A 288,358-nucleotide genomic window follows, 5' to 3' on the forward strand; every position below is an offset into this window, starting at 1 on the left:
AAGTTTATGGTGACAATTGATAACATTTAAGTAAGTTTAGAGCCGAATTTGATGAATTGAAAGTTTACGATGAAAATTGATACAATTTGCAAAGTTGATCCATAAGTAAAAATTAATTTCTTTCCCTTTAATTTTTCTATATAAATTAAAATTTTGAACCTAAAATAAATTAATATTTGGTATATATATCTTCCCAAAAAGTCGTAGATTCAAATTCCTCACCCCACATATCCTCGAAAACCAAAAAAAAAAAGAAAATACAAAGTTCAAATTTCCATCTATATATATTATTTAAAACCCACTAAAAATGTATAAATTTGGCAACATCATTTTCAAATATAGTTTTTAGATTGTTGACAAAAGTTTCACACCTATATATGGTATATTTTAATATATAATGGTTTTAAAATGGCACCATATTGGATGGAGATGAAAAAAGTGACTTATTAAAAATCATATCTTATATATATATAGAGGAAGCAAAGAAATTGAAGTCCTAACCCCTAAGCAAACTCTGAAACCATAGATCATTAAATTTCTCTTCTCACCTTCTTCACCAACCATGAACCAAAGCTAGCCCAGCCCCAAATTCTCTCACTTTTTTCCAATGGGGTGGTTCAGATCCCTCCTCATTTCGCCATTGAAGAAGCTCTGGGATCGTCTTCACTCCCCCCATACAAATCGTAAGCAATGATATCTCTCTCTCTTCAATTTCTCGTTGTTTGATTCACATCGCTCTCTATACAATGGAGTATGGTATAAGAGTGGAGCTAGAATTTTTGGCTAAATATATACCTTTTAGTCCATAATGTTTGGGTGTTTTTTGTTCGATATTTTCATCTCTAGTATTTGGAAAGTTTCGATTTAATTAGTCTCTTGCGCGTGTTTTAATATTTTTCGTTGGTTGATGTTAAATAATGTGGTTGACGATATGCTTACATGACATCATATTTTTAGTTTCATTGTAATTCTCTTATTACAACTTGAACATAGATCGACTGATTATGGTATATATATTCTCGACTAAAAAAGTCAAAATTTTACTTTCCATCCTGCATGTTATTGATTTAAAACGGGCGTAAATTTTTTTTAAAAGAATTTACCAGCTCGCTAATTAATTATTTCATGCAAAATTTATTATCAACCACATTTAACATTCCCAACCAACAAAAATGTAAATTGAAATTATAAAAAAAAAATAAATAAATAAATAACTTTTTCTTAGCTTTTAATTTTTTCTATATATTAAAATTTTCAATTTAAAAGTTAGGGAGAAAAATGTTAAAAGGAATTTTCGTTTTTTGGCATGCAGGAAAAGGAATCTACATTCTATACAAGGATGTGAAGTCTTGCCCCTGTGAAGATGTGCAAATGCTTTGGTCCATTCTCGTCGAGTCGGGCTCGACTCTCGATCTGCCATCGCCACCGTGAACCGAGCTTCTCTCCACGTTATATGTAGCAAATGGCCACCGTCCACGGCGGAGAGAGGTGGCGGTTCTTGTACAGGCCGGCGGCCGGCCACTTCTTTGTACATTTGTAACACAGCATCCCCATGCTTCTCTCATATTCTTTTGTGGGAACATATAATTTTGCCAATATATACATATTTACAGTTTCGTAAAATGTTAAATAGCAATAATTTATCTTTTAAATTTTCTTTTCACTTCAAACCATACCACAAATGGGATGAAATATTCGAGATTTAACTTTCCGAACTCTAGAGAAATAAGATTTCTTAACAACTTAGTAACTCTAAATTAATATATATTTTTTTATAACATGTTGAGGTGGGAGATTGAACTCATAATTTCTTGGTTTGAGATATATGGTTCAAACCACATGGAACGCAACTCCATCGAACGATGACCCATTGGTATAGGGACAGTGCGCATACCCCAGGTATAGGGACAAAAAGGTCAAATGGTTGCTGACTTCGAGGTAATCTAATTAAAATTTAAAAAATAAAAAAATAGAGGAAGAGAAGAGAAAATGAAAAATCCAACCACATTAGTATTACACCAATTTGACTCTATTATTTCTCTTTAATATTTCATTAATCTTGCATTTAAATAAGTCTACAGGGGGAATCGTTTAATAATGATTTTAAACGAAAATTATAATCGAGGAAATGAATTGATTAACTTATCAAAGTTTAAGGTTCCAACCAAAATAATTTTTTAGTTATGATTTTAATTGATTCAACCTTCTTTGGTTTGAAGGTATAAATTGATTTTACACCATTTTCTTTTTAAAGCTACACATATATATACACAATGGACGAATTTGTTTATATGGTCAATTACTCAAATTTTATATAAGATAGAACGTTTGTTCTTATTATATACTATCGTGTAGGAGCCACACGCATTTTTAACAATGCATTAGCATAAGTTTTATTATAGCCTACTCTTGAAGTGCTTTGGGCAAAAATACATTTTCCTATATCTAAAAGTACTTTTTCTTTAAAATTTTCATATTTGGGAGTTAAGAGTCAAAAGTATTTCTACGGTAAAGATGCATTTGGAAGTGATTTTGACATGGTTAAGGTCACTTCTGCCATCGTCAAAATGCTTCTCTTTTCATTGATCATGTTTGTCAAATAAAAAAATTGATTTTTAAAAAACTTAAAATCACTTTAAATTGATTTTTAAGATATTAAGATATTATCTGGAGGATGATTTTAGAAAATTAATTATACTTAAATCTCTTTCTTCAAAATTATTAATTCTACCCTCACTCCTGGTACAAATTCTTTTACTATAGTGCTTATGATTAATACTTTTGTTAATTAAAAAGTTCTTATTTTAATAACATCTTCCCAACACTTTTTTTTTGGTACTACTAAAATAGGCTATTTTGAGAATTTTTTTTGGCATAACCAAAATATTTTTTTCATGACCAAAAATATTTTTCTATTAGGCTATTTTCAAAATTACAGTTCCACAAAATTTGTGTAAATAATATTTATATTGCGATTGATTTTCATTCCGATTGATTTTCATTCCGATTCATAATAAGTAAACCCAAAATATTTTTTTTGGGATAACCATATGCATATTACTTTTGGTGCTTGCCCTTGACAGCATTTTAAAAGCACTTTAAAAAGATAATAAATACTTTTGTTAAAAGTAGTTATTTTTGTAACATCTCCCAAATTTTCTTTTTTTTTTTTTTAATAATTTGAAACGACACACCCTTCCCAATTAATCTTTCTATGTTTTAATTTGAAATCTAGTGATTAAACTTAATACACCCCCTATTCAATTTATACTACCATCAAGTAGATAGGATATTGTACTTAAAAAAAAAATAATAGGATGTTAATTTTTTATCAACATGTTGACATTTTCGTCTACATTTGTATATGTTCATGTATTTGACATCGACATGATAAATGAATGGACATTTGCATAATATTGCATAAAAAGTTGACAAACTATAAAAAAAATATCAATAAAACATTACGAGTAAGTAAGTATTTTATCGAGAATATATGTCTTAATCCGTTAAACTACATTCATATTTAACTTTGAAAGTCATTTTTTTTAAAACCATGTTAGAGGGTAATTTTTTCTTAAATCTTTAAACAACTAAACATTAAATATTCACAAATATGATTACATGACTGATAGGGCATAAAGTTGTACTTAAAAAAAGACTTGTAGGGCATAAACCTAACATTCTTCCACTCATCCTTGAGCAATATTGATAACATCATATAATCCTAGACACTTATAAAAACTAGCTATTAGATTATCATGATTGTCATTAAAACCTTATCTTAATCATGAGTATGCCCTTGTAGAATGTATTATCTTAATAATAAAACTATACTTTTCTTTCCATATGCTTCTCACTTTTTTTTTGGCTTTTATTCTAAATATAATATAATATAAGGTATTAAATTTTCGTCGATATTTCTATATTTCTATATGTTGATAAATTTGATATCGTCATAGAGGTGAATCGACATTAAAAATCGACAAAATATATAAAATAACACTCGGGTGCACGTAATATTAATAATAAAAATCTGTTAATTTATTTAAAAATGACAGATTGCATAATTATTTAATTTAGATATTTATTTATGAAATATCTTTATTTTTATGAAAATTTAAAAAATACCCATCGACATTTTATAAAAGAGTGAGACCAACAATATTTTTTAATCGTCATAGTATGACAAGTTTATGAATAACTCCAAAATTATTAGGACTTGAGGAAAGGTGGGAGAAAGGGAGAGTTAAGTTTTTGTTTTTGTTTTTCTTTTTTCAATAATTTTAGTTTTTGCCACGTCATATTAATAATATATTTATATTGTGACACGTTGGTAGCAAAATCTATTAAATCATCATGTCATAGTTTTGTTAAAGTGACTAACTGACAAATAACAACATAAAATATTTTAGAGCATTTTCGAAAATTAAGAGCTGTTTGATAATCCTTTGATATATATATTTTTTGAAAATTGTACTTGCTTTCTGCCTTTATTTGGTATATTTTTCACCATTGTAAAAAAATATATTTAAAATTTTGGCCAAATTTAAAAACTTTTATATATATATATATATATTTTTTTTAACCTTTCAAAATTTAACTTAGATTTTGAAAACATTTTAGAAAGTAGATAACCAGACAAATAAATATATAGGGTAGAAATAATGTTTCTAGGTTTATTTTTTACAAACATAAAATGAAAAACGAAATTGTCATTGAACACAGCTTATAGAGTTTAAGTTATAAGATATTGAAATTTAAAAACTAATAAAAGTTATTTCTCAAACATTGGATACTTAAATGTCAAAATGAACGATGATATTTATGAAAAACTATAAAAATTATTTAAATTAACAAATAAACATTTGAAATTTAAAAATAAGTTTAAACTTCTTGTTATTAGTATTATGAGTATATTAATGACATTTTGTTGGTATTTTCTAATACTTCATCTACCTTTTTAACGATGAAAATGGAAATATAGATTCATCCATTTTGATATCAAACCAATAAATATAGAAATATTGATTAAAATGTTGACGTATCAATGTAAATTCAATACCTTTATATATATATATATATAAAGTTTATTGCGCCCTCTGTTTCGTACTTTTAATTTTCCACGTGAATAAACAAAATTGCTACTTTTATCTCACGAATTGCACATACAATATGGAAAAAGGAATTAAAGTGATCTAAAAGTTTTGATTACTTAAATTAATTTACCAAGTGAAATATATGTAAAAAAAAAAAATACCAAGTGAAATATTCATTTATGAAATTGTAATATATATTTAAATTTATTTTAAATAAATAAAAAGCGAAGAAAAACAATTATCCAACATACATTTAATTTTCATTTAAAAACAAGAAAAAAACAAGAAAGAAAATAGGAAAGCTAACAAGAATTAACAAATCACCAAAAGAAAACCCTAATTTGACATACTTTCCCCCAATTTGTTGGGGGATACGTATATGGTTTTTTAATTTGGAAATACTTTATGGAGGGAAAATTAGAAATCGTAAATGTCAAAATGACGTTTCTACCCCTCATAGATTCAGTAATTACTTACGAACCTACCACCACTATGAACAGATTTTAATAAAAACCCACCCAACGACTCTACCCCTCTTCCTATAGACTAAACCCAAAATAACGAAAAGAAAAAAAGAGAAAAATTTTTCATTCCCAAATATGCAGAATTTTGTCACCGAATCACACACCTGTTGACCTCAAAATTGTTTTTCGCGTCCCACGATTCTGTAATTTCTCGGAATTTGCGGCATTGGAAGCGTGTTCTTCTGTGCTGGAATGGCAGGGGTTTGATCTGGTTTTGTTTTCTCTGCAATTTGTTTGTGTTTCTTCATCATCTTCTTCTTCTTATGTGCTGCTTTGATTTCTGGTTGGATCATTTTGGTTTGCGGGGTTTCGGCTGCGGTGGGAGGGGGAGTGGAGGTCGTGTCGTGCGTTGGTTTGTTATGGGGGTGGGATTTTGGTTAGGTTCAGTGGGTTGTGTGTGACTGTGAACATTTTGGAATTTGGGTGTTTTTTGGGGGGCATGGAGGAGGAGGTGAGCGATGAGAAGCTGTTGAGCAAGGGGAAGGCGGATGATTTTGAGTTTGGTCGAGTTTTGGACGAGGAGGCGCTACGGAATATTCATGTAGATGGTGAGGAAAATCTGCATTCGGTTTCAATCAGTTGCGACTCTGAGAGGGAGTCGTTGGAGGCGGAAATCGAGAAGGGGTACGAGCCGAAAGTTGAGGAAGTCATGGTGGATGTTTATAAGGTTAGTGGGGAAAATGCTGAACTGGAAAATAGGAGTAGGAAAAGGAGGAAGGTGGATGGTGGCCTCATCGATGATGAAAGTAAGAGGATGGTGGAGAAAGTGAAAAGAAAACTTATGGCTGATAAACTGCGGAGTAGTGATCGAATTTTGCGGTCGAGTTCTGCAGTAAAGACAGAGTGCGGTAGTGTAATTGATAGTGAAGAGAATAGAAGTAGTATGGCGGTGCAGAATTGTAGGAGCAGTAGGTATGGCAAGAAAATAGTGAAGCTGGAGAGGGGAAGTGACGATAAATTGTTCTCTGGGGATCAGAAGATAAAAAGAAAGCGTGGGAGACCCCGGAAGGTTGAAAAGGAAGCTGAGGAATTAGTTGTTAGCCCTATGAAGAAGTTGAAACGGAAGCCTGGAAGACCACCCAAGTCGGAGAGCGAACATAACCATCAATTTGTCTGTGGGTCGAAGAAGATGTTGAAAAAGAAACCTGGAAGACCACCCAAGATTAAACAGGAAGATGATAATCCATTTTTTGGTGGATTGAATACCTTCAAACGTAGGCGTGGAAGACCACCCAAGTTGCAACAAAACAATGGAGCTATGAAGGATAAGCACAAGGAGGAAAGAAAGGTCAGGTGGGTGAGAAAAAAAAAGTTAGGTATGAAGTTGAGAAGCAGGGTGAGGAATAATGTGCCAACTGATTGTTTATCCTCGGATAAGAGGGATATTATGAAAGAAACACACGTGAAAATAAATTTGCCGGCTGAAAAGGATTTATCTCAGGAACATTTGGAACTAGATGCAGCACTTACCACGAGTTCAAAGGTGGTTACTTGTGGTGACAAGATTAAGGATGTGAAGAAAGTAGAAAAGCCGAAGATCACAGTAGATGAATGCAGTAGATCTGTAGCAAAGAATTTATTGAGAGATAGGATTACTGAAATATTAAAAACCGCTGGTTGGACAATTCAGTATAGGCCCAGATTTAATCGAGAGTACAAGGATGCAGTTTATGTAAGTCCAGAGGGACGAACTCACTGGTCAATCACCTTGGCATATAATGTGCTTAAAAGGCACTATGAAGAAGGTGATGGTGATTCTAAAGTTTATAAGACTGGTTTTATATTTACTCCAATACCAGAGGAAGAAATCATGACACTAACAAGGATTACGAAAGCAAGTAGGAACAAAGAATTGAAGAAACAAAGGGGAAATGGAAACATAAAAGCGAAAGGGTTGATTGAAAAGACAAGGTGTAAAGAGAAAGCGAGTTCTCCAAGGAGTCTAGTTTCTGGGTCAATTAAGAGGAAGAGGAAAAGAAATACTTCACACCATGAACTTGATAAGGAGTTTCCTAGTTCATTTCGGACACAAAATAGAAAGCGATGTGCTTTGTTGGTTCGAAATACAGAGGAAAGCATCAATTCATGCAATGATGGGTATTTACTATATACTGGGAAGCGGACACTACTTGCTTGGATGATAGATTTGGGGATTTTGTCGCTTGATGAGAAGGTACGGTACATGAACCAAAGAAAGACACGGGTGAAACTTGAGGGTAAGCTTACAAGAGAGGGAATCCATTGCGACTGCTGTGGTGAAGTTATTACACTTCCAAAATTTGAAATGCATGCAGGAAGCAGACTTGGTCAGCCACTTGAAAATATATATGTACACACTGGTTCTTCCCTCCTCCAATGCCTGTTGGAATCATGGAATAAACAAAATGAACCACAATGTAAAGGATATAATTTTGTAGATGTTGACGTTGAAGACCCTAATGATGATACTTGTGGAATTTGTGGAGATGGGGGAGATTTGTTTTGTTGTGATGGTTGTCCATCTACGTTCCATCAAACTTGCTTGGGTATTAAGGTAAGTGTTCACCATGATATTGTGGTATGCCAGTTACATTCAAATCCAATCAAGTTATTCTTCGGTGTCATGCCCTTCCTCTGGGCTACCCCAACTTTATTTAGGTGAATTAATTTTTTTGGTCGTGCAATGAAACTATTAATTCATGCGTTAGCAGTTATGTTTAAGGTACTCCTGTCGCTGAACTAAGTTTTGTACTTTATGCTTAAAGAATTTGACAGGTGATGAAAAATCATATATATTCTGGAGGTTTGGATCAATTTTTATTCTGGCATATTGCATCAATTGCGAGTGATTATTAAGTGAAAGTCTCTAAAACTATCTAGGACATGAATTTTGTTGTCGTTTTTAATTGGAATTTGATTTTTTTTTCTGACATACAAAATTTTATAAAGATTTACTTAGAATAGAACTATTAAGATACTGAGTTTTTAACTTTGTTTGACTTTCAGAAGTTTCCTTCTGGTCACTGGAACTGTTTATATTGTTCATGCAAATCATGTGGACAAGTCACAACAGATTTACATTTAAGGGATGATCATCATGAGGCAGCTGCAGCTGTGTTATGTAAATGCCACCTCTGTGAGGAAAGATGTAATGAATCTTACATTTCCCTTTCCTGTGGACACTTTACTTCTATTCTTGTCTAATTCTTATGAGTTATATTAATTTTTTCTTAGCAGTATTTTTGTCGTTAAAATTATTATCATCAGTGCTATAATTTACATAGTAAGATAACATCAAATAATCATCATTTTAATCATTCATTCTATCTGTTTTAATTTAATTTTGATGACTGTGAACCGAAGTGTGAATAAGTAATTGTTATTTGCAGATCATCCGACATGTGTTCAGACAAATGATGCTTCTGGTGATGATGTGAATAACCCATTGTTTTGTGGGAAGAAATGTCAAACGGTAATATTTCAGTTATTTGTTATAATAACCAGACTTGGAAATTTTTGGATTTTTTGTGAGTTCATACTTCGGTTGTTAATCCCTGAAATTATGATACTGAAAGACCTTGGGTATTCTTAATTTGCGTTAAGTGGCTATGCCTCATTCAGGAATGCAGCACAGTCAAAATTTATTTGTCCATATTTTAGAGTTAAATTATACCTTGGCTCCTAAAATTGGAACAAAGCTAAGGTTCTTCGTCATGCATCATGGCGTATTTATTTTCTTAAAAAAATGAAAATTTCTTGAATTCTTTCCTTTCAAATTCGAAATAAAGGAAAACCTCTTTAGTTTATTGACTTAGTTGTGCTATATGATGTTGTTCCAGTTACATGAAAGACTACAAAAGCTTCTTGGGGTTAAGCAGGATATGGAAGAAGGATTTTCATGGACTCTTATTCGTAGAAGTGATGTTGGTCCAGATGCTAGTCTCTGCGCTGAAGTAGCTCAGAAGATTAAGTGTAACTCCAAGCTTGCTGTTGCTTTGTTTGTTATGGATGAGTGCTTTTTGCCCATCATTGACCACAGAAGTGGGATCAATTTGATTCATAACATTCTATATAACTGTGGGTAAGCACCTTTCAACTCTGAGTTAATAATTAATCGATTTTTTGTCTGCATACAAAATATGAGCGACTTGTTTATTTATTTATTTATTTTTTGGATAAGAGACAAATTGCCTTCATGTCTGATATAATTTTGCCCCCAGCGACCAGTCTTTGTGCTTGTAGTATACTTAAATACACACATTTCATTCATTACTTATTTACTAGACATTCAATTTATGTGACAAATACCAATTTAATAGAATGGTGAATGTCCAAATACTTATTGAACTTGCTTTTGCTTTTTCTTCACAAGTTTATTCACAGAGGAGTTGCTGGTCCCTTGACTAATGAATGTGTGATTCTTGTTGAACAGTAACTTATCTTAACATTTTAGCTTGCCTAAATTTATATTAGAAGACACCTGCTTACTAGTAGTCATTTGGCGCTTTTGATGCACTCATTGAGATGCTTGAAATGATGGGAATGTGGCTTTGCTCTTTGTTTTGAATAAGTGAAAACCTTCTGGATGTTTCTGGGCAAGCTGCATTTGGGTCAATGATGGTTTTATTTGCAGCACATCTAAATTCTAAATTGATGTTTTACATGGGAACCAAGGTTGTACAATGGTTTTTCTTCACGTTGATATTTTAGTAAAGATGGAAGCTTTAGTTTTGGAGAGGAAGATGGAAGCTATAATGCTGTTATCTCTTCCACCTTTTTGGCTTACTAGCTCATAGCTGTCTTAGTTTCTTTTTCTCCTGTTTTATGATTGTACACACAGTCATTGGTGCCTATACCACTTGCAATACCACTGGTTATACATGAAAGAAAGAAAGAGGTAAATTATTAGCCAAGAGTGGAACCTCAATTTCCAGGATGACAGTTCGGGAGTTTGTATCCTTTAACATTTTTAATATTGAATGGAAGAACAGAAGTATGGGCTAGGCAGAAAGGAATATTGCTACGAAATGGAGCCCACAAAAACAAGAAGACCAAATAGTCCTTAAGAAGCTAACATTCTTAGGAATTTTACCCTTCCAAACCACTTTAATGAATTGTAGAAAGTTATGCATCCTATAACCCGAAAAAAAGGAAAAGAAAAAAAGATCATGCTGCATTGTTTGGATCTCTGTTTCACTAGTATAAGAATAAGACATAAATTGAAAATGCAACTTCTCTGTTTGATCCACTAATTATTAAAGGAACTGTAGCAACCCGTATGTGTACTTTTTTTTTTTTTTAATCAGAAACCTGTGTATATATAATATATGTGTTCTTAAAAATCGATAAATTCCTTTTCCAGGTCAAATTTCACTCGTCTAAATTTTAGTGGCTTTTACACTGCAATTCTTGAAAAGAATGATGAGATTATATGTGCCGCATCCTTAAGGTATGTTCCTTGTTTATCCTGGTGCTTAAATCCCATTTGAGTTCATTGCAAGTGAATGAGTATGGATAGCTTGTAAAGTCTCTTTTGAGTTTTCAACTTACAGTTTTGAAATGTTCATTTTGATCTGAAGCAAGTTGCCTTTCTGGTAGCTGTGGACTTCCAATAATTATTTATTCTTTCAGCAAGCAATGATTATATTCAGCAAAAATAACATATACGAGGAATGAATAACTAGGGGTCTGAGACCAATCTAGTGACTTGGCAGATTATAGCCGCTAGGCTAAAAATTTCAATTAGAACAACCAACATAAGCCTCCAAATAAAGTTAGAAAGTTTCAAAGTTATGAAAGAAAGCTGTATAAAAGTTTCCATTTACATTTAAACTCCTTAATCATTAGTTACAAATAGAGAAGATCATCACAAAAGTTGAGAAATTGAGGCTTGTAATGTGAAATCTTCAAATCTTTTCCCGACAGATCTATTCTCAAATGTCCTCCTATCTTGTTCCAGATGAATGCTTCAGTTCAAATAATAGTGGGATTCCTTGCAATTTAGAGAATCATTCTCCTAACAAAAAGTCACCTATCATCTCCTCTAACAAATTCTCGCTCCTGTATTTGGCAGAAAGCTAACAACTATTGAAAAGTATCTACAGAAATGGTATGGGAGATTGTTAGTGAATCAATATGTGGTGTAAGTCATTTGTGGCCTCCTATAAGGATGCTGAAGGTGCAGTTAAACAAATATCATTTGAAGAAGTCACGAGAAGCTAATCCTCTCTAATGGCACAAGCCAAATAAAGAAAATACCATTTACTGATTCAAAAAAGCATCCCTAGGCATGAAAGAATGATCTCCACTTGTGGAGATGCCAGATATAGTAGCTCTCAAGAATGAGGCAGACCTTTTGCTGTGGTCTCTTGAAGGTTCCAACAACTTCTTGGTGAAGTCATTGTATAAATTGATATGGATAGATAGAAGTTCTGAGAAAATTCTTCCTGTCGACTTTTCTTTTGAATAAGTTTATCACTATGAATTGAATGCAAAAGAGAAATTATAGTATTGCTCTTTGCCACTTGTGGTTTGTCCTTTGCTATAAGAGTAATGGGGATTTCAACCACATCTTTCTACATTATGATTTGCTTTAAAATGTTTGGGATTTTGTTCCAGATGTGTTAAAATGAATCAAATCCGACACTTCCTCCCAAGATTTTTCAACCCCTCAAAAAGTAATATTATTTCTCTCATCCAAGCCAACTTCTCCACAAAATTGTGAAGAAGCAAGCATGCCAAAGAAATTTGCATTCCTAAAGGGGAATAAAAAGATCTCCTCAAACATAGACTGTCAACCTCTATTCGTCACCAAATGAACCCCGTAGCTCTCCAAGATCTGATCCCAAATCGAATGGGAAAATAGAAACCTTTGAAGCAAATGATCAAGGTCCTTTGATGCGTCTCTGCACAAAGCAAATTGTTGAGATCCTGAAAAGAATAAAGAACGCCTCTGAATATGGTCCAAGGTGTTCACTTTCCGAAACAAGAATCTTCCACAGTGAGGAGAACAATGGGGATTCTGGGGAAACTAGAGGTACTTAACAAGGACCTCTCTCAGCAACAAAATAAAGCTGAAGCCTCCAATGCTTCCCTATCCGTTAAAGAACGACAAAACTCCAAAGAAATGGAAGACTAATTTTTGGAGAGCAATAAAGCAGAGGCCACTGCCAGACAAATTATATAGCAGGGAAATAAAAGACACAATGGTAACCGTACAATCCTACCAAAAGTAGGTAATCAGATCAGAGTGTGTTTTTTTATTTTTATTTTTATAAAAGAAAAGAAAATCAAGTACTTCTTCTCTTTGGGATACCTACCCAATTCTAGTAAATTTTTGGAGGGTTTTTTTTTTTGTAGAACCTTTAGCCCATCAGTTGAGACCCACTCAAAAGGATGTAGATCATACTTTCTCACAATGACCCTACGTTAAAGAGTGTTAGGTTCCCAAAAGAAATACCACAACCATTTGGCCAATAGAACCCTGTTACAGTATCCTCCACCCCTTCCCACAGTAATTCCCTCGTAATCTTTTCTAAGCTATAACTCATTGGCACCTGGATCTTGAAAAGAGAAAGGAAGCGGGTTGGAATAGCATTTAGGATCGCCTGAATAAGGGTAAGCCTTCCAATTTTAGAAAACACTTTTGAATATTTTCCACGGCTGGACTGCAAAAACACACATCCTTAGGGTTATGAGAGAATGTTGTAAGGGCAATGGTTTGAAAATTTTGTTGAAAGAAATGCTAGCCTTTTTAAATGTAATGCCACTATGTAGTGCTCTAGTTATTTTGTAATGATACCTTTTTTTTTTTCTGATAAGAAACAATGGGATTGTATTCGAAATCAAAAGAGGCCCGGAGGCAAACAGAACAGCCTAGTGGCAGAGGGTCGAAGGGACCCTCCCCGAGGAAACTATACAATCAAGGAGTTCCAACTTTGATAAATCAAAAAGAACCCATAGTTATAAAAAACCTTCTTATGAGTCGAAGCCCACCAAGAAGCTATATGCTTAATATTCACACTAAAAGAGTCAAAAGAAGCCTCTTTCTCTTCAAAAAAGTCTATGGTTTCGTTCCTTCCATAGCAACCACAAAAGAGCTCTAGCTGCACAATTCCAAAGAACATACGCTTTTCCTTTGAGTCTGGAGCCACCAAAACCTTCCGCTACAAAATCATCAATCCTCCTAGGAACACAGATTGCAAGTTCAAAGAGAGAAGCTACGTAGTTCCAAGCCCTAGTAGCGAACGCACAATGAAGGAAGAGATGATCCACTGTTCCAGCGCTATTAATGCACATGGTACAAACTGAAGGGGAAAGAGTCCAATGAGGAAGCTTCCTTTGGATTTTATCGGCGGTATTAGTTCCCCTATAGAAAAGAGTCCAAAGGAAAACCTTTACCTTTTTAGGAACCTTGAAGTTCCAAATAAATGAAGCAGTGGCAGATTTCAACTTAGGGGAGGGGGAAGAGATGGTTAAAAAGCAGATTTTACTGAAAAGGTGCCCTTGCTGTCCGCCTTCCACCCTAACGAATCTCTACCTTGGCCGATAACCACACCTTCTAGCTTGCCAATGAAGACTGCCCATCTCTCCAATTCTCTATCAAAAAGGTTCCTTCTCATGCCAATATCCCATGTCATGACCTCTGAAATCCAGCAATCTGCAATTGACTTACCCTTCTTGGTAGAGATGCCGTACAGATCAGGAAAAGAAACTGCCAAAGGAGAAGATTCGATCCAAATGTCTTCCCAAAACCTCACAGTTTCCCTCGACTCCACTTTGAAAAAGGAGAACTTACAAAAATCAGAAGAAGTTCTTTGGATATCGATCCACGGTCTACCTATGGATGAAATCTTAGAAGGCTTCGACATCCACCCAAAAGGTTCTTCACCATAAATGGCTGCTATGACCTTCCTCCAATGACAGTTTTTTTCGTTGGCAAATCGCCACAACCATTTCATGAGAAGGGCCGTATTTCTCTTTTCAAGGGAGCCAACTCCTAAACCTCCCTGTTGGGTAGGTAAGGCAGTCCACGACCACTTTACTAAGTTCCCAATAGGCCTATGTTTTCCACCATTCCAAATGAAGTCCCTCATGAGCTTCTCCATCGAGGAAATCACGGACTTAGGGGCCTTTAACATCGAAAAGAAATAGATAGGAATGCTGTTCAATACTGCCTGTGCCAAGGTGAGTTGTCCCCCTTTGGACAAAGTCAAATACTTCCATTTTTCTAACCTTTTATGCATCTTGTCTACCACTGCTTCCCAGTAACTCTGTTTACGATGGTTACCACCTAATGGAAAACCCAGATACATGAACGAAAGTGATTCCACCTTGCATCCGAGAGTATTTGCCCAAAAATTGACTTCAGAAGCGTTACAATTAACACCAATCACGACTGTCTTGGCTATATTTAGAGAGAGGCCTGACTTCTGAAGAAAAATTTGTACAACACCCCACCAATTCTCCATATTCTTGTGAGAAAAAGAACTAAAAATTAACACTTCGTTTGCATACTGGAGATGGGTCACTTCAAGACCATTGGAGCCTAAGGAAAACCCGCTAAGAATTCTCCTTTCGTTGCAAAAGTGAATGAGCCTACTCAAGGCATCTCCCACTATAGTAAAAAGGAAAGGAGAGAGGGGATCCCCTTGTCTAATCCCTCGTTTCGCCAAAATCTTACCTCGTGGTCTACCGTTAATGATCATTGAGAAATTTGTAAAAGAGAGGCAGCTTGAATCCAGCAACGCCATTCAAGACCGAACCCTTTCACTTGAAGAACAGCATCAAGGAAGGTCCAATCTACTTTGTCATATGCTTTCTCAAAGTCTAATTTGATGAGGAAGCCCTTTTTCTTATCCTTCTTCCAATCTCCAATCGACTCTTTGGCTACTAGGATGGCGTCGAGGATCTGTCTTCCTTCCACAAAAGTCGCCTGTGCATCATGAATAATGAGGGGGAGGACTTTTTTAAGCCTACTCGCTAGAACTTTTCCCAAAATTTTGTAGAGAGAAGTAACCAAGCTGATAGGTCTATAATCCTTCACCGATGTTGGATGAGCCTTTTTAGGAATAAGGCAAATATAAGTTTCGTTTGTCCTTCTGTTGACAATTCCTTTCTCAAAAAAGTCATGGAACACCTTCAAAATATCAGGCTTGAAAATGTTCCATGTCTTTTTCATGAATTCGTTGCTCATCCCGTCCGGACTCGGGGATTTGAGTGTTCCCAGGACTGCCACAGCCCTCTTAGTTTCTTCTTCTGTAAAAGGATCTTCGAGCTGGAGTCTTTGAGCTTCTTGTAAGGGGGACCAGTTCAGATTTTCAATCATGTGGCACCTGTCTACTGTCGCGGAGTATAACCCCTCGTAATACTTGAGAATTTCATCCACTATCTCCTCCTCTGAAGTTAACTTCGAGCCTTGAGCAGAAATTAGTTCACCAATAAAAGCCTTATTCTTCTTGTGTGAGGTCCATCTATGGAAAAAATGGGAGTTTTCATCCCCTTCCTCCAGCCATCTGATTTTCCCTTTCTGCATCCACATGCGCTGCTCATTAATAATAATTTCCGTTAACTTAACTTTTAGATGATCTCTTCTACTGATCTCTTCGGCTGAAAGGCCTTGAGTTTCTTCTTTCTTATCTATATCAATGATAGGTCTCGCCACTTCTGCCTTCTGTATTCCAACGTGACCAAATTCTTCCTTGTTCCAGCTGATGAGGGCTCCTTTTAGGCCTTTTAATTTTTCCATAAAGCCATAACCAGGCCAACCTGTCATAGGGTGATCGTTCCACCATAATTCAACCAAAGGGAGCAACTGGGGAGAATCTAGCCATGCGTTCTCGAACCTGAAAGGAGAGGGGCCCCAGCGGGAATCCTCAGAAGCCAACTGGATAGGGAAATGATCCGAGGTAGTTCAATACAGTCTAGTAGCTCGCTGATCTACAAAAACATCCAGCCAAACTTTAGAAAGTAAGAATCTGTCTAACCTTGATAAAGTCGGGGAGTCTCTCAAATTGGACCACGTGTAAGAACCGTTGATAAGGGGAGGGTCCAACAGATTTAGGCCTTCTATAAGATTATTAAAATCGTTCATACTTCGAGTGATACGTCCTTGATTCTTGCACTGTTTCTCTGAAAGCCATCTAGCCACATTAAAGACTCCACCGATGCACCAAGCGCCTTGGCATAAGCCTGCCAAGTCTTCTAATTCCCTCCGGAAGTCGGCTCTACCTCTAGTAGAAGAAGGGCCGTAGACCCCTGTAAACCAACCGTTCCTGCCATCAATCAAACTAAACTGTAAAGTAATGGAAAAAGAGCCCATCACCGGACTAGAGACAGAGATCTTTTGCTCATTCCAAAGAACTAAAATACCCTCTGATGTCTCTTCCGCATCAAGTGAAAGCCAACCTACGTGTCTAGAGCTCCAAATGGATCTAACCAGCCACCGATCGATAGAGCTCTTCTTTGTTTCTTGGATACAAACCAGATCTGGATCCGATTTCTGGATCAGATCCTTCACGAGGGCTCGTTTAGAGGCCGCGCCTAAGCCTCTCACATTCCAAGAGATAACCTTCATTTAGAAACGGAGGGACCTGCTTCTATACTCTGCTTAGCTAGTTTCACTTCATTCTCCCAAGTAGCAAGTAAATTTCTAACCTCTCTGAAGAGTTCGCGTTACTACTCTTTCCAGAGCTTCTTGGGAATGGGTCTAATGCACATATTGTGCTCCCACAACTCCATCACCATATTTTTCGTAAAGGAAAAAACCTTAAGAGGGGAGTGGGATCTTTGCACCTTTCCTCTTCTTCCTTTGTCTTGTCCTCATCGAGGGCCTCTGGTGGTTGACATTCTGATAGTTCAAGATTAGCTACGACTAACTCTGTACTCTGTTCCTCGAGAGGATCCTCCAAGGACTGTTCAAAGCAGCTAAAGTATCCATCTGGTATTTCTGAAGAGAGGTTCTCTACAGGGGGACTTTCTGGTCTTGGGATTTCCTCAAAGCAGATTGTTGGGTGGAGAGTTTAAAGACCCGGGACCTTGGCTTGAGGAGAAATGGGCTTGAGGAGAAATCCTTTTGATGGGGAAATTCCCAACTAGGTTTTGCTTACCGAGAGGCTGGATTTTGTGCAACTTGGGCAGGGGAAGACATAATTGGTGGAAGGCTGACAGCAGCAGCATTTTCTCAACTAAATCCGCCTTCTCCATGCTTGTCAAACCTTTGGTGAAGCTTAAAACCCTTTTGGTAAACTAATTTTAAGTGCCAAAGAAAATAAAAATTTTCATTTGGTTACTTTTCTATGGAAGCTTGAATACGGGTGAAAGATGCCAAAAATGGTTTTCCCTTTTGCAACCTTTCTCCCTCTAGTTGCTGCCTTTGTAATGCAAGTGAAGAAACGGTGGACTGCCTTTTCTGCACTGTGCTTTTGCTTCTGTTTCTATTGTCTTGGTCCTTCATTAAAAATAAATTTGGGTTAGACTGCTGTCTTCCAAATAGAATTGATGATCTCTTCATAGAAAATTTTTGTGGTTCTCTCCTTAAGGGCAAAGCAAATGTCCTTTGGAATTGTGCGGTTCGGACTACTGTGGCTGCTTTGGAAAGAAAGAAATAGTAGACTTTTTGAAGGAAAAAAGTCCTTAGAGGATTTTTTTGGTAGTAGTGTACAAAACACTGCTTCTTGGTGGATTACAAAGGATTGGAAAGCTACTTTGTTTTAGTTTGTGGGAGGGGTCTTCTCAACCCTCGGCCCTTAGGCTGTCCTTTTGTTTCGTTAATACAGTGTTTTCTTATCTAGTAAAAAAAAACTAATAGGCCTGGAAACCCTTTACCTTTTCTGCTTCTATCGTTTTTGGTAAAATAGAAAAAATAGATTGTACCCTAGAGTTAACAAATCTCCATTGAGATCGTCAGATTGTTTATACTATAGCTCCCAATCTGACCGTGAATTTAGCCTACTAGTGTTGCTATCAACGAGGAAGCATTTAGCCTACTAGTGTTGCTATCAACGAGGAAGCTGAAGCTCTTGCCAGCTGTACTACAAATGCCCAGCATGTAAAAGCAGCTAATAAACATTGTAGACACAAGAAATTTCAGAAGAGGAAGTGCTGGTCTATCTACAAAAGAATTGGTTTCCTATTGTAGTACAATAAACTGAAAAAAAAGAGATAAAAGCATGGCAGTGTTTTGTACATTTATCTGACAACGTAGCTGATCTTGTTGGATACTACCTACCAAATGCATGGCAGTTCACTATTAGACCTCGAGGGTGATTTCATTGTGAGTAGGGGGATATTTATGTAGACAGTTACTTACTGTAATTTATATAATTGCTATGGCAATGCGTTGTAGCATTGGGGGCTTAATCAGATACTGTCTTAATAAGGGGTTTAATGTTATGTTAGTTCCATAATAGTTTGGTAACTAATAGAGAGAGACAGCCCGTGTAAAACAATCTATAAAAGGAATCTGGTAGTACTTTTATTTTTTATTTTATAATGATAAAAGAATCAGATTTTCCTCAAAAGTTCTCTGCATAATGCTCCCAATTACTCCAGCTTTTCCTGCTATGTTTAGCTTTTCACTTAAATATTTCGTAGGTTTACCTTCTTGACTAACCATGATGGACGCGTGAACTCCTACTTTAAGAACTTTTCCAAAGTAGGGAAGGATTATAATATGTCCCTGACTCGTGTCTTCATTAAAATGACCAAAACCTTCCTGCTGTTGTTTTCTCAAGTTGAATTTTCTTTTCCCAAGGCAATATGTTAACAATTTGACTAAGAGCTAAAACTTTTTATGGAACTTTGGTTAAATGTAACCTTCTAATTGACTTGCATGTCGCCACTCCCTAAGGATTCCTAGTTAGGTTTGTTTACTACAAATATAAATTTCTTGGACCTAGATGGAGTTTATAATTTGCAGGGTTATTATTATTTCCCTTGGATGTATACTTGAGTCCATGTCTTTATCATATGAAGATATAATTGAAGTAAACCACCAGGAATTGTAAAAAATCTGGTTGGAGTATTTGGTTTGTTCATAAGACACATAATTTGCTTGAAGCATCATTACTAAGGCCAAATGGGATCATCAATCACTTGAATAAGCCTTCATTTGTTTTGAATGCTATTTTTCATTTATAACCATGTCTTGTTCTAATTGATGGTATCTGCTATCTATTTTGGAAAATAATTGGGCTCCACATAGTTGATCGTGCAAATTGCTAAACCAAGGGTTTGGGAATCTATATCTTATTGTAATCCAAGTAATGGCCCTGCCTACTATCCGTGTATATTCTCCATGAGTGGTCCCTTTCTAGTGGAAGGTTGGTACTGCATAGGTACCAAGTCTATTATAAACTATTTCGTTGTCTGAAAGTTCTTGGTTAAGTGGATGTGATGCTGTACCTCTCTAAGTGGGGGGTAGTAGGAACATATATATATTTTAAAATTCCCTCAAATGTTTTTGAACTTTTGATTCCAAATGTCTAGCTTATGTAGCACTTACTACAATAATCATGATCTTCTCTTGCGCTCACAAACAAAAATAAAGGGGTAGGTTACTGAAGCTCCTTTAGCTTTATTCTGGGGTAGGATGATTTTCTTTCCTAATCAGTTAAATACAAATGTGCTGCCCCTGCCCTTATGCGAAGTTTAGAGATCAATTTGCCTACAGAACAATTTGCCGCTGGCCTCTCCAACTATATTGTTATTTGTAATCCCTTCAAATGGATAAAGGAACGATGCAAAATCACTCACCTTGTTCAGTTTTTACCCAACTTATCCCTTGAGTTTGGGTGTTTTTCTACCTCAAGGCCTAAGGGTCTGTCTCTTGGATGCCATGTTTCCATAGCTGCCATTGTCCTTTATAATATATATATATTTTTGATAACTAGGAGTCGACACTTTGCTCTCCTGTACCAGGGCACCCGTGTATGCCCCAAAGCTCGGGCTTGTGAGATATCAAGGGTTTTTGGTATTAAGCTCACCAAAAGGTTCGAAGTTGAGACCTCAGTCGGTATAACCAAGAGACCCTAAGTGCTTGCTAGCTGGGCTGCCCCTTGTGGGCTCACTGTCCTTTAGAATATTGCAAACCTTGTTATTTATTTATCATGTACCTGGTTTTATCATGCAATACATGCTACTTTTAAACCCTTTTTGAAAGCTGCGCAAAAGGAAGACTTTTTTCAGGCCGGTGTGGGCGCCCCTGGGAATAGGGGAGCAAAGCTCCAACTCTCAATTATAAAAGAAAAAAAAAACTTTTTTCAGCCCCACATTTTATGCAGTGGATCTATCCAACTACTATACACCAGAATGTTCTTTTTTCAGCATCCTAGATTTGGGATGAGTTTAATTATAGAGAGGGAGAGCTTATGTCGTGTGGTTCTAGTTTATCTTTCTTTTACTGTTTTCTGTTGCCTAATTTGTTGCACGGCTTAATAAATTAGCCCTTAGTTCCTGGCTGTTTGCTAGTATTGTTAACTATTTGGTGGTTGAGGAATTGTATTCTAAAACATATGAAAATGGTTGAAACTTGTAAAAATTTTTATGAAATAATATTGACTCAACATTTATTAAATATGCTTTTCTAGTTATGGAAGGGAACATGCTTCTTTTATTACTTTTTAAATTTACACGCATGAATTTGTTGAACACTAACATTGAAATTCTCTACTTATTGATGAAATTAGGATCCATGGAAATGAATTAGCGGAGATGCCATTCATTGGGACTCGCTATATGTATAGGCGTCAGGGAATGTGCCGGCGCTTTCTTAGCGTGATTGAATCGGTCGGTCATAATCTGTCTCATTGTATCTTCATGTATTGTGTATTATGAGTGGTCCAAAAAGTTACTGGTGCTATTCTATCTTCTAGATTTCATTTGACTGTTTCATGTTTACTAGGGTGGGGGATAGACATAGTGGCATAGCAGTAAAAGGCACTTGGATTCAGCCTAGTGGCCATGAGTCAAAATCAGTATCAAGTTTACCAAATTTCAAATCGTATTAGGTTAGAACTTGGTGAACGTTGAAGGGTCCTAAAAATTTCTAGGTCTCAAAGAAATATATGGAGTTAGGTCATACCAGTGAAAGATCCTGCATATTGAATTTTATGCTGACAGCAGTAGGCATTTGTTAATTGATAAGAAAAGAAAATAATTCTTACTTCAAAAGAATTGATACAAGACTATAAATAGGAACTACAAAAACTACAAAGAACTACAAAGAAGAAAAGAATAGAAACCCTTGTCTATTGAGATTAGAAAACACTTACCTATTAGAACAAGGAAACCTAACTTGTTAAAACCTAAATACAATAGGAAATTAAAGATAAAAGTATAATTTAACACTCCCCCTCATATTGGTGAATGAATATTTTCTGTTCCCAGCTTGTTAACCAAATGCTCGAAGTTATTATTGTTCAATCCTTTAGTAAGGATATTTGCTATTTGATTATTTGTTGATACAAATGGAGTATATATGAAACCGCTGTCTAACTTCTCTTTTATGAAGTTTCTATCAACCTCAACTTGTTCGGTTCTATCATGTTAAGGTTTGATTGAAGTAATCTCGAGCATTGTTAAAGCGGAATCGTTTGGGTTTGATTTCGAATTGGTTTTCTATCATATGAAAGAATATTTGAATGGTAGAACCTAACATCAGATTTTTGTGTCAAAAGAAAAATCCATGAGACTGAGAGCCGTCATCAATGAAGACAATAAACCAGTGAAATTTGAAAAATTTGGCACATTGGAGGGACCCCAAACATCAGAATAAGAGAGAAAGGAATTGATATTCATTTATTATTATTATTTTTTTTGATAAGAAGCATAGAGAATGCATTCATATCAAAAGAGCCCAAAAAGGCACAAACAGCCTAAAGGCGGATGGTAGAGGGAACCCTCCCTAAAGAAAGTATACAATTGCAGCCTTCCAATCTTGAAAAATAAAAAAAGACTAGTTACAAAAAACCTTCTTATGGATTGTTGCGCACCAAGAAGCTGAATGAGTAGTATTCACACAAAAAGAATCTAAAGGGACTGAATTGTCCTAAAAAAATTTACTATTCCTCTCTTTCCATAGGAGCCCAAGGAGGCCCTTGCCGCGCAGTTCCATAGGACCCAAGCTTTTCCTTTTAGTGCCGCACCTCCGAGACCCTCTGCTATAAAATCATCTATTTGTTTACGGGGACAAAAGGATAAATCCATAAGCAAAGCCACATAGCTCCATGCCCGATTGGCAAAAGAGCAATGAAGGAAAATATGATCCACCGAATCTGATTCTCTTAGGTAGAGAACACAAACAGAGGGGGAAAGCATCCAATGTGGGAGCTTTCTTTGGATTTTCTCAGCTGTATTTGTGCCCCTATAAAAGAGTGTCCATAGGAAAAATTTCACCTTTTTTTGGAACCCTAAAATTCCAAATCATGGAAGCTGTAGCTGTGCTCTATTTAGTGGGGGGAGACGTCAGAATCGTTTATTATTACTAGGAAATGGTACATTCTTTGACATATATTATGTCAAAAAAGAATTCGCTAGTTAACTGTTGACTACATCTGAGCTCACAGTAACCTATTTTAGTTCTAGATTCAATCTGTTATATTTGAATGTAAATTTTCCCTTGTGTTAGTAGTTTCTTTTCTGGAGAGGCTTGATCATGTCTGCTATATCAATAGATATCTGACGTTTTCGGTTTCTAGCTAACTCATATTAAGTTCATTTAACATTCATATCATTGTGCTATTTGGTTTAATACATGGCTATTTTTCTTCTGTTATTACTTTCCCTGTCAGGCTTTGACTTCTCTAAATGTTGAGAAGTTGGTCATTCCCGCAATATCTGAATTAAGAGATACATGGACTTCTGTCTTTGGTTTCAAGCCGCTTGAAGAGACTAGCAAGCTTAGGATGAGGAGCATGAGTCTGTTGGTCTTTCCTGGTGTAGAAATGCTGCAGAAACCCCTATTTAGGGATAATGTTCCTATGGAAAATACGCCTCTTGTAGAAGGTATCCAACTATTGACAATTAGTGCTTATTGTGCACTCATTTACATTCTAAGTGGGGTGACAAATAATTTTCTTTTTCGTTCTTGTAGGTTCTAAGTCCCCCCAACTTGCAGAACAACAAACGGTAGAGGTTGTTGCAAGCTCTCCTGAAGAGACACGTTCTCCTGGTCCTTGTTTAAATTCATGCAGCCAGGGTACTGCACCTGATGGATCTGAGATTTCTTGTGAACCTGCAGCTGTTGAATCCAGTGTTAAACTAAATGATAAGATCTTGAACGATATATCTGGTTTAGATAATCCTACTAACAATGTTGAAGTCGTCCATACTGCTGATGCTATAAATGATAATTTGGAGGAAAGGAACCCAAAATTTGAGAACTCATTCTGCTCTTCATGCCTTACTTGTGGAGAAGCTAAAGAGGTTGGCCAAAATCAAACTACCTCTCTTGGTTCTACCATTTCAGACCCTGAAGATCGAACATCTGAACTGAACGGACAATTGAGTCGGCATGGAAACTCAGAAATTCATCAAAATTCTGGCCTGGAATGCCCCAAAGGAACTGGAAGTGTTGATTGCCAGGAGATTGCAGAAGTTAGTGTTCCTAATGACAAACTCGAGGCTACTCATGATGTGCATGTAAATCAGAGCACAATCAGCACTAGTAACCCGCAAGAGACTGCTTCTGTACGTGATGGACAGACGGTTTTCTTTGATTCAGAAGTTGCAAATGGTTGGCATGCCACTTTGCAGATGGATGATAAAACTAGTTATCCCTCTGAAGGTGACGGGCTTGATGAGCATGTTGTCAATGCTAGAGTTTGTTCTAATGGTCATCCTCAGGACAGCGTTGTTTTAGGCAGATGACCTATGCATCACTTAGATTTCACTCGGGAGGATGATGCTGAGCTGTAAGAAGTAGCGACTGGAGTATATTCTAATCTCCACCCCTGAAGCGGGTTAGCTTCCTGATAGAATTCAGATGCACAGTTTACCATAGCAATAGGACTCTGGTTCACATATTAACACATGCCACACTGTATTATAGATCACTCACTGTTCTACTAAAAATTTGCTTCTGCTTTGGCTTTTCTCTCTGCCATTCCTCGGATGAAGGTAGCTTTCTTGCAGCAACCCTCAGGTACGACTCTATCAAACAAGGCTACTTATGTCCTTTTGGTCTCGAACCTTGAACCGATGCATCTTCAGTAGCTAGCTGCCATTACAGGAGTGCTGCAGAACTCTTTTTGTTTGGTCTGACTAACCAATTGTGCCATTTTTTGGGATGGATGATGTTATCCCGCCCCCGATCCCCCCCCCCCCCCCCCCCGAAAAGAACCATTTTCTAGATTTGTAGATGGTGCATTTTTGAGCAAGTGTTTAGGGGAAAGTTTGATCGTATCATGCTCATCTAACCTGGGGTTGAAGGGTTTGTACATCCCGTTTTTGTTTTTGGCACACGGTTCTGGAGGGCACTGTAAGTTTTCCTTACATTACCAAAATGCCCGAAAGGGCTTGTGCATTTTGAAAGCCTCCTTGTTTACTTACTGTAAATTAAAACCTTAATTGGCCAACTATGAAAATGCTATTGCCTTTGTACAGTTTTCTCTTTCTTTTGTATTTTTATGTCTATATATATTATCAGTATATAAAATTAGACTAACATATTGCATAAATAATCATATTAGTTGGATTTCCATAATTATGAGCTTTCTCTATCATAACTTGCTTATGGAATTGATGATTCTATGTCTGAGTGTTTTGTACTTTTGATTTTCTTTATAATTTAATTAAATACTTTTATTTTGTGTTAATTTAAGCATAGTTTAAGTAGTCAGACATTAATACTTTCTCTGATATGAAGTGCGGGTTTGAATCTCCATCTCTCATTTTTAATATGTACTAAAAAAAACCTTTATTATGTTTGTTTAAAGCCACAAGTCTTTCCAACTTATCCCTCTCTCGATCTCTCGCCCTACTTAGCATCCCTCACTCTAGATCTCGCTACTTTTTATTTTTTTACTTTGTGTAGGTAATGGTCGGTTAGAAGATGAGAAGTTCAGGTTAATTAGACAAACACCTTGGGTTAGTTATTCATTTTTTGTTCAATCTAGGTAATGGTCGGTTACAAGATGAGAAGATCAGTTTGACCATTGGATTGTTGGGAAATTTGAAATTTATCCTATGTTTTCTTCGCTATAAAACAATAATATGAGCGAATGAGGAAAAATGTTTTTTGACGGTCTTTTTTTGATTATGCAAGATTGGAAAGCTGTGATTGTATAGGGTTTTCTCTACCCTCCGCCTTTAGGTTGTTTTGGCCATTTTTTTTTGTGTTTTCTCTAATATACCCTTTTTGTCTCTTATTATAAAAAAAAAAGGAGAGAAATTGCTAAAGACTTGTATAGATGCACCTAGTATGAGCTTAGTTTATAGAATAATAGATCTCATTGTTTTCTCTAACGTTTCTTTTTCTTTTTTTTCATTCATAGTATGAAATATTACATAAAGGATAATGAACCCTAAATGCTTGGGGCTATAAAAAGACTTCAATTCAACAAACGATCATTGAGACTATTATTTGTAAAATGAGAGTAAAAAGATTTATACTATTTATTCTATAAAGAATTTGTAAGAGAAGCGTTTGTTGTTGAAGGGTCTTTTGTTCCTTTCCATCCAAAGGGTCTATAGGAAAGCTTTGACGATTCTATGAAACCTCGGGGTTCAAAACTCTTAACAAGTTTTTGCTCCTAGCCCAAATGCCACTTGCCATCTATCCTCTTTAGGACATTTTTTTTTAAAGAAACAATTTCATTGATAATATGAAATTACAAAAGAGATAATAAAGACTCAAAGAGGGTTACATGAAGCATTTCCAATTGTAAAAAAGGAAAGTGTCGGAATAACGGTGAAAAAGAGAACTTTTATAGAGTGACAATTGTGAAGACTAATGAATCAAAAACCCTTTCAAAGGGGAGGTGTCTTTGTCGTGGAAAGTTCGATTGTTTCTTTCTCTCCAAGTTATTCAAAAGAAGGCTCTAACAAAATGCTTCCATAGAATTTCCTTTTCTTTTGTTAAAGGATGGCCATTGAGGGTGTACTCCAGCAGAAGAGGGATGTCATTAGGTAATGCCGTGAACCATCCAAACAATTGAAGAAGGTTTTCCAGATACCAAATGTAAAAGGGCATGTGATGAAAAGATGTGGCTGTGACTCGGATTCTGTCTTACACATTGGGCACCAATGGGGAGAGATAGACATGTAGGGCAGTCTCTTTAGGACACTCTTTGAAAATGCCTCAAATGTTCTATTGAATGTTTTCATTTACAAAAAGAAAGTCTGGGTTCATGTCGTAGTGGAGAGTTTTCTTCTCACCAGCAAAAAAAGGTTTAGCATATTGCATATAACTTTCTTCTTAGTTGTTGCAGTGCTAGAATTCCTTCTCACCTATGTTTCTCTTGAATTGTGGCATTTGTATACTTTAAGCGGGCTTCTTTTGTGGCTTTGTTTCAAGTTTCAATTTGAGTTTGAATCGAGTCTATTTTGATGATTAGGCTCTATATCCGAAGATAGAGATACGCAAGTCCACTTCAAATATCACGTTAGAACAATAAAGTTATAAGCTTTAAAAGACCAAGACCCAAGATGAAAACTGAAATTCTTAAAAAAATTCGAAAACTACAACCAACTTTACCTACCAAACTTTATATTTAGCCTACAATTTATCGAACTAGATGTTATGGATACTATGCTATACCTAACCAAACAATGAAAAAAAAAATTAAACAAAAAACTATCACAGCCACTTTAACTACAAAGTACAACCAATTCCAACTGAATTGCACTTGACATGAATTCCTTCCACAAAAGTTATGTACTATCCTTCAAAAAGGAGAAACCTCACAATGAAATCAAATCAAATCAAACACTAATTTAATATTTCACTAGGATCAAGAAACCCAATCACATGGAAAAATGGTTCAAAAAATAGATTTGAAGTAAGAACTACTCCACAATCTAGAGTATCCCTCTTAGTAAGCAAATTCACTGAATCTCATGAGTGCATATGAATCCACACCCACCCACCCACTTCTTGGTTCTGCCCTTTCAATATTTTCAAACTTGGAACAAATAAAAAGGGAGACAAAATCAAGATTCCCCAATTGGGTCCCCAGTTTTGGCAGCATTAGATTAAGTTAAATTTCACAATCCAAAGATTCCCATTTGGCTCAATGTGATATGTTATTAAGTACAGCCATCATTTGTCTCCACAACAATGGACAGCCTAGCTCAAAAACAATAATATGTTAATATGTTTTTCTTGTTTTCTGTAAAACTGTCCTTTAATGACTGTAACCTATCATTGTTTACTGTCTTTTTCATGGTGGGGGGAAGATAATGGGAGTGGATCCATGTGTCCCATTAAGCCAGTAGAACAATTTGGAGAAGGATATGGATTTTTAGTGTGAATAATATTTAGGTACCTATCTCGATCAACTATCATTAAAAATTTAACAAATAAGGGAGACATACTGCATAAGTTATTTTCATAATTGGGTTGCGTTTTTTTCTTCTTGTTTCTAATGTTTTTGCTTGTAATTTATGTTATTTGTCTTTTTTGTTTGTTGTTGATCTTGTTCGCGCTCCTGGAACTTTTCTGTAGGTTTTTTTTTGTTTTCTTTTGTGCCTTGATCTCGGACTATGAGATATTTTTTTCCTTACAATAAATCTAACTTTTGCAAAAAGGAAAAAAAAATGGTATAAAGATCGAGAGAAAATAGAATAAATAGTTGTCAATTTATTAATGGTGGTAAGAAGATACTACCTACATATTATTTGATCGGGTGGCCACGTGATTTTTGTGCAGTGGGGTTTGCTTTTATCTTCTTTATTACAGTGTGAGTGCTTCCTTTTCATGTGTTGCTTCGTCAAGTTGCACAGAAATATATATGTTGCTCTTCCAAGTTTCCCTTGTTTGGTTGCTCATTTTGCCAATTGGTTTCATAAGCTTCTTGTCTTCACATTTTATACCTATAATTTAGGTTGAATTATAAATTTAGTGAATGAATCTTTAAAAGATCTGTAAATTTTTAATATTGTGTCTAATAGATTCTTGAACTTTAAAAAGTGTTTAGTAGGCTTCTAAACTTTTGATTTTGTCTATTCTAAAAATGTTTAATAAATTAGAGACTTATTAGACATAAAATTATAAGTTCAAAATCTACAAGACAATTTCTAAAATCCCGGGACATATTATTATATGATACAACATTAAAAATTTTGAGGACTTATTAAACACAAAGTTGAGTGATGTATTAAACATTAGTTTGAAAGTTCATAGATCATTTGTTATTTTACTTATAATATATTTAGTGGGAGGTTTATCTTAATTTTCATATTTGTTTCACGTTAAATTATAATCTAGTCCCCAATGAACATGGTTGGTTTTATCTTTTAGTCTCTATAGCTTTTAAAATGTTTCAATTATGCATCTATACTTTTAAGTGTTGATCTAACACCATTACCTAAATATATATATTTTTGAAAGTTAAAGCTTAAGATAAAAATATATATATATATTTTTTTATCTTTTTATAATACTTATGAAGTCTTAGTTGAATATTAAAAGTAAATTACAATCTTTCTAATAACCTTTTTCTCAAGTTTCAAAGCTTGGCTAATATATTGGAAAAAAAATACAATGATATAAATTATTGTAATATACAAAATATACAAATGTATAAACCAAGATGGGGCAAAAATGGAAGAAAATATGAAAGATAAGAGTTTGATCTAATAATTAAGGTGACAAAAACCAGAGTTTGAGGGACCAACTTCTCCTTCTCCCACACATATATAATATATTTTATAATCTAAAATCATATCAAACTCATTATCTAATCAATTTTTCCGCAACCCCATGTTAAATAATTCATCAATCTCTATCATTTTATTGGCCGGAGATCTCACCACCACCGCCGGCTGACTCGGCTTCCGAACCCCACTCCCGTCCTCCTCCGCTGATTTTAGCGGTGGCAATGACGGTTTTATTACACAGGCGAGATCTGCGAAAGCACTGAAGATATGTTTGTGAGTGCTTTTAGGATTGAGGGCGAGGTAGCATAGAAGAAGTTCATGCAAGAATTCCCAGCTTGAGTTCGTCCCCTCCATTTCCTCACGCGCTTCCACCATCTCTTGCATTGACCGTCGAAAGTCCGCATAGGGGTCCGGCGAGTATGTCGGGATCGCGAAGCTGTTGTTGAAGAGCACGTCGCCACCGGAGTCGGAGGAAGATAGTGAAGTTGTGGATACGGGGGCGGTGGTGGTGGTGGTGGATTCTACAATGGAGTTGGAGCGGCCGGGGGAGGAGAAGAAGAAGCGGTGCGAGGTGAAGGCGGTGGTGAAGTCGACGGCGGTGGCGGGGAAGTATGCGTCCAGATCACCGTCGTTGGCGGCAGCGTAAAAGGGTTTGGAGGTGGAATTGTTGTCGAAGGTGGTGGTGCACTCGTAGAGGGAGTTGTAGTTTGTGAGGAAGGCGGTGGCGGAGGCGGAGAACGGGCGGGTTTGACGGTGATCCGCCGTGTGGGAGATGGGAGAAGATTGAGTAGAGAGTGGCTTCTTGATCTTTGTAAAACAGAGATTCAAATAGTTTCTTCCAAGTTTGCTCGGCATTTTTTGGTGTGCTTATGAATTTAAAATGGCAAATGTGAGGAGCTCTCTCTATATATATGTGTTGAGAGAGAGAAAGGAAATGATGATAAAAGGAGGCTAAAACCATATGACGGTAGTTTTTTGTTTTACTGTTAGAACGAATGTATTAATATTTACGAAGTTACATCTTAAAATCAATCGTCTTAGTTTGATTCCAATTTTTTAGATTGGATGTTCGAACTTTTTGAACTGTAATACCATATCAATATTGATGGACTCAATTAGCAAAGGGAAGAGTAATCAACGTCTATTATAAAATTTTATTAGATCTCTTATCTTTTTTGAATCTTAAAGCAACGATTATGAGGTGGTGATTCACATTATTTTCTAACATTAACGATGTTGAAATCAAATTAATTCAAACAAAACGACTATCAATTACCGCTTGATTGGAGATATATGTCAAAGTCAATTACTGCGAAGTTACGTTCGATTTGACATTTTCTATTCCATCCTTTTTTAACTAATTTATCTTATTAGTTATACATATAATTTTTCTCATTAATCTTTCTCTCACTTAACTTTTTCATTAGATTAATTTGTCAATTCTTATTAACATTAATTTTGTATTAATTCTATGAAAATATAGCACTTCTAATAAGATCAAAAGTAATTTTGAAATCAAGTTTATTTTGTTTGTAATGTATTCTTTTTGTATGGAAATCGAAGTGCTTTTGATAAATCACTTATTTCAAACCATTCTTTATATTTAAAATACATCATAGTTTGATAATTCTATTCCAAAATATTGTATTTTTTGTAACCGTGCTTTCATATGATTTTAGGATGCCACGTGAGATGTCATCTTCTAAGAAATTGTTAGTAGTCTCATAGGATTTATATTTTCTTAATCTAAATTCTTAAAATAATAAATGCTTTTGTTATTTAAATTTTAAATATTTTATTTTACTCTTTAAACTTGGCCTAAAAAGCAACTTTAGTCATTGCGATTAACTATCCACTTATCATTTCATACAGAATCTTGCTCCATTTCAAAACATGACACTTAATTTATACTGTGTGCACGATTTCAAACACTTGTTTACATAGACATATACTTATCGAGTAAACGACTAAAATAACATACCACCTCAAATTTCCAAAGATTTACAGTAATGAATGACGAATGGCAATGGTTCAATCGAAGATATTTGAACATAACGTCTCGTAAAAGACTTAATAATTTAAAATCCTCATCATCTTCTAAACAAAGTATCTCCTAATAATTTAGCGAGAATGAGCTATGAGCTCAATACTTCGGTTATATGAAAGAGAAAAAAAGATTTAACAACCAAGACTATAATATTTTTTAAAAGCACAAAAATTTATGTTTTAAAGTAGGAAATTAAAAAAAAATTAGGAGGACTATATCTCAAGTTCATGTTTAATTCATCTTTAATTTTAAAAAGAAAATTAGAGTCAAATTTTAATACAAACACTTTTCCAAAGTTTACGAACTCATTTAATACAAACTTTAAATTTGTAATTTAATTTTTAAATCTAAAAATAAAAAATGGGCATGGGAGTTTGGAAAGTTTTGTAAATTAGTTATTTATGTGGAAAATGTTGACTAAACAGCCTGTGACCGTCAAACCCAACCATTTAATGCCTTTTACAAACTTCTTTCACGCGCCGTGGTAGGCGAATTCACCACGCGCTTTTGTTTCCAATCTTCAGTAGACAAGCAATAGAGTGCACGCGCCATACACGCGTGGGGTAAGTAAAAGTTCAGTGACCCAGTTCTCTGCAATGTTTTGGAATGGAAGCAAGGCGCACATGCAAGACTGGTGGTTTGATGAAGCATCATTTTTTTCCTTCTAAAATTAAAATGAAAAAAGTAATTTTCATTTTTATCTATTTATGTATTTATTATTAAATTAAAAAATACGAACTCTGTGGTTTTATATTGAAGTAACGATTTAGTCGTTATACTTTTCTCAAAAGATGCTTAGCAGAAGTGATGAGGAGAAGTGGTTGTAGAAGTTTTGCTTACAAGTTTAGAACAAAACAATATCCATCTAATTTTTCATTGAATTTTAAAAAGTTGGTAACGTTAGTTCATGAACTTTAATATGTAACAATTTAGTCTTTATTGTAAAACAAATCTAGTTAGAGTTTCTTAAATGTGTGGATTGATGACCTAATGAGTGAGTATACTAAATTGTTATATAATAAGAATTGACACTTAATTCTGATGAGATTTTATTACGGTAGGGATTAAATTGTTTCAATTTTCAAACTACAAAGCCTAAATCGTTATTAAAGTTCAAGTACTAAATTGTTACCAATCTGAAAGTACAATGACTAAATCATTCTAAATTAAAGTTCAGAGAATAAATTTGAAATGATATGGACATGCTATGATGTGGGAGCATCAACTTTGGGCTTTTGAGGAGTGGGAGCGCCGCTTTCTGTGTAGTGTTGTCACACAACAGCATGTTGGATTCAAACTTCTCCTAGAATAGTTTTCGGTGTGAAATGAAATGAAATTTATAGGAGATAATTGAGTAATTCAAATGATATATATAAATATTTGATAAGATTCAATTCATTTTAGTAATAAAGAAAATGTATTTTTAACCTTATTAGTCGCCAATCTAGCATAGTACTTATTTGCAACACTCGAAACATATTTGAGTGCAATCTTCACTATACTAACTCTAACGGTACCAATACATTCGATTGCATACGCTTGCATGTGCATAAAAAAATCATATATAAAGTGTTAAAAGGATATCGGTACTCAAAGTATCTCTACAATGGTATATGATATCATTTGCCTTTGACATAATATCTACGACTTTGTTTTTAGTTTCACTCAAAAAACTTCATCCCAATTCAGATATTTGTTGTCGTTTATATAACATAAATCACTCTTTTCTCTAATCAATATGAGAAATTTGTTTGCACACACCTTGCAACTCCAACATAAAAGTGAGGTACATTTTACACTAATTTCGGTGTTCTATTGAATTTTTCACTCAAACTAGTTATTATCTTGATCGTCGAAATTATTTTGACAGCAATTTCACTAGCATGACCTCAGTGATATCTTAATCTCCCTTTCTTTCATACAAATTACCAAAATACGACGATGGATAGATTCCACCATATATTATATGATTTATAATTCTAGCGGGATACAATTCTAAATCATATTTCTTTTTACCATATTATAGTCCTCTCTTAACTTTTTGTTATTGTCGTCTATGTTTTTTTCATAATTATAAAACAACATGAAGTTGGTTTGAATAAAGAACCTCAAAAACGTATCACTATATATTTTGTGAAAGAAAGTTGAAAAAGAAAAGTAACGACAAAGTTCTTTTTCCTCCTTAAAACAAGGGAATTCTCACATTAGCCATGCCTAGCACATGGGTCCTACCATATTATATATATATTATAATTTATATATATAACTATAACAAATTATATGATGAATTGAATCCAACCCCACATACAATAAATTAAATTCTACCCATTGATCGAGTTTCTCTTTGGTTTTAATTAAAACTTCAACTTGGGCTTAAATCGAGTTTTTTTTTAAGGCTAAATATATGTTTATATTTGTTTCTAGTACAACAAATTAGAAGGATGGAATTCGAACTTCCAACCTCAAGAAAAGGGCATGTGCCAATTACTAATAAATTAAATTAAGGTTGGAAAATATATGTTTATATTTAATGTTTGGGTGTGTTTTTTTTCTTTTAATTTAAAGTTTAGTTTCCTACGTTTTAACGATTTTCAATTGTACCCTCACTTTTAGTAAAGGTTAAAATTGTTAATTATTGATGTTTATATGGCATCATAGTACTTAGTGAGTGAGTAGAAATTTAAATGAGTAATTAGACAATCTAATAGAGGAAAATTACTTAATTCGTCCTCCAAAATTTATAAGAAAATTAGTAAAAAGTTTGGTTTTTCTAACTTTAATTTCTCCTCTAAATTTCTACCACCTCACTATATATCATGCAATAATGTAAGTTTATTATTAACTAATTTAACATTCACAATAGAAATGAAAAGTATGAAAACGAGATTAAATTATTCAAACTATTTTATTCAAAAAAAAAAAATTGTTCAGGCTATTAAAACAATAGAGACTAAATTGATTATAAAAAACATCCAAACATCGTGAACTAAAACATATGTTTAGCCTTTTTGATTTTGTGATTAAAGCTCTAAAATCTTGATAATAACTCAGTTCAATTCAGTAACAAGAATTTTTAGCTAGGACGATGGTTTTTTTCTTTTTCGTCGACAATAACAATCTATTCCAATGGGTCTATGCAATAATTGACAAAAATTTAGTTGGAAATAAAAGTATGTTGTTTACATTGTTGCGAAAATCAAATTTGTTGTAGTGATCATGAGAATCAATGTCAGCACATAATATCTAGTTTAACATATGTCAAAATGAGCATAGCTTAGCGGTAATTGACATATATCTTTAACTAAGAGGTTCTGAGATCGATCCTCAACCCCACTACTCAAAAAATACAATTAATTAACATATCTTTATTATAAAGTTATAATAACCCTACCACATTGTAAAGTTATGTTTGAGAATAATTCATTTTCCTCGTTAGGATGCCTAGTGAGTAGCTTTTAGCTTTAAAATTTTAATCTTGTTTGTCAATCTAAACATAGTATAAGTATGGAGTACTTATGACGATTTCAAAGAACGGTTTTATTTCCATCTAGCAATTTTTTAACCCGAAAAATAGAAAATTTCATTAAATTTAAATCTTAAACTTGAATAGCTTAAGCAACAAATAGACAATTCAAAACTCAATTTCATTATAGTTTTGACCTATTTTTGAAGGGTTTTTTTTTTTTTCATTTAGAATTCATCACATGCGCACTATTTAAATGGAAATATGTAGTTCCAAGGCAAAAAAAATTTAAAAGTTATATACAGTTTGAGGGTAAAAATTACAGCTTCATATTATATAGTTAAAAGACAAATTACAATCTCATCCATGGTTTATGGGCAAAATTGAAAATTTGTATATACTTTTTAACCTACTGTTTCCGACCTGCAATGCTAAACTAATTGAAGTATAGTCAGCATCGATATTTGTTGACATTTCTATCAACATTTCTATATGTTCATAGGTTTGCCATCGACATGAGGTATAATCAACATTTTCATAACATTGCAAAAAATTAAGAGAAAATATAAAAAATATCAAAACGATATTAATATTAATAATTTTTAATTTATTTAAAAGAGTAAAATGTTTATTATTTTATATTTTTATTAATAATTTTTAATTTATTTAAAAGAGTAAAATGTTTATGTTTTATATTTTCATTAATAATTTTTAATTTACTTAAAAAGAGTAAAATGTTCATATTTTTTTGGCATCATACTTTTATCGACATTTCCGTTTTTTAAAATCTTGGTAAACATTTGAAATTCTTATTAAAAATTCATATTAAATAAAAGACAAATAATTATATAATTTAACACAAAAAAAAGAGCAAATCTTCTCTCCAAAATTATAAGGATTGTGTGTTCGTTTTTTCTTCTCTGAAAAAAAAAAGCCACACCACACCTTACAATATTCTATGAAAAAAAAATACAAAAGAATACTTTGCAAAATTATATGCTTGATCAAGAAACAAAATCTCATAATGTATTTGCTTCAATCCAAATATATTATGATAAATTATCTAAAAAAACCTTAAAAAAGAAGGATGTTTTGCAATAAAAAATGGTAATCATCTCATGAATATCAAAGAAAAACAAAATCTCATATTGTATTTCCTTAAATAAATAACGAGTTATAATGAATCTGCTAAAAATCTTTTAAAATACTACTTGAAAAAATTGCAATCTATCTTTTAATTAATTTTGAAACATATTAAATTATAAGTTTGATCCCTATTTTAGATTTTAAATTAAGTTTATCAGTGCTAACATGACATCCATTATGGACGAAATGTAACATGATGATCTAGCACCCACTTGAACAAATTACTTTATGAAATAATGAATATAATTAAAGGTTGAATAATTAGATTTAATTAGGATGAAATATTTAGTCGAGGAGATTAAAATTATAATTAAAATGTAATTGGTTGGTTTCTGCTCCTTTATCAAAATTCATAATTGATCCATGCTAACAAGTAGCACATATAAACATCAATGTTATTTCAATTTAGTCCCTAATATTTTAACATTTTTCAACTATATCCTTCAAATCGAAAAATTTTAAAAATTGGCTATATAAAAACATATACAATTAACAATATACTTAGTGAGTAGGAATTAAGTCGAAGAAAAATCAAAATTTCTGCCAAGAATTAAAAAAAATTTCTCTCGTAGATGTCCCTAGTTTACTTTATGAATTTCTACGAAATTATAATGAAGTATTATCGCATGTAAGTTTACCATCGACCAATTCTAACATTCCTTATCGATGAGAAGTTTAATTAAATTAAACATTAGTGACTAATTAAATTGAAGATTTCATATATCGGAGAATGAAAACAAAGCACAAGAAGTTTCCAAGGAAGCAGAGATATATAGAACTTTGGCATATATAAAGGAAGTTAATATTATTGTATATTTGAAGATCTTAGATGTTAGCTGTAGGCCTTTGTTTTTTAATTTTAATTATTGGGAACACAACAACAAATCTCTGCAGATATATAGTTGTATAAATCATACTCTCCAACTTGTCCTTTGAATTTGAATGAATCTTCAAAAAGCTTCCAATTGTGTACTTAATTATTTGTACTTTTAATTTCCATTTCCAATAACACTCACTCTACTTTCTCTACCATTATTGGTTTAATATCCTTATCTATTAGTTGTATATAGATTTATTTTTACTACATAAATCTCGATTTTGGTCGAATATATCATTGTACTATGATATCGTAATTAAACTCTATCGAGAATTAAGTTTAGTTGCAATTTTGAATTACAAGAGGAAAGATATTTCCTAATCGTTAGCTGCCTTGAGGTATTTTTTTTCAACGGTTGGAGTATTTTTTTCAATGGTTTATGCAAACAAAAATTGTGTCGATTTTTTGCTCATAATTGAACGATTTATGAATCATTATTAGGTTTACAACAAAACTGTAACAGATGTCAGCTTAAATTGAAATAAATTATATGGAAGTACCTCTAAACCGTTCTTACCTCAATCATTTGTCATTTTGGATTAAAAAGATGTGAAACTATCTCTCTATAAGAACGGTGCATGTACTGATCTGACCTTATTCACTAATTTATCATTTTATCATTTTGGATTAAGAAAATGTGGAAGTGCCTCTTTACAAGAAGAATACATTTCCTATCCTTACCTTATTCATTTATAATTTCGAGTTAAAAATATGTAAAAGTACTTCGAGACGTGAAAGTGCTTCGAGTTGTTGGAACCAACCTGATCGTAACAATAAACACTAGTAATAAAATCCTCGCAAAAATCTAGCTTATGGATCTCCTCTAAGGTTAGCCCATTTGGACCAATTTGGCCCATAACCCAAATTCATATATATCTCTAATCCAAGCCATACCAATAGTAAACATCGGAGAAAATCTTTTTTTTTTTAGGATTATTATTGATCAGCTATTTAGAAATCATAATTAGAAATGTATAGGATTTACATTTTTATCCTAAAAAACCCTAATTAGGATGGTATTCATCACAAAAATTACTAGTATATCCTGGTTATAATATTAAATAATTTTTAAAATCACAAATTTGTAAATCGAAGTTTACGATTCAAATCCCTCTCTTAAAATTTGCTTAATAGTACCCCGAAAAGTAAAAAGATACCCAAACCAAAAAAATCTCCAAAATACCCATTTTCGAAAAATTTGAAACTCGTTCGTCCGACTCTTCTGCTTCCTCTGTTGTTGTCTGGGTGCCTCCTTCTCCCGTCGTCGTATCTGTTCTTCTTATCCCGTCGTCATTTCCATTATTCTTATTAAAAACTCGTCGTTTTTGTCCGCTCCTTCCTCTTCGATCGTCGTTCCTTCATCTTCGATCCCCCTCCATTGCCAGAACAGTTCATCTCCGCTTATCCCGATCGAAACATTTACATTCCAATATATCTTTAATAGTTTTCTCTTTTAGATTTGTACAATGTTGAATACTTTTTTTTATCTATTGTTAAACCCTTTCAATGTTCTTTCCATGTCCTAGTCTCCAACAGTTGTTTTCGAATTCTGATTTCGTGTGGATTGTATATATGGGAATATAAGGAAGTTTATATATAATTTAGATTATACACGTATATACACGACGAGGAGACATTAGTAAAAATCTATACCTGTTGAATAAGAAAATCGAAAATTAAAAAGAGAGAGAATGATTTAGATATTTTTATAATTAATAATATTGATAAATCGAAAGAATTTACTATTTTGAGGAGTGTTAAAAATTTATATAAGACCCACTAATAATAATTTATGAAATTAAGTCTTTTATATTTAAAAAAACCAAATCACTAAAAATATGGTAGAATTAAATGTTTTATATTTCTTGTAAATACAATAAATAGGAATAAAATCAAAACTAAAATAAAATCCTAGCTACAGTGTAAATAAATTTCTAAAACTGTCCATTTCTAAAGCTGTCACGTGAAAACATTATCCACGGTTCTTTTAACTTTTGTCTCTCCTATACCTGAGATTAACCTTTTTTTTTTCTCCTATACCTGAGATTAATCATCCGTACTGTATCCTCGTACGCATACATACACACCAGATCATTACTTACTTTAAAAACTTCCCTTCAGTACAATATTGGGAAAAACTCGTTAGAAGTACTTTCTAAAGAAAGGAAAAAAAAGCACTTTATGTAATATCTTAACATATATTACATATCTTCGTCCTCTTTCAACTCCCAAAAACTCATCCCAACAACTGATAATATATAATATATACATGCATATAGAACCAACACAAAAAACACTATACACACAAGAACGTAACCAAAGCATCCATCGTATGACCCCAATTTGCAAGCTACCCCTGTTGGTTAAGCCTGGCCGCCGCTGCCATTGACGCTGCCACTCCTCCCGGCGTGGTCGCCATCGTCGGGTCATTCCTCATCTCCGCACTTATCACCCTTTCCGCATCTTCCTTCGTCACCGTCTTGTCTCCTGGTAGCTTCGCAATGGCATCCTAATCACAACAATAATCACATTGGTTCGTTTATTTTAATTTTTTTTTTTTTTTTGTACCTTCAAGATGTTGTCCTAACCCTTTGAAAAAAAGGATAGTTTTAGTTTATTATATGTCCTCAATATTAATTTCAATTTTGATTATATATAAACTCTTAATGAAATGTAGGCCTATAACTTTAAATTTATTTAATTTTAAAGGAGAAATTAAAATAGTCACTTGAAGAACCAAAATAATAAACAATAATTCGGCAGTGAAGAATTAAGATATTGAACAAACAAGAGAATGTTATGTTATATTTACCGATAAAACATCGCCGAGTGTTGTCTTGTCCTCGTCGCGCATGGTTCGAGTGTTGAGTGTGGCGGCGGACTGAGCCTCCGCCCCGACACCGCCCGGTACTATAGCGTCTTTTCCGGTGGCCCTCACCTCGGCAGCTTGAATTGCAGCCGCGTCGCTTTGGTCGATCGGCTTGTCTCCGGCACCGACTGCACTTGCTTCTAGAGCTTCTCCGATGGTGATTGAACCAGGGTCAAGAGCTGCTCCCGGAGCCCTCATCGGAACGTCTGGTTGAACATATCGTCCCACAACCTATAAATATAATGAATCAATAAATTAAACTTCATGAAAATCACCAATAATATGTAACTTAACTTCTAAGTTTGAATTTCATTTGCTTGAAAAACCAAAATGAAATAAGAAAGAAAAGTTGAAAGCCCATTATGTTTTTAAAAAATTATTTTTAAATTTCCTATCTTCATTGTCAAAGATTAAAGGGTAAATTAACCAACTATAAGTTCAAAAAAAAAAATCAGCTGTCCATTTTTCTCTATATGAAAATAACAAGGATGAATAAACTATAATCAACCGTCCATTTTTCTCTGTGAAAATAACTATCCATTTTTCTCTCTATGTAAATAATTATTGATAAGGATAAATAAATGACCATTCAACTCAACTTAAAATCAACCGATGTTAGAAAATAATTATAGTCAAAGAAACTATTGTTAAGGATAAATAAAGGACCATTCAACTCAACTTTAAAGCTAAACTTTACCTGACCACCGACCGACTCGACGACGACTCGCTGGCCATCGACGACTGCTTCGGTGACATTGACGCCTTGGTGCCGAGCAGCATCGGAAGCCTCGAAGTGGCCAACGACGCCAGCACGTTCGTTGATGGTGGCAGCAGACTGCATGACGGCGGCGGGGCCGCCACGCTGAGTCTGGCCAAGGACCATATTCTCGGCGGCCTGCATGGTGGCCGCATCTCTGGGGGCGATGGGTTCTGAAGCCAAGTCGCCGGAGACGTCGAAAACGTCGCCGTACTTGATGGGATCCACGTAATCGCCGGCGGGTCTCCGTGGCTGTCCCTGGCTCATCTTTCAAATATAATTTCTCTTCTAATGGTTCTGTTCTGGGTTACAATTTTGTTGGAGTGTAATAATTTGGAGTTGTATATATATATAACGAAATAATTATTTTTACAGGTGTTGAGAGCAGAATTATTAATTGACATGTGGACATGGAAATGGCAGCATCGTTAACTGACACTTGGAAATCAATGTCGGCCAAAATTTTATCACAATTTCAATCTATAAAATTCTCAAAATGTAATCCTAACATTGGATTAAAGAATTCTACTGGGTATAAATTAAATTTGTGTTAAAAAATTTTGTAAATACCAATTAAGGTTCATTGATTCAAACCTGATAATAATTACCTACTTTATTAATTAATTTCCATGTATGATACTAAATTTTTTAAAATTAATTAGTTCGTTAATCTGTGAGATTAGTTTTTAAACCAAAAAAAATCACGAGAATTCATAAAAACAAAAATAAATAAATAATAAGTTTACCACTCATGTAAAGTTTTTTTTAGGTACAAAATAGAAGGTCGAAAATCGAACTCATAACCGCCTCTTTAAGATATATGTCAATTTTGAGTTATGATCTGTTGGAGTAAACATAACTATTATTTTTTTAATAATTATTTATTTTTTAGTAAACATAACGTTAAAATTAAAAGTTCAAAACAAACAAAATTTTGTCAAAGCAGACATAATTTAGTCATAATTAGCATATATTTTCAATCAAAAGGTCGTGAGTTCAAATTTCCCAACATTTTTGTCAAAAAAAAAAAAAAAAACAAACAAAATTTTAATTTAACCATTCATTTTATATATAATTTTGATTAGACCAAAGTTTGTTGTACAATATGATTTAGGTCAATTTGGACCATATTTAGGCTGGTCTCTTGGGCTTTAGTTCAAAGTCTTCTTACCTTTTTATCTTATCCAGTTTAGTTAAAAGGCTAAATATACTGGTAGTCTTCAATCTATGAGCTTTCTTTTTTTCAATTTAGTCCTTGATGTTTTGGAATTCTCAAATTTACCTTCAATATATTAAAAATTTTCAATTAGGTCCTTACTTAAAATTATTCTTAAAATTTGTTAACAAAAAGCTAATGTTTTGAATTCACAACCTCTCGAAGATATATGTCAATTTACTGTTGACACAGGCATACACATTATATGAACATTTCAAATGACAAAATAAAAATGAATTTTTTAATCAATGCATCGATTTTAAGTTTGGACGAGTTGAATTTTATGTGTCAAATAATATGGAACAAGATGTGTTCACATGTCTAAATACTAGCTCTTTCGTTAACAAATTGTGGAAGGATATAAATTGGAATTTCTAATACATTAAAAGTAAAATTAAAAGGTTGAAAAAAGTTTAGGACCAAATTGAGAATGGTATAAAAGACTATGAAACATCTTGTATATATTTAGATCAGTTAAATAATAAGTCTAGTTCATGTATTCAAAATATAAATAAATAAGAAAATTCTAGTTCACGATATTTATATTTTTTTTAAAATGGTGTCTATTATAGATTTTTTTCAATACAACATATGAGGTCGGGAATCAAACTCACAATCTCTTGGTTGGAGATATATGACAATGACGATTAAACTATGTTCGTTTTGAGTAAACATAATTTTTTTTAAGTGAATGCAATCTTAAATTTGAAAAATCAAAATTTTAATTTAACCATTCATTTTATATATAATTTGATTTAAAACTTTAAAGACTTTGCAGTAATGTTACAGTAGTGGGTTGACATTGCATTAAATTAAGCCATTTAACTTTGTTTTTATTAAAAATTAGAAGGAAAAAAATATACAACTTAAACTCTTATTTTTTAATAAACATAACTCTTTTTAAGTTTAACAAATTTATTGAGAGAAAAGATTAGAATGTACAAAATAATAATTAGTTGAAAATACCAATCAAACAAGTTTTAATAATAAAAGAGAATTGGTAATAAAGTAGAAAATCACGCATGAAACTAGAGGTTATAATCTTTCTAACATGACACAACAAGATCATAAAATATCTCACTTAAGAATTAGTAATTCTTATGTGTTTTCCGACGCCAAATATTATAGGGTCATATGGTTGTCTCATGAGATTAGTCAAGGTGTGCGTAAGTTAACCCGGACACTCACGAATATCTAAAAAAAAATGATGAAGGTAAGTGAACATTTATTCTGCGTCTAAGAGATTGTGTCGTGATAAGCAAGCAATGTAATTACGATAAAGTCAATGGAGCGATTTACGAGAAGTGGAGACAAATAACCACCATATCATAAGTAAAAGAATCTCTTAAAATGTACTAACGTTCAATCATGTTCCAAATCACATCACATCGACTTGGTGTAATAAGCTATCGCTAGTACTTGATATCAACTTAAAATTTGATTCCATCTTAGAACTATCGTGACCATAAAATAAAGTGAAATCTACCTAATAAACAACTATATTGGACCTAATAATAAAATTTGGAAACGAAGAATTAACACTTCCAAAATTAACAATGTCAAGTTTTACCAATTTTGCAAATTATTTATTATGACGTAAATGAAAAGCGAAAAATGAACCAACCAGTTGCAAGTTTGCAACAAATTTGCATCCCAAGAGTCGATGAGCATATGAAAAGTGTCATAAATTTTTTTATGAACTTTTTTTTTTTTTAAATCATAAATTTTATCATTCAACTTTTAGAATCATGTCTAAAATATTCTTAAAATTTTCAATATTTTATCTAATAGCTTTTTAAAAGTATTTAGTGACCAAAATTTTTAAATGTCAAGATATCAAATTTATAGAAATATGATAAAATTATTATCGATATTGACAGATATTTCTTAAAAAATTACAAATATTTCAATTCAAAAATAACATTTTACAAATTTTAAATAAATTAAAAATTATTATTATATTATGTCCACCTTATAAATACTTTGTTGGTATTTTTTTTTTATATTTTGTCACTTTTTTGCAATACTACATAAATTTTGATTCAACTCTTATGTTAATGTCAAGCCTACAGACCTATAAATATTGAAAGGAATTTAATATCTTGATAGGGATCAAACTAAACACTTTCTAAAGCTTAATTATATGAATCTTTGCGATACAAAACTACTAGTTTAAGAATCTATTAAGTAAACTATTAAAAGTTCAACCACGTGTTATAAACACTTTGTAAAGTTAAGTATTAGACACATAATAAAATTTATTATTATTATTATTATTATTATTATTATTATTATTATTATTATTATTATTCAATAGCAAAGCATTTGTGTAAGAAGATTTATACTAGATCCAAAAAAATAAGATTTAATTCTTCATTCGAAACCAAATCTCTCAAAGTAAAAACTCACACAAAATCTTTCATGGAATTCTAAAATGATTGAGGAAAAAAGAAAAAGAACCCTTAAAATGCAAGCAACAATAATTAAAGTCCAAAAGCACATTTAATCATATAGTTTTATTTTCTTTTTCAACTTTCCTAGAAATTATTAAACAAAATCAAGCCACGTGGCTATGTTATTCTCTCTTCTTTTTATACAAACTCCCCATTATTTATTTTTTAGTTATTTTTTTTTCTTTTTATTACTTTATTTTTTGTTGGCATTTTTTAGGCCATGTTTGGAATTACAATTTTCAAACATAGATAGGGATGGTATCCCCTTTGGCGTGCAAAACTCAAGCCAGACGTTTCCTTTTCACAGCTTTTTCACCTTTACTTGTTTTTCTTTTTTCTTTTTGTCAAAATTAATTTCGATATGTTTTTTCATACATTAAATTATAAATTTAATTTATGATTTAGTTTCGAATTAAGTTTCTAAAACTTTGAGTTATGATTTTTTAATAATCTTCGTCATTAATACTATTAATGATATGACATGTCTAGTACTAGAGAGATAGTAAAGAAAAATAAAATAGTTAAAGATACATGTCTAATGATTTGAATGATTGCATCACATAGATGGTAAAGAAAAAAAAGATACATGTCTAATGATTTGGATTACTGTAATAGATAGATGGTAAATAAAAAATAATAATTAAAGTGCATATCAGTAACATTTTTGTTTCTTGTTTTTCTTCAAGAAAAAAAATATTGTATTTGGTAACTGTTTCTTATTCTTTATTTTTTTTATTTAAAAATAAGCAGAAACAGTTGATGATCATTTTTTGTCTCTTCTTCTATAAAATTTTAAATTTAAAAAGTAAAAATTTTATATCAAATTTAATTTTTTGTGGTATATTTAATTTTTTATCTTTATTATGCCCTTTATAAATAAAAAATGATAAAATAATAATTTTATCCATCTTTTGGAAAAACAAACAAACTATAAATAGAGATGAGAAAAAGAGAAACTTTATCGGGTCGTTTGTATAATTTTAGGAAAGTTAATCTAAAATAAAAAATAAGAAACAAGAACAATTATAAAAAAAAATGCTTATATTGCTAAAAAGTTAGAAACAGAAAACAATAAACCCGCGGTTTACCAAACGAGATCTAAACTTTCCTAATATAGGATTTATGAACTTTTAAATATTTTTTTTGTCTAATAATTCAGTAAATGTTAAAAAGTATCTAATAAGTTGCGGACTTAATTTGACAGAAAAATAAAGATAAGACCTGAACTTATGAAGAAATACACAGAATTGAAAGTTTAAGGATTTAATTAATAAATATTTTTGAAATTTTAGAGACCTGAACTTATGAAGAAATACATAACTTAGTAATTTAACCAAAAAAAAGGATAATCGGAGAAAGAGAGTGATTCTTTGTTCGGTAATATTACCCTTTTGTCCTTTGCAAAAAAAAATATTACCCTTTTGTAGAATTAATTTCATTGCACACTCTCCATCTATGATTAATTTGTTTGGCATTTTGCATTTTTGTTAAGTGTTTTTCATCATCTTGTGCTTAAAGGATGACCTAATACTTTAGGGATTCAACCTTGAATTGTTTTCTCATTATAGCTTTATACCTACTTTTAGGTTTATTTATGTTTTACTTTTAACCCTTTTCAAGGTTTTTTTAAAGAAAATAAAATTAAAAAAAAAAAAACCCCTTTTCAAGGTTCACATTTGATTATTTTTATTTCGAGCTTTATCCTCTTAAGATGTTTTTTATTTCATTTTTATTCTTCAAGTTTTATAAGATTTTTTTTTTTTTTTTTTTGTGAACTTCATCATTAAATTTTTATAACAACTAAAATTCAATAAATGTTAATTAGAAGTTTAGGGACGAAAATCCAATTAAACTTTAAATGTATATGTGCCGATAAGGTCGTGTCAAAATTTCAATGAAAAATTCTTTCCTCCCATGTAAGATATTATTTTCAAACTAGAAAGGAGGAAATTATACTTTCCATTTTTAATGTTGCTTAGCAAGCAAGGTTTGATTAAAGATAGCATATCTCATCTCTAAACCAATGTACCCTTCTTCCTTCCTTAAGCTTTCCCAACTTTTCCCTCTTTCGAGATAAAGGATTCTTCCTTAATTCCTCTATTTTATATATATTCCTTTCTTTTTTTTCTTTTTTTTTTTTAAATATTATTTCATTCATGTACCTTTTGCTTTGATTTATTTTGGTACCTGTACTTTCAAGCTTTCGAAAGGTTTATTTTGGTTCTTATAATTTCAACTTTGGTTCATTTTAGTCCTTATACTTTCAAAATATTCGTTTTTGTCTCTATACTTTAAAAAAAAGCGACTATTTTATCTCTATTTTCAAACTTTTAACACAAATTCTACACATAACGGGAACCATTTAATAGAAGTCATGGTTATATTCCAATGAATATATTAAATGTAGTATCGTGTTAAAATTGTGATAGAAAAAATGAGATTAAAAATAAAATTAAGAAACCAAAAGGGTCACTTATTGAACAAAAATAAACATTTTGAAACTAAAGAAATTAAAATGAACCAAAGTTGAGAGTACAATGATCGAAATGAACAAAAGTTGAAAGTATATAGGGACCAAAATAGTATTTTAACCTATATTATTTTTCTAGGTCCCACCAAGTGATTAGACATATTTGTTTTAGTACGACAAATTTGGAGAGCGGAGATTTGAACGCCCTACCTCAATAGATCGAGTTATGTATCCGACCTATTTAAAATTAATATGATACATGTTGCTATATACTATGTTATTAGCACCCCTTACAATAAAGTTTCCTTCCAAGGTTTTCAAATTCAAAATCTTTTATAGAGTTAAAATTGACTCTTTCTTTCTCGATACAAATGAAGATTGTCTTAAATATATTGATTATATGTACCTTTCTAAATGTATAAAGTTTTAAAGAGATAAGATAAGAATTCGTTCTCTAATAAAATATTTTCTCTACTTAAAATAATATCTTCTAAATAAACCCTTCCTAGTACAAAGGCATTCCAACTCCCATTAATTAACATGTAGTTTATAATACTTCTACTATTTTCCAAAAAATATTCATATTTTTAAAATAAATATAAAATGCTAGATTAAATAATATATACTTTTGTTCTAGGTAAATGTCAATTTTTAGTCTTTTAAAATTTCATTTTTATCCTTTCACTTCAATAAGACTCCTAATATATAGGATGTTAAAATAATGATGATGTGATGATTTAAATTTGTTGAACAAGATGGTCAAAGATTGTTAGAACATAATATTTTCATGATTTTGAGTTGGGTAGACAAGTCAAATCATGCAAAATGGATAAATTTTCAATTTTTTTTTATTTAATGTGTCATGTTATTATTTTGTTAATGAACTTTAACTCTAAATGATAATAAAGACTTGACTGAAATAATCAAAATCATATATTTGACTTTATTTTTAAAATTAAAGTATAGGATTACAAGATTTTTTTTTCTCGTTTCTTTTTTTAAGTTGGGTGGGACAGATTTTGAACCTTTGGCAATGCCAATTATTACTTTATTTCTTGTTGAATAAAATAAACTAAGGTGGCTAAAATTTTAGCATAGTTCAGATAAAATATTACAAAAGTAGTAAGTAGAAAATAATCATAAACATGATAAAATTAGAATACAAATAAATCATTGTTAATCAATATTTAAGCTAATTAAGTTTTTTCTTTTTACAATAAATGAGGTGAGGGATTCAAACTCATAACTTTTTTGTCAGAGACATATACTAATTACCGCTCATGTTGGCAAGCTGATTAACAAACTCTTAGTTGGAGATATATATCAAGTTGAGCTACGTTTGTTTTGGCTATATCTAAAATAAATTACCTTTATATAAAATCAAAACATATTAAGTCAAAACTAATTATATAAGATGCCTCTAAACATCTTGGTTGATTTCAATTATGCCTCTATTATTTCAAGGATTCATTTTGATTTTTATACGTTTTTTTAGTGCACTCTTATACATTTTAAATTATCTAAAAAACTCACCTTCATTTTTCTAGTTAGTCACCCATACCAATATTCATCCACAACAACATAATCACCTTCTCAATTAGTCCCAATTTTTATCTGTTTGATCTGGATGAGAGAAAGTAAATAAAAATAAAGAATATACACTTGTCTCTTTTCTTCTTCGCTCCAATTTAATATATGTAAGTTATATTTTATCGGATTATAATTATATCTTGATTACAACCCAAAATGTTAATGAAAATTTTATTGTAAGATACCGTAAAAGTTAAAAAGCTCATCGATTAATATGAAACTTTTAAAATGAGTGAAGTATAAAGTTGAAGTAGATATTTTATACCATTTAGCTTTTAAGCTAATAAAAAAATTAAAAGAATATTATATAATTTACATTTCTAATTACTTTTAGTTTAGTTTCATATTAATATGTGTTTTTTTAAAGAAAATGAAACTTCCCATTCAAATTTCAAATAATCCAGATTCAAGAGGACGAAAATACCCCTCAAATCCTGCCACCTCCAATGGGTAAATTGAGTCAAGAAAAGGACAAATACGGTCACTTTGTAAAAAAAGACGAGCCCAGTACTGCTCCTTTAAAACCCGATGAAGATGAAGAAGAAGAAGAAGAAAGCCGCTCGATTCCTTCAAATTCCGACTCCAATCGCTAAGCGGAGCTCCGTAACTATGGAACCCACAAACCCATAACCATTTCTCTCCCAAGAACAATCTCCATTTGATCGTTCTCTGAGTTTTCTTCCACTTTCAGGTTAGTTCATGTTCAATCTCTTCCTTTTTTTTCTGATTCTGCCGCCGCATTTCTCATCTTTTCTTTCTTGTTGTTATTACTTTTTTAGATTAAGGATTTCGCGAGTGCGTCGTTGGATTGATGTTCGAAACTTATTTTTCTGAATAGGGTCGGGTTTGTTAGCGTGATATTCTGATTTCTGAGTTGTGCATCTTTGAATTGAATCGGTTCCGAACTTATGTCTTTGGAGTTTGATTTCTGCGTCGTCTTTTTGCCATGGAAATGTTGGTGATTATGGAACAGTACAGAGATGAGTTCTGCTCTCGGGTCATAACTCTAGAACCGGCTCGATTTGGGAATCCGCCGATTAAAGAGGCGAGAGGGAAAAAAAATCGATTCAGTTTCCGCCCTACTCCATTGGAGATTTCTTCAATTCCTGTTCATCGTGTTTCTTCCGCCGATTTTAACAACCCACCCATTTCAACAACTGCAAGAACTGCTCCGATTCCAATCAATCCCCCAGTTTGTGTTAGCGATAGCATCGATCTCGATGAACAATCCTGTTATAATTACAAGAGTTTATCATTTCCTGAGCTTTGGGCTGGACCTACATACTCAAATTCCCCCCCTGCAAGTTCATTACCAATCCCCAAATTTTCAATCCGACAAACAAGAACTGTGTCACTGGAATTGCCCCCCGATTCAGCTGCTGAATCGGTTAAAATTCACCCTATTGTGAAGTCTGCACCACCATCCCCAACTCGGGGCCATAAGAATCATCATATTAATCATCACCCTTCTACCAGAGAGCCATTCCATGGTGCTGATTCTGCAACAAGAACACTTAGACGAATCCTTAACCTTGCTATTGACTCTGAATGAATGATCACTGATGCTTCAGTGAGCATCAAGCTCACTTTTATGTGTAGGGCTTTCTTTTTACTGTAAATATAGAAGTTTGATTCTGTTTTGGATTTCAGAAGTGGGATTTGCTTCTCAGCTTTTGTTCAATCTCAAGCTTCTCAAAACTGTGAATGGTTGCTTAGATTGGAGACTTGTTTGAAGAATACACTGGACAAGAAGAGAGACAGAGAGTGGAATGTAGGTTCTGAATCTGTATCTTCTCACTTAACCTTGTTGTTCATCATACACTTTTAGAGCTCTGATATAGTTTTGTAAACTTAGATTCTACGTAAATGTCTAAATGAAATGTTGCGTATGTTCCCAATTCGACATTTTCGAAAGAATTTGAGGTTTCTTGTTTTTAGTTCTTTCAACTTTGATTCCTTCTACTATATGTGTTAGTCAAGTCCATTGTTTTATTTGTCTGACCTAAACATAATTCAACTGATTAGTAATCTCCTTTACATGTGTTCTTGTGTCATCGGAGGATGTCATTTAACGTCGGTTTGCCAATCAGCGACAGCATTTTCATTTTCTTCTAATCGGTTTTTCTTATTACATCTTGACTCCTCTTCTTTGCACTCTACTTGAAGTTATAACATGTAATTTGCTTTCCACTCTGTTTTCCTTATAATGGAAGCTTCTTTTTTATTTGGTCTGTAAAGTTTAGTAAGTTCTTTTATGGTCCATCAAAATTTAATAAGTTGAAGATTTAGCCTTTACCATGGAAAAGTTATGGGACTCATTTTCTGATACTTGAATACTCAAAAAAATTTTAGCAAGATTTTCTTTAATTTTCTAACTTTTCTTTTTTTTTTTTTTTTTTTTTTTTTTTTTTTTTTTTAAGTTTTCTTTCTTATTATTACGATTCATACTGAAATGAACAATTAAGTAGATGTTGATATTAATTGACAATATGTTATTTGCAGAGTAGTAACTTTACTTTTTGAATTTCTTTGTTTATGATGGCATAAATAACTTTTTGGAAAGAATGGCATAAATAACTTTGACAAAGCGATAAAAGTAAAATAATATTAAAGAGTGGGGAATTCTTTTTTTTTTTTTTCCTTCTCTTTAATCTATTTAGTGTTCGAAATGGGGATCGAACCCCCGACTTATGGAGCATAAGATGCCTTAATATAGTTGATTGAATAAAATTTAAGCTTAAAGTTTTAATAAAGTTTATTAACTTAAATCATGAGCTTACCATTTGATGTTAAATTGCTAAAGGCTCCGTTTAATAGCATTTTTGTTTTGTTTCTTGTGTCTTGTCCTATTTTTCAAAAAAAAAAAAAATCATAGGAGAATTATCTTCAGTTAGATGTTATATTTCATAAGTAGCTTATGTTTTCAAATTTTATATATTTACATTTCGAGATTTGAAATTTTTTATTAGTTCCAAAATTGTTCTTAATTATTACTTTTATTTAAATTGGATTTGTGACTTTTTTAAATAATTACATTTGATTCTTATTTGATTTTTTTTTCCATATTTGGATTCTTTGTAATTAATATAATATATTCAAAATTTTTAAAATCTTCCTAAAAAATTTCATATATTTCTCTAATCAAAATAAATATTCAAATCCTTCCATTTGTAAATAAAAATTACAAAGTCACAAATGATAAAATCATGTTTTTAATTTTAGTCTTGTTTTGAAAAAAAAATTAAAAATAGGAACAAGAAATTTGATTTTGTTATTTTCAAAATTTTGTACCATTTTGGAAACATTTCTTAAAATGAGGGGAAAAAAAACAATAACATTACCCAATAGTCCTAAATGTTTAGAAATTTATGACTTGGTATATTGATTTTTGTGGTTTAGTTTTTCTAGTACAACAATGTGTGAGTTTTAAGATGACAATTCAAATCCATGACTTTTTGGTGAGTTAAGTGCTCATCTTGACTAGTTTGTATATTCTTTTTACTTTTTCTTTTTTTTTTTTTTTTTATATTTGAATTTGTGGCTAGGTTTGTGTTTTGAGTGGTGTAGCTTGGGATATTTTTGTTTCTAGATTTGGGATATTTTTGTTGTCTAAATTTTTGGTGTTGATTTTTTTGGGGAGCAAATTAGCAGCTTGGTTTTAAATTTTATAAACTATTCAAGTTCGGCATTTAAATTGATAAATTAAAATTTTAATGTTAAAATTGAATCACTCAATTTTCAGTGGGTGATTGACCAAAATTATGACAATGAGAATGTTGGTTTTCTAGTGCATTGTAATTATATGTAAAATTTTAATAACATATTCGTTTTAACCAAAGTAAACCCTTATTATGCTATTATTATACACTAACTTTAATTTTATATGTTAAATTAACTTTTATTAATATAGTATTTTATTATAAATTGCATATTTCATTGTTATTTTTAATATTAAGTTAATAAATATTTGACGAAAAGAAATATAAATATATAAATATAGTTATAATAACGTATGGTTATTTATTCGTTAAGAATTTTTAACAATTATTTGGCCAAATACATATTTTTTAAAATATACCACGCGTTTATTTTATTTTAAACAAATTGTGTTTATTATGTTTACATATGTGTTTAATTTATATATATGTAACTTTATTTGAAGAGAACATATATTATATCATTTCTAAGGTCGATGGTCGGATCTGAACTAAAAAAAACTAATATATATAAAATTAAAAATTATTTCGTTCTAAATGGGAAAAGGGCGCGGGTTCCCACTAACCACGCGAAAGAGTTTTTGACAACTAACTTTAGCATCAAAGACTTGCTCATGAAAATCTAAGAATGGTATAAAACAGTCCCTTAATATGATCATTTGGATGGAAATTTCTCAAATTATTTTCTATTAATCATCTTGTTAGTTATTACAAAATAGTTAAAAATTGTGATTTATCTTGCTACAAAGCCAATTGAAGTTATGCTTAGATTTTCTCTCTAATTAGATAAAATTTAATGTATTAACTATGCTTAATTAAGAACCTGTTGATAACTAGGTTTTTTATTGGCTTTTTATTTTTATTTGGAATTCATTCTTCCCACCTACATCTATATCATTTTAGGTGAAAATTAATCCAACAAAATTAAGCAAGAAAAGTATTTACGCGTACATCAATAGTAATCTTAAGCTTCTTAATTGTAAATGGGAAGTAATCGGTAGTCTATCAATGCTACCATGTCTAGTCTAAACTTCACAAAAATCATAAATTCTAGAGACGTGTCATCCACTAACTAGTTAAATGTGAATAGTTAATTCTCTTTTACCTAAACCTAAAATAATCATATAACACACCTCGCCACAATAGTCTCTACATAGCATGTAGGTTGCTGCACTCAAATAAGCTCTAGCAACAACTATTTTGATCGGTCTAGCATGTTCACCTTATCTTACTTTAATTAAGGAGTCTGGCATGCTCATTTTATCTTATTTACTGAACGAATCAATTATGTTTGTCCTACCTTATTGCATTAAATAAACAATTAAGATTTTATTAATACAGTATATAGTATATAGAAATGAAATGATGATTCAAACTTACAATCTTGTAAATCTCCATTGATATAAGATTTTGTGTTCTCCAACAAAAAAGAAGGTAAAATGTCAAAGTTTGATAAACATAATTGAATGTGTTGAATTTAGTGGAGATTTTTTTGGGAGAGTAAAAAATTGATAAGTGGGAAGTGGAGTTTTTGTGGTGGTTTGTTCTACTTATTCGTTTTGGAATAAAATGGTGACCAAAGAGACAAGAATCAGACAATTGCTAGTGGAGAACTCCTTATCGTAATGCTCCTTTTCCCTTTTTACTCATTTCAAAAAGGAACTCCAATCCCACACTTTCATCATTTTTGTTTCCTACATTTAAATATTGTTTTTTTCCGTATATTTTCGATATTTTCAAAATGTCTATCTTTTACTTTCATTCATTTTAGACAAACGTCCGTTTTTATCCCTGTACTTTTATAATGTATTCATTTTGGTCCCTATTTGTAGAATTCTAACACGAATTTTATACACAATAGAAACTTTTTCATTCAAATTTATGGCTATATTTCAAAAAATCTAGTACCTGAAGTATCGTGTTAAAATATTAATCAAACTAAATGAGATAATAACAAAAACGAAGGGACGAAAATGGTCATTTTTTATAAAAGTACAAAGACTAAAACTACATTTCGAATGACTAAACTGAACCAAATTTAAAAGTATAAGAATCAAAATGGATGTTTTGAAAGTGTGGAGACCAAGGTGGATCCAAAATGAACTGAAGTCGAAGGTATAGGTACCAAAATAGTCTTGAAACTTTTTTTCTATTATTTCTTTAATTTCATTTTTGGTTGTTTCCAGTGTTATATTAGCTTAGTTCTTCTAAAACGATTGTGTCTATTTAGTCTTCATACTTTAAAAGAATGCATCTAGAACTTTAAACTTTCAATTTTAAAAACAAAATTCGAGTTGACAAAATTGTTCTAAAGATAACAAAAAAGTAAAATGGTTCTAACTAAATTAAGCATGTGTAGTTAATTTGAAAAAGTCATGAAAATAAAGATAATAATAATAAAATAAAATAAAAGGTGTTCAACTATTGTATTGTACAAAAAGGATATTTTTAATTCTATTTACCTTATAGATTTCTCACCCTTTGAAACATCATCAATATGATGAAAGAATAAGAAGCTAACCACTCTTGTTTTGTTTATGATCCAAATCTTAGATTAAGAAATGCCAACCTTCCTCAAGTTTCCTAAAGCTCGATCTAGCATAATATATTGGTTAAAAATATCATTTCGTATGGTTTGAAATTCAATTCGATTTGATCTCTATAGATTTAAAAGTTTCAATATAGTTCTTCTAATTTAGTTAGATCTCTCGAAAAAAAAATGCCCCTATTGTTACTGTTCTTATACATCACACTTGCTTCGGACGTGACAAAACAGAAGGAAAAAAAAAAAAACTATTAACATTTAGTCCTAATATAAATGTTTGGAAAATGAAAGTTCTTAAATTATGCTTAATTTATTTAGGGACTAATGCATTGATAGACTTTTTAGAGATTATAATTTTATAAAGGAATTCATTTTACAAAATTTACACTTTTGTTTTAAAATAAATTCCTATGGAACTCATCAACAATTTACCAATATATCATTTTTTATATTCACTTAAATATTATTAAATTATGGAAATTGAAAGGGTTGATTTGGGAGGTTAAATTTTAAATCCTTGATTTTATGCAACTTTTCACTTTCCTAAAATAAAAATTACCTAAATATCCAAATCTCTTCGTCTTCTTCATCCGAAAACAACTACATGTCATTTACGGCATGGACTACCAGGGTATCTAATCTCGTTCGCTCCCCATGCTTTCGCACCCCAGCGTCTGTAGGGACCCAGAGAGCTGCCTTCGCTTTTGGCGTTCCTTCGTAGATCTCCGGATTTCACCCCTACACACGAAATTCCACTCTCCTCTGTCTCACTCAAGTGAATGAGTTTCGAGAGCATTCCACCAGTTTTTGGCGACTTTCACTTTCAACCCGATTCACCACCTACGTGCCCTTTACTCCCCGTCATTCCGAAGAACACTTGCCCCCCCTGCCGTTTCTTCGTCTTCTTCATAAAAAAATACCATTTTTTTCTACAGTTTTTTTTGTTCCATCGTAGGCAGCAGCCCGTCTCGTTCTACCCTCGTTGCCAATAACCCATCTCACTTTTCACCATTGTTTCCGACAGGTCGTCTCCTCGTCTTCTTCATTTTCTGTTGTTATCGCCACCAGCAGTCTGTTTCGTTTCACTCGCTTTTCATCATTATTTGGCAGCCCATTTTCTACCGTTTATATTTTTAAACTTCTAGGTTTGTTCCTAATTTCCGATTTTAGGTGTTCGAGTTTGGGGTATTGTCAAGAACAGTTTTTCAATATGAAATATTATCCTAGTCTATGGATTTTTTTAGCATATGCTAGGGTGTTATTTGGTTATATATTTTATTTGTTTTGTTTGTTAATTGTAGTGGAATATAACCGTATATACTTTATAGTTCATATATAAGTTTATCTGAACTTAATTTTGGTGAATGAATTCTTCATATTACAGTCAACACTTATAGTTTATAATTGAATATAGTTTATATCTCCATATAAGTTTATGTTATAATGGTAGCCGAATATAGTTTATATTTTCATATAAGTTTATGTTATAACGATTGTTGGTATAATGAGATTATTTTATGTTTTTGTACTCATATTTTGCTGTTAATTACTTGTATGTATTTTTTGCTTGTCTGTTATATTCATTTATACGGTTGAAATGAAATAAGTTTTAAATCCAGAAACCTAAAATTGTAAAATTAGTAAATATTAAACATTTGTAAAAATAAGTTTGAAAATAAGTTTGTAAAAATAGGTGTCGGTTCCCTTATCATCGAGTTAGGTGTGTGCGAGAAGAAGAGCCGGAGGGTCAAATTTATGCATCAGCACCACCCAATCTAATACATTATCTCCTATATTTGATAAAGATATTAGTAAAAAGTAGCACTTAAAAAATTAAAATATAATAAAAGAACACACATTTATAGGAGATTACTATGATTATTAATTTGCCATGATTTCATACCTTTTTTCCTCTTTTTCTTTTTCTTTTTTTTCCTTCTTCTTTTTTAGTTCAGTTCCTGTTTAATTTATTTAGGGTGTATTATAAAAAAAGATGCAATAAAGTAGTTGGTTTTGAATTGATTTAAGATAGTTAATACCAACTACCAATAACATCAATATTACTTGAAATATTGATTTTATTATTTCATTTACATTTAACAGAAACTTTCAAAGCTCTAATATTTAATTAGCAAGATGTTAAAGGTTTGAATACTTGTTGATACGTAAATTTGGTCTAACAAAATGACCAAATTAGTACTATTTCCTCTTGAATAAAAGAATTCTACGAAACCTACAATAATAGAGAGGTCATACACATCTGTAGTGTTAAAACCACACACGATTTTTTACTTAAGTTAGAACTGGGTTTGTGTGAAGCATACGAGAATTAAGATTTCATAACGTATTTTGATTGTGAGATCTCTTTCTTTATTTATATAGAAGAAAAAACTTCATGTTCTTTAGATATCTTTTTCTTTTGAATTCTCTAGATCCTAAAATTTTAAATATGACGACTCAATTGTTCTTTAATAAAGAGGAAATTGTCGAGCTCAAGAAAGCTTCTCGGTCTTGGTAGCCTGCATATGGTGGTTATGGTGGAAATTCTGTACCATTCGTAAATATTTGTAAAGATTGTATTTTTAATTAAAAATAATTACAAATATAACTTTTTTAAAAAAAATAATTAGTTATATATCATAGTTTTTTCAAAATTAATTAGCACATTTTGATGGATTATAATGCACTTATCGCTAATTAATTAACATAGGTTATTCTAGTTTTAACTATATTTAAAATTACTTTTAACAACTATTTTTATAATATTATTCTATCTCAATTTTACTCAACTCGCAACTATTTCTTGTTAGGTCTATTTATCAATATTATTTTGTACAGTTTTTTGTTTTATAAAAAACATTTTTTGAATCTAAGTCAAATTCTGAAAAAGATAATAAAATTTAAAACTGTTTGTTTAATTTTTAAATTTTGACTCAATTATTTAAATACTTTGAATACATGTGACAAAGTATAATTTTTAAAAATATAAAAAACGAAAAAATAAAATCGTAATATTATTTAATTAGCCCTATGACAAAAATATAATTTTGCAAAACATTTTTTATATCCATAGATAAATGATGAAATATGTTGGAATTAAGGGAGAAAAAAATAAGAAAACAAAAAGAAACTCCAATGAATCAATATGTGAGTTTAAAGACCAATCCAAAAACTTGAAATTTTGCTTTTTCTTTTTCTTTTGGGAACAATATGAGTTTTATAGATTTTGACAAATGAAAAGGGACTTGAATTTTGGGATAAAACCAAGAACAAAGGAAAGGAATAATTATCCTCTTAATTTGTCTGATTTTAAATTTTTTTTTCTCTAATTTAACTTCTTTTAGTTATAATCTTATAAAATACAATTAGAATGTATGAATAGCAAATACAAGGTTAAATCATCAATTTCCTGTGGTTAAAGTTCAATTAATATCATTTTTCTAGTTTTTAAAGTTCAATTAATCCGTTTAGTTTTAAAATAGTTTGACGAGGATAGTAAGATTTAACCAAACTATTAGACTCAAAACAAAATTGTTAAAATTACAAAAACCAAATTAATTAGAACTAAGTTCAAACCAAAGTATTCAATTTTCATCAACATTTCCACATGTCCATGGGTTCGATGCGGACATGATGGGGATATTTCCATAATATTACAAGAAAATTAATAAAATATAAAAAAAATATCACTGATATAGATAAAATATTAATATTAATAAATCTTAACCAATATTTAAAATAGAGAAAATGCTTATTTACTATGAATTTTCTTATTTTTATAATTTTTCTAAAACATTCATCAACGTTGACATTTTACCAACATTTTCATAAGATTGACCTCTACGATATCAACATATCGTACTATTACTTGGTAATTAATTTAACCAATATTATAGGAAGATAAAAAATTACTAATTAATTTTTTAATTTGGGTTGACCACGGTCGACCCGTGTCTGCTCGACGTCGAGGTGTCGTTAGCCAATGGTCGAGAACCCTCCTTTGGTTCTCCTCGACTTTTGTGCAGCCTAATCCAAACCTGTCCTATCTCAACCCTCGAGCTGACGTTAGGCCCACGACGAAATACATTGATCCTACAGTCCAAATCTCCTTAGCACATTAGGATTCGACCTCTATAATTCCTAAATGGATTAGGATCTGACTCCTATAAATAAGAGGGTGAACCAAACCCTAAGGGTGAGGTAGAATATGCTCAAGTCCCTACTATTTGCTACGCCTAAATATCCTACTCTCCATACTCGACTACTCCTATTCTGACTTAACCATCGGAGCATGTGTGTAAGAGCCACACTAGTCTTAGTACTATTGTGTTTTGCAAGTCTCGTCGATCCCTTTATTCTAGAATATTGGTACAAATTTAACGAAATCTCATAGGTTAAATTTCTGCATCAACGCCAGTAAAAACAAAAAAAACAAAATAGAGAAATGAGAAAGAAAGCAAAGGAATCTTATTCCCCAATGCAATAAAAAAATCATTTGGTCCAAAAAGCATATTTATATGCATAATCATTAAAGTGAAAATAGACAAAAGTTTGGCTTGCTTTCAATTCCACATCATCAATTATTTAAAAAATAATAATAACAAAAATAAATGGCTACCTCAAAAGAAGGAATAGATGTCCGATGACTACTCAACTACACTTATACTTATGTTGATAAAAAAGTCCCAAAATTTTTAATAAAATCCGAAGCGGAAATATATTAGTCCACATATTTGGAAATATTTTATCATCTCTCTACAAACACAACTCTCTCTTATCTCTATCTGCATGAGAGAGAGGGAAAAAAACCCCAAAAAGACAAGAAAAAAAAAACTCCATCAATATTGTGAAAATGGTGCAATGGAAGAAGAAGGCAGAGGTTGAAGATGATCATGAAGAATCCTCCTCTTCATCCAAAAGCATTTCTTGGTACCGACATTCATTGCTGCAAAAAGCTTTCTCTCCTCTGCAACAAAAATGGCACAAAATTTTATCAACTTTATTTGTCACACCAGTAATTAATAATCATTCAGAAAATAAAAATTAAAAAAAAAAACAAACATTTATTTCATTAAACATGGTAGAGGGTAATGTTTTTGGCTTTTATTTTTGGTTTATAAAAGAAAGGAAAGAATTTGGTAATCCTTTCTCTTTCTTGTTTTTCATTTTTAAGAAGCCTTCTCTGGATTATTTTGATATAATAGTTTTGATTATTGTATTTTTAAAAATGAAGTTTTACCTAAAACATTGATTCTTTTAATTTAAAATTTTTAAGAGAGATGACCCAACACATTTCTATTTTTATAGTTTAATAAAAATGAAAAAAAAATCTCATTTTTCCTTGTTTCTATTTTAAATAAATATTTTTGTTTTCAAAATTGTATAAAAAATTTTAAAACTAAATTTATTTTTTTTCTAAAATATAGATGAAAGTGTTACTTTATCATTTTTAATTTAAAATATATAATATAAAAAAAATTAAATATTTAATTTGAAAAATTGAGACATGAAACAATATGTTACAATCTTTTTAAGTAAAAAAAAAAAAAAACAAACAACAACCACAGTCATCCTATCTAATTTTGTTTCTCTTAATTAAAAATGAAGAATTGAGATAGCAAAAATTAAAAATTAAAAATAAATTACAAGATCAACCTTCACCAGCAAAAATAAAAACAAAAACAGTACTTTTTAGATTGAAATAGACACTTCTTATCTACTAAATTGTTCTTTAATTGACGAAACAATAGAACTTTTTTTCACGACTTTTTTATTTTTAGGGTGGTTTTGTATTACCGTCAAATTGGAGTATGATTCAAATTATTTAATTTTTTGCTACATTTAAAAATACAATAAAATAGTATATAAACACCTAGACAAATAATTACTTACTTTCTATAGTTGAAAATTTCACGACTCATCGTAATAAACTTTTTCAGAATTGAATATAAGCGTTTTGAATTGAGTGGCAGAGTGGGAGGAGGTCGAATAAACTAAAATTAAGAAATAAAACGTTACGGAACGGGTCTAACCTGTAAATATAGATGTCATTGGTTTGTTGAAGATGGTTCTTACAAGTGTAGCAGAAGCTAAGGAATGCGTTCTTGTTCTTGGCAACCGCCATGGATTTCTGAGACCCAGAATCCACAAAGCTCTTCGTATTCACCACACAGTTATCAAATATATGAGTAATTTTGGCGTTAGCCCCATGGGTTCTCACGCATGTGTATTCCTCACAAACTTCCATCTCCTTCACCGTCATCAACCCACCAAAATTCCAACAAAATTCCTCTGTTTTCTCTGCACACCCGCCGCGCACGGCGGCTTCCGGCGCCGGAGGAGGAATTTGGACCCGAAGCTTAGCACTGAAGATCACGCTCTTGCTGGGTTTCGAATCGTTCTTCTCCTCGATCAGAGCCAGCCCAATGGGCTCTGAAATTTTCTGTTTGTTTCCCGAGAAAATGGATTTGGGGGAATTGGGTGGTGGGGGTAATTTTGATTTGTCGTGTGAAAAGGGATTTTGGAGAGAGAAAAATGGATTGGAATCAAGAACAGAGGTGGGGCTGATGAGAGAGTGATCAATTTGTGGGGTTTCGGAGAATCCCATGGCTGCAAGAGCTCTGAATCTGGGGGAACCGAACAGGGGATTTGGAACTGGTTTTGTGTATGAATTTGAAGAAGAAGAAGATTGAGAAGTGTGATCCGCCATTAAAGCTTGCTTCCCAGTTACAGCTCTGGATCTGTTCCTCAGCATATTTCTTGACAAATCAAATCGAAAGAATCAGATCTTGCAGACTCAAAAAAACAAAAACAAAAAAAAAATTGATGAAATAAGGCAAAATCTTGAGAAATTAGCTTCTGGGTTTGGATTGGGGAAGTGGGAATTTGAAAAGAAAAAATAGAAGTGGAAAAAAAAGAGGGAGAAATTTTTGGTGTTGGAATTGGATCTATTGAGAAGGTTTAGAAATGGCTGCTAAACTTCAGTAGCTTCCATGGCTGCTTCCCAAAGCGGTGGAAGAAGACAAGAAAACCACCGTTGATCAAAACCAATCATGATGATGATGATGGATCGGACGGCGTGGAAGCCATGTGATGATGCGCATGGATTCAAGAAATGGTCTGAGCATTTACAGAGGAACAAAGGAATGAAGAGAAAAAAAAAAGCTCTCTCTCTCTCTCTGGTTCTTTTGGGAGATGAAAAAAAAAACAAATAAGTTTTTTGGGATTTGGAGGGGAGAGACGATGTTTTAAAATAAAATATTTAGATGTTTATAAGTCACTGTCACTATTAAATTTTTTTTTTTACAAGTATAATAGAAAAATGTGAAAATAGATATTTTCAAACTCTATCAACTTTTTTTTACCATAGTAGGAAGATAGATACTGATCAATAACATGTAATAAACATGGTAACACAGCTGTTGTTTCTAAAATGCGTTAAAAAAGACAGTAAAAAACAAATCATGGGCACCAAAAATTCAGTTGCTTGGATTGGAGCAAGAACATCCAAAAAAATCTCCAAAAATTTCTCCTTTTTTCACTCCAAAAACAAGTTGTAATCAATTTTGGTGTTTTTTTCTTTAAGACAAATTTTGGTGTTATTAATGGACAAATTATGACTAATTCAAATAACAGACAAAACCTTATCGTCTCATCCAGCTAACTTCTATTTACTTTTTGATGCGGTCGATCTATTTATGTCAATCTCATTGATAATATCTTCTTCAAAATACCTATTTTAGTTTTCGAACTTCTTAGGAAATAACTCTCTTTATCTTTATTGTTATTTTTTCGTCGATTCATATTTAGCAAATAGATATATGACGTGGCTTTAAATATATTAAAACTACATAGACCAACTGAGATTTGAATTAGGTGGTGTGGAGGTATTGATTTTTATGTATGACCTAAATATTAGAGGTTTAATTACAATAATTATAATTGTGTTACACACGGTAAGAAAATGAAGAGATTTTCTATAGCAAAATAACATAAAGATGATCAAAATCAACCTAAACATAGCTCAATTGATTAAAGCATAAAATAATCATTTGCAATATCACCCACGGTTAATGAACTAAAAAGAACAAATAGTTATCCAAATAATTAGTTTTAAAAGTCTCGGAGTTAAAATTAACATTTTAAAACTTCAAGAATTCTAAAAATTGAATGAAAATAGATTTAAATATTTTCTTTTAGAGAAAAGAACATAATTTTATTAAACACTTGACATATAAGTAAATAAGTAACCCGTATTTATGTCGATAATATCAAACCAATTAAACTATACTCAAGTCATCGGACCGTACAATGTTATGAAACCAACTTAATTTGGATTTGTCTCAAATTTATAGAAAAGTACAATATTTTATCACTATTATTATTTTATTTTTATTTTTTTCTCTCTATCTTAAATGGTGGGGTTTTGTCGTGTAGTGTGACAGCTTATTCTCATGCTTATATCACGTGAAGCTCTGTCGTTACTCACTTTTAGCCTTTTAGGATTAGGAAGAGAATATATATTTTTTAATGTGGATGAAAATATTGACATCTTAATTTTATTAAAAAATCGAATATTTCTTAAAAATAATAAAAATAAAAATACGTACAAATTAATTAAATTTGCAAATAAGAATTTCTCTTCTTAAATAAGTTTTAAATTTTTTACTTTTTTCAATATTCATAAATATCCCGATCATATTATACACACATCAACTAATCTAACGGGATAATCGTCTCATTCTACTACATTTGATTGTTAAAGAAACTTATAAAATATTAAATCGTAGTTAGATGGCCATAATAATTTCAACTTATTCCTCTAAATTCTTTAGAATTTACGTCTGTCTCTTTGTATCAATAAGCCAACTCATAATGGTTATTAATATTAGTTTTAAATTGTGATGTCAATGAAAATGTCGAAATTTTAATTTGATAGAAATATCAATAAAATGTTGATGTAAATAGATATTTAAAAAACTCGTAACAAACATTTAAATTAATGAATAAGCCACTCTCGTTTTTTAGATAAATTAAAAATTATTAATATTAATATTATATCTATACAGTGATATTAGGTTGATAATTTTTTTATTTTGTCAATTTTTTTTATTACTATGAAAATATCAATTCACTTGTAATATGAATAAATATTGACATATCTACGGAAATTTAATACCTCGATTACTTATATATTAATAATTTGTTGATATTTTTAATATTTTTTATTTTTTTAATAATAGAATGAAACGTTGATTCATCTCTTTTACGTTGATATCGATAAAAAAAATATTAATGCACCGATAAAAATTTAATATCTTATGATTATTAGGAATATTTTCTGGTTAATGTCTGAACCTCTGACTACTCAGGCAAAGAACGTGAGAATGAAGGACACGCACTTATAGATTTGGATAATGCAATGCTTTTTTTTTCTTTATTCTTTATAAATTAATAATTTAAATATTGTTTTGTTAATTCCCTCAATTTTAGTTAATTTTTTATTTCACCCCTCGTACTTTCGAAACATATATTTTGATATATGTATTTTTAAAAGTGATAATTTTGGTCTTTAATCTTCATTTTTATCTCATTTATTTCGATTATAATTTTAGTATCACATCTTATTCACTAAATTTTTTAAAATCTAGTCATAGAATTGTATAATTTGTATTAAAATTGTTGCTAAATTAGTTCTTTATGGAGTTCAAAATAGAATTATGATGATTAAAGTAAATTAAAATTGAAACAATAAAACTCAAAATAGATCGTATCAAAATAATATTAAAGTATAAATTAGTTTGGTAATAAGCCAACAAGCAAACTTTCAGCTCTCTCTCTCTTTCTTTTTTTTCTCACTCACACTTTCAAGCATTGGAAGTTGTAATTGGCCATTCGAATTTGTTTTTCAGATTCAGTGAATATGCATTCAGATAGATTTATTTTTTTTTTAAATTATATTTTTTTATTATGTGCATGGAAATCTTAAAACAACATTTGTATGTTTTTATAGGCTTCATATTTTGAATTTGAAAAATTATATTTTATATAAAAATTTTGATAAATATATTATTTCATGTTATAAACTCATTTCATTTTTGTTAAAATAAAAATTGATAAATTATAATATATTGTGAATTATAAAATATTGTACCTACAAAATTTATAACAAAAATGTTAATAAATTAATTAATATTATTTTAGATGGAATTAAAGATTTAATTGACAACTACCTAGTGTACAAATATATTACTAAACAAAACAATCTATTCAATTTCAAATCTGCTACCAAATACATATTTGAAAAATACTAAAAATAAATAATACAACTCTATTTTTTATTGAATCCTTGTTAGATTTTTATTTTCAGATAAACCAAGTGCACCATAATTTGTCAGAAGTTAAAATCTAAATCCTTTGTAGGTTATTGAATTCTCTTGAAAGGTCTATTTTAATCTTATCCTACTTTTGTCTATAAATTTCTAAATATCTATTTTTGTTTTTCCATAGAAAAAAAAACTACATATATCAAATCGTTAATCTTCAATTGTGTGCTAAATTTATTAAAATCCTCAATTTTACCCTTAATATATTAACCACCCATCAACCTTTTCTTAACAAACTCTAACTATTTTGGTAAGTTGAAGAACCTAATCGAAAATCTTCAATACATTACCGATAAATTTTAAAATTTAAAAAATTAAAAGTCAAATTGAGAATTATCTAATAGATTAGGTACCAATCGGTATACTTAATTAACTATTTTGGTTTTTGCATTTTTTTTTGGTTAATTATATTTAATAGATGGATAGTATGGATTTTGGGTATGGGTGGCATAACGATAGAAAATATTAAGATTATTTTTTTTTATGGTGCTCGAAGACTAAATTATATATTTGAAAAGTTTAAGGGACTAGACTTTTCAGATGTAGATACTAAAATGTAACAGATTTAAAATTTTAAAGACTAAAATATAATTAGATCTATATAAAGTTATTTAAAAATTTAAAAATGAGTAATAAAAAATTTTATCTCTCTTTTGTGTTTTATTTTTTCTTTTTTCTTTTTGATATTTACGGGTGTCTAGATCTACTTGCATGCACCTCGACTAATATCACCAGATAGCCGTCTAATCTACAAAATGTGGGTTATCTAACCAATTGAACTATGAGAGCGTTTGATCTTCCAACAAGAAATGTCTTATTCGACTTTCCACAACCACTTAACTTGCAATAACATTGAACTATTGAGAAAGATCTAAAATAAAATATTCAAAGGTGATCTACAAAATAAAATATTCAAAGGTGTAGCATCAGCCTGACATCACAATCTTGTTAGATAATCTAAATAATTAGAAGCCACTTTTTCTTATAATTTTCAACTTTTATCATATAAGTCCTGTAATCAACTCCGTTAATTTAACGCAGGACATCAAATATCCAAACAAGAATCAAAATCAAGCTCACTTAGTAATCTAAATCTAAATAATACAGCGTTAAATAAGGTTAAGATATGAATCTATTAAACACAAAATTAAAAGTTCATGGACTATAAAAATAAACAAATATTGAAAGTTCAAGAACCGGTTTATAACAACCTTCAAAAACACGAACTCTAAAAGTTCAAATACCAAATTTATAATCCAACCTTTCTTTTTAACTCGATAACATTAACAGTGTTTGGTGAGAGGAAGTATTTAACAAGACCACGTAAAATGGTTAGTAAACGTACGTGTTATGACTTATTAGAGAGGAGAAACAAAAGAGGATGATGATCGTTTTGCCTGTCTTTTTCTCTTTAAATTTCACCCACTCTTGTTTTAATATGTCCTCAACCTCAATTATTGACATCTGATGTAGATTGATCTCAAATCCCACTAATTATTCCTCCAAATCATTACAAACATATAGGCTAATAATTGCATATTTTCTAATTAATGAACTTACCTGACCCTTCAAATTCTGCCCCTTTGCCTGCTTGGAGCTGAGCTGAGGCTGAAATCTTACCCCTGAAGCCATATAACAAACCAATTTAAACATATATTTCATCAAAATTCAGTTTCCATGGATAAAAAGAACCTTCAATCATTTCAGGCCCAGTTTTCATCTATGGGAGAGAGAGAGACCAAACAAGAATTGTGATGGCAGGGCTATTTTGGTCATTTCTTCAAAATAATTGGGGAGTGGACCAACTTACATCCCTATTCCTGATATGGCTTTGACAAAGAAAACTGCGGCTAAAGCACGTCAAGTTTTTCTTGCAGAATAAATTAAAACATTATCACATTAATCTAAGGAACTAAGCGACTCTGTCAAGCTAAAAAATGTTGAAAAAGAGAACTAATTTTACATAGAACAGGCTCCTGTTGCTGATGTGCGAGTGAACTAATACTCCATCATTTTTTAAGTTTTCTATCATTTCTGGTTCTCTTTCTGAAGTCCCGTTTCTCAGTGGAGTACTGTTTTTTAGTCAACAGATTGCTCATTGCAGTCTTAACAGCTTCAGCAGCTGCCAAGAATACTTTTTCATCAAACGACACACCTCCCTGCAATTTTTCAAGTAGCTTCTTTCCACCAGGTATTGCATCATCTTCCAGTACGAATAACTCGTTCCCAGTGGAATAGGGATTATCCTTGTTGAAACCACTGATGACCTTGACACAGGCCAAAGAGGATTGCCCCACGTCATGCAAACTGGAGACACCGGTTACCATCCATAGATATCCAGTCGAGCAACTGCTCGATACGCTAGTGGGGATGAAAGTCTCCTCTCTTGTAGAAACCACCTGTAGTTATCAAAAGTACAACAAATGAATTTAATCTTGGGAAGAATAAAATTAAATAAAATTAGTCAAGGCTGCACATAAGATGATCCAGACACTCCAATATTAAACCAAAAAAAAGATGACATATTACTTCCATCGTCAAAAAGTCTACGGGAAGCGGGGGTGGAGGGCATGAAATCTTGTCATTATATGCCATCCATAAGTTTGTCAAATAATAATCTCGAGAACCCTGTTTCAACAACCTTTGGAATTGCTCAGTTGGCATTAAAGTCCTTACCTTGACTACAGATAGAGTACGATTTGACAGGTCACAGTTCAGCAAAATTATTCCATGCAAGCTACAAAGAGAAATGATAAGGTAAGTTCAATGGTAGGATCCCATTAAAGTAGAAAAAGAAGAGAACAATGAGAAAAAGAAGAGGAAAATTTGCCTTTGAACCGCCACCGCAACAAGGGGACCATCAGCAATTGTGCAGAGACTTGTGACAGCCGAATTGCACCCCTCTCTTTCTTTAGACTCTAAAAGTTCTACCTTCAGTAAATTAGTAAGAGAAATCAAGTAATGAACCAGGTTATCAAAAACTATACCACAAAAGAAAATGATGCATAATTCAATTAACTCTTCTAGTTTCAGAGTAAGAAGTGGACAACCAAAAGATATTTTACACCAATCTATATATGGTATACAATAAACCCTTGTCTAAATTATCAAGTATCTCTTTGCTGTACTTTGGGGTTTGTAGCTTGAAAAGAACAACAGGATTTTCAGTGGTAGAGAGATCGAGGGAGAGGTGTGGGACCTTGTTTGGTTCCATATCACCTTTGGGCCTTGACGTCCAAAGTTATTTTTTTACTTGCACCTTAGGTTTAATCTTGCTTGATTGGAGCTCGTTCTTTTAGTTTGGCTCCTTTTGTTGGGCTGGTTTATTGTATGCCTTTTGTATCCTTTCCTTTTCCTCGATGAAAGCTCGATTTTTCATTCAAATAAAATAAATAACTAAATAAAAAGTATCTTTTCATGGCTTGAGTGTTCATTAATCAAGGTAATAATTTTGAGAGAAAGCCTGGTATTAAATCTGTGATTCTTAGATTCCATTTTCTTAAAACAATTGAAGTGTGGGTTTAGAGGCCAACACCTTATCCCCAATCTCGAAAATATCAAGGAGAGATCCAGAGAGAATATCCCATAAGCGTACCTAAAAAAGCAACAAAATAGGATTATATTTCACATATTGCACCAAAAGCAAATAAGCAGACAATATATGAGTTCATATTAGTGTCTTACAGTTGAATCGCCACTTCCAGAGATAAGAAACCCATGTGGGCACTCCAGATTGGAAATGAAGGCTACGCATGATACAAAGCTGGAGACACATGATGTAAACATATGAATCAAAAACCAAGGAATTGTCACTTAAAAACAGCACCACCATTGACTATCCACTTTAATCTTGTACTATATATAGATTTAGATCATGGAAACTCACTCAGTATGGCCTAGACAAAAACTTTGAATCTCATGAGCTTCATCCACAGGTTTTGTAGGGAACGTTGTAACCTTCAAAAAAGCAAGACCATTCTCAAAAACATTAGTTTCAACTAATTACTGATCATAATTAAATGAGGAGAGAATATGATTACCCGAATTTTAAAATCACGGTCTGCACTAACTAAGAAACGGCCATCCAGTGAGAATTTCTGCAACAATAATGATATTGGTTATGGATGGGGCTGTTAGTAACTTCATAGAAATCATAAGACCAGCAAAACAACAAGAACATTTCCTGCCAGTACAAGTACATCATAGCATCATATAAATTAACCTCATTCTACCTTTTTTTTTTTTTTGGCTTTTGGACATAAAAATGCAAATCTCCAAATCTCCAACACCCATAAACAAATCTATTAAAATCTTCTGGTTATTCTCAACCATATGTCTCATAGAGCATCCAGAGCCCAGGTTCTCCATATAGTAGTCATTGCCTCAAAAGGCTCAAAGTTAGTTCAAATGTACAGTTTCAAAGTAACTCCAAAATAATCCTCGCCCTTATATTGGCCATGAAGCTTACAAGAGACTTCTGTATTTGTTTAAATGTGAAACCCGATCATAAATCAAGAAATTTGAAGCCTTTTTGCAGAAGATGCAGCACTGGCAATGAAGCTACAAGGACGCACTCCTCTAGATGATGTAAAAGAGTCCATCCCCTAAGCCACAAGCACAGAAGCCATAGAAAGAAATCTCATTTATTTTCCTTTTGGATCTATACTTTCAAAACTCTCTCAAGGTACCATCTCTTGTATCTCCATATTAGTACTCGGCAAAAATATTGTCCACTGAATTTACTTTTGAATTCTATCCAAAAAGTATTGTATCAATAAAGATATTATCCTTACAAACTCATGATATTTCTTGCTGGTTACACCCATGACAATTCTCCCCTCAAACAGAGGACAAACAAGCCTTCGTTGACATAATCATTGATCTATCCACTCTCTATCACATCAATAGCTTCATCTATATCCAAGTCAATTATTATATGGACCATAACATTTGTTTGATAAAGCTCATATCATATGGTAAGATAACCAACTATGACCCATCTTTGCTGCACTCTATACAATTCATCTCTCAAATAAAGAAATATTGAGTCTCTCCTCAAATAGGAAGTTGATAACATAGAAATGAGAGGCAGCGACAAAAAATAACATAAAAATTAAAAATTAATTTCTACAATATACATGAGTATGAAAACCCTTATTGACGTTTTTATTAATATTATTAATAAAAATCATAGTATTTGACGCCAAAAAGACATTGTACAAGCTCACGAAATGAGTTCCAGAAATAAAGCAAATAAAAAACAATCACACGGGCACCATAGTGAAAGTTAAAAATAATAAGAAGAAAAAATTAAGAAAAATCTAGTAATACACTCAAGACACCAAACATTGCTAAATGCTGAAACAGGATGGCTAACAGAGAACTGCTTACCAAGCTAGTGATTATACTGCAATAATGTGAAAGCAACGACACAGCCGTCTTGTTGGCAAGAGGTTGATTTTCATCAATCCCTCCATCAAGATCCACAACCCAAATCACCCCAAACTTGTCAGCAAAACAAACATGTAACCCGTCGGGACTAATGGCAGCTGCACTGACTCGTTTTTCAGAACACCTGTCAGGAGAATCATGAAAACTTCAGTATTTCACAAGTAAGACCAATCGATAAAGCAAGCAGCTGGTGTTACAATTTTCCAGATAATCCAGAAGCTACTATACGCTTGCAATTTAGATGCTGAGTACAGTCCCACTTTAAAAACGCAAAAAAATTGAAATTTGTGCAAGATTATGCCGTTAGATGGTGTGCCAATTCATTGAGCAAATATGCACGAGGAAATGCTGAAAGAGTTCACCAATCAAACTACAAATCTACAGCCAATCAATCCCCTCGCTACAAATCTACAGCCAATCAATCCCCTCGCTATAAATCACCCAGGAAAAAAAAAAGGAGAGAGACAGGAGAGGGGAAAAAAACTTACACGTTATAAATGCAGCGCCAAGACTCAGTCGACCAAATCTTAACAGTTTTGTCATCACCAGCGGATACAAAAAGCTGCCCTTTTGAACCATAACAAATAGCTCTAATGGAATCTTTATGATGCTGTTCCCCAGATTCATCGACCAAAGAAACCGGACAATTACCTCTGCAGTTAACTCAGAACAACCCATCAGAGCTAAAACAAAATTAGTACGAAGAGAGTGACTACAATCGTATTGCAAGCGCCAACGCAATTCTATAGGAATAGATTGAGTTTCAAAAGGAAAATAAACAGAAGAATCGAGTTAATCGATCCGAGAAAACTCACACGAGATCGAATACGCGCAGGTCGGACCCAACGGCGACGGCAACAGATTTCTCGGCCGGGTGAACCGCAATTAAGGCCGGAGCAACCTCGACATCTTTGTTGGTATCTCCTTCCTCTACCGGCGTTTCCTCCATTCTTCCGGTGAACTGAAATACGGGCGTTTTCTTGAACTGCAAAATTAGGGTTTTCGTGAGAAAATTTTGGGGGGAATGTTCTATTTCAAACGTTACTTTTACCAAAATACCCTTTGTATATTTTTTTTTATAATGTTTTGTTTTCTAAAGATGACACCATGGAATTTAATTTTAGTTTTAGATAAGTATTTTTTGGCAAGGGTGGATTAAAAATTTTTTTTTTCATCAAGCGATCTCTTCTAGTATAATCATTTCGTGTCTAAAAAATGAGATTCAAATATATTTAGTTTTAAATACTAAGCATTTAGAATTGCATTGTGTTTATTATGGAGTAACGAAAAAAGATGGTGAACAGTTCAACTCAACATTGATGTGATACAATATATAGTTTTCTAACTATTAAGTTAGTTTCTGATTAATGGTGAAAGAACTTTAGATTTGAAAAAAAAAATAGTGAGATAAATACAATTCAAGAATATATTTAGATGGAAGACAAGTCATGAATGAGTCATCTTCCAAATCCCCAAGAGAGGTTAACCTTGAGAGGGAATAACCAATCTAGAGTTCCTCCCAATAGTGTCAACTCACCCAAAGCCCATGTTCAAGGCAATAGACGATACCACAAGGCTTGGTCACAGATAAACTTGGAAGGAATAGACACTAAGGATCTACAAGATTTTCTCGAGAACCAAAAAAGAAAACATGTAACTTGTGAGCATTTAGACTTTTAGAACCTCCTCAACCATCATCGTCAAAATCCCGCAGAGGAGCAACAAGGTGGCACACTTAGTAATCATACTAGCCACCCCGACAAGCCGTCGAATGAAGTAGAACTCTGCAACAAATCGGTCACCCTGTTAGCAGACAATATTATAGTGGTGGCCATACCCCCGAAGTTCAAATGGGCCACCATGAAGCAGTACGATGACACTAAAGATCCATTAGAGCACTTGACACCTTTCGCGCTTGGATGTATCTTCAGAGGGCCCGTGACGAGATAAAATGTTGGTTATTTTCTCTGACCCTTATTGGGTCAGCTAGCACTTGGTATAGGCAACTTAAGAAACGGTCAATAACTTCATTTCATGGATTAACTCGTGTCTTTCTGACGCAGTTTGTAGAAGGACGCGAGCAGAAGAGACCCGCTACCTATCTGTTGACACTCCGCCAAAAGGCCAACAAAAATCTTCGTGAATATATTGTCTGCTTCAATAATAAAGTCCTCAAGATTGAAGGAGGTACTGATGGAACGGCCTTAACCACCATTATGGCCAGACTTCAGGATGATAAATTTATTTAATTCTTTGGAAACAAAACTCCTCCTACCTTTGACGATTTCATTGTCAGAGATTAGAAACACATGCATGCCGGATAATTACTCAATGCTCGAGACAATCCTGGGAATGTCACCCATAGCCCTTAAGTTAAAAGGGATAAGCAAGTCGTTAGACAAAATTCTCAAATAAGACAAAATCTATACTACTACATTAGGACCTTAGGACCTTCAGAGTTCACTATATGCTTTAAGTCGCTCTAACAAACAGAGCCTACGCCAACCACAAAACGATGTGTCAATGATCGCATTTCCCATGCCAACATCCAGGTACATCAGATACTGGTAGATGGAGGCAATTCAGCTGATGTCTTAGCGTTGCAAACCATCCACGCCATGAGTATTGGGCGAGAAAGATTGAGAGTATGCACCACCCCCTTAATGGGATTTGATGGAGAGTGAGTCCATCTGGGAAGCATAAAGCTGCCTGTATCATTTGAAGAAGGTTGTTGCACTCTCAACAGGTTAGTCTGCTTTTTGGTAGTCAATCTAGATTACATATATGATGTTATTTTAGGTCGACCCACCTTGGGAGCTGTCTCAACCACTTTACATCAAGTTATGAAGTTTCTCACCCCTTAGGAGTAGGGAACGTTTGGGGCAAGCAGTGTATCGCCCATGAATGCTACAATATGGCTCTGTGCCCAAACTTGCATCGTCGAACTCCAAGCCACAAGAATCAAGTGTTTACGTTGAAAAAGTAGTGCATCGCCTGAAAATCCTAACGCCCGCTCCATTTAGTCAGGTGGGACCATACTAAAGCACCAGGCAGAAAATCCCAGTAACACTCGAGGGGAACCAACTGAGGTAATAGAATCCATACTTTTGCTATTCGAAGAACAACGTGTCAGGATCGGTACGCATATGGGAACAGAACCCAAGAAAAAGTTAATAGCTCTCATAAGACATAACGCCAACATGTTTACCTGGTCGCACAACGACATGTCCGATATCGACCACTAGGTAGTGTTTTATCAGCTCAATGTGAGTCCGGATGCCAAGCCTGTAGCAAAATCAGGCCATCTTGCTGAAGTAGCAGAGCTCCTTAAAGTAGGATTCATACGCGAGGTATATTACTCGCAGTGGTTGTCCAACATGGTTATGGTAAAGAAACCTAACAGTAAATGGCAAATGTGCATCGACTTCAGATCTTAACAAAGCTTGCCCAAATGATAGTTTTTCCTTACCATGAATAGATCAACTGGTGGACGCCACAACCAACCACGAAATGCTGAGCTTTACGGACGCTTATTCTAGATACAATCAATTGCAAATGCACGGGCCAGATCAGGAGAAGACGTCCTTCATAACAGAGTAAGGACTCTACTGTTATCAAGTCAGGTCTTTCGGCCTCAAGAATACGGGGGTCACTTACCAAAGGTTAATGAATAATATGTTTTCCCTTTGATTGATAGTAATGTGAAAGTTTATGTGGACAATATATTGGTCAAAAGCCGACTCTCGACCCAGCATGGACAGACCTAAAAGAAGCTTCCAACATCCTGCGACAATATCATATGAAACTAAACCCCAACAAATGCATTCTTGGGGTTTCATTAGACAAGTTTTTAGGATACTTGGTTCATCAAAATTGATTGAGTCTAACCCTAACAAAATACAGGCTGTGATAGATATGGCCTCACCAAGAACTTTACGTCAAGACTAGAAGAATTGCAACACTAAATCAGTTCATATCCAGAACCATTAACAAGTGCTTGCCCTTTTTCCCGATTCTTCGAAAAGATTGGTAATTTGAGTGGACCAAGTAGTGCGATACAACTTTCCATAAACTTAAAAAATACCTTAGTGATGCACCCCTCCTTGCAAAGCCTCTTCCAAGTGTGAGTTATCTTTGTACCTAGCTGTCTCATAAACGGTAGTAAGCTCCACATTGGTCAAGGAAGAAAACAAATGCCAGGAACCATATGCTATACTGGCAAGGCTTTGGCTGACGTTGAAACTCGCTGCCCGTACATTCAAAAAGCGGCCCTAGTGCTAATAATAGCAGACTGGCGCCTACGGCGTTATTTCCAGTCTCACACCATGAATGTGTTTACTAATCTTCCATTGAAACATTTTCTCCAGAAGCCTGAAACTTTGCCGGTTGATGAAATAGGCCATGGAATTAGGGGAGTATGACATACGATACAGGCCCCAAACCACCATTAAAGAGTAGGTTGTTGCCGACTTCATTGTTGATTTCACTTCTAACCCTAAGCTTTAAAATGAAAACAACAACCCCAACACTACTAGTGACAGGTCCGCTGACTCCAACCTATGGACCATCCATGTAGATGGATCCTCCAATAGCCAAGGATGTGGAGCATGAGTGGTGTTAATATCACCAATGAAAGAACGAACAGAAATCACCCTCAGATTTGGATTTAAAACCTTTAACAACAAAGTTGAATACGAAGCCTTAATCTTCGGACTCCAAGCAGCACGAGGATAAGGCGTCCAAAATTTGCAGTGATTCCTTGTTGGTCATCAACGAGGATCAGTGGAGAGTATTAAGTAAAAAGAGAGAAGTTAAGTGCCTATAAAGCACAGGTGCAACATTTACTTGTCAATTTTCCAACATGGGATATTCGACAAGTTCTTCCAGCTGAAAATAGAAATCTAAATACCTTAGCTCAACTTGCAACTACTTATCAGACTAACACAGGCCAAACCATACCGGTCGTGTTCGTACCACAATCTAGCATAGGAAAAGCCTTGGATATCCACAATGCGAACACCCCATACCATATCTGACAAGCCTAATCATCAGGTATTTGATCACAGGTGAATTACCTACTAACACGATCGAGGCCAAATGATTACAATGTCAAGTGACCCAGTACACCTCGATTGAGGGAACTTTATATAAGCTAGGATATTCCCAACCACTTCTAAAGTGTTTGGAGGAAGTCGAATATGTAATGCGAGAAATTCATGAAGAAGTCTACGGTAACCATTCGGGAGCATGGTCGTTGGCCCACAAGATCATCTGATAAGGATACTATTGGCCGACACTATGACGAGACACTCAGGTCTATACTCGAACATGTAACCGGTGCCAACAATTTGCACTGATCCCAAGGTTACCTGCTGAACCCCTATTTGTTGTGGTTAGTACTTGGCCCTTTGAAAAATGGGGAATAGATCTTATAAGGTCATCGCCACGCGGGAAAGGTAAACCAAGTATGTCATCGTGGTCGTGGATAATTTTACCAAATAGGTCGAAGTCGAGGCATTAGCTACAATCGCAGAGGTCACAAAATTCGTATGGCAAAACCTTGTGTGTCGGTTTGGCGTCTCTTATGCTATCATCTCAAATAACGGAAAACAATTTTATGACGCTGATTTATGTGACCAACTTAACATTCGACACTTTTAATCCTCCCAGCCCATCCACAGTCCAATGGATAAGTAAAGGTGGTGAACAAAATCATCAAGCATAAGACTTGCCTATAATCCTTAAAAGGAGGTTGGGCCCAAGAATTATCCAGTGTATTGTGGGCCTATCGAACAACAGCCGAAACAACCTGCTGGAGAAGCCCCCTTCTCCTAAGCCTTTGGCGCCGAAGCAGTCATCCCAGTAGAAAAAGACCTTCCGTCATTGCGAGTAGAGGAATATGACCCCATCGTCAACGATGAGAGGCTAAGAAGTTCATTTGGATCTCCTGGACGAGATCCATGAAACCTCTCACTGATACATCTTAGCCCAAAAACAACAGGTTTACAATACTACAACACCAACATTCGACCACGAGTGTTCCAAGAAGGTGATCGGGTACTGCGCAAAGTGGCATAATGTACTAGAGACACTACCAACGGAGTACTTGGACCTAGGGGTGTCATCGGCCGCTTAAATAAGATATAATCGACCGACGAAATGGTCAGTTTGGTCGGTCGATTTTCAACAAAACCGACTATTTTTTTTAATATCAGTGTGTGAACTGTGTGCAAAATCCGAGAGGCGGATCGACGGCTGTAGGATTGGGTTGCGGCGGGGGTTGGATCTCAGCTATGGCTGGGTCACTGTGTAAAGTGACCGATGGACAACGGGCTTTTGAGCGACAGAGATCGACGGCGTCACGACGGCGAGGGCAATGCGACAGAGAAGATGGTGAGTGTAAGTCGTTTGTGGGCGATGCGGCCACGAGGCAGTGGCTGGGAGAGTGTGGATAAGGGAGAGAGATGGAAGGAGGGGAGGCTAACCCTAATTTTATTATACAAGAAGATCAGGTAAAAAGAAAAATATATGAAATGAGAATATGGAAGTAGAAAAATAAGAGAGGAAGAAGATGAAAAGAAGATGAAAAGAAGAAGAAATGAAGAAGAAAGAACGACAGTGAAGTGAAGAGAGAATGGTGAGAGGAAGATTTTGGGAAATGGGAAGAAAGAGGAAGAGATAATAAATGAAAATGTTAGTGATATTGGAAAATGAAGATGAGAGAGGAAAGAAAAATAAATAAATAGAGGGTTGTATGGTTTCGAGAAAACCATGTGCCCCTAGATTTTTCTCCAAACCATCTCGAGGAACACACCATCTTCCTTAATATACATTTATAAAAATGAAAAAGTCGGTTGGTCGATCGGTTTTTCTTCTTCTGAAACCACCGACCGACCGACTGGTCAGTTTTACAAAAGGCAAAACCGACTCCGACCGACCTGCTGTTGAAACCTACCGAACCGACACGGTTCGGTCGATTTCGGTTGGTCGGAGCGGTTTTTCGATGCATGGTGAACACCCCTACTCGGACCCATTTAAGAAGTTCCATACCGGGTCATCAAAGTTGCACGACCCAAAACCTATTATTTAGAAAGTCTCGAAGGAAAGCAATTGAAACATCCATGGAATGTTGAACATCTCAAGAAATATTATCCATAAAGCGAAATGTATTATCTTGAACAAGTAAAGATCAGTCAGTTGGACTAAAAAAAGTCTCAGAAAATGTATATCTACGAGAAAAAAATGCATACAAGGTTGAGTAAATAAAAAGAAACCGTTAAACTACTCTAGAGTCTCGTGCCCCTATGGAACCTTATCCTGAGTCTCACCTTAAGTCTTTAAAGGCTAACCAATTGAGCAACAAGCTCGCTCAGATGTGCAGTTTTCAAAGTGCTGACGGTCAACCGAGGAACCCAACTTAGACGTGGCAGTGAGTGTAGCCGCAACACCTCTCTCAGCATCATCAACCTCTATCACTAGCATCCAAAGCACCCTTAGAAACCTCTCCTGGAAGACTAGGCTCTCCTGGCTGAACCCACTCCGACTCAAAAGCAAAAGGGAGAAACCCGAGGTCTACCTCTGGAAACCTCGCGCCCACCTGACTGGTCACCCATATTATGCTTAGCCTCATAGCCTCTTTCTTCAAGGTATCAAAGGCACCCGTCTCCCGCATCGCCATCTCCAGCTTCTTCGAGTCTCTCTAGTTAGCAGCAGATTGAGTACGCAAAGTTTCAAACTCAACCTGACGGCTAAATAACTCAGCCCTAGCCTGATCCACCTCATCCTCATGTCGCACGAGGTCCATCTTTAGAGTCTCAATCTCAGCCATCAAATGATCTCACTTGAGTTGTGCTCGACCAATAGCAGCCTCAAACTTAGCCTTCTGCTGGTCAATTAGCGTAGGAGCTCTCGGGCCTCCTCCAAGGCTTTCTCTGCTGCAACCTTCTGCTGCTGCAAATAAGAAAGCTCGGCTCCCATGCGGTGAACCATAGAGCTGACTCACACGCTAGCCTGAAAGACATACAATTGGTAACTTTAACAAAAAGAGAGAGAGCGCGAGTGAGCTTACCCTACGAATCTCATACAATGCCTGACAGAAATCTCGATCAGGTTCCCCAGCTGGAAACACCCCAGGGAGAGTCATTCTCTGTATCCTATCCTGGGTGTCCCGCACAGACCTATCAATGTCCGCCGGTAACACGGGAGCTTGGTAAGGCCCCAAAAAACCAAAGATGGGAAGCCGCATCTGGGACATGGACCCCTTAGAGCAGGGAGACTCCGCAACTGGAGATAGAGGCAGCCCAGTCACCACAAGCGCGGAACTCGAGAATGAAGGCCTAGCAGAAGGTGGAGGGGGAAGGCAAACTGTGGCTGTAGAGGCAACACCCGCAGGTCTCATTGGAGCAGACGCCTCTACTCCTCGATGTCGTTGGGAGGGTGGGACTGAACTAGAGGCTCCCCCTTTTGAAGCAGGCCTCTTGTTACTAGCAGGGAGGTGCTCAAAAAGGTTCATCTCAGCCTGGTCCTTAGAAAACTCGAAATAATCTAATAATAGAAGAAATAGTTACAAGAAAACTAAGCAACATAGGCAGAAAGACATAAACCACAACATGTTCCCTTATCTCTTATCGTTTCTCTCTCTACAAGTCTGTAGCCTCTCCACACCAAGACCCAACCTCTATTTAGTTATTTGACGGTCGACTCGCTCAGTGGGACAGTTCGGATAACTCAAACCTTCGGTCCAACCGTGTCACCCAAAATGCTTCAACAATATATGTTAAAGTTGCCAAAACGAGCATAGCTCAGCGATAATTGACGTATACCTTCAACCAAGAGGTTGTGAGTTCGATCCCCCGTTCCCTAAAAAAAAATGTATGTTAAAAGTTAAATGCAAAAACAAAACAGCACAATCCTGTTTCTCGAATCCAGATACATGTCTTGCTCTTGTGTTCATTTTACCCTTAAAATAAAGGTTTATCTTAGGTTTAATCAGACAATTCAGGCAAATCCCAGTAAGTTTCAATATCCAAACACAATAAATACGACCCAACCAAACTCCCAACAATCAATTCAGGGCATAAAAGCTTGAATCAGACCAGAACAACATCAGAACTCCTCACTGAAAGTCATAGTGATTCCACTTTCCAGATTTAAAGGTAAAAAGAATAACTATTCCATAAAATTAAAGCTAAAACGAATATAAACATCGCTGTGTGGGGGAAGGGAAATACAAAGTAGAGAAATAAGTGATTTGGGTTTCACCTCAGAAGAGAACCGAACAAGATGGAAATGAATCGCGCGATGGCTTAGACTCTGCAGGGAAATTGAGACGGTTCTTGGACTCGTTGAGCCGTATATGTAGAAAACCACGGTAATTTTCAGATTTCTCTTATTTTCAACAATATTTTATTTTGGCGGTAAATTTTAAAAATATTTGGGAAAAATAAATAACCAACTGGTTCCTTCGGGTGTAAGTCGGCATTTTTTAATTAAAAAAAAAGAAAGAAAATTATGTTTAAACCAAAGTTCAAAATGTCGATGTAGATGGAAATGTCGAGGTCTCGATTTTACGGACATGCTGTTGTCGATGGATATTTCGAGAAAAATTACGAAGATAATGGATATTGATAGAAATTTTTTAAATTAGTAAATAATACTTTAATTGTAGCTTAATTAGCCTATAACTAATCACTTCTAGCCATCATATCTAACATATAAGTAATATACTTATAAAAATATCGTCACGATAAAAATGTTGAAACAAAATCATGTATAGATATATGAAAACTATTCGAGACAGTTTAATGTTGTTTTTTTATTGATAATTTCTAATCCAATCTAGTAACATAATTGAATAAAATATATGAAATATAGATATATATATAAAGTATGAAATAATTTTTAAAAAATTAGTTTTAGTTTAAAATTTAAATGTTTAATAATAATGAGTTAAATTGAGTTTTTTTTTTATTAATTTGTTTTAAGATTTGGTTAGTTAAATTTAATTTAAAATTTATTTTTCTTTTAAATCAATTACTTGATGATTTTGTTAGATTTTTTAATTAAATTTTGTTTTTTTAAAATCGATTAATTATGTTAGATTTTTTCTAGTTAAATTTAGTTTTAACTTTTTTTATTTGTTTATTTTTTCTTTAATCAAAGATAAGAATCAAACTTTTCTAAAATTTAAATGTTTAATAATAATGAGTTAAATTGATTTTACGTTTATTTGTTTTAAGATTTTGTCAATTAAATTAAATTTAAAATTTGTTTTTCTTTTAAATCAATTACTTATTAAGATTTTGTTAGATTTTTTAGTTAAATTTAATTTAAATTAATTTTTTTATAAATGGATTGTTTATAATCTATTTCTTTAAGATTTTATTAGATTTTTATAGTCAAATTTATTTGACGTTTGTTTTTTTTTTGTTTTTTTCCCTTTTTTGAACCAATATGATAAGAATTTAACTTTAATTTCTTTAAAAGAAAAATAAAAAACTTCCAATGTCGTATAATTTTTTACTATTATTTTCGACTTTTTTGTTTACTCTTAATCGTTTAGGGATTCAATGCAAAAAAAAAGGGGGGGAAATGATTTTCTCCCCCTATATCGATGTCGAGACCATCGACTATCGACGTGTCAAGCGAAATTTTGAACCTTGGTTTAAACCAAAATGTTTAAAAGATTCCTTTCCTGGGATTGTTTTCTAAATAAAAACATCTTTCTTTTTTCTATAAAAGCTTTTGGAGGAATTATTCGAGGTGACCTTAAATAATTATGGTACAATTACAAAATATATATAATATGAATTTCTCGCTTTATTTAAAAAATAGTCTCATCCTTTCAAAAGTTTCAACATTGCCCTATCTTTTTTAAATAGTTCAAAAATATCCTACGAACAAAATTGACATGACAAAATTATAAAGTGCAGAAACTTCTCCCGCAAACTAACCAATATTGACTTAAACCTCCTTTAAAAACAATAACTTCTTTCACATCCCCTCTGTTTTCGCCCTTATAATTTAGGTCGTTTCAGATTTTGCAAGATCAAATTTTCATAATATACATTTCATATTTTTATGGAACATTCATGAAATGTTTAGTATTGAAATTTTGAAAGAATAGAAATATTTTTTAAACAAATTGCAAAGTTAAGAAGTACTTTTAGTAATGATTTTTAGAAAATCAAATATGTTTAGGTAATAATGATAAATATTAAATAAAAAATTAGTTTGAAAACCTTTTTTTTTTTTTTGAAGAAACAGATAAAAGATAAAAAAGAAAGAAAGTGAGAAATCAAACTGAAAGAACTGGTTGCCGAATGCCGAGTTAGAAGGCTGCCTCTGTAAAGCTAAGTAATTAAGCTTCATTGCATTCAGAAATTTCAATGGATTTCAAATCCTAAATTCTCAACTCTGTGCACCCAAGAACTGTTCCATGGCATCGACTCATCGGAGCAACACAATACCAAGTTGGTTTCTCACCCCTCAGGTTAAGAACATGCACGTCAGACAGTTTTACGAGATCCGCATCGAGGCGGACGGGGCGAACTACTCCTCCAATCACATACAATTCGCCTCTAAACCCAATCATCGCCATCCCGATTCTATGGAGAAACTGAGATACCGCCGGAATGACAACCTGTCTGTCTCGTCCATCCTGCTTGAAGATCAATCCTAGGCACATGACATAGAGTGAATCTTGAACGGCAGCCATGGGGCCGGGAAGCCAACCGTAATCCTCAACTCTCCATTTCAGCTCCAAAGTGTCAAAAATTTGTACTGTGGATTGCCCCTTGTACATAATGTGCACTTTTCCTCCTATCACTACTCCAATGCAGGTTGAATCATGGGTTTGAAGTAGATCAGGTAACGGAACCCAAAGATCCTTCTCAGAGTCATATATTTCAGTCTTGGAAGTTGATTTTGATGTGCTGGTGAAGCCGCCTGCAACAATGATCTTCCCTTCCAAAACACAGCAGGCAAACATAGCACGTGGTACGAGCATTGGTGCTCGCATCAACCAGTTTCGTGTTACAGGGTCAAAGGACCATACCTCATTGGTCGATAAGTTGTCGTCATGGTCACCGGTTAATGGATCAATAGCATCGCTACGACCACCGAGAACAAACAGGTATTGAGAAGTGGAGGCAGCCCCAAAATGCGAAAGATGTCTTCGTTTTGAGGGGAGTTCAGGGAGGGTGATCCAAAGATCTCGGAGAGGATCATAAAGCTGCCATGTATTATTTGGGTCATAAGAGCATACACACAGTAAATCCTCAGATGAACCAACCTCTTGTCGAGCTCTAAACAGTTCAGCACTACGAAACGCGGCTTTCCAAGAGCGAGAAACGAGTTCCAATTTGGGGTGGAGGTAATATGGGACACGAGCAAGGCATCTAAGGGCAATTGCATCAGGGAGGCCTTCAATCAGACCAGACATGGTCTTTCTTTTGTACTGATTAGTCACTTCACAGAAAGATGGCTAGCTGAAACATCAAGAAACATATAAAAACTTGAGATAGTTAGAATTAAATCAGCACTTTCCTCCAGTTTCAAAACACAAGAGAATAATTGAAGGAGCTTTAGATTATATAAGATATCGGTATAGAACAAGGGGGCCAGTGAAATTGTTATGCTGGCTCAGACTGTGATTGTGCGTATTTCAGAATGAAAATAAATGAATTAGGAGCACTGCAAAAATTGGTTGAATCTCTAGGAAACAGGCATTTAAAACTGCAAAAAACAAATTTCGCAAGTAGGAAAACTTAATTTGTGTCTCATAAAAGTATCCAAGTTTTGATAGATGAAGCCTCTAGTTGCTTAACAAGTTATTTTAACAAATAAAGTTTCCCAAACATTTTTCTAAGTCTGTGAGAAAAGTCTATTATGAGAATTTAGTCGATAAAAATATAACCACATTTCTACCAAATTTTTTCCACTAAAATATATGTAATGCACCAATTAATATAAGATCATTTTGGCAAAAATCTGCTATTACTTTTCAAGAAACTAAAACAAAAAAGGGTTCAATGTTAACACGAAACAAGCTCATACGAGCGGAAAACATAAATCGTTCATTCAACTCAATGTACACTAGCTGACCTCTATTGTATGAATATCAGAGGTCATCAAACTGAATTTAAACTAACTAAACAGTCTCTAACTAACTCGGATGCATGCAGACTATGGTTAGCTTAACAGCCTGAACTAATACAATTAGTAAATGTCTTCAAGGTGTCACGTAGTCAGAAGGAGATTCGAGCACGACACCGTTGATGAAACAACCCAAAAAAATTGAATTATAACAAGTTATTATATGATTTCTAGTACAACCGAAAAGATATTAAGCACAAGTAAATAACTCTTGGAAGTATCAAATGAGTAGTGTTATATTAGTAACATGTAGGAATAATAAGACCTATTCTTACTTTTGTTGACTTGCATTTCATTACATTGAGTAAAAATTCAAAAAGTAGAGAATCAAGATGAATCACTATCTATTGCTTGCATATCCCTACGTTTCTTCCTCATTTGATCTAATCTTTATCGTCTCTCGAAAGTTTACCTCGTGTTTAATCATACAATTTAGGCAAATTGCAGTACATTTCAATACCCAAACACAAGAAATACAACATAACGAGAAATCCCACAGTCTATTCAGGTCATAAGAGCGTAAATCAAACAAGAACAACATCATGGCCAGTGCAGAGTCAATGCTCAACTGATAATTCCAAAAAATTAAAGCTAAACAGATATATAACATCGTTTTTGCGGGCAAAAACGAAGGCTCGAGAGCTCTAAATTAGATCAATAGTCTCGCCTAAATAAGTGGGGGAAACTTACTAAATAGAGAAGCAGAGTGGTTTCGATTTCGCCTCAAAGCAAAATCAAGAAAACTGAAAGGATTCGCTGGGTTGCTCAGATTTGCGAGTTGCGTGCATGTTTAGATGATGAATTCTCAATGTCTTTCTGTGGGATTGTGTCCAAAATGTGTACCACCAAGAAGATGAGGCCTGAGTTCTTTGCTTGTTCTTGCGGATGGAGAGCTTCACATAATTATCAGCTTTTTTTTTTCTTTGTTTTATTATTCAGACGTCGACTTTTAATAATATTTTATTAGTTGGACTTTTATCTTCCGTTCACGTGATTTTAAATTCACGACGGATTTCAAATAAATTGGATTTTTTCTTTTAAATAATCTTTTTCTTTTTTTTTTACTTATTTTCAAAATAATGTTCAAAAGCATATTAAAAGGAAAATGCAAAATTTGAAACTACTTCTAACAAATAATGTTTTAGAATTCAAGGCACTACTTAGTCAACGTGGCACCATATTTTTTAAAAAAAATAAAATAGACGATCATATAAAAGGATGATCTTTTCAAGAGAGGGACGACGTTAGTTTTAAAAAAAGAAAATAAAATATTAATTATATCGTATTATATATTAACAGATAGCATTTCTTTTCAACGTTAGTCTTTTGCTTAATGGATGGAACACATTTCTTACACCCAGGCTTTCTCTATTTTTATATTAGTCAACTTCTTTCTTCTTATTATTAATATATAAAATAGGAATATTATATTTTTCAATAATAATAATAATAAGTATAAAGTTGATTAACATATGGACAATACTTTTTATAAAAATAATATTTTATATATTATTATTTATTATATAATATCTATATAGTATTTTATAATAAGAATCCAAAATTAGTCTTTCGTGAAGTAGACGTAGATAAAAATGTGAATCCAAAATTAGTCTTTGGTGAAGTAGATGTAGATAAAAATGTAAATAGATTGAGCATAAGAAAGTTAGGTGGTAAGGAAGCTACTGCCCTATTTGTTGGATCGGTATGACAATCTCAGAGGGGTGGATATGATTTAATCACAATTTATAAACTTTTTATTACGGTGAGCCCAATTTAAACAATTATGTAAACTTTTTACAAATAAATAATTTTAACACAAAATTAAACAACAATTTAGAAATAAAAACACCATAATTAATTTCACCACCCAAATATTCAAATATAAATATTGACCATAAACATGAATAACAAATTCAAACAATTGATTTCATGAGTAAAGATAATTAATTGCAAAAATTAAATAGAGTAGGGTTAGAGAAAATGACACAAGAAATTTTATAGTGGTTCGACAACATCGACCTACTCCACTTCCTAAGCTCCTCTTGGGTGTTCCACTAGGAAACTTGACTCTTTTCACGGTAGGAGTCAAACCGATACAAAGACTTTTTTTTCTGTGAGCAAGAAGAAACCCGACCCTTTCCACGGTTCACGATCAAACCGTTACAACTGCTCTTTTTCGGGCTCAAGAGCAACCCTTACAAATGAATAGAAATTTGAAGAATAATCTCACAACCTCTCTAAAAAGAATGGATACACAAATTTTCGCTCACAATTTTGTAAGAAAATTCTTACAAAATATTTAGAGAAGATAAAATTAGAAGCACAAATATCTCTCAAATAAAATATCCCACAACAGCCAAAGCGAGCATAGCTCAGTGGTAATTGACATATACCTCCAACCACAAGGTTGTAAGTTCAAATCCCCTATTAAAACCAGGTGGAAAGGCTAGGTTGGGGAACTCGCCCTCTTATACGTGGAAGAGTATCCTGTGGGGTCGTGCTATTTTTGAGAAAGGTTATTGTTAGCGAGTGGGAAACGACCACAGTGTTACTAAATCTTTTCAGTTAAGAGCGCTTATCATTTGAGTATGCATTTTCAGGAGGATTCGAGGCCCCTGCATCTTCAAACCAAGTTAGTCAAGCAAATCGGTAGAAACGTTCTTGGAAGACTGCGGTGATCCCCAAAGTCAAGATTATGTGCCGGAAATTTGTGAAGGATATCATTCCCATTAAATCCAATCTTCACAAGAAGAGAATTATGACTGATTTGTGTTGTGTGTTTTGCTGGAACTTTGGTGAATCGGCGACTCATATTTTCTGGGGGTGTAAGGTAATTAAAAAACTCTCAGAAGCCTAACTTTGGTCTTTTTAATGTTGTCAGGCGAAATTGGATCATGGAGGATTATTGGACGTGGATTTTAGACAACTCAAGCATAGAAGATTTGGAAGCGGTTCTGCTCGGGTCGTGGGCGATTTGGAATAAAAGGAACAACATCGTGTTCAATGGAGGGATTTACAGTCTGGATGGAAGCTCATCAGTCGGGCGGCCTCAACTGAGTGCTTCGGAATAAATCGGTGGACGGACCAAGTAGCATCAAGGTGCTGGAAGCCATGGCCGTCTTAGAAGGCTACGAGCGGTACAATCTCTAGTGACTTATCCGATTAGAGTGGAAATCAATTCTATGGAAGTGGTGTCGCTATTGCGGGATGAAGACACAGACTTATAAGAGATTTTCTAGGTTGTTCATGAGATGAGAGAGAGCGAAATGTGGGATCTTGCAATCCGTTGGTGGTTTTCGTTTGTTTATTGAAGTTTTATTTTTTCCCTCTTTCTTTTTTTTTTTAAACTGACCCATGCGTCATTGCATTAAATGATTTTTTTTATGTGCTTTTAAGTTACTAACGGTAACTTTTATATATATATATATATATATATATATATATATCTTTTCCTTTCCCTTCAATTTTTCCATTTTTTTTATTTCCATTTTTTTTCAAGAACAATACAACTTGTCACATATCACTTTTCTATTTGTGCACGTAGGATTTAATTGTCACATTATCCACCTTTGAGAATTTATCCTTTCAATTTCATTAGGCTATAACTTCTTCGTTTGAGCTCCGATTTGGATAATTCAAAATTCGTTGGAATCGTCGTATCGAGCTCTATGCTGCGGACACTTTAAAACACTAAAATTATCAATAAACAAAATATGTATTATCAGTAAATTATATAATATTATTGAAGCTCATAATAAATTTATGTTTTATAACAATAATTCTTACACACCAAAAACAATTAATACTAGGTGTTTTTATTATCATCAAAACATTAATTAATTAAATTAATTAACCGAGATTAAGGGCCAAAAAGCCAACACCAAATATTAAAAAGGAATTTTAGTTGTTAATATATATAACAATATAATTATTTTTTTAATTGCATGCCTACACGGTCGTCGACCATCTTTTTATTTAAAAAAAACAACAAATGTGACATTGCCTTAGCACCACGTTGTATGGTCGTCAACCATAACCATATCCTAAAAATAGCACGGTCGTCCCTTAATGCACTGAATTCCAAAGCATTACTTTTAGAAATAGTTTCAAATTTTGCATTTTTCTTTTAATACGTTTTAAATGAGCATTATTTAAAAACAAATCCAATAAACTTCATATTTGAAATGAATTCCGTGCTTTGTTATCGTATTTAAAATAATTATTTAAGCTCTAAAGTTAATGATTTTATAAAATTTTAAAATAAATTGCCTATTTAAGATGGTCCTGTTTAAATTTTTATTTAGCAAAGTAATATTTAAAATTTGCAATTAGTCCATATTAGCCTACTATACTTTCCTTTTCTCAAAAAAAAAAAAAAGAAGTCTATATACTTTCCATATTGGTCAAACTTAGTTCATGTATTTCAAATTATCATTTTCATCCCTATTCTAAAATTAGTTCATTATGCACTTTTAAAATGTTTGTACTTTAAATTACAATTTTGGTTCGTTCCGGGTGTTCACGAGTTGGATTGGGTCGAGTCAAGAGGGATTTTGGGACTAAATCGAATTTTTAGGTTGGCCATATATATATAGGAACCATCGAGTTTGAATTTGATGGTCAACCCAACCTAATATCTTCGAGTTGGGTTGGGTTGTCGTGTTTTATTTTTTATTTTTATTTTTAATTATCACGATAGCAATAGATAGTTAGGATTAAAACTAAATGGACAGCCGATATTAAGATATGAATAAGATAATATGAAAACCCTAAATGAAAGGTTAAGATTAAAATTAAATGCACAATTGATATTGAAGATAAGTATATTATTATTAATATTATATAATTAAGAAAATAAACATATATGCATAAATTCGGGTTGGGTTGAGTTGACCCGATTTTTTAAAGGTTGAACCCAATACCCAATCCAACCCGATCGGATTGGGAAAATCACAACTCAACCCAACCCGAAACTTCATCTAACCAAACCCAACCTGATCGGGTTTGAGTTGGGTTCGTCAAGTTGTCAGGTTTTTTGAACAACCCATACCTTTTAATTTTATCTAATTTATTTAGATTAATAATTTGCATAACATTTCATTCACTCCATTGTTTGAAATGCAGCATAAACTTGTGTTTGGTGGTTTATATTTGGTTGGGTTAAATTTTTGCAATGAGAGACCAAATTGGTAGTTACTTAAGAGTATATAGATCAAAATAGACGCTTTTAGAGTACAACTTACTAAAATGATAAAAAGAAAAGTTGAAAATACATTACTCAAAACGAACTAAGACCGCACATAAAGGATTACAATGGTATCTAAACCTAGTATATCCTTTTTAATTTGTATCAATCTCCATCAAATATACAAAAAGAAAAAAAAAATAATAATAACAATACAATTAATTTCACATCATTCTTGCTCGACCAAAGTAACGCAATTTAAAACTATTTATTATATTTCAAATTGCAATATTTAAAATAATTTATTGAACTTTATTGATGTGAAATAGAATATTAGTTACGACATGTTGTTCTTTCTATATAAGTCGAAAGTTCAATCTTTCGCCCTCGAATATGTTGTACTAAGAAAGAAAAAATAAAGGTTAGTGTTGTGTTAATATAATCTAAAAATACTAATAATTTATATATTTGTGAAATACAAAGTCAATTTTAATCTATAATATATTTTCAAATAGATCTCTTGAACAACTTATTATATATGAAATTAAAATTTAGAAACATATTAAAGTTAAAAATTATATTTATAATTACTTTAAAGTAATACAAGTTCACATACATATTTAAATTTAAAGTTATCAGTTCACATTAAAGAGAAGATTGGAGTGAGAAATTTTGTTTGATATAGCTAATTTGAATATAGCTAATTCGTAAATGAATGACAACGTGAGCTTAATTTAACGGTATTAGTATCTATCTCCAATGATAAAGTTATAAGGTAGAGTTCAAATTTCTGACCCCACTTGTTGTACTAAAAAAAACCCGTAAACACACGTATTCTTGTATAGGGATGATCAAAATACCCACTAGACCCGATCCCTGTGGGTACCCTATCCGATCGGGTCGGGGATTCCCCGGTTTGATCGGGGATGGGGTCAAATCGGGTATCCCAATCGGGTTCTCGATGGGCATGGGGATCGGTTCCCCTGTCTCGTCCCTAACCCCGCCCCGTTTAATTTTTTATTACTTTTTATATAATAATATTAATATATATTAATTTTATAAATATTTTATAATTTTTTTTTAAAAATTCAAGTTAACACTCCATTTAGCCACTTTTTGTTTTAATAATAACGAAAATTAAATAAAAAAATTTAAATTTAAATTTAAAAATTTAAAAATATATTTGTAATGGGAACCTATCTCGATTGGAAAATCCCACTTCCAAAATTTGGGGACGGAGGCAGAAATAGGGAAAAGGATCCCAACGGAGCAGAGATGGGGATGGCCCCCGACCCCGCCCCGTTGCCATCTCTATTCCTGTCATGGGTTTGAGATTAGTATGGAGGGAAAATATATATATATATTTATAAAAGTTTAAAATAAAAAGATTTTAGTACAAGGAGAAAGTTATTTTTCAATAAAACTTGCCTTCTTAAAAAACCCTACCAAAGCCCACCAGCCCTCTTCTCTATCTTTCAGCCGTTCCCCTTTATCTCTCTCACTCTCACAAACCCGCGACTCTCCTCCGGCGGCGAACGACCCACAACGACGATCGGCGGCGCCTCTGACCTCCATCTTCGGCGACGGACGGCCACGCCGACGCGTTTTCCGAGCGGCGGCAACAGACCCACGACTGCCCTTCCGCCGCAGCAACTCTCGAGCAGCGGTGCATCTTCCCTGCGACGCGTTCTGACCCACGCGAATATCGCTCCTGCGGACATAGATCCACATCCTTTACACTAAGGTGAGTGAATGTTTTGTATGGGAATTTTTTGGTTCTAAATTTTAGTGGGTATTTGGACTGTTTGTGTAAAATCGTATTTCTGTAAATTTGAGGTTTTTGGAATATTTGTTATGAAATTGTATATCTGAAATTTGGAGATTCTTGGGACTGTTTTATGAATTTGTGTTGCTTTATTTGGGCGTTTTGATTTTGGTTCAGGAAGTTTGTCATTCGTACATCACCGACGAGTCTGCCCACATAAAAAAGTCTCATTTGGTTGAAATTGAAATAACTTTAAAAAAGCAACTTATTTTGTATTATTCTTAAAAATACTACGCTTTTGCTGTAAAAACCCTCAAAATTTTACGAAGAGTCACTGGAGGTAAATTCTCTTTCGACGGCATTTTCGTTTCCTCCCTATTTTTCGTTGTTCCTTATGTTTTTTCTCTCGCTTCTTCTGTTATAGCGTGTGATGACGGTAAAATGGGTTTTTTTTAAGAATATTTTGCTCAGTCATTCTCTTGTGTCGACAGTGGAGGTCATTTGCATAAAGCCGTCGCCCCTTGAAACCCAAAGATGGTGAAGAGGAGCAAAAGTAAGTGGGTTCTATCTATATAATTTTGGAAGCCAACGTACGTTCTTCAATTTTTTGCAGCATGAATTTGTATGATTTTTCTTCTTTAACATATTTTGTTCCTTGTAGAGAGTAAAAGCAAGCGGGTTACTTTGAAGAAGAAGTACAAGATCATTAGGAAGGTGAAGGAGCATCACAAGAAGAAGGCAAAGGAAGCTAAAAAGCTAAGCTTCAAGGGCAAGAGCAAGGTTGAGAAGGACCCAGGTATTCCTAATGATTGGCCCTTCAAGGAACAGGAGCTCAAGGCTCTTGAAGCTCGTCGGGCCCGTGCTCTTGATGAGATGGAACAAAAGAAAGCAGCTCGGAAGGAGAGGGTATAACAATTTTTACTACTTTTTATCAAGGATGTTTCTAGATTTTTTATGTATGTATATATTTATGTGCCTGTGAATGCAAGGCTGCATTCTGATACTCCATTAACATTACATTGTTGTTGTAGCAATTTACTGGTAACTTAACTGTTTCATTCTTGTCCAGGCTCAGAAAAGAAAGTTGGGGTTGCTAGGTGATGATAATATTACTTCTGCAGAACAAAGTTTAGGAAAGATGAAGGATGGAAATGACTCTGCTGCACCTGCACGGAATCGTGGTAGGTTGTTTTCTAAGAAGAGTTTAGATTCAAAAAAAGGAGACAACAAATTGGGATCTTCATATTGATGTTGGAAACTTGGGTTTCTCACGTCTGACTATATATATGCAGATAACTCAGATAGGGCTTTCTACAAGGAGTTGGTCAAAGTTATTGAGGCATCAGATGTTATTTTAGAAGTCTTGGATGCACGAGATCCCCTTGGCACGCGTTGTATTGATATGGAGAAGATGGTAATGAAAGCGGGTCCTGATAAGCATCTTGTACTACTTCTGAATAAAATTGGTAATTTCTTCCCCTTGTGTCAAAGTTTTGTTGACTAGGGAAGATGAACGTACACATGGAAAATAGATGCCATACAACACTGCCGTATTGATTCATTATTTCCTCAAGAAGTTGAGACATGGACATGATTGAGACATTTTTTACTACAATTTAATTATATATCTAAACACATTTCCAAAGCTTCATTCTCATACGAAAGCATTTTAAATTATAAAAATTAAAAACCACCTATTAAAGTTTAATATGAAAGAATAGATAATGAATGTAAATTTTAAGAAGTTGAAGATGACCATATATTCCATATCTTTAAATGATGCAATCTTTTAAGTTATAACAAAGCATTAAGGTAATCAATAGTTTTCTTATAAGAAAAATAAAAGAAGGTCAAATGTTCGTATGTTATATACTTAAAAGTGATTTCAGTGTTTTTCTTGTAAATGCCATTGTGTCCCTTATATATTTTTGTTGCCAATGTGTGTCCGATTATGTTACATTGTGTCCAAAACCAGAAAAAAGAAATGTAATACTCTAATTTTTGTGTTTGACATGTTTCAAGATTAGAGGAGTTGAGTTGTTAAATGATCCCAAAAAAGAAATAAAAAAGATTAGAGGTGTTTAATGCTTTTTGGTAACTTATAAGTTAACCAAATTAAAGTGTTTGCACCTTTTAGTTTAAGCTTGATCTGCTCTTCATAAGATGGAGTCAATGACAAGCTATTTCTAGTTAGATATCCTCTTTAAGGTGATGGATTGATTAGTCATGTGAGGCCCAAGAAGTTGCATAACTTATATATGTATTTATTTATATATTTTTCATAACAGATCTTGTTCCTCGAGAGGCTGTTGAGAAGTGGCTCAATTATCTTAGAGAAGAATTGCCTGCTGTTGCCTTCAAGTGTAGCACGCAAGAGCAGAGGTCCAACTTAGGTTGGAAATCTTCTTCAAAGATATCCAAAACAAAAACAAGCAATTTATTGCAGAGAAGTGACTGCCTTGGAGCTGACACTCTTATTAAACTGTTGAAGAATTATTCAAGAAGTTATGAGGTACTTCTAGTGTTTTTGGGAGTTCTATAAAAGATTTTACACTTTCCAACTGACCATTCTGATTTTTTTTCTTAGTGTTGCTTTTTGTGCCTTTGAAAGCCTGAAATTTTCAATCATCCCACTCTGATTTGAGGCTTGTTTGTGGATATATATGCCCTGGCTGACCGTATTCCCTTTTGCTCCATATGAGTAGTTTTCTAGCATGCATTTTTTAAAGCTATCTCCTGATAAATTTACTTCCATTTGGCAGATCAAAAAATCAATTACTGTTGGTGTTATTGGCTTGCCTAATGTTGGCAAGAGCAGTCTTATTAATAGTTTGAAAAGATCCCATGTTGTCAATGTTGGTGCAACGCCGGGATTAACAAGATCAATGCAAGAGGTTCATCTAGACAAAAATGTCAAATTGTTGGATTGTCCTGGTGTTGTAATGCTAAGAACTAAAGAGAATGAGCCATCTATAGCTCTTCGGAATTGCAAAAGAATAGAGAAGTTGGAAGATCCCGTTGCTCCCGGTAAGTTAAGCATGTTCTTCATTAAGCAACTTGTTCCAATATTTTTTATTTATATTTATTTTGAAATGTTGTAACTTCTTTCCATGTCATTGTGTTTTAGTATTCTAAAGTTTATTTACCACTTTTGGATATCATAGTTAAGGAGATCTTGAAGCTTTGCCCTCCCACAACGTTGGTAACTTTGTATAAAATGCCAAGCTTCGACACGGTCGATGATTTTCTGCAGAAGGTAGCTATTGTCCGGGGCAAACTTAAGAAGGGTGGTATTGTGGATGTTGAAGCTGCGGCTAGAATTGTTCTGCACGATTGGAACGAAGGTATTTATACTGATCTATTTTTCAATAGTATTTTATTACATTCTTTTAAAACAATAACTTTCTGGACTTCCCATGGTATATGATAATTGCAAAATAAGTGAGACTTCCTACAGAGATCACTAAGAACTACTTCTGTCGGCCTTATTAATACAAGGCATGATGCAAAAGGATTTTCTAGAACACATGAAAGAAATAAATCAACACCTCTTTTTTCCTTTTTTTTTTAAGTTTAGGACAAAAGAACACGACAAGCTGCCATACAAAATGTAAATACGTTTTCCAGTGTGTGATTTCAGTATGTTGCTTGCTTTGATGTCAGGTAAAATTCCATATTACACAATGCCTCCTGTTAGGAGTCAGGTAGAACCTTCAGAGGCGAGGATTGTCTCAGAGCTCGGGAAAGAGTTCAACATCAAAGAAGTTTATAGCGGTGAATCTTCATTCATTGGTAGCCTCAAATCTGTCGATGATTTCAATCCTGTTGAAGTTCCTCCAAGTTGTCCACTCAATTTTGATGATAGTATGCAAGAGCAAGAGGTATCTCTTTTTTTGTTCTCTTCACATCTATTTATTTATTATTATTTTTATATATATAGTTAATAGCCATTTGACACTTCTGAGTTCTCTGCAACTAGTTGGATGTATAGAGCATTTAACTGATATTATGTGTATATATATTTCATATCTGTGCAACTAATTAGGTATTTAGCCGCCTTAAACGTAATAGGGTCCGGTGGTTCTCCTACGAGAGAGGGGCATGCAATCTTTATAGGTGTGCTTGCTTGGGTGCACTCCTCAAAAATTGCCCCTAGGTGCCTTGCTTCTCGAGGTGCCCTTAATGAGGTGCACTTGAGGCGTGTCTCAGTGCCTGAGCCCAGTTTTTTTATTTATGTTTTAAACTTTTAACTTTTGAGGAAGAAGCTATTAAATCTTCTTAAAAAATGTTCTAACCGGGTCTAATTTCTTAGAACTTTTCATTATCTTATTATTCATAATGCTATTTTTTTACATATATAATTTTTTTAATACTTCTCTATTGTGCGCCTCGCTTTTTTCCGCCTTGCGCTTTAGTTTGTTGAAGACACTAGAAGTATATGTTTTTAGAGATCACGTGATCATATGCTTCAATAAGATCTCTTTTAAGAAAAATTATAATTTTTGGGTTGAGATTTGCATCATGTTCAAAGTTCTGTCTTCGATTTTCTGTTATTTACATGTGGGAACATATACTTTTCTGCAATGCAGAAAGACAATGCTGAACCATCTAAGCAAAACGACGAAGTCCTGGAGAACGTGTCGGATAATAGCGAGGACGAGTCGATGGGGCAGGAAGAAGACGAGGAGAACGACGAAGGCAAACCCAAGGGACAGGATGCAACGAGCAGGCAAAACGAGAAGCTGTATGCAGCAGAAGGTATTCTGAATACAAAAATGAGGAGAGCAGAGAAGAAGAGAAGGAAAAAAGCTAACAATAACAGTAAATCATCGGATGCCATGGAAGATGATGACTATGATTTTAAAGTAGATTTCAAAAAGAAGTGAATCCATCTCCCAACAGAGAACAATAAATCATAATCAGAGATTCAGATTGGCTACGGCTGCCATGGAAATCAAAGCATATGCTCGTGGCTGTAAATTCCAAGTTTTGTGATATGCTATTTAAATGCAGTTCTTAGAATTTATGGCCTCTTAATGTGAGGAAATTTTGACTAGTGATATGTTTTTTTTTAAAATTTTTTTTATCTGTACGATTGAAGAAGCATATTTGAAACAGTTTTGTATGGAATTATAGAATCTTAGTTTTGGATTTGGATGCTTCTTTTTGAGGTATCTATAAACGAATATTATATTATTTGAACCCATGATTTCAAGGTTGCAACTTTCTATTCATTTCTGAGAAATGAATATTGTATCACAATCGTTTAGGGCTCTTGATAACTATTTTTGTTTATAGTTTGTAGTTTTCTGTTTTAAAATAAATAAAAATTTAAATATATTTGGTAATCAGTTTTAGTTTTCTATTTTGAAAAAGTTAAGAAAATTGAAAATTCCCATTCTCGAGTTCTTTGATTTGGGAATTGTAGGAAAAATTATTAGTTTTATAATTAATTTTAATTAGTTTTTAAATTTTAAAAATGAAAAAGTGTAATAAATATATACTAATTATTTTTAGAATTATTATTGTCAATAAATATGTATTAATTATTTAAAAATGGAACTGGGGAGCTTAAATATAGCTCAACCTAATTGGCATGTGATTCTCTCGACATTAATTTATAACATGTGAGAGTTGAGATTTGAATTTATGACATTTTGGTTAGAAATAACGTTTTAACTAGTTGAACCAAGTTCGAGTTGACAATTTCTTACTTATGTTGAATAGTTTAATGATACTTAAGTCTTATAATAACAAAATTTAACAAATTCGTTTGTAGAATGACCTAACTAAAAACTTTTAATACATTAGGGATAAAATGGAGAACCTTACTAGATTGGATTTAGAATTTACTCAAAAGGAAGATGTGATCTTGAAAGGGGAAATTATATTTAGTTGACAACAAAATAATTTTATTATAATATTTGCATCACATGTTTATACGTCTGTGTTTTGACATCCATGGAAAAAGTAAATTGATATTAAAAAAAATTATTAATACGAAAATATAATAAATGCCTTGACAATTAAAATATTTACTCTATGTTCTAGAAACGCTATTGTACATAAAATTCAGACAACTTGTACATTATTTAGGCAAAATTGGAAAAAAAAGTACCCCTTAAATTTGCCATATGTATAAAAATTTCCCATGATTTTAAAAGTTTCAACCTAAGGATGTTCGTAGGACAAGGCGGGATGGGGAAACCCATCCCCGCCCTCCATTTAATTCTCCATCCCCACAAAATTTCTAGAGGATGAGGTGGGGATTCCTCGTGGAGAATTCATGGGGATCGAGTTTCCTATGAGGATTTTCCCCGTTTATTCTTCTACTTTAAAATTATTTTTCTTAAGAAAATTTCTAATTAATTAATTAATTAATTTCCAACTATAAAAACTTTACTTACATGGTCTAATCCTCCTCTATATATTCGGTGGGTAGAGAAGAATATGATTAGTATAGGTAAATATAGGAAGAATAATAAGATTTTTTAGTGTATATATATATTAAAAAAATGCGAGGCGTGGTGGGGAATGGGGATGAGGGATGCATTCCCCGGGGACGGGAAAAAACTTTCCTCATCCCCACCCCGGGAGGAATTTAAACGGGGATTCCCCACCCCATTTAGGTAGATCCCTACGAGGACGGGTCCCGTGGAGAAAATGAACCTCCCTAGTTTCAATACTATCTTTGTCATTTCATAAATGTTTAAAAAATATCTTTTAGACAAACATTCGTTAATATTTTGAACGAAAAATTGACGTAGTAGAATTCGAAAACAATGGGGTAATTAATGAAAGTTTGCTTGGAAAAGTTAAATGTCACCACAACAAATTTGACCTTTAATATGGTCAATTGTGGATTCATCATTGTAAATCCATGAACTTTTTTTACGTCATTAAATATCAGATTTATCGTATACCAGGTTGCAACAAGCTTTCATGAATGACCATGTCATTACAAAATCTGGCACATGTATTTTTTTTTAAAAACAGGTGAAGGGTAAACTCTTGAAATGGTAGGTATATTTTTTAACCAGAGAACAAATTTTAGGGTTTTTTTATTTGTAATTTAGGCCATTATTTAGGAAAATGGACCAAAATGACCAAAATTGTTTTTGTGTTTAGGAAATTGACCCAAAGTTCAAAAGCTATTTTTTCTAACCTAAAAAAGTGTTTTTTTAAAAGTCAGAAATGTGAATAGACAATTATGCCTCCCATGCCACTCTGTCTTTGGTTCTTGCGTTTTCAAACTTGGGAAGTGTTGGAATCTTTTTGTTCGACTCTCACATAGTATTTTAATCGTTTTCTGAATCTGAAGTTCGAATCTTCGAATTCAGTGTTAAGAATCATACATCGAAATGATCAAGCAACCTAACAAGTTTTATAACATATATGTATGATCTATTCTTCCGTTCTTTGAATTTTTGATTTTCCAGCGAATTAGAGGGATAGTTTCCAACATAGGAGGAGGACGTTTCATAACTTTCCTATATATATATTATTTGTTATTTTGCTTCAAGTATGCCCTGCCACTAGCAATATTATTTGTTATTTTTAAAAATAAAGTTATCTTTGGCTCAATGACTTAAAATGTAACCTGCCCCTAGCAATTTTGCATCTCTTCGCGATGCAAAATAATTCTCTTTTATCTTTGCTAACATGCCAGAAAATTTTCTCCATTCTAACTTATCCAGGAAAGAACTCGCAAGAGCGAAAAAAAGACAAAAAAAAAAAAAAAAATCTTTTAGGACCGTTTGTTTTTGGGAATACAGAAGTTTCAGATGCCTGTAATTTCAGATTCCTGATATTTTTAGATGGTTATAAGGATGCCCGAGAATATTTGGATAACCATGTTTGTTTTGTAGGATTTATTCGATCTAAATTAATATAATGTTCCAAAAACATCTTTATAAATATTTATATAATTTATACATTAATCTAATATAATTTACATTTATATAATAGATTTTCATAAAATTAATTTAAAATTTTAGATTTTTATATTAATTACGTATATGTATTAATTTTTGTACGTTATTAGATAGAATTCATATTAATATAATTTTTTTTAAAGAAATAATTAGTATTGAATATAAATTTCATTTTCAAACTTTAGTATTTTTTAAAAAATACAATTATATAATCAATGTTATATGTTATATGTGGTAAAATCTATTTATTATATTATTAAATTATATTTCTTTAGGAAGAAAAATATAAAAAGTAGGCTGATTGTTAAAAAAGGTTAAAATTAAATGATAATATTATATGATTTAATTGAATTTTTATTTTATATGTATATATAATACATGAATATACTCAATTGAAGAAATAACTGAGGGTAAAAATATTTGTCATAGATATAGGAATTATGGAAATCCATGTTTCAAAAGAGCATCCAAATCGATTCGGATGTTTTCCAGACATCCTACCATATTCGAACATCCCGAAATACCTGATATCTTACGTTATAACAAAACAAAAGTGAAAATCCAAGTACGGGTAACACGAGGATCCAGATTCCCACGCTTAATTCACAGTTTTAGTCGTTTCCACGTTCCGAAGCTTCCAATGGCTTCCTCTTCTTTCTGCTTCCTCCATTGCCAGACACGTACAGTGGACACCAGTCCTCATGCATGGCGCCGCACCTCCACCCCTTCTCATCTATATGTATCCCCATTCTTTTCATCTTCTCCGCTGCGAAAATGGCTCCCAAAATCAAGCTCTCTCTGCCGCTGCTGCTCCTCCTCGTCCTCTCTGTCGCCGTGCTGGCCGGCAAGGACCCGGACCTGAAGCAGTGCCGGAGCCAGTGCAAACTCAAGCGGGAGACCGCCGAGACACAGAAGCGAGACTGCGAGAAAAGGTGCGTGTGCGAGGAAATGAAGAAGAAGAAGAATGAGAGCGAAGGAGGAAAAACCAACCAGATTTCAGGAGAAGAAACCGTCGCCGCCGCCCTGGCCGGCAAAGACCCCGCCACGAAGCAGTGCCGGAGCCAGTGCAAACTCGAGCTGGAGATCGCCGAGAGACAGAGACGAGACTGCGAGAAAAGGTGCGAAGAAACGAAGAAGAAGAAGAAGAAGAAGGAGAAGGAGAACGAAGGAGGAAGAACCAACCAGATTTCAGAAGTAGAAGGAGAAGAAACAGAGTATGAGGAGAGAGAGAAAGAGGAGGAGAATCCGTATGTGTTCGACAACGAACATTTCAAAGCTAGGATTGAAACCGAGGAAGGCACGGTTAGGGTTCTTCCCAAATTCACCCAGAAATCCCAACTTCTCCGCGGGATTGAGAACTTCCGGATCTCGATTCTCGAAGCCAATCACTCGACCTTCGTGGCTCCCAGCCATTTCGATGCCGAGATTATTCTGTTCGTTGCTCAGGGTATGTTGTGTGATTTCTGCCTTCTTGGGTGTCGAATTGTTGCGCGGAAGGTGTTTGTGAAAATGATTCTTTGGGGATTTTTGGTGCAGGGCGGGCTACGGTTACCGTTATCAGGGAGAGGAGAGCGAGCTTCGAACTGCAACCTGGAGATGTCTTCAGAGTTCCATCTGGAGCTCCGTTTTATTTGATAAACAAGGACGAACGTGAGAAACTGAGGATTTTTAATCTTCTTCAAGCCACCTCCATTCCTGGACAACTTGAGGTAGCCAAAGCTTTTCTGTGCATTGGTCTTTATACGTCTTTTTATTACTTTGAAGGTTAAGTTATGAATTAATTTGGTCCTGTGACTTGGATATAATTTTGGACATAATTGTAGGGACAATCGACAAATTGGAAGTATCCTCAAACAATAGGGACAGATTTTTGTAACTTAATCAAATTCTAAATTATGGGGTCAACTTCTATTTCATGTGAATGAATATTTAGAATTTGGGCAGGTTTTTCATGGGCCAGGTGGAGAAGACCCAGAATCATTCTACACAGCATTCAGCTGGGAGTTGCTTGAAGCAGCCTTGAAGGTAATCAAAATTCTTTTTCCAAACTGTGTAAACAGTGCGCCTGTCATACATTTTCCCTCATACTTTCTCGGCTGCCAAACAGGTTCCAAGAGACGAGCTGGAGAGATTTTTCAAGCAACAAAAAGGAGGGGCCATTATGAAGGCTTCTAGAGAACAGATCCAATCACTTAGCCAACACGAAGAGATCATCCCAAGGATCTGGCCCTTCTCAGAAGGCAAAACCGAGCGCCCATTCAATCTATTCAAGCAAAGTCCATGGCAGTCGAACAAGTTCGGTCACTTCCACATAGGCCACCCTCACGAGTTCAGCCAGCTCCAAGACCTCGGCATTGCCATCTCCTTTGCCGACTTCACAGAAGTAATTACCTGTTCCCTCTCATTTGAAATGCTGGATATATTTTTTATCTTCTAAATATTTGTTAAATTACAAAGTTGCTGAAACTTTACGGCCTATTAGTCTTCATAGACCCTTTTGAAGTATTATGAAATCTGACTATTCTAGAGAAGGGAAGAAAGTTTCTGATTCTTCTTATTCTCCTAAATTTGCATCACACGATACTGATAATGAGTGAGTCATGAGTGAGTGAGTAGACATTTAGAAGAATCTAAGTCATATCTTCCCTTCAAAAATTCAGAAGAATTAGGTCAATATCCCCCCTCCAAATTGGCAGAATTTGACTTTGGAACTCACTCACTAATTATAACTATAATCATCATATCATATTTATGAAAAATGTCAAAACATAATTGAAAAAAATCTGAGATTAAGAATTTGAAATCACGAAAATCATAAAACAAATTATTATTCAGCAGCTGAGCTTATTTTTGCTGTGTGTTTTTGGGAGGGTTCAATGATGGCTCCCCACTACAACTCCAAAGCTATGACGATAGGGGTGGTGGTAGACGGTGGAGGGGGGTTTCAAATGGCGTGTCCCCACCTTGGGCGCCGTGGACAGAGGGGTGAGTCCAGTTACCAGAAAATAAGAGGGGTGCTGAGACGTGATGTGGTGATCATAGCTCCAGCAGGGCATCCATTTTCAATCTTCGCTTCACCGGGACATGGTCTCCGGATCGTCTTCTTTGAAATCAATGCCGATGGCAATATCAAGTATCTTCTTGCAGGTAAAAACGACTACACCATAAAACCATCCAACAAAGTTTTTTTTAAACCCAATGTAGCCTAAAATAGACTGAAAAAACTGCAGGGAAAGAGAACATAGTAAACAAGATGGAGAGAATAGCAAGAGGGTTGGGATTCGGCACAGCAGGAAAAGAGGTGAAGAGGATCTTCAGACATCAAGAGGAGGAGTTTTTCTTCCCAGGGCCGACCCAGCTGCAGGAAGAACGTGGTCAACATCAATGGGCTGATGCCTGAGTGAGGAACAACCCAAGAGACAAGTGTTAAATAAACGGGTATGGTACAGTTTAAATTTACTACTCCTAGGCTCTACTCCCTTGTACAGTGTACAGATTACAGACTTTGCATAAATAAAGATGAGTTGGGGTTTGCGTAGATGAATGAATCAGGGTTTAAGTTTTGTTTTGGCGTCGATTACATTTAATTTTGAGAAAAGAGATGAACAGTGCCCCTACTTTCAGGGGCTAGTTTGCTTCGTTTCTGGTTGACTTTTTTAATTTCGAGTGGTTGGTAGTGCTGAGGTGGTGAGAGGTTGAAGAAGATTGGTTCAGAAAACAATAAAATCATAATCAGAGATTCTCAGATTGGCTGCGGCTGCTATGGAAACCAAAGCTTATGCTCATGGCTGTAAATTCCAAGTTTTGTGATATGTCCATGAGGAAATTTTGACTGGTGATATGTTTTTTATTTTTATCTGTACGAGTGAAAAAGCATATTTGAAACAGTTTTGTGTTGAATTGGAACCAAATTACAGGATCTTAGTTTTGGATTTGGATAATATTATATCATAATTGCTCAGTTATGTTGAATAGCTTAATGATGCACAAGTTTTATGATAATAAAATTTAAAAGATTCGTTCATAGATAAGTAACAATTTATGGGTTCTCGAGTTGGTGTTTGAAGTTTCAAAATGTACATCCTAAATGGTGTTCTAAATGGCCTGTTAGTTCTTTTCCAATGTTATCGCCGTCGTCAGTTGCTGTCATAATCATTTGTGATTTTCTCTCCTCTCTTCTCCAATGTTATCGCCATCCATCGCTCCATGTTTGTTAGTTGCCAAATGACCATTTATAATTATTTCTCAAATTTCAATAATTAAAAATGTCCATTTTAAAATTTCAGAACAGTCCATTTTGAGTTAGAGGTATAAAATGTTTCAGAAATATTATTCTACGTAAAATTCAGACCACTTGCACATTATTCAAGCTAAATTAAACAAAGTACCCTTCAAGTTTGCCATATGTTTCAAAAACATATTCCAATCATTTAAGAGTTCAATATTATCATTGGCCTTTTATAAATGTTTTAAAAAATATTATTTGGGCAAACGTCCGTTAATATTTTGAACAAAATTGATGTGTCAGAATCTGAAACGACGTGGTAATTAATCAAAGCTTACTTGGAAAAAATTAAGTGTAACTACAACAAATTTGATGTTAAATATGGTCAATGGGTCTGCATTATGGTCAATGGGTCTGCATTGTAAACCGGTGAACTTTTTTCATCATCATTAAAGATCATATTTGTCGAAGTGCTAGGTTTCCAACAAGCTTTCATTAATTACCACGTCAAATTTTCGTTCAAAATATTAATGGATAATTGTTCAAAGAGTATTTTTTTTAAACCAGTCAAAGGTATTATTGAAACTTTTGAAATGATAGAGATACTTATGTATTTTTTAGTAATTTAAACCATTATTTAGGAAAAGGGGCCAAAATGGGGTTTAAGAAATTGACCCAAAGTTTAAAAACTATATTTTCTAACTCAAAAAAATTGTTTTTTTTGGAAAGTCAAGAAATATTAAGGGACAATTATACCCATGTTTTAAATGAAACCATGAGGCCTTTCCTTTTACTATTACATTCTCAAACTTAGGGAAAAATAACTATTGGAATTTTTTGCTCTCAAAATTTGACTCTCGCGTGAAATTTCAATCGTTTTATTAGATTTGAAGTTTGAATCTTCGAGGTCAGAGTTAAAGAATTCTACATCAAAAGATAAAGAGACTTAACAAGGTTTATAAGATACATGCATGAGTTATTTATCTCATTATCAATTGGTTTTGAAATGAAATCTCATAAATACTAAGATGATGTCGTAGCTCAACAAGCTCAGATGAGCATCCGGTCTCACAAAGTTTCTAAGATACAAATGATATGAATCTCCTGCATATTCAAATGAAATACAAGTCAACTCAAGCTTCATTAAAGACAAAAGTATCAATTATGGACTTCAAGTTCATGCTATATTAAATAAGGCTTCATTTAATCCTGTTACAAAACTATTGGTTTGATGATTTGATCTTTAATTTTCGGATTTATGGTGTATTTTAATGTATTTTAAGTTTTAAGACTTTTCATTTACATTTTAAATTACAATTAATTAATGGTTGTTTATGGCATTGAATGACTTAAGTGTTCCAACCCTTCAAATGCCATATATTACTTTCTATTTTGAAGGCTATATATAGCCATGTATGTTAGCTTTAAGAATATAGAATATAGAATTAAGATGTAATGAAATGAACATTTGAACATTTCTTTTAGTCAAGAGCTAATGTATTTTGCAATCTAGTGATAGCTTACATGTTTAGGATCATTCAAGTGAGAATTGATCTATCTTGCTTGTGGAGTGATTCGGATCTCAAACAAGGAGCAAATTTTCTTGCCTTGAGATATTTGATCAACAAGGCAATCCGATTTTTACTTTCCTTGGATTGATTCCACAATCGTTTTCGGGGTTTTTTGGATTGAGTTCTATTGGTCTTGTTTGTTAGCAAGGTTCTTAGATCCAACTCTCAAAGGTTTCTTAACATTTTGGTATCAGAGCATTAGGTTCTTTGATTGAATATATATTTCCTTGCGCTTATCTCTTTGAATTCCTTCTTATATTTGCTTAAGTTTGATTAGATATAAGCATATTAGCATTTTGTCTAAAAGTACACAAAAAAAAGTATCAATTCCGTTCATCTTTTCCAATTTTTGTCTTCCGCATTCTTATAGATCTGGGTCTGATCTAAAAATTTGTCTTCTTTGAAGTCTTCTAATTCGACTTGCTTAGTGGTGAAAAAACAAAATGCTGAACGTGAAAGCATTTATTCTTTAAGTTATTGTGCTTTTGCTATTCCATAGCTGATAAAAAAAAGTACCCCATTTGTCATTCCTTGATCGTTACACTTTTAATTGGTTTGCGGGCCTTGCATTGAGTTCTCATTCTTAATTTTGCCACTTCATTGTTGTTTAATTACCAACCATATTTATCTTTAACTTTGCTTTCATTTCTTCCAAGCTTCCATCCTAATTTTGTCAATTATTTATTTATTTTTCTTAACTTAGTTTCTTTGTTGTTATTCGGATTACTTCTACAATCACACTATTGTTTGAATTCTTATATACTGTCTAAACCACTTGAAATGCACATAGCTCTTTGACTTCGTTAGACTCACTTATCGATTTGTTTGATGTGTGTAAGAGTGTACTCAGTCGTGAGAAAGTGATACATTATTTTGAGTGTTGAGTGTTAAACACGAGTGAGCTTCATTAACGAGTGGAATAGTATGGGAGTGCTTGTGAGGTCCATTTTTCTTTGTTTCTTTAACTTTGTTTTGCAGCCATTGTTTCACACTGGACGTTCACAGAAATCGAAGTTCCACAATAGCTGAAGATATCATGATAACCACCATGGTGAAGATCCATATACGAAGGAATTGGTCGGGATTCGCAAAATCATAAATTACCTCAATGAATTGTGCCAAGAGTTCAAAATGCGATACGAAGACATGAAGAGGCATGTTGCAAAATCGGTTAAAAAATAGGAATATTGTCCTATGCTTCAAGAGGATAATCAACAAATTCCAAATGAGGGAGAAAATCAAGATGTCATTGAAGATACGAATGTTGAGACTGTTATGCATGCCCAACAAGAAGATTTTAATATTGATGTTATTTGTGATGCTAAAGAAGATGTGCATGTTGAGGTTTTGATGCATGATGAGTATACAACCAAAGCGGAGGTACTTGTTGAGAACGCGATCGATATTACAAATATTGTGCCAATCGAGGATTGTAAGAAAAGCAAGCAATTGCAAAATGAGGACCTTGGCAACATTGAGAAGCAACATTCACTCATTGCTTCAAAGCCCTTGGAGAATCAAATACCATGGACTCATGGTCGAGTGTATTGGGTATTTAAACAAAGAATTTGGAATGGGACTGCAAGGTTTTCATTTACAAGCGACAAGATTATCATACAAATTGATTATCCTATCAACATGTTTGAACAAGCTCCAGATGTTGAGTACAAGGTTGAGTTGCAAGAAGATGTTTTTGATTCGAGGACAAATTCTTCTGAAGATAGAGAGGATGATATGAACCAAGGAGCTCTCTTTGTTATGCCTCATCAACCGATTACAATATCAAGAGATATGAAACTTCAACAATTCACATTTGTAAATGTTTTTAAGGTAAATCAAAGTCAACTTGGTCAAGGTCAAAGTCAGCTCTATCAAGACAAGTCAAAGTCAGCTCCATCAAGACAAGTCAAAGTCAACTCATTCAATTCAAAAACCAAGTAAACACTCACATCCCTCATTATGGACGGGATTGCATTTATTTTGGTTTGCTTTCCATGTTCTTAACCTTTTCATTCATCTAAGTTATGACTTTTCTCATTTGCAAGCCTTTTCATTTCTTGTAGGTTATGTCTTTACATTTACATGTCTTTTCATTTCTTATAAGTTATGAGTCTTTCCATTTTCTTAAGACATTTCATATGACTTGCTAGGATGACTATATATAGTCTTGAGATGTCTTGTTGTAAACACAATTTGAAGTTTAATGAAAAGTGAGTTTTCTCATTAGCTTGGTTGAGAGCTTTATCTCCCATTTTTTGTGCAATTTATTGTGTCTTTAGAATTTGCATGTTAGGATCATTCAAGTAGTGCTGATCATACTTCTTGTGGAGTGATTCGAATCACGAGTTTAGAAACGAGTTTTCTCTATTCTTGATATTGATCATCAAGGTAATCCTATCTTAAACTTTTCCTTGGGTTGACTCCATACTTATTTTTGGGGTTTTTGGGATTGAGTTCTATGAGTCTTGTTCGTTAGCAAGGTTCTTAGATCCAATTCTCAAGGGTTTCTTAATACATTGACTGCTAATCTCATTATCAATTAGTTTTGAAATGAAACTTCATAAATATTGAGATTATTCACTTTTTTTTTTTTATAGTTTTATACTTTTTTCGTGCTTCTAAGGCTAGATATTTTATTTTTCCAACTAATAGAGTGATAGTTTCCAACGATTATATAGTCATCTTTAGTTGAAAGCTTATTGGGGTTAAGGTTTCGTCGGTTTCGAGAAAAAGGGAAAAGATTGATTTCGATTTGTAAAGACTAAAGAGATATTTGATTTTTTTCACGAAAACTTGGGCGTGTTTTGCTCGAAAAATAAAATAGTGAGCAAAAATAGAGGCAAAAACTAGGATGAGATCGAAGAAAACTCACCCGACTAGTATGAAATTTGAGTAGAACCATAGGTTCAGGGCAAGTTTTCATGACTTTGAAGATGTAAATCTTAGGCAAAGTTGAAGTTTGTATTATTTGTTATTTTTTATAAAATAAAGTTCTCCTTGACTCGATGACTTCAAATGTGCCCTCCTGCCCACGACGGCGATTTACATTTGTTTTTTTAGTACAAGTATATTGGGGAGGATATACAAATTCACAACCTGAAAGTGTATATCAATTAAGTGTATGTCAATTATTGGAGCTACGCTCGCTTTGGCTACTTCCATAGACATATCATAATATTTTTTTTGGGTTATTTGGTCAATTTACCAATTAAAATAATAATCTTCATTATAAGTTATAACTTATCCAGAATTAGAAAAAAAAAAAAGCTTGTGTCGTCGTCATCATCGTCACAAAGGAGATAACTCAAAGCCTAAGTGACGATTGAATTTTCAAAATATGATCTAATTCTTTTGTTCCTCCACACACAGCAACAAAAGACGAAGCTTCTAATGGCTTCCTCTTCCTCCGTTTCCTCCATTGCCAGACACGTACAGTGGACACCAGTCCTCATGCATGGCGCCGCACCTCCACCCCTTCTCATCTACATATCCCCATACCCGCCCCCATCTTCTTCAACTTCTCCGCTGCAAAAATGGCTCCCAAAATCAAGCTCTCTCTGCTGCTCCTCCTCCTCCTCCTTTTCGTCCTCTCTGCCGCCGCGCTGGCCGGCAAGGACCAGGACCTGAAGCAGTGCCGGAGCCAGTGCAAGCTCCAGCGGGAGATCGCCGAGAGACAGAAGCGAGACTGCGAGAGAAGGTGCGACGAAACGAAGAAGAGGAGGGAGAGCGAAGGAGGCAGAACCAACGAGATTTTAGATGCAGAAGGAGAAGAAACAGAGTATGAGGAGGAGAATCCATATGTGTTCGAGAGCGAACATTTCGAAACTAGGGTTGAAACGGAGGAAGGCACGGTTAGGGTTCTTCCCAAATTCACCCAGAAATCCCAACTTCTCCGCGGGATTGAGAACTTCCGGATCTCGATTCTCGAAGCCAATCATTCGACCTTCGTGGCTCCCAGCCATTTCGATGCCGAGATTATTCTGTTCGTTGCTCAAGGTATGTAACGTGATTTTTGCTTTTTTGGGTTGGGCGTCGAATTGTTGCGCTGAAGGTGTTTGTGAAAATGATTCTTTTGGGATTTTGGTGCAGGGCGGGCTACGATTACCGTTATCAGGGAGAGGAGAGCGAGCTTCGAACTGAAACCTGGAGATGTGTTCAGAGTTCCATCGGGAGCTCCGTTTTATTTGACAAACAAGGACGAACGTGAGAAACTGAGGATTTTTAAGCTTCTTCAAGCCACCTCTATTCCTGGACAATTTGAGGTAGCCAAAGCTTTTCTGTGCATTGGACTTTATTTACTTTTTATTACTTTCAAAGTTAAGTTAAAAATTTTGGTCTATGTGATTTGGACATAATTTTACAATATTTGGGTATTGTGAAGTTTTGTGTTATTCTCTTTTGACATTTTCAGTTATACCCTTCCCATTGAAAAAAAAAATTACAGGAGAGTTAGAACACCCATTGGTTGGTTGGTTTTTGTTTTTTCTGAGTTCAACAACTTACTTGAGGACTTGAAGACTTCAGTGGTCACTTAGACTCGTATCCTAAAAGTTTCTTTTGTAAAAAAAAAAAAAAAAACCATGTGGTAATTTGAAAATTTTCTATTTGGTACAATTGTCCATATTACTGTAGTAAGGTTCTCCACAGTCATATTCTTCTCTTTATTTTACTGACAGCGAGAGTAGAATGTGAGAAAAAGTGAGATCTTTGAATGGGTAATTGGAAACTTTGAGCAAATTAATCTGAGGTTATAGAGACCAAATTGGAACCATCCTGAAATTGTAGGGACAAATTTGTAACTTCACCAACGAGAATAAAAAATGGAAAACGAGAGGTTTTTAAATGGGTAATTGAAAGCTGGGACCAAATTATTATGAAGTTATATAGAGACCAAATTGGAACTATCCTTAAATTCTAGGGACAAATTTTGTAACTTAACCAAATCTTAAATTATGGGTCACCTTTTATTTCATGTGAGTGAATATTTTGAATTTGAGCAGGTTTTCCATGGGCCAGGTGGAGATAACCCAGAATCATTCTACACAGCATTCAGCTGGGAGTTGCTTGAAGCAGCCTTGAAGGTCATCAAAATTCTTTTTCCAAACTGTGTAAACAGTGCGCCTGTCATATATTTTCCCTCAAACTTTCTTGGCTGCCAAACAGGTTCCAAGAGACGAGTTGGAGAGATTTTTCAAGCAACAAAAAGGAGGGGCCATAATGAGGGCTTCTAGAGAACAGATCCAATCACTTAGCCAACAAGAAGAGATCATCCCGAGGATCTGGCCCTTCTCAGAAGGCAAAACCGAACGCCCATTCAATCTCTTCAAGCAAAGTCCATGGCAGTCGAACAAGTTCGGTCACTTCTTCATAGCCCATCCTCACGAGTTCAGCCAGCTCCAAGACCTCGGCATTGCCGTCTCCTTTGCCAACTTCACAGAAGTAATTACCTGTTCCCTCTCATTAAATTATGCGGTTTGAAATGCTGGATATATTTTTTGTCTTCTAAATATTGGTTAAATTACAAAATTGCTGAAAGTTCACGGCTTATTAGTCTTCATAGACCCCTTTGAAGTATTATGAAATCTGATTATTCTAGAGAAGGGACGAAAGTTTCTGTTTCTTCTGATTCTTCTAAATTTGCATCACATGATACTGATAATGGGTTAGTCGTTAGTGAGCTGGTAGGAATTTAGAAGAATCATGTCATATCTCCCCTCCAAAAATTTAGAAGAACCAAGTAGTCATATCCCCCCTGCAAGTTGGCAGAATATGACTTTTGGGAGTAATTCATTAATTATAACTATAATTATCATATCATAGTTTTTAAAAAATGTCAAAACATTTCTTTTGAGATTAAGTATTTGAAATCACGAAAATCATAATACTTTCAGTGACAACACAAATAATTATTCAGCAGCTGAACTTATTTTTGCTGTGTGTTCCCGAAGGGTTCAATGATGGCTCCCCACTACAACTCCAAAGCTATAAAGGTAGGGGTGGTGGTAGACGGTGAAGGGGAGTTTCAAATGGCGTGTCCCCACCGTGGGCGCCACCACGGCGGTGGTCACAGGGGTGAGTCCTCTTACCAGAGGATAAGAGGGGTGCTGAGACGTGATATGGTGATCATAGCTCCGGCAGGGCATCCATTTTCAATCATCGCTGCGCCGAACCACCGTCTCCAGATTGTGTTCTTTGAAATCAATGCCGATGGCAACATCAAGTATCTTCTTGCAGGTAAAAACAACTACGCCATAAAACCATCCAACAAAGTTTTTTAAACCCATTGGAAGCCTAAAGTAGAGTGAAAAATTGCAGGGAAAGAGAACATAATAAACAAGATGGAGAGAATAGCGAGAGAGTTGGGATTTGGCACATCGGGAAAAGCGGTGGGGAGGATGTTCAGACAGCAAGAGGAGGAGTTCTTCTTCCCAGGGCCAACCCAGCAACATGGTCAGCATCAGCCTGAGTGAGGAACAACAACCCAAGAGTCAAGAGAGAAGTGTTAAATAAAAGGTATGTCACAGTTTAAATTAACTACTCCCTTGTACAGAGTATAGAGTACAGAGTACAGACTTTGCATAAATAAAAATGAGCTCTCTTAATATTCTGCCTGCCTTTGCTTTCTGTTGGTTCAGCTAGCTCCGCCTCTACTTGTGTAAAATAGAAAGTGAAGTGAATGATCTTGTAGATGATACCATCCACGTCTGTTTTGGCCTTTTACTTCTAAAAAAGTAAATATTGGAAATAATTTTGAAAAGTAAATAGCTTAGCTATTCCAATCATATTGACTTTGGAAACGTCTGTTGTACTCCTAAAAAATGAATGTTGGGAGGTGAATAGCTTTTCCAAGACTTTGGTACATAATTTAATTATTTGATTATTAGATGGTGAAGCGAAGTGAAGTGGCGTTCAGTTTGACAAAATATCTTAAAATATACTAATGGACTAAAAAAGGGATTAGAATGTCAATCGTCAACCTAAGGGATTAATCCTAAAAAATTGGGCAAATTATCACTAGTGATTCTATGTTGACAGCCATTTGATTGAAATCAATTTTTAACCAGCTGAGGAAGTATTTTACTTTTAAAAAAAGAACTTAGATATAATAAAAGTAAGGAAAATTGCTTTTTCAAAATACTCGTATCAAGTATCGACTTGCAAGGATACACTTGTATCAATAATTATTAGATGTATATCAATAGTCACTAGTAGTATCGAGTTGCAAAGATATACTTATATAGATATACTTATATCAATAATTATTAGATGTATATCAATAGTCAGATAATATATTAAATAATTAGATGTATATCAATAATAATTAGATGTATATCAATAATGAGATGTATATCATTTAAAATGAATCTCTATTTTTTTTAAATAAAAAATAAAGTGTTATATTTGAAAAAACCAATTAAATGTGGTTGTTATTTTATTAAATATTTTTTTCATATTGCAAATATTTTTGTCATATTGCAATTGCTCTAAAAAAATGGTTGTTTTTCGAATATGTTTTCTTTGTTATCTCTTGTTTTTTTCATTGAAAAATTAAAAACTAGATATTTTTTCTGATCACACTTTAAAATATAAAGTGAAAACGATTATTGACTAATTTCACTAATTTCGGTGGAGGGCGAACGATTTCAAAGACTCGGAGATGTATTTTTGGATCATAATTTAAGCTCGAAAATAAAGAGTTAAAACAGCTATTATTGACAAAAATTAATATTTGAAGCAAGACAAGGTATATATTGTACTAAATAAAAATCAAGTCTCATTTCTCAACCTCTTTTAAATTTTGCTCCCTACTTAATTTAGTACAATATTGTGGGGTGGGGGTTCGAACTCATGACTTTCTGGTCAGAGATAGATGTCTTAACCATTTGAGCTATACTCGGTTTGATTAATAAATTTGAGTATATTATTAATTGTATCGTGTGTTGGATTTTAGTGAGTTGGAATTTGTTTTATGGTGTTGTTGTAGGGCTTCATCTTATAATATGGATGATTTCTATCTTGTAATTGCATCCTAAACATTGTAGTCTTTATTTGTTATATCTTTTTAGAAATTAACAATTTTATGAGAACTTAGGATGACGTATTTATTTTATTATTATGGAGTATATAGTACAATAGGCTTAACACAGCCTAACAGTAATACCTACTCGTACTAATAAAATAAATTCTATTGTAATTATTTTTCTTTTAGACAAATTTAAATAAATGTTACTGAAGTTTTATTTTTTAGAATAAAGCAACTACTAATTATAAAAAATAAAATAATTACTATTAAAATAATATATTATTGAAACAAGGGCTATAGAATAGGTAACATTCAAATTTGTTTAAAAGAGAAAATAATTTCAACCGAAGACCTCTTAATTAAAGGTAGGTGTACTGCAATTATACTAGAGTAGCAATTTTGAATAATTTTGGCATATGTCCTGCCACATGCCATAATTATAAAAAAAAAAAACATGACGCCAACAAGGTGCCATGCAACTCGGAAATTATGGGGTGGCATAGGACCAATAATTTTCCAAACATAAATAGTTGGGAGGTTCATATATATTTAGAATAAGTTTAAAATAAAACATTATTAAAAAAACTCATTTTTTTTGCTTAACATATATTTTCTAGAAAACATTTCTCCATGCCTTTTTTTAATTCTTTTTACCTGCGATTTTTCCTTTGGAATGAGATTTTTAATTAATTATTAAAATTTTTATTTATCAAAAACTTCAATTCATTATGAGAGACAAATATATATTATAATAATACTAAAAAAAATTCAGAGGCCATTTTCAAAGGAGATTTTTTTATTAATTATTAAAATTTTTATAAAAAATTTCAATTCATTATGAGAGACATTTTTAAATATATATTATAATAATACTAAAAAAAATTGAGAGGCCAGAGTAATTCTATATTAAATAATTTATCAAATAATAATAATAATAAAGTTGTTTTTAGTTATATTTATAGAAAGGATAAGAACAAATAAATAAAGAAAAATGAAGAAGTGCAATAATGCAGTTAATTTCTCTGTTTCCATCTTTGTTTCCATTTTGAAAGGTGGAAGTTAAGACGGAAAAAAGAATGACATTTTAAATATTAAAAATTAATTACACTAGAAAAATAATAGAACGAGCTACTTGACATATGGAAGGAGAGAATTTTCAAATAGTTTTTTTTGATATATATTCTAATTATTTTCTTTTCCAAATTATAAAGCATTCTATATGTTAACGTCTTTAAAATTAGTGTTTCTGGCGAAGTTAATACCAGTAGGGCAGTGGGCAGCAACTGAGGCTCTCTTGGCGGCTTCGACGGTGGAAAACTTACAGAAACTACATACGAGAATCCATTATTCCGATCGGTTTCCAAATTTTTCTGTAAGTATGCTTTTGGCGCCCCCTCAATCAGTACTCCCCATTGTTGAACTTCCCAACACCATGATATTTATTTAGCTGATTCTTCCTTCAAGGTCGAGCCTACTGAAGAATTTGATTCTCGGTCTTCATCTGCTTGGCATTTGAGCTCATTTCCACATAGCTTACATGGGTTCATGATTATTTTTTCTTTTTTGGCGTGTCTCTCGAGTTATGTAACATTCATTTTGATATGAATTTTGGTATGTTAATGGTGAATCGTGAAGGCGTCGGGCACTAGTTTATGGGGTTTGGCTCCATTTGAATAGTAAAAAAATTTTGGGGTTTGAACCCATTTACGAAAAAAGAAAGAGAGCTTCAGAAATCGAGCCCCTTGAATTATTTGCCTAATTTTTCTCTAGGGTTTCTACAGTATCCTTTCTTCTCTCATAGTTCTTTCTGACATCTTGTAAGAGTTTCAAATTTATGAAAATGAAATCATGACGAGCTTTAATAATTTGAACAATTAAAACGATGCTTTGGCATTGAGAAAAGGTTGATAGGGAGAGTGGTTTTCTTTATAAGATCATAATTTTTATTTTTATTGGTGGTATTCTTTTTTCTAATGAGAAACTGCTTTTCGTTGAAATACAAGAGCATACAAAAAAACCATCCCTATAATGGAAGGCCCACCTAAAGAAAGGGTTCCAGACTAGAAGGATAGCTCCTAGCTGATAATTATAAATCATCTTTGAAACCGACCCCATATCTATTGGTGGTAATTTGATATACTTTTTAAACAGTGTTGTCCGTTCTTCCTGCCAGTTCTAATAAAGAAAGCCTTTGAATGGTTTTGAATCTGTTAATCTATGTTTTTTGTTTACAGCATAACATTAGTATACGCTGTCCTGCAATGATTCGAGCATGTTGATCTCATTACTTGGGTCAGAGTGATGTTCGGTATCAGTCACATCTTTATAAAAATCCATGTTTGGTACCATTTACATCTTGACAAAAAATTTCACAAAATTCCACTCTTTTGGTCTAGAAAACTTTTTGAGTGCAAGAGAGAATTAGAACCAGATATGATCTGAAATCTTGTTACTTTGAATGACACCAAATAAAGGAACTCAATTCCTTCACGATTTGAATTCTTCTTAATTCCTTTTAGGACAGACATCACTAGTGTATATGAAAAATTTCTTTCAATAAATATTAATGAGTGATCAACTGGCCCATTTGTCAATTCTCAATTGAAAATGTGCTTCCCTGATTTCTAGGCTGTTGAGAAGGTTTTTTTTTTTTTTTTCTTTTTTTTCCCCCTTATCTGCTCTATGTGATCCAGATCCAGTTTGGTGGCTTAGTTTTCATACTATTACCCGTGAATGGATATTGTAAACTTTAAGATAAATGATAAATTAACAACTAAGAATTAAAAGTACCTAATAGCATCCTCATTTTCAAATTATTACAAAATGGTCTATTCTTGTACTAAACTTTTACTATCAAGCACTGAAGAACTTAGTCTTGCATGCTGCAGTTGGGAAGAATTGTCGCAAATGTCAGTAAGATGCTTCATGTGATGAAGTCAAGTTGCAGGGCTGCTGTATATTTCCCTTCTGCTTTGTATCTCTTGTTTCATGGTGCTAATCACAACATCTTTGGGGTCTGTAAATGCACACTTAATTCCAATTACCAGTCTTTTAGAACATTTGTCTCCTCTCCATGGAACTCAAATGCAGAACCTATTGTGCTAGGACTTCAGAATAAATGCATCTTCAACATCAAGTTGTTATCAACAATGTCCGAAAGAATCTTGGTTCAGGCTCGAGATCCTGCAAAACTAAGTATGGACATACAAACTGCCATTGAAGAGCATAGATTGAATGATACGTGGAAGTTATACCAACAGCATATGCAGATGGAAGGGTTTCCTAGAAAATCCGTTGTTAATAAACTATTAACAGGTTTTGCACAAAGTCTTGAAATTCAATGGCTTGAGAAGGCCTATGATTTGGTAGAACAGGCATTTGCAGAAGGAAAACAGAACTTGTTAGAGAAGGACCCTCTAATCTATTTGTCTTTTAGTCTTGCAAAATCTGGGCTACCAGTTCCAGCATCAACTATTCTGAGAAAGTTGATAAAAATGGAACAGTTTCTCCCTGTTGCTGCCTGGTCTGCAATATTGGCCTACATGTCACAAACTGGTCCTGGGGCTTACCTTGCTGCTGAATTGATTCTTGAAATAGGCTACTTGTTTCAAGATGGCAGGGTGGATCCACGTAAAAAATGTAATGCCCCTTTAATTGCTATGAAGCCCAATTCTACTACTTTTAACATTGCTTTGGCCGGGTGTGTCTTGTTTGGGACAACTAGAAAGGCAGAAGAACTCCTTGATATGATGCCTAGAATTGGTGTCAAAGTAGATACCAACTTATTGATGGTAATGGTACATATACATGAAAGAAATGGGCGGAGAGAAGAATTAAAGAAATTACAGAGACACATAGATGAAGCCTATAACCTGAGTGATGTTCAGTTTCGACAGTTTTATAGTTGCTTACTTACATGTCACCTGAAATTTGGAGATCTAGAGTCTGCATCTAACATGGTTTTGGATATGCTCAGGAAAGCAAACATAGCTAAAAATGCACTTGGTACAGCTAACTTAGTATGTGATACTTCTGAAAATTACATTAGACCATCATCTGGACTAGGTTCTGGGAAAAACTTTATCTGCCAAAATGATGGATTAGACGATAAGGTGTCAAATGGGAAGTCCATTTCTTATGAAGATTTTGTTATGGATCGAAATTTTTTGAGACTTGGTAGTGAAGTGAAGGAAATTCTTTGCACCTTGCTTACGAAGCTGCAATTGCAAGTTGAATTGGTTACAACTGAACGTGGTATTCTCCAACCAACTGAAACTATTCTTGTGAAACTAGTTAGGGCTTTTCTAGAAGCTGGTAAGATCAAAGATTTAGCTCAGTTTCTTATCAAGGCAGAGAAGGAAGTGTCACCAGTATCTAATGATGATTCAGTGTTAGTTCATGTCATTAATGCATGCATTTCACTTGGGTGGTTAGATCAAGCACACGACCTTCTTGATGAGATGCATCTGGCTGGTGTTGGAACTAGTTCTTCAGTATATAGTTCTCTCTTAAAGGCTTATTGTAAAACTAATCAGACTGGTGAGGTTGCATCTCTTTTGCGAGATGCTCGTAAGGCTGGAATACAGCTGGACTCTAGCTGTTATGATGCATTGATCAACTCTAGAGTGCTTCAGAATGACAACAAAGGGGCACTCAGGCTTTTTCAGGAGATGAAAGAAGCTAAAATACCAAGATCTGGACATCGAGAATTTGAAAGATTGGTTGAGAATAGTGCAGAGAACGGTGAAGCTGGATTGATGGCAAAACTCTTACAAGAAATAAAAGATGGGCAAAGAGTGGATTATGGGCTTCATGACTGGAACAACGTTATACATTTCTTCTGTAAGAAGAAACTGATGCAAGATGCTGAGAAGGCTCTGAAGAAAATGAGAAGCCTTGGACATTGTCCGAATGCTCAAACTTTCCATTCTATGGTAACCGGGTATGCTGCCATTGGTGGAAAATATGTAGAAGTAACAGAATTGTGGGGGGAAATGAAAAGTATTGCATCAGCTTCATTCTTGAAGTTCGATCAAGAACTCCTTGATTCTGTGCTCTATACATTTGTGAGGGGTGGGTTTTTTGCTAGAGCAAATGAAGTTGTGGAGATGATGGAGAAAGATAACATGTTCATTGACAAGTACAAATACAGAACTCTGTTCTTAAAGTACCATAAAACACTTTACAAGGGCAAGGCTCCCAAGTTCCAAACAGAAGCGCAACTAAGGAAGAGAGAATCAGCCCTGACTTTTAAGAAGTGGGTTGGTTTGTATTGATTTACTTAAAGTATGCATCTCTTCCGTTAAATGCCCTTGCATCATGCTCAAGTTTTAACAATACTGATGCACTCAACAATTTCAACAATACTGATGCACTCAACAATTTCTTGTTGACGTCATTCAACCTCACACTTTACAAGGGCAAGGCATCCAATTACATGATTGGATTAATCCTCTCAGCTATCTTGATGTATCTACCTCCAAGAAGCTCATTGTATCAATGAAAAAGCTCTGAAGACATCCAATGTGGAGGTGGCAGGGCAAGATTGAGCTTGGCAGGTATTCTGACTTTGGAGTTGCTGGAGACCAAGCAGTCTTGTGAGGAACTGATCGTCAAATTTCTCAAGGAATTTTACTGCTGTAATAAAGTAGATTGATGAAAAGACAACATCTTCTTGTATGGGCAAAGGTTTGTGCCTCCGTTCTTTTTCCCTTTGTCCATTTTCATTTTGTCTGTGTGACTGACCTGCTCATTGTGGTGACGAGTTTTGACTGCAGTGCAAGTGTTAGTATTTGTTTATAAGGAAAAGATAAGTTCTAACTCGAAGTCAAATTTTTATTTTAATCTCATTTGGTAAAGAACATGAGAAAATTTGCTAGAACACTTGGCTTTCTACATTTTGTACAGTTTTACTTCCAAACAGAAAACTTGGTTTTTGAGAACTTCAGGGTTACAGTGGACGTATTACTTATTATGCTGTTCTTGTATTTTGGTCTCTGCATGTGGCGATTATCTTTGGATGTGTTCTGTACTAAGTTTTCTATTGATGGTACAGGTGGCAAAATGCAGTTATTTGAACCTTGATGGTTCTCTTTCTCTGCCCCGCGACCAGATGGTGAAACGAGAAAGTTCAGAGTCGAGAAATTGATACTCCGCTTTCAGCTTTGGCAATGTTGTGATTGTTGTCCATCGAATATATAATTTCTGTTTAATTTATTCCACCTTCCTGCATCATCCTATTGTTCCTCCACGGTGAAAAAGAAGGCTACAAGGTATTGGTTTGCAGTTTTTTTAAGTCATCTACTAATTAAGCATGCCGCTACTTAAAACGAGATTCTAGTTAATATTCTAGCGGCATATGAGGGTGTCATGCAGTTTTGTGAGAAATGAGCATTAGATTCTCATGGTTGAGAGCTTCTATGTTCTGTGTTGTCGTACAAGATTGTTTTAGAATCATAGCTTTGGTAGGTTTTTGTGTCTGACCTGTTTCGTGGTTATTTGTGGTGCATTTGACTTTGAGAGAAACTATAGAAATTTTAGGGGTGGAGAGGTCTATGAAGTTTGTTTGGGATCTTATTAGATTTAATACTTATTTGTGGGGTTTGGTTTTTAAGGTGTTCTTAAATTATCGGGGTTATTCTTTTGGATTGGAGCCTCTTTTTCTAGGATTTTCTTCTTGTTGGGCTGTTTTTTTAAATAAATAGTTATCTAACCATGTTTTTCTTGGTACTTCTGTTTTGACAAACATAAAATTGTTTTAAGTATTGTTTGCAAACAATCAACAATTACTCTCTTAAGATCTTGGAGAACTTTCTTGTAATTGCCTTCGGGGCTTTTATATATTTCATACCATCAATGAAATATTTATTTCAGATAAAAAAAAAAAAAATTGTTTGCTAACAATCCTATGGCATATATTGACTTGACAATGTGATAGCATTCTAGATATATTGAAATTTTTTTACAAGCTTTGATGTACTGAAAAACATCAAATTTTTTTCTGTTTGGTAACAACATTTGTATTTTTTGTTTCTTATTTCTCGTTTTCAATTTTGAGAAACTTTAGCATTTGGTGACTGTTCATATTTCTTGTTTCTCATTTTGAAGAAACATTTCTGCAATTGTATAGAAATTTTGAAAATAACAAAATCAAGGTTCTTGTTTTAGTTTTATCAAAACATGAATAAAAACATTATTTTATCATTATTTACTTATAAAATACACAATAAATATCAAATATTAACCATAACATAAAAAATTTGAATATTTAATTAAAAAAGTCAATTTTCATATAAAATTTAAATTTTTAGAGGTCAGGAAACAAAAAATGGTTACTTATTTTTTTAACAAAAAAGAAATAGCAAGAAGCAAGTAACAATTATGTTTTTCTTGATTGAAAAAAAAAACGAGAAATAAAAAACAAGAAACAAGAAATAGAATACTAAATGGGCCAATAAGGTCTTTGTTGTAAGCATTCCTTTGACTAGATTTCTCTTGTTATCTGTAAATGAAAAAGAATATAGAAAATAAATTTTGATTCCTCTTCATTATAGGGCTTGTTATCATCTAGAAAAGCTCCTCACCTCCCCCACATGGCCATCTAGGCGCAATTCCTCAACCTGCTCAGATTCAAAAAGCAAATCTTGCCGTAGTCTTAACTTATAGGACTATGCCCTTGAAAGTGCTTCACAGAGTTCACTTAAGAAAGCACTTTATCAGTGACCTATTGCTAAACCTTTCACGTGTAGAGAGTCAATTGGACTTGGACCAAGTCATTCTAATACACATATAAGCTTCAAGTCTTTATCATTACTTTGCATAATTCATTTTCCAATGGTAACTTGAGCATTGTTGGGGTTGCTTTAGTAGATATTCCACCAGTATATGTTAATCTAGACCTCCTTGTTTTGTAGGGTACCTTATCTTTGATGGTTGATTCCATCAACCACAATTTGGCTCCAACAATTATATGCATGCAGCCGCAACAAGCGCCCATGAAGTTTTAGACTTGCTTTCTGAAAACAAAGGCACAGTCCCGGTGAGCTTGAGGACGACCCAACACAACTCTCTTGGAACATGATCCTGACAACGATAATCACTGTCCTTGAATATAGAAAAACAAGCTCCGTGTCAAAAGTGGTCAGTCCAGATATTGGTTGAGTAGAGGCTCAATGAATTTGTCTAGTGATGAATATATGACCTGAGGGAATGTCGCAGAGCAGACGAGACCTACCTTGACTTGAGCGCGATTCTCCTTTCACTTAGGTAGTAACTAGGGCGTGCTATCAAGGTGCTCATGGAGTTCAAAATCTCTATGATGCGACCAAAGAATTTCATTGATTATATTTCCCATTGAAGGCAATTGATTAGCATAAAATGCCTATCCCATATGATGATCCAGGACCTATGTAATGTTTGAACTCGGTTCAATAGGTTCAAATATAATTCCACCAAAACTTCTTATAGTTGAGCAAACTTTCTACCTGGGAATTTTTCATACCAAGTACCTAGCTCCAGAGACTTTGGAGGACCTGTTTTGGAAATTACATCAAGCATTTCAATATGCTCAAACTTGAAGCACTTCTGTCTTGGTTTTAGAAAAATGAAAACAGTTGAGAATCAACTAGAATTCACATATTAATAGACTATATCAACTTAAAACCTTATTCGCAGTTGATAAGTAGAAGTAGAATTCTTTAGTCACAGACTGCAGTCGTCAGGTTCATTCCTTTCTTGAAAATCTAAAAGAAAACCACTTTCAGAGGTGATAAAAAGAAAACAAAAGGGAGTGTGGCATACACCTTTGGAATCTTACGGTTGCCTTGCCCTAGACACCATCCCAAGAAAAAAACAGAAAAGAAAAGAAAAAAGGAAACATTGTAAATGGAAATGAGATGGGGATCCGACTGAATCACTGAGCCAAATCAAGGACCTCGTTTGGCTCTCTTTTACTCCATGCTTAAGCTGGAAAACAAAGACATACAAACAAACCCCATTGATCTTTTGCAGTGTTTACGCCAAGAATGAGGTCATTTACCCATAAAACCCCACAGCCCTTTTTTCCATTAGCTTTTCTGTCCTCTCGTTATTTGTTTTGACTCATAATTTGTCGTCCCCACAACCCCCTCTCATCTTCTTCTTCTTCTCTCTCTCTTTACTCTGTTTCTGACATCCCTTGTTTCACAAGTTAAACCCCCACTGATACTGATACTGATAGCTACCTCTTGATGTGCTTAAGTTTAATTAGCTACTGCCACCACCATCTTAACAAGATTTCCTAATTAAGTCTCCATTAATTCTTTTCCAGATTTCTTCTTCCAGCTCTCTCATGCAGCTTTGCTTCTTTTTGTTAAGACAACAGGTCCAGGTGGCGTGTGATGAGCCTATAACCACGTGGTTTTGTTTTTAGTTCCATGGATAAAACTTACTTATATATCTATGCTGTATGTGACGTATAATGCAAGTGGATTAAACATCTATTCTACCCCTAAGGTTGATGGTTTAATCTCCCACCTCACTGAACTAATATGACATGTGAGCTATGTCTAAAATCTTTCGTAGTTCTAACTAACGTGGCATGTGAGCCTTTGTCTATATGATTTTGCTTTTAGTTTTATCGCAAACATGCGTCATATTCGGATCAATGTTTGCATCACATCCTTGAACAGGTTTAGAGCAATCTCCCGACTTTTTTGTTTGCAGGAGAGAAATCCAAGGTCAAATCTAGAGAGAGAGCGATCAAGTGGGGGCGCTGTTTTGAGTTCAAAAGATGGAGAATTTGTTGCAGTAGTGGAGGGGGATGGAATTGATGATTTTCTGTTGGTGTAATTTTGAAGCGTGCGTTAAGAGTGTCAGAATGGCCTCAGCAGCAGCAGCAGCAGCCAACAGCAGAAGCAGCCAGCAGCAGTGTCTGTGTTGTGTGTTAATGGCTTTTGCTGAACCAAAAAACTTACAGTAGCGAGTGAATTCCAAAGAAAAAAGAGAAAAAAAAAGGTGGCTGCTTTGAATATTTGAGCATAATCAAAGCCAAGGCCAACCAATGTGTACTGTTGCAAAATTTAATTATGAGGAAGTTGAAGCAATTCAGTTAGTACTTAGGACAGAGTTGTGATACTGCTGCTCTGCTTCCTCAGAACAACACCACCCTTAACCATAAAATACTATTGCCATTTATTGGATTTCCCCCCATTTTCAGTCCTCAAATCCTCTCTTTTCATACCCTTTTTTTCCCCTTCAATCTGAGTCCCACCACCCCTATAATAATGTCACAACGGTTCAGGTTTTTAAAAACTTGTTTTTGTTTTTGAAATTTGGTTGAGGTAAAAACGATGTAGAATTCTAGTAAATATTATTCAATATGATGCTGACATGACAGGTAACGAATAGGAGTATCCATACTTACATATTAAGATGTTGTGGGGAAGTATAATTTTAAAAAATAAAAACTAAAAACAAAATCGATACCAGAATTTTTGGTCAGTATTTAACACTTCTACTCAAATGAATGAATGAATTGTTAATTGGGATGACTTGTTAAATAGGTTATCAAGTGACGATTTGACGTGATGCAAGTGACATAAAAAAAGTCAACTGGTCATGTCTGGTACATAGTTGGCCTATCCATTTTTGTTACTTTAAATTATTTTTTACTCTAATGGTCAAAAAATCGAGAGGGTAAGTGAAAAGTTTAAAGGTCAGGTCTCTAAATTCATAATTTAATCTATTAAATTATTTTTGCTCTTTTATGGGGAATGTTGTTTGGTCATTCTCATTAATTTAATTAAAGAAATGTTGTTAATTTTATGTAAAAATAAAAATTGAAGCTTTCAAATCGTACGGCCAGCGTCCAATCTTGGGGCAATGATATTGCAGGAGTTAAGGTATCTTCTACACCGCATGACGTCATGACGTGGCAGCGTCAGAGCACCGCCACGTAAGCAAACCTCGTGTGAAGGGTCCTGCTGACGTCATCTACTTGGACGGCCAAATCAATTTATTTTTTTATTTTTAAAAATTAAAAAAATATGACTTATTTAATTTAATTCATTTAATTTATATCGGGAAGAAGAAAAGAAAAAAAGAAATGACATTGGACAAAACAGTACGTTCTGTTGTTCAGAAAATGGTGTTAAAAGAGGTACTTGGTTTAGCACAAGGTGTGCTTTATTTGGGCAAAATAGTATTTTTCTTTCATTGCAATTTATTGCTTATATGGCAGTACCCACAAGTACATCACTTTTTATTATTACACAATAATTAACGGATAATTCATAATACTACTATTATATTTCTGACCCAAAAAAAAAAAAAAGAAAAAAAATTATGGACTTTTTAATTGTGGTTAGGACTGATCGGTCAACATATAAGTACTATCTATAATTAAGTTGGTCTAAGAAATTTCAGGTCAAATTATAAATTTGGTCGTTGAAATTCAATTATTATGTCAACTTTTATTTCTGAATTTTTTAAAAATGTAAATTTCATCCATAGATTTTGAATTTTGATTCTACTAAGTTCATCGAGGAAGAGCGTCTAGATTCGATATTCTCGCTAAGATTTTATGAATTGATGTGGTATGATATAATTAAATGGTTCAATAATCATTGGATAATGTAAATTTTAATATTGATCAAGTTTATAAGGACGTAGCTCAACGATAGAGACACGTCTTTCTTTTTTCTTTAATTTTTTAACTTGAAGGTTCATATTTCTATAGTCTATACTCCATATTTATTGTATTAAAAATATGGGCTGTAATAATAATAATAATTAATTGACATATCTACATTAACTCTATAACTTAAAAAAAAAAAACACTCTCCCTCTCTTTTTATTATTATTTTCTTTTTGGTTCGACACAAAACCAAAATAATATTCCTACAGAGTCTTAAATATTTCCTCTTTTTAGAAGATGTTTATTCTGTTTCTGTCCTTTGATGCCAGGTTATTATTATGAAGAAGAATAATAGAAAATGAATTGTGGACAATTATAGAGTCAAAGCGAAGGTGAGAGCAAGAAAAAAAAACAAAAAACATAAAAACAAAAAAAAAAAAACATAAAAAGGAACCATTGAAAATGGGATCGATTTCGTACGATCTGAACATAATTTAATTATTAAGACATATATTTTCGACCAATATTCAAATTTCATCTTCCTTGTATTAATAAAAAAAGGTTAGAGATTTCATACCTGAAAAAAAAAAGAAAAAGATTACTTCTATGGGCTCGTTCTGTTAAACCAAAATTTAAAAGATTGGAAACTCTTTTGGGAGTTTTTTTTTTTTTTAATTTAAAATAAATTATGTTAAAAATTTAGTGACAGTGAGCAAAAATTTTCTGTAGGCCAATCAACGTGGCAATTGGCAATATTGTTATTTACTACCTTTAAAGATTATTTTTCAAATTTTTTTATAAATGAATATTATTTTTGATATGCATTCGAATTATTAAATATAATCTTAAACTAGATATGTAAAATATATGTATGAGAAAACCTATTGTATGAGGCCTTATCTTGATATATCGTGACACTATCCATATCAAAACAAGAATTTTATGTGAGCGTCGAAGCTCCGGAAAGAAAATTGAGATTTTTTATTTTATATGGGGTGAGGGCCGTTTTCTTTGGAGATGGAAAATCCACGTTGAATTTTATGAATGCATATCTTATTCAGTTAGTTAAAATAATGAAGTTATGTGATATTATGACAAATACTTTTTTTAGTACAATAAGTAGTGTGTAGAATTCGAACTCACGACTTTTTGGTTAGAGACATATGCTAATTATTGCTGAGCTAAGTTAATGTTAGCATTAAAATGATAATTGATACAGGTACAAGATATCAAAAAAAAAAAAAATTTCTAGATTGAAAGAATTCTATACAATGCAATGGATGCTTGTTCCTATTTTGAGTTACCAAATAACTCCATCTCCAATTTAGCAGGAAGAAAGTTATCGATTGTTTATGAAATTTTAGTTCTTACCATAATAATTCATTATATATATAAATATATTCACTACTACATAAGAAGTAGAGATTCGAACGTACAATCGATAATAGAGAGATACCAGTACATATCCACCCGAACAATGGTTAGCTGTTCAATTTTTTATATTAATTATATGTGAAGATTGAATGTAAGCCTGATGGAGGTTTGGAGCCAATGTCCCATGAAGGGCAATAGTACAATTTAGTGTTTTATGCAATTTCTTAAATTAAATAAGTGACGAGGATTATTTTGTAAGATATGGTTTAGGTGTTCATGTTCAAGTTGAATTAAACATTAATTTGAATTTTTGAATCTTATTTGATTATTTTAGAGCAGGTTTCATTTCCAAATTAATGAGATAAGGTATGAACAAGTTTCATAAAAAGTGTAAATGGTAAAATCTCGTTCAATTTATTAGACTCGACAAACCAAATTTTGGAGTCGGAGTATAGCTTCCCTATACCTGGAGTAGGAGACCTCTAAACTGATATCACCAAAAGATTCCAAATCTTTGCCAACCAAAAGATTTTAACTTTATTATATTTTTCTTTTTACAAGAAAAGAGGGCTTTTCCTTTCTTTTTGTTAATGAACAATTCAACATTTAATCTTTGAAGTTTGTTTAAAGAATATTACCATTTAAAGAAATGGGTTAGAGCTCAAACCTACCATTTTTCGGGTGATCTATATTTACAATAGCTATAAAATTGGCCAATATGATCGATTTTTTTTTTTTTTTGTCAACTATAGTAATAAAAATATAAAAGCTGTTTCATAACCATTTTATTTTTTATTTTTTATTTTTTATTTTTGATTTTTTAGAAACAGAGTTGTTTGATGATCAATTCAATTTTCTGGTTAAACATAGTTGTTTGATAACCAATAACCAATTCAATTTTCTGTTTTTTGTTTTTCAAAAATCACTCTCAAATTCTATGTAAATTTCAAAAAAAAATAAAAAAGTTTTCAAAAATAGGTTTTTGTTTTTCGAAATCTGATTTTTTCTTCTAATACTCAACTATCTTTTTTCTTTCTTGTATTTATCTCTAAAAATTTTATTTTTCATTCTAATTTTTTTTTATTTTTAAATTTCTCTCTACAAACTTTATTTTTCTCTCTCTAAAATTTTCATATTTCTTTTTAAAATTTTATGTATTTTTTTTTTTTTTTTCTAATAGACCAGTTTCATTTCTTTTTCTAAAAATTTAATATTTTTCTTAAATTTTTTCTATCTAAAATTTTGTCTTTTATAATTTTTCTTTCTCTACGTATTCTATTTTTTCCTTTGAAAATTATATTTTATTTTCTCGTTTAATTTTCTTTCACTAAAACTTTTATTTATTTCTGTATTTATTTATTTTCTCTAAAAATTATATTTTGAATCTTATTTTTATCTCTAAATTTGTTTTCACTATAATTTTTCTCTTTTTTTATCTTTAACATATCTTTTCCTCTCGACTTTACTTTTTTTTCCCTAAATTTTTTCTCTTTTTGTCTTTAACTTTTCTTTCACTATTTTTTTTCTAAATCTGTTTATTTACCTCTCTAAAATTTATCTTCCAAAAGTTTATTTACATCCCTCTAAACGTGTATTTTCATGTTTCTACATTAGGGGATGACAAAAACTTCCACAGGGTCGGGTTCCAAAAATAAGGAATGCATGTCCCGACCCCGTCCCCATCCTCGATTTCATTTTTTTAAATAATTAATATATATTTATTACAATTTTTTTATACTTAAATTCTAAAAATAATTAAAAACAATTATAAAATCGATAATTTTTCTCGAGAAAATCTCTCGGACCCAAGAACGAGGTGGAGACAGAGACTAAAAATTTTCACGAGCACGAGAATAGGGGGAGCATCGTCACTCGCACCCACACCATTGTCATCTCTAAATTTTCTCACTCTAATATGTATTTTCAATTTTTTAACTTTTTAAAAACAAAAAAAACTAAAAATGGTTACCAAACATGTTTTGATTTTCTGTTTTTTTAAAGACAAAAAACAAAAAAGGGTTATTAAGCATATATGGTTTTTCTAAAAACAAAAAACAAAAAACAAGAAAAACCAAAAACCAAAAACGTCAAAAATGGTTATCAAACGAGTTCTAAATGATTTTATGTTCAAATTTGATTTTGTTTGTTGAACTCTTAGGTTTATTTCATGTTATGTAGTTAGTTAAGCTATATGTACCGAAATGAAGTTTAAATCATATGTAGGGACTAAAATATATTTTTTTTAATAGTCATATCATCATATTTATTTATTTATTTTTAATACAACATGTAGGAGTGGGAGATTGAACTCACAACCTTTTAGTTGGAGATATATGTCTATTACCGTTGAGTTATGCTCGTTTTGGCATATGTATTATCATCATTATTTTTTCATAATAGTAAGATGTTTAATGATTCCATACTAATTATTGAATAAGTTTTTTTTTAGAAGAATTATTGAATAAGCTTATTAATTATAGTTCAAATAACAAAAGTCATTGTCGATCATAGTCTAACGATGACTAGTTGGAGGTTTAATGTTCCATCTCTACATTTTTAAAACTAAAAACAAAAAAAAACAAAAAACAAAACAAAAGTGTTTTTCGTGATATAGTTCAATCTCCTAGATTGAAAGTTTGAATCCTCACTTGGATTTGAAATATTATATTCTAAAAAAAATCAACAAAAAAAATCTAATTCACTTCGAGATTTTTAGTTCATATATATACAATTTTGGGTTTCGATGCTTCTTTCTTTTTTTTTTCTTTATTTATAGAGTTGATAAATAAAAATAGATTCAATTTGAGATTTCTATATTTAAGGTTCTAATTTTTTTATTTATCATTATGTTTTTAGTATATGCCACATCTGCCTGCAGAGTTTAAATAATTCATGTAAACAAGAAATAGATTCAAATTAAAGTTTGTATTTAAGGATTTTTTTTTTCTCGAGTATATGGTCCCTCTATTTGTAGATTTGTAAAATAACCCAAGTAAATAAGACTTGGTTCAAGAAACTAATTAGATTTAAACCCTATATTGATCGTTATTTCTTATTTCTTTTTTTTTTTATTTAGCTTTAAAATTTTAGGTTTTACCTCCGAAACTATCCAATATTCTATTTTAGACTCTAAATATATAAAAGTTATTGTCCTCCTTGTCACAAGCCATATATTTGTATTGATAATTTCAATAATTTTTGTAGAGACTAAAAGTCTAAAATTTGAAAGTTGAAGGACTCGACCAAATACATGATTTGAAATACTGACAAATATAAAAAATAAAAAGCAAAATTTAAACCAATTATTAATTATAAAAAATTAAAAAAATTAAGGGAATAATTCAACACACTGTAGACATACCTATCTAAATTTTATAGACTACAAATATCGCAAGAATTATAGAATTATAGACCCTTAAATTTGTTTGCTATTCCATGTCATCATTCCTTTTTATTTTATTTATTTATCTTTTTGATACTTGACGGACACCAACGACATATAAGTCATGTATGAACGCCGTCCCTGTTGAGTTAGGGCATACCAACCGAGAAACAAGAACTGCATTATTTTTAAAATTAGGTTGGTTAATATAATATTTTAATAATTAATAATATTAAAAAATCCAAACAACATGGTGATTTGATTGATTGATGCTTTGATTTTGGGGAATTGAACTTCTTCTTCTTCTTCTTCTTCTTCTTCTTCTTCTTCTTCTTCTAATCTTCATTATTGTTATTTTTTAATTTCTTTTTGGCCTCTTCTTCTTATTCTTCATATTTCTGTTTGAAAATCAGACCTTTTACAGCCTATTCCTCTCTTTTTTTGCTTCATAAAATGGCAACCAACCATAACCCCACTTGGATTTTTTGCCTCCCCTTTTTCTTTCCTTTCTATTGCCTTTCCCAAAGTTTAATCCTTTATATCTTATTAATAAAATGCTAAAAGGCTAATGTCTCAATTTATAGTTTTATATTTAAGAATTTCTAAACAATGTTGCTTCAAATAAAGCTGATCAAAACTATATATATATATATATATATATATATATATATATATATATATATATACATACAATGACATAATATTATATATACTTTTGGTTAATTTAATTTAAATTATCTTATTTTAATATACTTCAACTTTAATTTTGTTTCTCACTTTACCATTTTTTTTATTCATTTTCATCCTTTGTACTTTAAAAATGTTTGTTTTGATTGGTGTACTTTTAAAAAATGAATATGTTTTGTCCTAATTTACAAAATTTTAGTGAGTATAGGAAAATGAATAGATTAAAATTTTCACTTTTTAAATATATGACCCAAACCAACATTTTGAAAATACAGAAACTAAAATCACGACAATTATAAAAAAAAGAAAACTATTTACCAACAATTTCCTCCCAACCAAAAGAATTATAAAGTAGGTCCAAAAACTATTTATACAAAACACATCCAAAACAAAAGCTGAAAATTGTTGGAGAGGGAACAAGATGAGATGGGATCTAATGAGAGAGAAAAAAAAAAGTTGGAAAGAAAGACAAAGAGAGAGAGAAGATCTATTAAAAACACAACAAAAGCTGAGAAAGAGAGAGAATATCCAAAAACACTGTCTTTTAATATTCTCTTTTTTTTATTTTTTTCCCCCTCCTCTTCTAACAAGAAAGCTGAAATCCTCCTTGGCTTTTAGGGTGCACTCTCACACACAAAATCACCATCTTTTAACTTCAAAATTCTATTCCCCCTTGAGATTTGTGTTCTTTTTCTTTTTCATTATTCTTCTCTTTTTTTTTTTTAAATTTTAACTTATTATTATAATTGAATCAAATCTCATAATATTTTATCCGATTTCAAAGATGTGGATAGTGTTAAAGATGAATAAACCCACCACTCAACCCGAAAGCTTAAGTTGATAGGTTGAGTAAATTTAATTCATGTATTGGATATCTAATCTATAGAAATGTCGATGTATTAATTCTACAGAAATGTCGATGTATTAATTCTACAGAAATGTCTATAAAATATCGATATCAATAAATATTTCTAGAAAATCATAAAAGTAAAAAAAATCATAAAAGAATATTTAAATTAATTCTTAAATAAGTTAAAATCCTTACTGTTATGTCCATATTAATACTATTTTATTAATATTTTGTTGATTTTCATATAATGAAATGATTATTCACCTCTTATATATGTTGATGTCAAATTCATAGAAATTTAATATCCTAATTAACTTTTAGTTTTCACTAACTAATTGGTTATCTATACATTCGAAAGACGAACCATATCGTCAATCTCTAAGAATTCATTGGATAATAATTTTGTTTTTTTATTCATTATTTTATTTGAAAAGGGTTTAAAACTCATATTGGTAGTTAAACTTTCTATTTTTTTTCTTTTAATTGTGTCTCTAAACTTTCAAAGTGTCTATTTTAGTTATTCAACTTTGCAAAACAATGGTTTTGCTATCATTTCACCACCTAATAACCCTCTAAATGTGCAACTCCAATGGCATATATATGTGGCTTCAGTAGAGGCCTATATCAACATGCCAATCCACATATACTCAAAATCACATTATATCCAAATATTAAACAATGGAGGACAAAATAACAGTTAGAACCAAAATAATTTTTTTTAAACAAGGATTAAATTAAATATTTTGATAATAATTTTATTTTTCTTCTCAAATTTGGATACTATGGCAACTATTTCTTTTATCCATCCCAACATTTTTTGAAATGCCAATATATAATTCTACATTGATTAGAAGTCAGAAAACATTTGGTATAAAAGTAAGTATAGTATTATAAGACATTCTGCGTAAAATTCAAAAACAAAATCACCTCAGATTTAAAATGAACATCGTACCAATATATTGCATGGACGAGTCTCGACTGAGCCAACACTCATGAAAAAATGACAAAAGTGAAACTTCTCCCATCACACATCATTAACCGACGCAAGATTAAAGATTAGGTCCAGGACTCGAGTCAAATCGACTTTCTCCTCTTATATCTCATGGTGAGATAAGGAATCCTATCAAATGTTCATTGTTTAATATCTCAGCTGCTCAAGAAGGTGTACTAGTAGCTCCTCTGATCCGACCTGGAGTGGATTAACGAGAAGGGAAGGGCGGGCAGAGCCTCATGGAGAGGTTCGTTGACACTAACATTGGCCCGTTCTATTTTATTATTATTATTATTATTATTTTAATTTTTATATGCTTGAATGAATTATTCACACATAAGGGGGGAAAGAATCTGTCAGCAATATTATTTGATATAAAAGTAATAGTGTGAGAAGACAATAATGTGTTGATAAGATGCCACTTGGCAGTCCCAAACATAGCTTTTTCAACCCTTTTCTCAATGAGAGACCAAATTACTTTATCTAAATTAAATTAATTAAAGTGATGTTGGGTTGTCTTAAGAATCAAATTAATTAAGAAATAAAATAAGCAATAATTATGGGTTGATTGGAATGACTCTCTTATTCATTTGGTGAATAGATATTAGAACTAATTAATAACCTAACACTTGGAGGACTCCATTGCAATAATCATCATAATTAATATTGTCCAACCAAACCTCTAGTTTATATTGAAAAAATAAAATAAAATAAAATCAAGCATATAAACAATTTGGTTACTTTTGCAAAGAAGATTGCCTTTTGTTTGTTTGTTTTTTTATTTTTCCAAAACAAGTTTATAAAAATTAACCTCCAATTTGATAGTGGGTTTGGGTGAGGCTAATGATCTTGTTTTTGAAAAATATGCTTGTTGATTAGCAATTTATTTTATTTTATTTTTATATTTCAAAAACTTGAAATTTAATTTTTGTTTTTTAGAAAAAAATAGTAGGAAAATACTGAAATGTTTTTGAAATTTCTTTCCTTACATGAATTGTTATAAAAAAATCACAAATTTGTGAATAGTTGCGTAATAACCTAAGTATTTACAAAATACTAATTCTCATATTTAAAAATAGTTTCTTTTTTCTTTTTTTTTTTTAGGATTTTTTTTCTTTTTAAAAATACTTTTCCCAAGAAGCCGGTTGTCGTTTATTATTATTATTTAGTACAACCGTTTATTTATTTACTTACCTTTTCTTTTAACTGAAATATTTCCAGTGGACCAGTTGGGACATCGTTTTGAGACTTTGCCAATCCAAGCGCATTGGTGACACGTGTCAATTTATCAGACTGTAAAAGTTGAAAAATCACCACTACTACGTATTTCCTTATTCACACTATAGTTTTTTTTATTATAAATAAAATTTTAATATTAATAGCCTACACTATTTTTAATATGATGTTAATGTGACAGATAATGAATGGAAAGAGTATTACGTATTATAATTTTTTTTCAAAAAATAAATAATAAATTTATAAAGTATACGTCAAATAGATTTGAACACGCTATGTACATACACACGCTAGCAAGTAGGATTTGGTGTAATTTTAAATGGAGAGCTTTTACTCTTACCATTTTACTTGAGAATAGAAAAATATTTAAATTTTATTTTGGTTTTTAGACTTTTTCATTTTTATCTATTTTAATCTATAGGTGTAAATTCGCAATATCTATTTTAGTTTCAGTATGGTTAATTTTTTATATTTTGACCGTTATATATATTTTGTTGATAAAGAACTATTTTACTTTTAAATTGTTCATTTTTCTTAACGATTGATTTATTAGGGGAAAATGTACCTAAATTAAAAATATTTTGATTCAGCTTCTATGCTTTTTTTTTCTTTTTTGAGTACATTGCTAATCTATACTCACTTTGGCTTCAACTTCTATACTTTTACTTATATTCTATATAAATTAATGTCATATTAACTAAAGAATCACATGGCATTAAATAAACATAAGCTATTTTGACATAAATGTGACAGATAAATAAGAAATGAAAGTCATATCATGTTACAATTTAGCTAATATATATATATATACTTTTTTTGAAGTGCAATTAAAAAAATTTATGGACTAAATCCTCATAAGCCATAAGTGTCGAAATTTAAATTAAATTTATAATTTAACTTTAAAAAATTGCAAAAATAAATAAAGACAGCTGGGAATAAACACCGTCTTTGCGAGAACAGCCGTTTGATTTGCCCGATGTGGACTGTCGCTGACGTGGAAATAAGTGAATTTTCTTTTCTTTTCTTTTTTGAGAAAAATGTATTTTATTTGTAAATAATTTAAGAAGAGAGAGAGAGAAAGTGTCAGAAATCTTGGAGTAATGAGACTGTACTGAACTGCTTCATCCAATGGAATTCTGCCACGTATTTATATTCCGTTGAAAATAGAGAAAGGTGAAAATATTTTATTTTCATAAACATATATAATATTAAATTTTCGCATTTGGACGGTGGTTGGATGTTTTAGGCTTTTATTGACGGTCAACGGGCTGTGAAAACGTAATGTTTCTGGAGGAATGCGACTTTTCCGACCCGAGATATTTTTTTACGAAGTTTTGCTATAGCATCTATAACAGTCTCTCGTAAGTTTTAATTCTGCACTCGATCTTTTATAAACATTTCAAAAATATCATTTGAATAAACAGTCAATATTTTGAATGAAAAATTAATATTCATATCAATTAACATGAAAGTTTGTCTTTCTAAAAAAAATGAAAGTTTGTCTATAAATTTGAAGAGAGGAAATAGAATAAGTTACCTTTGTTAAAAGGGAGATTAGGAGAAAATTGATTAGACAATGAAGAAGCAAAAACCAAAATTTAGACTTCTACGTCAACTTCCGTGTTATTAATTATCACGTCGTTTTAGATTATACCACGTCAAATTTTCGTTCAAAATATTAACAAGTTTGCCAAAATAGTATTTTCGAAACATTTATGAAAGATCAAAGATAGCATTAAATTTTTTTAAAGAATAGAGGCACGTTTTAAACAAATGAAAAAGTTTAGGGATATGTTTTGTAATTTAACCTTTTAAATTCAAGGACATGTGACGGCAAGAATTTGAACATATTTTTTCGTCATCGTCGTCAAGGATCTCTATCTTAACTAGTTGAGCTCTCGACTCTCTTCTAACATATTAAAGAAAATATCATTTATTTTTAAAATTACCACTATAATATAATACATGCTTCAATTCCTTTTTTGCTTCATCTTCTTTTAATAATTATTATATTTTAGTTTTTGTATCGTAAAATACGTATTTCAATCTTCAAGTTTTTGCCAATTCGAAAATAGTTTAATGGATAAAATACTTATTACCATGATTTTCCACCCACAATTACGGAACTAAAAATATATATATTTTCGAGTTTTTTCTTTTTTAATTACAATTTTACTTCTTATCGTTATTCTATCTTAAATGGTTCATCGAGCAAATCCATTTAACATATGTATTAGTGTGTAATGTAAATATATGCTAAATAGTGTTAAATTGGATAAGGCAGCTATCGGTTGAGTTCATTAAATTACAAAATGATAACAATGAGTTTACTAAAAAAACAAATAATAATAGTGATCAAAATAATTATTTTATTTAATAACAATTCTTTTTTGTCATAATATAGTTCAAAAGGCTACATTTGCCATCAACATGTCATGTATTCGAATTCTCCCTCCTCCGTATTTCTGGTAGGATTCAAACCAATTTCAATCCAAGTGAGACTACATTTTAACTTTTTGTCAACTTGAATTAAAGATAAAGCAGAGTAAACTATTATCTCTTTTCCCATATATTTCATTTAAATGCCAATAAGAAAAGAAAATGTATGAATATATTTAACCATTTATGGGAAAAAAGACAAAAAAAAGAAAAAAGAAAAAAAGAAAAAGACTAGATCAGAGCCTCAACAGCAGGAAAAAAGAAAAAAAAATAGCTTTAATGCCATCATTTTTTTATTTTTATTTTTAATTTTACAGTTTGCAATGAGCCAGTAGTTTCTGTCACTTCTCCACTTCTTTTCAACCTTTCTACAGTTCAATCAAACCAACCAAGAAATTCAAAAAAGAAAAGAAAAAAAAGTTGCCTATAAATTTTTTTTTATTTCCCAAAAAACCACACAAAAGAATCATCACTAAAACTAAAATACATTTAAAATCCTCAAACCTTCCCTCGACCTCACCCACCAATTACAAATTCAATTTCCCAAAACCCAAAAAAAAAAAAGTTGCTTATTTAGTCCAGCTCATCAGTTTGAATCTTACTGATGTAAAAATTTGCAGTCTGTACCTACCACCTGCACAGTGATGAGCAAAAAGAAAAGAAAAAAAAATTAGATCATCAAATGGAAAAAAATTGCTGCCAAATTTAGAGAATTAGAGAAAGCTCATAATGGACCTTCTTCTTCTTCCTGTTGCAGAATTTCAGAGGGGTGCCATGGCTGTGGTAAAAGAAGCAAGTTTTTCTTCTCTTTTTCCTTTTCTGCAGCAGAGAGAGAGCCTGCAAATTTTGGGGGACCAAGTTGCAAATGGGATAAGCCCAACCAACATATCTAAGTTCTAAACTTGTTATTGAAACAACACAACTTTTTGCAGTAATGGGTTCAGAAAAAAAAATTCTTGGTTCTTATTCTGTTTCCCATGGATGGGAGGAGTCAACTAGAAGATCAGATTTTGAATTGGGCAGTAGAAAGTAAAAGTTGCCACACCATTTACCCCAGAATAGATATTGTGTTTAACAAAAGCGACTAAACGACATGCTTGTGGAAGACGGGAGTTCATAAAGGAAGTACCTATATGAGGAAGCCGAGTGCGATGACGATGATCGAAAGCTGAAGGGGACCTGATAATGACAATGGAAGTATGATTATTATGTGTGGGAAAAGTAAGTTTGATGTATAATGTGATCTTGGGATTTGGGTGATTTTACCTTGGAGAGTAGGTGATTCCTTGATCATGAGTTTGTTGGCTTAGTACAGCATGGTGTGGAAAGAAAATCCCTCAGAAGAAGTTCATTTCAGTGTGGTGTCCGTACATACATGGCAACAGCTCTTCTACTTCGATTCGGGAACTCGAATAGCTCATACTTTTCTTGATGCGGCTGTGGTTTATGGACTCGACTTCGGCCAAGAATATGCTGTAAACAGGCCTGTGATCTGAAAATCTTGATTCGCCGCGAACGTAGGACAGTTGGTGAAGGCCTCTTCCGTACCATAGTATGCGATCACACCTTCACACATAATCAAATAGAAGTTAGAACCGACATTTTCAGAGAGGGTGTATTTCGCATCGATTTGTATATATGTAAACGTCGTTTTGTATTGTATTGTTTTACCAAGCAGGAGTTCTTCTCTTCTCCTTCGGGTGCCTCGCGTCTCCTGCATATTGGTCTGAATTATTGGAATACTTGTATGTGGGAGGAAAGTATATCTTTCCTTCATTCCATCCTTCGAAGACGTGGCCTCGTCTTTGTTCGAGTCGTAACTGAAAGAACAGAACAATACAATCTCAGATTAAGTGATCATCATTATAAATGAGTGAATGAAATTTGATATATTAGGAGATTTGTAGTATGCCTGATCGTTCTCTAACAAAGCCTTCCAATTTCGCATCTCAACAAGAGCCTTTGCAGATCGATACGACAATGCAATCCGATAATTCAAGTCCCCGAGCCAAATAATTCGACTGGATCAGGACAATCACAATGACAAACTTTTAGAGAAAGCTAATAACATTGAAACAACCAAAGTTCATACATTGTATGAAAAATGTGTTCCATGATTGGAATCCTTACTCATGCTCTAAAATCGTTTGAGGAGAGTTCTCGTCGCCCATGCCATGAACTCTGGGAAACCTTGTTTTTCTGAGAATCTCCATGACATCAGAATTTCTCCGAAGTTCGTCGCCCTCCTTCTGACCAGAGGTTAGATGAGTACAGATGAAGCAAAAACTTGTTTGGTGCAAAGACATGCTAATTGAAATTGATCCCTGAAAATCCATAAGAGAAATCAGATTACCATTCATTTCCTTCAGTTCACATTATGACTCCCCAAGTTTGTACATAATCTAGGAGAACTTGTTACCTTATTCCCAAGATAACCCATTAATCCTCTGCCTACACAAGATACTTTCATGTTTCGGATGTCGTCTCGGAGATCATTCCTCACCCATACAGTTAAAAATATGCCAACCATTTGTTTGCTTGCAACTAAACAGTACCTCGAGTGCCCAGAATGTCTATTATCTCCATCTTCCATGGGAAAAAAACCATTATAAGAGAAAGGTGAATAGTGTGAGGCAACTGGTGAATCCCCATTTTCATCATCCGAGGAACCCCATCGGTAACTGGGGTCATGATCGTTCGGTTGGTGCCCGTACATAACCCGATCGCAGACACTGAATCGACGATCAAGTCGTGGTTGTGGCATAGACATGTCATTGTCCATTCTCATGCTGCGACTCAGTGATTGGAATGATCTGCGATGAAAAAATGATGAAGCCTTCTGCCTCGTTGATCCTTCAAAATCTGCATCTAACTCCACAACCGGATCAGGGATGGGAGAAGGCGTGTAACAACTCCCACTAGTGCCAGGGAGACTGTTCAGAGTCTTCCTAATCAGAGCCAGCCATTTCTTGGCTGGACCATTGTCTTCTGTGCCCAAAACATTACCAGCATTCAAAGGAACAATTTCTTGAAACCTGCAAAAGGAAGCAACATGAAACTTCCTCTTTACTATTTCAAAACTTTTCTAACAAAAGGAAGACAGAAAGAGATTGCATATCAGATATTTCGGTATATACCCGAGAACGTAAATATCGGCCGGAGGGGAAGCATGAAGCCAGTCTTCAAGATTCAAACAGTTAGGAGGAGACTTTCCAGCCACATTCCAAGTAGAAACAAAAACCCTGTCCACAGCCCACAGAAAACAGATAATAAGCAAAAACAAAAACAAACGAAACAAATCCAACAAACAAACAACAACTACAATAGAACCTACCTGTAATTTTGCACGTCAGTGACCTGCGTGCCATCGAGGTCAATCTTGCCTCGTCGGCCTCGATCGGGATGGCGTTTGTTGGATCTATCTGTGGACGTAATTTGGGGGAGAATGTTGGAAAGGGATTAGTGAAAGTAACTGGGGGGAGCAGAAAACTAGAAATGATTAAAAGCAAATTAATTTTGTCCATTGTTTTGGAGTTTTTAAGGCTGCTGCTGTGGTCCAAATGAAAGCAATGGGGAGAGATGTCTGAAAAACTGAACCAAACCTGTTTTGCTTTTCTTGACAGTGCACGTCTCCCTCTTTGTATAGCTGTTGTTCCTCCACTCTTCATCACCACCTGAAAAAGAAGCACCAACCAACAAAAGAATGTTAATAAAGCTAAAGCTGTGCTTTTGCTTCCCAGTTAATCATCATCAAGCCCACGCATTCAAATCCAAAAAAGAACTCGATTTTCGGGTTTTCGTTTTCGTCCAAAAGAAAAAACAAGGATGGAAGAGGAAGAAAACAAATTATAGATCTTGTTGAGCCGCAACCAAACAGAACCCCCCATTAAAGACCAGAAAAAAAAAAAAAAAAAACTTATGCACCAGACAAAACAGTGACTGGGAGCAGAATAACGCAAGTTTGTTATTCAAGCTTTAGAAGAAGAATCTAAATCAACTTTAGAACAAGCTACAGGAAATGGGGAAAAAATCCCAGTTTAACCAAATGACATATCCAAATCATTAATAAATTTGACCAGACAAGAACCAATCACCTCTATAAGCAATATCATCCGATGTAAAATCCTCGGCCTTGTTCTTCATGTTGAACCACTTCTTAACCAGTGTTTTAGGCCATGAAAGCTTCAGGAAAGAGCAGAAGAATATCAGCAATTCTCAGACCACAAAAAAGAAATACAGACAAAAGGAGAATATACAATCAACAAACACAGCAGATTCTCTAACCTTGCTTTTCTTTGAATTCTCATCTCTCATTGTTCCACAAAATTCATATAGACACCAGATTCACAGCAGTAACTAGAAAACCACCAATTACTCCCTAGATGTTAGCCTCTGAGTTGGGGATATCAATCAAAGAAATATTAAGGAATTTTAACTAAATCCTAGAGAAGAGAAGAGAAGTTCCCAATTGAATGGTCTACTGATTATCAGTTGGTGTATGCTGATCAAGTCAGAAGAAACGAAACCATATCATCAAATGGGCAATCCTCTGTTCTGTCAAGGGAGCAAGAGAGAGAGAAAAAAAGGGGCGAGCAAGGAAAATCTCTGTTTCTCGGCATTCTGATTTTCCCGGCTTCCAAACAGGAAGACACAACCCAAAAAAGGGAATCCCCCAGGTGGGACTTTCCAAATTTTCCCAATGCCGAATCACAGAAATGGGGGGGAAAAAACAGAGTCAAAAGAGACCCAAAGAAAAGGGGGTTAGAAATAGAAAAAAAAAACCCAAATGGCAGCGATCAGAAGGGTAGAAACAAGATTCGAAATGGGGGAAAAAAGGAACAATAGAGACGAAAACTGTAGAAATGGAGAAGATTAAGCTTCTCTCTAGCAAAATCTGCTTCTGGGTACAGGGTAAAACGTCGAATTTGAAAGGAAAACCAACAAAGGGGGGAGAAGAAGAAGGAAGAGGAAGTAGTTCATTTCAGTCTCCGTGGTTGCTTCTCTCTCTTAAAGTTTTGGGGACTTGGGGATGTGGATCTCTCTATAGGGTACCCGCCCGAGCCAGCATTGCCCGAACCCATCTGACGCCCTGTCTCAGAGAAGCCATTTCTCTCTCTAGAATAGTTTCTCTCTCTAAAGATCTGCCCGCGGTCAGCATCTGGGGTTGATGTGAACATGCTCATGCTCTGCCCTGAATACGATCGAGTGTCCCATTCTTCAAAAACCAACGGAGTTGTGGAAAAGAGCAGTTGAAAAAGAACACCAAAGAAAAAGCCATGCCTGCGTTTGCTTCCCTTTTAATATTTGCCCTTCAACTTTTAAAAGGATTTTATTTTATTAATTCAATCCTAAAATCTCTGTCCTCTCTCTCTTTTTTTTTTTTTAGTTTTCAAATAAATGAGAGAGAAAGATTCAAACTTTGGTTTAGAATATTAGAGACACTGTTCGAAACTATCATTTTTTAGTTTAGTATAGGAGTAAAGATGTGTGTTAATTGATCACTAAATTGGGTTTAGACTGAGAAAACATTCCTAACTTATGACTTATAAGATAGGAATATTTTGTTATCTTTTAAGGAGATGAGAGATATATATTGACGAATTCAGCTATGTTTTATGTCGGTTACCAGGGAGAGATATTAATGCTGACTATTTGAATTATGTGCATATTAAAGTTCATTTGAGTTCAAGTTTTTTACCCTTAATACTAAGGCTCTGTTTAATAACAATTTCGCTTTTAATTTTATGTTTTAAAAATCACGTTTGTTTTGTTATCATTAGGTTTTAGAATGTTTTTCACCTTTCTTTAGAACACATTAGTATTCTTGACCAAATCTAAAAAAAAATTGAAAATTTCTTTGGTTTTCAAAATTCAGCTTAGATTTTGAAAACGTTTTTAAAAAGTTGATAACAATACAAAAGCACAGGTAGAAGCATGGTATTAAATATCTGTCTATACGTCGACATTTTCATGTATCCAAACTTCTACCTCGACTGAACGATAAATCGACATTTTTATCATATTAAAAAAAATCGAAAAAATATAAAAAAAAATATTAACAAAATAACACTAATATATATATATATAATAATAATAATAATTATTATTATTATTAATATTAATTATTTTTAATTTATTTAGAAATAGAAAAATGTTTATTCCTTAATTTAAATATTTTTTACGATTTTTTCTCTCTTAACTTTTACAAAAATATTAATCGACATCCATATTTCCATAAAATTGAGACCTCAACATTTCCATGACATTTAAAACTTTGGACAGAAATAGTGATGACAAACAATTTAAAACAAAATATCTATCAAACAGGCCTAAAAACATAGGTGAATTGGTTGTTGCTATTTCATACCTCTAGAAATTCAAATTAAGAATGTTTTGTCCAAAATAAATGATAAACATTTTTTGGGTTTCACAAGGGAAAAAGTGTTTTTTTTTTTTTTCCCTTCATGGGGAGCTTCAAAAAAACATCAAAGATAGATAGCACCTCAAAATAAAAACATAATGTTTTCTACTTTTTGAATGGAAAACAATGTCATGTCTTGGTAAGATACTAATTTTAACAATAACTTTGGGGCATGTTGACTCAAAATCTAAGACTTGTGTCCAATAGGATCAATGCAAGGAGTCCCAATTCAAGGGTCATTGTTGTGTTTTTTGAACATTTTTTTTGCCCCACCAAAAAAAAAAAAAAGAAAAAAAAACCCATATGGGTAAATGTGAACTTTGTTCTTTGTTTAAACTAAATTGTTAACATAGATTTAGGATCTTGTTTAGGGCTCTAATTAGGGTTCCCCTACCCTAACTCATGACCACAAATGCTTCCCTTTCTAGCTAGGGTTTTGCATATTAAAATATAGTTTGAAGTATTCAAGTGGCCTATAAGGAAACTATATAATATAATTTTTTTAGGGGTTTTAAAATAATTAGCCCCTTTTAAAGCTTGTACTTAATTGACTAATCCAAAAATACACATGCTACATGTGGGAGACTGTGTCTTGGTCCCTAAGCTCAATCTTGGCTTTCATATTTCAAGGCTCTTTGGTAATCAATTAGCATGCTTAATTTTTTATGGCTTTCTTTTTTTCTTTTATTTTTTTATTTTTTTCTTTCTCAAAGTATAACTAATATTAAACAAATGGAGTGCTTCTCATTCGACCCGGATTATTTTACAACTTGTTCATAATGATATTTATGTCAGTACTACTATTTGGCTGGATAACGTTCGTTCTAGTTCTTGTCATTTTGACAAAGCCTGCTTTAGGATTTATGTCTCTTTATAAGGTTTGTGGTATTTTCTTTTGTTGTTTGCCTGCTTTAGTTGTGCTTTTTATTTTCTTGTCAATGTTCCTGCCACCTTATTGACATGTCTTGTTGTTCCATTTGTGTCAATCCCAGATTGGAGATTTTTTTTCTTGCAATATACTTAATTCTTATATAAAAAAAATTAAAAATAAAAATAAACAAATGGGTTTTTTTCCCTTTTAAAAGATTAAAGAAATGGAGTTGACAGCCCATAAATGGCCCCTTAAAAAATAAAAAACCCTAGTATTTTTCTTTTTCTTGATCCCGTAAGTGGGGGAATCAGCCAACAAGTTGATTTAATAATTAAATTTGTTTATGCTCCATGAAGGTTCCACTACCATTTTATAGCCAACTCTCCAAAAGTTATATGCTGTCAAAGGATTATGTGGCACTCCATTATCTTAGATATTGAGAGAGAAGAAAATAATTAAGTTTATACTTTATGTTTCTATTTTTTTTTAATTTTGAAGTGGGCCTAGCTAAGTGAACTCAAAGATTTGATCAATTTAATTATAAATCTAATTATCTTATCATAGAAAGAAATTAATGAGATGACACATATTTATGGCCAATTTAATTACATTTGACAAAATGTTAGTTGAATTGTCTCAACAATGTTGTATATCAATCCTGAATTTTAATAACAGACAAATATGTCAAAAATAGAATCTCCGTAGACTTAACGCATGACAAAAATCACTTTGCGAACATGAGTTTAGTTCGATGGTAATTAGTACCCATCACCGACCAAGAAATCGTGGGTTCGAATTTCCCGCTCTTAATTGTTGTACTAAAAAAAAGTACTTTGATTCCACATTTTTAATGGGTTGGAATATTGAACAGAAGCAAGGTATTCCAAAAAAATCAACAAAATACGAAAATATCAACAAAATATCACTATTATAGACATAATATTAATATTAATCATTTAAACTTATTCAAAAAGATCGAGAGACTTATTTGTTAATTTAAATATTTTTTACAAATTTTTTATTTTGATGACCTTCCCAGAAATATCCATCAACATTGACATTTTAACAATATTTCCATCGACACAATTCTATGAAATTGAGCCATCGATATTTCTATCGACATAAACATTTAAAACCTTGATTAGAAGGAACATATAGATGATGTCAATATTAGTAAATTAATTAGTCTAATTTTTCTCTCCAAAATGGTAAATGATCAAATTATTGACTTTTAAGATGATAGTAGGTGCGGACCTTAATTATCCATCGAGTCATGTTCAGATTAACTCAAATGCTTCTCGTTGTAGTACAAACAAAATGAAGACTTAAAACAACCTTGTTTTTACCATAATCCATGACTGGCGATATCGTTTATTTGTCGTCTCTGCCCCTCCCTACAAATAAGGGGTGAGTTTGGGGGAGGACCCATTTTGGAAGTGAAATGTCCAAATCCATATATGTCATATGGCTTACGCAAAACTCAGAGAGTACATCTTAAAAGAAGTTGTACAAAAAGGCATATGCAAAAGACACAGAGATTGGCCAAATGCAATCTGAATCTTTCATTTTCTTGTGATGAAAGGCTTTTTTGATTCACCATTTTTCATCAAAATGGGATCTCTCTCAACTCTCAACCACACCACTCCCATTCAATTCATATACCAATTTTCTATTCTTTTGATCAAATCCAAATCTACCCTTCTTTTCTTTCCCATCATTCCCCAACTCTCGTTCTCTCTTTCTTCTCCGCGTTTGAATACTTGACCCAGAAAAAGAGAATGTGAAAACGACTGGGACTTCGTTGATTCAATGCTTCTTCGCATTATACATAGAAGTATAACAAAGACTATTATTATATGTTCTACTACCCAAACATTAAAATTTGTTATCGACAGAAAGTCTATTGTTAAATGAAATCAAGTAAGGGTGAATCAAAATTTCAATAGTATCGTAAAAACATCGAGGAGGGTAGTCAAAGTAATTGTATGATGTTTGATTAGTACATATGTTCTTGATGTTGTTCACCATCTAATTCTCTCCCTCCTATTCTTTTGGGAGTTGGAATTCTGTATTGTTTCTGTTCCCTTTTGCTTTTCAGCTTTAGCACCACCCCATTTCATCTCTCTCTTCTAGAAGTTAACAAATTTTGGGCAATTTTTAATTTTAATTTGATGGGGTTTGTTGTATTTTTTTTTTTTTTGTGTGGTTTTGATATATGTGAATGGGCTTTCTGCTCATGTCCTTTTCATCCCCTCTAGCATGGGGAAATATTTAGGGTATTTCCAAAGCACCTTTGGTTTTGGTTGATGATGTTGCTTTTGATGGAGACCTTCTTCTACCCTTTCTGTTTTCTTGTGATAATTCATATTTGAAATTGACATAATATTATTTTTTCCATCGCAAAGTGATATACCGAAAAGAAAACGAAAGACGAAACATAAATCGTTGATCAACTAAAGACAAGTCAGTCGTATCTACAAAACTCTTAAAGAGAGCAAGTATTTCTCATATATATGTTCATGTTTTTAACTTTTTTCATTAGTATCTTATTCCCGCATTCACTCGAGACGTCCAATAAGTCTTCTATATCTCTCTCATTGGTAGCTAGGAAGAAGATAAGGGCTTTGGAGGGGAAAGGCGTGTATTAACTCTACATATATACTTTAAATGTTAGCATTGAAAGCTCTCCAACTAAGCTTTGCTATGAAACTCATCGACTAAAAGATGCATAGTTTGAAAGATAGATGAGAAGTACGGTGAAAACTGCATCCCCATTTTGAAGTTGACCAAAAGAAAATTGGCACACTTTGAAATGACTTGAATTCAATAATTCAATGGTCTATGTTTGGTTTTATAACTGACATAAAAATTTATATTCAGATCTAGATTCTGAACATAAATTTTCTTACGTAGTATATTTTCTTAGTGAAGGTAATGACAATAAGTTAATATTCGGTATAAAGTTGGCGTGAAAATTAAAGTGGAGATTCAAACTCATAATCAATAGACTGATGTCTTATCCAGTTGAACTATATTCAGGTTAGCATCAAATTCGTTCCTATGATCCACATGGTGTTGTGAAATAAATTGCCACGTGTTAGATTTAAAACAAATTTGAAATTCAATAATAGTAGTAATAATAATAATCGTAACCCGTACTAAAAAATAATAATAATATTAATAATAATCGTAATCCTACAATTATTGGACCTCATTCCCTATCCATAAACGGCCGAATGGACCGTACAATCCCCGTAACCCTTTGCCTGCTTCTTCAATTACTAGACAATAAATACCCCAATGGTCGAATTTACCCTTAAAAAATTTTCATCCTAAAAAAATATTCTAATCGGCACCCTTCTTCCTCCGTTTTATTAATAAGTCATCGTCGTTAACTTTGTCATCTAACACTTACACCACCAAACATTTTTTCGTACTTGCCATGTAATCTCTAAATAATATTATCTTCATACCTCGTAAATATGAAAAACTAACCAAATCAATGACTAGGAAACAAATCTTTAAAAGTAGCTACGTTTCAATTCTAAACTTGTAATTTAACTAGTAAAATAATATACAGATTATAATTAAAATTATTAAATTTTTTAGAAAAACTAAATTAAAGACTTAAAAAAAGGTGGCAAGTTAAAAGGGTCTATACTAAAATGTTTGAGATTTATGAATCAAAATGAAATGAGCATAAAAGTTTAAAGAACGGAATAAGATTTAGATTTTACTACCACTTTGATCGTTAAGTTTTTTTTTTTCAAAGAATTTTTTTTTATCATTTTAGACTAAATATATATTTTAATCTCTAATGTTTGAGTATTTTTTTTTTTCAATTTAGTCTCCACTCTTGACAAATTTCAATTTAGTCTCTCGTCATTTTGTAAATACTAAAATTTGTTTATGATAAAATAAGAAAGCTTTTAATTATTCCTCTAAACATCTAAAAAAATCAGTAGAAATTTCGATTTTTCATCTCTCGATTATATTTTTCCTTATTGAATCTAAAAAAATTAGATTCGTAACGGTACAACAATTTTTTTAAAAAAATTATTTGGTGATTGTATTGATGTGAGGGGTTTCACTTAGAAGGTGAAAAATTGATAATGAAATGTTAACTGTAAATATGAAGTTTTGTTTTTTTTTTTTTTTTTTTAATGTTTGTAAAGATAGAGAAAGGCCATTGACCAGTGGAAAAATTCAGTCACTGTCTTGATACCAATTGAATGTCATAAAACCTGCATCACCATCCATGTCCCTATCAAATCAAAATCAAATAGGAATTGTCCATCATCTCCATTTAATGCCCAAAAGTTCCCAATTTTTAATCTCTATCCATTCATTCTTCACCTTATCTTTTAATATTTCATCTCCATCTTTTTTTTCTTCTTCTTTATAGGCAGAAGAATAATATTGATAGAGAAGAAAGACAAACAAAAGATGAGGGAAGGAGTTGTAGGTTGGGTCCAAAGTCCAAATCTCGACAAATAAGAATTTGGGGTTCGTTGAATTACTGACAACGAACCTCTCTACATTTTCACAATAAATAGAAAAACAAACTTAGTTCTTAACTAAGATGTTAAAGTGTAGAAGCGATGAAAATTAGATGGACAAGCTTTCCCTTCAATTTCCCATGACTTCTTTTGAGCTTGCAAATTCGTGATCGAGCAATACTCAACGCAAGTCACAAGAAGTAATCATACTATGTGTGAAGAACAACTTATGTGACCTAAATGTTATCTGTCATTTATATTTGATTGCTTGTAGATTTCGTAGTAGGTTTTATACGACCTCTAAACATTACAAAGTATTATCTTTCTGCACGTGGATGGTGAAAATCAGATCGAACACGTGTAAGTATTTATTCCGTTTGGAGTAATCAAAAGGCAGAAAAGGGACCCTCAATACCTGCCAACCTGACCCGTACTGAGTTGATATGAAGTGAAGTCATCAACCGACTTGAGGAACCCGACCTTAGGTCCGACCACCGATCTGGGGGTCCGACAACCGTAACCGCTAGTCGGAACGACCCCAACGACCTTATCTCCCTCGCCTGCCTATAAAAAGGGACACTCCACCCAAGTCTCAAGTATGCTATTTCCTCTGAGAACGACCTAATACAGCTCGAGCTCGCAACTGATTTGGACGTCACAGTGTTGTTCCCTGTGCAGATTCATTTGGGATCACCTTAGCAGCTCGTCCACGTAAGCTCATGACCGATCTGTAAGCTCAGCGGAAAACAACATCAATACTGCACATGATTTAAATATGATTTTACGTTGATGTTTTGGTCTTTCTTCGACAGGTCGTTGTTATTGTGAGTGATGACTGATAGTTTTTTGGTGGTTGCAGTTAGGGATTTCACCTTTTCAATTGAAACGTAGATTAGAATACAAAATTTAACTCTGAATAGAACAAAAAATGGCTTTATCAAATTTTGTTTCTTCTAATTTGGGAAGGATTGCAAAAAATATACTGTTAAGATTTGGAACCACACATTTGGTATACAATGGCAAGTGTGGGTATGGATATATGGGATGAAATTAAGGCTTAAAAATTGTCAAAAATAACATCGAAACCTTCCAGAATAATGAAAACTTTTCGAAAAGATAAATTTTGGCAAAAACTAATGATCGACAAATAATTTTAAAATTATCGTCCAAACATGTGTAATTAACCTTCATAGAATATTAACCTTTGAAGGATATCTTCAATAAAAAAGAAAAAAAAAAGAACATTTTCTCTTTTATTAACTTTCGAAAAATATAGATCGAATGTTCATTTTGTGTTTTATCAAAAGTTGTGACATTTAAATAATGTCTTTCTTGTAGGGACAATTCCACTCTTCCCACGTAATTGAACGAGTCCATCTTTAAATTTTGTGTATACAATTGAATATGTCGTGAATGAATAGTCTATTTCCTCCCTACCCAATATTTATGGTAAATGGTAATAAAAGGGGAAAAAAAATCTTGAAGTAGAGCTAAATTAATTGAGCACAAAGAATCGAATTTCGTTTCATAAAAATAAAATCTCGACTTCATCCAAAAAATTCCACACATTTATTGAAATCTATATCACTTTCCAATCAAAATTAACTTGCATTTATGGTGTTTTGTCCTTTCATTTACAACCTCATGATTTGCCCACATTTTTAAATTTAATTTATTGCAATGTAAATAAATGCACGTTGGTTATTGCATGTATTTTTCTGTCTATTTCCAATCACCTCACACATATAGACAAATTTCCACGTGGCCCTATGGCTTAAAAATAGAAATTCCAATAATTCATTGAATCTTTATCTAAAATACACCTTTTAAAAGAAATTTTAAAATTATAATCTCTAAAACTCAAGAACCAGAACAAATTTAAACCTTAAAAATATTTAAAGGTGGTGGGTTTGGCATACTTTTTAAATTTAAGCAATTTTTCCATTTAGTAAAAAATACTTTTAATTATACATTTGGTCATATTTTTTAGAGGGGCTTTTAATAACAAATTTGTTTGTTGTTGATCAATTACTTTAAAACATTTTTAGTCCTCTGAAATCATTTAATAAAAACAATATTATTTAAAGAAAATTTCAAGCACACTCTAAATTAATAACCTTCAAATTTTGAACAATTTAGATCTATTTAATATGATATTACATGATTGGATTGGATTATGAGAATGAATTGAGTTGAGTTAATCAGTTAAACAAAGTTTTTTGAGTTAGATAAATTTTTAAACAAATAGTTCATTTAGATTAAAAATTCTTTTCAAAAGAAAAAAAAGATTAAAAATTCTCTAAGTCAATCAATTAATAAATATTTCTAAGGAAACTAATGAAATTATAAGAAATTCTTAAGAGAAAGCCTTTGACCATTGTATGTGTTTTATTCCATTCATGCCCCATTTCAGTATGTGTGCCAAAATAAAAAGTTTTCCCAATGTTCAATATGATGGGTAATATGATGGGTATATTGGTAAAAGTGAAATCTGGTGAAACTAATATGCTAATTTTGTAAACTTTAAGGAAAAAAAATGATAATCTTTTATCAAAAAATAAAATAAAATAAAATAAAAAGAAAGAAAGGAAAAAAATGAGCATCTTATATATACCTCATATTTTAGTGTGCTTGTCTAAAAAAAATGAAAAAATCTCTTGGTCATTTTAAATGCTATATTTCACCGAGAGCTTAAATTTTCAAATTTTTACATATTTGGATTCTCATATTTTAAATTTTCATTAATCCCAAGAATTCGTTCGATTATTATTGTTTTATTTGATTAAATTTATTTTTTATTTAAATAATTAGATTTGATTTTTATCGCCATTTTTTCATATTTGGATTTCAAATCTTTGACCCAACCTAAAAATTCTAGATTTTTTTTCCTATCATAATTAATACAAAATCCTTTCTTTTATAATCAAAATTTAAAAAATTCCTCTCTCACCGATTTTTTTTGGCTTCTTATTTTTTACCTTTTTTTTTCAATAGTATGATAAACATATACTCTTCTAAATGGTTATATAATATATACTTTTTATTGTTATATACTATTATGTTAAAGAATATATTCCAACTACCATTATATAATATATTTTTGTCTCATAATTTACCGTATGATAAACCTATACTACTTCAAAAGGTTATATAATGTATAGTTTTTAGTGGTATATATTCAAATATTTTAGGTTATATAATATATAATTTTTGGTGGTATATACTCAACTATTAGGTTTTCTATAATATATACCTGGAAGTATTGTGTCATATATCAAAATCTAATCAACTCTCTAATACGATTTTTATGATTTGGAAAAAACAAAATCAGTGAAAAAATGTAGTCTTATGTGGTGTGGTGGTGTTTGAGGGATTTTAGTTTTCAAATTAAGATTTTAGAGATTTCAAGAATTTCAAAATAAAATTAAGGATTTCATGAAACATGGGCGGCACCATTTTAGGGATTTCAAAACAAAAATTAGGAAACCGCACAGATTTTAAATTTATTCTATATTTGATTTGAATTTTTATCGTTATTTAACATATGTTAGAAAGAAGTTATGAGTAATTTTTCTAATGGATTCTACTTTAGACAATCATGTAAATCGTTAATTAAAAAGTTAAGTTAATTGTGTAATTTGAATAGTTGTGTACTAATAAATAAATATTAAAAAAAAAAGCTAAAATTTTGTGGGCCAAATGGGCTATTTTAAAGGCTAGTTGGACTTGGCCCAACGTGAAAATAGGGATAACATTTCACCTGTCCCTTTAGTTAGGAATTTGAGAGAATATACTTCTTACCTTGAGAAATTCTCAAGTTGATTTCAAGTATTTGCTTAGATAATGATATATCTGAAGTCCAGATCCAAATTGGAATAAAGTTCTGAACTTATTTTGAACCATTCTCAAGTTAGCAGAAGTAATAAGTATTTAAAGTCCAGATCCATTAATTTGGAATAAAGTTCTGAACTTATTTTGAACCATTCTCAAGTTAGCAGAAGTAATAAGTATTTATTTTTAGAATATTACAACATAAATACAGAGCGGATTAACCTACAATCTCGTGTAGAAAATAGAGAGATTTTCATTCTATTGATTTATATTTTCGTTGACATGTGTAATATATGTTATTGGTCAATCTGAAAATAACTCAATTTATTAAGCTATAAAATAACATCCTATGAAATTAAATATTTTAATTACGTCCACCAATTATTCAACTAAAAGAAAAAGAGATTTTTTTAGTACAAACAAATGAGGTGAGAGGATTCGAGTCCGTGACCTGGTTGAAGACAGGTGGCAATTATCGCTTAACTAATCCCAAGCTGGCAAAGTGTTATTGAGTTACGGAAAGAGTGCTAGAGTTTTTAAGTTAAAATTGGCAGTAAATTGCAAAAAAACAAAAACTGGGACATTAGTGTGGTTTTGATCCAAGGATGTCAATAATACATCATTTGAAATAATCTTGACTCAGTCACAAGAATGTTGATAACTAGTCACACAATTTTTAAATATTTATAATTTCAATTTAGTTCCTATGATTTAGTCAAATTTTACAAATCATCCCGGCCTTACGATATTGATAGAAAAAAAATTACGTGACAACGAGCTACTTTTTTTTTTTTTACTTGTTATAATTTATGACAAAATAAAAATAAGAAGAAAATAAGATGACCCAGCCATAAATTTTAGAACTACCAATTGAAATTGGACCAAATTTGTAACTCAACTAAAAAGCTAAAAATTAGACATTTTTATTTGTAAACCTCTTGTAAAATAAGAAATAGAGGTATTTTTGTTTCCCACTATGTTTGGATTTTAATAAACAAAATGTTAAATTATATAAAATACTCTTAAAATTTAGGGTAGATTTTAATAATATTCCTAAACTTTCAAAAATTTTATTTTTACCCTTAAATTTTAAATTTTTTAAAAACTAACATTCCATTAACTTCTCTATTAAAATGAAGATAGAAAATTGACGTTGCAATGACTTATAAAATAAAATAATAGTGGTACACATTATGGTTCCAGATTTTATTTATGTTCCTCAACTTTAGATATGTTTCAATTACACCCTTGTATCTTTTTAAAAGTTTCATTTTAATCTTTAATCATTAAAACTGTTTCAAAAAACAATAATTTTATTATCTTCCACGCTTACAATGAAGATAGAAATATGAAGTCGTGGGTGAGCGGTAGAAAAAATCAAAGAATCGTTAGTCACATTCGAAATGATTTGTATAATTTTAGGGAATGGGAAGGAATTATGAAATTAGGGTAATATATTGTTTCCTCCCCTCATGACCAAAAGATAGAGGAAAAGAAAAATTTAAGGGTAATCAACCGATAAAATTTGGGACATCTATCCCACAATCAATTGACGATAATTAATGGTTAGGGTATGAATAGAGCAGGGGAAAAAATAAACAAAAGAAATCCAAGACAATCGAACCTAGAAACTATTATTTCTTGACAGATTTTTTACATTTCGAGGATGAAGATTATCTTACTTTGTCAGTTAGTCTTGTAATTTGTTATTCTCGTAGCTTCCATGTACCCACACTTTCAATTAACCCTACCATTCCACAAATTTTCTCTCATAAAAGTATTCATCTCATGAACTAAGAAACTTTCTCTCTTGACTCCTCTCTCTTTCGACTTTTCTAGTGTCCGAGTCAAAATAGTTGTGATTTTTCTTATCAATGCATGACTTTTCTCACCATAGGTGGCTTCCCCCATCATTTCAACCAAAACTCTGTCTCTTAAATATATTTCTCCCTCCAATCGTGACAATTTTGAATATGACTAAAACGATTAAACTCTTTTACGGCTCACCACCCAAATATGACTATGTGTAAACTTTGTTTTTCGATTAATCGTCACGTTATATTTTCATTTTCATTTTAGTGGGGAAGACAATGAGATTGTTTTGAAACAATTTTAAATGTTAAGAGTTAAAATAAACTTTCGAAACGATAAATAAAATGGAAAGTATAAACCCATGGTTGAAGATATATATCAATTATCAATTACCGTTGAGTTATGCTCGTTTTGGCAGTAAATAGACGAATTTTGATTTCAAAATAAATACTTATTTAATCTGGTCAAATTTTAATTTAATTAGTAAACTTTTTTTTTCATTCATCTCAAATCAATGATATTTTGTATAGCTAACCCTTCAAGAAGAAGAAGAAGAAGAAAAAACTAGAGGGCTTCAACACTGAACCTATCGGGAAAAAAAGAGGGCTTTCATTTTCTGCTTCCGGATTTCCAGAAGCCCTAATTTCGAATCAAACCTCACTCGCCAGTTTCAGCCTCCTAATTCCTGCTCGGTATTGTTTTCTCTTTTGCTTGAATTTTATACGAATTTCTAAACAATTTCTCTTTCGCAGTTTTTGGGTTAAGTTTAATTCTTGATTGACGAATGAAATCATTGTTTTATGTTTTATGGGTACCGTCTGATATGGAGTTGAGATGGAGTACAACCCTTCAATTATTTTACTGATTTTTTTTTTCTGTTTTTCTTTATCATTCTCTGGATTCTGGTTGATTGGCTTGAACCACAAAGCCCCTTGTTGGCCAATTTTCTTCAGATTGGACTTGTTCTGCCATGAAAAGACCGATGCCATGGAGTGATGAAGAGGACAATTCGTCATCTAAAGACTCGTCTTTGTCACAGTCAGATTCAGACGCTGATGAAGATAGTGGCGAGACGAAAGCAAGCTTTCGAGTTAAAGCTGGGGGCCGCTCCTCTAAAGAAAAAGACACTCAAGGTTATAATTGCATCCTGGGAAAACGTTTTTCTATTCTCTGCTACTCATGGATACGAATGAAATTTTAACATAAAGCTTCATGGAATCCATTTGTTTGTTCTTCGTTCTGCTTTGTGTTTTCAGTGAATAAAGTTATCCGTATTTTGTCAGATTGAAAAAGAGAGAGAGAGAAAGTGTTTCATACACTGATATGAGAGAGTTCCAATGTCCAATGCTAGATATTTTTCTTTATATGCTCCATTTTGTTTGAACTTTGAAGTACACAACATAGCTTTTGTTCAAGTATATTGCTTTCGATTGCTGGCTTTATTTGTACAAGATTAAAGTAATTGGTTTGTGCCTTTACGGGCATGTTAAGTTTTCCTGAGTTCATTCTGGTTGAACTGATAGGATTAGGCACGCTTAACGAAGATCATAAAATTTTTTCTTTTGGTTCATCAAGAGTAATTAGAAGATAGCCACTTCAAATGGAAGTTGAAGAAAACGGAGGAGTTGTGTTTTTAAATGATGTCTCTTAGATTTTCGACTATATTGTGAGACTTGTAAATATTCTCTATCTTTAAGTGGTCCTATGAGCATGGAGGGCTGGAAGATTTGGATGTGAACTAAAGAAAACGACCCATTGAATATGTAGTTAGATCATAACAAATAGGGAAAATTTGCTGTATATTTTCAGGATGTATTGTAAATGATAAAAGAAATCCATGTGCTTCATATTTTCTCAGTGGTTATTGCTTCATTTCTACAGTAAAATCTGCAAAGCGGAAGAGCACTGCTGTGGACTTCAATGCGTTGAAACGCCATGGCTACAAAGGTGGACCATCAGTCTTGAATGTGCCACCACCAAAAGAGAATGAGAAGCAAGATTGGTCATGGTCCAATGGTAAGGAGACTCGGGAAAATCGAGAGACTGAAGAATCGTACGAAGAAAGACAGAAAACAAGAGCTGCATTAGAAAACGGAGAGCAGCTGCTAACTGCACAAACTCGAAAGGAGAAGAAGAATATTTCCTTCTCCCAGAAGGAAAAGAGGAAAAGAGAGCTTGGACAAGCAAGCAGGGGGAAAAATTATGTTGAGGAAGAAAAGAGAATGTTGAGGGAAAGTGGCATCTACTCTGGTTTTGATACTTGACCCATCCATTACAACTAAATTGTTAACTATGCATTACATGTCAAAGCTTTTTGTTACAAGCTGATAGGAACTGAAGTCCGATGCACTGCAAAATATCGACACCCCCCTTATTTGTTTCGGGAATGCTCCAGTACATGAAGGCTACTATCATCGATGCGCATTTAAGGTACATATGACATGGGGCATTGTCTGATTTTGTACCATTAACCCTGAGGGAAGAGCATCCTGGTTGTTCTGTTGTATGATTTTTTCATGGTTATAGATAAAACAGCTTCACTAACTCAAAGGGCTGTATAATGTATATGATGGAGAAAGAAGCTGTTTATCACCAATTATTTGCATTTGAATCCCTTTTTGTGGGGCTGGTTAGGATTTTAATGGTTGAAGATGATTGCTAGAAATGATTTAACAATATGTTATATAGGAAAGTAGGCTATTTGGATGGAATTAAAGGGGGCAGTGGTTACTTGAAAATTTTGATTAAAATTGTCTTTTAATTTCTTGTCCAGTGTATCCTCTTTTTTATTCGATTAGTCCAATTAGTGTCACATTAACATAAACAATGATGAAACTTCATTGAAGTTGATACAACATCAAAGTTCAAAAATGAAATTACCATATATATTATTTTTAATTAAATATATCATGTCTTTTTTATCTTGAAAAAATATATCCTTTGTCTTCTTGTACTCTCATACTCTTTTAACTCAATATGATTTTTCATTTCCCATTTGAAGGGAAGATCATGGGTGCATCATGGGGCTCATGGTTCAAACCATTGTAAGGTTAGGTCGTTCTTCCCGTAAGATTAGTGGTGGGTACAAACTGGTTTGGACATTCAGAAAAAAGGAAAAAAAAAAAGATATCACATGATTTGTTATTTTGACAAGTTATATGTATACATGGTACGGGACAATTATCCAACTATATTTAGTTGTCAAGGGAACTTGTAGGTAGGTGACTAACTCTAATAATGATTTTAATTAGGATTGATATTATATGTGAAATTTGCAATTCCTTGTAAATTATTTTGCTACATTATCTTGACAAAATTTCTTAGATTAAGAAACTAATTTAATAATCTTAACATATTTGTTAATTGCGTACGTCATCTCAGTTGCACTTTCTGGCTTTTGAAATTTAAGTAATCATTCGAGTTTGATTCACTTTGGGCAACGTCCCTACCCATGAAACAAATTGTAGAAATTACTATTGAATTATAAATTAAATGTTGTTACAATCACATCTCTGCTTCTATAAAAAGATTCAGCCATGAGATTGGAGTTGCAAAATGACTGGGCCAGATTTGCAAATAAGTGAATCTTCACATTCTGAATAATTTATAGGTACTCAGATATGACTAATAGAAATAACCATTTTGGCATTCATGGAGAGAAAGGAAAGGATACACAAGGGAGGAAAAAAATAGCCCGGAAAAAGGAGGCTCGCCTAGAGAAAGGAGTTCAAGAGTTCAAATCGATGATTAAAAAAAAAAAAAAAAAAAAACTTAAAAAACAAACACTGGATCTTTCACCCCTCTAAAAATTCTATTTTTCTCTCGAGCTAAATCTCCCACTAAATAGAAAAAGACAAGCTTGCCACATAAACCTTGTCTTATCCCAAAAGAGAGGGAATAACAAACCTTGTCTTTCCCTCAAAAAGGAGGGCAAAACAAAACCTCTACATTAGCGCCCGACAAACAATCCTCGTTACCCGAGCCCAGATGCCCAAACAACTCAAGGGTTTGACCCCAAATATCTTGAGCAAACTGACATCTCCACGTAACATGATCAAGATCCTCCAAGGTACTTCTATAGAGCACACACCACTGCAGCCAAAAGAAGGAAAAATGCCTTTGAATACAATCCAAAGTGTTGACTTTTTCATGTAAGACCGGCCACACATTTTTTTTCTTTTTATCTATTTTGCAATTTTAATCTTCCAAAGTGACAAACAACGAGATAGAAGGGGAAGAAAGCTACAGGAAACCCCTTGGGCGGGTTAGAGGACCAAACTCGAGAATCCTTCCTCCCTCAAAGGAAAAAAGGAATGCCCCTAAAAGCAGAAGAAGCAAGACAACAACCACCAAAGTCTACTTGTCCGTCAAAGGCGACCGAGACCCGAAGAAATAGAAGACCAATGGCCCCCTTAGTGCCAAAATAGATGCCACTTAATGAAACTTCATAATAGAAAGGTGGAACAGACTCCCATCTAGTGGTCCTCCCAAAAATGGATATTTGAACCATCCTCAACGAAACAAGAAGGGAAAGACAAAATAAATAGCCTTCCACGGTTTCTTTGAACGCCCTAAATAAGCGTCTCCCTCTTTTAGAGAAAAGGACTTTTTTATACAAAGAGACACTTTTGAATATATTCTAGCACTAGTGCCCAAAAGGCTACACTCTTCGAATTATGACCATAAGGAAGTGCTAGATAAGAACGCGAAGTATCACACTTGAAAGATTCATATTTAATCCCCAAAGGCAAATTTTTACCTCTATTAATCTTAAGACCTGAAATGGAATCAAAGAACGAAAGAGAGATTTCCTTTCCCAAGAAAAAGAAGAGGTTTAATCGGTAAATTGAAAATATAATTATCGTTTAAATTACAAATTTGGTATTCAGACATTGTTTCAATTGTGTTCCTATAATTTTAAAAGCTTTAATTGTCCTTGTGATTTGGACTTAGTTTCAATTTTGTTCTTGTAGTTATAAAATTTTAAATTTGGTCCCTCGGTTTTGTCTTACTTTACAAATGGTCTTTGCTCCTACCATTTCAAACATGTGACACATTTTTCATTAACACGGTAATGAGACGGTACTTTTTATTCGGTTAACTATGTTAGAGTTTAAGGCTGAGTAAAAAAAGGCAAAAGTTGGTGGATTTTTAGGTAAAAATGGTTTAGGTACAATTTCTCAAGTTTAACTAAATTATAAGAATCAAATTGAAACTTCAAAAAGTATAAGACTATCCCAAGACTTGCTTGCTCCGTATGGAGTGCCCCGTGTTGAAACTAACTTACAAATTATTGGGATCAAATTGAAACTAAACTCAAACTATAGTGATCCAATTCATAAGATTGAACCATAATTATTTTATTTCTAGAAAATTACATGAAACCATCCTTACATTCATCAGCTTAAGACCTACCAGCAAATTTAATGAAAGAAAAGGGTTACCATTTGCTAAACTCTGCCATATTTCTGAATCCAAGGGACAACAAATTGAACTCACCTAGCAGCCTCAGATGTTGTGTTGCTCCTTGAACGACATTAAAACGGTTACTCCAAAGAATGGTTTTCTTCATCTCTTTGAAAGGGTTCTGTAAATAGCTCGGATCGTATTTGGAGTGGTTCGACAGCAGCCTCCAACTAATGATGCCCCAGTTTCGCACCATTTAGTTACGTAAGAGACAAAATCTTCATCCGAGACCCCAGTATTTTGCTGCAGCACATGGTAGAGGTCACATTTCTATAGACAAAAAAAAAATATGCTTGTTGGGAGTTATTTATAACTATTCTTCAAATATTCAACTTCGTCATTGAGAGCTTAATGAAACACTTCGTTCCTTATTCAAAGTGATTCTTATATGCCATCTCGAGCTAGGTTAAGGCACTTGTATATTTTTAAAGATCAGAGGTTCAAACTCCCATCCCTACCTCCGTTGGAACTTAAAACTTGTCCCCTCACTTAGTTCACCTTCTAAAGATAGACCACAGAAGAACGATGGAACTTAGCTCAGATGAAATTCTTCCCTAACTACAGCATTATCACAATTTAATGAACATACAAGGTGTACTTTTAGGAGTAGATGATTTTCTAGCATTGAACACAAATTACTAGCAATGGTTAGTCTTATAATAGGAATGATTTATAAACTAACGGGGCGATGATTTATCGGAGTGTGGGGAGAATTTCATATATCATTATGAGATATAAACTAAATCATTGAATATGTTCTAATGGTCAATCTGGTCACCACCAACCTAATAAATATCCTACAAGTTTTTTCACACTAAACGAGATAGGATGAGGTGGAATTAATCGAGGTGCACCCGAGTTGGCTCAGGTACCCACAATCACAAGAGTGAAAAAGAAATGGGGACTCGTGCAAATGTTCTTTATAAAACGTACTTCCATTTAGATTTTTCAACAGACTTGTTATGTAACTACAACCACAGAGTCACCATCTCCAGACATTCAATTTTCTAATCTTAGGAGTGTTTGTTTACATAATCAGTAAGCCTATCGAAACTAATAAAAGATCAGAAATATTTTCACTGAATGACCATTTTTCTATAATGTAGATTTTAAGATAAAAGAGAAACATGATACCATACATTTTCACTTACCTGTTTCTTAAAAAAATGTTTGGAAAGCGAATAGAAGAATACATTCATTTCGACCAAAGAAATGTCTGAAAATAAGAGACAAAGATAGTTACAAAATGAACTTACCACCCATTCCTTAAGATCAGCATCATAACTTTCACCGCTATTTGGATATATCACTATAGGCTTTGTAGTGACCTGGTTCATTAGAAAGGATTCATTTTCCACTACTGTATTGCTAGGAAAGGATTTAAGGATGTATCCATTCAAAAAATAAGAAATGGCACACATGATAAGATTGGTAGATAAAAGAAACAAACCAATGCACTTATTTTTTTTTATCTCAAGTGGAGAACAAGAAAAATTCAAGAAACTAACAGAGCAACTGGGCAGAATGGAGAAGAAAGTACATGGGCTCAAATGAACATGTAAGCACTAAGCAGTAAGGGAAAAAATAGGAAAATTATTTTCTTTTAATTTTATATAGAGATTATTACCAAAGACGATAAAAGAAAATAGGTTTTAATCCTATTTTGGAACTTAAACTTTCAACATTATTCTATGTTAGTCCTTGAAAGATCCGTTGTGGCTTTTAAACTTCCAAGTTCGTACTATTTTGGTCGAACTTTTAAAATATCTATTTTAATCCTAGAAATAAAAAAAAAAATCATTTTGGTACTTATCTTTATTCATCTTTATTTTGTTCTTAAGATATTGATAATGGGGTTCGAGCATGCATGTGTACTACCATGTTAATATACACATGTACTCAAATCACATGAGTTGAAAGCGAGTATATGGTAATCAAATCTTGGGTGGCAAAATAATATAGTGAGAACCAAAATAGTTATTTTCTAAAAGTTTAGGAACTAAAATAGACATTACCAATGTTCATGGACCAAAATTTTATTTTTTTTAAATTTAAGGAATAAAATAATATTTTGAAAGTTCAAGGACGATAATGGAACAAACCTGAAACCATGAGTTTAAACCAGAAAAATATATCCCTGTAACAAACTTATACAGATAAATGAAAGAACAGTATACTCAAGTGCTAAACTTCGTTTTTTTCAAAAAAAAATAATAATAAATAAAATAAAATAAAGGGTGCTAAACTTCGAGAGAAGTGCATCTGTTTAATTTAGATTGTTAAATAACATCAACAGAATATCTTACCTTCTTAATAGAAGATATTAGACCATGAATAAACCTGGGTGGTGTACAGTTGATTCCAACTGCCACAGTGTTTCTGCATGATTCAGCAATCAATACGCATTCAGAATAAGAATCGCCACTAACCACATGGATACCATCCTTAGAGTTGAAAGAAAACCATGCAGGAATTCTTATATTTTCTTCCTGCAACAGTTCTGCATATGCCTGAACACATAGCATGAATGACCAAATTAATTGTTAAAGCACACTTTACACAGTAATCAACAATTAGATACACAGTAAAGTGATCATCGTACCAGAAACCAGAGAGGCAAAAAACCAAAAACAATCACTTATGTAAATGTTGAATAAGTTATGGACCTATTAAACACAAAATTATTTAATAGTTCAGCAACATACAAAATTGAAAGTTCAGGAATATATAAGACATAAAATTGAAAATTTCGAGACTATTAGATACTTTTTAAAGTTAAAAAGACTTATTAGTCACAACTCTAAACTGAACTTCTCATTTAACCTAAAAAGATTTACAATTTCAATAAAATGGGTTCCATATATGACATATATAAGTCTAAAATACACTGCTATTAAAAAGAAGTACTCATTAATTTCAATATATTAGGATCAAATACCTTAGCTTCAAGTTTATTTGGAACGGTTTCAAATGCAATCAGGTCAGCCCCTGATTCTGCAAGCACTTGAACCCTTCTCCGATGGAATTCTTTCAGAACTTCTAATGTAATACTGTCACCATAATCACCACTGCGAAGGGCAGAAACAAAAAGAACATGGAATCACTTTTAGACTTGAAACTGGACAGAAATTTTAGCACTTGTAATGGTGGGCCAGAAAGATATACAAGAGAAAGGTTAAGTATATGTTTTAGTACCTAATGTTTTGGTGTTTTTTCACTTTAGTACGTACTGTTTAAAAATGTTCAATTTGGTCCTTTATGTTTTAATAATTTTCAATTATACTCTTCCCACTAGTGGTTGTTAAAATTGGTTGATGATAAATTGATGTGGCAAAATATTTAGCAAGGTGACCGAAATTAGGTCATCTAAAATAAGAAAAGTCCAAATTTATATCACCTTCTTGGAAATTTGGAAGAAGAATCAGAAGCTTTCATCTTAAGTAGATTAACTTCTCCTCCCAATTCGCTAAATATAATATCATGTAAGTTTATCATCAACTAATTTTACATTCGTCAAACGAGAAGGATATAATTGAAAAAACTTTAAACGTAAGACACTAAATTGAAACTTTTAAACCATAGGGACTAAATTGAAAAAACATCAAAACATTAGAAACTTTACATATATTTAGCCAAAAAACCCACTTTATAGTTGGAAAATCCAAGTCAAACTTCATAAATAGGATATAGATGTGAAAGCCCTCTTGACGATTCCCTGAATAAAACGAAAACGGAAAACCAAGTAAACTTACCTATACTCAGATCCATCAGCCAAATATGCTCCATAGCTACCCACAGAAGCTGCTATAAGTATTTGACGTTTTTTAAAAATTTTACCATCTCCAGCCTCATCAGAAGTACTTGTATTACATCTGACATAATAATTATCCCGTGCCGCACAGGCAATCTCGACGCTCTTTCTTAACAAGGATTCACTTTCATTTCTTGAAAATCCCTTGGACTCAAATCCCTGGATGGTGGCCTGTGGATAAACAATCATACTTGGTCTGAATTTTTCTATGATATGAACATCATTAGAAATTTAGTATGGAGAGATACTTGATACGATGCTGTGATGATAATATCTGCCCCTGCTTCTAGGTAATCCATATGCACCTGCTCCACACAACACCAAAGAAACAATAAACATAAAATTCCTTTGAACCTTGTTTATCATAATTTGTAAGTGTTACGACATTATTTTACAGTTTTACTTGAGTGCATTTTCATTAATCATTTTGTACTTTTTCATCAAAGTCGCACCTCATAAGAGCTTTTTATCCCACTTCTAAAGGTTCTTGCTCACAAATGACATAATAGAAGATGATGGATATATTTTTATAAAGTAGGCAAAAAGTAACATAAATCAGAAAACTACAATAAAAAAGAAAGATTCTTATTGACAAACGACATCATAGAAAATGATTAATGTATTTTTATAAAGTAGGCAAAGTAACAAACATCTGAAAGCCACAAAAAGAAGAAAAAAAAGACCTCTGTCATTTGCCCTGTTACTTCATTCCTAATCTTGCCCCATACAACAATGAATGCAATAAAGGCTATGTTTAGGAATGCTTTTAGTCATGTTTAAGAGTAACATAAAAGAGTTTTTGAAAAAAGTCAAAAGCACTATAAAAATGCTCGACGAGCAAGCACTTGTAGAGGGCTTTTAGCCCAATTTCTTATAAGAGCATAGAACATAAAATATCAGCAGAAAAAGCTTCATCCACCAACGAGACTCATAATCAATCATTTAATTAGTTAAAAGCCAAATCCTAAAGTAAGGTTAACAGATAAGCCAACTTATAATAACAATAACGATAATAATAATTATTATTATTGATCTTTCTAAACAACGTAGATGATCACTAGAATTGAGATTAAATAATCATTTAAACATAACATTTCCTCCCAAAAATCCACAATTACAAGAAACCAAAATCTGGGAATCAAGTGGGAGAAGATATACTCTGTGAACAAGGTGGGGGGAAGTGAGGAGACATTTGGCGCTCCAAAGAGGATCATTGAGGTCGGCGCCGTGTCGCTCAAGCTCCGTGGCAAAACCGCCATCAATTATGGCGATGCCGCCGGATTTTCTCAGAAACTCCGCCATGAACGCCGATGACAGTGTATCGGAACTGGTCTCCCCCATTGCAGACGTCGGAAGCAATATTGTACGATTCAGGATTCAGACGATTTGCAATCTGTCGTCGGCCGCCGTAGCCTGTTAGGATATCGAAGAGTGGTTTAACTGTAATTTTCAAACGTTGTGAAGGTTAAATTTTAGTAAAATAATGAAAAAATATTTTTTTGAAAATTTGGTAGAAATTAAGAAATTCTTGTTATTACTATTATTTTTGTTATTATGTTATTTGGTTAATATTTTTTCGGATTGCCAATCTTGTTAATATTTTTAAGTTATAGCTGAAATATTGATTAATCTAGTATATTAATGTCAAACGCTTGAATACATATGAAAATGATATAACCTTTTGTTAAATGTTAATTAAAAAATTATACAAATGGGCTAAATATTTTTTTTAATTTTTTAATTTTTTCATTAAAATATATTAAGAATTTTAATTTCATTCTCAACTATTTAAATTTTGTTTAGTTCAACATATATGAAATACATTACAATATGTTGGTAATCAATATTTATGGAGTTACACCTCAAAATCAATTGTAGGGGATACCATATTAATATTCATGGAGTTCCATCTCAAAACCAATTAGCAACGAGAGGAGTAGTCCATGTTTATTATAAACCATTGTTAGGTCTCTTTTCTTTTTAATGTGGGATCCTTAACATGCCCCCTCAAGATCGTGGCTCTTTTGGCTCAACGATCTTAGCCGGATCCCATTTTTGGACCAGTTGCTCGTTTGAGCGTTTTGGGCTCTGATACCATCTTAAGAATGAACAAATCACCACTCAACCCAAAAGCTTAAGCTCATGGGTTGGGTAAATTTAATTCATTTATATGGATTCTAACAAAGAGGCTATAAGTAGGCCGTTTGATATTGCTAGTTGGGCTGCTCGCCTTTATATGGCTTGGCTTCGGTATCGCTCATGACTTGTATTGTGGTCAGCCTAAAAAGTAGTATTCCTACCATAAAATAATGTCGATTATCTAGTGCTAGAAGCTTCGCCAAAAGCAAGCAAGACGAGGTCGCCCCTATCTCTAAAGTTCGTAGACAAGGCTCGTTTCGTACTTGACTTACGAGCTCGTGTAGTACTCACCCCTATCTCTAAAGGGACTTATGCACGCTGTCGTATAAACGAGCGTTAGAGCGAGCGAGCGAAGCCCTCAATTTAGGGGCTTCTCCCCTTATCCCTCACTCTACCCTTTCATTTCTGCTTAAGCTTCCCCGGTTTGGGGGATTAATTGATTGGATACCTGAGAACCTTAATCTTTCTTAGGGACTGCTTCTAGACGATAGATAAGGGTTAGGTTTGTTTGGCATCTATGCCCCCTGCCCTCCAAACAGTATGGGAGCCTTTCAGCTCGTACTGCTCACACTCTTAGATCTTCACGACACCTCCTCCACCATAGTGTGAGTTAGGAGTTGTTCCGAAAAGCGAGGCATACTTCCAAATTCGCTTTCAACAACACCACGAGAAAAGTCACTATGGTAGCCCACAGATCTGATCATAGGTGAAATCCAATCCCTTGGCCTCTTGGAAGCGAGAAAAAAGTCGCAAGCTAAAAAAGCTCTTTCCCCTTTGAACAATAATAAGGTCAGCTTCATAGCTCCAACCTATACAAGGAGCAAGCCAAAACCTGTTGAAGGAAGGGCTTCATAGCCTTACCTTATTATTAGAGAAATGGGAGCTTATTATATAAAAAGACGAACAAGGTTTGGAACCCTACTCCCCAACAACAACAAGAGTACTTGCTGGAATCAAATGGGGCGGAGGGTGCACAACCCCTTCTCTGCTCATGCCTTGTGCCTTTCTAGGCTTCGCTATCGCTCATTACTGGTATATGGATCTCTTTATTTATGTAGTGGTTGGCCTGATAGAAGCTTGGCTGGAAGCGACTAGTTGCTTCCCTTATGCCTCTTGACTTTAGTATGGTCTAGTCTTTCTATTGCCTCCTTTCTTGCCGTCAACGGAGAGTAAACAAGCGACCTTGCTTGCATTCTAAGCGGAGTAATTTTGCGAGTCTACGAAGCTTCATAGTTCTTCCTCCACCCTTTGCCTCGCCATGCCATTAGATCCATAATGACTGGCGAGTCGGAACATTACGAATATAACCATGCTAAGCGCTGGACCGACCTATCGAAGAAAGAGATCATTAAACCTATTTTGTCGAGCTAAGGTGTGGAACCCTCGCTTTTTAGTTTTTTTTTTATAATAAGCTAAAGGGGCTGGGAATCGCAAGAATTGAGAAGTCCTCTATTGAGTGGGGTGAGAAAGAAAGGTTCGGAAATGGCCGTTTTAGCAGGAGGAAGGGCGGCCCCACCTTGAAACAAAGGTGTACGCACATAAATAAAGAGGCTGGTTATGGCTTTTCCAAGATAGGGCTCCTTCCCATCTATCTTGATCGGGAAGAGTGGGGAGGCCTTTGCGGAAGCCCTACCCACCTTTCTCTATTTTGGGGGATCCCTCCTATTTAGGATTCCTGGCTTCCCGGACTTGTAACAGACGGCTAGGAACAAGAAGAGGGTCAGTAGTCTCTGTCGTTGCAGGTCCTTCTCCTTCCGCTGAGACGACCCTTTTTTTTTTTACCACGGCACGAAATCATGAAGAAGCTGGAATAACTCAGAAAGAGAGTGACGCCTAGCCGTTGAGAGCATCTGTTGTCTTTGTAGAGAAACAGTACGATCTTGGACTGGCCCCTTTCGTATGACCTAGAAAGAAAAATAAGTTTGTGCTACTATAAGGCCTCTAAACTCCTTCCTCACGATACTGTTGCGTTGCCCATGGGGAGGGAGTAGCCCCAACTTCCATAGGTCCTTGGTTCGACCTCCTAATGAGAATTGAGGTCCTTGCGCGGATGTCTCATCCCCAAGACTTGCTTGCACTGTATGGAGTGCTTCATGGTTCCTCGAGTGCCAGCCGTGGAGAGGAATGCCATCAACTAGGGCGCTATTGGCCACTAACCACTCGTTCGCCGGTCGCTCGGGCTCCGCGTTTCAAGTTCGTTATCCTAACCGTCTCCTCTGCTCCACCGGGAGCCTAGCCCCTTCTTCGATCTTATCTACTGCTTTGCTCCCGACTCCCTATAGCTCCAGCCGCTTGCTGTAATAGCTTGCTTCTTGGGTGGCCCGCACCCCAGGTGGTACGCCTGAGCCAGAGTGGGCTCAGCAGTCGGCCTATGTTTTCGGGCGTTCACGTAAAGGCATGATTAGTTCCACAAATCTCACTGCACTGACCATAGTAAACTCCTTCTCGTTGTACCAAAATGGAGATCTGATTTAAACGACCAGGTACAACATCACATTTGACACCTGAGGAAGGTACATCCCAACTATGAGGTACATCAGCAGGTGTTACAATAATACGTAGATGAGTTTTGGCTGGTAGAACCACTCTATTGTCCACTTCTAATAAACGTGATTGACCCAATTCTAGATCATCTTCTGAAATCGTATAACTGTCAAAAGTGAGTGACTGTTCATCGGAACTGTTATAGTCAGAATACTCATAAGTCTGATACCATTGATGTCCAATAGCTTTGATAGTCATGGCTAGATCTACTACTACCTCGTCCACTGAGTATAAGAGAGCAAATGACGGTATAACAATGAACATCGGAATGATACTAGGAAAAATGGTCCAAAGAATCTCGATAGTAGTTCCGAACAATCTTTTGCTGTATTTTATTTTTTTATAGTGGAAATGCCATAAACCGCGAACCAAGATCCGTGATACGAAAACAAAAATCAGAATGAAGAAGAAAAAGATATCACGATGTAAGTCTAGTTGATCCAACCTGAGTAGGTGTGTCCACGTGTCATAGAACCACCAACATAATATTTTATATAGTTGACTTTTTTGTTAATGTTAATTATATACTGCATCTCTACAAAATTAAGTGTGATAAATTAAAAACTCATCCAATCCAATCACTAAAAGAGTAGAGTTGCAATTTATTAAATATCATTTTAGAGATTTAACAGCTTTAAAAAATATTACAAATGAAGAAATTTATTTATTTATTTATTATTATTTTTATGTTATGTAACCTGGGACAAAATGATAACAATTTTTACAACTGTACCAAATAATGTGTAAATGTATCTACTTTCAAACTAAATGTTTGTTTTTTATTATTATTATTATTATTTTTTGAAGAAACTAAATGCTTGTTCCTCTTTATTTTCATGTTAGTTGAAATATGACAGGATTTTGTTATGATCAGGTCTGGCCTAAAGTAATTTAGAACCTTAAAAAAAAAAAATTGAACCTTAGGCCTCATTCTCTACTTTGATAAAACATATATATAGAAATTTTTAGATAAACTTAGTGGTCATTTTCAACTAAATTTTGCAAGTTGATAGCACCTTTTTACACACAGCTGTCTTCCAAAATTATGGTTTATATAAAATATTGGTGTGCAACAATAACTTCTTGCCTATCGATTTGAGACTTGGAATGATCAAACTTAATTCTTCAAACTAGAGATAGATTCGAAATCAAAAAGAAAGAAAATTGATATTTTAATATTGATATTAGTAAAAAACCTATGTATCCACCAAAAACAAACTATAAGAGAATTTTAACAAAGTTTAGGTTGAAAAAAATACATGTCCAATGAGATGTTCCAATAGAACATTATGATAAATGCAACAAAATATAATTACAATAATAAATGGTTGACATTTCCATTATTTAGTATTTGGGATAACGTCTGAATATGGAACACGAAAACCTTGAGAATTATGGACCACGAGCTACGCCGAAACAGAAACAGCTAGATGCCTGATCTTCGGGTATCATACCACCTCCCTTGCTTGTATCAATGGCTTCCAACAAACTTACAACCTCGTCCATGTCTGGACGCCTATCTGGATTTGCATCCCAACATCTTCTCATGATATTTGCCAATGAACTCGGACAACATCTAGGGATCTCGGGTCGCAAATTCTGTTGCAAGTCATTGTTTAGTGTAAACAAATTGCTTAAATCGTCATATAATGTATATGATGATCAAATGTCTAATGCAACATCCTCAAAAGTCAACGAACAGTTTAGGCCTGTTCTCCCACCCACCCAACAAACATATTATAAAACATTCTTCGAATTGAATTATTTTTTGGAAGTTCAATTACTTTAGCATGTAGATGATGAAAAGTCTGCATGCTCCATAGAAAACTAAATTGTCTCACGGGATGAAATAAACATACCTGTCGTACGACTGCAGATGAAACTTCGGCAAAACTGAGATCGGGATAAGGCATATCACAGCAATAGGTTTCCCATAAACATATACCGAAACTATAGACATCGCATTTCCGATTATAAGGCTTACCATCCAGGACCTGCACGAGAAATCTATAGTTACCTTGCTTATTCAAACCAAAGAGATAAAAACTGCAGCCCGGGTGGGAGTTGAATCTTTAAACTTCAAGCATGGTATAAATTTAAGTATAATGAAAAAACATCAAATCTCATTAACTAAAATCTGTCATTAGTCCACTCTAGAACTTGATTTTAAAGACAAATGAAGAAGCTACCTCTGGAGCCATATAACCAAGGGTGCCAGTCTCTCCCGTCATATCCCTTGGGTTTTGAGCTTCGACTCGAGCAACACCGAAATCAACAATTTTTAGAGTTCTTTGAGCATCTAGCAGCACGTTCTCTGTTTTAATGTCACGGTGTACAATCTTTTTAGAGTGTAGATAACTCAAACTGCAATACCAAAACAATCAATTATAACAAAACCCAAATACAAAACATTAGAGCATTATTTGGCTAATTTGTAAAAGTAAACTTACCCTCTACAAAGATCCAAAACAAGTTGAATCACAACCTTAAATGCAAGTTTCTTTTTCCTATTTCTGATTAAGAAGTTCTTTAGTGTTCCACCTGGAAGATACTCCACAACAACACAACAAGCCCTTGAAGGAAAAGAATGGTTATTGTCGCTTGGTGAGCTTTTGGGAGGGATTTTAAGGTTGGACGTCCCCATTGATGCTCCAAAAAACTGAATTAGAAATGACGTTATTATTTGATCTTCAATCATCAAAACAGTGAAGAAATAAAGTTTATAACTCAAGAGCCCCAGAGAACCATTTGATAGTAAAGACAAAAGTAATTAGTTGAGACAATTCAGTATGAACAACTTGAACGGACCATTGTTCTGAAAGTTAGGTAAGACAATCAATCATTAAAAATTAAATTTATAATTTGAGCATCCTAGGCACTTTGAGAACAGTTTCACTTTTAATTTTCTGTTCTTAAAAATTATGCCTACTTCTCAATCTCCTTAGTATGTTTTTTCACAATTCTTACCTAAATTTTGAAACTAAAAACAAGTTTTTAAAAACCTTTTTTTTTTAAGATCAGGCTTAAATTTTAAAAACATTTTTAAAGAGGAGATAACAAAGCAAAGAAACACACACATAAGTGGAAGTAGAACGCGTTTATAAGCTAAAATTTTAAAAAAGAAAACAAAAAATAAAATGGTTTTTAAACGGGACTATTCATTTGGGATAGAGCAAGCATAAAGTTTGAAGAATCAAAGCCATCTCTGTTAGCATAACCTCTAAGCATTAGTGTGCTGTTGGATGAAAAACTAAGGAATAACATCACAGTATGAATGGATAGTTAAAGTCGTTTTTTACATAGAATAATACCAAATTTGGACATAAAAATGTTCAAAGTTTTACCTTGGCAACATTTGGATGGTCAAGCTTATGCCAAACTGCAACTTCCTGGCGAAACGATGCTCGAAGAGCAGCAATTTCAGCAACCGAGGAAACACCATCCTCCCCCCAATCGAGCACTTTCACTACAACATGCAGAATATCGTCATAAAGTGATCCAACAACTAAAACTCGACTATACTGTCCACTAATCATCTAATGTTCAGAAATATCTCTCATATATGAAGCTGAAAGTACTTCCAAACTGCTCTTAAGTCTATGCTTGTCCGAGCAGTTTTCTTGTAGGAAGACAAACTACACATAACATATTCAACATAATTCCGCACTCGAGTCAAACATAAAAACACTTGACCAGATTAAGCTCAAACAGCTACATCAGCTTCAAAATGTACGCATAAGGATATCGATTACCATAATTTGGCTATTTGTTCTATGCAAACAAGCAAGGAGAAAATATAATCAATTAAGATGGACCCTCTTAACGAGTTGAAAACTACTCCATCTAATCAAGAACACTCAGGTCAATCCCGGCGTAAAAAATAAATCAAAAAGAGGTGAAAGTCATTACCTGCAACATCATTGCCATCATAATTTCCTCTGTAAATAGTACCATAAGTTCCATGAGCTTTAACATATCTAATATCCAGTTTAGACAAGTCAATCTCCCATTCTTCCTTTTTGGCTGGCACTTCCCTGTCCCTTGACCAAGCCCGGCTCAAGTGCTTGTCCAGCTGAATATCCCAGTTCTTGAAATCAATCTTATCAGCTCGGAAAATCATGTCCTTATTGCTTATGCTTCCAGTTTTCTCCTTCACTTTTGAACCCAAATCCTTCTCTTGGGGATCATTAGACTTACCAGAAACAATATCTGCTACTTGGTTACCGGAATTCTTAGCTACCGAAACGTCGCCAGGCTCGGCGCCGTTTATTAAATCCATGTTTCAGTAAAGCTTTATAGATAGATTGAGTGAAAGTAAAGAGGCAAAAAGGAAAACAAAAAGAATCCTAGAAACACAGGGGAGTTTTCACAAACACATGGAAGGCAGCAAAAAAAACAGCAGACCAAGAAATTGGTTTATAACTTGATAAAGACGAGACGAAGAAAATCAATGGGTTACCAGTTCAACGAAAATACCATAAATTCACTTAAACCAACAACAATAAACAAACAAACAAAAACAACCAAAAAGCTCTCAACACTTCTTTTGTTTCTTTTATTCAAAAAAATCAACAAACGAATTCAAACGTTACATAAAATATTCTCGAGCCGGATGATTAAAAACTCGATAAACTGTTAGAGTTTGAGCCACCCCCACAAACCTGGGAGCTGAGAACTGTAAAATTTTACCATCTTCGATCAGTTTCTGCGAATTTGGGCGACAAAGCAGCCCTGAGAAAACCGACCCATATGCAGAATCGCTAAGAATTCTGAAAAAAGCTAATCAAAGCAAAGAACCCTGATGGAAATCGAAAGGGAAAAGAAATGGAGAACAGAGAGGAGATGGGTTACTGTTGAATTGGTGGAAGAAGGTGGAGGAAAGAGAAAAAAAGAAGGGTTTTGTGGACAATAATTTATAGAGGAAAGAATTATGAAGTACAAAGAGAGAATCGGGAAAAAAAAAGTAGATGGAGAATAAGGAAAGAAACTATTAAATGAAGAAAAAAAGGAGATTAATTTTATGAGAAATTAAAAAGATGAATAATGGAGACCCAGAAGAAATTTTCAGGTTTTGAGAGTAGAAAACAAAAAGCAAGAAGAAGAATCGGGCCTTCTGATACGCCACGCTTCGCCTTCAACGGATTTAACGGTATTTTATTTAATTTCTTTTATATAATTTAATTAATTTTCCTTGGGTGTTCCGTACGAAATTTGGTTTCTTTTGTGAAATACCGGAAATAACCCTACTTTTTTTTCTTTTTTTTCCCACTTGGAATGTAATAACAGCCATGTAATGTTACAGAATTGCCCTCGGGACCCTTTTTTATTTTTTTATTTTTTAGACTAGAAAAGATGGAAGGCCAAAATCAAATTCTCTGTGTGCTTGATATATTGAATTAATGATTTTAAGAAATATTCTAATAGCTCATCTAGATAAAAGATTAGTAATTTATTAGTTGAAAAAATACCGCTGATCCTCATGCATTTTTATTGAATTAACGATTTAGTCTTAAAATTTTAGTTTATAACAATTTAGTCTCTGTAGTTAAAATTTATAGTGATTTAGTACTTTATCGTGAAACATATTGTTAACATTTGATAGGTTTCTTATATGTACAGATCCAGAAATGATAAGGCATCCAATTTATAAATTACAAATACTAAATTATTATATAATAAAAATTTACTCTTAATTTTGATGAGATTTTTCGAGGTAGGAATTAAATTGTTACAATTTTTAAATTATGAAGACTAAATTGTTATTAAAACTAAAGTTCAGATTTTAAATCGTTACTTTAACAAAAGTTTTAACCTAACTTTTTGATAATTCAAAGGTTAAAATGTCTATCCTCCTCAAAGAAATTAGGGCCAAATATATAACTTTGTCATTTCCTCTTTGAATTTTTCCAATCAAGACTATATTATTATAAATATTAAAAATAATAATAAATTTGATTTTTTTTAATAAGATGATTAGTTATTATTTAATGAGTTCGTTTTACATGGGGAAGGTGAAACTTCGTTAATGGTTATCTCTACTCCACTTGCACTCCTTTATGCATAAATATATTTCAATTTGAATTAATAAAATGTGTTTAATGTCACTTTATCATTTTGTTAACGAATTGTTGCATATAGTAATAGTAATGATTTAATTGAAATAAAAATTGACATGTAAATAATTTAACTAAAACTTTCAAGAGATTATTAGAAAAGGTTTTATCAATTTTTTGGCAGTGAATTTTTTAATGGTAAATCTTGAAATTTTGGCTATGTTACAAATTATAAGGGATATTAACATATATGGTAAAACCTAAGATGTCCATTTATTTCACTATATTTCAAAAACAAAATCATAAAAAATAATGGCAAGACTTTCTTAGAAAGTGACAGATGTATTTATTTCTAAAATATGTATGTAATTTCTAAATACTTTGTTAAAGTAATGAGATATGAGTCGCAACAATAGATTTGTTAGGTAGCCTTATCGCTGATTACCCTTCAACTAATAAGGATTTGGTTGTAATGTTCTCATTTCTTGTTTATTGTTTCTCATCTTCAGTGGTTTAAATATAAACGTGCACAAAGTTGTATTTCATGTCTTCGATATTTTTTAGTATGGGTTTGATAGCAGATTTAGAAATTGATTCTTAATTTAAAAATTTATTCAAAAGTGTTTAATAATATATTTGTAAACCAGTACTAACCACACTAAATAAATATTTAGTTCAAATTAAAATATTATTAATTAATTTTTTTAGTACATAAGTGGAAGTGGAGATTTGAACTCATCACCTAACTATGTCATAACTTTTCTAAATTATTATTTAAAATATTATATAATCTATTTTATAAATTATGTTTATATATATATATATATATATATATATATATATATATATTACTCAAGGACCCTTTTTTTGATAAATGGATCTCTTTTTTTTTTAACTGGAGATTGGGAATCGATGGACTTTCCATATGACCCATTTTAGGGTTTATCACCACTTTAGTTACTTTAATGGCTTGGCCACTTACTTGAGATTCTCGATTATTACATTTTTTAATATTAGCAATGTATAGTGGTCAAATAGGATTATTTTCTGCTCGAAGCTTTTAATAGCTATTTTTTCTCGTTTTTCATTTTTTAAAAATGTTTTTAAAATTGTGTGGAAATGTTTAGGACAACAAAATCTTTTTTTTTTTGTTTCTAGTTTGTTTTTCCATTTTTAAAAAACATAAACAAAAATATTGTTTTTCATTAATTCTTAACTTAGAAAATATATGATAAATATTAAAGTTTTATATAAAGAGAAAGAATAAAAAATTATCAATTTATTTCTTTTTTCAATAAAAAATAAAGAACAACAAACAAGAAATAATTACCAAATACAATTATGTTTTCATTTATTAAAGAATAGGAAATGAAAAACAAAAAATAAAAAAAAGGAATATTAGCAAATGAGTTAGAAGCAATGCTTCTTAATTAAATAAAACATTTTCTTTTTAGAAATCTATTATTGAGTTTTTTTACCATCACACCCAATAACACTATTTTCCTTGTTGATATATTTGGACCAATTTATGTGTATCTTAACTAATCACATGAGATAAATCAGGAGATTCGAAAACATTCAACTATCTTAAAACACTAGAATTTTATCTTAGATAATTGGCTAACATAAGATTTGAACGTTTATCTCTAAAGTTCCCAAGCCGTTAACCTAATGTACCATTGTGTCACTAAGTCAACCTATAGGCGATGATTATACTTGATATTGTTATTCTACCAAATTGATCAACACTTATTTGTTTTAGTCTTTCCATTTGAATGTAAAATAGTTTTTACCAACCTAATTTAACTCGTCAAGATATTAATAATATTTCTATTTATGGAATTTCCACTCTATTGTTGAAATTGTAATACACTTTTTTTTTGTTAGAATAGTTTTTATCATACTAGTTTACTTTTATCCTAATCTTTTTCTGCAAAATCTAATGGATGGGTTTTTAAGAAATTTATTATAGTACATTTAATGAAAATCTCAGCGAAAACTAAGAAAAATTAACGGTAAGGATTACAATAGTATTTATTTGTATGGTTTAGTTATTAAAATAGACATTTAAAAATTTAGAAACTAAAGTAGAATTATTATGACTCTGTCCTAAGTTTAATCAAAGGTATTAGAAGATCAACGTAGATCTATTTGATTAATAATGGTTGAAGCCTAAAGCGATATAGCATGAAATTATTTGAACAAAAGTGGTCCTTTCTCAAACTAACTACACTATGGAATTTTATCATCAAAAAAGAAATAGTGATGAATGGAAACATATATTATATTTGGTATAAAATCATTACCCTAAGTTGTTTATATCATACTCACTATGTTAATAGGATTAAAACAAATATGTACATATATACCCATTAAATTTTTATAGGCTCAATTAATATGGATTAACGTATTTATATTTGAATAGTTTTTTTAATAATAATATGTTGCCACTAAAACTACAAAAATCTACCATCTTTGTAAAATCAATTATAAAAGTTCTCACTCAAATCAGGGTATTAAATTTCCATTAACATGTTAGACTTTTTTACTGTCATTTTAATATGTTCATGTAAAAGACAACGATATAAGGGATGAATCGACATTTTTATAGAATCGCATAAAATGACAAAATATTAAAAATATATAAAAAAATATTAGTAATATTACTAATATGAACATAATATTAATATTAGTAATTTTTAACTTATTTTAAAATGTGAAATGTTTATTTGTTAATGTAAATATTTTTTATAAAATTTTTATTTCTATATTCTAAAAGAGTCCATCGACAACAATATTTTATCGATATTCTAATCAACCTTTCTAAAAAATTTAGACCTTAATATGTTCATAGACATCAATATTTAAAACTTCGAGATAACTCTTTGAATCCAAAAATAATAAATAGAAGAGACTAAGAAAAGAAAAACAGAATTTTGCAGTTAGAAAAACATTTTATTTAATTAATCCAAATATGGCAGATTTTAGTTTATCTTTTTTTGGCCAAAATAATTAGCTAACAAAAAATAAACTTTACAATAATAATTAAAAACAAAACAACAGTTACAAAAATGAAAATAAAAGCGAACAAATAAAACTCAATGGGGCTACTAATTTTTGTAACTAAGTGACTTTTTTTTAGTACTACTGGAGTTGGGGAGATTTATGGTGGGAACTAAGTGTCTTGAAATTTGTAAAATTGGAAAAAGGAAAAAGAAACAGAAAAAAGGACCATAGAAATTTTGGAAAATATTGAATTTAAATTTGCATTTAGAGAGAGATTTTTTAATATTATAAAATAAATAATTATTTTAAAACTAATTTTTAAAATATTGTTATTTTTATTTGGGCAAACTAAGGATGGTCCAAATAGCTAAAAGTCGTCTCTTTTACCGTATATACCACAGAGTCATCCTTTTAAGAGACTTATTTGCTAAGGTAATACAAAGTTGTTTTTTGAAGAGACCACATTAGCTTAAATATGGCAATGTCATGTCTTCAAATTTTTTGTCACTTGGAGTTCTAGACAAGGTCGTCTCTTCAAAAGACGACTTTGCTTACCCTTAACCACTTGGACAAGCTTTGCCTCAATAAAAGCAAAAATATTTTAAAAATTAGTTTAAAAATAATTATATTTAAATAGTTCTTTTTTTTTACCAAATTAAAAAAAAAATGTTGAGAGAGTTAATGGTAGGGTATTAAATATTCATAGACAAGTCGACATTTTTATTGACATTTCCATCTATCCATAGGTTCGACAAGGATTAAATTGACATTTCCATAGTATTACAAAAAATTTGATAAATTATAAAAAAAATATCAACAAAATATCAGGTGTATATTAATATTAATCATTTTTTAGAAATGTTAAAATGCTTATTTATTAATTTAAATAATTTTTACGAATTTTTTAATAACTTTTCTAGAAATATCGATCAACATCAACATTTCCATAAAATTAAGATATCGACATTTCCATCGATATCAACATTTAAAATCTTGATTAGTGGTAATGTTTTAAATGTTGATGTCGATGTAAATGTTGATGTCTTAATTCTATAGAAATGAGATCGATGAATATTTTTGAAAACATTATAATAATAAAAAATCATAAAAATATTATAATTAATAAACCACAAAATAAGTTTTAAATGATTAATATGAATATTATATCTATTTTAATGATATTTTATCAATTCTTCTTATAATATTATAGAAATGTCGGTTTACTGGAATTAATTTATGGACAGTTAGTGTGTGGAAAAAATGAAAATGAAATGAAAAAAATGATTCCTTGAGATGTGCAAAATGTGTAAGTGGTGTTAAGTGGAATTTGACAAAAGAAATTCGATGCCCAGCACATTCTTTTAATTTCAAGACAAAATTGGGATTTTTCAAGCATAATTCTTTCGAAAATTCAAATCCTTTTAAATCTTTCTTCAATTTTCTACTTTCTTTCCATGGAATTTTAGAGAAATTTTAGAGAAAAATAATATTAGAGTTGAATTATCCTTGAAATTGATAAATTTTGGAGATCTATTCAATAATAGAATCTTGATTATTTAGAACATCTCGCTTTTTTTTTTCCTGAGTATAACATTTGGAGGTAAGAATTCGAACCCACGATCTTTTGGTCGGACTTAAGTGTCTTAACTAGTTGAACTATGCTCAGGTTGGCGATTATTAAAAGTATTGCTAAGTTTAAGACTTCACCTGAAGTATGAATCGCATTTCTAAAGAATAAGATATTAAAAATATCAACAAAATATTACTTAGATGAACATATATTAATAATTTTTAACTTATTTAAAATGGGTTAGATGTTTATTTGTTAATTTAAATATTTTTATGATTTTTTTTTGTATTTTCTCTAGACATCAACATTACCATAAAATTGACACTTCTATATTTTTATTGACATTTAGAAATATTGCTGATTGACAAAGATATACCTATTCTAATTTGATTTCATATATATTTTTTAAACAATTTTTGGAAAACAATTCACTAAGCTCTTAAAAGATGATTTAGTTATAAAATAAAATTTAACATTGAACTACTCATCCTTATTCAATGTTTGAAGATAAATAGATTGCCCCTTGAAATGGATTAATTGATCATTCTATTTCAATTTCCTTATTCAATGTTTGAAGATAAATAGATTGCCCCTTGAAGTAGATAACAAGAAAAAAAATAAATTATACAAGTGGAACTGCAGTGGAAGCAGTAGAAAATCAAAAATCAAAAATAAAATAATTATCCAATATTCTATTTCAATTTCTAAACTTTACGTTAAAAAACTATTTTAGCCCATCATCGTGAATCCTGCACCAGTCAATTTATAAAAATTTTAATCCATTTTGAAATGGGAAATCCTTAGGAATGGCTACTCACAGGTTATCGTTAAGCAAAATCGCCAAAGTTTTTCTAAATTGCATGACATGACCAAAGTTGGTTTCCTAGATTTTAGGAGAGGTGTATAATTCTCTATTTATCCCTCTACACATTTCATACCCATATTGTCCTTGCAGTCTTTCTCCATTTTACCCATCCACATTTTATGCCTCCTACATTCTCTTAAATCTCTCATAAACTATCGAGTTAATATTGAAACCACCTTAACTACAAAATCTACATAATTCCTAAAATCTTTCCACAAAATTTAAACCACCAAATCTACATATATGATTCAAACAAGTTTAAAATGTGTTTAATTTTTTTAAACAAACCTAACTAATTGGTTTGAACATTCCACTGTAATCAGCAACCTTAAATACAATGTTTCTTTAATATTCTTACACAACGTATCATTAATCCCCACCCATTTTATTTTTACATTTTTTCAAGAATTAAATCAATCAACGCGGGAACATTATGCGATCATTGTTAGCCACGATTTTAGTTGGGAGGAGCACAACAATTATCAAGGGTTCATTACCGGACACGTTTCAATTCCATTTGATTTCACCCTACAACAACTCTGTGAATGTATCTCTAGAGATCTTTATTTTCTAGAAGGAAAAAAAATTACATGTCTTTCACTTTTCAAAAATGATACTGGCAAGTCGATAATTATGAGGCTGTTAGTAAATAGGGACGTGGCGTGGGCCATATCCCTGTTGGCGGATGTTAGGTGCAGCGACTACGGCATAGTTGTAGATATTGACCTCGTATATAACACCATCTACGAGAGTAGTGAAAGCTCAGACGCCAAAAATAGATTGAAAACTATCTGCAGAAAACAGTCATATTTTGCATCACATAATCTTTCTTTATCACTAAATCGGAACAAAGATCAATGCATAAAATATGACAAAAAGGTAACCAAAACCAACAAAATCAAAAATGCATATTAGCAATCAAGGAAACATATATTAATATTTACCTAAGGAGAGATATGATGGATGTATAAATATATGGCTAATAGAGCTTATCTCACAAAATAAGCAAGAGACGTCAATACAACGAGGTAGATATAGGATTCTATACCATTTTGACTGGGTTATCCTTGTCCATCAACATTCATGACTAATATGTCACGATTATTACATTCTAAGAAGCTGCATTTTAATTCTTGATATATGAGAATTAGTCATCGAGTTACTGAAACATTAATCGAAAGAATCTTCCTATTGCAGCAAACCCAGTTCTTAGAAAATTAGATTATTAACGGAAAAAGAAAACTCCACAAGATTCAACCATTGAATCAAGCCCCAAAAAAAATTCGTCTGGTAGAACCAACAAATAAGAATGCGTATTCCTAATATTGTTAAAATTAATTAGTTCCTAATGAGTATCAATTAGTACCACATAAGTATCAATTAGTTCTACGGGAATCTAATTGGATGTTCTTGATTTTTTTACAATAAATTTTAAATATTCAACAATAAAATAGTTACATTGAGCTAAAAAACATCGGAATTGACAAGTTCCAGGTACTAATGATATTTATTTAAACATCAGAATTGAGGCCTGTGTTTAAATTTATTGAAATTTGAAATTTAAGATGAGATTTAAGATGGAAAATTTATTTAAATTTTTTTTTTTTTGCAAACTAAACTACGTGAGAATCTAATTTTAACAATATTTTTATTATTTATTATTTAATCTAAACTATATTTTCAATATAATCTCCTCAACTGACCATATCTACCAGGTGTCTTTAAAAACAGGTTGTGTCTAACAAAATCCCTTGAATATTGGAGGTTGCTAACAAACAGTCAATTATTTAAACCTCATTTATTTAAACAACATTCAAAATCGATCGATGAATACCCTTGTTGGATAAGCAAGAGTGAGGAGAGGGATGCCAAAGATTGTGTACGCCGAAGAGGGACGTCGAAAGCTTGAGGCGCACGAGGCTTGAGGGGCTTAAGGCTTGATTGAATCAAATTTTATTTGATTTTAGGAAAGAAGAGTTAGGTCAAGTGTGGGAAGAAGGAGTTAAATGGCAAAAGTGGAAAGAAGTCATTTGAGTTGCATTCCCTTCCATAATGGATTCTAATACGGTATTAATCTTCAACTACTCCATCTATAATTTTAAAAACAGTACTTTACAACTTCAATCTTTATTTTTCCACTTTTCTAATTTGATTTTACGTTTTTTTTAGTCTATTTTACACTTTGATTCAATCTTTTTTTTTTATTTCAAAGTATTCAACAGATTTATCTTACAAATTTGGAAATTTTGAAATCTATATGTTATTTAAAATTTTTGAACTCTATAATTTCCATTCACTATCTTCTTTCCTACAATTTTAGGTGCACTATAGATTTATTGAATGGTAGTTTCGTCACGAAGTTATAGGGGAAATAGTAGGATAAATTTACCTATTTTGATGGGAGGGTAAATTTGTCTACATAAAATCACGTAGTTCAGCTCTAACTGTTTCTTTAGCTATTTTTATGATATCTGATTATTTTGGCTCTTTTTCAAATCAAACTATTTAATTTAGCTATTCCTCTAGTTGCCTCTTTTGAAATCTAAATTGATTTAAAGAAAAGTGCATGTGTGATATAAATTGATTTCTTTTGCAAAATTTAAGAGGACGACGAGATCAAAATAGAATAAGCATGAAAGTTTAGTAGCTTCGACAGGATTTATATGTACTCGACCGATAAATCATATTTTATTTACTTGATAGAATTGAAATAGGAGAAATCAGCAAGTCAGAAACAATAACTTTGCAAATTGGTCTGTGATAAAACTGTGGAAAATGTTGGGAATAACTTATATTTAGTCAATGGAATTGAGTGATTCTTTGAAAAATTGTTACCATCTTTGAATTGCATGTGATTTTTTCTTGCACATGATTTTGAATTTTCTTCAATATTCAGCAACGAAACTATTGCCAATTTGAGAATTCTATAGGCTTGTCTCCTCGATTGTCTGTAGAATACAAAAATTAAAGGTCCACGTTTATATTACCGTTTCTTATTTTTCATTTTTTTTAATAAAGAAAAAATAGAATTGTATTTGATAATTGTTTCTAGAAATATTTTTTTTTAACTAATTTTTGTTTCTTGTTATCTATAATTTTAAATTAAAAAGGTAAAAGTTTTATATGAAAATTAATTTCTTAAATTAAATATTTAAAGTTTTTACGTTTTTGTTTCTTAAAAAAAATATTATTCATTTTATAAGTCTATTTATATTTTAAAAAAATAGAAATAGAGAAACAAGAAACTTGATTGTGTTGTTTCCAGAATTTCTACACAAACTTGAAAACGTTTATTAAATGAGAAACAAAAAACCGGAATAATTACCGAACACTTATGTTTCTAAACAAAAAATAGAAACTAAAAACAAGAAACGAAAATGTTACCTACGCATTGTCCTCACGTATACTTTTATACCTTGTGGAGGTAGATCAAGTAAATGAACACAAAGCATTGTATTTCAACATTTAAGAAGTTGATACTTATGGCATCTTCAAGATAATTAAGGCTTATCCAAACATTCAGCGGATTTTTTTCAATAATATTTTAATTCAAACTTATTCTAAATATATATCAATCCTCAAACTATTTCCAAGAATAATGCTTGAAAAATTATAGGTCTCATCTCATGCAGTTCGGAAACTGTGAAGTGACATAGGTCGTCTCTTGAGAGACGACCTATAATTTTCCAAATATTATTCTTGGAAATAGTTTGCGAAGTTGATATATATTTGGAATAAGTTTGAACTAAGGCATTATTAAAAAAAATATCCAACATTCGACTGCCAAGTCTTCCTTAAATATTAAGGATTGTTTAATAAACCTCATCACCTTCCCTACAAGACTTTGTCCAGGTTCTGATTTAGGGAAAGAACTTTTTCTTTGTTGCAGGGTCGGAAAAACCATTCAAACGTCGGTGGAGATGGATTTGAATAAAAACTCTCTAAAGCGTCAAGAATCGAAAAACAGTAGCATTTTGTTCAAAACATCCCTTGCTTTTTTACCCGCAATTTTAATATGTTCCAGCACAACATCAAACACAATAGCAAAATACAGTATTAACTTGTAGTCTCCCAGGCCTACCTACCCAAGAGAGAAAACTATGCCCCTTTTAGGTAACGTTTTTTTTTAAATAAAATATTTTTACTTATATCTTAAAAAAAACTAAAAATATGAACAATAAATAAGAAACTTTGATTGTGTTGTTTTCAAAATTTCTATAAAATTCTAGAAACATTTCTAAAAATACGAATTAAAAAATATAAATAGTTATCTGATACTTAAGTTTCTCAATAACACTAGAAACAATAAATAAGAAATGAAATCGTTACCAAAAGAGTCTTAAATTCCTCTAACGTTACTTATAAGTCTAGTCCCTTAACTCATAGGTTGTTTATATAAATCTTTAAGATTGTGTCCGTCTAATATCTTTAAAGTGTTTCTAATAAGTTCATAAACTTTCAAATTTGTGTTTACTCCATTAATTTAATGCCTTTAAATTGGCCTGCCACATGATCCTTAAATATACAATTAATGTGATAGGTTAGTGTTAGACGAATTAATGACAAATACCTACTAGACACAAAATTCAACAAAGTTGGAAGACCTATTAGGGTCTTGTTCAAATATAAAGCCCAAATAAAAATAATCTTAAAAATTTAGAGACGCAACCAAAACTTGTCATTTAACCTAAAAAAAGTTTCAGAAAACAGCCAGAGGGGTAGAGGGAAAAAGAGAGGAATTACAGTGTTGAAGAAAACCTGAGTTGTAACTTTATTAAATTGAGAGCTGATGTTTTTTATTTTTATTTAGCCACAATTATCATATACAAGATTCTTCTAAGGGAACATAGGTGACAGCATAACCCCTTCAATGGCCTTCTTAGCAAGAAGTTAAAATGAGCCGTACCTTAGCAACAATTTGCCAGGAAATGACAGGAGATGCCCCATGACCTCTAGTTTTTCTGCACAAACCACACAACTTATTTCAACATCTAATAAAAAAACAATCTCTAATTCGAGTAGTAATATTACAAGTCAATTAGAAAGTGACGTCATTTGAAAAAAGAACCTAAATATTGGGCAATTAAGGGCTAACGTTTTTGTTTCTTGTTTCTAGTTTTATCAAGAAACCTAAGCATTTCACAACTATTTCACAACTATTTCACAACTATATATGTTTCTTGTTTCTCACGTTTTAGAAACGTTCTCAAAATTGAGAAATTTTAGAAACAACAAAAACAAGTTTCTTGGTTCTTGTTCCCATTTTCAATTTGTTCCAAATTTTAAATAAAAATATTGTTTTATCATTCTTGAATTCATGAGTGTTGGAGGTATGCAATTCTATTTTCTTTAGTAAAATTAAGGAAACAGAAACAAGAAATGGGGATCGTTACTAAACTGAGCTATAAAGTAGTCATATTTAAGATGACAAATGTAGTCAATATGCTAGTCAGAAAAAGATGCTACTCTCCTAAGAAATTGCCTCAGGCTAACGTCTTCAAGTAAACAACATTGTTTATCGAAGAACTATCTCGTCAAAAAAATTTGAGGTACAGGTTGATGGTTGAGGTATTTATGTAAAAAATATTAACTAGTTAGAGTCGTCAAATACGTGTGCCTAAAACCTCTATTCTCTTGAGAAATTTTTCAAGGAGGCTGGTATTGTGGTCGGTAATTTTATACTGTTGGATATAGGAGAGAAACTAAAAATCATGGTTTCACCATGCATCAAGTTTAGAGGAGGCAGCCACAATGTGACCGTATTGAATAATTTTCCCTATTCTCTCTTCCTGTCATCATTTCTCCAACAAAAAGGTCAAACAAACAGCGGTTTCTTTGTTTTATCAACTCCTGACTTCTGGGGGAAATGGGATTTTGTTGGATTTTCTATTGAAACCTTAAGAAGCCTTACTATTACTATCGATCAAGAGGAGCCAAGATACACCCCTACTAGAATTAAACTAGACTGTTCAATTAACCACAAACAGGATACTCATTTGATGCATACGATCATCAATATTCAGAGAGACCACAAACAAAAAACAAAAAAGCAAAAGAAAAAAAAAATTAAGAATGGGGACAAAAGGCCAGAGAGAAAGCCGATTCCTCCTGGATGAGATGTCTGGAAGAAGCTTAACAAAAAAATCTTTTTGGAATTGTGATGCTAGATCTATTTTTTGGTGCATTTGCTTCCAATATCAACGGATCTTCAACTACATTGCGTCACCAAGGATTTTCAAGCTAAATCTATCTGGCAGCCTCAGTTGTGTTAGCCATTCTTCGTACTCTATTTCTTTAACGAAGTTCTTAAAGTAAAATTTTTTTCAAAGATGGGAACCAAAAGAAGAACTCAAAGGCACAACAAGCATACAAGAAATACACAACTGCACCACAATAACCTGTAGAAGGATAGTAATCATAACCAGTTTTGATCTGTTATTGCTTATTATGTTTCATAACGATGAACATGCATTCATCTAAGTCTCCCACAAAAGAATAATCAAAGATCCATGAAATAATTCGAAAGGTATTTAATGGCTTACCTTGACACTAAACAAAATACTCCCATCAGAAACCTGCTGACCTGCTGCAACATGTAGGCCGTGGATTTGTCCAGCCATGGGTGCTTTCACAACGTGCTGAGAAAATTTTAAGAGTGAAAGTATTACAACTTCTGCTTTTTGTGAAAAGAGAGTTACTAAACATGAAATACACGCAGTTATATTGCAAACCTCCATCTTCATTGCTTCGAGGACCAACACTGATTGACCTTCTCCAACTTCATCACCATTTTTCACTAGAACCTTGACCACTAAACCAGCCATGGGAGCAACAACAGTTCCTTGAGGGTGGTTGGATGCTGCCTCAAAACCAGGCTTATGTTGTGATTCATCTTCATCTGACAAATGAATTCCCAACTTTTGTTTGAAGTGATGGTGATGTGACCCATGCCATATATGTACGTGCTTTGTCTGATCCTGAAAACCAAGAAATTCCGATGAATAATATAAAAGGAAGTGGGGTGGGTGGAAATGTATTGATGTATCAACTGATTCCTCACTTACCTTCGAGTAAATAGCCAAGCGAACTTCCATGATAACACCATCAACTTCAACTCTGAAATTATGTTTTCCAAGCTGAGCAACTTTGACTCCAACCGCAGAAGAACCATTTTCTCCAGTCTGTAGAATACATATTGGGAACAACAGGACAACAGGCATCATGAATAAAATCAACATAATTTTTTTTTTCAAGAAGAGAGCTGCTTTCATTAAGGAGAGTGAATGTGAGAAGAGATGCCATATATAAAACACAAACTGAAACCAAACAGAAAGAGACACCAAAAATAAAAATTACAAGAACTAAATGGAAAATAGTTTAGGCAGCGTTTCAAAGCTCTTTGTGCTAAAGGGAATCCTCACACAGATTCCATCTCTTGATGTCATATTCCCAACCCCATTTTGTCATGTCTCATGATAATAGGTTTATTGAACAAATTATCCTTGTCATTCTGACATGTAAATTAAGGAACAAAATGTCAGAGGCAAGAGCTCATAACTCACTCAAAGACTGAGACAAAGATCAGTTTCAATTATATTGTAATTTTTAATACATCACATATATCATCGTACAGGTATATTTGTATCTCTTCTTAAAGGCTACTTAAGTGAGTTTTTTAAAAGCATACAAATACCTCAATTAAAAATCCACCATCTTGCTGGTAGGTAATTGCAAGTGCGAAGGGCTTTGAGACACTGCTATCATATTGATTCTCCCACTCAAACTCCATTGTACGCCTAGCAGAATGATGTACTCTAAATGGAGGAGGAGAGTACCATATTGAATGTATACCATTCCCTGAAAATAATTAGCTTTGCCAACTTATAAACTGCTTTCCAAAGCGTTTAAGATCACAAGAATAGATAAGAACTTGCAATACCAGAAGACTTTTTGTTCAGTTTAGAATGTTCCAAGTGGAGGATACAGGCAGCTGCTAAGCGAGCATTAAGTCTAGCAGTTTCATATGCTTCTTTTGCCATTACAAAATTAGAAGGATCAACAAAGAGGTCATCTTTATAGCGCTCAATAAAATGAGTTTCCACGTCCCCATGTTCAAATGCATAATGATTTGAAAGTTTTAATAGAAAGTTTATGTTGGTTGGGACACCTGCAACCTTATGAAAGAACAATGGCCTCAATGATACAATATGAATTGGATTTGTCAAGTGTTAAAAATTAACTACAGAATGTTAACTCAAGACAATCTTAGGGTACTATCAAGTGTCAATTAAAAACATAACAAAGTCAGAAACCTCTTTTTCTTGTTTTAATTATAAAAAATAAAAAAATCAGAAACCTCTTGACATAAACCTATATTGTAGAACCAGCAGTGTGATCCAACCACTAGATGCTTACCCAAGATAACCGCCTTCAAATAAATGAAAGTCATTTAAATTTGGCCGTGAAGGGAACTTCCTGGATCAATAGCAGCTATAAAATAACTGTAGTAGCCACTGAAACAGCCAAGTCTACCTCTTTCACTGTTTCTAGTTCCAAATTGTTCATATTTTCTGTAACTAGCCAGTTACTAGAAACATCAACCGAATATCTTAATGAAATACCAACATTGTGAGGTTTCAACTAGATAATGTATTTTTTCAGCTTAAATCAAGTTGAATAATAAATTCTGCAAACCAAACTAATACTGATTAGATATACCTCAAACTTTTTTAAGCAGTCCTTTAGTTTGACTAATGCTGCAGCACGATTTTCTCCCCAAACAACAAGCTTAGCAATCATAGGATCATAATGTACACTAACAGCATCTCCTTGTTCGACCCCAGTTTCAACTCGAACTGCTAAAACAGAGTGTTATTGATTTCAAAGATTAATACAAAAGAAAATAAAAGATGGAAATCAACGTGCATATGAAACTCCCAAGTATAATGTGGTAAGCAGTCACACAAAACACAACTAAGAAATCTTTACGATGTTCCAATAAAATGTCTTTGAATTTGAGTAACTGAAGATTGAGTTGCCAGTACTAATGAAGTAAAGCATCTTACTAGACTGTGAAGCAGGAACAGGGCAATAATGGTGAAGACTTCCAGTGGCTGGAAGAAACCCTTTTGGCACATTTTCTGCATAAATGCGGGCTTCAAAAGCATGACCTAAGAACAAAAGAAAAATTAACTTCATAAGGGTCAGCAGTATTGAACACACATGCAATATCAAATAATAAAATATATGAAACAATTTTCCAAATTACAATTGGGAGACTAACAAAATAAAAATAAATCCATATTTACAATCAAATCAATGACCATTTGCTTAAGTCTTTGTTTCATGATATTTATTAAAAAGACTCTGAAACTGGAGAATAAACAATTCCATAATACAGAATGACCATAGTTGGTCACTTCTCAAGGAATAACAAGCTATTAAATCCCTCCATTTCCACATACATGAACGAGCAATACAATTAAATGTTATATCTTTAATACTATTGCTTCAGTCTTCAAGCATTATGCTACCATTTGGTCCAAAGTTTATTAGGATGCCAATGAATATATGCCTGGTTAGTAAAGATGCTCACAAAAATGTTGGATAAATATGCTTAGGAGTTCCACAGAGATGACTCATGAGATTTTTTTCTAGTTCCAAGTAATTACGTAATCATTTCAGACTTTCTTTTTGATGCTGCCATCACATAAAAACATAAACTTTGAGGCTCGCAAACTCCCATTGTGTCCCAAATCACATTCCGTGAATTTCAATATTGTCCTTGAACAAATAAAGTTATATTCCAAAAAATCATAGCACGTGATTGAAAACTTCTCTCATAAAAATATTGTAAATATTATTTTAGTAGTACTATTGCTTGTACAATGAACTAATTCACGTCCGATGTAAATGTGTAATAATTCAATTCTTTTATTTGTACCATTTAAGAACCTTTTATTTCAAAATATATATCTATATATTTATTGAAAAGGTACCAAGCTTCCATCGAAATAAAAGCGAAACAATACAAAGGAGGTATACAAAAAGACAGCCCTAGCAAAAGGAGTCAAATTGGGGGGGGGGGGGGGAGAGCGGCTCCAACCTAGTGGTGTGCACAATGATAACTGGTCCAGAGAAATATGAAATCTAATGATAGACCAAACCTCCTCCCAAGATCTATCCCCCCTTTATTTCAAAATATCACAAACTAGTGGTGTGAGTGACAATGATAACTGAGCCTAAAATAGTAGTACAAAAATACGTAATATTCATCTTAAAAAAAAGTAATATTCTAATTTTAACATGAAATAAAAAAAATTAGAAAATTTATTAATTAATATATGGCTAAAAAATTTATGCATTTGTGTCAAAACCCAAAACTTAAGGGGAAACGGAAACCATACTGAACAAGTGGAGGCATAATTTCGAATTTATTTCATGGAAATACAGGACCGTTCCCTGTTTCCACTGCTCCGAACCCTCCAAACAATTAGTAGTATTCATTCAAAACTAGAAGTTCTTCCTTGAGACTAGATTTTCTTGATAACGATCAAGTGAAGAAACTTGGAAGTCTCTTGTTTCATTTTTGACTATTTAGCAACCGGCCACCGGGAAAAACCATTCATTCAATACACCTTCATACATATTAACTTGGTTAAATGCAGCACTGGAAATAAACCTTTCCATATTTAAGTAGCTACAGGACAATACTAATTGCAGCATCTAGTGAAGATTTTGTGCATCATTAATTCAAGATAAAGCAGATTACCTAATAAAGGCACTTGTGACTGGCTTATGGGAAGAGATTCTCCATTTGCAACACGGATTTGCCACTCAACGAGATCTTGACCCACTATCATCTCAGTAACAGGATGTTCAACCTGCATGTAAGAGCCAAATGGCGTTAGAAAATATCCATTATAATCTACTAAAGGAATTAGAGAAGCATAATTAGGGAACAGGAACCTGAAGGCGAGTATTCATCTCCATGAAATAAAATTCACCAGATATGGTATCGACTATGAACTCCACTGTGCCAGCACTGTAATAACCAACTGCCTTTATGCACCCAATTGAAAATTCATATCAGGAAAGTACACTTCAAATCCCTAGAAAGGGGAAATAATAAAAAAGAAAAAACACTTACCTACATTAATGACAAGACTTGACTATTAAAAGAAAAAATAGAATAAAAAGGTGTTCTAAACTTGATAAAAAAATAATTACTATAAGCCTCTACCTAGATAAGTACCAAAGAAGCGCCCTCATTAATTGTTATTCTACTTACTAAGTAGATAGGCATCTCTTCCCATACACTAATCATTAAGGATTCATGGTTCACCAAAGCTTTCTACCATCATCACATAACTTTATTACAATAGCAGAGCTTTCCACTGGTAAAGTGGTATAAGGCGGTTTGGTTGGTTTGAGCAATAAGTGTTGGTTAATTCAGTTTCATAAAATATAGAACTGAAAATTAAACAGTCAATTTGGACCAATTTTGTCAATTTCAGTCAGCTCAATCAGTTTTTGTTAGACGGTTGTTTCAATTGTCAGAACATATAGATTTTTTTTTTTAACAAAAAACAAATTTTTCATTGGTATATGAAAAGAATACAATGTTCAAGGAAACAAACTCCCGAGGAGTGAAAGATAAAACAGAAAAGGAATCTCAAAAAATACATCAAACTGAAAGAATAGGTAGAAATAAAGACATCCCAAGAAGAACATATAAGACCACAAGAGTAATTCTCAAAAAGATATATTAGAGAGAGAACACCACTGGGATGCCTTAAACTTAGCATTTAGCAAGTTCAGAGCAATCTAACCGATCTTTCCTTTTGTCTCAAAAAGGTCTTTGGTTTCTCTTGAACCATACCACTTGCAAAACTTGCAGTTATGAACATGAATGCAATGATTTAAAGAGAAAGCGCATGCCTTCATGATACCTCAAAGGTCAAAGATATTTAACATAGCCAACGATGTCCTACCTTCATATCTGAACTAAATTCCCAAGTGATGTAATTTTTATAGGATATAATTCTTGCCACGTGATACTACTGGCAAAGACTCTTCAATTTATAATGCTGATAACCGAACATAAATCAAGATGATGGCCTACTGATGGTAAGATAAACTACTTAAGTTATATGGAATGCAAATTTTTGCAAAATAAGTCAGCTTCCAAAAAAAGAAAATCGTACACTTGTATGCATGTGGTTTCAATTAGTCATTCACATTTAAAATAGACATGGAAAAGGCTCAGTCCAACCATACTATGATTTGGTGGTTCAATTGCTGCCATTACATTACATGCAAGTGAAGTAGACCTCACCTTAGCTGCAGAGACAGCTGCTTGACCCAAATGTGATCGAAAGTCATCTAAAACATTTGGCTGCACGAATACATAGTTTAGTTATAGTTGGAATAAAATTACAATGAAAAACATATTTAGTGAGAAAAGCACTCATTACAGCTGGAGCTTCTTCAATTATCTTCTGATGTCTTCTTTGCACACTGCAATCCCTCTCATATAGATGCAGAATGTTTCCATGTGTATCCCCAAAAATCTACAGCTTCAAAATTATAGGACTAACGATCAATGCATAAACAGAAAAACAGAAGAGACATGAGAATTTAGTAGGGGGTGTGAGGAAGCTTATCAGAAACTTATCAGTCTTGATAAACTAGTGTTCAGTAAAGGATTGGCCAATATTATACCTTGGTTTACCACTTCAAAAGCATATTTGAAAAAAAAATAAAGAAAAATAATCTCGTTTTACATACAATGGAGAGAAAGCTGAAAAGAAACTACAGAGATGGAGAGCCCTTCTTATCAAATTAACGACGACTTACTCTTCTATTTACCAAACGGGCTCACTAAATATTCTCATTTATTATGTATCTGCAATCAAAAGTCCAAGGACAGTTGCTACAACGACTGAGTAGGTGATGATACTTTGAGAAGGTTGTGAGGAAGAGGGTCTTACATTCTGATAAGAGGACCAACCTTCATTAAGAGACAAAAGTACAAAAGAAAAGATCACTCAGAAAGGGGGTTAACCCAACTACACCAGGTGAACGAAACCAGAAAAAGGAGAAGGGGAACATTACAGAAAGGAGCTCCAGTCGTTAATCAAGGAGAGGGGAAGGAACGTCACCAAAACAAGAAGAGACAAGTCACACTCCAAACCTCCTTCCAGAACTCCCAATCCTAAACATCCTTTCAACTCTTTCCAGCCAGCTTGATCCTCTTCCCCAAGGTTTCCAGATGAGGAACCCTAAGAGAGCCACCAACTCCAACCCACCATCATGGACCCATACTAGATCTAACCAACCGTCTATCCTATCTCTTCTCTACTTTCTTGACAACTCATATTTATCTCTACGAGCATAGAAGAACCAATCTCCTACGGCAACCTCCCTCTATCACCAAAAGTGGGATGCTGGAGGACATCCCAAACTAATGAAAAAAGCTCTCCTAGATCTTTTCTGAAAAGAGAAACTCAAAAATAATACAACTCAGATCCTTCCATGCTTGCTCTTCCAGAACACAACTGAGGATGGGACATAAGGCCAAGCAAAAAGACTGCAGAACGAAATTCAAGATGTCAACTCTCCTATGAACTATGAGCATGCGAAGAACTTAACTTTTGAACTTAGATTCCATGGAAAATTCACCCTCCACAAGTTTCTTCTTGGTGATCTTGACTCCCCTTACTAGGGCTCTGACTGAGACCCATCTCTCACAATAAGACTGAATAGCAGATTTCTTTTAGATGTCGCAAGTAGTCCAATAACAACCTCACAACCCCATAATTTTGTCCAGTATAGTTGGAAGCACAGTTTTAATTCCACCATTCTCGTTTTCCTAAATTGAAAAAATCTTCTTATAGATTTTCCTTTGAGTTAAACTCATCAAAAGCAGCAGTAGCACCTCTGGTAAACAAGCCATGCATGTTAACACATCTAACAACCATCCAACATGTTAACACGCCTAACAATCATCCTTTTGGACTGGAAAACCCTTCCTTTTGGTTCAGGCTCCTTAAAAAAGAAAAATAAACGACAACGATAACAGCCATCCAACATAATTTCATCAATACAACCAACACAACCATCACTTGATAGCCAACCTCCAATTTGAAACTAATACCACATGACGGAAAACCTTCGTAGTTTTTCTTCGCTTCAATCACAACTTCTTCTAAATCCAACTACCTCAAAGTTCTTTGGGTAACCCCTCCAAACCACCCATGCACATTACCTATAAATTGAAACATCTTATTCCAAAACTTCATAAGAATATTTTTTTTTTATAAGAAACCGAACTTTTCAATGAGAAAAATAAAAACAAAATAGAAATACAAGGACATACAAAAACATAGCCCCGAAAAAGGAAGCCAACCTAGAGAAAGGGCTTCCAATCCAAAAGAATATGACCTAACTGATAATAATTACAGAACAAATTCAAAACAGACCCCATGAAGGGACATTAAACCTTATGAGGTCCCAAACAAACTCCCACTCTCTTTCCACTCCCTTAAAGAATCTATTGTTTCTTTGCCCCCAAATTTCCCACAAAATCCCAAAGAACCTAGCCCGCCAAAGGAATCTCCCTTTCTCGCGGAAGGGGGAATACAACAACACTTCAGAAGAGAATATTGCAAATTCTTATCCGGTCTCCCTAACTTTATTTTAACAAGAAACGAACTTTTCATTGATTAATGAAAAGGAACATGAAATTGTTCAAAGATACAAAGAAATTTCATAATGTTTGGATCAAACTTGCGATAAAAATTCTACGCAGTTACCTAATTATTATTAAAAGCAAAGTTAGTAAGTTTGATCAGCATTCCTCATACCAACAATGCTTTATTTTTTTTATTTTTTTTTTTTGTGCTTTATTTATTTATTTTATAGGAAACCAGATATTTAATTGGTGTGATAAAATATATATATATATATTAAAAAAAAACCCAAAGAAAAAGGAAGTAAAGCCTTCTAATTTGACAAATGAAATGGGTTAGTGAAACAAAGAGGATCCGCATCCTCTTAAAGGCACTATTAAAATTAATATCAGATATAATGGAGTCATCTCCTGTAAAGGACAATATTAATATCCAAGTCAAAGCTCTCCTCTAAATTATAATCACTAGTCCAAAGTAGAATTCGTAATTAGAATCCAAGAGCTCCTCCTGCTCCCTTCACATACAAGTTGGAACCACAGTAGTTGTACGAAGCCAATCGAGCAAAAAGATGAAACTTTTCATTCATTGAAATTTGAAAAGGAAAAACAAGGAAAATTATAGCATAAATGTCAGTCAACTTTACAGGCTCTCCTACATTACAGGAGACAAAATGCCAAGAGAAATGGTTACTTAAAACAATAAAACCAAAAAAAAATACCTGGACTTCTATGTGCCTTGGCTGAGTGATATATTTTTCCAGCAATATTGTGCTTATGCCAAAAGAAGCTGCAGCCTCACGTTGAGCTCCCAAGAAAGCATCAATAAATTCATTTGGACTATGTACAATCCTCATACCCTGAAAAAAATTATGTAAGAAATCTCACAAGTCAAAACATCAGCCTTGAAAAGAAGGTTGCGCTTTCGGCTTTTTTTTTTTTATAACAAGATACGACTTCTCGTTGATATAATGAAAATGAACAAAATTGTTCAAAGATAGGCTGCGCTTCCAGCCTGGAAGTGAAAATGGAAGGGTTGTATTGTTTGCATGATTTGATCAGCTATTCTTATAACTTGGTTCGCAGTTTGAACTTGCATATTTATTTTCAGTCGTATAGCTGTTTCCATTTTATTTTTCTTTTGATAGGAAACATCAAGCATTTCATAGATTATATAGCTGTTTTATAAACTTTGTGATCTAAAAAAGTACACTTATTGCTAGTTTTGGTATCAGAGGCACATGGAGCACTCCCCAGCCCTCATGCATGTTGAATTTTACCAGCTCTTGTTGAACACTCAAACATGAATGGACCATAAATCTTTGCTAGTGCATCAACTCCATTAATCTCTGATATTTTAGACAAAATCTAAAGATTTATAATGCTCAAGGACAAAGAAACTATCTACCTTCCCCCCACCTCCATGCGTTGGTTTTATTAATATTGGATACCCAATTTTGTCTGCTTCTAACTTCATTGTATCAATATCTTGTGCAGTACCATGGTACCCAGGTACAAGCGGGACACCAGCTGCACCCATTATTCTCTTTGATGCGCTGAAAAAAGATTAGTAAAATAACACATCCATTGGCAAGTAGAAAAATTATATCTCAAGAATAGAGAGGGAAAATTGTTCATGAGCAAGCAGCTACCCCTTTGCGTGCTAAGAAATGGGAGCATATTTACACACATTATATATTTATTAAAAAAAAATAAAAGACAAAAAAAAATGAAAAGAGGAAGAACAACAAGAGAGGGAACATATGTTGCATTATTTAGGAAATTATCTAAAGCACTTTCTACTGCCCCAGGTACATAATGAAAAATCGAGAAAAGCAGGGGGATTCAATTTCTCATACCTCTTGTCACCCATGTGTCGAATTGCAGATATGGGTGGGCCTATAAATGTAAGGGCTTCATCTTTACATAGTTGAGCAAAGTCAGCACTTTCAGATAAAAAACCATAGCCAGGATGGATAGCCTATACACCAAAATAATATACCCACAGTGAAGACCATGTCTTATGTAACCCGAATAAGGATATAACCATCTAATTGAGAAAATCTGAGTTAAATAAATGGTTAGCATCGATAAGCAATGAAGAAACTAAGGATGATGCTGATGGAGCAGCAACTCAGTAAAAAGTCAGCTATATTGAATGCTTGCAGGGCTATATATAATCTGTTAATTCTTGCAGGGTTGTATATATCAATATGGAATGCTTTCAATAAAAAGTCAGCTATAGATTACATTAAGCACAGAATATTCCATGCCTATAACTGACATTATACAGCCTTGCATCCGAAATAGGCCTGAAATCTTCTGTGCCCAGATCAACAATTTCGAATCCTCCACATTTTACGGTCTTGGAAGCTGCACGCCATCCAAGCACAGAAGATTTCATGCCCTATGTCTGATCTGATACAAGTTAGATTAGGAATTAGGATTGGTACAGTAGCCTATCAGTACCTACACAGTATTCCAGATGTTACCAATATTGCGAACAAATTAAAATCACCCGCATATATAATCTCTCAATCAGTACCCATATCAGTGGCTTTCAATAAAATACATTCTCCTAATTTTGTTCGAGTACCACTTAACATCAAAACAGTATGCTAAATTTAAGCAGAAGTAAACAGTTGCAGGCGTTCGAACAAAACTCAGTACCTCCGCAAAAACAGAAAATAAACCGGAAAAACATTGAGTTTCACCTAAGAATTTGAGCATTTTCGGTAATTTCAATCCTCCGTCTACAACAACGAAGAAACGAAGATGTCACCAGCTCTCACCTGCGCACCAGTCCGAGACGCAGCCTGGAGAATCGCCGCAGCATTGAGGTAACTCAACCTGGCGGGGGAAGGGCCGATATGCACAGCCTCATCGGCGGACTTGACATGGAGCGAATCCCTATCAGCGTCGCTGAAAACAGCGACGGTTTGAATCCCCAACCTCCTGGCGGTCCTGATGATTCTGCATGCAATTTCGCCTCGATTGGCGATCAAAATCTTGTCAATGCGCCGAGTAGGCTCTGTTGTGGTTGAGTTCGACTGTGAGAAGAGGCGAACTCGGAGAAGGAGAGGTTTGTTCGGGAGCTTCCGACGGAAGAAGATGGACGCCATCGACGCGCCACAGCCTGCAACTGAGAGAACGAAAGTGGAACTGAAAATGTAAATGGAAGTGGTGTCATGTGGGAATTGGAATTAGTTTTATCAATACTTTTCTGCACGGCTCTGGAGAATGGTGATCTCTATAATTTCGTAACAAACACATTACTTCATTCTTATACTATTATAATATATTGTACTAAAAAAAATATATAAAAATACTGAGATTTCAATTTCATGATTTCAATTTCGTAAAAATGTCGATATCGGTAAATATTTCTATAAAAATTATAAAAATAAAAGTAAAAAGTCGTACAAACCATTTAATTGACAGATAGACATTTAATCATTTCTAAATAAATTTAATATAGTAAATATTAATATTATGCCTATACTCATCAGATTTTGTTGATATTTTCCATATTTTATCGATTTATTTGTAATATTGTGAAAATGTTGATTTATCTCTCATGTCGATAATGAATTCATGGATACGTGAAAATGTCGATATATTGATGAATATTTAATACCATAAGCTCAATCGACACATATCTATAACAATATGTTGTCTCTAATCTTATCTTCATATATTAAATTCATAAAAAGAAAGAGAAAATAAAAACTAGTTAAAAGATATTTTAACTTTCATGAATTTGAAAATGCTCTCGAAACAACTACCAAATATCATATTTAGAAGTAAACATAGAGTTTGACTACTAAGTTAAGCTTAGCATAAATCCTCCAACTTTCGAACTAATGAAACCAGTTTAGTATAGCTCAACTTGTTAAGATACTCATCTGCGGTACAAATGTCGTGAGTTCAAATCTCTAACCTCACATATTGTACTAAAAACACATTTAAATAAATGAAAAAGAAAAAAAAATAGAGTACTTAAATATTATATTAAATACTTTTCTATTAAAATAAACATATCAAAGTATTTCTATTTAAAAGAGTCTCAATTATACTTTAGGTTATTACAAATTTAAACATAATTCTAACTGGTTAAAATTTTAACAACCTTTCTCGTTTGAAAGTTCAAATTTATAATCTCATATGTATATTGTTATATTTTTCAATATACCAAATGACCCAACGTCAAAGTGCTTCAGTCAATTTAATATAGTTTTGGTAAAGAATTATATTAATATATAAATTCAAATTTATGTTATCTATATGTTATACAATATGCGATATGCAACCTATAAATTAAATAATCAACGACATGCCAAAACGAACATAACTTAATGATAATTGATATATATCTCAAATCAGGGGGTGTGAATTCGACCACGCCTCTACATATTGTACCAATAATAACAATAATAATCAACGACATGCTTAATTACAAACATCAAAAGTTTCGAATTTTTTTTAAATACATGAATTAAAGAAATATTTTGAAAATGTATAGAATGTAATAAAATGAACTTTAAAAATTTGAAATTTAGCCAGGAAAAAGAGGACTCGTTATCATCTTTAAAATAGATGGTTTGAGTTGAATACGTGGCACCAAAAGAGAAAAATTGGTGGTTTTTTGGTAATTGTAGGAGATGAATAGGGGCATATTTGAGTATGAAACCGAGATTTATGACGTAGCAGATAATGATTGGTATCGAGTATTTGTGCAGAGGATATGGACGAATGTGACGTGGCAGTTGGTCAGCTGTCGGATTTTTTCTTATCTGATAAGATTTGGAAAGCCCACGCAATTCCGCCACAAGATTTTATCTAAATCCCATCCTTTTGGGCCGGCCCATTTATTTGTTCATTTAATTAAATTATTCTTCCAAGCACGGTTTCCAAGCACGGTTTAGGTGAGATTCAAACCTACGACATTTTGATAGAAGATGAATGTATTAATCAATTGAGTTAGGTTCAATAGATATCTATAGTAGTTAAAAGAAAAAAAAAGTAACCTATTTACCATAATTAAAAATGAATTGACATCTAATAGAGATTAAATGATGAATGAAAAAGGGAGAAAATAAATTTTTTTATTTCAAAAAATAAATAATTGATGAGGTTTTAGTTTGTAATGATAATTATAATTTATACCGAATAGAGATGAATGATGAATGAAAAAGGGAGAAAATAATTTTTTTTATTTCAAAAAATAAATAATTGATGAGGTTTTAGTTTGTAATGATAATTATATTTAGTGTCGTTGTTTTAAGCCTTCTTTTTCTTCTTTACCATTTTAATTAATTAATGGTAAAAAAATTATTCTCATTCCTATAGTGTTACTGAAATAATGATTTATGTAATGTACTCTCAAATTAGTAACAATTTAGTTCATATCCTGAAAAATCTCATCAATGTCAACTTTTGTCTATAAACAAATCCCTCGTCATTTAAATCTTAACAAAAATTTTTACAATAGAAATTAAATCATTACAAATTTTAACCTCCAGACTAAAATGTTACCTACTAAAATTCAAGTACTAAATTATACAAATTTGAAATTGTTACAAATTGATATTCAATGACTAAATTGTTATCGGTAACAAAAACATAAATGTTTAATATCCTATTAATATATATTGATACACAACAAATATTAGAGGGGGATTGAGTGTCCACGGAAGAAGAAGCAAATAATTATGCATATATAATGGTAAAAATCTATAACTGAAAAGATAATTTTCTTTATAAAATTAAAATTAAAATATTATAACGTCACTCTTTTATTTCACCCAGAAACCTTTTTATTTTGTTTCATCAAAAGATCTCATATTAAAAAAAAATATTGTTCTTGTTATGTACTAATATGATCTTCTTTTCTAAACAACGTCAAAATTTAGTCATTCTTTTAAGGTGATAGTTTTATGTCAGACTATAGTTATTGTATCATTAATATTAATATTAAGTATAGTAAAAAAATTTTTAAAATATTTTTTAACTATATAAACTGTTGTTTATGGTTCTAAATATCCATCGTTATGTCTATATTTCTATCGATATGTCCACGTTTTCATGGATTCGACATCGACATAAGGGATAAATCGACATTTCCATCATAGTACAAAAAAATTGACAAAATATAAAAAATATCAACAAAATATCACTAATATATCACTAATATATACCTAATATCAATATTTGTTCTTTTTTTAAAACTTATTTAGAAATATGAAAATATTTATTTGTTAATTTAAATATTTTTTACGATTTTTTAATTTCAATAATTTTTACAGAAATATCCATCAACGTTGACATTTTATCGATATTTTCATTAAATTAAAACCTCGACATTTTCTATTGACATCGAGATTTAAAACCTTGATTCTAAGTAAGGTCTTTATATATTATATCACAAAATTCTAGATAAGCACTCGCTTAGCCATGACATTAAATTTTCTTCTCTTCTCATATGAACAGTCCACACCTACTTCCTTTGCCAATATTTATGAACAGAAAGACTTTTGTATGATATCGTGATCCTTAGTAATCTAATAAATTCAAAACTATAAAATTGACAGCTATATTATTATCATAGTTAGTCTGAGGAGAGCTCCAATAATATCATATGTATATGTCTTGAAAATACAAATTTTTTTCACCGATGATTTTAATGTTTCAAAATGTCTATAGCGTAGAGTTCAAAGATAATTTTGGTGCATTTTGAATCACTTGAAATTGGAATAAAGAAAAAATTATGGTCGAAAGTAAAATTCATATGTGGCATTAAGAATGACACAGCAAATGGTATTCCATGTTGGAGGATGAATATCAACATGCCACATGTTGGTAGTACGTCGGATCAGAGGACTAAATACTTCGAAAGTCCAATCTATAAAGTTAAACTCCCGCTAAATTAATTGATAACTGCTTAACCTCTCCACTAACCACACAGTATTTCAACGTTGGAATTTGTGGTAACGTGTTACATGGCCGAATAATAGTCTCAACTACTGTTCAGATGTAACTCCACTCTTAGGTACGCGCAAGTCTAGTTTCAAATTTGCTATAAAATAGCTCCGCTCGAGACTAACTTGAGCATCGAAACGCTTATTTGTTACCCATTAAAACGACAACGATATTATGACGATGACTTTAAATAATTTCGGGTTTGAATATGGAAGCAAGCCAATATGGGATGTGTTGAGGGCATTTGGTGTGTGAACATATAAAAGGCCAAAAACTAGAAAGTGAAAGCTTTCTACTTTATTTATTTATGGTACAGTCTTAGTCGTACTCCCCAACTTCTCTTAGTGTTTTTTGTCTTGCAACTCTCTCTTGTATATTAGGATTAAATCCCCATCTTCATCCCTCAATTTGTTTATCGGTCCTCTAAATTTATTAAAAGTAATCATTTTAGCTTCTGAATTTTTTAAAGGTAATTTAATTAGTCATTTACTACTACAAGAAAATTGACTTTCAACGATATAGCAAATACATCAACAGAAAGGTCGTTAAAAGTTTTAACGGCATGTTTAACTTTGTCGCATAATACATCCATAATACCATGTCTTCTTAAGTATTATTGTCAAAATTCTATGTGTCACCTTTCAACAACAATTTGACACGTCAATAAAAGTAATTGGGAAGTGACTATTAGTGACGTTCTAAAAACGTGTTGCTAAAACCAAAATATTTAGCAACATGCTTTTTTTGCATCGGTAAATCTTTATCACTATTTTTTTTTTTGTAGTGATTATTTTGTCACCTAATATTCATCTACATATATAGTACTAGTATTGCCTCAATCAACCTATATGACTCTAATATATGCTCACGTTAGTACATTAATACACATACTCGAAAAAAATCACATTATCCATTAATTAATCAATGGTATAATAACCCTAAGGGCCAAAATAAATGTTCATAAAAGTTTAAGAGGTAAATAGGTTATTTTTTAAAAATTAAATAATTAAAATAGACATTTTGATAGGACCGAAATGAGACTTAAATGTCGTATTTAATATTCAAATATCATCTTTAACTTTTTAAAAATGAATAATCAATTAGTTTTTAATAGAATAAATTATTGATCTTATGAAAATTGAAATTTTTAGTTATTAGTTAGGCATACCAATAATGTGATATAAAGTAGGTTTCGGATACATTGAAGTAGGTACATTACAAATGAAATATATATTTTTGTAGAATAAAAAGCTACAAATATAACATTCCAACATTTAATTTATAAAAGAATTTACTAATTCCTTATTTGTTGATCAATAAAAGGCTCAAACCCCGCAACAAAATTGCAAGACCTTGCTAAAAAGACATCCATCACACCAAGGAGAACCAAATACAAATAAAAATACCAAAAAAAAAAAAAAAAAAAACCTCGTGTGGTCAAACAACCTCAAAAGAAACCACAAATATTAAAAAGTGAAAAAAAATATATTAATTTCATTCGTTATCCTATTAAAATTATAAAACTTTAAGAATTTTTTTAGTTCAATAATTGTGGGTGGAGATCGAACTATCAACCTTTACGATAGTAACAAATATCTTATCCACTTAAGCTACATTCGGATTAATCTAAGATTTTAAGATTAATTTTAATTTAGCTCGTATAAGCATAACTTCGGAAAAAATAACTTTTAAAATTTTAGGTTTAAATACTGAAAGATCTACCTAGCTTGCTAAAATATTATTCTATTTTTAAAGTTTCAAAATTTTGGATCTTATAAATTAAAACAATTATGTGAGATGACACAAAGACGTTTTTAACGTGGTTCGGTTTCCCAGCGTACTCCACGAGGCCACGCTCATAGAATAAGATTAACAATCAAAAGTTAGTACAACTTACAATCAATATTGACTTCTGCATAAAAGAACTCCCTTATTAATTCATGCTGCAATACTTGATTAACTCCTCTTTGGATTAAATCTTTTCAAACACAAGCTCCCATTGTCTTCTCCAATACTTGATAGAAATCTCACAAAAGAAAAACAACTCACAAAATTGCACTTATCGAATTACATAAAAATTAGGGCAAAATACATTTGTGGTCCCTGAGGTTTGAGGTAGGTTTCTACTTAGTCCCTAAAGTTTCAAAATAAACACTTTTGGTCCCTGAGGTTTAAGGTAGGTGTCTAATTGGTCCCTGAAGTTTCAGAATGTATGTTTTTGGTCCTTGAGATTTAAATTAGGTGTCAACTTGGTCTCTGAAGTTTTAAAATGAATACTTTTGGTCACTGAAGTTTGAGAAATAGTTCTAAATTGTCCCTAATTTTTTTACTGTTATTAACTAATATTAAAATGATGTGGCAAATTGCAATTAAATTGTTTATTGTAGTTGATGATGTGACAAATTATATTAATTAAATAATATATGTCAGGTATGAATGGCGGACGGCGGCAGCAAAGACGTGGTGGTCGCCAGAAAAGGGTGGGAGAAAGAGAGAGGAAGAGATGAGGAGAGGAGAGAGAAAGTACCATCACCTACACATATATTATTTAATTAATATAATTTGTCATGTCAGCAACTACAATAAATAATTTAATTGCAATTTGCCACGTCATTTTAATATTAGTTAATTAACAGTAAAACAAAATCAGGGACCATTTAGAACTATTCCTCAAATTTCAGGGACCAAAAGTGTTCATTTGAAAACTCCATGAACCAAATTGACACCTAATTTAAACTGTAAGAACCAAACATGTTCATTTTGAAACTTTAGAAATCAAGTAGACACCTACCTCATACCTCGGGAACCAAAAGTGTTCATTTTGAAACTTCAGAGACCAAATAGACACTTACCTCAAACCTCCGGGACCAAAAATGTATTTTGCCCTAAAAATTATCTCTCAATATCTTATACCATAAACAATGCTTGAACAATTTGAGAGAATAAAACAAACTTTGCTCCACATTTCTTACTTGATATGTACCAATACTACACAATAAATAGACAAGAAAAATTGACATGAGAAGGAAAGTGAATTTATCACAGTTCCAATTCAACCACAAATCTCTCAATACAATTAAAATATAATTTTCATATAATCAATTAGGAAAACCTTCCAAGAAATAAAACTAGCCGTTGGAAACATTTAAGAGCTCAAATTCAAATTCAAATTCAAACATATAAATAAATTGAATTATACACATAAAATAAATAGAGAAAATGATAAAATAAAACAATGTTTTTGCCAAAAATGTCAATAAATAAAATTCCTTTCAAATACTATTTTGGTCCATGTATTTTCGACTTTGGTTCATTTTGGCTACCGTACTTTCAAAATGTTCATTTTTTTTTTATATCTGTAAGTGTCTGGGCCAACTTATATGTGCACCTCGACTAATCTTACGGGATAGCTGTCTGACCCTACAACATTTGGTATCGATAAATACATAGGAATTAATTCCTAAGATAGGTGGTTATCGTGGAGTTTAGTCAGAGCGAACTATTCAATACGGAGCCATGAGGTGAGCACATAGCAAACTATTCAAAACATCCATTTTGGTCCAAATATTTTCAACTTTTATTCATTTTAGTCCATATATTTGCAAAACGTCTGCTTTTATCCTTGTACTTAAAAAAAAGACCATTTTGATCCTTATTTGTAAAATTTTAACATAAATTTTACATACAACGAGAATCCTTTAATACATTTCAAAAAAAATTGTGAATCAAGTGTCGTGCTAAAATTTTGACCGAAATAAAAGAGATAAAAATGAAAATAAAAAGACCAAAACAGTCATAATTTCTTAAAGTACAAGATCCGTAACCAACACTATAAAGATTAAAATAAGCAAAATTTAAAAGTATATAAATACTCAAATGAACTAAAATTAATAATCGAGAACCAAAATAACATTGAACCCTAAATTTTTATTTTAATTTTGTGGGACAAAAGAGAAATCACACGAAACCCAAAGAAAATGATGGGATATCGCCCGTACAAATTGACGTCTCCCATCTTTTCTCCTCACTCCCTTTGTTTGTTTTTTTGTTGTATCCAATAAAAAGCAAAGCCGCCAGCACATGTGATTGGCCTATCATTTTAGTTCAAAAATCAATAAAATAGTATTTTAAATCATGTTTTATTTTATTTAATAATACAAATTCCTCTTCCACCAAACAAAGAATTTTCTTTTTTCTTTTTTCTTTTTCATTTTCATTTTCAATCAATTTTCTTTCTTATCCCTTCACCGCCCATTCAATTTTCAACCACCGTGTCCATTTCAGTGCAACTGTCCAAATTCTATTTCCAAAATGTTAAAATCTATATTCATTTTCCACATAATAAAACAAAAAGGGCTGAGTTTACAACTTTTCCCCCTTTTTTTTAAAAATTATTTTTCATTTTTTATGTTGGTGTTCTATGAGATGTTTGGTATGCAATAATGGAAGATACATTTTTCTAAAAGAATCAATAATACTTTTAGATATTAATGTTCGAAAGTATACAGATCACTAGGTATTAGATTTTTATAAATTTTTATCGATGTACCAATATTTATATTGACATGTTTATAGTATATGGGTTCAATATCGACACAAGGGATAAACTGATATTGACATTTTTAATATGTCATGAAAATTTGATAAAATATAAAAAAAGTTATTGTTAAAAAATGAAAAATAATATTAATAATAATTTTTTTAAACTCATTTAGAAAATGGGAAAGGCTTATTTTGTAATTTGAAACATTTTTTTTTTATAAATTTCTGGATTTTTTTATTTCACTTTTAAAATTATAGAGCTCAAATAGATAAACTAAGCTTATGTACTAAATTGAAACTTTTAAAACCATAGAAATTAAATTGAAACTTGCCTAAATCATAAAGACTAAATTTATAATTTAACCTAACTAGAGTATAATTACTTTTTACTTCATAATTTAATATCTTGTTTGGCTTGATTGGCCTAAAAGTAAGAAGATTGGTTTCGGTAGATGAGAAAGAAACACTAGACTTATATTGTTTGAACATGGCTGTCATTTTCTAAAATGACTTGCATATCATTGTAATTTTGAAATAGTATAATATTTGACAATAATATATAACTGATTTTAAAAAATGGCAAAAGTGATATTTTAGCTATGTCAAAACAAAACCACTCCCAAACATATCATAAAGTTGAAAATTTATCCAAATTTTGAATACACATTTTAATTGAAGTCAATTGAAGTATATAACACATTAACTCTGATCAAACACGTCTTGCACCACATCTTTTAAACTTAGTGATTCAATTAATTTAGCAGCCAAATTAAGTAAATTAAAGGAACTAATGTACAACTACCAAGATTTATGGAGGGAATTAATGAAAGTAGAATTTGGGGAATTAAATTAAAAAAAAAAAAGAAGAAAAAATGAAAATGTGAAGAACATTTGATGAAGCACATGGATGAACAAGAGTAGGTTGTTAATTCCTGTTACCCTCCCAACCCAACAAATATCATGATTGGACACACCTGCCACCAACCCCACCCATTTTTTTTTTATATTTGCCTGTGGCCCCAACAGTTAACATTTACCAAATAGACATGTTTTATCTTGGGTTTAACATTTAAATACAACTTTGGTACGTTCATTCTACTTCTTATACTTTTAAAACATCTATTTTGATCAATCTACTTTCAACTTTTATTCATTTGAGTCCGTGTACTTTCGACATGTCTGTTTTGGTCGTTGTATTTTTAAAACATGACTATTTTGGTCTTTTAATTTTTATGTTTATCTTATTTCTTTCTATTACAATTTTGGTATGGATATATAACATTTCACTTACTAAATTTCTTGAAACATAGCGATAAAGGTGTGTATTAAGGTTTCTATTGTGTATAAAATTGATATGAACCAAGGAGCTACCGTTGTTATGCCTCATGGACCGATTACAAGATCGAGAGCTAGGAAACTTCAACAAGCTTTGCTACTTCATGTCCAAGCGTTCTTGAACTCGACAAGAGAAATAAAGGAAGATGTGCAAGAAGTTAGAACTATGCACTTCAATTTGGTGCAAGTTATGCATTTTTAAGTGTTTTTATGGCAAGTTAAAGACCACTTGGTCAAGGTCAAAGTCAACTCCATCAAGACAAGTCAAAGTCAACTCATTCAATTCAAAAACCAAGTCAAACACTCACATCCCTCATTATGGACGGGATTGCAATTATTTTGGTTGGCTTTCCATGTTCTTAACCTTTTCATTTGCTTGTCTTTTCATTTCTCGTAAGTTATGTCTTTTCATTTACAAGTCTTTTCATTTCTTGTAAGTTACAAGTCTTTTCATTTGCTTAAGACTTTTCATATGGCTTGCTAGGATGGCTATATATAGCCTTGCGATGTCTTGTTGTAAACACAATTTGAAGTTTAATGAAAAGTGAGTTTTCTTATTAGCTTGGTTGAGAGCTTTATCTCCCATTTCTTGTGCAATTTCTTGTGTCTTTAGAATTTGCATGTTAGGATCATTCAAGCGGTGTTGATCATACCTCTTGTGGAGTGATTCGAATCACGAGTTTAGAAACAAGTTTTCTCTACTCTTGATATTGATCATCAAGGTAATCCGTTCTAAAACTTTTCCTTGAGTTGATTCCATACTTGTTTTCGGGGTTTTTGGGATTGAGTTCTATGGGTCTTGTTCGTTAGCAATGTTCTTAGATCCAACTCTCAAGGGTTGCTTAACAAAAATTTATGTTATAATTTAGTCATAGAGATTCAAAATGATCACTTTTTGAGAATGTAGATACCAAAATGAATCAAATCGAAAGTACAACAACAAAAATAGTATTTAACTTATTTTCTTATTAAGAGCCCGCTCAAATATAAGGAAAGAAAAAAGAAAAAATGGCTACAGTGAAACTTTTTATTAAAAAAGGAAAAAATATTTTGAATGTACAAATTGGACAAAAGATAGTAGTACGGAGTGAAAAAAAAAACTCTTAAAACTATAAGGAATAACAATATATTTTTAATTTTGTGCTGCTTTTTTGGCTGTTTTTGTAGCATGTCTCGAGTTTTTTAATTGTGACTTGATCCCATGTTGTGAAATCACTCTTTAATTGACAATTTAAATTCTAGAAATAGAATAACAAAATGTTGGGTGTATATATAATAAAGGTTTAAATAGTATTTTGACTTTTCTGCCTTCGATTTTAGTTCACTTTGGTACTTGTACTTTCAAAACTTTAATTTTGGTCCACAAAATAACCAAAATGTGATCAATAAAAGAATCAACCAATCATGTTAAAATTTAACGAGTGGAGTGTCATGCTAAAATCACAATAAATTAAAATAAAATGACGAAAATGATCCCTTTTTAAAAAATATACGGAGCTTTCATTCTAAATAAAATGTGTGTTAAAATTTTACAAATGATACTTAAATTAGTCTCTTTTTAAAATAGAAAGAACTAAAATAAACATGGTGACCAAATTGAACTAAAGTCAAAAGTATAGAGGGTCGGAAATAGAATTTAAACCTATTTTAAATTTTCGCACTCAATTTGCGAAATGGGTCAAATTTGTATCATATTTGAAAAAGCATCCTATTTTATTTTTCTAAATTGGATGAAGTGGTCCAACACTGGGTAGACAGTTTGGTGCCCTCCGATAAAAGGAGAGCCCTTGATAAGCATATGCTTCACGCGAGGGTGAATTTTGTAGCCCTCTTTTACAAGCTGATCACTTCATCCCTCCTTAACAGCCAAGTCTTTGAAGAAGCCTTTATATGATGACTTAAACTTCCCTTTGGGGGCAAGCTAGCCCTCGATGACGTATGCTTCTTGTTGGGGACAAAAACCGCTTCCTTTTTGCCCGCCTTATCAATGAAGATAAAAGTATTGACGTATTTGTTACGGATGAAATGTACTAAGTTTAAGTCAGGTCAAAAAAGTAACGTGAGCAGAATTGCTTGAATCGCGTTGGACCATCGGACCACACTAGACTTGACTCTATCAGGTCTAGTTGGTCAACTCCGAGCCAATTCGAAGAGACTCCCTCTATAAATAAGAGAAAAAACTTGGGGTGCGAGACACGTTTTCACAAACTATGTTCTTTATTACTCACAATACTTAAACTCTTCACGTGCCACACTCTTATGCATATCTCATTTTGTGTGTAGGTATTCATGTTCAGGGTATTCAACATTGGTACCTAGATCCAAATCATGCACCAACCGTGTTTGGGGAAGAGAATACCCTGGACACGTGGAGGACCCCTATTGGTGCTCCAAGAAGACTCATAAGTCATGCCCAGCTCGGACGGCCGAAATCACCACTACTAGCATTGATAGATGCTAAGTATGAGGGCCGAGGTGAACCTGGCCGAGGTTCGACCTACCAGGAAGTTCGGTGGGGGCCGATGCGAATTACTGTCAGCGGCGTGATTATCTGGCATAATCGTCGGTCCCGAGATTATCGGGCGTAACCGACGATCCCGAGATTACCGAGCGTAACCGTTGCGAGATTAGCGGGACTACCACCCATAAGTAGAGGACTTCACTCCACGATCAGGTACGATGATTTCTGGCCTCGAACTAAACTGGGAATCCGACCTATACTGACTTGATCGTCGGAGTGCTCACCTTTTTGTGCAGGTCCGCCCAAGTGTTCAGGTCGGTCCGCAGGCCGAGTTCGAGCTGCAATCTGAAATACGCTGTTGTGCATATCCTTGCATAAACATTTGGCGCCGTCTGTGGGAACTGACAATCTAAGTCATCTCAATCTTTTTAAACCATTACGCGAACGAAGATGGTTCAACCCGCAAACTCGACCAATACGGCGGATCGAAGGACCCTAGCTGCCAGCGATGCCCACCAGAGGGAGGTCGAAGCAGCAGCGGTAGAGGGGCAAGGTCACGACGGCCTAGCAACAGAACCCCTCCGCAGGTCGGCACGAATCACCGCGCCTGCCCTACCGCCTGCGCACCCGAGGACGTCCAAGGCCACCCGTGGCCGAGGTGGGACCTCTAAGAAGGGCGCCCGGGTCCAGCCCCGGCTCCAACAAGTGAGAACTTTGATGCACTTCAGAGAGAGATGGAGGCAATGCGCACACAAATACGCTCCATGGAGGAAATGTATAACGAAATGATGCTAGCTGCAGGCGCAGGGTCTCGATCTGAAAATCGAGTGACGCGCGTGGACGTACGCGAGTAAAGGGGTTCCCACCTCGGCCCAGCCGAGGAGGAACGTCCCGAAGACAACGAGAGCGAGGGGTACACTCGCCAGAGGGGAGACCTCCGTGAGCATCTCAACAGAAAGAGAGGCTCGTCTCTCCGAAAAGGGCAATCACCATCCCGCTCACACAGGAGCTCCAACCAGCAGGCTGAATCCTCTCACAATCCCGCAGGGATGATTACAAGGGAGGAGTTCGACCAGCTGAGGGGCAAGCTCGATGCTCAGGTGGAGGCCTTAAAGGCCAAATGTGAGCAGAAAGAAGACTCACTGAACGATGGCGACTTGGGAGAATCGTCCTTCACCTCGGACGTTTTGGAAGCACCAATCCCTCCGAAGTTCAAAGCTCCTACCGTGAAGCCTTATGATGGGACGAAGGACCCCAAGGACTATGTTGAGGTCTTTGAAGGCCTCATGGACTTCCAAGCGGCATCAGACGCAATCAAATGCCGCGCCTTTCAGATCGCGCTTACTGGCAGCGCGCGATTGTGGTATCGGAGACTGCCAGACAGGTCGATCTCGACCTACTCTCAGCTGAGAAGGGAGTTCCTCGCCCAGTTCTCTTCTCGGCACTATGACAAAAAGACAGCGACCCATCTCGCCACCATCAGGCAGAAGGAGGGTGAGACGCTGCGGGAATATGTCACCAGATTCCAGGAGGAGCAGTTGAAGGTCGCACACTGCTCCGATGACTCGACCATGTGCTATTTCCTCACTGGTCTAGCCGACGAAGCCCTCACGGTGAAACTTGGAGAGGAGGCCCCGGCCACCTTCGCCGAGGTGCTTCAGAAGGCGAAGAAAGTCATCGATGGACAGGAGCTCCTCCGAACCAAAACCGACCGACCGGAACGAAAGATCGGCCGGGGCAGAAGTGGAAAAGATGTAGAAAGGGCAGATCCCAAGTCCAAGGACAAGGGATCCTTTTCCAGCGGCCGAGCTGAGTATCGAAGGGCGGAGAGCGGACCTACCAGAAGCCGACCTTACGAACGCTTCACCCCGACCACGATTCCAATTTCCGAGATCCTAACAAACATCGAGGAATCTGGAATGGAAAAACTACTCAAGCGTCCTGAGAAGCTTCGGGGAGCCCCGGAGAGGCGCAGCAAGGACAAGTATTGCCGCTTCCATCGGGAGCACGGCCATAACACGTCAGACTGCTGAGAGTTGAAGCGCCAAATTGAGAATCTAATTCAAGATGGCTACTTCAAGAAATTTGTGGGAAAGCCCAGGACCAGCTCAGCAGAGGAAAAGGAAGAGTGAAAGCGTTCAAGGACGCCGCCCCGGCGCACTGACCGACCTGCGGTCATCAATACCATTTTTGGAGGGCCAAGCGGGGGTCAGTCCGGACATAAAAGAAAGGAGTTAGCCCGTGCAGCCAGGCGCGAGGTGTGCATCATCAGGGAGCAGGGGCCGACCTGCCCAATCACCTTCGACGGTGCAGACTTGGAGGAGGTCCACCTGCCCCACAATGATGCACTTGTGATTGATCCCTTAATTGATCATGTGGTGTTCAGGAGAGTGCTGGTAGACGGGGGCGCATCCGCTAACATCCTGTCCTTACCGACCTACCTCGCCCTGGGATGGACGAGGTCACAATTGAAGAAAAGCCCGACACCGCTGGTTGGGTTCTCTGGAGAATCGGTCATCCCAGAGGGTTGCATCGACTTGCCGGTCACGCTGGGGCAGGACCGAACTCGGGTCACTCAAATGGCCGAGTTCGTGGTAATTGACGGTAGATCGGCCTATAACGCCATCATTGGGAGACCCATCATCCACTCATTTCGGGCCATTCCCTCAACACTTCATCAAGTTTTGAAGTATCCCACCCCCAATGGCGTGGGCACGGTCCGAGGAGAACAGACCGCTTCGAGGGAGTGTTATGCCTCCGCACTCAAAGGCTCATCGGTCTGTGCCCTCGAAACTCTCGCCGGTAGGGATGGGACGCTCGAGTTCGAGGCCGACCTGCCGAGGAAGGAGTTTGCCGCACCCACTGAGGAGCTCGAGCTTGTTCCTCTGCTTAGTCCCGAGAAGCAGGTAAGCATAGGAACCAAGCTGGGGGCCACCGACAGAGAGGAGCTAATCCACTTCCTCAGATCCAACTCGGACGTCTTTGCGTGGTCCCATGAGGACATGCCTGGCATTGACCCGCGAATTATGACGCATCGCCTCAGCGTAGATCCATCATTCCGACCTGTAAAACAAAAGAGAAGACCTATAAACAAGGAGATGAGTGATGTAATTGTTGAGGAAGTTAGCAAACTTTTGAAAGCTGAATACATAAGAGAAATTTCGTATCCCGAGTGGCTCTCCAATGTTGTATTAGTTAAAAAATCTAACGGCAAGTGGAGAATGTGCGTAGATTTTACGAACTTAAATAAGGCATGCCCGAAAGATTGCTTCCCACTGCCGAGGATTGATCAGCTTGTGGACGCCACAGCCGGGCACGAACTGCTCACCTTCATGGACGCCTACTCTGGGTACAACCAAATCAAGATGCATGTCCCAGATGAAGGTCATACCGCTTTCATAACAGACCAAGGTCTGTACTGCTACAAGGTCATGCCCTTCGGGTTAAAGAACACAGGAGCGACCTACCAGAGAATGGTGAACAAAATGTTCGCCAAGCAGATCGACCGGAATATGGAAGTGTATGTGGACGACATGCTTGTCAAGAGCAAGCAGTCTAAGTCGCATCTCTCCGATCTGACCGAAGCCTTCGAGGTTCTGATGGCATATCAAATGAAGCTCAACCCCGCTAAGTGTGCCTTTGGAGTCTCTTCGGGAAAATTCCTTGGCTTCATGGTGAACAACCGGGGAATCGAGGCCAACCCCGAAAAGATTAAAGCCATGATCGAGATGGAGGCACCTAAGACGCTGAAGCAGCTTCAGTGTCTCAATGGCAGGATTGCGGCCCTGAACCGGTTTGTTTCAAGATCGACAGATAAGTGCCTTCCTTTCTTCAAAATCCTACGAAAGAAAGGGCCGTTTGAATGGACAACGGAGTGCGAGCAAGCGTTTCAGCAATTGAAGAGCTACCTCAGTTCGGCACCTTTGCTCGCCAAGCCCATGCCGGGGGACAAGCTCCAATTGTACTTAGCAGTGTCTGACAGTGTCGTCAGCTCGGCCCTAATCAGGCAAGAGGAAGCGCGGCAAAACCCGGTCTACTACATAAGCAAGGCTATGACCGAAGCCCAGACTAGATACCCTCAGATGGAGAAGTTGGCTCTCGCTTTGGTCACCTCGGCCCGACGGCTTAGACCATACTTCCAAGCCCATACGGTGGTGGTGCTCACTAACTTGCCCTTAAAAAGCATCTTCCATAAGCCGGAAGCTTCTGGACGCCTAATGAAGTGGGCAATAGAGCTAAGTGAGTACGACATCCAGTTCGAACCCAGAACCGCGTTGAAAGGACAAGCAGCGGCAGATTTCATAGCCGAGCTCACACCACTTTCCGAGCTGAGCGAGTCCGACCTACCTTGGACAGTCTATGTCGACGGATCCTCCAATGAGAAGGGGTGCGGAGCCGGGGTCCTCTTGCTCGGACCAGGGGCGAGCGATTTGAGTATGTCTTGCGGTTCGGCTTCCGGACTTCTAACAACGAGGCTGAGTATGAAGCATTTATTGCCGGCCTGCGAATCGCTAGAGCATTGGGGGCCTCTTGTGTTAAGGTCTTCAGTGACTCCCAGCTGGTTGTGAGCCAAATCAAGGACGAGTACCAAGCCAAAGACACCCGAATGGAGAAGTATTTGGGCAAGGTCAGATCGTACCTCGCCCAGTTTCGAACTTACGAAGTAAGCCGGATTCCGCGAGCAGAAAATTCTAATGCTGACGCCTTGGCCAAGTTAGCATCGGCGTACGAGACCGACCTGGCCAGGTCGGTCCCCGTTGAGATCTTAGATAATCCCTCGATCTTAGAGCCAGATCTGATGGAGGTCGGCGCTCCAGAATCCTCATGGATGGACCCGATCGCGGACTTCATTAGGGGCAACTAGACCCCAAGGAGCGCAGAAAGTTGGCAAGGCGGCAGCTCGGTTCGTGGTCCGAGGTGGAGCATTGTACCGACGTGACTTTTCCCTGCCTCTATTGAGATGCCTAAGCCCTGAAGAGGGCCTGTACGTCCTCAGAGAGATCCACGAAGGAGTGTGCGGCAATCACTCAGGCGCCCGGTCGCTGTCAGCCAAAGTGATCCGACAAGGATACTATTGGCCGACCCTCAGCCAGGACGCCAAGAAGTTCGTTAGAACTTGCGACAATTGCCAACGCTACAGAACCATAATCCACCAACCTCCCGAGCTACTCACCCCCATCTCGGCCCTGTGGCCATTCGCGCAGTGGGGGTAGATATCATTGGTCCTCTCCCTTTGGGCAAGGGCCAGACCAAGTTCGCTGTGGTTGCTGTGGATTACTTCACCAAGTGGGCCGAGGCCGAGGCGCTCTCCCACATAACGGAATCCAGAGTCACGTCCTTCGTATGGACGAATATCATATGTCGCTTTGGTATACCGCAGGCCATTGTGACAGACAATGGGAAGCAGTTTGACAACGCCAAGTTCAAGACTTTTGCAGCAATCTTGGCATAAGTCACCTTAGCTCGTCCCCCGCACATCCGCAAGCAAATGGACAGGTGGAGGCAGTCAACAAGATCATCAAGCGATGCATCAAACTTAGACTGGACTCCAAGAAAGGCAGGTGGGCCGAGGAGCTACCAGAGGTTCTATGGTCGTACCAGACCACCCAAAGAGAGTCGACGGGTGAGACCCCGTTCTCCCTGACCTTCGGCTCCGAAGCTGTAGTCCCGGTTGAGATCGGCATGCCATCTGACAGAGTAGAGCATTACGAGCCTACGACAAATGAGGAAGAGCTGCTCCTCAACCTCGACTTGTTGGAAGAAAGAAGAGCAATGACCCAGCTACGCCTGGCGGAATATCAGGGCAGAATGGCCAGACATTACAATGCCCGCGTTCGACCTCGGGCCTTTCAGGTCGGACATCTGGTCTTAATGAGGGTCCAAACGCATGTGGGTGCCCTTGATCCGGCCTGGGAGGGCCCGTTTGAGGTCAAGGGCATAGTCCGACCTGGGACGTACGTATTGGCCGATCTGCAAGGAGACGTTCTCGCGCACCCGTGGAACGCGGAGCACTTGAAGCGTTATTATCCTTGAAATGCCGGAAGGATTTTCAATGGATCTGTAAACACTGTTTCAACAGAATTATGATCGGAATAAATGTGGTGATTTAATTTCATGATTCCGGGTTCGATCAGAAATTAAATGGGGGCCACGGACTCCCACACGGTCGCATTCCAGCAGTTGGTTCAAATTCAATCCTCCGAAGCCTAAGGGTACGAGGTGCGATGCCAAAACCGCTGATAAACTTACAATTCAAACCTACCTTCAAGGTAAAGGGACGATGTGAAAAGTTCAAAATGGTCAAGCCTCCAAACTTGGGGGTACGAGGAGCGATGTGAAGAATAGCTACGGACTTAGGATTTTAGCCTTTTAACGTTTTTAAGTTAAGGGTGCGATGTTAAACAATCCAGAGTTGGTGCAACGCATTGAATGCTAGACAGAGATTCAAATTCAAACTTTCAAATTATTTTAATTAAAGGCGCGACCTCAAAAGTAAGGGGTGCGAGGTGACAGTTCAAAGAAAAAGCAAAAGATGTTGCCGATAACAAAGTAGAAACAAATGGGAGCCTCTTTATTGAATGGAGAGCAGAGCCAAGGCTTATAGACCTTGCAGCTCTGCCCTGACACTTACAAACAAAAAAGGAAGAGAAGAGAGATAGAGAAAAGCCTCATGAAGGATGATCGCCTAAGAGTCCGCCTGAGGAGCGCCCTCTTGTGCGGTGCCGACCTGGTCCTCTTCGAGATCGGAGTAGTCAGAGTCCAGATCTCTGACATACTGATCCACCAACGCTTGGGGGCCAGGGGTGCCGCCAGGCCCAGACGCCCACTTCTCGGCATACCTCCTTTTCAGACCGCTGAGATCGATCTGAAGGTCAGGCATGTCGGAAGCAATGCCCTTCATGAGGAACTTGAAGCCCGCGTCAGAGAAGTCCTTGGCAAATCCATCGAAGTCAGGATGCTGCCTAAACGATTCCTCCAGTAGAACTCCATTGCTGAGGCGCTCCTTCGCCGTCTCCAGCTCGGCAGTCGCATGCTCCAGCTCCTTATCCTTCGCTTCAAGCGCTTGGAGCATGTCGTCCTTCTCCTTCAGGAGTTGGAACTTCTCCTTCTCCAAGCCCCTGGTGATAGCGTGGGCAGCTCGGAGTTGGGCCTTGCGCCTGTCCTCTTCCTTCTTCAGCAGCTCGGTCTGGGTCTCCACTTCGGCCTTCAAAATCTCCACCTCAGAGTGAGCCTTCAGCAGCTCATCCTTCATGGTGGAGGAAGCAGCTTCCAAGGCAGCAGAGAACTCCTCTTTCTCCCTCGCTGCCAGAACTTCCCTCCCATCCAGCTCGGCCTTTACAGCCAGAGCCGATTGAATGGAAGCAACAAACGCCTGAGAAAAGGTACAAAGAAGAAAGTTAGACCGAGCTACCTGTTAGGTAAATTGAGCCAAAATGGACATCAGTCTTACCTCAGCGGCGTAGTCGATGGTCCTCTGCAGAACGGGCCCTGGGTCGCTCACAAATTTGGATGCCCTCCTTAAGCAGCGGTCCAAACTTGCAGCCGAAATGCGGGACACCTGGTCCCTCACCCCGGCGCTTGACGGCTGAACTCTGAACCGTGCCGTCACGTCGAACGTCCCGCCCATCTTGGCCGCAGGATCGTCCACCCGATCTGCGAAACTTGCAGGCAAGACCCCACAAGCTCCGACCTCCGAGGGGGAGATCGCCTTCTTTTTCTTCCTTCTTCGCTTCAGAGGGGCTTCCTCCCTCACCTCCTCGCCCAAAGGCAGGGCGTCCACCGCCTCGGTCTGATCCCTGGGGCGCTTCTCCCTCGAGGGACCCCTAGAAGACTCCAGCTCGATCACTGGGGCTGGATCTTCCGAGGCAGGCCTGCCACGGCAGGGGTGGCAGGTTTCGAACTCTGGGCGGCCTCAAGAGCATGGGCTCGGCCCTTGGACTTGCGCTTCACGCTGCTTGCAAATCCGCAAACCATCGCTGCAAAATAAAAACAGGGGTCAACACAAGGTTAGAGGAAAAAGAGGGGAGGCAAGCTCGGCATACCAAGTTCAGAGTTCGGCCTTGAGGATTCGATGGGACGAACTGCAGGGTTGTAATCTAGCAGCCCGGACTCAAGCAGCAGCTCGTCGGTCACCGGGGTTCCGACCTTCCTACCCCTCGGAAAACGCTCCTTGTAATATTTCAACGTGTCGAAGGAGGCTTGCGTAAGCTCGGGTACTGGTCGGATTGAAACTGCACGGAGACAAAATCCGAGTTAGACCTGAACGACAAAAGAAAATTACAAAAAGCAAGAACTACTCCGTACCTAGGTTCCCAAACCTAGTGGGGACGTCGAAGAAGGAACGACCTGACTCGTTATTTGCGAGCCATTCCCCAGAAGCGTAGAACCACTTCCTCACCCATCGCTTGATGGAGGTCGGCCCTTTAACTATACCGCCTGCGTCTTTCCTTGCGCACATATAGAACCGACCAGGCTTCTTAGCTATCCTTTTCGCTTCGAAGCACGCGAGAAGCTGGTCTACGTCCAACAGCTCGGCCTCCTCACTATCCCGAGCTCGTAGCCAAAAAAGGATGGCCAAAGCGAAAATGACACCCCACCCATTGGGGGCCACTTGAGCCGGAGCCAACCCAGTCCGGAAGAGGAATTCTTGGACAAAAGGGTGAAAAGGAAGTCTGAGGCCGTACTCAAACATTTTGAAGTAGAGAGTGACCCATCCCTCTGGAGGATTGTCAGCTCTCTCCCCCTCCTCCGGAAGCCTGAGGAGGATGTTCTCAGGGATAGCGAACCCCCTACGAAGGGATCCGAGGTAGTGCTCAGGTATCCTAGAAGGGTATTCCAAACCCTGACCTGAAGTGGAGGCGTCACTATCCTCCCCGTCATCGGAGAATCTAAAGTTTTCTATCTCCTCGAGCTCGGACTCTAACCTACGAGCTAAGTCCTCATCGGATCCTAAGTTGCTGCTAAAAGAGGACGACATGGCAACTACGTTCGAAAGAGAAAGTGAGGGAAGAGACCGACCTACCAAGGGTTCGAGCTGCCTTCAGATCGAACTCCAAGAATTCAGGGAACGTAAGGTATGACCTGAAGGATTGGGGGCATTTATAGCCCGTCGGAAGAATTTCCCCACCGTACACGTGTAATCAACGAGCGGCAAGGATCCTCCCTAAGATCCGAAGCATCGGAATATTTGAATATTCCGACGATAAATCTTCCGCGACGGTTATATTTTCCCACGAATAGGAAGTCGCCACGCGTCCAAAGCAAATCGAATGAACTTCTCTGCTAGGTCGAGATCGGACCAGACAGAGAGGGGGCCAATGTTTGGGGAAGAGAATACCCTGGACACGTGGAGGACCCCTATTGGTGCTCCAAGATGACTCATGAGTCATGCCCAGCTCGGACGGCCGAAATCACCACTACTAGCGTTGATAGATGCTAAGTATGAGGGCCGAGGTGAACCTGGCCGAGGTCCGACCTACCGGGAAGTTCGGTGGGGGCCGATGCGAATTACTGTCAGCGGCGTGATTATCGGGCTTAATCGTCGGTCCCGAGATTACCGGGCGTAACCGACGATCCCGAGATTACTGAGCGTAACCGTTGCGAGATTAGCGGGACTACCACCCATAAGTAGAGGACTTCACTCCACGATCAAGTACGATGATTTCTAGCCTCGAACTAAACTGGGAATCCGACCTATACTGACTTGATCGTCGGAGTGCTCACCTTTTTGTGCAGGTCCGCCCAAGTGTTCAGGTCGGTCCGCAGGCCGAGTTCGAGCTGCAATCTGAAATACACTGTTGTGCATATCCTTGCATAAACAAACCGTATCAATTTTATGGAGATGCCAATAAAAATATCGATATAATATTGATATCCTTAGATATTAAATCTTATGTTAGATTAAAATTTTAGTTCGTATAATTTTAAACTTTAGTTTTTACTGTTTAGGCTGAGTTTCAATTTGGTCTCAATAATATCTGTCTCTAAATGGTGTTTAACCCATCCAAAAACTTCAACTATTTCTTTCCATTTTTTAGTAAACTCCAAACCCTAATAAAATAAGCTAATATTATTAGCTTAATAAAAAACATCAACTTATTATTTGATGTAACTTTTTTTTTAGTATAGTAACAATAAGGAAGATTTGTAAAGTTTGACTAAAATATAAGGATTAAATTAATATTTTAAAAAATTATAGAGACTAAATGAAATAATTAATTCAAAAGATAGGAACAAATTCAAAATTATACCTAACTCGTAGGATAGTTTTTGTTATTTAACTTAAATCTTATTATAAATATCCTATTTATATTGGTGAAATTTTTTATAATATCAATGTCAGAAAATATAAAAAAATATATGTGAGCAGGTTCCATAGATACATATTCTAATATATATGCATTTTTTGAGAGGAAGATATTCTAATAATACAATGTCCAAAAGAAAGGTTTTTTTTTTCCTTTTTCTCATTCTATTTGACTTTAAAGCTTACTTGACTTTCTATTTGTGTTTTTATCTCAAATCTTTCCTTCCTTCCATCATCTAAAGCATATATATATAGACAACATTTTAATTTATATGATAGAATGACCTTAATAATTCACTCAACATGCTAATCTGAACACGTAGTTCAATTGGTTACGACATCTAATTGTTAGTCCGTTGAAATTATATTTAGTGACATTTTAATTAACTAAAAGATTAAGAAAAGTATCAAAGTAAAATTGCTTAATTAATGAATCACATTGGTCATTTTCTCACTTATAATTTAGTGAAAAGAAATGAAGAAAATAGGTTTACCTTACTAAGCACCCGTTCAAGATTGGCAAGCAATCCTGAGAATAGGAATAGTGAGAGAAAGATAAGGGGAAGAAGCGAGATAAGAGATATTGATCAACTCATCAAGTCCTATAATTTGGAGGTTTGAATCCTATCTTGTCTAATCACTTGAGATGCATTTTTTGTATCGATGGTACTAGGAAAGAATAATATCTTTTTTATTAAAAAAATTAAAATTCAATAGAAGTAAAATATGTTTGAGTCTTATATTGGAAATTAGAAGATATGTTTTGGGAGCTCTTAGTTAAAAGTGCTTCATCTCAATTTTTTTAGAGTTATCAATAAAATGTCTAATACTATTGTAGTATAGAAAAATTTAATTATTTGTCACATTATACATGATAAATTATTTAGCGTGCGTTTGATTGGTGATTAGAAAACATAACTATGAAAACAAGGGATTCAATGAAAACAATATTTTTTATTTTTGGTATTTTAAAATATGTGTTTGATAGTAAATTTGTAATTGAATTTCAATTTAAGAAATTGTTTAAGATGTATTTAACAATATATTTGTAAACTTAGTTACCAACTAAATATTTAGTTTCACCTAAAATAGTATTAATTAATTTATCAATATTTTTATTATGAATTTTGTATAATTTAAAATATATTATATTTTACAGGTCTAAATTTTAATAAAAAGAAGGTAAGTTTATAACATTAAATAATATATTTATTAACTTTTTTATTATTTTTCTTAATATAGTTCTATATCTTAAAATTTAAAATTTAAAATATGAAAAATAGTGAAACTGTTATTTTCAAAATTTTTGAATTACAGGATCTGAAAATAATCAAATTTCATATTCACTAAATTAAAGCAAGAAACATAATTCAAATCGTAAATGGAAAGAAATAAATAGAGGGAGGGGCCACATTTTGAGGTTTTGGAAGAAAAAAAAAAGAGAAAAGAAAAGAAAAGAAAAAGGAGCGCATGTTTCGTGAGGTGGGACACGTGGCAACTGTGAAAGGAGGAGAAATGATTAGTGGTGGTGACGAATGAGAATCGCCCACGCCCACCGCCCCTGACTCTGAATCCTGTCAGCCTTTTCAAAAATATATAATACGACAGTTTCGCATCTGCCAGCTATTTTTTATTTTAATTCTTTTTTTAAATTTCCCCAATGTTACCGTTGCCAAAATTTAATCATCATACTGCTCACATAAATTTCAAAATATCAAATTACTATTTGCTAACATTTAAAAAAAAAGTTTATTTAGAGGTATTTTTCCATGGGTAGCAAAAATATTTATCATATCTGTAAACATAATCCTCACTTTTTTAATGTGGCCAAATTTTTTAAATTATTTTTTCGTTTCTTTTTTAAATCACTAAAACAATTCTTCGACTTGAAGACTTTTATTCAAATATATTGCAAGTTTACTTATTCATAAATCAAGTATATCAGTTAGATACCGAATACTAAATATATCACTAATATATTTAATATGAAGTATATCAATTAACTAAATATAAATGATAGAGTTTATATTAGGTATATCTGATATACCTTCATCGAGTTGGAGATGTTAAGTATTAACACTTGAAAGTTTCTTAATGATATATGAAGTATATCCAATGATATACTTCATTTCAAGTATATCGCTGAACGTAATATAAAGTATATTAGGCAGACTAAATATATTAGTGATATGCTACATATTAGGTATATCCAGGGTTTCAAATTTCGAGCGATACGTCAACATGTCGATGTGTCGAGCACCTCGACATCGACAATATGGGGGGAGAATGTCGTTTTTCCCCCAATGTCGAGGAAATATCGACATGTCGAGGCAATGTCGTTTTCCTTTTTTTTTTTTACTCATAATCGATAAATTGCTTTTTTTTTAATAATTTGAAAATATATACTCACTAGTGGTGTCGATGGATAACGTAAGAATTGATTTTTTCCCACCAAAAACGCGTTTTTTTTAACCTTTTGTGACATTTTTCATTTTGTTTTCAACAATTTTTACTGTTTATTAGCGTCACAAAAAGTAAATCTGACAGAAAAAAATCAAATCTTTTCTAAAAAAATTAAGGAGGTTTCCCATTCAAATTTGGTTCAAGATTATGTGTTTACTTGAATTAAAAGAAAATATAATATTTGGTATTAGTTAAATTATATCACCACTATTTGTATATGATAAATTTTATTTTTCAAATTTTATACTTATTTCACATATATTGTTTAATTATTGAACTAAAGATTAGATTTGACTAGAAATTATTGATAGAACATAATCAATACACAATAACTTTAATTTACTAATTCAAATAATTTACATGCAAGTATATACATGATTTTGTTCTGACGTTATCATCGCAACGACATTTTTATAAGTATATTATTGATATATTTAGATATGATGATCAAAATTGAATAATTATGAGCTAATTAAGCTACAATTAAAGTTTTATTTACTAATTCAAAAAATTTGTATCAATATCCACAATTTCCGTATTTTTTCTCGAAATATACATCGACATCAACATGTCCATCGACATATCCGTAAAATCAAGACCTCGACATTTTCATCGACATCGACATTTTGAACCTTGGATATATTACTTAAGTATATCGTTTAGGGGTGTTCATCGATCAGTCGAGTCGATTTTTAGGTCGATGCTTTAACACTTGAACCGCGCTTGGATTAGCGGCTCATTTTTAAACTATATAAAAAAGATTACATCATTATAATCTGATCTACTTTTTATATATATATATGTTTTTTTGTTTTTTTTTATTATAGAGATCTACTTTTTATATTTCAAGTAGGATAAATATATATAATTAAAACTATAGAATTTAAAGTAAGTTGTTTATTGTATATTATACTCTTTTTAATACTATAACGTTCTCTAACCTTTTTCAACAAAGTAATCGTGAACAAAAGCAAGTTTAATGATTAGTCTAATATTATAACAACGTCAAACATTTGAAGAGATATAAATAAGAAAATATTTGTTTTAGTATGAGGAAGTAACAATGACATTCCCGATATGTCAACTTGAGCAATAACTTAATTGGTTAAAGTATATATTACCAAAAGGTTGTGAGTTCTGAGTTCGAATGTCACGTTCCTATGTTGATGTATTAAAAAATATTATAAAAAATGCTAATAAAAGTACTAATTACACATTTTAAGGAAAAATATTAATTACACTATTACATCAATTAATAAAAAAGTAAAGATAAGTTCAATTTCCTTTATGTATAAAGCATATTAAATATTTTACTTATTTTCTATAAATCTAAGATATCTCATAAATCAAATTAAAGAAAAAACCAATTTCAACATAACTCAATTGTTAAGACATATCTTCCATCGAAATATAGGAGCTATGAATCTCCTCGTTGAACTAACCAAAAAAGAAATTTTAAAAAGAATAAAGAAAAAAAGTTGATAAAAAACATATATCCTCGAGAAAAAGTCAAAGTGATTGAACCTTTCGACCTCTAGAAAAAGAACAAGGTATAACTGTTGAGCTATGCTTGTATTAACATCACGTCTAATTGCCAAAGTGAGCACAATTCAGCGTTAAATGACATATACCTCCAACTATGAGATTGTGAGTTCAATCTCCAGTCTAATTTTTTAGAACGTTACATCATAATTAAATAATAATTAAAGCCAGAAATTGCCTTAACCATGATATACTTGCCGTTAAATCCTCTACAATTTATTAGTTGGTTCGGGAGCAATTTTCTAACTTAATTTTTAAGATAAGCATTAATTTCACTACTTATTTATCTTTTAGGTTGAATTTAACCAAATTAACCCCAAAACGAATTAGCTACAAATGATGGTAAATAAATTATACATTTCTTTAAACCTAAAATCACTTATCAAATTAAAAAATTCCAAGGGATGAAACACGTGAATTTGAGCCACAAAAAAAAGTTAATAATAAAATAAAAATCCTCCTAGAGAACATGGCAAGCGATTTTGGAACCCTAAAAATAGTAAGCAAGTCAAACTTTTAGAAGCACAAGAAAAGAACATTTTTTATGCCCTAATCAGAAGGGCAATTTAGTCAAATCCCGGTTCTTTCTCATGTTTTTTTTTTTTTCCTCAAAATTTTAATTATTTTCTTTTACCAACTCCCTCAAATTCTCAATATTCCAATTAAACAAAAAATTTTATATTTTTGTCATATTATTCTTTAATCACGAAAAATTATTCAAGCAGTGATTATAATTTATAGAAAGAAAAGAAGTTGCAGTGATCCGTTTACTTTTTCTTGGTCGGGGTTTTGCTCCTGCTTTTACCCAGTAATGTATTCGTCCTCCCTTTGACAGGTTTTTTCAAAAGCTGCGAGATAGTACACCAATAGCGCAATTATATCAACATTCAACACTGAATTACAAAGCAAACAGAGAAATACAGAGAAATTAAGAACAAGAAGAACAAGAAGAAAGTTTCTAGAGGGAGAAACAGAGAGATCTGGGAGTATTAGCCATGGGGTGAGAGAGATGCAAAAGCAGCTGAAGCTGATTTTTAGTCGCAGCTGCTGATCCAAGACCCAAATCCCAATTCGTCTTTATTATTTTTTCTCTGTTTGAATTCCCCATCTGGTAAATTATAGCTTCTCTCCTCTCTTGCTGCTCTGGAACTCTGTTTTTTGAGCCTTTTTCTTGGGGGGGGGGGGGGGGGGGGGGGGTTTTCTTCTTGAAATGGGTTTTTTCCTTTTGGAATTCTGTATTTGGATGCATAAACTGCAGAACCCATCTCTCTTTTGATCTTGATGTTCTTGATCTGGGTGTTTCATATTCTGATGTTACTTTTCACTGATGATCCTGCTCCAGATTCTTCATTTCTTCTTTGATTGACAAAAAGAACTGATAAATATATTGTAACCATCAGAATCTTCTTCTTCTTCTCCTCACTCATCTGGGTTTTTTTTTGTTGGTTTTATTTATCAGCGACTTTGTTGAAATTCAGACCTTAGACTGCCATTTACGTCCTCCTTTCTAGATTCTGGACCTGGGTTTTGTCGATCAGGTACTTCTTGCACATCGTTCCTTATTTTTTCCAACTTAAATTGAGAAAAAGTTGTATCTAATCGTTTACTGTTTTGGTATGCTGAATCTGATTAGGTAGAAGAGGCCAAAAATCAAAGCCAAAGAATCTGACCCTTGGAATTATTCGGAAGTGTTTCGTTCTATTTGGCTGAAGTCATGACGACTACATCGCGTGCAAATTCTAAGCGTATGTATTCTTGGTGGTGGGATAGCCACATTAGCCCAAAAAATTCTAAATGGCTTCAAGAAAATCTTACAGGTACTGATTTTTTCCCCTTTTGATTTTCTTATAGGATATGGTTTGTGTAATTCTGGTTGTGCTTATTTGAGCTCTGTGAATAAAAATGGCTGAGTAGTTCTTGGTTTTTCCTGCCTGGAACACAGATATGGACGCCAAAGTGAAACAGATGATCAAGCTTCTTGAAGAAGATGCAGATTCCTTTGCTAGGAGGGCTGAGATGTACTACAAGAAGCGCCCGGAACTTATGAAATTGGTGGAAGAATTCTACAGGGCGTACCGTGCATTGGCAGAAAGATATGACAATGCGACCGGAGTGCTTCGCCAGGCTCATCGTACCATGGCTGAAGCATTTCCTAACCAGGTTCCATTTGATGATACGCCTGCAGGTCCAGGGAATGAGGGTGATCCACGGACACCTGAGATGCCACCACCCATACGTGCTCTTTTCGACCCTGAGGAGTTGCAAAAGGATGCCTTGGGGCTTTCACCCCAGTTCAACGCTGGCAGAAGAAATGGAGCGTTTACGGACGAATCCAACTTGGTTACAAATCGGAGGGGTTTGAAGCAGTTTAATGATATATTTGGTTCTGGGGAAGCCATAAACCAACCAAAATTTGGAGAAGGGCGGGCAAGGAAAGGCCTCAGTTTCCAGGATCTTGAGGAGAACGAGCAAAATGGAGGTAACAATCTCAAGGTTTCAGCTGCCGAGGCAGAGATTTTAGCCTTAAAGGAGGCTCTGGCTAAACTAGAAGCTGAGAAGGAAGCTGGTCTACTTCAATATCAACAGAGTCTTGATAAGCTGTCCAATCTCGAGTCAGAAATCTCTCTTGCACAAGAGGATTCCACGAGACTTAATGATCGAGCCTCTAAAGCTGAAACTGAAGCTCAGAATTTGAGGGAAGCCCTCAGCAAACTAGAGACTGAACAGGAAGCTGGTCTGCTAAAGTATCAACAGTGCCTGGACAAAGTATCCCTACTGGAGAATGATATCTCTGACATTCAAAAGGGTGCTGAAGAACTAACTGAGAGAGCAAGTAAAGCTGAGAATGAAGCTGAAACTCTGAAGCAAAGCCTTGCTGAAGTAGAAGCTGAAAAGGAAGCCGCACTTGTTCAATATCGGGAGTCTTTAGACATGATAGCAAAACTAGAGGAGAAACTTCTTCACGCTGAGGAAAGTTACAGACGATACAATGAGCTAGCTGACAAAGCTGAAAGTGAACTCATAATCCTTAAGCAAGCAGTCGCAAAATTAACCGAAGAAAAGGAAGCTGCTGCTCTCCAGTACCAGCAGTGTCTGGAGAAGATTTCTAGTCTTGAACATATAATTTCTTGTGCTGAAGAAGAGGCTGAAAGGCTGCATCGTGAAATAGATGATGGGGTTTCGAAGTTAAGAAGTGCTGAAGAAAAATGTCATTTGTTGGAGACTTCAAATCTGGCTCTGCAGTCTGAGTTGGAGTCTTTAGTTCTAAAAATGGGGTCTCAAAGTCAAGAACTAACTGATAATCAAAAAGAGTTGGGAAGACTTTGGACTTGCATACAGGACGAGCACTTGCGCTTTGTTGAGGCCGAAACTGCTTTCCAAACATTGCAGGATTTGCATTCCCAGACCGAGGAAGAACTTCGCTCTCTTGCTGCAGAGCTTCAGAATAGAACACAAATCTTAAAGAACCTGGAAATTCAAAACCAGAGTTTGGTTGCTGATGTTCAGGAGGTTAAGAATGAAAACAGGAATCTTGAAGAAGTCAATATATCTTCAGCTCTATCAATAAAAAATCTGCAAGATGAGCTATCAAGCTTGAGGGAGAAGATAAGAGAACTTGAAGCGGAGGTCGAACTTCGAACGAACGAAAGAAATGCCCTTCAGCAAGAAATCTACTGTCTGAAAGAGGAAATTAATGGCTTGAATAAGAAAAATGGTGCCATATTGGAACAGGTGGAATCTACTGGCTATAATCTAGAGTGCTTTGCAACATCTGTTAAGGAACTGCAAGATGAAAATTCAAGGATGAAGAAGACCTGTGAGACAGAGAAAAGTGAGAAAGCAGCTCTCTTGGAGAAGTTGATTATCCTTGAGAAACTGGTTGAGAAAAATTCCTTTTTAGAAAACTCCATTTCTGATATGAGTGTCGACTTAGAAGAAACCAAGGAGAGGGTAAAGATGTTGGAAGAATCTTGTGAATCTCTGGTGGGAGAGAAATCAGCTCTTTCTTCTGAGAAAGTTGCCCTGACTTCTCAGTTACAAATTACAACAAAAAATCTGGAGGAACTATCAGAAAAGAATATGCTTCTGGAGAACTCCCTTTCAGATGCAACTGCTGAACTTGAAGCATTGAGGGTGAAATCAAAGGATCTGGAAGAATCCTGCCTGTTGCTTGATCAACATAAGTCTGGCCTCATTACAGAGAGAGAAAGCTTAGTGTTTGAGTTGGATACCTCCCGTAACACTCTTGAAGATCTGGATAGAATGTACCGGGAGTCAGTAGAGAAACATTCGGTGCTTGCCACTGAAAGAGAATCTGCATTTTGTGAAATAGAAAAGCTAAAGGCTTCTTTAGATGCTGAAAAACAAGCACATTATAGTTTTACTGAAATCAGTGGAAAACGGTTAGCTGGCATGGAGTTACAAATGCGTGTATTACAGGAAGAATGTGACAAGTGGAAGAAAGAATATGAGGGAGAAACAGATAAAGCTATAACTTCTCAGTTTGCAATCTTCATCTTACAGAATTGCATGCAAGATATGAAGGATAATAACCTCTCGTTACTTCTCGAGTCTCAAAAACTTTTCGAGGCATCAAAGAGGTCAAAAGAAGTGATTTCTGAATTAGAGCGCGAGAAGGCTCAAACACAAGGGCAGGTTAAATCCTTCACTGAGAAAAATAAAATATTGAGGATGGGGCTTCACCAGGTATTGAGAACTCTTGACATCAATGCAAACGATAGGTCTGATCACAAGACCGAGCAAGATCAAATACTTCTGAACCACATCTTTGTCAAACTTCAGGAAAAACAAAATTATATGAATGAAACTTGTGATGAATACTATCAGTTAGTGATTGAGAAATCCATTGCTGAAAAGTTTCTTGAGCAACTGAAAGATGGAGCTGCGAACATGTTGATGGAAAGGGATGCTCTTGATCAGGAGCTCGGAATCCAATCTGAACAGATCTTGATTTCTCAGAGTAGGATTGAGAAACTCATGGAGTTGAATGAAGAGCTGAGGTTGAAAGTAGTGGAGGGCAACGATAAAGAACAAGCCCTCAAGACAGAAATGGAAAATGTATGCAAGAATCTGCATACTGTGAAAGAAGCTTACCAGATTTTACAAGTAGAGAATTCTAAGGCACTTGATGAGAAATTATCTTTGACAAAAGAAGTCTCAGACTTGGGGAAACAGAGGTGTCAATTAGCAGAAGATAACAGTGATATGTTCAATGAAACAATATTTCAAAGTCAACTTTTCCTCATTTGTAAGGATATTATCTCTGAAATTCTTGAAGAAATGAGAAAGGTTACTGAGTGTAAGGATATACTCCAGCTCACAAATAATGATCTTGAAAAGAGAGTGAAAGTAATGGAGGGTAAGTTGGGAGATGAACGAATGATGAACTTAGAACTCACGACGTTCTTGGAGAAGTCACGTAGTGAGGCTGAAAATTATTTGACAGAGAAGAACACACTTGATCAGGAGCTCAGGTGCCAATTGGAACAGTATTCGGCACTCCAGGCTAAGATGGAGAAATTTCTGGAGTTGAATGAGGAAATGAGGTTGAAAATAGTGGAGGGTGGCCGCAAAGAAGAAGTGCTAATGACTGAAATGGAGAATGTATGTAAGAAGCTGCAGAATTTGGAAGGGGCCTACCAGATTCTACACGATGAGAGTTGCAGGGCACATGACGAGAAAATATCTTTGTCCAAGGAAATCTCTGGATTGAGGAAAGAGAAACAAGAACTAGAAGAAGTAAACATTAATATGTTCACTGAAAGAATATTTCAAAGTGAACTTTCCTTTATTTACAAGGATGTAGTCTCTGAAAATCTCGTTGAACTGAGAAAGCTTGCTGAGTGTATAGATGAACTCCAGTTCAGAAATAAAGACCTTGAAGAGAGAGTGAAAGTAATGGAGGGAAAGTTTGGAGATGAAAAAACAAAGAACTTAGAACTCATGAATTCCTTGGAGAAGTCACAGAGTGAGGCTGAAAATTATTTGATGGAAAAGAACGTGCTTGACCAGGAGCTCAGAAATCAATCTGAACTGAATTCAGCACTACAGGGTAAGATGGAAGAACTTCTGGAGTTGAATGAAGATATGAACTTGAAATTGATAGAGCGCAATCACAAAGAAGAAGCACTAATGACCGAAAAGGAGAATCTATTCAAGATGCTGCAAAATTTGGAAGTGGCTTATCAGATATTACGTGCAGAGAATCACAAGGCAGTTGAGGAGGAAAAATCCTTGACAAAAGAAATCTTAGGCTTGAGGAAGGAGAAACGTGAATTAGAAGACGTAAACATCGATATGTTCGGTGAAACAATATTTCAAAGTCAACTTTCCTTTATTTATAAGGATATTGTGTCCGAAAACCTTCAAGAACTGAGAAATATTGTTGAGTGTATGGATAAACTTCAGTCCACAAATAATGACCTTGAAGAGAGAGTAAAACTAGTGGAGGGAAAGTTGGGAGATGAACAAACAAGGAATTCTGAACTCATTCAGTCCTTGGAGAAGTCCAAGGGTGAGATTTTGCAAGTAGAAACAATGCTAATCTTGAAGGAAAATGAAAGGTTGGAGCTGCACAAAATGGTGGAGCTGCTATCAAAGAAGTGTAATGAGTTGGAGGTGATAAATGAAGAACAGAAGAATCTTATGAACAAAATATCCTCAGATAAAGATTGTCTGGCTAAGGAAACGGACCTTCTTCATGAAGAGAGTAGAAAAATGGACACGAAGCTTAAGGAGCTGCAAAATGAAGCTGAAAAGAACACAAGTAGAGAGGAAAGTTTAACATCTGAACTTCAGATGAAGAACAATGAAGCTCAATCGTGGGAGACTCAAGCTGCCACTTCTTTTGGTGAGCTGCAGATTTCTGCTGCTTATCAATCAATTTTTGAAGGCAAGATTCATGAGCTAATGGAAGCGTGCGAGATCCTTCAAGATAGAAATACTTCAAAAGATGTGGAGATTGAATTGCTGAAGGACAAAATTAGTAGCTCAGAAGGAGAAAATGGAAAAATGAGAACTCAGTTGGCCTTGTATGTTCCAGCTATCCAAACCTTGAAGGATTCTATAAGTTCTCTTGAAAAGCATGCAATTTCTTCAACAAAAGTGAAAAAAGTCGACGAACAGGAAGTGAAGGTACTACCAATATCCCTTTATCTGAATACAAATTTATATTTACTCCTATAGTTTTTGTTGTTATGTATCCATGTAGTAGAGAGCTTTTTAAACTTAAATAAATTACTGGATTTTTCTTACATTTTTGGTTAGGCAAACTCATTAATGTTTAAACCATTTTATTGCAAGTAAAAGAAACTTCTAAATCCAAGTTTCATCTAGCTTTCCAACGGTTCATCACATGCTCTTACGTTTGGTTCTAGCTCAGTTAATTATGCACTCATATCTAAAGAAATTAGAACCTTTTGAATAACCACTTTGTTTTTTGTTTTTCATAATGGAAAAAGGAGCTGGTCCGCTCACAATTTATTATTATTATTATTATTATTTTTTAATTTTGTTATCTACTTTACCCAAAGGCCAAATGTTAGAAACTGTTTTTATCTTTGAAATTTGGATAAGAATTCAAACTTGTCTTCGAGGAGATAAAAGACAGAGATTGTGAGCGACCAAACTTAAACTTGTAAAAACAGAAAATTAAAATGAAATTACTATCAAACAGGCATATAGTTTTGCAGTTTTGCCGTTATTTTTCCTAGTTAAAAGGTTTCAACTGAATATTTGAATTGATATTCTCCGTGATATTGATATTGAGCCCTCTGAGCCAAGAGTAGCTGACTTATTATCTCCTAATTATCTACTTGTTTATCCATCCCTAGTCAATTTTTTTCTCATGCCAACAAAATTTTGCCCCTTAAAAAACCCCAAAATTTCCGCACTCTCTTTTGAACTTATCTGATAGCTTAATTTTCATTCTTAGAATCATAAAAACACTCCATGCTATATAACAACAGACCAATATCTTTGAATCTTGACGTGATTATCCTATTTGATATCGTTTAGTTGTAGCATTTGGAGACTGTCTGAGTTTTTACTCCATAATCTCATGTTCCTTAACCTTCAATTTTGCAGGATTCTGATTCTGGAAGCTTTCAGCAGCCACATGATGATCAAGTTCACAATAATGGTTCAGTTGAGCTGCAAGATTTGAATAGGAGGATTCAAGCAATTGAAGTAGCATTTGAAGAATTTGACAGCCAGACTACACTAGAAAAGTTTAATGTCAATTCCAAACTAGAGAAAGTAATGAGGGAGATTGAGGAGGTAAAAACAGAAAGTAGCCGGTCACGAGACAGTGGTCGTATCACCAAGGCCAATTTAGCAATTCGAGGACAGGAGCGCTTTAATCGGTCGCATTCAAAGTCTGAAATTTCTGAAGCAGGGAACGAAGTTCTGACAAAAGACATCCTACTTGATCGCATATCTGACCGTTCATCATATGGAACCAGCAGCAGAGAAACTGCAGGGGCCGGTGATCGGATGCTTCATCTGTGGGAATCAACTGATCAAGATGGCAGCTCTGGTAGGGCAGTTGGCAAGGGTTCGAAGCTGGCTCACTCATCTACCGAGTTCCACCGGGTCGAATCGAGCAGGAGACGGAGTAGCAAGCACCCTTCAAACGAATCATTGGTCGAGAAGGAGTTGAGTGTGGACAAGCTAGAGATCTCCAAGAGACTTTCTGATCTCCCCCAAGAAGGAAACAAGAGAAGGATTCTAGAAAGACTTGATTCTGATGCCCAGAAATTGGCAAACCTTCAGATAACTGTACAAGATTTGAAGAAGAAGATGGAAGTTACAGAGAAGAGCAAGATAGAAAAAGGTGCTGAATATGATACAGTGAAGGAGCAAGTAGAAGAAGCTGATGAAGCCATCACCAAATTGTTTGAAATGAACCTTAAACTGACAAAGAATATCCAAGATGGTTTTCTGGCAGCTGATGGAGCATCCACACTGGGCCCAGAGGAGGAAAATGACAGTGTCCAAAGCAGGCGAATTTCGGAACAAGCACGGAGGGGATCCGAGAAGATCGGACGATTGCAGTTGGAGTTGAAGAAGCTACAGTTTCTAATAATGAAGCTAGATGGTGAAAGAGAGGCAAAGGGCAAAAGTAAAGTGTCCGAGCGGAGTCCGAGAGTTCTTCTAAGGGACTATCTTTATGGCGGGACGAGAACGAGGCAAAAGCAAAAGCAAAAGAAGACGTGTTTTTGCGCTTGTATGAGACCACCAACAAAGGGTGATTGAGGCATTCGATTTTTTATCCGCGAAATAATCGTAATTCATATTCTAGGTTAAATGAAAAGGAAGGATGTTTGTTTGTTCATCATCTATCAAATTTTTCTTTGTAGAGAGGTTCTTTTGGAACTGTATGTTTTCTTTAGCTTTGTTTTGTATAGAGAGGTTTTTATGTTACTTTTAGCTTTGAGATTCTGCTGTACATGAAAGGCTGCATCTAATCAGAGAAAGCTGCTCTTATTAGAGGCTCTTCTTCATTGTCCATATGAAAATATTGCTTCTGACTTTTCAATAAATGAGTTTTTAGCTTCAGATCCATAATTGGGATAACTTTAGTATGTGATTTGAATTACTTTCAACTTTTTGGTTCATGTACTTTTAATTTCTTAACGTTCGATTCGATCTTTGGATTTAAAAATTGACAATTTTGATTTTGTTCGTAAATTTTAGACACAAATTCTATACACAATAGAAACCATTTATACAAATTTGTAGTCACATTACAAAAAATTTATTAAATATAGTGTCGTGCTAAAATTTTGATAAAAACAACAAAATTAAGGGACATTTCAAAATTACAATGACCAATCTAAAATATAGTGAACAAAATTGGCATTTTGAAAGTAAGTCGACCAAAATAAATTGAGCCCCCAGAGGGTAACCTAGTTGGCAAGTGTTTGAGGTTTCTTGATCATACTAGTTTAGAGGTCTCAGGTTCGAATCTTCTGGTGAACTTAATACCAAAAACTCTCAATGTTTCAAGTTAAAACCTTAGGGTGGGTGCGGGTAATTTATAAAAAAAAAAACGGACCAAAATAAATCATTGATGAAATATTATATAAACCTAATTTATATAATTTATTAAGTTGATCATTAATTTTTGTATAATTATTTACTACTTTTTATTAGTATATGAATGGGAAAATTAAAAGTATAAATAGTAATTAGAATTAGTAGGTTGCATTTTTAGCCCCACGAGATTTTACCCCTATATAATGTATCTAATTAGTATGAGTTTGTAAAGTTTCGATTTAATGCGTAAATTCTTTAAAATGGTTCCATCTAGGATTTAACATTCCTTTTTCTATTAGCTAAATTAATGATAGTTGATCCAATATTTAGTTAAATTAATTTTAGGTTTAAATATTATTTTGGTCATAAACTTTTTTAACACGCAACTTTTATTCATTTTAGTTATTATAATTCTAAAACATCCGCTTCTGTTTTTATACTTTTAAAAAGGGAAGATTTTGGTCTCTATTTGTAAAATGTTAACATTTTATACATAATAGAAATTTTTCAAACAAAATTTGATGGCTACCTTCGAACAAATTTTGTGAATGAAATATTATGTTAAAAAGTATGACACAAGAAATGAAATAAAAATGAAAATAAATTGACTAAAATAGTTACTACATTAACCAAAATAGTTTACAAAATACACAAAATACACAGGGAACTAAAAAGACCAAAATGAAGTCAAAGCGAGCATAACTCAATGGTAATTGACATATATTTTCAACCAAGAGGTTGTGAATTCGATCTCCCACCCCACTTATTTGTACTGACGAAAAAGATCAAAATGAACCAAATTCAAAAATATGATAGGACAACTAAATACACTAATATATATTTGTTAATGAATCTTTTTGTTGGAAGAAGAGATATGGAAGATGGAGGATAGGAAAAGAACATAATGACATTTACCATATTTTAAAGGTTAAAAGAGATATTTTGACCAAGAAAAAAAAAGGATTGAAAACTCCAAAATTGAAATTCTGTGAGGGTTAGTTGTGGAATAAAATTCCATCTCTTGAGATATAAGAACCAAAGAAAAGTTCAATGAAAAGGTTATAAGATGCAAATAAGCAAACTCCAATGAATAAAAATTGCTTCCTATTTTCCCAAAAACAGAACTTTATTAAGGGAAATTCTGAATGTACACCAAATTGTACAAGCAGAATAGTTGTTAAGAAATCAACTACAAAACTATTCTGTTTTCCCCTCACTGTTTAATTCTAATCAGTATGCTCAAATGTGAGATACTCAGTTCATCCTACCGATAACGAAACTTCGTCTTACCTCTTACGCATATGCAGCAAATAGGACTTTTCGACAAAGTACTACTCATACTTGAACTAACAGCAACATGATGGTTAAAAAATATGCATCAGTTCATCAGTGTAGATACAAAACAAGGTCTTACCAGACCGCGGGCAAATTTCGGGTGCAATTTCGAGACGTTATGAAGAACGAATTCTCTCTTTGTTTTGATGCATATGCGTGGCTAAGTTTTCCCTTGAAGTGTTCCCCAATGGATCAACTTGCTTGCAACAATGCTCCTGATAACCCAAGTCATGATGACCAGATAAAGCAACATCTGGTTGTAGTTCATCTCCATTGTCAATTAGAATGTTCTGAAGTAAACAGCATACTAGTATGATGCTAGGTAATTTCCGCTTATCGGGCCTCCACATAACCTTGTTGAGGATTCTCCAGCTGCCCTTCAACTGAGAGAATGCCCTCACAGCGAGCAACCTTGCAGCTTTGTGCACGGCGTTGAAGTCGAGCTTCGATGGCGATAGGTCGTCATTTTCATAAGGAGTAATCAACCAAGGAAGAAGAGGATAACAACCTCCACCAACCAAGTACTCTCTGATCTCTGACTCTCCAGACAACTTCCTTACATTTCCATTCAAACGCTCACCGACATCGCATAGTTTGAAGAATTTCGAGCACTTCAGCAATCGGTTAGTCGTCATGCCCCCGGGCCAACCTGTTACAATGTCAAGAAATCGCATCTGGTGATCTACGATTCCCTGCAATAACATACTGTAGTTATTGTTAGTATCACACCAATCATCAGATGTTTGTATGGCTGGAAGGGTCATAATGATGTGTGTTGCATCTATGGCTCCACAACAATTAGGCAGCCCAAAGGAGGCTTCAAATTGGGACTTGATTTCCTCAAGTTTCGATGAACTCGGCCACCGAAGATGGTGCTTCGCCCGTTGCTCCAAGGCTTCAACAAATCTCCAAGTGACCTGAGAGACTGTGGACTGGCCAACTCCAAAGGCAGCTCCCACAGAAACTTGGGACTCACCAGATGCCAATCTTCTCATAGCAATTGCAACTTGCTTCTCTACACTGAGAAGTCTTCCCTCAATGTTGATAAGCCCAGACGGTGGCCTTGAGATCAGATCTTCTCTTACAAGGGAACAAATGTAGTCGAAAGTCGTCTTCGAGGTTCGAAAGAAGAACTTGAATCCTTCTGCTTCATCATTGGGTCCAGGAGAATCTGCAAATTGGAGAAATTCCCCTGAGATGTTTCAAAATGCCTCAAACATGAAAGTTGAACTGAAAAATGAAATGGGCAGCAACTGTTCATCACAATGAGCCAAAACATTTGCAGTCCAATCCAGATTCCCCACTCTTCAACCATATTAGACAGAATCAGGAAATGCCACTCGGTTTTCATTCAAATTATAGACAAAATTCTTATAAATTATCTTGCCTCATATCACCTAAATTTCAAAATCCCCCCCGGAAAATTCTACAACTGCTAAGAGGAAAATGGCAAACTCACCAATCTAAAATTATCGAGTCAAAAGGAATTCGAAGTAGAAGAAAAACCCAAGTAGAAGCTGATTGCCGAATGAGGAGAGGGAAAATGATACAATACCTGAGGTTGAACAATTCTTGTGCCAGAAAATTTCCCACCAATCGGGCTCCGAGGCTCTGGGTCCCATAGGAACAACGCTTAAGGTTTTCGATTTCTTGAGTTTGTTGGAATCCCTTTTGCGCTTCTTCGATTTCTTTGTGGGCGCCATTTGACAAGAAATCAAACACCCACCGGCCGATGATCGTTTGAGGGGAGGATGAAAAGGAAGAAGACGATTAAGCTGAAAGTGATTGGAATTTGAGAAGACGAAGGAATGCACAAGAGAAGCCTTGTGCTTTTACTTCACCATTTTATATTTCATTTTTAGTTGGATAACCTTCCTTATTTCATATATTTATATTTAATTTGTTATTTGTTCTTGAACCTAACCATAACCAACTCAAGCATAGGTTAAAAGGCATCTATCATAAGTTTGAATTCCAATCCATATATTGTATTAAAAAATATATATAACCATATCTACTCAGCGAGTTAAAATATATATCTTGACCAAAAGGAATAGTGCAACGCATCGACTAGCTCGTGTTGCTCTCTCTCAACGTTTAAATCGTGTATGACTTGAAGAAGTTCATGTAGTTTTTGCTAGGATAGTTTCTTCGAAATGTTTGTTTGGTGTCTCGTAGTTGTTCTGTTTTGTTCTCTTTGTAAAAACAAAAAAAATAGTGATTATAAAGTATTTCACATATCTAAATAAGTTAAAAATTATTAGTATTAATATTAGGTCTCTAGTAATATTTTGTTAGTATTTTATATTTTATCAATATATTTTGTTTTTTTTTGTTTTGTCTTTTCTTTTTTGTTGTTTTTTTTTGTAATACTGTAGAAATGTCGATTTACCTCTCATGTTAGTATCGAATCCAATGGGTTAAATCACCTATTTCCGATCAAAAGTTTATAAGTTCGAATCCCCACCTCACATAGTGTTTTACTAAATAAAAAAAAATATCACTTTGCACTTTACTCTAAGATAAATGTTGTAATTTTCCCTAAAGCTTTACAAAAGCGTCGCAAATTTAACCATTTTCATTTGAAACGAAAAAATATTCTCATATTTACCAAATGAATCAGAGGATATATATTTCTCCTGTTGTGTACGTGTCATTGACATTGCAATGGTGGACTTGAAATATCACATCAGAAAGGCCTAGCATTACTTTCAGAGCACAACTTTACAATTAGTAATTCTCCATTGAGAAAACAGAAGAGATACATTACAACACAATACAATACAAGCATTTCCCTCACTTTCATATCATCATCTCTCTCTTTTTTCATCATAAATTCCATATATATCTGTTATTTTAACCTACAGCTGACACTATTCAGAGGGGGGGAAAAATTTACCCCACAAGTTGAATTCACAGCTTTAGACTTCACAGTGACATTGCTCCTTCAATGCCTCTGCTTGCGTTCCTCGTAAACAATAAGATCATTGATCGTTCAATGTCTTAGACATTGTTCCATCGCTCTGCTTTCTCATCCGTTTCAGGGTTTGGTTTGCAGGAGTGAAGCATATAGTTGCAGGCTGCTACAGCTTCGGCAACTGTAAGATAGATCCATTCGTGTCCGAGGTTGTCGATGAACCTGCCCTTGTCAAGTTTCTTCATCACCTCTGCACCGGGGTTGGCCAAGACTATCTGCGTAGATAGGAAAGAAAAAAGAACTTCAAGTGGATGACAAATATTAAAGATTTAAAAGAGTGGCCCAATGAGCTGATAATAGTCTTGTTGATTCTAGGAGACTCTGGAAAAACCTAAGATAAACAATAATTTAATAAGAGTTACGGTCGCTAATACGCAATTCATTTTCAGAGAATGACTCATCTCATGTTTGAGTTGCATAGTTGAGAAAGACCCTAAACTTATTCGGTTCTATTCTCGCCAGTCTTGTTTTCTAAGTTGCCACATAGGTACAAAATTCTATATTTTCAGTAAGATTTTGGTTTTCTTCCTTATACGTATATCCTATCATGGTTGTTCTTGAATAAGAAGGTTTGTCATTCTTAAATTATCATAATTTTCTGACATATATTTAGATTGTCAGATGAACGCCTAGGATCAAACCTCATCCATATGAAGTTCGACAATACAAATGCTTTGCATGATTTTTAACTTCTAAATCTATTTTACAGTTGAAAGAGAGAATATGCTGCAGGAAAATGGAAGTTTTTAACAGTGAAATAATGTACCTGCAACCCCCTTCTGTCTAAAATCTTCTTGATTTCTTCAAACATGCTTATTCCGCTCGTGTCAATGTTTCCAACAGCTGAAAAGGAAATTAATTCTCAGAGTTTGGTTCAAAACAAAACAACATGTTCGTCCATTTCAGCAGTTAAAGATCCAATACTTACCACTCATGTCCAATAGTACATATTGTAATGTGCTTTCTCCTGAAGCTTTTATCCTGTCTTCCTCTTCATCAACCCACCTTATAATCCTAAAGAATAAAAGTTTTGACTTCAGGACAAACTTCCAAAAAATCCATCCAAGTAATGATTCACTCGAATCCACATCTATTTAAAAGAAAAAGTTGACATTGCAATGTATGTCAATGGCATGTGCCAATGTGATAGATGGGATACCTTTCTCTCAAGTAGCTGGAATTTGCAAAGTAAATGGGTGCGTCAATCTCAAGTATGAGAATGCCAGGAACATTATCAGCATTCGGGTATTGCTCGACGTTCCTGTAAACAGTGGAATTGGGAAGGTTTCCGAGCACAAGCGTCCTCGGCCTTGCGACGAACAAAAGTAGTCTAAGCACAGATATTGCTACCTGCAATAAGATGGATCAAGATTATTAGACTACCACACTAAACTCCAAAATGCCTAAGCTAAATAGGCTATATGGAGGAGGAATGACATTACATAATTCAAAATCAAACACAAGACCTCCTAGTTAGCTAGTAGATTATTATGTCATATTAAGTTTTTATGCACAATGGCTATTGAGATCCCTAAAAAACGACACGATACAGAGGGGGAATTCAGGCAGACATTTTATCAAACACCTTACGGGCGCACCCAAAAACTCGAAAGAAAAAACCACATCATACCGCGATGACCAGGCCAATTTCAACACTGGCGAAGACGACGCCGGCATAAGCGCCGATGCAGACAACGAAATCGAACTTATCGACCTTCCAGAGGTGAATGGCGGCCTCGTAGTCGATGAGGCCAAGCATGGCCGAAATGATGATGGAAGAAAGCACCACGAGAGGAGTGTAGTGGAACAGGGGAGTCAAGAACAAGAGCGTCAACATGACCGCGATCGCCATGACCACGTTCGATACCGCCGTCTTGCACCCGGCGTTGTAGTTCACCGCCGATCGCGAAAATGGGCCTGCAAATTGTGCGATTTCCGATGGATTTCAATATTACGAATGGGGGTTTCCGTAGTAATGGGAGTTGAATTGGGAGATAATGGAATTGGAGGAGGAAGTTGTGCGTTTACCTGTGGTGAGATAGCAAGAGAAGCAAGAGCCGACCATGTTCATGGTGCCAATGGCTACCATTTCTTTGTTGCCATCAATGTTGTAATGCTTGAACATCGCGAAGCTCCTCCCAACTGCTATTCCTTCCTGTGATCATTATCAATATCAATATCCCATTCAAAAATTGATTCTCATCTTCAATTTTCACTCCTAAACTATTTTTCCTTGATCTTATTTCACATCTCTTTTTATTTTTATTTTGGTTTCTATAACGTCAAAATATCTCTTTTAATCTCTATTAGTACCATAAAATAATATGTGCTAGAAATTTCGCTACAAGCAAGCAAGATAAGGTAACTCCTATTTCTAAAGTTTGTAGTTCAGACTTCTTCCGTACTTGACTTACGAGCTTGTGTAGTACTCGCTCCTATCGAGTGAGCGAAACCTTCAATTTAGGAGCTCTCCTATCGGACCTTGTTAATCTTAACACTCTTAAAAGTTAATATTTTGATCTATATTTACAAAATTAGGAAAATCCTATGATATAAAATTTATGGTTATAATTAAAAAATTTTAGTGGGTGAAATTATGCTAAAATTTTGAGATAATAATAAAAATGAAGGGACCCTTAATGCAGTTGTTTCGTTACTAATGTGAAAATTTTCCTTCGAAGTGCCTTAGGGAATCAGGGTACAAAACTTTTGCCAGTGCGAGTGCTTCCAATAGCACCTCTGGTTCGAGGAATAGTCGAAGTCATACTCAACCAAAAAATGATGTCATCCAAATCTATGTCAAGTAATTGTAGTAAAACTTGATTCGTTATCCCAACATTCTGACTAAAATAACAAAATTTAGAAGTATATTGATTAAAATAAATACATAAAAAAGATGAAAATAATATTTAAATTTTAGAAAAAAAATAAAAGGATAGAAGAAAAATGCATAATAATTAGATTACCGCAAGAGCAATGATGCCAGTGATGATGCCGGTTTTAATTGCAACGGAAAGATAAGGCGACACGAACACTAAATCTGTGATCGACACTGGATTTAGCCCTTTCTTCAATTCTCCAATCTGTCAATAAATTATTTATTTTAACTCTCTATTTCTTTATTTAATAGAAATAATTTCTTTTTTTTTAATCTTTTTTCTAAACAAATGTTATTTGCTCAAAAATATAAAACACAGTGTACAATTACCAAATGGGCCAAGTCTTCTTACGTTTCTAGCTCGGTTGAAATGTTGTTAAATAAAAATATTATTTCATCATTAATTCATTATTGACTTATTAAATATATAATAAATATTAGAAAAATAAATACCAAACATAAAATTTGAATATTTAATTTCCATGTAAAAATTTTACTTTTTTTTAATTTAAAATTTTAGAGAACCAAAAAACAAAAAATACTAACCAAACATGTTTCTATTTCAAAATAAAAGATAGTAACCAAACTAGTTTCGTTATCGTGAAAACGAAAAAGAAGAAACATGAATATTACTTAACCTTTAATTATTATTATTATTATTATTATTATTATTATTATTTGTCAATACGAAAAAGAAAAGTTGAAAGAAAGAGAGGAAACTTTTGAAAAAGGGTTGAAAGAAGGTCCAATCAAACCTAAAGGATGGGACCAATGAAACATATTCTATTATTGGTGGGGGCCCATTCGCTTAAAAGAGAACCATTATATATATATATATATATTTATTTATTTAAGTGTTTGATAACTTATTCCAAAGAGTGAAACAACAAAATAAAATTTTTTATTTTTCGTTTCTATTCATAGTTCTTTTTAAATAGATAAAAAATTTTATTGTTAAATTGCACAATAAATATCAAACAAGAAATATAATGGTTTTTTTTAGTTTCATATAAACCTTTTCCTTTCTAGATCTAAAATTTGAAATAAACAAAACAAGAAATGATTACCATTTCTTTTTTTTATAAAATGAAGAAACAAAAAATATGTACAAAAATAGTTGTATTTTTCTTGATTCAACCAGGAAAAGAACGAAGAAAAAAAAAGAAGCGTAATATATATTACCAAACATATCATTGGATACCAAATTGAAAGAAATGTATGATAACAAAATATGATTAAACCAAAAACTTCATATTCATTCATGTGAAGCCATAGATTTTGTTTGTATTCTAAATTGGCAGAGTCGGCCAAGACTGAATTTTGTTTGTTTTAGAGGTACCAAAAATTGGACTGAACTCTAATATAATATAATTAATTAATTTTAATTTGTAGAGAGAGAAATAAAATGGAGAAAAAGAAAAAATAGTTTACCACTTCGACGCCATGTTTCTCTGCATGAGTGAGAAACACCAGAAGGCTGCCCAGAATCACTGAGGTCAAAGGTGCCATTGCAGATATCCAGAAGAACCTTGGCTTTTTCTTGCTCTGCCATATTCACATAAATTTAGTGTCACTATTATAAATGTTAAAAGATTCCAAGTTGAAAAGAAAAATGACCCGTCAAAACAAACATAGTTTAGCGGTAATTACCGTATATCTCTAATCAAGAGGTTGTGAGTTTGATCTCTCACTGTCACATGTTTTTTTTTTTAATATCCGTAAGTGTTCGGACCAGTTTACGCATACCTCGAATAATCTCATGGAACCCACCGCCACATGTTGTACTAAAAAAAATGTTTTAAATGCTTGAAAAAGTGGGTGGGCTTGGATATTTGGTTGAAAAATGGGTGTGAACAAGAAGTTTGTGGGTGATTGTAGAAGAAAATTTGAAATGAAAATTGAGAGGAAAAAGACTAAAATAATTAAGATTATACTATGGAAAGAAGCTAATTCCTATCCAAAATAATTAATTAAAAGCAAAGAAAAGTTCAAATCAAGAAAAGAGTGATTCCTAACTACTTGTACCAACCTTATTCTTCATTATTTCTTTACCTTCATTATTCTTTCTCAAAAATTTCAAAAAATAAAAATAATAATAAAATAAAAGAAAAAAAGAAATTGACTAAAATTTCGAAAATATATTTTCTGAAAGTGAAAAAAAATCTAAAGCAAACAAAATATAGGTACATGTAGTTGTTATAAACTTAAATTAAAGAAATTAAATATTAAACGAAATTGTTATAGAACGATTGCTTTTAGATGACATGTCTAATATGCTAAGTCATGTACGGATTGACATCAAATTTGAGTTAAACACTTGTGACTTTTGCTAATTAACCCATCACTTAAAACTCTAATCCACTTCTTCTGGCTTGTCAAAGAAGTAATTAAGATGATTAAATACAATTAATTAAATCAACAAAAGATAGTCAACATGATCTTGCTTGTTATTAAAAATAGAAAAAAAAAATTAAATGATATCTTTCCACGTGGACGATGGACACTTGACAATCCCAAATCCAAAATTGCCTAAATATTTGGTAAATTTTGGTTGGTGCCATGCATGATTTTTTTTACCACAAAAATGAGCTAGTGGGTATATGATGTGACACTCTGTCTAATTATTTAAATTAAATCTATGATAAATTTTTATAACTAAAAAATCTTTTTCACGAACCTAACTCAACGATAGATGACATGAATTTATATTAACTTACAAAATATCTAGTGACGAGGAGGAAGAAAAGAAAACCGCATCCCAAAACTCCGCTTTCCCATCTCCACTGCAATAGATCAGTTAAACAAAAATAATTAACAAAAAAATTAGCATCAAACTTACACCTAATATTCCAATTCTTATTTTAGAATTGGAAAGAGGAGAAACGAGATAGGGGTGTTTTAACCTTTGTGAAAATCACTTCTCTTTTCATTGATCAAGTTTGACAAATTAAAAAATTTATTTTAAAAAAGTTTAAAACCACTTTAAATTGATTTTTAAAGTATGATTTCAATTATACTTAAATTTATTTTTTTAAATCACTCGTTCTACTATCACTCATAAATACATCTTTAATTTGCTGAAATAGATAATTACTATCTAAATCGACCAAACTTTATATGATCATATAATCATAATAATTTATTAACTTGAAATAATTTATTACGACGTAGTTAAATATCATTTTAAAATTCTCATATCATGCTTTTTTTTAAAAAAAAAAATGTTAAAAGGACAGACAAAATTTATAAATAGATAGGACGCATAGGAGTGGGAGTATAAATATAGACAAGGCACGTGGTGTAGGGCTTTAAAGTTGAAACAAAAAAGTGAGAGCTTTCCAATTATATATTCATAAAATCAATTATTATTTTTCAAAATTAACCACAAAAAAATAATAATAAATAAAACATGTGAATTGAAGTGGGGCTTGTTTTGTCTACACTACAACCAAAATTAATTCTTTTTTTTTCAGTCCCTAATATTTATGTTATTCTCCAATTTCACCCCTAAAACTTCATTTAATTTTGTTAATACATTTTAACCTCCTACCAAACAATGAGGTTTTTTTTTCTTGATATCCGTGAATGTTCGGGTGAGATTACGCGCACCTCGACTAATCTCACAAGGCAACCATCTGATCCTACAACATTTGGTGCCGGAAAACACATTTGAATTACTAATTCCTAAGATAGACCGTCATCATGGAATTTGAACGAGGTTGAAATTTTTAATTAGAGTATTTGAGAAGTGAAGAAAGAGAACCTCGTGAACTTGAGTGAAGACGGAGCGGAGGACGGAGACAAGGTCAGTTGCGTGGGTGAAATGAGTTAGGCCGAGGATGCCTTTAAGTTGCTGAAGGCACACCACCGTCGCAGCGCCTGCCATGAACCCGACTATGGTTGCATGTGACAAAAAATCCACGATGAACCCTAACCTACAACATCCATATATCCATGCAACTATTCAATTTTACTATAATATCAAAGAAGAAAAAAAACTTTTATTTGGCTTTTATAAATCAATTAATTATTTTTGTTTTATTATATCATAGGTAGAGAGAGAGAGAGAGAGAGAGAGAGAGAGAGAGAGAGAGAGAGAGAGTTAGGCAGAGACAAGGCAAAAGTGATGATGAATATGATAGGGAATGGATCTGCATTTCGCTGTTTCAAGATTATTCCTTCACATTATATTATATAATAATATAAAAATCAAGAATCTCATCCATATTATTATTCCCCTTGTTTTTTTCCCCCAAAATTAATAATAAATAAACTTAGCCCATCCTATCATATAATTAATACTTAATGATTGATTAGAAAAAGGTTAATCTATTCTAAGAAAGAAAAAATTGTGCGGTAATTTTTAATTTATATCTCTATATTTTAACTAAATATCTTAAAACATCCGACATTATTAACTTAGACCCTTGGTTAACGTTCTTATTTCTTATTTCTCCTCTTCCATTTCTAATAATAATAAAAAAAGAATTACAGGATCCCAACATACATGAATTTAAACATGATAAAACAATTCCATTATTTATATTTTACAATAAAGAGAATGTTTTCAAAAAGTGAGAAACAACAAATATAGTTACCGATAAAACGTTTGAATTTTTTAAAAAAATTAGAAACGTTATCAAATGGGCTTTTAATATTTTTTACGTTTAATTTGATTGTCAATCTAAACCTATCTCTAAATACATAGTTATTCATTGGCTTTGAAATTGGAGGTTAAAATTTCTATTCTCAATAATTATTTTCACCCTTTCTAATAGGAAAATATTTATGACTCTTTTTACCATCTTTTTTTAAAAAATTGACAGTTAAAAGTTAAAAAGGGGGAAGTGGATATTAATTTTACCTTAAGAGGCCTAAGGAAGCTTGGAAGACGCCGGCGAAGAAAGTGGCGGTGAAGGCAAGGTGAAGATAGAGGGTGGGATTCTGTGCGGCGTTAACCTCCGCTCCCAACATTGAGCTTATCAGAAGCGACGCCACCGCCACCGTCCCCACCGCTAGATCCTTCGAGCTTCCCATCATCGCGTAGATCAACGGCGGAATGAAGCTTGAATCTGCGCCCATTAGTTTCCAAATATCACATTTCTGATTAGATTATTCACAACAACCGCCATCCCACAATATCTCAAAATACCAAAACTAAATTTACACTGCTGCGAGTGGGACCCCTGCTTTTGTTCTCTAATTATTATTTCTTAAAAAAAAAAACACATCTACATTTTTAGACGTTTGAAAAATGGTGTTGGAAAGAAATATATTTGAGTGAGAAATTGATCTGATAGAATTTGAGACAACGAAATAATAAATATAAAATTAAGTTTGAAAATAAATAAAACAGATTAAAATAAAATTAGGTAGGAAGAAAACTTTAAAATAAAAATTAGATAGAGAATCGACAACCTTTTCCCTCCATTTTAGATTATATCACATCAATTTTTTATTTTAAATATTCATGAAGTTTCAAAAAAGTTTATGAGAGATCAAAGGAAAAAAAGAGTTATTTTTAAAAGAAAGATAAAGTTTTAGGTATTCTTATTCATTTATTATTATTATTATTACTTTTTTAAATACTAATAATTCTCACAATATTTATTTTGGTCTATTTTACTTACTGTATTATAAATTTTATTTTTAATCTAACTTTTTTTATTATAAATTTCAATTCGTGTTATTTTTTATTATTTTTAATCTAAAATTAATATATTTCTTAAAATGTAATTATTATTTTATATTAAAGAATTTTCGATAGGTGTCAAATTCGTGTTAAAATTTTACAACAAGAGACTAAAATTATCACTCCGTAACATACATAAATTAATACAAATTTATCACTTTTTTAAATAAATAAACCAAAGTTAATGAAACAAGAAAGTAAGATGTTTTATTTTTTTATTTTGTTTGGGGGGCAGGGAGGTAATTTAGTTTGTTGGGTTTACTTACAGAGGCCGAGAATGGGGGGCAAGTTAGCGAGCTTGGCGTAGCTGATGCCCTGAGGAATGGCGAGGCTGGCAATGGTGATGCCTGAAACGACGTCGGATTTCAGGAGCCCCAACGTGTAGCGCGGGGCCCACTCCAGCACCGGGAAGAAGTACTGAAAACCGAGGAGGATCTTTCTCGCCGGCGGCTGGTTCTTGAACTGCCGCAGTGGGTCGTCCGGGAAGAACGTCTCCTTCAGGGAGTTCTTCAGCGACTTCACAAACGGCTGCGGCGCCGGAATCGCCACCCGGTGGGAGCACTCGCCGCCGCCCGCCGCCGAAGATGGGTATACATAGTCGGCGTTACCCATCGGAAGGAAAAAAAAAGGAGGTGGGTGCGAAGGGAGAGGAGGTTTGTGGATGTGGGTGAGAAGAGAAGAGTACGTAATTTTGCTTGCAAGGAGTGGAGGAGGAAGGGGTGGCTTTATATAAAAACAATTCAAATTAAAAAAGAGAAAACAGAGGTGGGGCCCGCGCCGGGGGCTTCCGTGTGATTTTGCAATTTTTTTTCAGTGCTCGGTGGGTCCCACCGGTACTGTTGCCTTGTAGGTACACACGTCCCCAATTTTAGTTTTGATTCTAATATATATATATATATATGTGCGGTTTATTTTTTATTTTTATTTTTAAATTTAGTCGTTATTATTTAAGTTTCTTTTAATTTATTTCTTTACGTTTTTAATGATTTTCAATTTAGTTCTCACTCATGGTGAAAGTTAAAACTAATTGATGGTAAATTTACATTAGTATAATACTTAGTAAATGAGTGGAAGTTTGGAGGAGAAAAAGTTATAAGGAAAAGAAAACTCAAAATTTCAATAAATTTCTTCGAAATTTGAGGGATGAATTTGAAAATTTTCTCTCACAAATAATATATTTTATCGTCTAAATATATACCAATTCGTTGTATAAATTTATCATCAACTAGTTTTAATATTTATCGATGGTGAGAATCTAAATTGAAAAATACTAAAATATGAGGGATTATATTGAAATTTTTTAAACAGTGTGGGCTAAACCGAAAAAACTATCCAACACTATGGACTAAAGCATATGGAATAAAAACAAAATTGAAGCTTACATTTAAAAAAGAAAATAAAATCTTTCCTTTCTCAAGGGATAAATATGAATTTTTTTCTATTAAAAAGTGGAATAAATATGAAATTTAGACATATAGCGTGCTCTAATAAAATTGGAACTAGTTTTATGATGCTTAAGGAAATCTTCTAATTATGAAGTTGGTCAAGACAAGAGATTAATTTGGACCATGCTTCATCCAAAATTTTGACACAATTTGTATTATGTTATAAATTTTAATAGACATTTTCAAGTACATTTTCTAACGTTAGAAGCTTAGTCCTTTTCTTTTTCCGTATGAATAACATATGGAGTGGGAGATTCGAACTTCCAATTTCTTGATTGATGATATGTATGTTAAATAATTGAATTATGTTCAAGTCGACAGAGACTTAATTGTTGTACTTCTAAAGATAAGATTAAAAAGAGTATCTGAATGAAAAACGTCGTAGAAATTTGAATACATAAATTTAAAATATGTTTTAATAAGCAATGTAATTATTAAAATAAACTTAAGGGTAAAATCTTGTAAAAGTTGATGTGAATGTGGATGGAATGCTATTATAGAAGAAGCTTGAACTCATGATTTAAATTTAAATTTTTATATGGCTTTGTAAACCACCAATCAACCTACATCACAAAAATGTCACTAACAAATGTTAATTTGTTTATACGTAACCAAGCTAATTAAAAAAATAAAATCAATTTATACCCCTAAATTTTGGGTTTGAATAAATTAAAACCCTAAACAAATAATTAATATCAATTAAAACTTTTCCTTTTCTTTTTCAGAAAAAAAAAGAATATCACTTAAATCCTTAAACTTTCATAAATAATCAATTTACACCTTCAGTTGAAGTTTATTCATTAATTTAACAAATCATTAATGCATAATTCCCACTTGTGTGTAGATTTGTTTAAGTGAAAGATTTAATAAAATATTAGAAGGAACTTCTTGAATCAATAGGTTGTAGTGGGATTTCACCCGATGAAAAATTTAGGAATAAGAGAAGATGAAAAACCAACACATTGATGTAAAAGCTACTATCACACTCGATTCTAATTTAGCGGTTTTCAAAAAGAACTTTATAACAAAGAGTGTAAATCGATTCACTTACGAAACTTTAGGATTTTAATCGGTATAATTATTAGTTTAAGTTTGGATTGATTTCAACCTACAAATTTTAGGGGTGTTAATTGAATTTTTTCAAGAAAAAAAAAGATACCTTTTACTTTTGTACTAGAGATTAGTTAATCAAATTTAACTTTAAAAATTCAATTTTATCAAATTTAAAATTTAAATTTGAATAATTAATGAAACTAATGTGACTTAAAACTATGAATTATAAATTTGGGCACGAAATAACTAATTAGTAGCTCAAATCAAATTTAGTTTTTTTTTTTTTTATATTGAGTACAGCATCTAGGGGTGGGAGATCGAACTTACAACCTTTTGATTGGAAATATATATGTCAATTACCGCTATGAATTAAGTTGAGCTAAATTTAGCTAATTAACCTAACACTCAAAATTAAGTTGCATATTCCCAATTACACCAAAGTATCTAGGCCTAGCTAGTCACAAATCAAACATGCTAAAAAGGCTCAAGTTTTGACATTTTTTACTTAGATTTTGAAATTATTTTTAAAAGTACTGGAAAATAAAATAAATAAATGGAAATAGTATTTTTTTAAACACAAACGGTTAAAAATAGAAGATAAAAAATAAAATGATTATTAGACCGACTTTAGTAATCCATCAATTAATATTCTAAGAATAAATTGAGAATTACCGAAAAATATTATGGACTATTTTATATATTTATCTTTTTTTTCAAGTTAATAATTGAATTCGAAAAATGAACATAACTCAACGGGTGAAAATACCAGTATAATATATTAAAAAAATGCAAAATTTATAATTTTTCTATTGGCGTGAAATAAATAATTAAACTTTATGGAATAAATAAATGTCGACGGAAGCGAAAAAACGTGCAGTGTATCTCCGAAGCGCAGACACCCCCCAGTGACCACTGACCACAAATAATAATGTGACGTGTCTATTAATAAATGAGTCAGCGAGTTCGTTCTGCCACGTGTACCGGGGCCAATGGGACACGTGGAAAGTTTAAAATCCTAGACTTAATTATTGGAGAAATCACTTTTAGAAGTCTTAATTGCTCAATTCTATAATAATTTCCTAAAGCCTAACCTTTGATGGTTCGGTCAGCGGGTTTGAAATTGTGTGAATTTTGCCACGTGGGATTTTTTTTTTTTTCATTTATTGATTTTTAATGAAGGAAAGAGCGGCTACCTAATTCAAAACTTTTTCAAGGATAGAATACAATACAATCTCATTTTGGTTGCACTAAACAAAATCACACCTAAAAAGTGGACAAATCCGACACGATTTTGGTTATTGGAATGGTTTTTCAAATCCAATTTGAGATTTAAGTATTTTGTAAATGAATTAAAATGGATGTCGCAAATAAGCTTCGGGTAAATCTCACTATTGATTAAATCGTATGTTAGTGTGAAGTTTAAGTGTAGTTTAGTTAGGTGAGAGCAAATGCTGTAACAGACAACGATATCATAATTTTTTTTGGCGTTTTATTCAAAGAGTCTCGACCCAATAGAGATAATTGTCTTTACCTATGTATTATGAAAATGTGTAACTTTGTGTTGGAAATCTAAAGATTTTATATTTACTATTTTATTTTATCATGTTATTTGTCTCCTTTAACTTGATCAGTCAACTCTTCCTAATAAATAGGAGTGATTGTAACTTGTTAAACTTAGACTCTCTAATAATGAGGTGACAGTCTAGGACAAAGTTCCCAAGGTGTGTTTGAACAGAGTTTTCCACAAGTTTCTTTTTTGTAAAATACAAAAGAGTTTGGTTTTGAATTTTATGATTTTAAGTATATAAATAATTGGGTATTTGTAAGAGAACTAAACTGTTACACAAGGTCTCTGGAAGAATTGTTGTATCTTTGGAGTCGAGTACCAAATAACTCAGTGCAGTGGGGTACATCTTCTCTATGGACAACGTAACGTTTACGAACGTGCCTCAATCCAAAATTTATAGGCTTTTCTTATCTCTATATTTTGTTGTTATTTAATTGAAAGTTTGTATTTATTATTTCAGAAATTCCACCGCCCTGAATATTTCCAACACTCTATATGCGTACTCCTAACAAATGCTACTTGATTCAAGTGAGTTGTAGCTAACCGACCATGTCAAAAACCAGGAAGCTATACCAAGTCCAAAGTGAGCTATAACCTAGTGGATGTACGTAGAGTATATTTTAGCCATACTACTCATAACCTTTACACGGAGTGTATGCACCCAATAACACGATGTTACATTTTGCACCAACCTATAACATCCTGCACAATTGTGACTATAGTAGTGACACCACAACTATTCATATAGGACGTCGAGAGGTTTACTTGTGACCAGCTCCTAACAACAAAAATTGAGATTGATATTATATTCACCCACTTCTAACATGTCATGTTTTTTAAAGTTGTGATTGGTGTGTATGTTTGACCTTACTAGCAATTCTACTACTAGGCACATCATATTGTTGTTTCTCTTATCAGTACATACACGTGGATGAATCGAAGAGGTCAAATCATCTTCTCTATTTAATTATTGAAACTCTTTCAAACTTGAAATTCGATTTAACTTAAGCATTTAAAAGATATCGGGGAAAACATCATCACGCCAATGTCAAAGAAGTACGTTCTCAAGTGCCATATTAATTACCTCCAACATTGCCACCTCTAACCATGTTGACATATATCTAACTCGTCTATACAGCTAGAATATCACAAATATATTTTGAAATATATATTTTTTTACAAAAGAAAACTTAATTGAAAAATGAAAACCAAGGCAATTTGGTTTGTATATGCAAAATCAATATTTTTGTCTATGTTGGTGTGGCCCATTTTTCTTGACTTGGTGTTCCATGTTTATACATCATCCAAATAAAGAAACCGATTTTGAAAAGAAGTCTTTGGTTGAAGTGACAATTTACACGCTTTGGCATATATATTCAAAATTATGTATTGATTTTCTAACCTAATTAATTAATCAATTAACAAAGTTATAGATATTAACTATATATAAGTATGAAGATGAAAATTTGAGCCTTTAAACCTTATAAAGAATTATCAGTCTTAGTCCACCGACTCATGTAGAATATTTTTATTGTTGAATGAATTGTGTTACGTCACAATAAAAATTATTATAATAGTGCTCAAACTTTTCTTTTTCGCTTCATGATGGTAATCCTTTCCTCATAGGAAGATTACAACTTTTTTATTTTATCTTTTTCGTAAAAGAAAATAACGCTAATAAGAGTTATCTTTCTCTAGAAACTTTTCATTATCGTGAAATCTAGAAATATTCCTTTTGTGTCCGCATCAACAAACAGTTTAAAATAGTCAGATTTTTGTAGAACAAGTTGTATATTGTACCTGAATTAGTGGCTCACTCTCTCTAAGTAACGAGGAGGGAGGTCAAAACATGCCACTAAAAGACTCTGTACTAAATAGCTTTCTCTTTTTCAAAATTAAACTCGCAGACAATACACTCCTATCCATATATTTCTTTGTTTGCGTATGCTTTTCGAAATCGTTTTTGAAAACTTAAAAAAGAAATTGAAAATTAAAGAAACGATGTTTTGAAAAACTTATTCTTGTTTTTAAAATTTTGCTAAAAGGTAGGATGTGTTTTTCTAAAAAATGAAAACATACATGATAAATTGTTAGCAAACGACATAGTTTTCAAAAACATAAAACTGAAAAACGAAACGGTTATCAAACAAGTTTACATATATACATATATATGAATCAAACATTATAGTTATGACAATAACTAAGACCTATGGTAAAAAACATTGGATGATCATTCTTGACTTTTTCCTTCCATAGAATCAGATAAGCCAAATCATATACTTTGAAGAAGAAACAAATACAATAATAAAAATAAAAAAGGAATTAATTTGATTTGTCATTTAAAAAGGATAGTCTTGAAAAGACGTCACATGGATTGTTTTAACACTTTCTTCTACCATACAAATTTTAGTAACTATGATCAAATTGATCAACTTGTAAAACATTGTTAGGGTTTTATTGTACAACTATTTCCCAAGATAGTTGTTTTAGAAGAAAAAACTATTTTTAAATGGTTTCTAAAAGCAGGTCATCCAAGAAAATAAACAAAAAAATAGTAGTAAAAAGGAAAAAAAGAATTTTTTTCATAAAAAAAAATTAACCAAATATTTTTCTAAAAAATTTTCAAGTGAAACAAACGGTCAAAATAGTTCTCATCCTATAAAATTTTGGTAAGTGAACCAAACTCACACTTGGTGATGTTAATATTTTTGACTATTTAAGATAATTAAGTTGAATCGACACTAAGAATTTGATGGGTATCAAATTTACTAAATATAATTAAGTTTGAATTTGTACCATATTGTTTATGCAAAGATGTGCACAACAGTGTGTTCCTGACTGTAGCTCGAACTCGGCCTCCGTACCGACCTGAACTTTGGGCGGACCTGCACAAAAAGGTGAGCACTCCGACGATCAAGTCAGTATAGGTCGGATTCCAAGTTTAGTTCGAAGCCAGAAATCATCGTACCTGATCGGGGAGTGAGGTCCTCTACTTATGGGTGATGGTCCCGCTAATCTCGCGACGGTTACACTCGGTAATCTCGGGACCATCGGTTACACCCGGTGATCTCGGGACCGACGGTTACGCCCGATAATCACGCCGCAGACAGTTGCTCACATCGGCCCCTACCGAGCTCCCCGGTAGGTCAGACCTGGGCCAGGTTCACCTCGGCCCTCATACTTAAGCTTTCGTCGGCGTTGGTGGCAGCCATCTCGGCTATCCGAGCTGGGCATGACTCATGGGCCATCTTGGAGTACCAATAGGGGTCTTCCACGTGTCCAGGGTATTTTCATCCCCAAACATTGGCCCCCTCTCTGTCTGGTCCGATCTCGACCTGGCAGAGAAGTTCATTCGACTTGCTTTGGACACGTGGCGACTTCCTATTCGTGGGAAAATACAACCGTCGCGGAAGATTTATCGTCGGAATATTCAAATATTCCGACGCTTCGGATCTCAGAGAGGATCCTAGCCGCTCGTTGATTACACGTGTACGGTGGGGAAATTCCTCCGACGGGATATAAATGCCCCCAATCCTTCAGTTCATACCTTACGTTCCTTGAATTCTTGGAGTTCGATCTGAAGGCAGCTCGAACCCTTGGTAGGTCGGTCTCTTCCCTCTTTCTTTCGAACGTAATTGCCATGTCGTCCTCTATTAGTAGCAACCTAGGATCCGAGTTAGCTCGTAGGTTAGAGTCCGAGCTCGAGGAGATAGAAAACTTTAGAATCTCCGATGACGGGGAGGATACTGACGCCTCCACTTCAGGTCAGGGCTTGGAATACCCTTCTAGGATACCTGAGCACTACCTCGGATCCCTTCGTAGGGGGTTCGCTATCCCTGAGAACATCCTCCTCAGGCTTCCGGAGGAGGGGGAGAGGGCTGACAATCCTCCAGAGGGATGGGTCACTCTCTACTTCAAAATGTTTGAGTACAGCCTCAAACTTCCCCTTCACCCTTTTGTCCAAGAATTTCTCTTCCGGACTGGGTTGGCTCCGGCTCAAGTGGCCCCCAATGGGTGGGGTGTCATTTTCGCTTTGGCCATCCTCTTTTGGCTACGAGCTCGGGATAGTGAGGAGGCCGAGCTATTGGACGTAGACCAGCTCCTCGCGTGCTTCGAGGCGAAGAGGATAGCTAAGAAGCCTGGTCGGTTCTATATGTGCGCAAGGAAAGGCGCAGGCGGTATAGTTAAGGGGCCGACCTCCATCAAGGGATGGGTGAGGAAGTGGTTCTACGCTTCCGGGGAATGGCTCGCGAAGGACGAGTCAGGTCGTTCCTTCTTTGACGTCCCCACTAGGTTTGGGAACCTAGGTACGGAATAGTTCTTACTTTTCGTAATTTTCTTCTGTCATTCAGGTCTAACTCGGATTTTGTCTTCGTGCAGTTTCAATCCGACCAGTCCCCGAGCTTACGCAAGCCTCCTTCGATACGCTGAAATACTACAAGGAGCGCTTTCCGAGGGGTAGGAAGGTCGGAACCCTAGTGACTGACGAACTGCTGCTTGAGTCCGGACTGCTAGATTACAACCCTGCAGTTCGTCCCATTGAATCCTCAAGACCGAACTCTGAACTTGGTATGCCGAGCTTGCCTCCCCCCTTTTTCCTCTAACCTTGTGTTGACCCTTGTTTTTATTTCGCAGCCATGGTTTGCGGATTTGCAAGCGGCGTGAAGCGCAAGTCTAAGGGCCGAGCCCATGCTCTTGAGGCTGCCCAGAGTTCGAAACCTGCCACCCCTGCCGTGGTAGGGCCTGCCTCGGAAGATCCAGCCCCGGTGATCGAGCTGGAGTCTTCTGGGGGTCCCTCGAGGGAGAAGCGCCCCAGGGATCAGACCGAGGCGGTGGACGCTCCGCCTTCGGGCGAGGAGGCGAGGGAGGAAGCCCCTCCGAAGCGAAGAAGGAAGAAAAAGAAGGCGATCTCCCCCTCGGAGGTCGGAGCTTGCAGGGTCTTGCCTGCAAGTTTTGCAGATCGGGTGGACGATCCTGCGGCCAGGATGGGCGGGACGTCCGACGTGACGGCACGGTTCAGAATTGAGCCGTCAAGTTCCGGGGTGAGGGACCAGGTGTCCCGCATCTCAGCTGCAAGTTTGGACCGCTGCCTGAGGAGGGCGTCCAAATTTGTGAGTGCCCCTGGGTCCGTTCTGTAGAGGAACATCGACTACGCCGCCGAGGTCAGACTAGTGCCCCATTTTTGCTTGATTTCGCCCAACAGGTAGTTCGATCTAACTTTTCCCTTGTACCATTTCGCAGGCGTTTGTTGCTTCCATTCAATCGACTCTGGCTGTCAAAGCCGAGCTGGATGGGAGGGAAGCTCTGGCAGCGAGGGAGAAAGAGGAGTTCTCCGCTGCCTTGGAGGCTGCTTCTTCCACCATGAAGGATGAGCTGCTGAAGGCTCGCTCTGAGGTGGAGACTTTGAAGGCCGAGGTGGAGTCTCAGGCCGAGCTGCTGAAGAAGGAAGAGGACAGGCGCAAGGCCCAACTCCGAGCTGCCCACGCTATTACTAGGGGCCTGGAGAAGGAGAAGTTCCAGCTCCTGAAGGAAAAGGACGACATGCTCCAGGCGCTCGAAGCGAAGGATAAGGAGCTGGAGCATGCGACTGCGACTGCCGAGCTGGAGATGGCGAAGGAGCGCCTCAGCAATGGAGTCCTACTGGAGGAATCGTTTAGGCAACATCCTGACTTCGATGGATTTGCCAAAGATTTTTCCGACGCGGGCTTCAAGTTCTTCATGAAGGGCATTGCTTCCGACATGCCCGACCTTCAGATCGATCTCAGCGGTCTGAAAAGGAGGTATGCCGAGAAGTGGGCGTCTGGTCCTGGCGGCACCCCTGGCCCCCAAGCATTGGTGGATCAGTATGTCAGGGATCTGGACTCTGACTACTCCGATCCCGAAGAGGACCAGGTCGGCTCTCCTCAGGAGGACGCTCCCCCAGCAGGCTCTTAGGCGACCACCCTTTTCTTTTTTGTTTGTAAGTGTTAGGGCAGAGTTGCAAGGTCTATAAGCCTTGGCTCTGCTCTTTATTCAATAAAGAGACTCCCATTTGCTTCTACTTTGTTGTTGGCAACCGCTTTTCTTTGCTCCTCCTTTGAACTGCAGCTAACGTCACCTCGCACTCCTGCTTCCTTTAATTAACATAATTTGAAAGTTTGAGTTTGAATCTCTTAATGTTCAATACATTGCACCAACTCTAGATTTTTAACATTTCACCCTTAATTTAAAAAAGGTAAAAAGGCTAAAATCCTAAGTCCGTAGCTATTCTTCATATCGTTCCTCGTACCCCCAAGTTCGGAGGCTCGACCATTTTGAACTTTCCACATCGCCCCCTTTGCCTTGAAGGTTTGAATTTTAAGTTCGTCAGTGGTTTTGACACCGCACCTCGTACCCTTAGGCTTCGAAGGATTGAATTTGAACCAACTGCTGGAATGCGATCGCGTGGGAGTCCGTGTCCCCCATTTAATTTCTTGTCGAACTCGGAAGCATGAAATTAAATCATCACATTTATTCCGATCATAATTCCTTTGGAACAGCCTTTACAGGTGCATTGAAAATCCTTTTGTCATTTCAAGGATAATAACGCTTCAGGTGCTCCGCGTTCCACGGGTGCGCGAGGACGTCTCCTTTCAGATCGGCCAATATGTACGTCCCAGGTCGGACTATGCCCTTGATCTCAAACGGGCCCTCCCAGGCCGGGTCAAGGGCACCCACATGCGTTTGGACCCTCCTTAAGACCAGATGTCCGACCTGAAAGGCCCGAGGTCGGACGCGGGCATTGTAATGTCTGGCCATTCTGCCCTGATATTCCGCCAGGCGTAGATGGGCCATTGCTCTTCTTTCTTCCAACAAGTCGAGGTTGAGGAGCAGCCCATCCTCATTCGTCGTAGGCTCATAATGCTCTACTCTGTCAGATGGCATGCCGATCTCAACCGGGACTACAGCTTCGGAGTCGAAGGCCAGGGAGAACGGGGTCTCACCCGTCGACTCTCGTTGGGTGGTCCGGTACGTCCATAGAACCTCTGGTAGCTCCTCGGCCCACCTGCCTTTCTTGGAGTCCAGTCTAAGTTTGATGCCTCGCTTGATGATCTTGTTGACCGCCTCCACCTGCCCATTTGCTTGCGGATGTGCGGGGGACGAGCTGAGATGACTTATGCCAAGTTTGCTGCAAAAGTCCTTGAACTTGGCGTTGTCAAACTGCTTCCCATTGTCTGTCACTATGGCCTGCGGTATACCAAAGCGACATATGATATTCGTCCATACGAAGGACGTGACCCTGGATTCCGTTATGTGGGAGAGCGCCTCGGCCTCGGCCCACTTGGTGAAGTAATCCACAGCAACCACAGCGAACTTGGTCTGGCCCTTGCCCAAAGGGAAAGGACCAATGATATCTACCCCCCACTGCGCGAATGGCCATGGGGCCGAGATGGGGGTGAGCAGCTCGGGAGGTTGGTGGATTATGGCCCCGTAGCGTTGGCAATTGTCGCAAGTTCTAACGAACTTCTTGGCGTCCTGGCTGAGGGTCGGCCAATAATATCCTTGTCGGATCACTTTGGCTGACAGCGACCGGGCGCCCGAGTGATTGCCGCACACCCCCTCGTGGATCTCTCTGAGGACGTACAGGCCCTCTTCAGGGGTTAGGCATCTCAATAGAGGCAGGGAAAAGCCACGTCGGTACAATGCCCCATCTCGAACCACGAACCGAGCTGCCCGCCTTGCCAACTTTCTGCGCTCCTTGGGGTCTTGTGGTGAGTTGCCCTTAATGAAGTCCGCGATCGGGTCCATCCATGAGGATTCTGGAGCGCCGATCTCCATCAGATCTGGCTCTGAGATCGAAGGATTATCTAAGATCTCGACGGGGACCGACCTGGCGAGGTCGGTCTCGTACGCCGATGCTAACTTGGCCAAGGCGTCAGCATTAGAATTTTCTGCTCGCGGAATCCGGCTTACCTCGTAAGTTCGAAACTGGGCGAGGCATGATCTGACCTTGCCCAAATACTTCTCCATTCGGGTGTCTTTGGCTTGGTATTCGTCCTTGATCTGGCTCACAACCAGCTGGGAGTCACTGAAGACCTTAACACAAGAGGCCCCCAATGCTCGAGCGATTCGCAGGCCGGCAATAAATGCTTCATACTCTGCCTCGTTGTTAGAAGTCCGGAAGCTGAACCGCAAGGCATACTCAAATCGCTCACCTCCTGGTCCGAGCAAGAGGACCCCGGCTCCGCACCCCTTCTCATTGGAGGATCCGTCGACATAGACTGTCCAAGGTAGGTCGGACTCGTGCAGCTCGGAGGATGGTGTGAGCTCGGCTATGAAATCTGCCGCGGCTTGTCCTTTCAACGCAGTTCTGGGTTCGAACTGGATGTCGTACTCACTTAGCTCCATTGCCCACTTCATTAGGCGACCAGAAGCTTCTGGCTTATGGAAGATGCTTTTTAGGGGCAAGTTAGTGAGCACCACCACCGTATGGGCTTGGAAGTATGGTCTAAGTCGTCGGGCCGAGGTGACCAAAGCGAGAGCCAACTTCTCCATCTGAGGGTATCTAGTCTCGGCTTCGGTCATAGCCTTGCTTGTGTAGTAGACCGGGTTTTGCCGCGCTTCCTCTTGCCTGATTAGGGCCGAGCTGACGGCACTGTCAGACACTGCTAGGTACAATTGGAGCTTGTCCCCCGGCATGGGCTTGGCAAGCAAGGGTGCCGAACAGAGGTAGCTCTTCAATTGCTGAAACGCTTGCTCGCACTCCGCTGTCCATTCAAACGGCCCTTTCTTTCGTAAGACCTTGAAGAAAGGGAGGCACTTATCTGTCGACCTTGAAACAAACCGGTTCAGGGCCGCAATCCTGCCATTGAGGCACTGAAGCTGCTTCAGCGTTTTCGGTGCCTCCATCTCGATCACGGCTTTAATCTTTTCGGGGTTGGCCTCGATTCCCCGGTTGTTTACCGTGAAGCCAAGGAATTTTCCCGAGGTGACCCCAAAGGCACATTTAGCAGGGTTGAGCTTCATTTGATATGCACTCAAGACCTCGAAGGCTTCGGTCAGGTCGGAGAGATGCGACTTAGACTGCTTGCTCTTGACAAGCATGTCGTCCACATACACTTCCATATTCCGGCCGATCTGCTTGGCGAACATTTTGTTCACCATTCTCTGGTAGGTCGCTCCTGCGTTCTTTAACCCGAAGGGCATGACCTTGTAGCAGTACAGACCTTGGTCTGTTATGAAAGCGGTATGACCTTCATCTGGGACATGCATCTTGATTTGGTTGTACCCAGAGTAGGCGTCCATGAAGGTGAGCAGTTCGTGCCCGGCTGTGGCGTCCACGAGCTGATCAATCCTCGGCAGTGGGAAGCAATCTTTCGGGCATGCCTTATTTAAATTCGTAAAATCTACGCACATTCTCCACTTGCCGTTAGATTTTTTAACTAATACAACATTGGAGAGCCACTCGGGATACGAAATTTCTCTTATGTATTCAGCTTTCAAAAGTTTGTTAATTTCCTCAACAATTACATCACTCCTCTCCTTGTTTATAGGTCTTCTCTTTTGTTTCACAGGTCGGAATGATGGATCTATGCTGAGGCGATGCGTCATAATTCGCGGGTCTATGCCAGGCATGTCCTCATGGGACCACGCAAAGACGTCCGAGTTGGATCTGAGGAAGTGGATTAGCTCCTCTCTGTCGGTGGCCCCCAGCTTGGTTCCTATGCTTACCTGCTTCTCGGGACTAAGCAGAGGAACAAGCTCGAGCTCCTCAGTGGGTGCGGCAAATTCCTTCCTCGGCAGGTCGGCCTCGAACTCGAGCGTCCCATCCCTGAGAGTTTCGAGGGCGCAGACCGATGAGCCTTTGAGTGCGGCGGCATAGCACTCCCTCGAAGCGGTCTGTTCTCCTCGGACCGTGCCCACGCCATTGGGGGTGGAATACTTCAAAACTTGATGAAGTGTTGAGGGAATGGCCCGAAATGAGTGGATGATGGGTCTCCCAAAGATGGCGTTATAGGCCGATCTACCGTCAACTACCACGAACTCGGCCATTTGAGTGACCCGAGTTTGGTCCTGCCCCAGCGTGACCGGCAAGTCGATGCAACCCTCTGGGATGACCGATTCTCCAGAGAACCCAACCAGCGGCGTCGGGCTTCTCTTCAATTGCGACCTCGTCCAGCCCAAGGCGAGGTAGGTCGGTAAGGACAGGATGTTAGCGGATGCGCCCCCGTCTACCAGCACTCTCCTGACCACTACATGATCGATCAAGGGAGCAATCACAAGGGCATCATTGTGGGGCAGGTGGACCTCCTCCAAATCTGCACCGTCGAAGGTGATTGGGCAGGTCGGCCCCTGCTCCCTGATGATGCACACCTCGCGCCTGGCTGCACGGGCTAACTCCTTTCTTTTATGTCCGGATTGACCCCCGCTTGGCCCTCCAAAAATGGTATTGATGACCGCAGGTCGGTCGGTGCGCCTGGGTGGCGTTCTTGAGCGCTTTCGCTCTTCCTTTTTCTCTGCTGAGCTGGTCCTGGGTTTTCCCACGAACTTCTTGAAGTAGCCGTCTTGAATTAGATCCTCAATTTGGCGCTTCAATTCCCAGCAGTCCGACGTGTTGTGGCCGTGCTCCCGATGGAAGCGGCAATACTTGTCCTTGCTGCGCCTCTCTGGGGGTCCCCGAAGTTTCTCCGGACGCTTGAGTAGCTTTTCCATTCCAGAATCCTCGATGTTCGTTAGGATCTCGGAAATTGGAATCGTGGTTGGGGTGAAGCGCTCGTAAGGTCGGCTTCTGGTAGGTCCGTTCTCCACCCTTCGATACTCAGGTCGGCCACTGGAGAAGGATCCCTTGTCCTTGGACTTGGGATCTGCCCTTTCATCTTTTCCACTTCTGCCCCGGCCGACTTTTCGTTCAGGTCGGCCGGTTTTGGTTCGGAGGAGCTCCTGTTCGTCGATGACTTTCTTCGCCTTCTGGAGTACTTCGGCGAAGGTGGCCGGGGCCTCCTCTCCAAGCTTCACCGTGAGGGCTTCGTCGGCTAGACCGGTGAGGAAATAGCACATGGCCGAGTCATCGGAGCAGTGTGCAACCTTCAACTGTTCCTCCTGGAATCTGGTGACATACTCCCGCAGCGTCTCACCCTCCTTCTGCTTGATGGTGGCGAGATGGGTCGCTGTCTTTTTGTCATAATGCCGAGAAGAGAACTGGGCGAGGAACTCCCTTCTCAGCTGAGAGTAGGTCGAGATCGACCTGGCTGGCAGTCTCCGGTACCACAATCGCGCGCTGCCAGTAAGCGCAATCTGAAAGGCGCGGCATTTGATTGCGTCTGATGCCGCTTGGAAGTCCATGAGGCCTTCAAAGACCTCGACATAGTCCTTGGGGTCCTTCGTCCCGTCATAAGGCTTCACGGTAGGAGCTTTGAACTTCGGAGGGATTGGTGCTTCCAAAACGTCCGAGGTGAAAGACGATTCTCCCAAGTTGCCATCGTTCAGTGAATCGTCTTTCTGCTCACATTTGGCCTTTAAGGCCTCCACCTGAGCATCGAGCTCCCCCCTCAGCTGGTCGAACTCCTCCCTTGTGATTATCCCTGCGGGATTGTGAGTGGATTCAGCCTGCTGGTTGGAACTCCTGTGTGAGCGGGATGGTGACTGCCTTTTTCGGAGAGACGAGCCTCTCTTTCTGTTGAGATGCTCACGGAGGTCTCCCCTCTGGCGAGTATACCCCTCGCTCTCGTTGTCTTCGGGACGTTCCTCCTCGGCCGGGCCGAGGTGGGAACCCCTTTGCTCGCGTACGTCCACGCGCGTCACTCGATTTTCAGATCGGGACCCTGCGCTTGCAGCCAGCATCATTTCGTTATACATTTCCTCCATGGAGCGCATTTGTGTGCGCATTGCCTCCATTTCTCTCTTGAGCGCATCAAGGTTCTCGCTTGTTGGATCCGGGGCTGGACCCCGGGCGCCCTTCTTAGAGGTCCCACCTCGGCCACGGGTGGCCTTGGACGTCCTCGGGTGCGCAGGCGGTAGGGCAGGTGCGGTGATCCGTGCTGACCTGCGGAGGGGTTCCGTTACTAGGCCGTCGTGACTTTGCCCCTCTACCGCTGCTGCTCCGACCTCCCTCTGGTGGGCATCGCTGGCAGCTAGAGTCCTTCGATCTGTCGTATTGGTCGAGTTCGCTGGTTGAACCATGTTCGCTCGCGTGTTGGTTTAAAGGAATTGGGATGACTTAGATTGTCGTCCCCACAGACGGCGCCAAATGTTTATGCAAAGATGTGCACAACAGTGTGTTCCTGACGTTCGAAATCATCGTACCTGATCGGGGAGTGAGGTCCTCTACTTATGGGTGATGGTCCCGCTAATCTCGCGACGGTTACACTCGGTAATCTCGGGACCATCGGTTACACCCGGTGATCTCGGGACCGACGGTTACGCCCGATAATCACGTCGCAGACAGTTGCTCACATCGGCCCCTACCGAGCTCCCCGGTAGGTCAGACCTGGGCCAGGTTCACCTCGGCCCTCATACTTAAGCTTTCGTCGGCGTTGGTGGCAGCCATCTCGGCTATCCGAGCTGGGCATGACTCATGGGCCATCTTGGAGTACCAATAGGGGTCTTCCACGTGTCCAGGTTATTTTCATCCCCAAACACATATAATTTTTTTTATCATTTTCTAAATCGATTATAGATCGTTAGATAACTATAGTTGATAAATTAGAAGACGAAAAATGAGATGATTCTTTTTTTTTATATATCAATGTGGGTTTCTAGATATACACACAATTAAGTTTCTAGATATAAGCCCATGTGAGTTGACAATTACTCTTTTTATTTTTTTTGTGAAATTTGAGGGAAAGGAATTATAAAAAGAAAAAAAAAAGGAAAAAGAAAATAATTGGTCAAGAAAGTCATGAAGAATCTGCTTAACTTAGTGCGTCCGTCAATATTTGGCAAACAAAATCCACTCCTGCGCCGTGACTCAATGCACACGCTTTCCCTCATTGTCTGTGACCTTGGAACAATGTTGGAGCCTGTAACCTTATGACACGTGTCACAATATTTGAACGGTGACCCACCTTTATTTTTTCTTTTAATTATATGATTATTTATTTATTGTTTTTAATTCAACCAAGATCCAATCATCAAATTTAAAAATGATAATAGATGCTTTTATCTACTTGAACTAGGTTGGAATTGACTGATTTAAATAATTTTAAAAGTTTCAATTTAGTTCTTATGATACGAGCTTAATTCTAATTTAATATTTATGGTCCTAAAAATTTAAATTTAGTCTTTATAATGTAATTAATCTCACCGATGGTTCTTAAACCATTATTTTCCTATCAAAGATCTATTAATTGTTCTTTATTTTTTAATTCTAATGTATATTGCTAACATAATCAATCATATTAAAATGCAAGCTCAATACCATATAAATTGAAAATATGTCGTATTTACTACAACAATAAGTAATGCCACTATCAATGATAATTTTCCAATCCAAATAATAAATGTTGATACAGAAATTTGACTCCACGAAATTCTCTTAAACTCGCATCAATTCTTTCAATATGGAAAGGACCAATACGACCTGCAAAACGAAACTGCTCTAAATCGGTGTAGTTTTTATCACATGGACTCGGATGCTTAAGTTAGTATCGAAGTAATAGGGTATAAGGAATACGGTGTATTCAACGTACTTCTAACATTAGGCTCCTCTCCTATTTTTACATGACTCAAACCCTACGTCATTCATGCGACCCGGGCTCTTGGGCCCTAAGGTGTTTCGCCGAGGGCAAAACGTCGAATCGGGGTTGGAACAAGACAAATTTGGGTCGGTCGGCACAGAGGCCGAGAGAGACCATGAGATACGTTGAGTGGGTCGACCCTCGTTGACCTGGACTGGTCCTAGTTGGTAGTTTGAAGCGTTTTATTTTTCTGTAACAATAAATATAACCAAATGGATAAAATGTTTATTATCATCATAGATGTGGAAATCTTCCACTCTTGTAATTATTAAATTAAAAACACTGACAATTCATGAGATCATATCAAACTGCATGAATCAAAATGGAAAATTTTAAATTAAATGGACCAAATTGAGATCAAAACCAAATAATAAAGACTAAATTAAAATCTCGAAATTTATGACGTATAGATTTTGTTTTCTTTTTTAAGTGGAAATAAAAGGATAATGGTAGCGGAATCTCGTGGGACTAGACGCTGGCTGTTGCCGACCTCTGAAAGGATCTGATGGCCGCCGCCCATCATGTTTGAAACCAATCTTACTTTTTATATATTTTATTTTATCACCACAAAATTTAATTTAATTCATTCACTTTTGATATACATCACATTTTTTTTTCATATTTAATTAAATTAATTAAAATTTGAGCTTAGTGGACAGCTATTTTTGTAAATTTATTATTTTAAGTAGAAGTTAAAACTTGACATTAATTATTATCTATTTTATTAGAAGCGAGAGGTTTGAATTCCCTTACCATTAATTAAATAATAAAAAAAAAGTGAAGCCAACCCTAATTTTATTTCGAAAGTTTTAAAATGTCATTCACTACAATTTAAGATTTTTTTTTCTTCTTTATTTTCAACATTATTATCTGATTTCTTTTTAAAAAAAAATTGAAGTTTTGTTTCTCGAAATAGAATGACACTAGAGAAAAATATGGGCTTAAGTGTCAATATGAACATAACTTAGTGATATAAATATATAACTCATCCTCTCGAGGTTGGAGGTTCAAATCTCAACACCCACATATTTACTGTATAAAAGCCAAAAAAACCTGTTATGGGTTAATTTTTTTAAAAGTAAACTATTATGGGGTCGAGTCATGTGAATGGAGTAGATGCTTTTTCAATCATACGCTCGTAATTTGTTGTTAGAGCAACCAATATTTCTACAATACTATATGAGATTGTATTATGTCTGACAATATTTTTATCCCTCGTGATTTTACTTCTAGTTTTACTAAAAAAAAAAATCATATCAATAAAAACATGTTCTTTAGTTTATATATTCATGATCTTCTCCTTACTCTAGACCTTTAGTCACACTCCTGATTAAGCATATTATTTAGTTGATTGCATATATATTTCATAGTAGTTCAAAATATCATTGCCCAATCTCATTTGAGAAAGAATCAAAATATTCAATACATCAAGTAAAATCATCATCCAACACTTACTTTTTTTTTTTTTAAATTCGCAAAAAAGAATTGCCAAAGAAAGAATAGTATCTCTTGATCTTTCTACTTTTAAAGATTTTTCATGATTTCCAATGAAAATCTTATCTCCAACTTGGCAATTAAACTATATATACTTCTAGATCTCTTGATCAAGAGATGGAAAGGAAAAACAAATTGTAAAATGAAACATGATCTCGTGAAGAATAATGTAGTGGGTTGTCTTAATTTTAAGGAATAACAAAGATAAGTACTCTAATTATATATAAATGCAAATTGATGGCAAGAAGACAAAATCTATGGCATGTTAAACCCAAAAAATGATAACAATAATATAAATAAATAAATAAATAAATAAATATTACTTTTTCTGACCCCATCAAGAGACACTTTGCCCATTAATTTGTGCCCCAAAATGGTATCTTAATTTCCATGGTTTTATGTGCTTTATTTCAATTCACATTCACATGACCTATATGGACACTACTATTATATAGATTGAGGGAGCGCAAATATCAAGATTTGTTTGGATTTGTTTGGATCATGGTCAATATTAATATACTCCAAGAATCAAATCGATAGAAGAAGAGGAATTTGGGAGGAGTAAAAATGGTTATAATACTCGATGTTTGAAATCGTAATTGTACTTTATCAGTTATTGATGAATTAGGGCTTGAAGGCCGACTAAAACGACAGACATGTGAGAGTTATAAGATGAATGTATTTAACCAGACCACTCTGAATAACTATGCATTGATCATAGGAATATTATTTGATGATTCATATATATATCCTTTAATGGAGGAGTATCACGTTATAATCTAAATTAGGTCTTCAATAGGTGAGATAGAATAATTTACAAAGTTTTGGTCGTGTCATATATTATAATTACTCGATTGAGGTGTAGTCCCTATGTATAGGAGTGACGTGACTTGATAGATTGCTATTCCTGATTGGGGAATAGAAGCTGTGTGTTAAAACTACCTATTTCATATGTTAAGCAACGTTAGCTCGGGATTCAAAGAGTCACCCCTATAAAGAGACTCTTCAAGCAAAATCATCTGAATCATTGTAACCAATGCAGGACTCGAACTTAAGACTTCAAGATAAGTGATACCTAAGGTTTCAAACATTTACCATTGCGTCGTTCCCAAGAGAATATGCTCGATCTTCAATGAGAATTAGAATTATATGCATTGTTGTAACCTATAAAAACGAATGGAGAAGCTAGCACAAGAACAATTTTTTAGTATCGAAACTTTTACTTTACATTATAAACATTAAGATAAATCATAACTAGTTTAGAATATGATATTAACATTGCATCTACTATATATTTATCAATTCATTAATTAAAAAAAAAAACAGTACATGAATAGTACAACCTAATGCTCTGCTAAGTCAACTGTTCATGTGAGAAAAAAAAAAGAAGTTTTAAAATAATAAAGAGAGAGAGAGGAGAGAGAAAATTCTATTGTCTGTACTTGCAAGAATGTCACGGGCATTAAGATTAAATTATAAAAATACCCCTCAAAAGGACAGAGAAAGACAAAGGACTATTTTGGAGTTTTGTACCATAATGACTATAATACCCTTCTCGTCAGCATGTTAAAAGCATCTTATTGAGGAGGATAATGGTCATTTGGAATTAGTCACTCAATGTGTGCAAATGCCAGTGGCTAAAGACAAAACGACAGCGTTCAATGAGTTTGGATTTTGCTCCTTTTTTTTTCCAATTAGCTAATTCAAGATTAAATCAGTTTTAATTTAATTTATGGTCCTTTTATTATTTTTTTTGCAGCTTAGTCCTTAAACTATTATTTAATTATAATTTTTATGTATATATCTTTTTAATTATACTCTTGTGGGTCTGATCTCACATAGCATGTGTGTGTTGCGGTGAAGTAAACAAAAATATATGGATTAATTATTATAACAAGTTAACTTAAAAGGGACTAATTTATGATTTATAATTTAAAAATTAATTAAGCATAAGGAGTTGTTTGGGAGCTATTTGAAAATATATTTATGATTTATTTTTAAAGTAGTTTTTCAAAATAATTTTAAAAATGAATTATAAAGGTTGAAGCTCATGCTACATTTTATAACCACTGTTTACAATTATAAAGGAAAAAAAATTAACAATGTTTAAAAAATTATATAAACATATGTTAGCTCAGCAAGACATTTTGTTCATTCTCTAAAGGTGGGAGGCTCAATCTCTTAATAATATAGGTCTCTGAACTTCAAAAATAGTTTAAGAAGTTACTTTTAATTTCGTGTCTAATAGATTCGTAAATTTAAAATATGTCAAATATGATAGGAACTTGTTAGACACAAAATTAATTAAAAGTTCATGAATTTATTAGGCACGTTTTTTAAAGTTCATGAATCTATCAGGCATATAACCTTAAAATTTTAGATATTAAATATGTAATTTAACCTAAATTATATTTTATATTTTGTCTTAAAAAACTTTTGTATTTATTCCATTTTTTTTCATTATACCTTGTGACATTGTATTTTGATCTCTAAACTTGGCATATGAAACTATTTTTACCCCTATCTTTTAAAGAAAATAATTATTTAATAGAAGCCTGAAAGAGATACTACATGTTTTCTTCATTTACCCAATAAATTGAGGTACAAATAATTGGATAAATATTTTGAAACTCGGTGAACAATTAACAAAAAATTATCGAGTGAACAAGTTATATCAATGTTCATTCATAATTTAAAGACAAACAAATCAAACATAACATTTAAAAATTTAGTTAAAAAAAAAGTTGGTGTGAAATTAGTTGGGTATGTTGATATATAGATTAAATATATATATATATATATATATATATATTTGGGTGGAAAGTTGCATTTGATTGGAGATTAGATGCTCAATTCATTATCATTAAAAAAAAAACTATGAAATATATAAATAAAAAGAGGAAAAATTAGTCAAAATTCAACACTGGTGATTAAATAATTAATTGGGTCACATTATTTTAGTTGTTTCTATTGCAAAAAGCTGATTCAACTGAGTTGGATTTGATTCAGTCCAATTGTTGACCTTTTGGATTTTCTTCCCCATTTGTCTAAATTTTAATTACTTTACTTCTCCAATAATTAACACATTTAGACCTAAAAGATACTTCAATTATTCTATTAAAATTATTTCAATTTCTTGTTACCCTAAATTTCAATTTCTTAATAAGTATTCTAATGCTTTCAATCAACTTGGTTTAATATATATATATATATATATATTATATAATTTCTCCTGACCTTTTACGTTCTCTAGCAATTATTGATTTCTTTTATAAATTTTACATTTTGTTTAAATGAAAATGTAACTAAATTAAAGTAGCTAGTTTGTTCCAAGTTCACTTCTTACCGTATTTCTAGGTGTTTAAATCTACTTCCAATGATCATTTGACGACCTAACTGCTAAGTAGGAAAAGAGATTAGGAAAATTGAACTAATACTAATGTGGTATCGGTTGAAGTGCTCTCACACGATTAAGTTAAAATGAGAATATGATGACAAGATCACATCCGATGTGGTGTAAATAAAATTCAATAGAATTTTGTATTTTGTTAATGAAGCTGACCTACTCAGTGTTGGAGACCTAGTTACGACCCACTATGAATTGCCCACAACGGCTTTAAATATTTTATTGGTCAACTACTTAGATAGATAAACATAGTTTGAATCTTACGAATTCAAGGAAGTTTTTTTTTTTTTAATGTAACTTTTGATTTTTTAAACAATTAAAAAGGAACAATTAAAGTTCTATAGAAAATAATGAAAATTTTAATGTGCTTAAAAATTTTCAAATGTTTCATAAATTAAAGGTGATGGGGTAAGATGTATATAAGGGCATTTTAAGGAAAACGTAAACTCTTTATTAAGATTTTTGTGAGGAGAAGTTTTGATTCCTAATCCAAAACAAAGACACTTAACAAATAAAATCTTAGAGTAAGCGCTCGTTTCATAACATTCCCGTTTCTTTTCAATTTTGTTAAGAAATCTAAATATTTTTCAACTAACTTTGTTTCTTGTTACTCCGTTTTTGGGAACATTCTCACACTTGTATTGAAATTTTGGAAACAACCTTAGTTTCTCATTTCTGATTCCCATTTCCAATTTGTTCCAAAATATAAATAAAAGTTTGTTTTGTCATATTTGAATTCTAAGAGGTTGGAACCATGCAATACATTTTTCTTCGTTAAAAATAAAGAAACAAAAACATTACCAAACGAGTCCTAAGCTTTTCAAGAATTCCCACTACCCTCTCTTCTATGAGATTTTGGCAAAGGAAGTTCATGGAGATTTTTCCATCCAAATAATAATGGGTGAAATTCCTTAAAAAAAAAAAAGTGTGTGCCTCACTTGAAAATATATTTTTAAGCACCATGGAAGAAAACTACTCAAAATATAATGCTTCCTCGAAAAGTATTTTTTCTTATCTGTTTCTATAAATTCTCAAACTACTTGGATTTATTGAAAATTGTAAAAGCATTTAAAAAAACAAAATTTTTACCACTTTTTAAAATTTTAACCCAATATAATACTACTATTTTTCACAAAAACATTATTTTCCATCCATATAAACAATCTAAAAAGCATGTCAAATACATACCTAAATACTAAATACTATATTACTCAATTTGATCGATTTTATTTTCTTTTGTTGGCTATAAAAGTATAAAAAAATAATATATTTTCTTTTGTAGATAGATTTTGTTTCCAATAACCAAAGTATATACCATCGTTTTTCACAAGATCAACCTTGTTTGGGGTAAAAATACATTGGACACGTGGAGGACGCTTATTGGTGTTCAAGAATTAAAATATCTTAGGTCCACCTCGAACCTACCGAAGAGGTCGGATTCGCCCATTGGAAAAAAGGCTAAGTATACATGCCGAAGTTTGATCTGATTGGGGTTCGATCTGCTCGGAACCCGACAGGTCCGACATGAGAAAAAACATGTAACCGCCAGTCATGAGAACTGTCGGATCTACCACCTATAAATAGAGGACCTCATTTCACGCTCAGGTATCGAATCTCACCTCGAACTAAATACTGAGTCCGACCTATACTAACTTGAGCGTCGGAGAGTTTACCCTCTTGTGCAGGTTCACTCTTGAGTTTAGGTCGGGCCGGGGACCGGGTTCGAGCTGGGTTCATAGAACAGCGTTGTGCAATCATTTGCATAAACAAACCTATCCATGCAAAATATAATTAAACTCCAGCGTCTAAACCAAGTTTCACCAAATTAGGATATATAATATATATAAAACATTTAATAAAATCATTTTGATACTTAATTTTATACTCTTAAAAGTATTATTATTTGTTTCCCGTCCAAATATTTAAGCTAAAAGTATTTTGAGATACTTTCCGATGCCACCAACGATTTTAGCCTGTATCTTTGATTTATTTTTTCCCTTCTAACATTTAAAATTTACATTTGGACATGACAAAAGTACTTTTATGGGAACTAAAAACACTTCCAAACACACCCTCGTAACTATATATAAATAATAAGACATGTAAATGGTACATAGTTCTATGAGCCCTAATAATAAATTGAAACAAGCTCCCACTGAAATTAATTATGGCCACTTCAAGAGACCATACATCCATTAGAACTCATAATTGAAACTGATCCCCACACTTAGATATTATTCTGATCACTTCTCCTGATTGAAAAATGACATCACACACTTTTTGGAATAAAATTTGGATTCAACATTGGAAATATTATGTTAGAAGGGGCCTGCGTTGACCAATGCAATAGGGCTGTTTTTTTTTTTTGAATCATCTGCTTTATTGAGGTTGACTTTTTGGTTGACATTTTCTTACAGAAGTGGGAAACAAAATGAATGAGGTTTCCATTAAAGGGAAGGTTTTGTGAAGGAGATACACAAATTAGGGTTTTGGTTTAATGACATTGCGACCATACACACAAAAGGTGGGAAGTTGCAGTTATAATGTATAGGATTTCTTTGAGAAAATTAATGTATCATCAAAGTTTTTTTGTTGGTTTTGAGGTATATTTATGGTAGGGACCAAGATGCTCACAACCTTGTCTTTCTAAAGTTTGTGAGAGAATCTCGCCAAGAGGATATATTATGGAATCTATCACTCTTTCTTTTCTTGATCAAATAAAATAAGGAGATTCGAACTTACCACTTAAAAAAGATACTAGAAATTAAAAGGAGAAAATCAGATCGACCACATTATTAAAGATAGGTCTCTATGCTGAGAGAGAGTTCTTGTCCCACTTAAAAGATCATGGGTGACCATCACTACTACATAACGACAAATGTAAAGACTTTACTATTTATTTACTTTTAAGAAAAAAATTTTACAAATAAGGATAGGAAATTTGAATCTACAACTTATAAAAAGGGACGGAGAGAATGGCTGTAATCTCAAAGTAAGAGATTGTGGTGCCAATGCCCACCATCCACACCGGATTTAGTCTAATTTAAAACTTTATAAGTAACTTTTCTTACAAAAAAAAAAAAAAAACTTTATACGTAACAGTTACGTTTCTTACTTTATGTTTATTATATAGTCTACTTCCTTAAATTATATTTAGAATCAACTGTTTAAGTACTTTTATAAAGACATTAGTATTATTTAAAACATAAGTGCATCAAGAAGACTTGTAATTAAATTCAATCCTAAGTAATCATAAATTAAACTACAAATAGCATTAGGACTACAAGTTTCTTTCCCTTCTAAATAGTATGATATTATTTATTTTTTGGCCTAGACATCATGTAGAGATTTTAATTTAAAAAATTCGTATTAATTGAGATATATGTGTATTGTATGAAATACTCAGAGATCTTATTAACTTCAAACTCAATGTTAGACTATATATCTGCATCCCTAGAAAAATATTTTCTTGAAGAAAGGATCACTGAGACCTTCCCTCAAATAGTCATTCATCTAAACTGCATTAACAGCACACCTTTAATTCCCATCAACTCTTCTTCTTCAAAGCATACCTTTAATTTCATAGAGTTCAACCACACATTACAATATTGGTAGGATAATTGAGCGCCATGAACGCTTTATCAGATTCAAAATAAGTTTAATCACGCTCCAAGAAGCTAGTGAGACAAGTAGTAAAATCCCAAGACAAAATGAACACTCTTTAATATTCACTCAACTAGTGATGTGGACATGCATGATCAATAATTACCACTAGGGGTTGGAAATAGAACAACAAATAGTTCATTTGGGTGTGTTTTACTTGAGTTGTAACATTGACAAGTAGTGCAAAGGGAACCAATAATAACAGAGGATTTGAGATATCTTTGAGAGTATATGAACACTACTAGTTTAAAAGAAATAGCCATATTTTGGATTTAGGTAGGAAGCAATGATTGTAGATGAAGAGAATATCTACAAATTGCATTAAAGAAAAAAGTAAAGTCTTTTGAAGTGACATAAAAAGTGAGAAAACCACACCACTGCTCATTCACATGTTCTTGCAATGTAAACCTAGCATTTTCCCCCTAATGGAAGGAGCTCTCAAACCCATCTCTCTCTCTTTCTCATGGCTATAATTTTTTGATGCAAATCCATGGCTATGGATGATTAGTAGCCAAAGAAAACAACAACTTAAACAATCTAGCAACATGAATTTAGACTTCAAATCTTTTGAGTTTACTCAATGAATAGATCCTAAATCTAAACTCTGACCTTTGGATCGATATTATTCACTTTGAGTCTAAATTCTTAAGGTTTGCTTTTGGTTTACTTAATAGAGATGTTGTGATCCTCTGCTTATATACCTATTATTTTACCTTGTCTAACTAATTAATGTGAGATTTTGATGGTATTTTCAACACTCTTTATTCTAGCATTAACACCAGTATCTCTAACTTTCTAAAGCCTTTGTTAGTTTGAATAACTCTCTTAAGCTAATGGGTTGGGTAAATTTAATTCATTTATATGGATTCTAACAAGCTCATTGGCGAGTCGAAGTATGTTGACCTCTATCATGAGGTAGCATACACACTTGGAAAATTTTATTCTTTTCATGACTCGCCGTTGCTGATGTAATAGATTCTTTTAGAACAGTTAGTTTTTTTTTTTTTCCTAAAATCGATGTCGTGTGGCTTACATTGTGGATCCCTATAATTGGAGATCATTGCCTAGGTTGAGCAAAATTGTGACCAGCACAAGACTTGAACCTAAAACCTCAGGGAAGGTGATACCAATAGGCCTAAGGTCGCTTTTCCCACTATGCCATCTCCAAGGAAAACTTTAGTTACATGCACGGCATGAGTTAGTTGCAAAATTATTGAGAGAGAGGGGCATCATTGGTAATAGGGTTTTACGACCTTAAAGCTTGGTGCGTAAGAAATTAAAGCAGGGGAAGAGTCTTGTGATTAAGTGTATAAAGTGGGATCCTTAACATGCCCCTCAAAATCATGGTTCTTTTGACTCATCGATCTTGGTCGAACCCCATTTTTTGACCGGGTGCTTATTTGAGTATTTTGGACTCTGATACCATATTAATCTTTATGGGATTTCATCTCTAAACTAATTGGAGTAGTAACTCATGTATATTATAAATATTTGTTAGATCCCTTATTTGTTCTCTTGTACTAGGTGAATAATATATTATGGATGACCTGTGGATGTAGATCAATATTGGTTGGTGTGTTCTTCTTCTTTTAATTTCTTCTTACTTAGCCTTGATTCAATTTATTGATTATTTCTTGTAGTCATTCCAGAGTTATCGGTTTAAGACATTGAATGGTCTTTGTGAATCTGAATTCACTTGTTATAACCGTCCTTCTTTCGTTCTCCAAATAGGAGTCAGACATATATAACAGTAAATCTTTCAACATCTACGGCCGTTTGATAATCACTCTGTTTTTTGTTTTTGATTTTTAATTTTCTGTTTTAAAAAACAAAAACCATATATGTTTGGTAACCATTTTTAGTTTTATGTATTTAAAAGTTAGAAAATTGAAAATACATATTAGAGAGAAAAAATTCTAGGTAAAGTAGAGATAACAATAATGTGAGTGCGAGTGAGGATGCTCTCCTCCATTCTCGTGCTCCTGAAAATTTTTAATCCCCGTCTCCACCTCGTTCTTCGATCCGAGAGATGTTTTCGAGAAAAATTATCGGTTTTATAATTGTTTTTAATTATTTTAGAATTTTAAAAATAAAAAAGTGTAATAAATATATATTAGTTATTTAAGAAATGGAATCAGGGATGGAGTTGAGGTTGGGACATACATTTCCTATTTTTTGGGCACTGACCCTACGAAAATTTTTGTATCCCTAATGTAAAGATATGAAAATATAAATTTAGAGAGATGTAAATAAATTTTGGAAGATAAATTTTAGAGAGATAAATAAAAAGATTTAGAAAAAAAATTAGTGAAAGAAATAGTTAAAGACAAAAAGAGAAAATTTTAGAGAAAAAAAAAGTAAGTAGAGAGGAAAATATATGTAAAGAAAAAAAAAAGAAGATATTAAAAAGAGAAAGAAAAATTATAGTGGAAAAATTTAGAGATAAAAACAAGATTCAAATTATAATCCGTAGAGAGAGAAATAAATAATAATAAATATTCAAAATATGAAATTTTAAAGAGAGAAAAATAAATTTTGTAGAGAGAAAATTAAAAAGAAAAAATTTTAGAGCGAGTAAGAATTTTGTTAGAGATAAATATGAGAAAGAAAAAAAATTGAGTATTAGAAAGTTAGATTTTGAAAAACATAAATTTGAAAACTACTTTTTTTTTTTTTGAAATTTACATAGTATTTCAAAATGGTACAAAAAATTGAATTGATTACCGAATAACCCTCTTTTTAAAAAACTAAAAACCAAAAACCAAAAACAAAACGAAATGATTATCAAATGGCCCTACACTGTTTAAAAACGTAAAGGAGGACAAGATTCCAAATCAAAAGAAAGTTAATAAGTCTCCAATAAAATTTGTGCATGGGAATGCCTATGGGTGGTGTGTTGCACAATGTCAGTTACGAAAGAACAATGTCGATTATTTCAACGTCAGTAAACAACCGACGAACAATGTCAGTTGAGGTAGGCTAGCTACGATGACATGCGATTCCATGTCGATTGAAAACCAACATTAAAGTAACCGACATTGAAGACCTATAATATTGGTTCAAAACCGACATCGTCATTTAAGAACCCGACATAGTAAGCTATGATTGGGCCCCGCAATGGTAGAACCTGGTGAATTGGACGTACAAGATTGATCCCGCGGCGTTCTTGAATGAAATAAGGACGAACCAAATTAGCACTTCTCATATCAGGCTAGGCCTCTCTAGCGGATCTGGGTGAAAAGGGAGGAGGAATTCCATATTTCGATCTTACTTGGGATTCAAGCTAGGGCTTTCGAATCAAAGCATGGACATCTGCAACTAACAAGGAGCAATAGATCGTTGATTGTAGAGCCAGGTCAGTCAGTAAACTTCTATTGATAAGAGATTCGACTAGAGGGACTCCTAGCAACAAATTTGTATAAATAGCCTCCATAGAGACGCAGGAGATGCACAGGAGCCGCCAGTCGGATTGACCCAACAATGATAGGTCAGAGGGATAGACTCATTCGATTAATTAGGGATCTCTGGTCCTACCTAAAAAAGAGATGGTTGATGATACGTGATTTAATGTCGATTGCATGATCGACATCATGTGTGTGTATATATATATATGATGTCACTTCTAAACTGATATTAAAGATCAATTTTATTGCAGTGTGCAAGTGGTCCAAAAAGTGAGCAATATGAGAGAGAGGTGGTGTTTGATCCTTGTGGTGGGCAATGGCAATGGCAAAATGGGAGTCTCATTCATATAAGGGGTGGGCCTACCTTGGCTTACGTATAACATGGCACTCGCATGAGCCATGTTAAAACCCTAAGGCACACGCAAGCCCTTGTCATAAATCATAAATCATTAATATGGGTCAATAATTTTGGTTAAAGTATGAATGACCCTTAAATTTTATTTTAGGGTATTAATTAGTTGTCACCAACTACAACATAATAGTTCATTAATCATTACTCAATTACTCATGCTATGTTTACCGACAACGCTTTTACAGTAATCTGTACCGAACAAACTATCCATATTTTCACAATAATATATACGAGATTGTTTCTTTAGGACTTGAGCCTAACTACATGATTTTACTTTTTGGGACATGGCTCCTGATACCCTGAAGATAACGAAACTCTCCATGTTTCTACAATTGTATAATATTATTCACTTACTTGAGATTTAACTTTACATAATTTTCCTTTTGATTTCACTCCAAAATACCACATTGAAAGCAACAAATATTAATCGACATTAAAAGTGACTGTCATTAAAGAGAAAGAAAGACACGTTTGACACGATGTTAGCCGCTTTAATTGACTTCCTTTCCCCTTTAATGACGGGTATTGCGCCTGCCATTATAAATCCTGAATCCGTACTAATTCTTATATACCTACCCTGAAAACTTTTCATTTTTTATTTTAGAATATTCTATTACAAATAAATGGGAGATTCGAAATGTAGAACTCCTTTAGAGGAGGTAAAAATGCATTGAACATTGAATTAACTCAAATCGACACTCTTTCCAATTTTTAAGCTGATATGCTTTCATATAACAAATACAAATACATTTGTATTGAAACATATAGGAACCCAATAATCTTGTAATGCTGATAACTAAATTAATCTTTGAAGTTTGAACAATTTATTGCTAATTTTGCTCCATAGATGCCCCATGCTGTGAATAGATTGCACATTGTTACTCTAATGTGGGCATCTTAGATGTCCATCAAGGTGAAAACACGTGTCTTAGGTGAAAATTTGCAAGATACAAGTAATTCTCGAACATATCATAGCTGTCGATGAAAATAAGTGTGTAATATATAAAACATCAACCTTAGGAATTAGTAATTCCTTTCTATTTTCCGGCACCAAATGTTGTAGGGTTAGACAGTTGTCTCGTGAGATTAGTCGAGGTGCGCATAAGCTATGACGGGAATGCAATGTTCCAAAGATATTATAAACCGCGAAGAAGGACGAGGGAGGGCAATTTTTAACACCAAAGTTTCAAGGGTGGGTGTTTCTTCGGCTTAGAAACCAAGCTAAGTGAGAAAATGACATCAAATTAAAGTAATAGAGAATATAGTACTCTTTAAAAGATAATATGAGATGGTTTGATAATTGGATACTTAAAAAAAAGTTTAATATTTGTGGTTATCATAGTTTAAAATAATAATCGCCAACATAATTCCATTGGGAGAGGTCAGATAGATTAAGAAATCAACATTATTCTCGAATTTTAACTAAATCTTTTTAGATGCTAAACTCTTCCCCTTGGAATCTTACTTTTTGTGTGCTTATAAAAAAAAGATTAATTCAACATCAAATGTTTAAAAAGCCCCATAATTAATTAATTTGTTAAAGACATAACAGTTCTTGTTTATTGTTTTGTATTTCTAGTTTTTTTTAGAAATATAAGCCTTTAATAATTTTTGTTGTTTCTCGTTTCTCACTTTTAAAAACGTTTCTAAAATTGTGTAGAGTGGAAAAATACAATCAAGTTTCTTGTTTATGGTTTCTGTTTTCATTTTTCGAATTTTTTGAAACATAAATAAAATTATTAATTTATCCTTCTTGACTTATAAAATTCATAATAAATATTAGAAGAAATAAATCTAACATAGAAATTTTGAAAATTTAATTTAGTCGTAGAAAACGAGAAATAAAAAATTATTACTAAATATATTTTAATTTCTTTTTTAAAAAGGGTAACAAGAAAATAAAAATATAGACCTAATTCTATTTTTATTAATTAAAAAAGAGGAAACAAGAAACATAATATTTAGGAGTAAATTTGAGATATTTTTTAAAGAAATCATTTTTAGTTATGTTAAGCATTTAGTTTGTAGGCATTTTTAGAAGAAATCTAATTAAATGTATCATCTGAAACACTTTAAGTATTATTTTTATTTTTTTTTTTTTAAGAATTTCTCACACTACTTTTAATTATTGAAATTTTTAAAAGTACTTTTACTGGGTTAAAAATACTCTTTTAAGATTTTAAGTGCATACCATTTCTAAAAAAAATATTTTTACTTTTCCAATAGTCATGTTACAAACATACCAAAAACACACCTAGTAAATTTGAAATGGTTTTTCAAAATGATATTTTTAAGCCAATGTTTTTAATAAGCTTTAATTTTTATAATCACTTTTATTATGTAACCAAGATAAAATATTAACTGTAGTAAAAAATAAAAATATTAACTTCCTTTAAATATATATATAACTCGATTTAACCACAAAAATAATTAAACCTTCATAATTACATTTCTCTCCCTCTTGCTACATTCATTACTGCTTTAAGAGATTGTTCAGAACCTTTGGAAGAATCTTAAGCAAAATTTAATTTTGAAATTAGTTAGATGGAGAGATTTGATCCCACTACTCTGGATGAGATAAGGTTTTTGGTATTAATTATACATATATATATTTATTTATTTATTATTATTATTTTTTGATCAAAGGTTGTTAGATTTCTATAATTTAATTTCGGTGGTAGATAGAATCCAAAATATGGATTGGATTTTAGTTATTTTCCTCATTTAATTTCACAAACAAACCACATACCGATTTTGAAAATCGAAATTGAAATATTTAAAAAAGTGAACAAATTTGATTTGAGCTAGACTAATTAAATTGATAAATCAAACCCAACCGATTGAAAGTAACCAAATTTGTTCCAATAAAACCAAAACAAACCAATTTTCAGTTTTATACTTACAAAACCAATCAAAAAATAGAGTTCAAACCATACATAGGAAAAATATAATTCAAAATATAAAACCAAAACTAGAAAGAACATTCACGAACCAAATAAAAATTAACTTAATAATAAGGGATTTGTTCATTAGTACTAAAAATTATTTTATGAAAGTAAAATTTTCAAAATAGTTACAACTTAGTCTTTGATTCAACTATTTCAACATTCAAGATCTTTTTGTAGGAACCTATATATATGTGAGAGAAAAACATGAGAAATTTTGTATATTAAAATGAATGTCCAGCTAAAAAAAATACTATATTTATGTATAGTTTTAAAATTATGATAAAATTTACCAATACAATCAAGAAATTTAATTTGTCAAAATATATATATATATGTTTGGATCTTTAATATTTAGTCTCTGTTATTTAAAGTTTTAATTTAGCTTCTATTATTTAAAGTCTGAATTTACCTATGACGTTTTAACATTTTTAAATTATACTCTCACAATTTATGAATGTTGAAATTGGTTTACGATAAATTAATACGATATCATTAATTTGTGAGTCACATATTTTTCTAATACAAAATTCTGAACAACTGACCTTTTTCAATAAAATGAATGACTTGCTTCCTCCGTTTTTTGTCTGCACTAACGCGTAGAAAAATGAGAGGATGAATCATATCACTTAAATATCTAAATTTGAATTTTTTTTTCCGAACTTCTGAAGGGATGATTAGTAACTTTCCTCTTTTAAGTTGGCTTAATTTCTCTTCTATAATTTACCAATTCCTTAATTTATCATACTATATAATCAATCAATTTTAACATTGGGCCGCTCTTTTCTTCGGCCGACGGCCCAATAAAATTTCATATCACATATTAATTGTTTATTTTGTAATTTTTTCACACAAAAATAATTTGTGTAAGATATTTTTTCACATAATTTATAATTAAGATCCTATTATTCTGGAGGAGTCGATTTCTTTTCTTTTTTGTTGTAAAATAGAGGTGTCAATTTTTCTAGATATTAATTTTTTGGAGAATTTGTTGAGAATTCACTCCAAAGATTTTCTTTTTGGGTTTTAATTTTTGGGCCGGAGACAAGATTTTTATAGGGATTAGTATAGATGGTCTATTTAGGAGACCTAATTACGTAAAATGATTGAAAGTTAAAGAATTTACATTTTTGTCTAACATAATTCCCAAAATTGACGGTACTCATAATAGAAATTACTAATATATTCATCTCAATATTAAATCATTAATAATATATGAAATTGGTAAATACTTATTAAAATATACCAAATCCAAGCTAATTCAGATCGTTAGAATCTACAATTTCGTAAACCACTATTTTTAGAAAACAAATTTTCATAACCTCTTCATCTCCATCTTCACCGCTTCGACTGAAACCCAACCATCAGAAGACTTGCCCGTCATCTTCGTCATCTCCGCTGATTGCTTCAGAAGACTTCTCATTTTCAAGGTTCTCATCAACGTTATCTTCGGCGGCTTACGTCGCATTTATAGGGCAACTCGACACCGGCTACGTCTTCGTCGCATTTATAGGGCAACATCTTCTTTTTTTTTGTCACCGGCTACGTCTCCATCACCGGCTACGTACCCAAGCTTCTCATCTCCGGCGGCCCCTGTCGCATTTATAGGTCAACATCGTTTCAATTTTGCACAGAATCGAGGTATATATTTCTTATTGTATATGCTTAGGTTTCTTTTTTTGACAGAATATGGTGCTCTCTTTTTCCATTATCTATTCCTATATACTATTATCCTTTATAACAGTGTATATTCGAGTATATATAATATAGTGATACTGATTAGGATATATATAATATATATCCAGGAACAATTTTCATGGAAAATGTATTAGGATATATAATATATCTGAACTTTACATAGGAACTTCGGTATTACATTGGTATATACGAGTATATTTTTCTTTATTCGTTTGTTCTGAGTAACGTATGTGTGGGGATATATAGTGTTCAGATAAGGATATATATTATATATCAAGATTTATGTATCTCGATATATACGGATGGTGATTTAAAGTTAAAAATTTATTGGATATATACCGTTAAGGATTTACATCAATACAAACGGATAAATTTTATATCTCATGATGTGTAGTCTATGTTATATCGGATATATTATATATTCAATATGTTATACCTTATACCATGTCTTATAGAACTTCGTTTTGGCCTTGAACTAGGATTGTTTCTCTTGGCAGTGGCGTGCAAACAACATACTGATTTTTTTTTTTTGAACAAGTTCGAATGTGAGAGGAGTGCAGAAAATTTAGATTACCATTTTGAAACATTGTAGCATCGTGGACCATAGCAGAAATCGAAGGGAAACTGTTCGTAGCACCATAGCGAAGAAGAAAAAATGGAAGAAAAAAACGAGAAACCTTGGAAGTGAACGAAGAAGAAAAACGGTGGGCGGTGAACGAAGGAGAAAATCGGTGGGCGGTGAACGAAGAAGAAAATCCCTGGGCGGTGAACGAAGAAGAAAAAATGGAAGAAAAAAACGAGAAACAAGGGAAGTGAACGAATTTTTAAAAAATTGAATAAATTTTATTTGAGGGATTTGGAGGAGAGAATTAAGGAATTTGAATTGAGATAATATCTACGGGGCCCACGTTTATTAAATGATTGTGATTTTAATTTATGGAAATAACAATTTAATATTTAAAAAAATTCAAATTCATTAATAAATGAAAATGCAATAAATAGGGGTAAATATGGAATTAAATTAAAATCTTACCTAGAAATCTAAAAGTCTAAATTTATAGAGATTTAGACATTTATGTAAATAAGTTTCTAAAACAGTCCTACCAAAATATTATCTCATTTTTATATCTTTATAAAAAAAAATTTAATACACATTTCTAATTATTTTTGGGTCAGCTTAACTAAGTTATAATTGACATAGATCTAAAACGAGTAGGTTATGAATTCGATCTCCCACACTAATTGCACTAAAAAAAATTGAATTTTATGCATATAAATTTGTTCAAAATAAAAATTACATATAATATTAGATTTTGTACAAAAAGAAGAATACAAATGGATTTGTTTGAATTCAAAGAAAAAAAAAGATTTGTTTAGCTCTTATTTTCTACCTACAAATAATAATTCAATAGGACAAAAAAGTGATAATTTTACTCCAAAGCATAAATTTAATATGTATTAAAAATATCGCAACTTTAATTTTTTTAAAAAATATAACATAATTGTTGTGCTTTTACATTAAATTTGAGTTTGAATTTGATTTGAATTATATAAATATATCTTTTTGTAAAATTTTACACTTTTGTTATGTTTATATTCATATTTAATTTATGCTATTTATGTTAATGCCCCCGAAAAAAATATATTATATAAATCATCCCTCTGCCAACTCTTCATGGATATTCTTTGGATAGTTCCTCCTTTACCCCTAGCACCTTCATATATAGTTTTAAGGATATTATTTTATGACAATTTTAGAACTTGGTCTTTATTTTGGCAAGACTTTCAATTTTGTTTATGCAAAGTTGTGCACAACAGTGTGTTCCAGATTGCAGCTCGAACTCGGCCTCCGGATCGAACTGAACGTTTGGGCGGACTTGCACAAAAAGGTGAGCACTCCGACGATCAAGTCAGTATAGGTCGGATTCCCAGTTTAGTTCGAGGCCAGAAGTCATCGTACCTGATCGGGGAGTGAGGTCCTCTACTTATGGGTGGTAGTCCCGCTAATCTTGCGACGGTTACACCCGGTAATCTCGGGACCGTCGGTTACACCCGGTAATCTCGGGACCGACGGTTATACTCGATAATCACGTCGCTGACAGTAGCTCACATCGGCCCCCACCGAGCTTCCCGGTAGGTCGGACCTTGGCCAGGTTCACCTCGGCCCTCATACTTAGCATCTATCAACGCTAGTGGTGGTGATCTCGGCCGTCCGAGCTGGGCATGACTCATGAGTCATCTTGGAGCACCAATAGGGGTCCTCCACGTGTCCAGGGTATTCTCCAAACATTGGCCCCCTCTCTGTCTGGTCCGATCTCGACCTGGCAGAGAAGTTCATTCGACTTGCTTTGGACACGTGGCAACTTCCTATTCGTGGGAGAATACAACCGTCGCGGAAGATTTATCGTCGGAATATTCAAATATTCCGTCGCTTCGGATCTCAGGGAGGATCCTAGCCGCTCGTTGATTACACATGTACGGTGGGGAAATTCTTCCGACGGGCTATAAATGCCCCCAATCCTTCAGATCATACCTTACGTTCCCTGAATTCTTGGAGTTCGATCTGAAGGCAGCTCGAACCCTTGGTAGGTCGATCTCTTCCTTCTCTCTTTCGAACGTAGTTGTCATGTCGTCCTCTTTTAGCAGCAACTTAGGATCCGATTTAGCTCGTAGGTTAGAGTCCGAGCTCGAGGAGATAGAAAACTTTAGATTATCCGATGACGGGGAGGATAGTGACGCCCTCAGGTCAGGGTTTGGAATACCCTTCTAGGATACCTGAGCACTACCTCGGATCCCTTCGTAGGGGGTTCGCTATCCCTGAGAACATCCTCCTCAGGCTTCCGGAGGAGGGGGAGAGAGCTGACAATCCTCCAGAGGGATGGGTCACTCTCTACTTCAAAATGTTTGAGTACGGCCTCAGACTTCTCCTTCACCCTTTTGTCCAAGAATTTCTCTTCCGGACTGGATTGGATCCGGCTCAAGTGGCCCCCAATGGGTGGGGTGTCATTTTCGCTTGCTTTGGACACGTGGCGACTTCCTATTCGTGGGAGAATACAACCGTCGCGGAAGATTTATCGTCGGAATATTCAAATATTCCGTCGCTTTGGATCTCAGGGAGGATCCTAGCCGCTCGTTGATTACACGTGTACGGTGGGGAAATTCTTCCGACGGGCTATAAATGCCCCCAATCCTTCAGATCATACCTTACGTTCCCTGAATTCTTGGAGTTCGATCTGAAGGCAGCTCGAACCCTTGGTAGGTCGATCTCTTCCCTCTCTCTTTCGAACGTAGTTGCCATGTCGTCCTCTTTTAGCAGCAACTTAGGATCCGATTTAGCTCGTAGGTTAGAGTCCGAGCTCGAGGAGATAGAAAACTTTAGATTATCCGATGACGGGGAGGATAGTGACGCCTCCACTTCAGGTCAGGGTTTGGAATACCTTTCTAGGATACCTGAGCACTACCTCGGATCCCTTCGTAGGGGGTTCGCTATCCCTGAGAACATCCTCCTCAGGCTTCCGGAGGAGGGGGAGAGAGCTGACAATCCTCCAGAGGGATGGGTCACTCTCTACTTCAAAATGTTTGAGTACGGCCTCAGACTTCCCCTTCACCCTTTTGTCCAAGAATTTCTCTTCCGGACTGGATTGGCTCCGGCTCAAGTGGCCCCCAATGGGTGGGGTGTCATTTTCGCTTTGGCCATCCTTTTTTGGCTACGAGCTCGGGATAGTAAGGAGGCCGAGCTGTTGGACGTAGACCAGCTCCTCGCGTGCTTCGAAGCGAAAAGGATAGCTAAGAAGCCTGGTCGGTTCTATATGTGCGCAAGGAAAGCCACAGGCAGTATAGTTAAGGGGCCGACCTCCATCAAGGGATGGGTGAGGAAGTGGTTCTACGCTTCCGGGGAATGGCTCGCAAAGGACGAGTCAGGTCGTTCCTTCTTTGACGTCCCCACTAGGTTTGGGAACCTAGGTACAGAGTAGTTCTTGCTTTTCGTAATTTTCTTTTTTGTCATTCAGGTCCAACTCGGATTTTGTCTTCGTGCAGTTTCAATCCGACCAGTCCCCGAGCTTACGCAAGCCTCCTTCGACACGCTGAAATACTACAAGGAGCGCTTTCCGAGGGGTAGGAAGGTCGGAACCCTGGTGACCGACGAGCTGCTGCTTGAATCCGGGCGGCTAGATTACAACCCTGCAGTTCGTCCCATTGAATCCTCAAGGCCGAACTCTGAACTTGGTATGCCGAGCTTGCCCCACCCCTTTTTCCTCTAACCTTGTGATGACCCCTATTTTTATTTTGCAGCCATGGTTTGCGGGTTTGCAAGCAGCGTGAAGCGCAAGTCCAAGGGCCGAACCCATGCTCTTGAGGCCGCCCAGAGTTCGAAACCTACCACCCCTGCCGTGGCAGGACCTGCCTCGGAAGATCCAGCCCCAGTGGTCGAGTTGGAGTCTTCTGGGGGTCTCTCGAGGGAGAAGCGCCCAGGGATCAGACCGAGGCGGTGGACGCCCCGGCTTTGGGCGAGGAGGTGAGGGAGGAAGCCCCTCTGAAGCGAAGAAGGAAGAAAAAGAAGGCGATCTCCCCCTCGGAGGTCGGAGCTTGCAGGGTCTTACTTGCAACTTTCGCAGATCGGGTGGACGACCCTGCGGCCAGGATGGGCGGGACGTCCGACGTGACGGCATGGTTCAGAGTTGAGCCGTCAAGTTCCGGGGTGAGGGACCAGGTGTCCCGCATCTCAGCTGCAAGTTTGGACCGCTGCCTAAGGAGGGCGTCCAAATTTGTGAGCGACCCTGGGTCCGTTCTGCAGAGGACCATCGATTACGCCGCCGAGGTGAGACTAGTGTCCTCATTTTTGCTTAATTTCGCCCAACAGGTAGTTCGGTCTAACTTTTTCCTTGTACCGTTCGTTGCTTCCATTCAATCGGCTTTGGCTGTAAAGGCCGAGCTGGATGGGAGGGAAGTTGTGGCAGCGAAGGAGAAAGAGGAGTTCTTTGCTGCCTTGGAGGCTGCTTCCTCCACCATGAAGGATGAGCTGCTGAAGGCTCACTCTGAGGTGGAGATTTTGAAGGCCGAGGTGGAGTCCCAGGCCGAGCTGTTGAAGAAGGAAGAGGACAGGCGCAAGGCCCAACTCCGAGCTGCCGACGCTATCACCAGAGGCTTGGAGAAGGAGAAGTTCCAGCTCCTGAAGGAGAATGACGACATGCTCCAGGCGCTTGAAGCGAAGGATAAGGAGCTGGAGCATGCGACTGCCGAGCTGGAGACGGCGAAGGAGCGCCTCAGCAATGGAGTCCTATTGGAGGAATCGTTTAGGCAACATCCTGACTTCGATGGATTTGCCAAAGACTTTTCTGACGCGAGCTTCAAGTTCCTCATGAAGGGCATTGCTTCCGACATGCCCGACCTTCAGATCGATCTCAGCGGTCTGAAAAGGAGGTATGCCGAGAAGTGGGCGTCTGGGCCTGGCGGCACCCCTGGCCCCCAAGCGTTGGTGGACCAGTATGTCAGCGATCTGGACTCTGACTACTCCGATCCCGAAGAGGACCAGGTCGGCTCCACTCAAGAGGGCGCTCCTCAAGCAAGCTCTTAGGCGACCACCCTTCACGAGGCTTTTCGCTGTTCTTCCTCCCTTTTCTTTTGTTTTCTGTTTGTGAAGGCAGAGCTGCAAGGTCTATAAGCCTTGGCTCTGCTCTCCATTAATGAAGAAGCTTTGTTCGATTTTACTTTGGTGTCGGCAACATCTTTCATTTATTTGCCTTTTCCTTGAACTGCAGCCAATGTCACCTCGCACCTCTTACCTTTGAGGTCGCGCCTTCAGTTAAAATAGTTGTAAGTTTGAGTTTGAATCTCTTAATGTTCAATACATTGCACCAACTCTGGATTTTTAACATTTCACCCTTAACTTAAAAAAGGTTAAAAGGCTAAAATCCTAAGTCCGTAGCTATTCTTCATATCGTTCCTCGTACCCCTAAATTCGGAGGCTTGATCATTTTGAACTTTTCACATCGCCCCTTTGCCTTGAAGGTTTGAATTTTAAGTTCGTCAGTGGTTTTGGCATCACACCTCGCACCCTTAGGCTTCGGCGGATTGAATTTGAACCAACTGCTAGAATGTGATCGCGTGGGAGTCCGTGGCCCCCATTTAATTTCTGGTCGAACTCGGAAGCATGAATTAAATCATCACATTTATTCCGATCATAATTCTTTTGGAACAGTCTTTACAGATTCATTGATCCTTTTGGCATTTCAAGGATAATAACGCTTCAGGTGCTCCGCGTTCCACGGGTGCGCGAGGACGTCTCCTTTCAGATCGGCCAATATGTACGTCCCAGGTCGGACTATGCCCTTGATCTCAAACGGGCCCTCCCAGGCCGGATCAAGGGCACCCACATGCGTTTGGACCCTCCTTAAGACCAGATGTCCGACCTGAAAGGCCCGAGGTCGAACGCGGGCATTGTAATGTCTGGCCATTCTGCCCTGATATTCCGCCAGGCGTAGCTGGGCCATTGCTCTTCTTTCTTCCAACAAGTCGAGGTTGAGGAGCAGCTCATCCTCATTTGTCGTAGGCTCGTAATGCTCTACTCTGTCAGATGGCATGCCGATCTCAACCGGGACTACAGCTTCGGAGCCGAAGGCCAGGGAGAACGGGGTCTCACCCGTCGACTCTCGTTGGGTGGTCCGGTAAGATGACTTATGCCAAGTTTGCTGCAAAAGTCTTTGAACTTGGCGTTGTCAAACTGCTTCCCATTGTCTGTCACTATGGCCTGCGGTATACCAAAGCGACATATGATATTCGTCCATACGAAGGACGTGACCCTGGATTCCGTTATGTGGGAGAACGCTTCGGCCTCGGCCCACTTGGTGAAGTAATCCACAGCAACTACAGCGAACTTGGTCTGGCCCTTGCCCAAAGGAAAGGACCAATGATATCTACCCCCCACTGCGCGAATGGCCACGGGGCCGAGATGGGGGTGAGCAGCTCGGGAGGTTGGTGGATTATGGTTCCGTAGCGTTGGCAATTGTCGCAAGTTCTAACGAACTTCTTGGCGTCCTGGCTGAGGGTCGGCCAATAGTATCCTTGTCGGATCACTTTGGCTGACAGCGACCGGGCGCCTGAGTGATTGCCGCACACTCCTTCGTGGATCTCTCTGAGGACGTACAGGCCCTCTTCAGGGGTTAGGCATCTCAATAGAGGCAGAGAAAAGCCACGTCGGTACAATTCCCCATCTCGGACCACGAACCGAGCTGCCCGCCTTGCCAACTTTCTGCGCTCCTTGGGGTCTTGTGGTGAGTTGCCCCTAATGAAGTCCGCGATCGGGTCCATCCATGAGGATTCTGGAGCGCCGATCTCCATCAGATCTGGCTCTAAGATGGAGGGATTATCTGGAATCTCGACGGGGACCGACCTGACCAGGTCGGTCTCGTACGCCGATGCTAACTTGGCCAAGGCGTCAGCATTAGAATTTCCTGCTCGCGGAATCCGGCTTACTTCGTAAGTTCGAAACTGGGCGAGGTACGATCTGACCTTGCCCAAATACTTCTTCATTCGGGTGTCTTTGGCTTGGTACTCGTCCTTGATCTGGCTCACAACCAGCTGGGAGTCACTGAAGACCTTAACACAAGAGGCCCCCAATGCTCTAGCGATTCGCAGGCCGGCAATAAATGCTTCATACTCAGCCTCGTTATTAGAAGTCCGGAAGCCGAACCGCAAAGCATACTCAAATCGCTCGCCCCCTGGTCCGAGCAAGAGGACCCCGGCTCCGCACCCCTTCTCATTGGAGGATCCGTCGACATAGACTGTCCAAGGTAGGTCGGACTCGCTCAGCTTGGAGGGTGGTGTGAGCGCGGCTATGAAATCTGCCGCTGCTTGTCCTTTCAACGCAGTTCTGGGTTCGAACTGGATGTCGTACTCACTTAGCTCTATTGCCCACTTCATTAGGCGTCCAGAAGCTTCCGGCTTATGGAAGATGCTTTTTAGGGGCAAGTTAGTGAGCACCACCACCGTATGGGCTTGGAAGTATGGTCTGAGCCGTCGGGCCGAGGTGACCAAAGCGAGAGCCAACTTCTCCATCTGAGGGTATCTAGTCTCGGCTTCGGTCATAGCCTTGCTTGTGTAGTACACCGGGTTTTGCCGCGCTTTCTCTTGCCTGATTAGGACCGAGCTGACGGCACTGTCAGACACTGCTAAGTACAATTGGAGCTTGTCCCTCGGCATGGGCTTGGCGAGCAAAGGTGCCGAACAGAGGTAGCTCTTCAATTGCTGAAACGCTTGCTCGCACTCCGCTGTCCATTCAAACGGCCCTTTCTTTCGTAGGATTTTGAAGAAAGGAAGGCACTTATCTGTCGCTCTTGAAACAAACCGGCTCAGGGTCGCAACCCTGCCATTGAGACACTGAAGCTGCCTCAGCGTCTTCGGTGCCTCCATCTCGGTCACGGCTTTAATCTTTTCGGGATTGGCCTCGATTCCCCGGTTATTCACCATGAAGCCGAGGAATTTTTCCGAGGAGACTCCAAAGGCACACTTAGCAGGGTTGAGCTTCATTTGATATGCCCTCAGAACCTCGAAGCCTTCGGTCAGGTCGGAGAGATGCGACTTAGACTGCTTGCTCTTGACAA

General features: G+C 34.5%; 19 protein-coding genes, 1 long non-coding RNA gene and 1 pseudogene across 31 annotated transcripts; 8 read left to right on the forward strand and 13 right to left on the reverse strand.

The window, feature by feature from the left end:
• The first annotated feature begins 5,624 nt into the window (after nt 1-5,624).
• Nucleotides 5,625-25,200, forward strand: LOC111018427 (uncharacterized). Its single transcript, XM_022294508.2, has 8 exons — nt 5,625-8,153; nt 8,606-8,747; nt 8,989-9,071; nt 9,439-9,680; nt 10,962-11,048; nt 21,286-21,385; nt 23,389-23,602; nt 23,691-25,200. The coding sequence occupies exons 1-8, from the start codon at nt 6,060-6,062 to the stop codon at nt 24,464-24,466; spliced, it is 3,738 nt and encodes a 1,245-aa protein (XP_022150200.1). The 5' UTR covers nt 5,625-6,059; the 3' UTR covers nt 24,467-25,200.
• Nucleotides 25,201-29,534: 4,334 nt separating this feature from the next.
• LOC111018470 (uncharacterized) lies at nt 29,535-30,393 on the reverse strand (annotated as a pseudogene).
• Nucleotides 30,394-39,115: 8,722 nt separating this feature from the next.
• Nucleotides 39,116-40,880, reverse strand: RAB28 (responsive to abscisic acid 28). The gene is made up of 3 exons (XM_022294551.2): nt 40,516-40,880; nt 39,762-40,049; nt 39,116-39,458 (listed from the first exon to the last, which is right to left on the reverse strand). Exons 1-3 carry the CDS (start codon nt 40,840-40,842, stop codon nt 39,300-39,302), a joined length of 774 nt encoding a protein of 257 aa, XP_022150243.1. The 5' UTR covers nt 40,843-40,880; the 3' UTR covers nt 39,116-39,299.
• Nucleotides 40,881-48,785: 7,905 nt separating this feature from the next.
• On the forward strand, nt 48,786-50,251 carry LOC111018396 (uncharacterized). Of its 2 annotated transcripts, none has more exons than XM_022294451.2 (2): nt 48,786-48,995; nt 49,084-50,251. In XM_022294451.2, exon 2 carries the CDS (start codon nt 49,251-49,253, stop codon nt 49,854-49,856), a length of 606 nt encoding a protein of 201 aa, XP_022150143.1. In that variant the 5' UTR covers nt 48,786-48,995; nt 49,084-49,250; the 3' UTR covers nt 49,857-50,251. The 2 variants fall into 2 exon arrangements, with proteins under 2 accessions (XP_022150143.1, XP_022150144.1); XM_022294452.2 differs by having other exon boundaries at nt 49,143-50,251.
• Nucleotides 50,252-59,105: 8,854 nt separating this feature from the next.
• On the reverse strand, nt 59,106-61,784 carry LOC111018496 (protein MARD1). The gene is made up of 2 exons (XM_022294605.2): nt 60,598-61,784; nt 59,106-59,531 (listed from the first exon to the last, which is right to left on the reverse strand). The coding sequence occupies exons 1-2, from the start codon at nt 61,317-61,319 to the stop codon at nt 59,456-59,458; spliced, it is 798 nt and encodes a 265-aa protein (XP_022150297.1). The 5' UTR covers nt 61,320-61,784; the 3' UTR covers nt 59,106-59,455.
• A 4,915-nt stretch (nt 61,785-66,699) lies between these two features.
• TRM82 (Transducin/WD40 repeat-like superfamily protein) lies at nt 66,700-71,420 on the reverse strand. The gene is made up of 10 exons (XM_022294602.2): nt 71,217-71,420; nt 70,890-71,054; nt 70,342-70,525; nt 68,991-69,047; nt 68,837-68,907; nt 68,635-68,713; nt 68,486-68,545; nt 67,781-67,881; nt 67,627-67,687; nt 66,700-67,349 (listed from the first exon to the last, which is right to left on the reverse strand). Exons 1-10 carry the CDS (start codon nt 71,348-71,350, stop codon nt 66,960-66,962), a joined length of 1,302 nt encoding a protein of 433 aa, XP_022150294.1. The 5' UTR covers nt 71,351-71,420; the 3' UTR covers nt 66,700-66,959.
• A 6,129-nt stretch (nt 71,421-77,549) lies between these two features.
• LOC148208890 (uncharacterized) lies at nt 77,550-79,911 on the reverse strand. Its single transcript, XR_015787344.1, has 2 exons — nt 79,663-79,911; nt 77,550-79,260 (listed from the first exon to the last, which is right to left on the reverse strand). It is a non-coding gene; the product is annotated as an uncharacterized LOC148208890 (long non-coding RNA).
• A 1,836-nt stretch (nt 79,912-81,747) lies between these two features.
• Nucleotides 81,748-84,487, reverse strand: LOC111018411 (F-box/kelch-repeat protein SKIP30). The gene is made up of 2 exons (XM_022294473.2): nt 84,247-84,487; nt 81,748-82,889 (listed from the first exon to the last, which is right to left on the reverse strand). Exon 2 carries the CDS (start codon nt 82,841-82,843, stop codon nt 81,803-81,805), a length of 1,041 nt encoding a protein of 346 aa, XP_022150165.1. The 5' UTR covers nt 82,844-82,889; nt 84,247-84,487; the 3' UTR covers nt 81,748-81,802.
• A 5,668-nt stretch (nt 84,488-90,155) lies between these two features.
• On the forward strand, nt 90,156-95,708 carry NSN1 (GTP-binding family protein). Its single transcript, XM_022294541.2, has 10 exons — nt 90,156-90,485; nt 90,998-91,059; nt 91,168-91,412; nt 91,576-91,687; nt 91,799-91,972; nt 92,795-93,018; nt 93,269-93,533; nt 93,671-93,850; nt 94,170-94,387; nt 95,096-95,708. Exons 2-10 carry the CDS (start codon nt 91,041-91,043, stop codon nt 95,390-95,392), a joined length of 1,734 nt encoding a protein of 577 aa, XP_022150233.1. The 5' UTR covers nt 90,156-90,485; nt 90,998-91,040; the 3' UTR covers nt 95,393-95,708.
• Nucleotides 95,709-99,060: 3,352 nt separating this feature from the next.
• On the forward strand, nt 99,061-101,978 carry LOC148208891 (vicilin Cor a 11.0101-like). Its single transcript, XM_088117287.1, has 6 exons — nt 99,061-99,887; nt 99,977-100,149; nt 100,385-100,465; nt 100,548-100,823; nt 101,311-101,587; nt 101,671-101,978. The coding sequence occupies exons 1-6, from the start codon at nt 99,146-99,148 to the stop codon at nt 101,838-101,840; spliced, it is 1,719 nt and encodes a 572-aa protein (XP_087973413.1). The 5' UTR covers nt 99,061-99,145; the 3' UTR covers nt 101,841-101,978.
• Nucleotides 101,979-107,665: 5,687 nt separating this feature from the next.
• Nucleotides 107,666-110,843, forward strand: LOC111018489 (vicilin Jug r 6.0101). The gene is made up of 6 exons (XM_022294596.2): nt 107,666-108,232; nt 108,326-108,498; nt 109,237-109,317; nt 109,400-109,675; nt 110,185-110,470; nt 110,552-110,843. The coding sequence occupies exons 1-6, from the start codon at nt 107,770-107,772 to the stop codon at nt 110,704-110,706; spliced, it is 1,434 nt and encodes a 477-aa protein (XP_022150288.2). The 5' UTR covers nt 107,666-107,769; the 3' UTR covers nt 110,707-110,843.
• Nucleotides 110,844-113,383: 2,540 nt separating this feature from the next.
• On the forward strand, nt 113,384-122,462 carry LOC111018438 (Pentatricopeptide repeat (PPR) superfamily protein). Of its 5 annotated transcripts, none has more exons than XM_088117687.1 (5): nt 113,384-113,631; nt 115,148-115,273; nt 115,373-117,947; nt 118,315-118,531; nt 120,173-120,724. In XM_088117687.1, the coding sequence occupies exons 1-3, from the start codon at nt 113,479-113,481 to the stop codon at nt 117,533-117,535; spliced, it is 2,442 nt and encodes an 813-aa protein (XP_087973813.1). In that variant the 5' UTR covers nt 113,384-113,478; the 3' UTR covers nt 117,536-117,947; nt 118,315-118,531; nt 120,173-120,724. The 5 variants fall into 5 exon arrangements, with proteins under 5 accessions (XP_087973813.1, XP_022150211.1, XP_087973812.1 ...); XM_022294519.2 differs by adding an exon at nt 121,962-122,462 and having other exon boundaries at nt 113,387-113,631; nt 115,148-117,947; nt 120,173-120,524; XM_088117686.1 differs by lacking the exon at nt 120,173-120,724 and adding an exon at nt 121,962-122,462 and having other exon boundaries at nt 113,387-113,631; nt 115,148-117,947.
• Nucleotides 122,463-135,094: 12,632 nt separating this feature from the next.
• On the reverse strand, nt 135,095-140,033 carry LOC111018402 (DNAse I-like superfamily protein). Its single transcript, XM_022294459.2, has 13 exons — nt 139,117-140,033; nt 138,927-139,014; nt 138,435-138,506; nt 138,167-138,254; nt 137,970-138,074; nt 137,252-137,867; nt 136,963-137,156; nt 136,745-136,853; nt 136,504-136,652; nt 136,099-136,398; nt 135,962-136,011; nt 135,568-135,669; nt 135,095-135,466 (listed from the first exon to the last, which is right to left on the reverse strand). The coding sequence occupies exons 1-10, from the start codon at nt 139,144-139,146 to the stop codon at nt 136,170-136,172; spliced, it is 1,680 nt and encodes a 559-aa protein (XP_022150151.1). The 5' UTR covers nt 139,147-140,033; the 3' UTR covers nt 135,095-135,466; nt 135,568-135,669; nt 135,962-136,011; nt 136,099-136,169.
• Nucleotides 140,034-152,775: 12,742 nt separating this feature from the next.
• Nucleotides 152,776-155,636, forward strand: LOC111018397 (uncharacterized). 3 transcript variants are annotated; one of them, XR_015793397.1, is made up of 4 exons: nt 152,777-152,958; nt 153,195-153,399; nt 154,148-154,696; nt 155,268-155,636. XR_015793397.1 is itself a non-coding variant. In XM_022294454.2 (3 exons), exons 2-3 carry the CDS (start codon nt 153,237-153,239, stop codon nt 154,528-154,530), a joined length of 546 nt encoding a protein of 181 aa, XP_022150146.1. In that variant the 5' UTR covers nt 152,776-152,958; nt 153,220-153,236; the 3' UTR covers nt 154,531-154,877. The 3 variants fall into 3 exon arrangements, 2 of the variants coding, with proteins under 2 accessions (XP_022150146.1, XP_022150145.1); XM_022294454.2 differs by lacking the exon at nt 155,268-155,636 and having other exon boundaries at nt 152,776-152,958; nt 153,220-153,399; nt 154,148-154,877; XM_022294453.2 differs by lacking the exon at nt 155,268-155,636 and having other exon boundaries at nt 154,148-154,877.
• Nucleotides 155,637-157,605: 1,969 nt separating this feature from the next.
• Nucleotides 157,606-162,994, reverse strand: HMT2 (homocysteine methyltransferase 2). Of its 2 annotated transcripts, XR_002602403.2 has the most exons (8): nt 162,702-162,994; nt 161,792-161,848; nt 161,485-161,714; nt 160,671-160,800; nt 160,039-160,242; nt 158,989-159,060; nt 157,766-157,975; nt 157,606-157,677 (listed from the first exon to the last, which is right to left on the reverse strand). XR_002602403.2 is itself a non-coding variant. In XM_022294586.2 (7 exons), exons 1-7 carry the CDS (start codon nt 162,882-162,884, stop codon nt 157,835-157,837), a joined length of 1,017 nt encoding a protein of 338 aa, XP_022150278.1. In that variant the 5' UTR covers nt 162,885-162,994; the 3' UTR covers nt 157,606-157,834. The 2 variants fall into 2 exon arrangements, 1 of the variants encoding a protein (XP_022150278.1); XM_022294586.2 differs by having other exon boundaries at nt 157,606-157,975.
• A 1,097-nt stretch (nt 162,995-164,091) lies between these two features.
• LOC111018435 (cytochrome c oxidase subunit 2) lies at nt 164,092-166,759 on the reverse strand. The gene is given in 4 exon segments (XM_088117037.1): nt 164,092-164,162; nt 165,811-165,824; nt 166,072-166,671; nt 166,755-166,759. Coding segments are annotated over 4 exon segments (690 nt in total).
• Nucleotides 166,760-167,374: 615 nt separating this feature from the next.
• On the reverse strand, nt 167,375-171,271 carry LOC111018484 (serine/threonine-protein kinase 52). The gene is made up of 6 exons (XM_022294587.2): nt 170,136-171,271; nt 169,571-169,692; nt 168,677-168,885; nt 168,416-168,590; nt 168,086-168,220; nt 167,375-167,825 (listed from the first exon to the last, which is right to left on the reverse strand). The coding sequence occupies exons 1-6, from the start codon at nt 170,503-170,505 to the stop codon at nt 167,619-167,621; spliced, it is 1,218 nt and encodes a 405-aa protein (XP_022150279.1). The 5' UTR covers nt 170,506-171,271; the 3' UTR covers nt 167,375-167,618.
• An 11,196-nt stretch (nt 171,272-182,467) lies between these two features.
• On the reverse strand, nt 182,468-195,654 carry MCCA (methylcrotonyl-CoA carboxylase alpha chain). Of its 3 annotated transcripts, none has more exons than XM_022294507.2 (16): nt 195,202-195,654; nt 194,269-194,390; nt 193,818-193,965; nt 193,132-193,269; nt 190,197-190,292; nt 190,058-190,117; nt 188,689-188,781; nt 188,492-188,603; nt 186,786-186,890; nt 186,439-186,575; nt 185,660-185,894; nt 185,414-185,577; nt 184,785-184,901; nt 184,452-184,697; nt 184,263-184,358; nt 182,468-182,681 (listed from the first exon to the last, which is right to left on the reverse strand). In XM_022294507.2, the coding sequence occupies exons 1-16, from the start codon at nt 195,529-195,531 to the stop codon at nt 182,673-182,675; spliced, it is 2,208 nt and encodes a 735-aa protein (XP_022150199.1). In that variant the 5' UTR covers nt 195,532-195,654; the 3' UTR covers nt 182,468-182,672. The 3 variants fall into 3 exon arrangements, with proteins under 3 accessions (XP_022150199.1, XP_022150197.1, XP_087973476.1); XM_022294505.2 differs by having other exon boundaries at nt 186,439-186,578; XM_088117350.1 differs by lacking the exon at nt 195,202-195,654 and adding an exon at nt 195,124-195,142 and having other exon boundaries at nt 186,439-186,578.
• A 27,135-nt stretch (nt 195,655-222,789) lies between these two features.
• NET1D (kinase interacting (KIP1-like) family protein) lies at nt 222,790-231,615 on the forward strand. Its single transcript, XM_088117211.1, has 5 exons — nt 222,790-223,147; nt 223,496-223,574; nt 223,670-223,853; nt 223,979-229,191; nt 230,143-231,615. The coding sequence occupies exons 3-5, from the start codon at nt 223,751-223,753 to the stop codon at nt 231,310-231,312; spliced, it is 6,486 nt and encodes a 2,161-aa protein (XP_087973337.1). The 5' UTR covers nt 222,790-223,147; nt 223,496-223,574; nt 223,670-223,750; the 3' UTR covers nt 231,313-231,615.
• A 1,587-nt stretch (nt 231,616-233,202) lies between these two features.
• LOC111025184 (nuclease) lies at nt 233,203-235,294 on the reverse strand. Of its 2 annotated transcripts, none has more exons than XM_088117212.1 (2): nt 234,986-235,294; nt 233,203-234,622 (listed from the first exon to the last, which is right to left on the reverse strand). In XM_088117212.1, the coding sequence occupies exons 1-2, from the start codon at nt 235,131-235,133 to the stop codon at nt 233,547-233,549; spliced, it is 1,224 nt and encodes a 407-aa protein (XP_087973338.1). In that variant the 5' UTR covers nt 235,134-235,294; the 3' UTR covers nt 233,203-233,546. The 2 variants fall into 2 exon arrangements, with proteins under 2 accessions (XP_087973338.1, XP_022158723.1); XM_022303031.2 differs by having other exon boundaries at nt 233,203-234,601; nt 234,986-235,293.
• An 807-nt stretch (nt 235,295-236,101) lies between these two features.
• On the reverse strand, nt 236,102-245,691 carry SULTR3;1 (sulfate transporter 3;1). The gene is made up of 12 exons (XM_022303030.2): nt 245,244-245,691; nt 244,150-244,357; nt 243,049-243,220; nt 242,003-242,068; nt 240,717-240,830; nt 239,374-239,490; nt 238,436-238,562; nt 238,038-238,324; nt 237,567-237,757; nt 237,336-237,421; nt 237,174-237,250; nt 236,102-236,622 (listed from the first exon to the last, which is right to left on the reverse strand). Exons 1-12 carry the CDS (start codon nt 245,587-245,589, stop codon nt 236,434-236,436), a joined length of 1,980 nt encoding a protein of 659 aa, XP_022158722.1. The 5' UTR covers nt 245,590-245,691; the 3' UTR covers nt 236,102-236,433.
• Between the last annotated feature and the right edge of the window lie 42,667 nt (nt 245,692-288,358).

The sequence above is a fragment of the Momordica charantia genome (assembly GCF_013281855.1).
Source record: "Momordica charantia cultivar OHB3-1 chromosome 9 unlocalized genomic scaffold, Mcharantia_2.0 BLBB01000009.1, whole genome shotgun sequence".
Lineage (NCBI taxonomy): Eukaryota > Viridiplantae > Streptophyta > Magnoliopsida > Cucurbitales > Cucurbitaceae > Momordica > Momordica charantia.

Coding starts and splice junctions, on each gene's coding strand:
- LOC111018427 (XM_022294508.2), top strand. CDS start 6,060: ATGGAGGAGGAGGTGAGCGATGAGAAGCTGTTGAGCAAGGGGAAGGCG. Junction 8,748..8,988: donor CCACCTCTGTGAGGAAAGAT/GTAATGAATCTT, acceptor TGTTATTTGCAG/ATCATCCGACATGTGTTCAG. Junction 9,681..10,961: donor AACATTCTATATAACTGTGG/GTAAGCACCTTT, acceptor TTCCTTTTCCAG/GTCAAATTTCACTCGTCTAA.
- RAB28 (XM_022294551.2), bottom strand. CDS start 40,842: ATGAGCCAGGGACAGCCACGGAGACCCGCCGGCGATTACGTGGATCCC. Junction 40,050..40,515: donor TCGAGTCGGTCGGTGGTCAG/GTAAAGTTTAGC, acceptor TTATATTTATAG/GTTGTGGGACGATATGTTCA. Junction 39,459..39,761: donor CACTCGGCGATGTTTTATCG/GTAAATATAACA, acceptor TGTTGTGATTAG/GATGCCATTGCGAAGCTACC.
- LOC111018396 (XM_022294451.2), top strand. CDS start 49,251: ATGGAAATGTTGGTGATTATGGAACAGTACAGAGATGAGTTCTGCTCT.
- LOC111018496 (XM_022294605.2), bottom strand. CDS start 61,319: ATGCTGAGGAACAGATCCAGAGCTGTAACTGGGAAGCAAGCTTTAATG. Junction 59,532..60,597: donor AATGACATCTATATTTACAG/GTTAGACCCGTT, acceptor TTTTTGTTGCAG/AGGAGAGAAAGCTTTTTGCA.
- TRM82 (XM_022294602.2), bottom strand. CDS start 71,350: ATGGAGGAAACGCCGGTAGAGGAAGGAGATACCAACAAAGATGTCGAG. Junction 70,526..70,889: donor TGGCGCTGCATTTATAACGT/GTAAGTTTTTTT, acceptor TTCTCCTGACAG/GTGTTCTGAAAAACGAGTCA. Junction 68,546..68,634: donor CTGGAAGTGGCGATTCAACT/GTAAGACACTAA, acceptor TTGCTTTTTTAG/GTACGCTTATGGGATATTCT.
- LOC111018411 (XM_022294473.2), bottom strand. CDS start 82,843: ATGTCTGGTCTGATTGAAGGCCTCCCTGATGCAATTGCCCTTAGATGC.
- NSN1 (XM_022294541.2), top strand. Junction 93,534..93,670: donor GGAAGATCCCGTTGCTCCCG/GTAAGTTAAGCA, acceptor TGGATATCATAG/TTAAGGAGATCTTGAAGCTT. Junction 93,851..94,169: donor TCTGCACGATTGGAACGAAG/GTATTTATACTG, acceptor CTTTGATGTCAG/GTAAAATTCCATATTACACA.
- LOC148208891 (XM_088117287.1), top strand. CDS start 99,146: ATGGCGCCGCACCTCCACCCCTTCTCATCTATATGTATCCCCATTCTT. Junction 100,466..100,547: donor TGCTTGAAGCAGCCTTGAAG/GTAATCAAAATT, acceptor GCTGCCAAACAG/GTTCCAAGAGACGAGCTGGA. Junction 101,588..101,670: donor TATCAAGTATCTTCTTGCAG/GTAAAAACGACT, acceptor AAAAAACTGCAG/GGAAAGAGAACATAGTAAAC.
- LOC111018489 (XM_022294596.2), top strand. CDS start 107,770: ATGGCTCCCAAAATCAAGCTCTCTCTGCTGCTCCTCCTCCTCCTCCTT. Junction 109,318..109,399: donor TGCTTGAAGCAGCCTTGAAG/GTCATCAAAATT, acceptor GCTGCCAAACAG/GTTCCAAGAGACGAGTTGGA. Junction 109,676..110,184: donor CCTTTGCCAACTTCACAGAA/GTAATTACCTGT, acceptor GTGTTCCCGAAG/GGTTCAATGATGGCTCCCCA.
- LOC111018438 (XM_022294519.2), top strand. CDS start 113,479: ATGTTAACGTCTTTAAAATTAGTGTTTCTGGCGAAGTTAATACCAGTA. Junction 113,632..115,147: donor ATCGGTTTCCAAATTTTTCT/GTAAGTATGCTT, acceptor TGCATGCTGCAG/TTGGGAAGAATTGTCGCAAA.
- LOC111018402 (XM_022294459.2), bottom strand. CDS start 139,146: ATGAGAGATGAGAATTCAAAGAAAAGCAAG. Junction 138,507..138,926: donor GGATGATATTGCTTATAGAG/GTGATTGGTTCT, acceptor CTTCTTTTTCAG/GTGGTGATGAAGAGTGGAGG. Junction 138,075..138,166: donor ACTGACGTGCAAAATTACAG/GTAGGTTCTATT, acceptor GGCTGTGGACAG/GGTTTTTGTTTCTACTTGGA.
- LOC111018397 (XM_022294454.2), top strand. CDS start 153,237: ATGAAAAGACCGATGCCATGGAGTGATGAAGAGGACAATTCGTCATCT. Junction 153,400..154,147: donor TAAAGAAAAAGACACTCAAG/GTTATAATTGCA, acceptor TCATTTCTACAG/TAAAATCTGCAAAGCGGAAG.
- HMT2 (XM_022294586.2), bottom strand. CDS start 162,884: ATGGGGGAGACCAGTTCCGATACACTGTCATCGGCGTTCATGGCGGAG. Junction 161,849..162,701: donor CCCCCCACCTTGTTCACAGA/GTATATCTTCTC, acceptor TGTGTGGAGCAG/GTGCATATGGATTACCTAGA. Junction 157,976..158,988: donor CTGATCTTAAGGAATGGGTG/GTAAGTTCATTT, acceptor CATGTGCTGCAG/CAAAATACTGGGGTCTCGGA.
- LOC111018484 (XM_022294587.2), bottom strand. CDS start 170,505: ATGGATTTAATAAACGGCGCCGAGCCTGGCGACGTTTCGGTAGCTAAG. Junction 169,693..170,135: donor TGATGGCAATGATGTTGCAG/GTAATGACTTTC, acceptor TGCATGTTGTAG/TGAAAGTGCTCGATTGGGGG. Junction 167,826..168,085: donor CATCTGCAGTCGTACGACAG/GTATGTTTATTT, acceptor GACTTGCAACAG/AATTTGCGACCCGAGATCCC.
- MCCA (XM_022294505.2), bottom strand. CDS start 195,531: ATGGCGTCCATCTTCTTCCGTCGGAAGCTCCCGAACAAACCTCTCCTT. Junction 185,895..186,438: donor ACTGCTTAAAAAAGTTTGAG/GTATATCTAATC, acceptor TTCTTTCATAAG/GTTGCAGGTGTCCCAACCAA. Junction 184,359..184,451: donor TCGAAGCAATGAAGATGGAG/GTTTGCAATATA, acceptor AAATTTTCTCAG/CACGTTGTGAAAGCACCCAT.
- NET1D (XM_088117211.1), top strand. CDS start 223,751: ATGACGACTACATCGCGTGCAAATTCTAAGCGTATGTATTCTTGGTGG. Junction 223,854..223,978: donor GCTTCAAGAAAATCTTACAG/GTACTGATTTTT, acceptor CCTGGAACACAG/ATATGGACGCCAAAGTGAAA. Junction 229,192..230,142: donor TCGACGAACAGGAAGTGAAG/GTACTACCAATA, acceptor TCAATTTTGCAG/GATTCTGATTCTGGAAGCTT.
- LOC111025184 (XM_088117212.1), bottom strand. CDS start 235,133: ATGGCGCCCACAAAGAAATCGAAGAAGCGCAAAAGGGATTCCAACAAA. Junction 234,623..234,985: donor CAAGAATTGTTCAACCTCAG/GTATTGTATCAT, acceptor GAAACATCTCAG/GGGAATTTCTCCAATTTGCA.